Source organism: Amblyraja radiata, chromosome 26, assembly GCF_010909765.2.
Source record: "Amblyraja radiata isolate CabotCenter1 chromosome 26, sAmbRad1.1.pri, whole genome shotgun sequence".
NCBI lineage: Eukaryota > Metazoa > Chordata > Chondrichthyes > Rajiformes > Rajidae > Amblyraja > Amblyraja radiata.
Window position 1 is genome coordinate 23,415,454 of NC_045981.1, and position 288,358 is coordinate 23,703,811.

The following is a 288,358-nucleotide window of genomic DNA, read 5'->3' on the forward strand; positions in this document are numbered from 1 at the left end:
AGAACACTGAGTCCTGCCAGCAAGCTTTTGAAGTTTAAAAACAGGGAGGCTGAAGAGGAGGGTGGAGGGAGCGCTGGGGGAGGCAGGGGAACTGCAATTGGATTATTTTAAAAAGTCCTGGCAGCAAGTGCAATTGGGAGGCTGAAGAGGAGGGGGTGGGAGTGCTGGGCAATAAGGGGAAATGAGCCGCTCCTGCGCAGTTGGGGGTTATGGGTGAGTGGTGGAATTTTGCATTGGGGAACGGGTTGCGTTGAGGTAACGGGTGAGTGGTGGAATATTGTGTTGGGGGAATGTGTTGCATTGGGGGACCAGGCCTCCATGTGACAGGGGACCCATTCCCACTTGGTCTAATATCCCTCTAAATCTTTGCTTTCCATGTGCCTGTCCTGTGATCATAAATCCTATTGCTAAGATTTTTTTTCCTAATAGTTTCCCTACTATTAATGTGCTGTTCAAATGGCCTGTAGTTTACTTGCTTATCCCTACAAGTCTCCTTGAATATGGGAGCAACTTTAGCTATCCTTCAGTCTTCTGGTATTTCACTCGATAAAGATCTTGCAAAAATATCAGCAAGTTCCTCCCTTGCTGCCTATAAAACTTTGCAATAGATTTCATCATGGCCTCTGTATCTGTCCACCTGAATGTACATCAATATATCTAACACTTCCTCTTTCCTAATGCACACGTGTTCTAAACTATCAGTGTATACCACCCTAAATCTCCATCCTCCCCACCCTTCTTCCTGAAGAGTATTGATGATGATGTTTACTCAATATATATCACAGCAAATGAGGGCAGGAATGACACACTCAGAATCTTCTCTATTTATTTTAAAGCATAATTTTAAATTCATTTTCAACTACATAAAAATTGGTCTACTGCATAAACATTAGAGAAAATCAGGACACAGCTTATCTAAAAGGAACCAACATTTTGCACAAGAATATGGAGCACATGTGTTAGTACAAGACATGGTTGCTATTGGATGCACATACTCTCTGTTTTGCCATTGGAGATCCCTTGCCACTGTTGTGGAAAAGAAACAGTGAAGCCATTTGGCACCAGTCCATTCTAAGCGAATTTGGGCTTTTACTGACATTATTTTCCAAACTGATCTCCAGACACTGGAAAGCTGGGGATCTCCCTCGCTTACAAGCCAGCAGGAACAGGAGCTGTATGTGATTTGTTAGTGTGTGTCACTCTATCACCTATGTATTTTGTATTAAGTGTAGCCATTGTGTCATCGTAAATGTTGCACATTGACTTTTCAGAGGATTCAGTTCATGTTGGTAACAGTAAGGATATAAATATAAATATATATTGTTAAATATGTTTAATTTTCCAGACTAAAATATCTACTTCCTGTACAAAAAATGAATTTACAGAAGATTCACATACTCATTTTAACTGATAAACTCAACCAGTTAAAATAATTTATATACCTTAGAACCTGCGAGGGAATGGGCCTGCAAAGTATTAGACTAAATAGTCCATCATTCACTAAATGGTGATTATGGTTATCAAACCTACAAAATCTCCAGGTAATTGTTGATGAATAAAACACTGTCAGTATTGAAGTATTGAAAGTCAATACTTCTATTGTTGTTTAAAGTTTTAAATTTAATTCTTCCCAAAATTAAACCTTATGGTGACATGAATATTCCATGGCTTGATAGCAAAAGGATGCTGGACATTCAGTGCCAGACATCTTCCTGCTGTCTAATAAATGAATGCACTTTCATTACAAATAGTGTTCCTCATTTTTCTGCAAAATACCATTTTCAATTTAAATCACAATATCTGTTTGACTTGTAATCCTAATGCCCTCATCTGTTATTTTAATAGCTGTTATTTAAATTTAATAATTTGGAAAGAGCTGAAACCAGAATTTTCCCTCTTAAATACCTTTTTATAACCTGGAAGTATTAATTTGCAAGATGAAACAACTCTGTCATGAAGCAGCGTTTTCATTTTTTAACTTTTTTTTTCAAAAATAGTCTCTCTACAGCTTTAATAGTCTTACAATAAGTTTTTAAAACAGATATACAAACGTTGAAGCAGAATGTCACCTTTTCCACATTTTATTCCTTTGCCTGTTCTTTTCTGCTTCCCCCAGGTAATGATTAAAAACAAATGCAAATAGCCTTCCTTTTTGTATTTGTTTTAATAATGAACAAAGTATTTTTTTAAAAGGACCGGTCTGCTTGAAACCTGTTCCTGTTTTCTGATGCAGAACTGTAATAATTTCAAGGGCATACTTGATGAAAAAAAAAGATAGTGCTTAAAGTCATTATTCATTCATTCATATTTTAAATCATTCATACATCTGTGATATAGCCAACAGTACCCCAGCACTAAGCTTTATTCAAATGTAAATCTATCTTTGGGAAAATCTATTAATTGGGAACGTGGCCATCTAAAGAACTGTTTGCATGAGAATTAAACTGATTATCTGCAACCATTAGCTAGCGGTGCTCGAGAATTGTGGACATTATTTTCTCCTGAACTTCAGGTGGGAAATTGTATGAGATTTTTTTATATCATTGCGGAGGTACTGAATGGAACAAATTAAGGGAATTTAATGGCAAGGGACACTTATTCTCAATAAGACTCTTATTTCTTTAATGGGAAAATGTGAAGCACATTAAAAATGAAAATACTGCTTTTAAGACTTCAGGAACATGTTGTATTACCTTGCCAGTGAAAGCAAGTTTTTACCAAAGCGAAAGAATAAATGATGAACTGTTTAAAGTTTGGACTGAACAGGAGAACAATTTGGTGAACCAAAATGTGTGTTGCCATTTATCTTTCTCTGAGTTTGTTAATTTTGATCTTCTTATGCCTTTTTTGGAGAATTTTATCAGGAACATTTAAACAAGAATGGGCAGAATGCTTTGAGACTGACTAGATGTATGGTTTTCTGTAGAGTTAGCCAATTGGCTCCATATTCATTGATATTCATATTGATTCATATTCATTTAACAAAATTTTGAAGTTTTCAATTAACTCCCAACCTCAACAGCATTCTCAATAGACAATAGACAATTGGTGCAGGAGTAGGCCATTCGGCCCTTCAATCCAGCACCGCCATTCACTGTGATCATGGCTGATCATCCACATTCAGTACCCCGTTCCTGCCCTCACCATATCCCCTGAAGAGCTCTAACTCTCTCTTGAAAGCATCCAGAGAATCGGCCTCCACTGCCTTCTGAGGCAGAGAATTCCACAGATTCACAACTCTGGGTGAAAAAGTTTTTCCTCATCTCCATTCTAAATGACCTACCCCTTATTCTTAAACTGTGGCCCCTGGTTCTGGACTCTCCGAAAATCGGTTTCCTGCCTCTAGTGTGTCCAATCTCTTAATAATCTTATATGTTTCAATAAGATTCCCTCTCATCCTTCTAAATTCCAGAGTATACAAGCCAAGCCACTCCATTCTATCAACATATGACAGTCCCGTCATCCCGGGAATTAACCTCGTGAACCTACACTGCACGAATAACAAGAATGTTCTTCCTCAAATTTGGAGACCAAAACCGCACGCAATACTCCAGGTGTGGTCTCACTAGGGCCCTGTACAACTCCTATACTCAACTCCTCTTGTTATGAAGTCCAACATGCCATTAGCTTTCTTCACTGTCTGCTGTACCTGCATGCTTACTTTCAGTGACTGATGAACAAGGACCCCCAGAGCTCTTTGTACATCCTCTTTTCCCAACTTGACACCATTCAGATAATAATATGCTTCCTGTTTTTGCCACCAAAGTGGATAACCTCACATTTATCCACATTAAACTGCATCTGCCATGCATCTGCCCACTCACCCAACCTGGCAAAGTCACCCTGCATCCTCATAGCATCCTCCTCACAGTTCACACTGCCACACCCAGCTTTGTGTCATCTGCACATTTGCTAATGTTACTTTGAATCCCTTCATCTAAATCATTGATGAATATTGTAAATAGCTGCGGTCCCAGCACCGAGCCTTGGCGTACCCCACTAGTCAGATGTAGGAAGCTTACAATTATTTTAATGAAGTAGTGGTTCCCACTCTTGAAAGGCTTAGTTTTAAATATAATGTTAAACTTACTTGTTCTAAACTGTTCCTTTTTAGGAAATTGTTTCCCTCCTGCCATTTGGCAGCAAATCACTAAGTTTGTCAGGTGCTTGATGATGTTGGTCTGATTCATCTAATTCAGGTTAAAATTCAGCATTCTGCCATTTAGGTTCTGATAGTAAACAAGGGAGTCCGAGAGTTTGGGCTGAACCACAGAACTTTAATGTTACATCGTTTTTATAACCCATCCAAGTATTTGATTGTGATGGCAATCCTTTAATTGGAAAACACTTTACAACTATCAATCAATGCATCCAAAAGGAGCAATAAAGAGATCAACAAAATTGCATACATCACGATTCTGAATGTTCAAGATGATCGCCTACATTAACTCAGAAGAATCTTAAGAATTCATTCAGCCTAATTTAGTTTAAGAAAGAACTGCAGATGCTGGAAAAATCGGTTTGAAGAAATGTCACCTATACCTTCGCTCCATAGATGCTGCCTCACTGGCTGAGTTTCTCCAGCATTTTTGTCTAGCCTAATTTAGCTTCTCATTTTGATGCCCTGATTGGTAGACCCACTATATGGTCCAAAAATACCTGAATACAGCGTAGAATTTAACAACTATTAAATCCAATTTCTCTATAATACAGTATATAACTACATAAATATGAACATTGCACTGCACTGGGTCTATTTTAATCAGTATTTTCTCTGCAATGTATTCTATATGGAAGATAACAGGAGAGGAAGAAACAGGTTGCAGCAGTGGCCAGTTTTAAACTTCTTAAGTTTTACAATGTCGATTACTGTCTCCTTGTGTTGGAGTTATTTCTATTCAAGCCCAAAGTACTTGTTACAAATACTTACATTTAAATAAAGATATTTTCTAGCTGGTTAAGGTCGTAACAAAAATGGTCCTATAATATATGTGCAATAGCTGTAGAAGGATAACCTACAGAATACTGACAAATGATTATACATTTACTCACATACACTCACCCACCCATGCACACACAAACTAGCAATGGTAAAGATCACTGTATCACACAGAATGATATAGCGGTCTGCAATGTTAAAGTGCTGGTGTGCTTTGAACTAACTGAATCAATGTGATTGAGCTATGAAGGTACAATGTCAAATGTTCTCAAAGAGCGTGCACTGGACAGTCATTGGCTGGGTATGTGCCCTAAGAAAGTGAGGGACTTAAATACTGCTCCATATATTGGACAACAACAGAACAATTTATTCTTTGTCATCTGTAGTACCACAATTTTTCAACACTCCTATGAGATGCTTGGTGTAATTTCAATATGGCCTGATTGCCTCACATGAGATGACCGAAAACTTAGATCTTTTATTTAAGCAGTCAATGTTAAAAGCCTTTGGGTTTCAATTCAAGTTGTTCCATTATTTGGAAGTTTTGGCTGATTTCCACTGGAGACATCACATTTAATCATAGACTCGCTAGATGGCATGAACAATGTGGCTGAAACTGTTGCGGGAAATTACCCAGTAATATATTTCTTTGAAACATTCAGAGGCCTTTAATTGAATGTGTGCAGCACTCACAAAAATAATAATAATTAATGTTTCTTAAATATAGACAATAAAAATCCTCACTTAGAAATGTGATACTCTTTCTGCAATTAATTGCACTCCTATTCTGCACAATTTCATGTTTTGACGATAAATATTGATTTGGTAATAGAAATAGTGATGCATGAGGTTCCATCCTGACTGGGTGTTTGTGGACAGCATTGCTGAAAGAAATGCCATTACCTGGAATATCAGAAACCTTCACCATGCCTAACAAGCTGGCTGTGAGGTTGAATTCAAGAAATAATTTTTAAAGCAGTGGGTATTTTAAAGGGCCACCAGCCATAATTATTACATTTTAGAATTCCACCCCCTCCCCTCCTTTACTAATTACTACAAAACCCTGGACATGGAAAGTAGCGAATGATGCTTGGTAAATGGAGATATATTTTCCAATGTGCAGAAGATGCTGAGTTAGATAATTTACTGATTTGGGAAACTATTTAAAACTTTAAAATAAATTCAAAAGACAAGGGTTATTATATTTTCCAGTGTTAACTGTGAGTGGGATTTTTCACTATATCTAATACAGGCTCCCATCATGATTTAGCGATGGCCATTTGATGGCACTATCCCCTCACACTTTTGCAAGCATATCTCTCTGCACAATAACATCTATATGAACTGAAATGTACTGAGTATGGTGTACAATTTTGGTCGCCCAATTATAGGAAGGATGTCAACAAAATAGAGAGAGTACAGAGGAGATTTACTAGAATGTTGCCTGGGTTTCAACAACTAAGTTACAGAGATAGGTTGAATAAGTTAGGTCTTTATTCTCTGGAGCGCAGAAGGTTAAGGGGGGACTTGATAGAGGTCTTTAAAATGATGAGAGGGATAGACAGAGTTGATGTGATCAAGCTTTTCCCTTTGAGAATAGGGAAGATTCAAACAAGAGGACATGACTTCAGAATTAAGGGACAGAAGTTTAGGGGTAACATGAGGGGGAACTTCTTTACTCAGAGAGTGGTAGCGGTGTGGAATGAGCTTCCAGGGGAAGTGGTGGCGGCAGGTTCGTTGGTATCATTTAAAAATAAATTGGATAGGCATATGGATGAGAAGGGAATGGAGGGTTATGGTATGAGTGCAGGCAGGTGGGACTAAGGGAAAAAAGTTGTTCGGCACGGACTTGTAGGGCCGAGATGGCCTGTTTCCGTGCTGTAATTGTTATATGGTTATATGGAGTTCATGTTAACGACTGGAGAACCATTAAATTTGGGGAAAAAAATTGCAGAATAATTCCTTAGAACCTTGAGTGTGCCTGCAGTCAATATGGTTTAAGAAGCGTCAGGTTCATTTGAATCTTTTAAAATGTAAATGCCGTCAATTTACCAAACTAATACGAGTAGCTAAAATTCAACCAATGTTCCAAGGAGCAAACCAATTAATAAATAAATAAGTAAAAATGTGATTGGGGAATAAACTCTGGAAACAATAGGACCCTGCAAGATAACTAAAACCAATAACAGCAACTACATTTTAATATTGTCTCATGCTTATGCCATCTTTTACAAGCTGAGATGACCATAAGAGTCACGGTTACAGTGGAGTGCCATTTTTTGATACCAGGCACCAATAATTTCACTTAAGCACACAGACTGAGTAAATATTGCATGTTACTTTATTTATATATATATTTTCTAAATATATTAATGACTGGATCTTTGCTTTATGCCTTAAAGGGAATAAAGAAAATGTCCAGACCAATTCATTGGACTTTAAATTAGCTTCAATTAACACCTTAAAACATTCTGGGAATGCTGATAGCAGGCCCATCGTTAACGTCCCAATCTGAGATCCAAAGTAAACTTTGGAATGTTCTGGAAGTTTTTGAGAAAATATTGCCACTTGATGTATTACATCCAATTTCAAATGAAAATACCCTTGTGCATTTAAAAAAAGTGACGCTCCACTGCACTGGACTAAGTGGTCAGTCAAAACCATCTGCTTGACTGCAAGGCAGAGCAGCATGCTCTGGCAAGGCAGGGCTCCATACCCTTGGTGACTGTCTGGATGGGGTGAAGGGTGTTGATGGGGGCTTGGCCTCCAGTGCCTGTCAAAATGCAGATATTTTTGTTGATGTTAGGAATGGAAAATAAATTGTGTTTTTTTTTGGCAACAAAAACAAACGAACACTTTCGTTCAATGGTCAGTCTCAGTCTGATCCAGGGAAAAACTGGGAAGAGTCAGCAAATCCCTTGTCGGGGATGGTGAGGCTGGCGTGGTTTCAGGAGGCGGTGGGTCTCCAAGGTCAACAGAGTCTCTGTGAAGCGCTGAGTCACAAGATGGAGCACGCCTTCTCAAGCACATGTCACTAGAAGACAATTGTCCGTGAGTTCCTTGCAGCGTAGTGCGCTGGCCCTCTGGCGGGTCTATCGAAATGCAGGGAGGACTCATTTTCTGCTTTTGTCGCACTACTTGCACGCTACTCTCCTGTTCAGACTCTGCCTGGCCAACGGCATAACATGATGATGAGGACAAACGGTGCTGAGGACTTGCTTCAACAGATGAGCAGATCTCAATTGAATGTCTCCGAAGATCATTTAACCACGATGTGGGCTTGGCCAAGAATCCTTGCGCATCCACACTGTAAAACTTTTTGATGTCCTTCATCGTGAGGTTTCCTGTGCTGCTGCAGATTTTTGTGGGTAGTGGGGGGCACACGGGAAGTTTGGCAGCTCGCTTGTTGCTGTTGATTTGTGAGACTTCCTGGTCTGCTGAGTCAGGGAGTTCCCTGAACGGGTTCCGAATGTGACGTGGGGAAGTCACATAATTAGTAATGTTTCTCTGGTTATGGCTGTGTTGTTGGATGTGGACACTGTGTTTGGTTGGTGAGTTGGGTGAGGCAGGCACTAACACCATAGACGGTTGTACAGCAGACACACAGGGCACAGACACATTCAAGGACGAAGGTTCATTATTAGGCTGTATCTGCAAATTTTCCTTAGAATCCGTATACAGTGGATCCAGAGCGTCATTTGTTACAGCGACCTAAGTTGGATGTTAAATTGTGGGGTGAGGGAGGAACAGAACAGGATAATGCAAGTTAGTATGATTACACTTGTTAAATCTGTTTTGGTGCTCTGCTAAATAATCTGACAAATGGCACCTAAAGAATTTTGCACAAATCATAAAAAGTTCAGTGAGTTACACACATGTGTTTAATTTAACATGTTGATCAGTATTGATTAATGTACTAAATGAACAATAAATGAACAATAACAATATAGGCACTATGTGATTGAGGTTACTGGGCATAACTGACTAGATATTAGGGATTTTGACCATTCAAAAGTTTGCAAGGTAGACTGATCTTAATTTTGTATTCACGATGAAACAAAATATTCCCAAATCTTGGTGAGCTTGATGTAAAACTTTGCCTGTAAGAGAATGAATGAGAACGCAGGAGGGTGATAAATGACGTAGGCTGTGGGAAAAGTACGAGAGTCAGCAGCTACTTTGGAGATTGGTGGTAATTTCCACCTTCCTTGTCAGACAGTGGAGCAGTTCCCCTGGGTGTTTGGCTGCATGAGTCACTATGTGACCGGCTGGGGGTTGCAAGTGTTGGGAGAACAATCTGCTTTACTGCTACAGTGTCCAACTGGTGAAAGTGAAACTTATTCACCCACTTCACCAATGTTGCGAGATTGAGCAAAGTTATGGCCTTGCATTTCACATGAGTGGTCTCCTGAAATCTTTTTCCATAACTAGTTTATAAATCCATCATTATTTCTGGCTGAGCCACAGGAATTGATTTTGGGCCAGAGGCACCCAGAATATTCCACCTATCAAGATAATGCCAGATGATTCCACTCCACGACAAGATCACAACCCTCTGTCATTAAGGAGCCCCTGCTACATCCCTTTATCCACAATACCAAACATTTCACCCAGGCATCTCTGTGTGCAAGTTCTGGCCCTGAACCGTTCCATTTTCTCTTCCCTTTGGTCTCATATCCTCTCTGTGGACAACTTGTCGTGAGACATTAAACTCTTGAATCCACTCCCACTAAATTGAAAACTAACAAATTTGCTTCCTGGTCCTTATTTCAGCACACATTATAAATCTTTCCTTATTAAAAAATCACCATCCCTTAAAATTAAACTTGCAGACTTCCATCTCATTTCTAATTTCTACAACCCCTCCAGTTCTTAAACATGTTCTCTGTCAAATAATGTTCCTTATGATTTTCCAGATACAAGGAACTGCAGATGCTGGTTTACTAAAAAAAACCCACACAAAGTGCTAGAGTAACTCAGCGAGCGGGTCAGGCAGCATTTCTGGAGAGCATGGTGAGGTGATGTTCCAGGTTGGGACCATCTAGCAGACTCATCTGAAGAACGATGCTGACCTGATAAGTCATCTATCCATGTTCTTCAGAAATGCTGCCTGAGCTCTGAGTTACTCCAGCACTTTGCATCTTTTTTCCTTATAATTTTCTTTGACACATTTGCAACCTTTGACAACCTAGAAATTATCTTCCTCCAAAGTTTTTCTTCTACTGTACAACTTGGTAGATCTATTCTTGGTTCATTCCATTTTTAACTGTTCAATCATAGTCATAACATTCCCCAAACTGGCATCTCTTTACATCACATTTCTTGTCATACTTCTCTTCTTTGACTATACACTGATGCTCAGTGACATCCAAATGCAGAAGGTCTGATTCAAAATTTAAATTTATGTTACAGCTCTTCATGACCTCTCCAATGCTCATTATTCAAAATCAAGTCTAGACAAGCTTCTCTGCTTTTGGTAATAAAATAAGTCTGCACCCTTTCTGCCAATACTATTCCCTTTCTGAGCTGCCATTTCCACCAAAGCAGACTGTTCGGCAAATCTGGCCAAGTTTATTGCCATATGCACAAGTATGGTGAGGCACAGGAACAATGAATATCACATTAATCTCATTTGGTCTCAAGCTGACTTCTTGAGTTGCATTCTCATCATCTGAAAACCACCTACTTTTACCTCCATGAAATTGGCAACCTTTACCTTTGATTCAATGCAATAATGACTGTAACCTTCATCCCTTTCAGTCCAGAGTAATCTCCTGACCAACTCCCATCTCTAAAAACTTTAACTGGCTACAAAGTAAATGCAGCACCTACATTTTTTTCGGCATATCCTGCAATTTACCATTCACCCAGCACTCCTGCACTTGCTGACCTGCCACCAAGTATCATGAAGGGGGAGTGGAAAATGATTTTTTCTCTCTAATGAAGACATGAAGTTCCAAAGTGAGGAGAAAGAGCCTAGGGCTATTGCACTAAATGTTCGTTCCTTTATACCAACTAGACCCAGGATATGGCAAAGTGCTTAACCTCCAGTAGATGCAGTCAAGCAAAGAGGTTGTCACCCAACAGCATTTCTGTACCCTCTATGGTTAAATTTGAAAAACAAAAAAATAAAGGGTTGTAAAATGAGTAGTGTGAATGTGGTGGAAAGTCTAGTTGCTCCTCTGGAAAGCAATTCCTATTTACCATATCTGGAATGGGGCTGACTGCCCCAAAACTACCAATCGATGCACAATTCTGGACACAGGTGGGATCAGGTGCAGTCAAGCACATGCTCTTTGGGGGTGGTGACAGAAAGATAAAGAGGAAGCCTTAAACTGTCTGACTAGATTCTTGCTTTTAAATTCAGAGGCCACAATTCTATGAGCATATCATCAAATTGCCAGTTTGTCTGTTTTCAATCTTTATCATTTTATTTTTCTTCAGTATCTCCCTTATATGTGTTTTATGGCTAGGATTCAAAACCTTCAGCAAACTACTCAAGATGCTATTCATCTTATAAAAGAACACCGAGTACCTTCGGCAAAGTACTGTTCAGGAGAGTTGAAGCTGTAGTTAAATGTGTCCTTGTTTTTCACATGATGCTCACACACATTTTAAGTCCAGGTCACTCTGTGAAAATCAATGCTAAGCTTGACTACATTTCTTTCTTCTGTCTGGTTCACCGATGCCTAGTTTATCATCATCACAACTAACTTAGCTGAGACATAGATCTTGTTCTGTGCGACTTAGCGCCAATGGGCAGCGCATAACATACTGAATTAACGAGATAACGCAATGCCATATTCTTATTTATGTAAGAGCATGCTTGCCAGGGACGTGAGTAATTTTCTCGCGGAACCTTTGATGTGAGGTCCATTGAGGGATAATTGTCACTGAACATAAGTGTGCTGATGCATTCGACAGCCTATTTTGGATCTGTATTGGAAATGAAAATTGAGAAAGAATGTATTGCAGGCATGTGAACCAGTGCCACCTTTTGTGCATGACTACACAAACTCAAAATTATCCTCATTCTTCACACATTTTAATGGCCCTCCTGTTCATTGACTTTTGCCAGGTATGTTTCCTTTAATCAACTGAATTAGTGGACAAACCTGCCAGCGTAGTTTTTTTGACAATGATCATATATTTTATGTAAAATTATTTAAAATGCTGATTAGAATTTTTTGCATGTAAATCGTAGCATAATAGATTAAAAATCTAATAAAGTTTGGTGAAAAGCGTGTCAACTCTCATGCATACATCCATTAATCCTAAGGAAGTAGAAACACCCAGTGTTAATGCGAACTGCAAGTAAAACAGCATCAAAATATAAGGGAGGCAAGTCAGCAGAGTTGCAATGGTGATGGTGAGGTTGCCATATTGTGAGTGGGAGAGGGTGTGCAATGGATTAACAACATGAGTTTCGGTGGTGGACAAGTATATTAACGAAAGACCTCTGGTGAAAAGAAATTAAAGACTGTTGGACACACAAAAGAAAAGGGAAAAATATCACAGGAGTGTAAAAAAATAATAAAGCAAGTAAATCAAATTATAATGCATTTCTTCAAAGCACTAAAGAATAAAAATGTTATTATATTTTCAATACAGTAACTGGTCTTTTTTTCTGGATAAAATTAATTCTTATATCATAAAACAAGTTCCTGTCTGTTGGCATCTTGTCTGGATGGCCCCAGTGTAATTTCTTATGACTGAGCATCACAAGTACAAAATGAATAATTAAATGAAAACATTAATGTAACTTTTCAGCAGGTTAGGCAACATCTGTGGAGAAAAATGCATTAATATTTCAGGTGAATGACCTTTGACAGAATCAAAAGGCCATTTTCTCCTTTCCCGCTGAGCAGCACACCGGGAATGATCCCGGCAAGTAGGGCCAAGTCCTCCAGTCAGCTCGGCTTGGCTCGCCCACCGTGGACGTCAATGGGATCCGCTCCCCGAGAGCGGGGAGGGACCCTCGAGCAACTGCCGAGAGTGAGGGGACTGTCGGATAGTGAGGTAAGCCGTCGGAGAGCGAGGAGGGCTGTTGGAGTGTGAAGAGGGCTACTGGAGATGGAGGAGAGCTGTCGGAGAGGGAGGAGGGCCGTCGGAGAGCTGAGGGAGAGCGGCTGGAGAGCGAGGAGGGCCGCCAAGAACGAAAGGGACCTGGCGGGAAGGGGGGGGGGGGGGGGGCTACTTGCCACGTGCGCCACAGGCAGTAGATAGGACTGTTCAGTGAACTTTGTAACTTTGCCGGCACCAGGCACATGGCAACACTTGTGTACTGCCTAGGTGAGGTATGCCATATGATTTTACTGAGTTGTATGCAAAACAAAGCATCTAACTATACCTGGGTACATGTGACCATAAAGCATCATTGAATCGTTGAATTAGGTGCTGCTTGATCTGCAGTGTAATTCCAGCATTTTGTTTCCAAAATCTGAGGTATTTTGGTTTTGTGAAATGCTTTTGTTTTAGACAAAGGAAAACTTTGGCTTTCACAATAAAATTAATGTTGCATACTTAGGTTCAGTGGCGGATTGGCCAGGGTGTCAGCTTGCCCGATGGCAAGTGGGCCCCTGATGAAGTGATAGCAAGTGATGGCAAGTGGGCCCCTGTTAAATGATAGCATTGTAGTTGTGGGTGGGCCCCCTTTGTCTCCTGGCAACCAATATTTTTAGACCCAGTCCGCCACTGCTTAGGTTAGAAATGCAAAAGGAAATGTACATTTATTCCATTAGGTTCCATTAGACTAATCCCAATGCTGATTATCGAGATCATCTTCTTTTCCCTCTATTTCCTTAGAAATGTTCATGTTTGCCAAGATGAGGAATATCAATTTAGTTCAGCAAAATGAAACAATTTTCACTTTTAGCATTTTGTATTATAATTTGGCTTTCCCTCATCAGGCAAGTTTCCCATATGAGCTAAATAATGGGAAACTCTTTATCACTCAGCTGTTTAATTCAATTCACCCCGCAAATCTTAAATCTTGGCAAATCTTGTCTTCTATCTCATAATTTCAGCTTCTGCCATGAACTAATTCAACAATGCAAAAACTAATAGCAATCTTGAGGAGAACATTTTATTTGGACCCTAATGTTCTGCTCATGCAGAAATTATGTTTTTGACTACCTGACTATTTGATCAGTAGATGGCCCGATCTCATTTGTGGGTGAAATCCACAATATAAATTAGCGTTTTATAGCTTAACACTTTGGATATAGAGCACAATGGGAACCCTGAGAGATATTCCTCCTCAGCCAAAGGACACTAATTAAACTACCTCAATTAAGTAACTGCCACCCTACAGTTGATTCAGCATAGACATCTTGGTAGCTCTGTTTTCATCTTATTATGGGCTTGAGAAGTTGAGAAAGAGATGAAATAGAATGTGAATAATATTAAAGTTGACAATGCTTGAACAGAAGTACATATGAGATTCAAGGAACCGTGGAATGGTGATTGTAGTGTACCTTCAATAGATATGCACATGGTGCATCTCCTAGCTTACGAGTTTCTATTAAACTCAACGGAAAGAAAAATACAGGATGCAATTTTGTAATAGGTTCCATGCGCATGTGCCTACAGTTGGAATAAGAGTAATTTTTCATGTTTATTTTTCATCGAATGTTATTCAAGATCAGTGGTAACTCTTCAACTGTTATTAATTGAATTTGAGTTAAAGTATATTAAATGCAGTTGAACAAGGACTAAAATAACCTCCTGTAATAGTAAAGTAGAACGAGTAAAAGAAAAAGCCTGAAACAAAGAAATGAGCTGTTAACTTCCAAAGCAAAGTAGTTGGGGCCAGGACATAGAAACAAGTATAGGAACAGTATGAATATGGATTGGAATATGTATTTAATTGATCTTCTGGCCAACTAGTTGGTAAATAAGGCCTGGCAAGATTGGGCGTGTGAGCTGATGGGTAACAGAAATGCATGATGTGTCAAAATAAAGATATTAAAACCAATGATTTATTGCTGGAACAGCACATGGCAATGATATTGCTAAACATGCATCTGCTGGGAAATAGAAAATAGCAGGATCATTTGAGGTGAGCATTTTGTGTCAGGCTGTGTTGATCAGGATCTATAAGAAGCTTGGTTTAGCGTCAAGGCTAGAATGGCTTGGACTAGTTTGACAATGGCCTAAAGGTTTTGAAATAGGTCAAAGGGCATAGCCTTGCTATGTTTGAGTTCTCCCAGGTGACATGTGTGTTGATAGAAGAAACAACAGAGTATATTTAGCAATTGTGATCTGCTCATGAGATGGGATAGGATGGGATGCAGCATTACCAAATGAAAAAAAACGGCATAAATGTTATTTAGAGCATTCTTTGAACAGATTGTATCATGTTGAATTTTTCAGCATCAAGCAATTGAAAATTAACTTCATCAGAAGTGAAACATCACAGTGACCATATTCCAATTGTTTCATGTCACTTCATAAACTTGACTGGGCAATTTCAGGCAAACACTAACTTGATTGCTGTGATTTCTACTATAAATCTCTTACTTACCTTTGAAACTTCTAATCATTGCCCACTTGGCACTAAACAATCGCCCACTCTTCCCCGACACCCACATCCGACCCCTGAAACTGCTCCCACCCAGCAAAGGTTAGGCACTGACCTATTGCAGGGCTGCCAACTCTCACGCATTGAGCATGAGAGTCACGCATTTCATGACATTCTCACGCCCTCATGCTGATGACAGAAGTTCTCACGCTCAAATTTTAAAAATCAAAATCAAATACATAAATAGATAAAATCACACTCCTCCACACTCACCAATGAGAACAGTTTTCTGTCGGCGGATTTCCCGTAAAAAAAGAACAATTTGATTGGCTTAAGCCCATCGCACATTATTTAAAAGGGCAATGTGGACAAAAATGCTGGAGAAACTCAGCAGGTGAGGCAGCATCTATATCTGAGTTTGACCCATCTTCAGACTCAAGCATTTCTCCAGCAGTTTTGTCTACCGCTCCATAGATGCTGCCTCACCCGCATTCACATTCCCGTGCAGATGGTGTGATAGGTGAGACACGGCGGTGGTCCCAGCACCGACCTACACCCCGAGGCACCGCTCACACCTCCCACCCTCACCTCCGGCGGCCACTCTGTCCACACCACATGGAGTTTTAACCCTGGCCCGGAGCCAGGAGCGGACCGGGTGAGTGGGGCCGTCGGTGCCGCCTCCGGAGCGGGGATGAATCTCGGGCTAAGGCTCCGCTCTGATGTCCGACCCCCGGGTCACTGATCCTCACCTCCCCCGGACCCCCGGGTCACTGTCCCTCACCTCCCCCGAACCACAGCTGGGCACAGAGCACCAGGGCCGGCCCACATTCCAGGGGCGGGAGAGAGGGAAATGCTCCTCGGACATCGCCAAGTCTCCGCTCACTCCGGGTGTTGTCGCCGCTTCATTGACACTTACACTCTCTAACACACACTGTGTATTGTTATAATCCCATCCTGTCCTGTCTTGTTTTATTATGTGTATATTCAATCAGTTACAAGATTGCGGACTCACAGGATAACAAAAAACAGGACAGGATGGGATTATGATAACATTACACAGAATGAGATAGGAAGTGCTTCTTATGATATGTTCTGGTATGGCATACCAGCACCTCTGAAAAGCTAAAAACTATTTTTTTTGTATTCTAAATTTTAAGCTCTTTAATTTTAAATTATTAATTTTATTACAAAGAGATTACTAAAGTTTAAAAGCTTTTTGAGAGCCTGATGACAATTGAATGCATTGAATTGTTGTCAGGCTCCTTCAAAAAGCTTAAGCAGCTTTTAGGTCGTCATAGCCGTAGCTGGGATGTAATTACATGATGTTCAGCTGCCAATGGTGTTGTGTGAACTGCTGGATTGAAGGCTGTATTAACGTCATTATTTTGTTCTTCAACAAAATGACATGTATGCTTTGTAAATTCTTTAGTGTATATTATTTTAATAATATCGTTAATATTTAACGTGTTAATTTTATGGTTCTTACTTATTAGTTTCATAAAATGGAAGCTAATTGATCACAAAATCAAAATAGGAGGATATAATGATGGAGAACATTGTGGTATATGTAGCTTCATTTTCAATTGATAGGCATACCAGTATCTTTTGTTTAAAAAAAAACCCGCTGGAGATAGTGGATAAAAGGAACTGCAGATGCTAGTTTGCAAAAAAAAACAACAAGCTGGAGTAACTCAGTGGGTCAGGCAGCATCTCTGGAGAGCAAGGGTAGGTGATTTTTCGGGTTGCGATCCTTCTTTGCACAGATTGTAGGGAGGAAGGAAAGAAAGCTGGAAGAGAAGAGGGGCAAGACAAAGCCTGGCAGGTAATGGTTTTCCATCCTGCTGTCAGAGATGAAACATGGTTTCCCATCTACTGTCATAGATGGATCCCTTACCTGTATCTCCTCTGTGTCCCAGAGCTATGTTCTCGCTCCTCCTCTTCCCAGACAGTACAAGAATAGCGTTCCTCATCATTACCTCACCAGCCTCTGCATTGAACACATCATCCTCCAACATTTCTGTCATCTCCAACATGACCCCAATACCATCTCTGGCCTTTATCCACCATATGCCTATCAAAATACCCCTCACCTGTATCAACCTATTACCTGCCAAGCTTTGTCCTGCACCTCCTCTCTTCCAACTTTCTTCTCCCCCACTCATCCCCACACTACAATCAGTCTGAAGAAGGGACCCAACCCAAACCGTTACCAATAATGCTGTGGGTAGATTAAAATGCTGGAGAAACTCAGTGGGTGAGGCAGCATCTATGGAATGAAGAAATAGGTGACGTTTTGGGTCGAGACCCTTCTTCAGATAACATTCGCTCCATAGATGCTGCATCACTCGCTGAGTTTCTCCAGCATTTTCATCTACCTTCGATTTTTTCAGCATCTGCAGTTCCTTCTTAACCAATAATGCTGTGGTCAGATCGCCACCGTGTAATTTTATGAGTATTTTATTACATACCAATAGTTCTCCAGAGATGCTGCCTGACCAGCTGAGTTACTCCAGCATTTTGTGTCTTTCACTGGAGATAGATATTTGATTATCATACATAAGGTGGTATTGGTACATAATAAACACAGGAAAGGTGAGTTCATGGCACAATACATATTACAAGGTGGGGACCTGACCACAACATTATGGGTTAAAAGTTGCTGTCATCAGTGACCCACCCCTACCATGTCTACTTGCCTCGTAAATCTGAATTTATCATTTATACTTATGCTATTCAACGCTTACTCCTTGTTGGAAAACACCCCACCATTCTTCTCATCCAAATTATTATCCTTCACAATATCCGCCAAGTCCAACATGATCCCACCAACAGTCACATCTTGCCCTTCCTCCTATTTCTGCATTTCACAGGGTCCGCTCACTTTGTAACTCCGTCTTATCCGCTCTTCGGTCCCCATTCACCATTCCCCATCCAACAGCACCTTCCCGTGCAACCGGAGAAAATAGAACACCTGTCCATTCACCTCTTCCTTCTTCTGTATTCAGAAACCAGGTGACCACTTTGTGGGGAACCTATGCTTAATCCACTGAGCTTTCTGTGTCATGGCACTTAAATTCCCAATGCCACTCCAATTCCAATTAGGTCAGGAGATAGCAGTGGCAGATATTGAAACAGTTTGTTCATAATGCTCAGCAGAATTCTATCTCAACTAGAAAGAGACATTACATGAGAAAGAGGAACTATCCGTTGTTAACAAAAGAGGTTAAGAATAAAGTTAAATTGAAAAGTAAGGCATACAAAGTAGCAAGGACTCGTGGATTGGGAATTTCAGGAACCAGCAACAAGACTAAAATATTCATAGAAAAGGAGAAAATTAATATTGAGAGAAAATTTGCAAGTAATGGTGTCTGTGCATATATAAAAAGAAAGATAATCACCATGAAGAACACTGCAAATATCCTGATGGTAACAGATTCTAGATCCTGATGGAAACAGTCGTCTCAGGTAGCATTAACAAATTTGAAAAAATGCCAATCACAAGGATAAGGTATTAGCAAAACCCACAGGGTTAAAGGCAAACTAATTACCAGGATCAAATGGCCTACATCAAAGTGTTTTAAAGGAATTATAGCTGCATAGATATGGAAGGTTTACAAAATGTATGAATTCTGCGATGACACCAGTGGATTGGTGAACCCGAAATGCGACTCCCTTGTTCAAGAATGAAGACAAAAGGTTGGAAACTATAGGCCAGGTAGTTTATAGATGTGCAACTTCAGGAAATATTCAGGAAATTGTCAATGAAGTGTCCAGCAAGTTCTCAACCTACAGATCCAAGTACATTTCCCAAACGTATCTGTACTTGTGTAGAGAAATGACAGCAATTCTGCAAGTTCCAAACCAATGGGGCACGAATGATAATCAATAAATTATATAATATGAGAAGTACATTGGATGTAACATGGACACAATACTCAGCAAATAATAGACACCTGGGTGAGATGCTGGCGCAGCAGTAGAATTGCTGCCTTACAGTGCCAGAAACTTTGGTTGGATCATGACTACCGTTGCTTCTATATGCAGTTTGTACGTTCTCCCCGTGACCTGCGTGAGTTTTCACCGCATGTTCCGATTACCTCCCACACTCCAAACATATACAGGTTTGTAGATTAAATGGCTTTGGCAAAAATGATCCCTGGTGTGTAGGATAGTGGTAGTTTGCAGGGATTGCAGGTTGGCTGGGACTCGATGGGCTGAAGCCATGTTTCTGCGTTGTATCTCTAAACTAAACTAGACATTATTATATTACTCAGAAAGGGGAGATCAGACTGAAATACATAGGGTCAGATGACTGCATAAATCTACCCAGGATGGGAACAAGCAACAAGATGGGATATTGGTGAGGAGAAATAGAGGGCATGGTAACAACTGCTCAAAAAGGTCTGCTGTTGATTTGTGTGATTAACATACATCACACTGTCCATCGACCACCCATTTACACTTGTTCTATGCAATCTTGCATTCCCACTTTCTCATCCACTCCCTAGATACCAGGGGCAATTTTACAGAAGCCAATTGACCTACAAACTGGCATGCCTTTGTGATGTGGGAGGAAACAGGTGCACCTGGAGGAAACCCAAGACAGTCACTGGGAGAACATGCAAACTCCATACAGACTGCACCCAAGGTCAGGATCGAACCCAGGTCTCTGGTGCTGCGCAACAGCAACTCCACCACCTGTAGAGACAGAATGATGGGAGTCAAATATGATTACCAAGTGTGATTCCTTTTCTTTTAATATTAGGCATGAAAATAAACATTTAAAAAGAATTGAAATAAATTCTGGATAAAAGCATCCCCATGTTTACGGTTGTATGAGAAAAGGAAGCAAGTTTGAGACACAAGAAACTGCAAATACTGGAATTTTGAGCAAAGCAAGTGCTGGAGAACACTGCATTGGACTAGTGGGGAGAAAGCTGGAAAAGTGAGGTGGAGTAGGGCAAAGCCTGGCAAGTGATAGATGGAAGATAGACACAAAAACCTGGAGTTACTCAGCGGGTCAGACAGCATCTCTGGAGAAAAGGAGTAGGTGACATTTCCCTGAAGAAGGGAAATTCCCGTCTCGATCCAAAATGTCACCTATTCCTTTTCTCCAGAGATGCTGTCTGACCCGCTGAGTAACTCCAGGTTTTTGTGTCTATCTTCAGTTTAAACCAGCATCTGCAGTTCCTTCCTACACAAGTGGTAGATGGATATAGGTGGGGAAGAGGAGTGATTAGCAGATGGGTGGAGTAGGTAACAAAGACTAGAGATGGAAAGTAAACAAAAGGGTATCAGATGAGGGAATAAGAGGAGAAATAATGTAAGGCCGGAGGAAGTGGTACCAGGGGAGGGGGAAAAGGTGGGATAAGGGAAATATGGGGTTGAGAGATGAAGCAAGATCTGCAGACAGAAAATGTCTCGGGTGGAAGTTGTCACTTGAAAAGTGTGCTGAACTTAGGCTTTTCAACACTGATACCAACCTGTCTACGCAGCATTCTGTGGGCGCTCAGAGGTTTCCGAGGGGGAGGAATCTTCGGGATATTTTCAGAATCAGAACTGTTCTGATGGCTGACAGGGAGGAACTCCATAGGAACTTGGAGGTGGCCACTGGTGTCTGTGGGCTGAGAACGAACCGATGTGGTTGAACCTAGGGAACAATTTGCAACAGTGATTATTGACCATGTTTCTAACCAATAAACAATTCTTCAGGAGATTTCTAATCCAGTGTTATTTGCCAGTTTTTAATCGGGATACCTATTTCCAACCAATGATCTTTTAAAAAGATTATTGCAACAATAAAAGACAATTTACAGGCCTTCCCCTCTAATTATTACAATAGAAATTCAGTGATATTGTTTCTCAGGATGCCCTAAAGATCTTCACAGATCTGGACCACTTGTCCAGAGAAATGCGGCAGCCAGTTTACGAAAAGAGGGATTCCACAATTAGCAACCCACTGAATAACCAGTTGTCCTGTTTTTAGTGGCATTGGTGGAGGATAAATATTGTTGAATGAACCAGAAGAATCTCCATTCTTTTCTATGCAAAATATTGTGGGATATCCACCTGCAAGAGTTTAAACTCAGTTGAATAACTCATTCAAAAAACTGTTCCTACAACCCAACAGCACTCCCTCTACTGTACTGTACTCCCTCTAAGTGTCAGAGCAGCATGCATGCTCATGTCCAGGAGTGGATCTTGGATCCCAAATCTACTGATATAGAGGGAAAGAATTACTGATCGGGTTAAATTAAGGCATTTAAAGTTTTTGCAAATAGAATAAGACTAAACTTGAAGATGAGCTACAACAACAAAATAGTTAAAAGTAGCAAACACCTTCTACATAGGATTAGTGGTTTTCACTGTGTAGACTGTTGAACATTTTTATAAAGAACCAGGGCAGACTGGAATCGAAGCAAATAGGTCAGTCCAATCAAATCGTAAACAGTGAGCACATTTTTCAGCAAGATCTTATAACAGCGATAAGAACTAAATTGGCAATAACTGCCCTGCATTCATTTATTTACTGACAAATGTTGGGAAATGCATGGAAGCAACAATATAATGTTCAGTTCATTATTTTGCCTGTAAGAGGTGTCACAATGTACATCAAAATGTAGGATACGAATGATTCATTGACAACATTGTAATTACAACAGTGAAGATGCCCAAGAGACAAGGTGTCATTTAGGGCAGGAAACAATGTTGAACTTAACAGAAAGACAATTCCATCCGCTTTTAACAACAATTGTTATCATAATGAATAGGAATTTTTTTTGTTTTTTAGCATATTAGCTGGATTAGAACGTTAACTTGTATCTTTCTGTGAAGTTACTGAGCAAGTTGATCATATTACTGCTTGATCATTGACCTAGAGACTTTAGTTTTACACTCATAGATAAGACATACCAGACTGTGTCTTGTGATCATTTTCTGACCCCTGCAGACCTTCTAATGGAGCGGGGTTGACAGGCTGAAACATGTAGCTATCATTGGGCAGAGAGTGTGTGCGGCCAACAAACGGTTTCCTCACAGTGAGAAGGTTCTTCTCTTGGATCTCCTTCTTCACCTCTTGTTCTTGAGTGTGCTCAGCCTGCAGGGGAGAAGGTTGTTGTCAAATTCATGTGGCAAGGCAACAATGACATCTGAAAGACGCTGAGCTGCAGATAATGTAGAAAACAATCATGCAGAAGGTCATCAATGCGACAAAATGACCTACAGTACAGCAAGAGACACAATGAAAAAGGAAGTACAAAACATTTGAGCAGGAAATGTTGAATCATTTTGCTGTTAAGGCGAATGAATCACAATATAGACACGCTGCATCGCGACAGACACAGTAGTGTATTACAATACTCAGCAATCCGCACGACACACAAACCATGACAATGCCAATTCCATCAGTCAACTGCTTCATGCAACTTCACAACTTCTCTGCATGCATGTCATATTCCTCAATACGACATTTTCAAATGCATCATCAGAAGCTACGAGCCGTTTTTCTAGTAACCCATTTAAGTTATTAACGCAAACGAGGCAACTGTTCTACAAATTGGGAAGCATATGCTTGATAACTAAGGATAATTATTAAGAATAACCTGTCAGTGAAAATCCAGAAGATAAAAATTATGGGGTAAAAATGTAAAAATGTGCGCCAACCTGGTTATCTCTAAACAAAACAAAACTAAATCTATCCTGTCCTTGATCCACCCACCTGTTGTTCGGTTTTATTGAAGCCAAATACGTGGATATATTATTGTTCAATGCTGCCACTCAAGGTGAATTTCTATCACCACCACTGCCATTTCTTATTTTTTTAATTTGTGCCATGGCAAATTTCAGGGGGGCCACAGAATAATTGGGGGATTTAGGGAGCCACAGGTTCAATGAAGGGGGCCACTTTTTTTCCCGCTAATAATGTCAGGGGGGGCCACAGAAAAATTAAAGAGCCCAAGGGGGCCATGAACTAAAAAAGATTGGGAACCACTGCTTTAGAGCATACTTTCTCACTTGCCCTATATGTTTGATGCTGCCAGCTTAGCCTATCAGATATAATGTGCTTCAACACTTTACACAGTGGACATTGCTATCTGTAAGACAGTAGTTCTTCCCTTTATATACATCACAATTATTAGACTCTGTTGTCTCAATGTATATTTAACATACTATTACTATATTTTAGATATCATCTCTACTCTTTATCGGAAGGTGTACTTTATGTTACTGCTTACATTGGAAATCATTTCAAAGGTAAGCCACGTGTCCTCTATATGTAAAACATTGCTCCCATTAAAGATACCCATATCATGTATCCCCTTGAATATAAATTTTAAAAGCTGTGCACAGTTTCCATCACTTTCTATTAACAAGAATCTATTCAGGATATATTCTGCATCTCATTGTCCAAATGAATAATTTTGTCATTCTTTCTCAGTCAAGTCACTCCAGTCCTTAATGTAGAGCAATGTTTTGGGAAATAGTTTCACTCACACCAGTTATTTTTCAGCATCAGATCCACCTAAATGTCCATGCCTAAGAGGGCTGAATCTGGTTATCAGACATCAGGATCATCTCACTCTTGCCTAATCTACAGATCACCCTGGGTACTCCTTCTCTGCAGTTGGGTAAACTCTTGTTACAACAATATATAACTCTGAGATGAATTGAAGCTGCAGAAACGCCTGGGAGGTTGGATGAGAACATCTAAGAGTAGAGCGCCAGAGGGGCATTAACCTCTGCTGTCTTTTTAAAACAAAATGCTCCTCCCTCCTTAAAGTCTAGGCTGAGATGCACGAACCTCAAATAAAATAAAACAGGAAATATACTGGAATTACAATGAATGCAATCTGTTGAGATGGCAACACTAGATTGAAGGGAACAATGCATCAATTCTAAATACTTGCAACAATATCAGAATCTTTTTTTGTTGTCTCGGACTCATTGTAACACATCTGTACCACAGGATTATCAGGAAGATTTACATCTGCATAAGGGAAACAGTTTTTCATTTAAAGCAAATTGTTCATTCAGAATAAATCAGCTTCTGGCATCAATTTTGTCCATTAAACACATGCTTTTGCATGAGGCATGATAGGAATAGTATTCATTGTCATTGGTACCAGCTAGAACATAGCACAACAGAATTTCTGTATCACTCTGCCACAGGAGACATATTCAATGATGAAATGACACGAACAAGAAGCACATTCAACAGAAGACAAATACAGGATCCAGAAATGTTGGCTTGATAAAAAGAATTTGTTGCGCAACAGATGAAAGCATTAGTCTACACATTAGCCTGAAAATGTCAAGTGCTTTGGCAGCGAGAGGAGCAGATGGGTTTATATATAAATCAGGGCCAGAAATACTCTTCCTTTGTGCATTTTCCAAGAAAGGGAATGCATAATATCACATTATTAAAGTTGGATATCCACAGATCATTTACTGTCATGTTTTGTCTCTAGTTTCAATCGTCCAAAGTCAAGGTAAATGTCGATGGAGTTTATAACATGCAACCTGTACCCTCCACTGTTTTTGCAACGTTAGAATATTGACACAATTGTGTCTGCAAGCGTAGGACCTTCCTAGTCGGACACTCATTCAGAGCTTTGGTGTTGCCGCTATTTACTTAAACTTTGCTTTTATGACTCTTACTAGTATCAGCTGAACATTTTGGAGCTTTAACCTTAGAATATAATTATTTTCTGAAATTACATACTTTTTTGGAATGTCCTTTATTTATCATGTTTGATTTACGGAGTGAGATCAACGAATCTTAGCAAGGACAGATCGGGCTATTACATGCATACCCTGGCTGTTCAATCTATCTGGTGCTCAATGTGTCTCACCTGCAGCTTTGAGTGGCCATTAAATGATGGGTTGTGGTTAGGTTTAATGCCTCTGATGTCTCATCAAGGCCCATGATATCATTTGTGAGAGGCAAGGAAGGATAACCAGTATGCAAGCCCTGCTTTTAATGCATTTTACTTTTAGCTCCTACCATCTGTAATTAGCTCATTGTCAACACAAAATGCATAAGTCCTCCAAACTTTTATCTACCGTGCTTCCATTCTTCTATCCTATTTGAGCTGGTAGTGTCAATGTTACTCTTCCCCTAATCACTGTTTCCTTTTATTCAAAATTGTCATAATGGCCCCGTACTCAACAAAGTTGACTCCTACATCATTGCAAAGTACCAGCCAATCTCACCCTCCCAAGTTTGCACTCATCTTTTGTGGAATTCTACTCTGAATCTCTTTAGTCAGGTTTTTTGTTTTGCAAATGACATCCAAAGTGATTGTGACACGTCCTTCTCAACCAGGCTCTACTTTTTAACTCCATCCGATCCTTCTCCAAAGACTTTCCTTGATTCTACACCTGCCTGATTCCGTTCTTATTTACCCAGAATTAGAAATGGCTTCACTACTGATTGTGCACCAGTGACTGGTATTTATCCCTGGCCCCTCCTGTTTCTCAGTTACATGCTTGGTGACACCATTTAAAACACAGGATCAGTTTCCACATGTACATCGATGATTCCCAGCTCTACTTCACCGTGATCTCTTTTGAAGTCGACACCATCTTTAAATGGTTAGGCTGCTTGTTCAATATCCAGTTTTGCAAGAGCAGGAATTGTCACCAAGAGATCCACTCCTTACTCCATTGTTCTCTCTAGCAATTACCCGAAACAGTGTATCTTCAAATTTGATGTTGCGTGTGACTTTGTGATGAACCGCAGACTATGCTCAATATTAAGGCCATCTATTTCCAATCCCAGGTTCCAAAACAGCTTCTTCCCAGCAACCATCAGGCCCTTGAACACTGCACAACACTAAGCACTACCTCAGCAACTATGATATTCTATGGACAGTGGCTCTGGTTGCGCCACAGATTTGTTTCGCACTATTATGGTTAGCTAGTATTACTGTTATCAATTTATTGTATTATTGATTGTTATGTATTTACCTATGTATTATTGCATTGTTAGGCTGCAGCAAATAATTTTATTGGTTTGTTACTGCTTCAGATGACAATTAAACACGCTTAACTTAACTCTTGACTTTTCATAACATCTCTCAACACCACTTCTACCTTAGATAGGCACAAAAAGCTGGAGTAACTCAGCAGGACAGGCAGCAACTCTGGAGAGAAGGAATGGGTGACCCTTCTTTAGAGATGCTGCCTGTTACTCCAGCTTTTTGTGTCTATCTTCGGTTTAAACCAGCATCTGCAGTTCCTTTCTACACACCACTTCTACCTTATCTTATCTAATGCTGTCATCCATGACTTTTCTACCTTAGCCTTGGCTATTCCTATACCTTCCTTATAGCATTACTTGTTTCATTCACTATAAACATGAAGGTCTTTCATGTTTCTGCTGCCTATGCCCTAACTTACACAGCCTTGTTTACCATTCATCCCTGTGCTCATCGATTCCTGTTGTTTTTCTCATTTATGATATTGTTTACAGTGTACTACGTTTACATATTCTGTTGTGCTGCTCCAAGTAAGAATTTCATTGTTCTGTCTGGGACATATGACAATAAAACACTCATGACTTGACCCTTATGCAAAGCCAGTTTTAACATCCTTACTTTGGTTTAAAATTCTTTTGTTGGCACTGCCTTTTCCATTTACAACCTCCTTTAGCCCTACAACACTCAGAAGTATCCAGCCTGTCTAATTTGCTTTCTTGAACAGCCAAATATAAATCACCACGTGAACAGCAACCAATATTCTACAGTAAATCCCATAAGCTCTGAAAATCCTATCCTAAACATATATGATTGCCCATCTTTGGGACCCTTAAAACTACATCTTTGATCAAGCTTTTGATCATCTGTTATAAAATCATCGTTTGTGGTTTGGTGTTAAATTTAATTTGTTAACGCTCTTGTGGGATGTTACACTATGTCAAAGATCCAGGGTGTTGTTGAATTCCCCATAGATTTATGGTACAATTAATGTGCCAAATGTGGGAAATCATTTTTTGTTTTCCATGCAGAGTGTTTTGTACATGAATCACTAAGCTCGTAAGCTGCAGAGATAGAAGATCAATAACATCATCATTTAGTTAGGATTTGAATAAGTTTGAAAATAGGCTCATATTAACTCATGATTCCAAAGAATATGTTAACAATTCCATATTAATTGGCTAACTGAACAGGTAGGATACCTGCCTTTAATACTTTGTGGTGGTAATCTGAAAGGCACTGTGATAGGGAAAGACTGTGATAGGGAAAGACTGACCGACAATTGTGCCATCAGAAATAAGATATAAAATAATAAAATGTTTGTATTCCGTACTTGATAAAGAGATCTGACATTCTATATACTAGGCTTCTTTTAAGTCCTATTTCCAGACACCACTAACAGCGATAACTGTTAGATAAGAATTTTGAATTTCCAAATCATAATTGCAGCACAATTGGAATTTGTTGATTTTATGTAGAACTTTATGAAAATGATGATGGAGCTTAATCACAAATTGCATTTCAGTTGATGATTTCGGACATCCTGAAGTGGTAACTAATCTCGAGAAACACAAAGAGATGGAAGTCAGGCTAGGTTTGACACTGTCCAGTTATTGAGCACATTATTATAACTAGATATAAATTAGGTGGTAGAGTATTTCGAGCCCTGGTATAAGCAGAATACTGGTTTGGAATAAGTACATTGCTTTCTAGCGTATTTAGTAAGAATACGTTTGCATCATCGGGCAAAGAGTCATCTGTCAGTGCTAACGACCACGATTTCTCAGACTGAATATCAGACGTCAGAGAAACAGCCTCCATCTCAGCTAGAGGGATCTAAACAGGGAAAGATGACCAGTTGTGAGAATCTAGGACAACAATTCACAATGGACTTTACACCTCAATAGACTGCACACTCACTTACCAGTGGTGAGTATAACCAGTTCATGTGCATTGAGCGCTTGCGAACTAAAATGATTTTCTCTTCCTTTTGTGTACAGTTCGCTAAAGCTACAAAGCATTTATTATCATTTTACCCTCTCCCAATTTCCTACTTCTCCACTTGCCTTCTTGGAACTATGATTCACATGGGGCACAGTCGCACTTATGCCAGCAGCTCCTGATACCTCACCTTTGTTTATTTACTAAGCCCTGTTAAGTGTTAGCGGTCTCAAGGAGCACTTCATCACACATGTGTTCATGAGTACAACCAATGGGACTGTCATAGTTTAGTCGCATGCAACTCATGTTGCCAATTTCTAGCTTTAATTTAATTGAGTGAAATAATCATTTTTACGCTGTTGCTTTCAAAGTACATTTGGGGGGTGGAATATTGCTGGAATCTTCATGCATCTCTCAGACAGAACTAAATACATATATTAAAAAATGAAATGTTCATTGCTGCAAGTTAATTGGTTATTAAACAAAGAATAAGGAGATTTAACCTCTTGAACCTACTCTGTTATCCAGATGGATTCAGGCCATTCCACACTTCAACTCCTGTCCCCAATTTCCAGTCTCCTTGCAAAACCACCCCTACTTTTTTACAATACAGAGCCCAGACTTACAATTTCAGAGGAGTACATTGCCCCAGTGACAATAGAACAATATAATTTTAGTCAACTTGGCAATTAACCACCTCTGCCTCTTTTTAAAATTCATTTTGATAAAGACTGTAAGAACTTCTGATGCAACCAATGGTTGTGCCGCACTGTCACTGTTCAGGGACTAATGCTTCACTCATCAGCTTGCAACGGCAATTGTCAGAAGCATTCAAGGCCTTTGCGGACACACATACTTCACCTGGGATCAGGGCCACAAGGCTCAAGGTGTTGAGAATGAGTTAAGGTAATCATAGCCCTGACAACGGTCACAGATTGGGTTGGCAATCAGAAAGCAGTTGGTTAAAAATTGTTGAGGGATGGGATGGGGTCAGTTAGAATTATGGACTGGATTCTAGCCAACGATCAGGTAAATGGGATAAGTGAAGGGGGAGAGGTCAGCAATTAGAATCAAGATTGGATCAAAGATCAAGCGAGCAGCCAGGATATAGGTGAAGGTGCTGGGGGAAATTTGGACAGTGATCAATGGATTGGTGGTCTATCAGGGATGTGCGAGGATTAAGAACGTTTGAGCATCGGACATGGTGCGGGAGGAGATTAGGGACCCAGAGATTTGGAGGATCTAGGACAAGGCTGTTGGAGTAATGTGGCGTCGGGATGAATCCGGAGACGGCTGAGATTTGTAGGAGTATTGTTGGCAGTGTGCTAACTGGGATAGTGCTGGCTGGAAAGATTAAAAGAGCAGGAATTTCCCTAGCAGTGTCCCGGTCTGGCAGAGTACTACAAAAACAAAGTGTGAAATAATGGCATTCCTGTAAAGTGGGGTCTAACTTTTCTTGCAAAATTGCAAAGTAGTGTCGAACAGGGAATGGCGTCATTTGATTTACATCCAAATTACATCTTGTGAGATGTACAAGTGAGACTCAAGGTGGGAAGCACCTGGTCACATTTGCAGAGTGAAGCAGAAATAGTTACAATTCCATTTCACTCTATGGTAATTACATTTTCAATCACACAGTGCTGAAGTAAACGTTGCCAAGCATTCTAATTTCTAGGTCAGTTTGAACAGTGTTCTTTGATGCAGAGTGTCCAGAAGTACAGGAAGTGGAATCAATATGTATGGAAATAAGAGATACTATAGGGCAAAAACATTGGCTGGAACAGTTATAAGCCTTGAGGCAGCAATACAACTAGAAAGAAAATTGGACAGGCAATTAATCAAGAAAAAAGAAAACCTTTTTGGAAGAATAATGCAATAATCATGATGGATTTTAATCTTCATTCAGATTGGGGAAAATTAAATTGGGAACAGTAATTTGGAGAAGGTTATGTAAAATTTATTTTCACTAGTTTCTTTAGAACAATATGTCATGGAATCAACTAGGAAAGAGGCAGTCAAAACTCATTTTGTGTCATGCAGCAATGTTAATTAGTAATTCCATAGCAAGAAATCCTCTAGGGGAAATGGACCAAGTGCAATAGAATTTTGTATATACAGTGGCTTGCAAAAGTTTTCATACCCCTTGAACTTTTCCACATTTTGTCACGTTACAACCACAAACGTAAATGTATTTTATTGGGATTTTATGTGATAGACCAACACAAAGTGGTGCATAATTGTGAAGTGGAAGGAAAATGATACATGGTTTTCAAATTTTTTTACAAATAAAAAACTGAAAAGTGTGGGGTGCAAAAGTATTCAGCCCCCCTGAGTCAATACTTTGTAGAACTACCTTTCGCTGCAATTACAGCTGCAAGTCTTTTGGGGTATGTCTCTACCAGCTTTGCACATCTAGAGACTGAAATTTTTGCCCATTCTTCTTTGCAAAATAGCTCAAGCTCAGTCAGATTGGACGGAGAGCGTCTGTGAACAGCAATTTTCAAGTCTTGCCAGAGATTCTCAATTGGATTTAGGTCTGGACTTTGACTGGGCCATTCTAACACATGAATATGCTTTGATCTAAACCATTCCATTGTAGCTCTGGCTGTATGTTTAGGGTCGTTGTCCTGCTGGAAGGTGAACCTCCGCCCCAGTTTCAAGTTTTTTGCAGACTCTAACAGGTTTTCTTCCAAGATTGCCCTGTATTTGGCTCCATCCATCTTCCCATCAACTCTGACCAGCTTCCCTGTCCCTGCTGAAGAAAAGCATCCCCACAGCATGATGCTGCCACCACCATGTTTCACAGTGGGGATGGTGTGTTCAGGGTGATGTGCAGTGTTAGTTTTCCGCCACACATAGCGTTTTGCATTTAGGCCAAAAACTTCAATTTTGGTCTCATCTGACCAGAGCACCTTCCTCCACGTGTTTGCTGTGTCCCCCACATGGCTTGTGGCAAACTGCAAACGGGACTTCTTATGGCTTTTTTTCAACAATGGCTTTCTTCTTGCCACTCTTCCATAAAGGCCCGATTTGTGGAGTGCACGACTAATAGTTGTCCTGTGGACAGATTCTCCCACCTGAGCTGTGGATCTCTGCAGCTCCTCCAGAGTTACCATGGGCCTCTTGGCTGCTTCTCTGATCAATGCTCTCCTTACCCAGCCTGTCAGTTTAGGTGGACGGCCATGTCTTGGTAGGTTTACAGTTGTGCCATACTCTTTCCATTTTCGGATGATGGATTGAACAGTGCTCCGTGAGATGTTCAAAGCTTGGGATATTTTTTTATAACCTAACCCTGCTTTAAACTTCTCCACAACTTTATCCCTGACCTGTCTGGTGTGTTCCTTGGGCTTCATGATGCTGTTTGTTCACTAATGTTCTCTAACAAACCTCTGAGGCCTTCACAGAACAGCTGTATTTATACTGAGATTAGATTACACCGGAATCTAATCTCCGGAAGTGGCGGCGCTGTTAACAGCTGCGGCTTGCCTGCAGTCCGTCTGCTTTTACTTTTTGTTTTTGTTTTTTTTTGTCTTGTTTTAGCTAAATTTTAGTTTATTAGGTTGTGTTATGGGGGGGGGGGGGGGGGGGGGGGGGGTGGGGTGAAACATGTTTTTTTGTCTCTCCCTTCGGAGGAATGCGACTTTTTCTTGTCGTATCGCCCTTCTCTGTCTCCGTCTGCGCTGAGGCCTAATGGCAGAGCTGGCGGTTTCCAACCTGCGACCGACCTCGAGGCTCCGGAGGCAAAGCCAGCCAGGACTTACAACGCGAGGCTGGCCGACTTCGGGGCCGAGGCAGCGGTGGCCCGACTCGCTGATGCGGCGTTCCAGCTTTCGGCAGCGGCCTGGAGCTGAGGCTGTGGGACTCGGAGCTGAGGCAGCGGTGGCCCGACTCGCTGAGGCAGCGGGACTCGGAGCTGAAGCTGCGGGACTCGGAGCTGAGGCAGCGGTGGCCCGACTCGCTGAGGCGGCGTTCCAGCTTTCGGCAGCGGCCCGACTCGGAGCTGAGGCTGTGGCGGGCCGACTCGGAGCGGAGATGGCGTTCCGGCTTTCGGCAGCGGCGACATCACCACGGAGGTCCGCTGGACTGGAGGGCAGCATCTTCGGCCTGGATCGCCTCAGCGCAGAGGGAGAACAAGGAGGGAAGAGACAGAGACTAAGACTTTTGCCTTCATCACAGTGAGGAGGTGCTTGGTGAACTCACTGTGGTGGATGTTAATTTGTGTTTATTGTATGTTTTGTTATTTATTATTATTGTGTATGACTGCAGGCAACGAAATTTCGTTCAGACCGAAAGGTCTGAATGACAATAAAGGAATCAAATTCAAATTCAAATACACACGTGGACTCTATTTACTAATTAGGTGACTTCTGAAGGCAATTGGTTGCACTGGATTTTATTTAGGGGTATCAGAGTAAAGGGAGCTGAATACTTTTGCACGCCACATTTTTCAGTTTTTTATTTGTAAAAAAATTTGAAAACCATGTATCATTTTCCTTCCACTTCACAATTATGCACCACTTTGTGTTGGTCTATCACATAAAATCCCAATAAAATACATTTACGTTTGTGGTTGTAACGTGACAAAATGTGAAAAAGTTCAATGGGTATGAATACATTTGCAAGCCACTGTAGTTCGAGAGAGACTATTCGCCGGAAGTTAGAGTCAATTATGTGGATATGATGGGTAGCTGATCAAAGTATAATTTCATTAGATTATAAAGTTTGCCAGTCGATAAACTATTGCAAACGGTTGCAGAAATATTTAAACATTCTCATTGAAGGTACATGCCACTGAAAAATATAAACCATGAGAAATGTGATTCGTTTGTGACTAACTCAGAGAGTAAGGATAATATTAGTTTAAAGAGCCTCATTATATTGCCAGAGTGGTTGGTAAGAGAATTGGGAATGTTTTGTAAAGTAGCAAAGATTAAGAAAATGTTGAAGATAGAGCATTAGTCTTCAAAAGAAACAACAAATATAATGACAATAACAATTCTAGTGTCACTTCACTTTAGAGAAAGTACGGAAGAAATTGAGGACAGTAAAAAAGCAACAAATCCACTGGTAGGAGGGCCCTAATTATTACAATTTACGAGGCCATTCAGTTCATTGGGTTCTTGATGGTTCCCAATAAAGTAATGCCATTTCCATTCTCCTTATTTTCTTGAAATTCTTCAATTGATTCTTTTATATTCCTATCAACTCCACTTTTGTTCACCTTGTTAGAACCCATGGAATTTACAACCTGTAATTTCTGAGGAAATGCCACAGAGCCAAAGGACACACAAGAGGTGATGTTTAAAAGCACCCCGATGTTGCAACATTCACAGGAACTTAACATCACTAGTTAAGAAAGGAGGGAGATAAAACAATCCATCCGTTTTTAGCATAATGCATCGTGAAGTATGGACGAATGGGGAATTCAAAATTATAATGGGATAAGGTTGTATCAACATGGTTTGATTCAGGGAAAATAGTGTTTGACAAATCTAATAGATTTTTTTGCTGGCAAAGCTGAGGTCAGGTGTAAAAACAAAGATTGTTTTTTAACAGGTTTTTTTATGTAATTGAAAAATCAGACATTTAAAAACCGTTCAGATGAAATAAACAAACAGAAATTGTGAATGAACACTAAAGGAAATAAAATAACCTTTTCCGTGTCAAATCTTACAATCCCATTGATCGTGTACTAAGTGTCCAATTACTGCAGTATCTAATTTAGAATTAAATACTTCAGGTGCCGAATAAAGATTAAATGCATTGTTGGTACTGCTATTTTTTAACAGGTTTTCAGTGTGGATTTCTGTTTGCTTTTAACCTTATCATTGTATGTAATTACACTGTTTAATTCTGAGTACGTCCAAAAGCCAAATGGGATCAGGTATGGTGTACAATTACAGGATATAACAGAAGCAGAAATTGGTTCCTGGTTGCACGAGATAAACGTACAATAAGGCAGTGTCGGTGCATTGTTCTCCAGTATTTCAGTTCTGGTGAGTTTAATGTGACTGAAAACAAACTTCTACTCCATTGATTTTGCCCCGAAACAATTGCATTCCGAAATACTATACATTTCTATTTATTATCACCTGTAATTCAAGACAGAAAATAAAACAAATACATCATGTGTTTTTTATCAACAAACTGTAATCGGCCGGGAAAAAGATGTCTTTGAAGCTCCAGCAACATCAGGAAGGAAGAGGTCAGGATCACATTTGATCCTATCAGTGCAGTTAGAATTGTACTCTCATCCCCAACACTATTCTCACATGAGAATACACAGAAAACAATATCCTCAGATATTGAATACGAATCTAGCCCTTTCTATAAATCCATGAGCAATTTCCTAGTCTGAAAATAGTTGTTTGTACTTAAGTGAATGTTAAATGGCCTTAAAGGTTGGAAACAGATCAATTTGCACCCATTTGTTCTGTTATCACGTGTTTGAGAGAGGCTGGTGTTTCTTGGTACTTGACTGTTTAAACACCTCACTTACATAGTAACATGTTAGTGAAATATTACATTGAAAGCAGTGCTTCTTACCAAATGTGCTGCTAGCAAACAATACCATACCATTCGTCATGCAGAGGGAAAAGCGTCAATAAATGAAGAGAGATTAAAATTGCTGAAGATTACATATATCATAAACTATACACAGGCTCGTTTCACATAACAAACTGTGATTCTGTCAATTGAAACTAATTGTCTATTTTGTACTTTATGTATTAAAAGGTCTGATACTGCATAACAGTTCAAATGGCTTGGCTTTGTTGACTAATTTTCTCCCTGTCTCACCAGCTATGCTGGGACACAGGTCTGTAAAGTTAGTTCCATTACCTGACTTGAGCGACCATTCTTCGCATCTGACCCTACTTGTGCTCTTCAGTGGGCAGTTTGACTATGGAGAGCATTGTCAACTGCATTTTGATTGGCGATCACAGTTTCTGTCCAGAGGGGTCAGTGATTCGTTGGAAAAAGCCAAGCAGACTTTTCACCCTCTAATTTACCATTGCAGAGACCGATTGGACAGCCTCCAGAGAAAGTATTAAAGATGGAAGCAGAAAACCTTTAGACTTTGGAGATACAGCACGGAAACAGCCGTGTCGGCCTCACCGAGTCCGTAGCGACCAGCGATCGCGCTGTAAACTAGCACTATCCTACACACTAGGGACAATTTACAATTTTACCAAAACCAATTAACCTACAAACCTGTACCTCTTTGTGTGAATATACTATTAATAATATTTTGCAATTATCTGCACATGTCTCCCTCTCTCCTGAAGTTGCTACGATTGTTCAATTGGCATCATCAATTGAGTCTAACAATGAATACAGATGGGCTATTTTATCATGAGGCAGGAGCAGTACAGTGAAATGCAAACCTATCCTCAACACTTATTGCATTACGGAATTACCAAACAACAATTAATTCAGGAATTCTAGGCGAGTTTCCAAACCTTTCACGAAATGAAACTTCTTTTTTTGCTGGCCAGAGAGATTCTTTAAGAACGAGGATTGAAGTTTAAATCTCAAGAATCTGAAAGTGTCATTTTCCGACCAAAGGACGTATCACTCAATTTTTCACTTTTCCCCTTTGTAACATGTGACTATATAATTAGTAATTAAATATTTGCGAAGCCCTGCGATTATGAAATGCATTTTATAAATGTGATTTTTACTTTCATTTCAAGTAGCTATGAACTAAGTTTTGTTAAAGTACATTTGCAATGAAGTTTGTGTCAAAGACATTTGGCCCATCAGCCCTGTATCTTGCAATCTGCCTTTTCCTGGACCCTACCAATCTCCTTTATTTCCGGCGGGAATGCTCCGCAAAAACATTGCCTGAACTCTCAGACACTTCAGAATATTCTTCAAATCTCATATCTCCAATGCTTAATGGGTTGGGGCTGATCTAGTACCAACCCAATACCAACAAGGATTCTTACCAACTATCCATATACAGCAAGATCCAATATATATTACTGGTTAATGAGTCTTTCCTGCCAGCATATATACAGAAACAGGCCTGATAATTTTCTTATGGGTAGAATATGACCAAGTTTCTTTGCCATTAACTATGAATATCATTCCAAATAATAATATTTCAAGATATTAACTATCTTCTTCTATACCAATTCTTCAAAACGTTTAAATTAAGTGTAACAATCAAACTGTGTCATTGTCCATAAGCCCAATGTTGTCAAAAACATGGTTAATGCTCTCACATCTGCAAATACAAGAGATATTAAATCTCAGAGACCTAATCTGTCCAAGCATGTTACTTGGCAGGCTCTTATGCCCAAGTCTAAAATACTGTAGAAATATCGACAAATAATTGTATAATAATTATATAATTTGCATAATTTGATAGAAAAAATAAAAGTTAACACCAATGATAGTTGATTCCTCACTCAACTTTAGCCTCCAAAGTTTATATGTCAAGTCCATGCATCTCTAGAGATGTTAGCCATGGCTCAGCAATTGCACCTTTGTCTGAATTGGAGGGTTGAGGAGGCAGGGTTGATCCATTAAAATCGAACATTTTAATGTTTTACAGTCGAACATGTTGCAGCATGTAATGGACCAACAAATATCTTTCTCAAGGGCTTGCTTCTGCAAAATGTAGCACCATACAATTTTCAATATGTCATGTGCTGCTCAAAAGGAATTACAAGCAACAGGCCTATCCTTTTAGATTGCCTCTTCCTATCGCCAGTAAGAATAAGAGGAAAAAAGGGATGTGGGTTGTACTGGATTCTCTGATTTTGGGAGACACTGCTTTCCTGAATCTCAAACTGATCTGGTCTTGGGTTGGGGGCTGGAATGCTAAATAAAGAGAGAGATCTATACAAGCACAAGCTATGAAAATGGCCTGCAGACCTAAGAAGTGTATTTTTGAGGTAATCCGGCAAGGCTGAGTCTGGATCACAGGGATGTTTACATAAGGGAGAGACGGAGAGGTGGGGGGAGAGTGTCAGGAATTTTAGGGGTCTTATTACCCTGAAAACCGATGGTGGGAAGGGATCTGCAGGAAATTTGATGAGGATAGGCTACAAAGGAAGACTGGAGCTCAGTAGTGAAGTGGTGTGTAAATAAGAATTAGAAAAGCGGTTGCTAGATTGGTCAACAATAGTTGGTGATAGAGACAGTTACAGAAGATTATCGGTCGGGTAATGACGAGGAGACAATAAAGTGAGATGGGAGTGGGGAATCATGAGGGAGAAAGTTAGCAACACTAAAGGCGATCTATTTGAAACAAATTTCCTGTCTGAAGACTCAACTCCCACAGGCTAGGATCCGCTTAGAAAATTCAATAATTCTGAAGGAGGCCTTGCAGGTTTTGTACACAAATAACTTTCCTTGTCCAGGGGCAATGTAGGAGTGGACAGACATTTCTGTTGGTGATAACCTGATATGCTCCTGACACCACAGTGCATGTATGGGTTCTTCTAAGCTATGGTTTATCAGACATATAGATGACCAGAAAAGAAAAATATGGTATACATTGTATAATTCACACTAACTACCCAATTTTCCTTAATGTGTGAGTCTTCATTGAAATTGAAACGCACGAGTGTACAAAAAGGTGGTGCTAAAGCAATCCAATTTAAAGGCAATTATTTGGTCATTTTTGTTTTGTTGTGTGACCGATCTTGCTGCGGTTGTAAAATGTCTTTTGTATCCTGATGTTCTGAACACTACATTCTGAATTATTTTGCTTTCCTAATCTGGTATGAAACTTGTTGAGTACAATACTTTGACTTTGATGAAACTTTGACTTTGATTTCTCATTTCGTTTAGAAAATGCTGTGATATAAATATAGAAATAAAAACCACATTTCATTAATATAAGTGTAGTGCCATCCACCAATGTCTGAATAAGGGTTTTGGCCCGAAACGTCGCCTATTTCCTTCGCTCCATAGATGCTGCTGCACCTGCTGAGTTTCCCCAGCAATTTTGTGTACCTTTGCCATCCACCAATGTTCAGTCTTGCAGTGAGTGCAAAATGGCCCTCATGCTACACTGGCTAAAAAGCCACTAAAAGAGTACTTTCTTCCTCGCATTCCTTTGCCTCATTTAGTCTAGATCTTTTGAGTTAATTCTTAGGTTCCAAATCTTTACACAGGCCTCTGACAAATAAGTTAGAATTATTAACCTGTTTCTCAGTGCAGCATTTGTTTTGCTGTGAGATGGCATAGTTGTGGCAAACTGAACCCGAGAGATTGTCCATGAGGGTTAGCTCTCCTTCCAACGAACCTTGGATCAGCAGGGAGACGTTGTCAAAAAATTGCTTGTCCTGTGTGCGGAAAGAAGGCAGGCAGAAATTATGGAAAGGGAGGAGGGGTTAGAAGGGGAGAGGGATAATGGATACAGAAGGATTATATCCGTGGGGGATAAGGTGTGGGTAGGATATGGAAAAAAGAAAAAGTTAATAATAAAAGCACTGGGTTGAAACATTGAAAGACAAACTAATTAATTATATATTGATGTTATACATCATATCAAATTATAATTTCTCATTTGAAATGCAAATTTGAAATTATTAGACATGGATTCATTTTGCATATATCTTTTGCAGGGCAATATTACCTGTTTTTACAGCAACCTGTCTGACAGAATAGGAACAAAAGACATTAAACATTCTCATTTCAATTTGAAATTTCTCAGTCTGATCTACACATTTATTTTCCTACATTCATAAATAAGTTATAATCTTGTATATCCCTACAGCTAATAAGAATGAATAACAGAATGGAAGGAAAGCCACAAAGCACAGTTTTATTCATGCACACACTTGTTATGGCTTTGAAAAATATAATCTGAACCTAAACCCTAGCATCACCAAAAACCGGGAACTGTCTTCGAGTCCCCAAGAATTAAAGATTAATATCTAAGGCAATCTCAGCAACCCTTGAAGAAAAGAAAATCATGTGGCATTAATATTGCATGTTTTAAAATTTCTTTAAACATCTTTATTATGTGGTAAAATTGGCTGTTTAACTGAAAATAAAAGAATTATGTTAAGTGTCTTCCATGTTTGAGACTCATTCCTTTTCTATTCTTGCATTACCAATTAACATCAGAGACAATGAAAATCTGCTCATTAGTCATATAGCTTGGAAACAGGCCCTTCAGCCTAACTTGCCCACACTGCCAAACATGCTCCATCTACAATAGTTCCACCTGCCTGTATTTGGCCCATATCCTTCTAAACCTATCCTATCCATGTACCTGTTCAAATGTTTTTTAAATGTTTTGATCGTACCTGCCTCAACTACCTCCTCTGGCAGCTCATTGCATATACTTTGTGTAAAAAGGTTGCCCCTCAGGTTCCTATTAAATCCATCCTCCCTCAAATTAAACCTAAATCCTCTGGTTCTTGATTTCCCTACTCTGGGTGAAAGACTCTGTGCATTTACCCTATCTATTCCTCTCACGATCTTATATACCTTTAGAAGATCACTCTTCATCATCCTGCGCTCCAAGGAATAAAGTCCTAGCCTGCTCAACCTCTCCCTATAGCTCAGGCCCTTGAGTCCTGGCAACATTATTGTAAATGTTCTCTGCCACCTTTCTGGCTTAACAACATCTTTCCTATAAGACGGTGACCAAAACTGAATACAATACTCAAATGTTGCCTCACCAATGTCTTATACAACGGTAACATGACCTCCCAACTTCTATATTCAATACTCTGACTGATGAAGGCCAATGTGCCGAAAGCCTTAATGACCACCCTATCTACCTGTGCTGCCACTTTCAATTAACTATGTACCTGCACTCCTGCTCCACAATACTCTCCAGAGCCCTGTCATTCGTTGTGTAGGTCGTGCCCTGATTAGATTTCCCAAAATACAACACTTAGCACTTATCCATATTAAACTCCATCAACCATTCTTCAGCCCCCTACCCAGCCGATCAATATCCTGCTGCAATTTTTGACAACCGCCTTCGCTAGCTGCAATACCACCCACTTTATTGGTTGAAGTTTGTGGGTGGTTGCTGTGGTCAAATTGTCTGCTGCATTTTTGACACTCAATACATTTTTGTTTTATGACCGTTGGCAGATTAATTTCCCTCCTGGGATAAATAAAGTTCTATCGTTTCGTATCCTATGAAAATTAGTGTGCTGGTTGTGAAACCTTTTTGGATGACCAGAAGACAATTTAGAAATGTAGGTCTATTGTTCTGCATAGAAACAAAATACAGTGCAATGTATTTTCCATCAGAACCCTATTGATGATAAAGAGTCAAACTGAAATATTGTTTCTTACCAGTGGTCGTTCTAAAGAAAATGGTGAATCCATTTTGATTTGGAGCGACTCAGACGGACTTCCCGGACTGTCACCTGCATCTCTCCCTTCACTGCCTCCCCAAGTAATACTGTCCATATTGCCTTGATTGGTATTTAGCATTTTTAATTCCAGTTCCAGCTCTGCGTCAAGTTCTGCTTCCTCTTTCGCCTCTTTATTGCTCTCCTCCAGATGTTTCATCAGCACCGCAATGACGACGTTTACCAGCACAAACTGAGCTGTCAGTACGAATGAGACAAAGTAGATTGGGGACACGACTGTGTTGTAACATGTGCCCTCTTGGTTACAATCTCGTAATGTATCCTGCCAAGGAAGAGAATAGGAGCAGTTTAGACCAAAGCTACTATAGAGTGAATCAAGGCAGTGAATGCATGATTACAAGACCAAGATAAATGAACAATTTCTCCAAGAGTAAAGATGATTGTTAATGTTTTTCTTCTCCTCCCTGTACCTTAGCACAACCACACAATTTTCTCAATTAAAATGTTAACTTCCAGTTTAGAGCAGAACTAAAACGCCTTGTAAGGTAAAAGTTACATAGTGCTCGAGTATAATGAGGATATTATAACCAATGGGAACATTAAGCACGAATTTCACCAAAATTACATTTAAAATGGGAAACCAGTTCATGACAAAGTATTATTATTATTTCCACAAGAAATGATATGGTTTCAGAGGAGATAAAATAATAATTATTAAGATTATGAAAAGAGTTGATTGATTGGGAATAAATACAAAGACGAAATTATCTTTCGATTTTAATTAATGATGACACTTGAAAGAGAATAGAATATGTAGAAAATATGTTGCCGTGCTTAATATGTCAGAAACATTAGACAAATCAAATATTAAGACAGGTGCTTGAAAGATAATTGGTAAAAATGAGGAAATTAACATCAGTTAACATGGGAAGAAAGTTAATGGCAGGAACCTAAATTTGTTCTGCTCTAATATCTTCCAGTTCTGATGAGTGGAAAGTGACCTGAAATGTTGAATATTATTGTAGGTTCTGCCAAATCTACAGTGACCTCAGTATTTTCACCAAAATAGATTACTTGGATGTTTGTGTCATTGAATATTTTTAAGATCTTGATACATGCAAATTATTTGCTGGTTTTGCTTAAAATATAACCGTGACTTCAATTCATAAGTAATTAAGTCAAATTATTAGACATTCTGAGGATTTTGAACATTTATTTAATTATGAGCGATTTTTCATTATTTGTGTTGTTAAATTAGAAATGTGCTGCTTATTTGAAACTTCTGCAGCTGAGAGACAGAATCTTAAAGTTCTGTGTAGAAATACATAATTCCCATTGTCCTTTTGACCATTTCCTAAGGTTGTGTTACTGAGTTGGAAAAACCTCACCTTCATTATTCCATTCCAGTTGTCTCCAGTTGATACTCGAAACAAGGTGAGGAAAGCCATCCCAAAATTTCGGAAAGTGGCATGTCGTCCCAAACCCTCACAGGGATGATCGATATTACATTCTAAAATTAGGATATTCAAAATGAAGGCATAAACAAATAAAATATAAGGCCTACATGTAACCAGCTACAAATTACATTTTTGATTAGTTTTTAGATACAGCATGGAAACAGGCACTTTGGCTCACTGAGTCCATGCTGACCATCGATTACCCATTTACACTAGTTCTATGTGATCCCACTTTCTTATCCACTCTCTACACACTAGGGGCAATTTCACAGAGAACAATGGACATATAAACCGCATATCTTTGGGATGTGGGAGGAAACCGGAGCATCCAGAGGAAACCGATGCGGTCACAGGAAGAACGTGGCAACTCCACATAGAGAGCACCCAAAGTCAGGATTGAACTTGGATCTCTGGCACTGTGAGACAGCGGCTCTATCAGCTGCTAGCTAATGAAGGTAAATTAAGGCTGATATCTCTTAGAATGTTCTGCTAGGTTTTCAGCTTACACCATACTTATTCAAATCAACAAAAATGTGGTAGATTCGACGGACTTTGTGATGATTAATCTTTGTTCATATTATGCATTAGAACAACAAAAGACGTTGAGAAATAGAATATAAGCAATTAGCAGCACATTGTGTGGCACGGTGGCATGCAGGAGAGGAAGACATTGACCTTCTGATTCACAAACCTCCCCAAGACTGTGTGTTTACTTGTGTCATCTGGGACTGTTGTTGGTTAACTGATAGCAATGAACTGTCAAATTTAGTCAGCCATCCTTTCTAACAATGTTGCAGGAGAGATATTAAAATGAAAAACAGTGGCAGGCAGTAGGGATGGATATCAAACAGTGACATGTAATATTAGTTCAAGATAGATGTATTTCTGCATGTAGTGTCTTACCTAGGTCCCCGAAAAGTTCAACTCCAAGAGCTGCAAATATGAAAAACAGCAGCATGAACAAGAGGCCAAGATTTCCGACCTGTAAGAGAGAGAAAGTCCATGAAGGATTGACTTTTTCAGGGCAAAAGCCGATCAATTCCCCTTTTCTCTGAGGAATGGTTTTGAGACTCCTTTCTAGTGGATGTAAAAGATCACAAACATTATTCAAAGAAGAGCAGTGATATATTTCCTTGTTGCCGTGGTCAATATTTATCCATCAGTCATCATTGAAACAGATTACATTGTCACCATCAAATGGTAATTTTTGGGAAAAAAGACACAAAGTGCTGGTCAGCAGGTCAGGCTGCATCTCTGGAGAGCGGCATACTGCGTCTTTTTTAGTCTTGGACTCTGTGTCTTTTTTTACTCAGCTCTTTATGTCTTGTTTTTTGTACCCATTGAGTTACCCCAGCACTTTGTGTCCTTTTTTATTTTATTTTTTAAATCTTTATTTTTTGTTTATTTTATTAGAAGTTAATACAGTACAAAACAATACAGTGGTACCTAATTTTAGGTGCCAACTATGTCATAATGTAATACATTCTATGTACAACCTCTAGTTTTATATTTTTGAAAAGGAAGTAAAAAAAACAAAAAATAGAGAGAAGAAAAAGAGGAAAAATAGATAGTAGAAAATAGAAAAACGTGAAGTGTGTATGTAAGAAAAGAAAAAGTAGAAAGTAGAAATAGGAGAAAAAGACCCTTAAAAAAGAAATTTTCAAATCTTTGTTCGGAGATGTAAATCTACCCACGACCTGACCAGGTTGTGTCCTTTTTTATGAATGAGTATCTGCAGTTTTTTGTATCATTGTTTTGGGAGCTTGATGTGTATAAATGATGCTATGTTTCTTTCAATAGAAGGGTGACTACTAAACAAATGCATTTCAGGGACTACATTTTGCAGCACCCTGAGCATGAGAGATATTTTATCAAAATGCAAGATTTCAGTTTATTTTTGCTTAAAACAGAAGATGCAGAGAATGGACGTCTTTGATCAGAATGTCACAGACATAGAGAAATATAGAGACTGTCATTAATCAACGAATTGTTACTTTGATAGATCAATCTTGGATATTAAAAGTCTGCTAGTTAGATATTAAATTGAAAAATGCTGAAATTTGAACAAATTGAAAATTGAAAATTGAAAGGCATTAGTTATTTTGTGTCACTCAGGGCATGTTCCAGCATGTGTTACCCGTGTAATCTTGAGGAAATTTCCATGCCATGGGCATACAGGGCAAAGTCATTCCACATCCAATGCTTCTTAAGAAACATTGAAGGGGAATTGGTACCATACTGCCCTAGCAGTACCTGTTCTACACACTCCCAAGGGCTTACCTGCACACTGCCTAATTGGGATATCTTCAGGTCATTAAATTGTTTATCTTTATGTTTACATACCAGTTGTGCTGCTGCAACTAAGAATTTCATTATTCCATTTCGGGACATATGACCATAAAACACTCTTAGCTCGTTAACCTTTTTGCAATCTCTGACTCCTAACCTCTCCATCAAAGACACAGGATCAGTTTATATACTCACCCCTCTCCGATGTGCTACCAATTCTAATCCCGAATACAGTTCCTACTGACACCAAGTGCCAATTTTCTCCTAATCCCTTCCTAGGACACAGCTCAGTTGTGCCAGTGACCACCAATCTCTTATGTCCAGCCCCAGGAAAAGAGAACCTACCTACAAGCACATTTTTAATTCTGAAGTTGGTGTACATTACAAGCAGAAAGCAAATGACTGAAACCTTGATGGGCTTCATTAGGGGTCCTAAAATTCCCAGGTTTGTATACTTTAGTCCTGGAGAATGATTCATGAGGCAAGATCTCTAAAAGAGTATCATGCAAAATGTTATTCCTACAATAAAAATACAATGCCAGTTCTTAGTCAGTTAGAATGTTCATATCTGAATATTCCAAGTGATAAGAGAGCCATTTCCAAAGATATAATGTATCCTACATTTTGGAGGAAAGGAATAAGGAGAATCATTTAAAATGATGAATCTAGTTTTGACAAGATTGTTTGATTGTTACAATTCTCCCCAACTTCTATGCAGTAAGCTGAAATGCAAATCTCGGGGTTTGCATTGCTTACATGTGCTTATTAATTTTTAATTGGAGAACATTTGTATAACTTTCTAATTACAAAACAATTATTCCGAATATGCTGCAAGTTTTCAATTTATGAACTATATAAACTTCCAAAACTGATGATAATAATTGCTGAATAACATTTACCACTTGCAGTGATCTGTCTCTGCATGCTGATGCATGTTTCCAAATTTAGGAAAGCAGATATGATTGAGACCAAGTCCAGATCCAGGAAGTGGCAAGGGAGTGGGTGTCCACGGATGGTTGGGCGGGCGAAGTATTGGAGGGGAGACTGGGGTAAATGGGCAGCTGACGTAGATCACCATTTGAGGGATAGAATCTGACCCTGTTATTTGGTGAGTCAATAGTTTGCAATCAGTAAATAATAAGTGGGTGTGGAATTGGGGAAATTTGGTTAGCTGGCGGAAAGGCTCCAAGTTAAGCAGTAATCGATGAGTCAAGTGTAAGGAGATCAACAAAGAAGAGCCCATCAACCTACCCAAGACGCATTCACAGCATTTGGCAGTGGCCTGCTCAGAGAATAGAGCTTTAAGGCCAAGATTGACCAACTGCAGGGGTACTTTAGAATTTCTTGGCATAATTACTAAAGAAGGATCTAACAGACAATGTGCGTGCCTCCATCCTCCGTGCAAAAATAAAGTCCCCCGTCAAACTTCAAGTATGACTTGATTTGACCATGAAATCTCTCGGAAATTAACCTGGGGGAAAAAAAATTGAGTCATGTAGCGTCGGAAAATGCCATATAGTTCAATTTCTGTCCTGTTGTCATTTCAATTCTGGCAATGGGGCTCAGAAGAGAATGAAGGTACTTCTCTTGAAAAGATACCGGAATCAAATTGCATCAGAACACTGGCAGGACAAGCTTTGATCTGAGTTCAAATTTTATTAAAGCTTTATCTTTCCAATGACTGTGGTGGGCTCTTAGTAAAATTAATTCGGATCTCAAACTATCATTCAGTGAACTTGTCATCTTATGGATATATCAATCTCATGTTCACCAGCACTTCTTCAGATGACTGGTTAAGCAATGGCGCATATCATACAATCATCATAAAGTCTCTCTTCTGAAACAATAGGATTAAGATCCATTGTTACAAAGAGTCCAGAGAAAATTCAGAGCTACTTTACAAGCCTCCGGCAGATGACCACCGAGTAACTGGCATATTGAGAATGGTTTATAAATGTTTATGTCTTTGAAGGCAAGAGAGGCGAGACTTTAAATTGAGCCTGAAGTAAGCACAATATTGCTAGCATCCTTCTTGCAGAGTGGTGAGGGAGCAGATTTATGTGGGGACAAGAAAGTCCAGGGGCAGGCAGTAGATACATTAGGTCTGTTTGGTGAACTTTTGTAACTTTGTCAGTGCCAGACACGTGGCGACACTTGTGTACTGCTAAGGTGAGGTCTGCTGTACAATTTTGCTGGGTTGTATGCAAAACAAAGCATTTCACTGTACCCTGGTACATGTGATCATAAAGTATCATTGAATCATTAGTAATGGCTCCCAGACTGGTTTTCTTTTTGAAACGTAGCTCAATTTCTATCCTTTAAGTGTTAACTCTGGATATTAACCAGAGTGCTGATGTGAAAAGTCAGCATGAAGGATTAGGACCGTGTGCATACCTTGAGTATCTGGAAAAAAAGACCAAGAAAGGAATATTCACCTCAATACAGCCCTCATGCTCCATGCTGATATTTCAAGCTGATATTTAATGTTAATGCCCAAGATAGCTGAGTGGAGGTGAATATTGCTAAGTTTGTTCTTTTTCTTGTTCCTACTTAACTACCATAATAGGCAAAACATGGTCGAACATCTTCCAGAAAGATGATCATTACTGACATTGTTGCACTTTGAAAAGCATTGCATTGAAGAGACAACAAATGCATGCTCCAGACTGCAGTGTGGTGCTGGAATGGCAGGCTTTCTGACAGAGAAGCAGGGTCTGTCAGTGGAGCTGGATCACATGATGGGAGAGCAGGTAGGGATGGTAGCATTGCATTGGGAAACTTTTCCTGTGGCATTGTAACAACATTGAGTTTTTGACCTGAAAAGGTTTTTACACAAAGACTATAAAATAAGAAAACATCCCCTGCTGTCAGCCTAGCAGAGCGTAGACCTATAGATAACATCTGATTCAGCGCAGAAGACCCGCTGACGCCATTGCTATTAATATAAAAAATTAACAAAGGTGCTGACCTGTGGTAGAGCCTGGATTACTGTGTTCAGCAAGGCTCTCATTCCGACTGCCATCTTCAGGAGCTTGAGGACTGTTTGAGGGCATAAGCAAAGATTATAAATGCCAGAGAAACAACCAGATTTCAGATGTTTTTTGACTACTCGACTTTGGATTGTCTAATAATGTTCAGTGAAAATCCTAGCTCATTTACTTCTCCCAAGGGTTCTTGAACAGAATAAGGAAATAATAGGTACATGTACAGGGCTTTCAACCGTCTGGATTCCTCATTCATATCTGGGCTTCACACCTCAGGTGGGTTACATTGATCTTAGTAGGGGTGGACCACAAGTTCACCTGAGAAGGTTTATCATGATGAAAGATTGCATAGCTTATGCTTTTCTTCCTTGAAATTTGATCAATGTGTGAAAAAAATCAGGACGACACCCCAGCTTATTAGTGAACTGTTCAGTAGTCTGATAACAGAGGGGAAGAAGGTGTTCCTGATGTGTGGCACGTGCTTTCAAGCTTCCTGTCAGAATAGCACTCTTCCACTACAATCCTCTTTCTTCTATGGGTAAGTCAGTTCTATCAAATCACTATGTATCCCGTGTATCTTAATCTTCTGAATCAGCCTCCCCCATGAGGGACTCTCAAATACCTTATTAAAATCCATATAGACAACATCCACTGCCCTATCCTCATTAATCTCCTTCAACTTTACCTCAAAAAGCTCAATCAAGTTCATTCTTTTATCTGTCATGCTGTTAACTTACTCTTTTTGAAAGTACATCTAATTTTCTTTCAGAAGATATTGTTGAATCTGTTTTCACCAAACATTCAGGCATACCATTCGCAGTCAACAGTCATTGCTGAAGAAAACTTGGCCCTCTGGTTCTTATCTCAGCCGGCATTAAAAACACATGTACTATCAATCAATGTTATAGAGGTAGTTGGACGTAACTCTACAAAAGGGGCAATGCATTCCATTGTCCAATTAAAGTTTTAAATATACCTTTGTGAATAATATTTTACATTCACTGACCTCTAGCAATCCGGAGCACTCTCATGATTCTAATAATAGTGGGGTTGATTGGCAGAGAAGCATTCACCTCAATCTCTTCAAGGGTGATTCCCATAATGGATAACAATACAATAGCTAAGTCCAGCTGGTTCCATCTGATTAAATCAAAAGAAGAAATTAAATGCAAACCACAGCAGATTCAAAGTTAACATATGCTATAAATGTAGAGAAATACACTTAAAATAAAGGATACATTCTGTTTTCATTTCATTTATTCAATTCTTATGTAAAAACGTTATGCTTTTGTTTCTGGAGTTGGTAAGCTGCATAATGGTAATGGTGGACCTTGTGATTTTTTAAATAATCTTTTACTGAGTGCAGATGTTACTGGGAGAGCCAGCATGTATTGTCCATTGGAGTCGTAGAAAACAAAATCGACCCTTTGATCCTCTATGTCTATGCTATCTGTCAAGTTCCTTTCTATAGTAATCCCATTTACCTGCATTTGGTGCATAGCTGTCTGTACCTTGGCGATTGAAGTGATCATTTCTTAATTCCAGTAATCCATTCTTACTTGTCCTGGAAAAGATGGTGAAGAACTACCTTCCTGAACTATTCTAGGTGCTGGCATTGGATTTTATATTTAGACAGATGATAAAGGAATGGCCATATGTTTGTAGATCAGGGTGGTATGTAACTTTGAAGAGAACTTAAACATGGTGATAATACTATGTGCTTACTACTCGTCCTTCTTAGGGAGAGGTTATAGGTTTGGAGGATGCTATTTAATATAGCAATATTTAAATATAGCAAGTAACTTGTGTAAAAGCCAATTCTGGTTGAATTCCAAATTAATTGAATTCTAAATTATAGGAAATGTTAATTAATCCACCAATTCACCAGTGTCCTTCTGAATTATGAAGAAGGGCCTCGACCTAAAACATTACTCGTTCCTTCGCTCCAGAGATGCTGCCTGTCCCGCTGAGTTACTCCAGCTTTCTGTGTCTATCTTTGGTTTAAACCAGCATCTGCAGTTCCTTCTTACACATTCCTTCTGAATTACCCCTCCCAATTGGCAATCAGCTACATGGCCTTAGTCAACCTCATGAAGGCCTTTGATCATTAACTGGGAGGGACTTGAGGTTCTCTTCAAATTTGGCTACTCACAGAATTTGCCTTTATCTGCTGTTTGCTTCACAATAGTATGAAAGCCATGATCCTTTCCAATGGTTTTACAACAGTGCCAATCTCAGCGAAGATGAGAGTGAAATAGGGCTGCATCAGTGTCATTGCTGCAATTCATCAACATTTTTCGCTGCATTGCTGTGCTTCACCTCCAGCAAAGCACCTATGGAGTGGAGTTAGTGTTCAGAACTAATGGGAAATTGTTCAGCCTACGGCAATCAGAACCAAGGTCACTCAATCATCAGTCATTGATCTGCAATAAGCAAAAACGCTTGCATTTGTGTATACTAAGATGGTATAAACCATGGTTGTTAAACCATGGCACATGTTTGTGACTGTTCTGGCAACTTTACCAGATGACTAATCCAAGACCAAATCGTGCAGAGTGAAGATCAGCCCACAAAAAATATCAATCATCTGGAATATAATTATATTTTTCTGTGACTGACGGGAATTTTGAAGGATTTGTACTGAACCTTCGACTGTTCTGATGCTTCGACGTATACTCAGTAATGTAGTTAGATGGACTGACAACTCCAAGGGGTGGAATGTAACGAAAGGGTTAAATAGATAGCGTCACCTAAAATGGTGATGTCAGCTAATTTAACAGCACCACATGCCTTGTCTGAGCTAGGAAAACAATTAGATGGCTTGGGAGGTGGCTTAGGCTATCTTAGAAGGACCAGTAAAATCATGAGTTCCACCTGCAAGGTCATTAAGATAATTGTTTGCCTTCTCAGGGACATCCTAGCTCAGCCTCTGTTACGACAAATAACTCAAGTTTTTGGCACTAAGGAGGATTGCTAGTTCAAAAACATAGTCATCCGTTGTTCTTAGATTAGGGTAACTATTTTATTATATACTGTAAGTGTATGGTTTAACCGAGCTGTTAGGAACTTCACTCATGGGGAGAGGGGAGAGGGGAGAGGGGGGGGGGAGAGGGAGAGGGAGAGGGAGAGGGAGAGGGAGAGGGAGAGGGAGAGCGAGCCTAGGCCATGGGCTCTCAAGGTCTCCAGGCCAGCCATTGCAGACTGGAGTCTCGCATGTGTAGAGGGGCGTGAGAATTGTTACTTGATTAATGTTTCCTGTCTTTTGCTTTGATAAATATAGTTGTTTGTACTCTTTAAAATGTTCTTTCTTCAGCCATTAATGAGAATCCTTCAAAACCTGTTTATGTTTCAATACACCTATCCACCCACCCCATTAGGTAATACCTGTCCCATCTGTGGTAGAGTCTGCAGTTTCCACATTGGTTTTACTAGTCACCCCAGAACCCATAGAACTGTACTACATGCCAGTCACCCTTAATACCGAAGGACTGCCTCTGGGGAAAAAAAAGATTACTTGACTAACGCAGGTCCATCTGTTGCCCAAACATGGGCCTCCGATACTGTGGCAGAGAACAAAGCAAGGTGTTAGTGGGCATCCTATTTTGAGGCTGTAGTCACCCCATTATTGTTGGTTTGAGACATTCTACTGCTCTTGATTTGGCCCCATGGTGATGTGAAAATCATATGTTAGTTATAGATTACTGTTCACACAACATGCTTTACATTTTCTTGTAAACTGGTGCAGAGTGCCCCAAACCATGGATACAATATCATTACTCCCCACGTTTTATCAGTGCTGTAGTGTTTTACCTATCCTTGAAGAACCGGCGGAAACCAAAGGCCACTAATTTGGATACAGACTCCAGGACAAAGATAATCGTGAAGATGTAGTTACAGATCTTAAGCGCCTCATCAAGGGTCTAAAAATTAGAGATCAAGATTAAAGAAAAATGATTATATTACAACTATTATAGATTTGTCCATCTGTGTGTATATATTTTATATATATAAATTGGCATTTGATTTAAAATTAATGAATATGCAGCATAAAAGCAATCATTTGACCTGGCATGCTTGTGATAACTCTGACTCTTTGGTAGAGATATGCAATGGTCCTATTCAATAAAGGGAGGATTTTAATTTATATCTCATTTGAAAATTATTATTGAATCTACCTGCACGGCCTTTCAGGTAGTGCATCACAATCTGAAAGGATGTCAGGGGTTATGGGGAGAAGGCAGGAGAATGGGGTTAGGAGGAACAGATAGATCAGTCATGATTGAATGGCAGAGAAGACTTGATGGGCCGAATGGCCTAATTCTGTTCTTATTACTTCTGACCTTATAACAACTTACACTGACCCAAAAATACATTACTCCAGCTGCCTTTATTTATTTTTTAAATAATCACTTTAAATTCATGTCTTCTGGTTACTGATTATTTTCCTCCTCCATCTCCTGAATTCTCAGTCTGAAGAGGGGTCTCGACCCGAAACATCACCCATTCCTTCTCTCCAGATATGCTGTCTGCCTGCTGAGTTACTCCAACATTTTGTGTCTATCTTCCTGAATTGTGGATTGCTTGCTAATTCCGTTTAAACGAGTTAACCTTGCTAATTCAGTTCAAGCTAGTAGACATTGCTTCAGTGTTTTACCGCGATTGTCACAAAATATTTACACAAGAAGTGTATTAGTTTTCTACGGGAGAACTTCCATACCAGTTGCACTTATGTTATCAGTTAACAAAACAGATGAAATGTAGATATTCAACAAAAAACAGTGATCCTCTTCTTCATCTTCCCATTATAACCATATAATAACAATTACAGCACGGAAACAGGCCATCTCGACCCTTCTAGTCCGTGCCGAACACGTATTCTCCCCTAGTCCCATATACCTGCGCTCAGCCCATAACCCTCCATTCCTTTCCCGTCCATATAACTATCCAATTTATTTTTAAATGATAAAAACGAACCTGCCTCCACCACCTTCACTGGAAGCTCATTCCACACAGCCACCACTCTCTGAGTAAAGAAGTTCCTCCTCATGTTACCCCTAAACTTCTGTCCCTTAATTCTCAAGTCATGTCCCCTTGTTTGAATCTTCCCTACTCTCTGTGGGAAAAGCTTATCCACGTCAACTCTGTCTATCCCTCTCATCATTTTAAAGACCTCTATCAAGTCCCCCCTTAACCTTCTGTGCTCCAAAGAATAAAGCCCTAACTTGTTCAACCTTTCTCTGTAACTTAGTTGCTGAAACCCAGGCAACATTCTAGTAAATCTCCTCTGTACTCTCTCTATTTTGTTGACATCCTTCCTATAATTAGGCAACCAAAATTGTACCCCATACTCCAGAATTGGCCTCACCAATGCCTTGTACAATTTTAACATTACATCCCAACTTCTATACTCAATGCTCTGATTTATAAAGGCCAGCACACCAAAAGCTTTCTTTACCACCCTATCTACATGAGATTCCACTTTCAGGGAACTGTGCACAGTTATTCCCAGATCCCTCTGTTCACCTGCATTCTTCAATTCCCTACCATTTACCATGTACGTCCTATTTTGATTTGTCCTGCCAAGATGTAGCACCTCACACTTATCAGCATTAAACTCCATCTGCCATCTTTCAGCCCACTCTTCCAACTGGCATAAATCTCTCTGTAGACTTTGAAAATCTACTTCATTATCCACAACCCCACCTATTTTAGTATCATCTGCATACTTACTAATCCAATTTACCACACCATCATCCAGATCATTTACTAATCCAATTTACCACACCATCATCCAGATCATCCAGATTAATTTACTCTTAACCTTTTAGCATCTTCCTGTGGATGTGGAAGTCTCACTTTCGCTATAGATGCTATCATACTCATGTCAGTGGTCATCTTGCCAGAAGTTATCAAGTAGCATTGGCACAGTCCTATATTATTGTACCATTACATTCCATAACATTTGGGTGGATTATCCACAGGCTTCTTGAAGCAAGTAACTACTGCATGATTTTTCAGACTTTTTAGATCTGAAAAAGTCTTGATAAGTTTCAATTTGTTCATTCTGGTTACCGGTATATCTCCTGCCAGTTCCTAAGTTAAAAGTAGTTGGTGTGATCAGTTTCACAACTGTGATAAATGTAATTTTTCTGCTTCTGGTTTGATAAGAAAACTTTCTCACTTACCTTTGGCTGCTGATAATGTTCCATTGCCATGGTGATTACATTCAGCCCAATCACAACCGTGATGAACAAATCCAAGTAATGACTTGTGCACATTTTGTGGATGAAAAGGCGAGCAGGAGAATAATCAGAATAATAAGGTTTACACTGTGCTTCTAAATGGAGGCAAGATATTAAAAAATATATATTTAGATCAAAATTACACTTTTTCACGTTGTTATTTTACATAGTTGAGCTGATATAATGCCAGAATATTGGTTATTCAGTGTCAAAAGCAACCTGTAAAAAACAGAATGGTACCTGTTTATTGGAAAATCAGATGGGCAGAACACCATCGTGGCATCACATAAATCCATTAATGTCTGTTGATCATCCCGTGACACGAGTTCTGTGGTGGTTAGCTCCACATGTTTCTTAACTGCCATACATTGCCATGAGTTGTCATCTAGTCCCCCCACTTCACACTTCAAAGTCTTAGGATCAATTCATAAATGTATAATCCAGCCTTCCTCAGACTTACTCAAGAACTTCTAGTTCAGACGATTAAAACTCAAGTCACTTGAATAGTCTGTACATTTTCTACTTAATAATAGTCTTGAGAATATGATGCCAGTCATAGGGTCTGCTGTCATCAACAAAGCTTGCAATAGAATAAAGACCATTTTGTTAGAGAATCCAACAAAATTAATATTGGAAACTCTGCTTTTGAGATTTTTCTGTTACAAGCACAAAATATGAATATTACCAAATAAGAAAGTTTCCTTCCATTTGTGTCTAAATTTTAATTGAATAGCGATAGTCTTTAAATAAAGTTGCACTCCTAAATAAATCTTGTGAATCTCACATTCACTCAAGGATTAAGATTGATTGAATTGTTCTTTTGACACTGAATGTCTTAAGTAATAAACATGAGTAATGTGCAGATAGAATTAGTCGCCATAGAGATCTGAATGCAACCCATTAGTTTTGTGATTTTTTTTTACAATCTAAGCCGCAGTGTTGCAATTAAGTTAGCTGCAATTTACACTGGACTGCTCAATATACTGTAGTCATGGGCAACATATGCAGAAAGAGCAACTCTGTAAAATACATTGTCACCAATTAGTCTTCTCCTTTTCTATAATCTCAACTGGAGCTCCAGTGCAGTACTGAGGGAATGCAATGGTTAAATTTATTTTAACTGCTTTTATTTTTGAACATATACAGAAATCAATTTCTTATAGTTATTTAAAAAAAAAATAGTTACACTTGAAAAGTACTTATGAAAATTCTAAATGTAGGAACTGAAGAATTGAGGGACACAATTAAGTCAAAATTTAATTAACCTGATATTATTGCTATCAAAATGGCACACCAGCTCCGCCCCACACATGACAGTGTGTATCATTGAACCAGTGCACTGGAGCACCTGGAGGAAATCCACGCAACCACAGGGAGCACCCAAGGTCAGGACTGAACCCGGGTCACTAAGGTAGCAACTCTACTGTGGCGCCTCTGTGCCGTTCCAACGTATTGTGTATTTTGTGTCCTTTACTGTTTACTGTGTAGTGTATGTTTATTGTCTGTTTTCCATTAGTACTGTACATATTAGCCCCCTTATTTAGTTGTAGTGGATAATCGATAATAATGGACACCATCTTAGTTTTAGTTTAGTTTAATTTAGAGATACAGCGCATGAAACAGGCCCTTCGGCCCACCGAGTCCACACTGATTAGTGGTCCCCGCACATTAACGCTACCCTAAACACGCTAGGCACAATTTACACTAATACCAAGTTTACAAACCAAGCCAATTAACCTACAAACCTTTATATCTTTGGAGTGTGGGAGGAAACCAAAGATCTCAGGGAAAATCCATGCAGTTACGGGGAGAACGTACAAACTCTGTACGGACAGCACCCATAGTCGGGATTGATCCCGGGTCTCCAGCGCTGCAAGCGCTGTAAGGCAGCAACTCTACCGCTGTGCCACCGTGCCGCCCTCCCCGTGTGATCAATTATAGCAAGGGGTTACTGTAATTCCTATTATCCTGCGAGGATAAGGTATTTTCATTGACAATTATTGCATGTTTGCACTAATACATTTTGTTTAGTAGTAGGGCTTTGGGTCCTTCATAATTTTATACTTTTACTATCCTATTGCTCCAATTAGAAAAAAAAAAATCACTACCTTAAATTAGATTGCGAAATTTGCTATTCAGCACTTTTTGCATGCCTTTTAAGACTCTAATCTTTCAAGGTGATGAAGAATGATTGGGACTAACGAAATGCAAATTGCAATAAATGAGGGCAAGTAGGCGAATTAAGGAGAATAAAAGCAGTAAAATTTGCACTAAATCAGGTTAATATTAAAATGATTAATTTTATACCTTAAACCTTTCTGCACAATGTGTTTACAGATCTAGTGAGCAGCCCCTAACCCACACCCAGATTCAAATTAGTACAGGGTACTTTCAGTAGTCTTTTCTTTATAATTTAAACAAATTGCCTGCTGAACCAGATACAGCTTTGAAATGTAAGTAATCCAATATGATGTTTTGATGATCTAACATGCTAATTATGCAGCTGAACACCATTAGTAGTAACTTTCTCTTTAGTCTTCAATGGCAAAATTAATCTCCATGCAATTGGTAAAGTTTAGATTATTATAAAACAATCTTTGATAAGGAATCATGGGCCTTAATCCATTTCAGACTAATATTCTGATCACTTTTCCGAATGCTGTATGAAAAGAAAGCAATAATTTTGAAATATTTAGTTTTGGAGATACAGCGTGGAAACAGGCCCTTCAGCCCACCGAGTCCGCGCTGACCAGTAATCTCCCATACACTAGTTCTATCCTACGCACTGGGGACAATTTACAGAAGCCAATTAACATACAAACCTGCATGTCTTTGGAATGGGAGGAAACCAGTGTATCCAGAGAAAACCCACGTTGTTACGGGGAAAATGTACAAACTCCATACAGACAGCACCCGTAGTCAGGATCGACTAGCCAGGATCACCGGCGCTGTAAGGCAGCAGCTCTACTGCTGTGCCACTATAAAAGACTAAACTCAGAATTGTAATGGTCTCTTTAAACTCTCCCCAAATATTATTTGGAAATTTATTAAAAAAAATAAAATCTCATGGTAGGAATATATAAATTGTCGTTTGCCTGCTAGATTGGGGGAGTAATGCAGAAAATTCTGGTTATCAATCTCAGGAAGATTTGGATATTGCATTTTATCAGGATAATGAATGATTATGAAGAGTGTCTTTGAGACTGTGTGCGTTCCTCTGTATGCTTTAGTTTCCTTACATGTCCCAATGATGTTTGGACTGGTAGTATAATTGGCCACTGTACATTACCCCAAGTGTATCGATGTGACAGAATCTGTGGGGAGTTAATGGAAAATATAGTGAAAATAGGTTTAGGGAGGAGAGGGAGATAAAGGGGGAGAGAGAGAATGAAGATAAGGGAAAGAGAATGGCGATGAGAGAAAATGAAATGTGAGAGGATAGAAATGAAAAGGGAGAAAGAGAGAACCTGGAAAGGAAGGAGAGAAGAGGAGAAAGTGGATTACAAAGGTAGATAGGGAGGAATAAAGTGAAAGAGAGAGTGGGGAAGTGAAGGGGATGCTATGGGGAGAGAGAAGGAGAGGAAGTAGAAAGAGAGGGAGAAGAATGAGAACGGAGAGGGGTAGAGAGAGAGAATGGGAAGATAGTGAAGGAAGAGTGGGTGGAAATATGGCAGTGGGGGAGATGGAGTGGAAAAAGATGGAGGTAAGTTAGACAGAGAAAATTGCTGAAAAGTGAGAGGAGATGGAACGATAGTAAGAGCTTGAAAGAGGTAAACAGATAAGGAAGGAGGAGCTAGACAAAGTAGGGGGGAATGTAGGGAGAGAGAGTGCCTTTAATGCTTATGTCCATTCTCTGTAACCCATCCCCCAGCTCCCACCTTCTCTTCCCATACTCTCTCTCGCTTCCAACACTATCTCCTTCTTCTTCTTTATTTCCCCTGTTCTGTCTCTATATCCCTCCTTCTTTTCTATCTAACCCCGATCTTTCTCACTTTTTCGTTTCCTCACTGTACCCCAAACCTTCTCTCCTTGTCTCCTTGCTTTTTCCTGCTCTCTCTTTTCAATCTCACTCCCACATTCTCTGTCCCACCTGCTACTTCTCAGCCCACTATCTTTCACTCCCACCTCTGTTCCTCTTCATCATACTAACTCTTCTCTCTCTACCTGACTTTGCCTCTCTCCTTATTCCCTGTAACACTCACCTGTCCCTACTCCCTTTTCCCTACTGTCTTTCCCTCTTCTCTCCTTTCCCCACTTGCTCGTTCTCTCCTTCCTCCCTCTCTCTTTCTTAACTTCCTGTCCTCTCTTCTCCTCACTTTGGCCGCATTCACTAACTTAATCTCTCCCCCGTGTTCTCTATCTCCCTCTCTCAACTTTATTCCCTCTCCTTCACCACCCCCTTACCTTTGCCTTCTCACCCCATCCTCATCCCTGCTGCTTTCTCTTTTTTGTCTTCCTTACTTTTCCCTCCAACCCTACTCCTGGCTCTCTTTTGGCCTCGTCAATGTGCTGGTGCTCAGGGTGTGGCCTGACCTTGTGCTGGCGCTGAGTGAGTGATATTGGTGGTTCCATTCACCCGTGATACTGGGAGGTGGGGCTGCAGTTGTGTTCAGGCAGTTTTGGGATCTTCTTTAGCTCATGAACGGACCGACAGGTCCCATGTTTACATTTTACAAACAAAAACTTCAGTTTAATCTTTTTTTCCAACTAGAATGCACAATTAAAGAATTAAGGAGCTAACATGCTAATTTACGATTGTGGAATTTGTGTACCTTCATGCTGATTAAATAACAGCCCTAATGAAAATGCATTTTGGCAGGTCAATGAGAATGAGTGGAGTTGTGAGTCTAAAAGCAAGAGTCAGTAGAAGCTTAAGAATCAAGTAATCTCCTTCTGTTTTTGTTTTTATAATCTATAAACTTGGGCATGAAACCAATTTTTGCTGGTGATGTGCGTCAGTTTTTGAGAATTCTGCAGGTTGTAAAATGGTGACTGATTTATTACTGCTCAATAGTTTCTCCTATTGTCTTAATGAGAGCCAATGCCCAATTGCTATTACTTTTATCTTCATTTCAGTCTCCCTTCAAACATACACAGGGAGGGTGATACTTTGGGCATTACAGTGCCTCGTGTTCTAATGGATAAGAGACAGGGAAGGAGGTTTTGGCAGATTGCCATGGCCCTAAGTTAAAGGACACCTCCAACTCATCAATCAATGCTGATTTCAACTGCAGGATAGTCAGTGTGCTCAGCCACTGCTCCACCACCCTCTGATTTATTTCTATAGCAATTACAGGTATTTTTCGGTTCAAAATAACAAAACAACTGCTTGAAAAAGGTAATGGGTTTAATGAGACCATTCTCTGCTTGCAATTCGACAACATTTTTCACAGTAAGTGAAAATCAAAAAACCTGCAAATGGTCGAAATCTGACATGAAACAGAAAATGATGTAACAGTCAGCAGGGCAGGCAGCATCTGTGGAAAGAGAAACAAGAGTTTTCTTTTCGGAAGGAAATGTCTTCAGCCTGAAACTCTCTTTCTCTTTCCACAAATGTTGCCTGACTTGCTGAACGTTTCATGCATTTTATGTTTTAATAGTAATTCTTCACAGTATTGTCCATGACTCCTTATAATTCATTCAGTGATTGAAACAACAAACCGTTTAGTCTTGGGAAATACAGACAATTCATAGGCCCTTCAACATGTATCAGAATACACACGCTTGAACAGCCAACAAAAGATATTACAGAGAACAAAGAGTGGCGATTAGATTCTGAGAATACATCCACATTCTCAACTCAACTGGACAGGATTGGACTGACTGAAAACAAAACTAACAGGTAATCAAGTGCTAGAGCATGTGGTCTCTAAAAACTGGGAAACAGATAAACAATCAGCAAATGAAAGTCACACAGTTCATTATAACATACAGGTTGGACACAATTAAGCTGTAAACCCAGCCATCAAACGACATTAATGGGACAATCTGGACATATTCTCAACATGGTTTCAAGAGATTTGGCTCAGGAGGAATGGTGGAGAGTTCTGTTGCTCGCCCTGCAGAACCACTGGCAAGAACTGATGAATTCATGATGTAATCTGAAGAAAGCCAAAGGCTTGATATAAGCTTTACCTCAAGATTAATGATTGTACCTTACATTGTCATTGATTACACCTCCATTCCTTCGTGGCTAGTTACATTGGTTGGCACATTGAGAATTCACAGGAGCTTGCCTCCTGAATGGAGGATGGTACAGAAAGGGGTTGACTGAACTCTCTACCATTCTTTTCCTTATTAAAGTTCAAATCTCCTCAACATACTGATTTCAACATTTCAATTTTCAAATGTGTTCACAGTACATCTGAGCATTGGCAAGCCACGCTCCTGATAGGCTAAAAATATAAGAACGGCATCCTTCAAGTTTATGGCTAACTTTACAGCTTTTAGCAGCAATGCATGAGCAAAATGTCTTTTTCACACAGAAAATCCTTCAGTATCATTCCATCCTGTAACCTGCCATGGTAATGACTGGTGTCACAATAAATCTATCAAGCCACTGTATTTCAACTCTGAGTAATAAGAAGTTTTACAACATTTTGAAGAACATGTAAGCACTTTGGGAGTTTCTACATTAAATGCAAGTCATGGTGCAGTGAGGGACCTATTCACTACACGTTTGAATTGCTGGCTAGATCCTTAGACTGGAGGTGTCCGATTTAGAAAAATGATTTGGGAAACATTCAAATACAGTTCATTAACTTATTGTTAAAGAACAGTAATGGCACATATTGGATATTGTTTTTTCTTTTCACTTTGGTATCATTACTCGCAAGTGAAAAAATAGTCATTAACTACACAGGAGAAAATTTAACCTGAGCCAATGGCAATCAAATACAGTATTTTAAACACTTGCTTGTACAACGTAAGTTTGTATCTTCAGTGTGCAAAGTTCCTGATGTGAAGATACATAAATTGCCATGTAAACCTAACATACAATGTGTACTAAACCTAAATTGCCAGTATGTAATGTTCTGGACAGTCTGGGGAAAGAGACATTTGCACTGATAAAAAACTGTGTTAGTGTCCTTCCTGGCACTCCCTAGTTTCAGAGATCATTAGTACACATTTGCAAAGGCCATTGAAACATTGCAACACAGTAGACAGTTGGACATACTATGAAGAAACAGTACAAACACTTACTTCACATAGACGGCATTAAATAATAAAACAATATGACAAACACACATGAAGACAAACCACAGTGATCTTTCTGAGTCTGCCTTTGGTATGAAAAAAATGTAAGTAAAATGATAGGAAACGTATTCTTTACGTTGTTCAGGATATTGCTCATTTAATGTATCTGATACACTTGGGTTGGGAGGAGTGAGGAGGGAGAGGATTGAACCTCCTTTAATTTTTTTTATAGATGGGAGTTGAGCTTGTTTTACTGCCTCCCCGAGAACATTTACACCCAGTTTTACTGTCTCAGATTTAACAACAGCAAATCTGAATAAAGTTGACAGCAAACATTTCTTTGACATATATTCCAGAGAGCAGTGTTTTACCTGGACTGGGGAATTTTGAGCTATTAGTTTGGACATTACGGAGAAAATGTATCTCAAGGTCAACTTATCTTAAAATCCAGGTTTTAAAAATCAGCGACATTATAGGCACTCTCCATTTGCCTCTGACAGAGAGTATAAAGTACAGCATTAGAGTAGACATGGGCGAGGATTAGTTCATAATAATGATTTCTGAGGATACAGTAGTTTGTCACAATTGATCTTTACCTTGCTGAGTTAGTTACATAAATCTCGGTGATTCATGGTGACAGAGATTACTTGGGTTTACTTTAACATCTGTGCTTTTTAATTTAGTAGCAACATCAGAATGCTGGATGTATGCTCAATAACACAGGGCTGAATTTTATAAATGTTTATTCAGCATGTGCTTAGTTAGCCTGTTGTTAGAGAATGCAGATACATAGGAATAATGAATTATTCTCATAATGCTGGTCACGAGATAACATCTGCCTGGAATTGTCATCAGCGGGTATCACAACCTCCCACTTTTACTCTTGAAGAAATGGTGCAAATTACTTTTGGAGATAGGATGTGGGGATTTCCAGGGGGAAAATCCACACTAACTATCTGGGAAGCCTATGGTTTGGGCAATGGTGAATAGGATGAGATTTGAGTTATCTGCTTACAAATGAGAAAAAAATGGACCAAGAGTACTTATTAGCCACTTATATTGAAATTTGGCCGTATCAGATTCTACACTCTGAAGTCACAGTCTAGTGGCTACGGGGACAGCACAAAGATGTGGTATCACCTTGATAAATATCACCCATGGCAACAGCTCTGTTCTCTTGACTGAGAATCTGGCTGGCTTACCTGTGATTGTGTTTTGGTTGCATGGGTAGCTGTTGGCAGAAGTACACAAGTACTTAATATACTGAATATACAGAAGTACTTAATATACTGAAGAAAACCCCAAGAATAACATTAAAATAAAAACTACTTTTGGATTTGACTCCACCATTACTGGACCTTTTTTCCAGGTTGAGACTTTTCCAATCAACACTAATAGGCTGAAACAGACAATAATTCAGAAATATTCCAGAGAGAGCTTTCTTGATTTGAGATTACTATTCTGGAACCGCTGTTGGTTTTGGTGTGAAAAAAAGCAGAAAACGATAGATCTATGAAAATTGTATTCAGTTTTGCTATAAAATTATAATTTGTAATACAAGCCATAGTGTAAAACAAAAGAAAAACACAGCTGCCATATTAGATTACTTCGCTGTTCAAAAACCAGTAGCTACTTAAATGTTGCCTAATTAAGCCCTATTGTGAAAGAGAGCTCCTGGCTCAACAATTTTAATTTGAAAACTTTGACGGTGGCTTTATAAGATGTTGTTGCCTACTTACATTGACAATTCATTGAACCTTCAGCAATCTTAAATTGATATTACCCACCTTGTGCTGTGGCTGATTGAGGAAGATCTATAAATATGGTCATGTTCTCAAGAGTTAGTACTCCTTATAGCCTACTCTCTATGAGGATGGCCTAACATCACAGGAACAGCAGAGCTAGCTACATTTGGGATTGAATGCCACATGACTAAAAGCTCCAATGTGCATGAGTGGAAAGATTAGTCTTGCATTTGCTAAAGGATCTTCAGATGTAATTTGTCTGTGTCATGGCATTATCATATGCTTAATCTTGAAGATACAGTATCCATTCAGTGTAAGTAGCTTCCTGCTTTGATATAATCCTTGTTTCAGTAGCACCTGAATAAATCAATTCACTGTCATTAAATTTCAAAGACTGGAGGTTGGTTGGGATCTTTGAAGGAGTTTACTGTACCACAGTCAATGCAAATAAAGTATTGACATGGCAGGGATAAATCCTATCGGCAGCAAAATTAATGATTATTGTTGAATTCTTTGCAATTGCCTTTGGGGGTAAAGGAAGGAATTATGCTGAGATTTTCACGGAAGATTAAATGTGGAGTGCAAGGCAGGGTGGATGATAGACAGACAGTTTGAAGGCAAGACTAGATGGGACAAATGATTTTATGCTCTTAAAATTAAATTAGGAACTCAGTGGGAGTTGTTTTTTTGGTATAATCCTATAAAACCCAATCAGAAGGCACAATAGGAATGATAATTTATTGGTTCTGGTGGTAATCTTTGAATATCCCTAGTAAACATCATTCTGCATTGTGCAATACTGCAAGTCTCATTCTGTAGTGAGCAGAGACAAATCAATCGACTGACTACTGACTTTAGGTTGAATAATGAAGACTGCAATATTACATTAATATCCTGTAGATTGTATTTGACTACCTTGGGGAATTAGGAACAAATGTAATTATCTGAAGGTTAATAAATTAGATGGAGTCAATGACTATGTAAACTGATGAAAATAAATTATCTTTTGTAGTTTATCATTTTTAAATCTTTTAATTTTGACGTGTGTATTTACTATCTATTTGTGCAGAAACGGCTTCCATTCTGTTGGCTAAAGTAAAGAACATTCAATGAACAATTCAAATTGCACAAGACCAAGAGGATGGAAAAATACTCAATAACTATTAAATATAAATGGAGGTTGCGTCATGGCCAAATGGATTGAAAGGCTGGAAGTCGAGCTTCAAATCTTACTTCCCCTTACTTCTGGAATCACATCATAGGGCAAGTTCTAATGCTGACAAATTTATGGAATACAATCCAATGGGAAAGGGAGAGGAAACAAAGTGGAGACCAAGCTACGCTAGCTTTTTATTGACCTCCTGGTGAATCTAAATATGACACATTGCATTTTTGGAAATGGAATACTGGCATTTTTAAATCGAGTTGCTGAAAGCATTGTTGTCAAGGTCAGTCTTTATCACTTGTCCACTATCTTAGAAAAGGTAGTGATAAGCCATGCTCTCATTGTGGGAAACCTCCTTCAGATGGTGTTTTGCTACAACTAAGTTCTGGAATCTTGTATAGTCCATGTCAGATAAGAATGATGGGTTTCCCCCTAATAAAACCTAATCAACCATTATATAACTCAGTAATATAACCATTTTCACAATCTGCCCATCCGTTTAACATGATGAAAGTGGAGATTATGAAAAATAAAATTCTGACTTACTTTCTTACATTTATCAATCTAATATGACAGCTGTCTTTGATCTGCTCAACAGATCTCATAAATTCAATTTAGCTAATAACATCCCACACCTTTTATTATCATTTTTTTCTGTAAGGAAGGCTAATTTTGAACTCCATATGGGAGTTTGTTATCCTGATCCATGGAATCTATGGAATTTACAACTGGATCTCTATAAAAAATGATAAAGTCAGACTTATGTGGGCACGATTGTAATTTATGTTCAAAGCCAGATCATAGTACAATTCTAATGGTCTGTCTAGTATTTTAGCCCCTTTGTGTTGTCCATCTCATAATTCAACATCCTGTCTCTCTCGGCACCATACATATTCTCAAGAGCAAGTGGCTGGCACACAATGATGTTCACAGTTCAGTGTTTGTACCTGCTAAGCATGATGTTAAACACGTTGGAAAGGCATTTCCCTCTGACAGGCAATCTACTCAGTTCTCACCTTTAAGTCGGAAGATTATGTCTCCAAGCCCCATTCTGGAGACAAATACAAAATCTAGATTGACAATCCAATTCAGCAGTGAGGGAATGCTGCACTGGCCAAGGTGCTATCTTTCAGAAAAGTTATTAAACTGGGGCAATGTCTGCCTTCCAGGTACTCGATTCCATGGTGCTAGTCTAAAGAAAATGAACAGAGTACTCTTTGGTAAAGTGATCAATATTATTCCTCAACAAATGTCGCTAAACAGAGTCTTTGAGTCATGACCACATTATATTTGTGGGAGGTAGACAAAAATGCTGGAGAAACTCAGCAGGTGAGGCAGCATTTATGGAGCGAAGGAAATAGGCAACGTTTCGGGCCGAAACCCTTCTTCATATATATTGTGGGACATTGCTTTGGAGATTCCCATTTAAAAGATTGACATCGCGCCTTTGTGCAGATTAATTTATCTATGAAGGGAAGAAATTTGAACTGGTATCAAAAATAATTCCAGTGATATAACCAATATCTGTGCTGGAAACACCTGCGTGGAATGTGCTTTGTAACCTGCCTGTCTCATGGACAGCAAGACCAATACACCAAAATGTTGTTAAATTCTGCTTGATCCAGATTCTGAGGTATATGCCTTTGGCAATACAGCCGAATCACTAATTTTGCATGCTATGTGATAGACCAGAGCTTTTCCAGTTCCTGGCTGTGAACTTATCAGCTCTGGCTGGTTCGCAGTCTGAAAGCAGATATTGTACCTTGTATCTAATTGTAATGATAAACAGAAGCAGAAAAATGGCTTGACAACAAAGACCAACATAAGTCTGACTTGCTTTCTGTATTAGATTGCTTGTCCACTCAATTCAATAAAAAAACAGAAACGCTCTCTCTGGAATGTGTTACAAGAGGAAATTTTGGTATTGTGACACGAAAGGAACAGGAAAAGACAGGTTCTGGAAAAGTTACAGGCAGCAATCATACAAAGTGGTAGAAAAGAAGAGAGGGTTAACTAGAGTTTTCAAAGTTTGAAGTTTAAAAAATATTTTTGACCAAAAAAATTAGACCGAGTGGTTTCCACCTGCTCAGCCAATTGATAATCAAATGGATATTCCATGCAGCCTATACGGGAGGACAAAAATGAATGAACCATTGAATGATAAACATATTTAGGAAACGCTAAGAGAGAGATAACAACTGATAGCTATTCCTTTTTTAAAAATAGCAATGTTATCATAAGATGATAAATCAATATGTGGTATGTGATTTTCTTCTTCTTTGAAGCAAGTGTCAATATTAGAACAACATCAGCAGCAACCAATCTGGGAATGCTTTGTCTTCAACAATTTAACAGTGGTCTCTTGCATTTGCATTGAAGAGCCAATACCTCAGAATGGTTTAGCAGTGGACAGAGTTGAATGTCATGTCTTACATTATAAAAATGGAAAAATAGAAATGTGGCCAGACACTAGACAGGCTGTCACATTAACATATACGGATTTAGATTGATCAAATTATTTTCCATCTTTAACTCTAGAGGGAGCAATCTGTGTAACACTAATGTCCCTTTGTTAAACTGTTGGGGATACATAGGGCATCAAATTATTTAGAATAGTGAATACAATTTTTCTTGTAAGAAGACTTGCTCTTTCACTACTTCATATCACTTCGGAAAATACTTTAATCTTTGCAAATTTAAAAAGTGCAATCATGAACCATTACTTTAAAAAAAATTCAAAATTTATGTTTCAGATCTTTTCAGAAATGAAAGAAAAGGGCTCAAAGTCTGCTAATTTCATTTTTAAAGTGAAAGGGTGACGGAAAGAGAGGAAGATGCAGAAAGTGTGAGAGGATGGAAGGAGACACAGACTTTGGGGAAGCCGAGCTGACATTACCAGAAAGAACCGGCTGAAGATCGATAGGAGGAGGAGCATGCAAAGCAAAGTGACAACCTGCAGGCAAATCAAATTACATCACATCCTGCTGAAGCTCTTTGCTCTTTGGAATAGTGAATGATATGAACCTGTACACCCCAGTTCAATAGTGTGAAAACATCTGGAAGGTCACAGGGATTAAAAAAAAAAGGAATATTAATTTTTGGAAAAAAGTTATCTCTACATAGTTTTGCACTGCCTGCCTGCAACAAAATAGTAACAACATATCTGCCAGAAATGTGACAATTCTCATCCTACTTAAATATTTGGAATGTATCTTAAGTTATTACATCTGTGGTAAAACCTTTATCTGTATTTCTCAAGGGATATTTGATGGATATTTAATGTTGTCCCTTTGTGTGTTGTTTGAGTTATTGGATCACTGAGTTACAACCTTGACCACGACTGCTTTTGTATTGGAAGGCCTGCTTTGATTATTCAATCCATTAACTGTAATGATATTTTTTATGAATGCGTAACGGACACAACATGATTTGCCCAACTTTTTTGATCTGCTTGAGGCTGTAGGTAAAAGAGAATTCATAATTCAAAAATCCCAATAATCAGGAGACATTTTACACAATGCCAATAGTAGAGCAGACAGTTGATATAATGTGATGCAGGTACCTAATACACAGCTAGAAAGATTCATATTCTGTTTCTGTGAAATTATAACTCACACTAAAGCAGAATTAGTCAAAATGGTTTGATGTTAAGGTCATGATATGAAAAGCTTTAGGAACACAGACTTTTAAATAAACACATGAGCTAAGAAACTGGTTGTTTATATACACCAGGGATCATTAAATGGTGAAACTGCCTTCATCATGAAAGTGCCATGCTCTATGCATGTTGGCTTTATATATATTGTCATGATGTCAATACTCATACAATGCCCATTTCTGTCCTTGCCAATGTAAAATTTGACTCTGATGTCCACCCCTTGATCACTGTGAAATCAGGTAAGCACAAGTACATTGAGTACTGTGCAAATCTAAGAAATTGCAGATGCTGGAAATCTAAAATAAAAATAAAAATGGCTTAAACCACTCAGCATCTGTTGAGGAGAAACAGACTTAACATTTCAGTTCAGAAATCCAAAGTTCAGATGAAGGTATCTGGTTTCTGCTAAAGCTCTTCGACTTGAAAGGTTAACTTTGTGGCTGAGGTATCTGGCATTTTCTATTTTTATTGTTGTGCTAGTTTGATGCATTATTTATTATTTAATGGGACAATCTGCTGACAGTGAAATCTGACTGAACGACCTCATGACACAAAGCAAGGTGCGTACGTACTATGTACTGCTTATGTCTGGCATGGGACATCTGACATGGGAAGAGTTCCTTTAAGGGCAACACCTTCTGTCAATACTGTACAGTAACGTGTTGGCAGCTGGACCAAATTGACTGTGGACCTGTCGGGGGATATTTAGCACATTTCTGTGCGTAAACCATTCCGTAACCCTGACTATGTTTTACATCCATTTGTGACTCAGTTTACGATTTCATGCAGAACACATAATGAGTTAACAAAATGAGTGAAATCAATTTCTCGGCTACATTGTTTCAACACTCAAAGTCAAGTATTTTTAGTTCTGACAGCTAGACTTTTTTTACTGCTCTTTGAAACTTTTGAAGCATAAACAAGACTAATCCTAACATGACATGCCACTACTGACCCCACCTCTGTGCCAATATCACACGGTGCTATGAATCTCTACTGGATCCCAGTGCTTTTGATTCCTGTAGAAACAAGGAACTGCAGATGCTGGTTTACAAAAAAGGATACAAAGTGCCGGAGTAACTCAGTGGGTCAGACAGTATCTCTGGAGAACATGGATAGGTGACGTATCAGGTTGGGGCCTTTCTTCAAACTGATTGGCTTCGGGAATGGGGGGAGGGAAAAAAGCAGGAAGAAACGAGGAACAGGACAAAGCCTGGCAAGTGATAGGTGGATATAGGTGAGGGGGGGTTTGGACAGACAGAAGGTTGGACAAAGACCAGAAATGGAAATAAGAATAGGAAAGTTGCGAATTGTGAAATTAGAGGAGGGAATTCAGGTTGGAGGGGAGGGTGTGGGGAGAAATGGGTGTGAGTCCAACTGAGACCTAAGGAAAAGAGGGGGGAGGGAAAGGAGGGGTTTGATTAAGTTACTTAAAATTGGGGAATTCAATGTTCATACTGTTGGGTTGTAAGCTACCCAAGTGGAATATGAGGTGCTGTTTCTTTAGTTTGCATGTGGACTCACCCTCGCAATGGATGAGAATGGGAAGAGGAGTTAAAGTAGTTAGCAACCGGGAGACACAGTAAGCATTGGTGGACCCAGGGCAAGTGTTTGGCGGAACGGTTGCTAACTCAATGCTTGGTCTCACCGATGTAAAGGAGGCCACACTGGGAACACCTGATGCACTGGATTAGGTTAGAGAAGATGCATGTGAACCTCTGTCTCACCTGGAAGGACTGCTGGGATCCCCGGGTGGATGTGAAGGAGGAGGTACAGGGATAGGTGTTACATCTCTTGCAGTTTTAGAGGAAAGTTCTGGGGAGGGCATGGTTTGGGTGGGTTGGGAAAAATGAACCAAAGAGTTGCGGAGGGAACAGTCTCTGCAAAAGGCGGAAAGCTGTGTGAATGGGAAGGTGGGGGTGGGAAGATATGACTGGTGTCTGTACTGAACTAAACTGAACTGAACTCATTGGAAATGCAGAAATGTTGGACAATAATGTGATGGATGAGGAAGCTGGTGAGATGAAAGGTAAGGACCAGGGGAATTCTATCCATGTTCTATCTGGGGAGGGGAGGGGGGGGGGGGGGGGGGGGAGCGAGAGCAGAATTACCGGACACAGAAGCGTGCGGGTGTGAGATCCATCTATGTTTACTGAAGAAAGATGGCATCTTAAATGTCCTAGAATGGAAACCGTCATCCTGGCAGCAGATGCGGTGGAGATGGAAAAATTGTAAATAGGGGCTAGTGACTTTGCAAGAGGCAGGGTGGGAGGAGTCCAGTTAACTGTGGGTCTGTGGGTTTGTAGTAGATGTCAGACAATATTCTGTCCCCTGTGATGGAAATAGAGAGATCAAGAAAGGGGAAAGGGGTGTCAGAGATTTTGTACTAGTGGTCCCAGTGCTACTCAGATGTTTCCGATTTGTTCTACCCTTGGCCTAATATTTAGATGCAACCAGTAAGAAAGTGGACCAACTAGAGGGATTTGGCATGTCACCAAATAGTCTGACAAACTTCTGCAGATGCACTGTAGTAAGTATCCTGGCAGATTGGATCATGGTTTGGTGTGACAATTCCAATGCCCAGGAACCCAAGAGGCTGTAAAGAGTGGTGGACAACCCAGTCCATCAGAGGCATAGCTCTGTCCATCATCGGAAGCATCTATATGAGGCCCTGCCTCAAGAAGGTGGTGTCTGTTAGTTTTACCCGAGTGTCATGACGTCACTGGTACTATTCTGATGCCAGAGTTTTATTTCAGGCCTCAATTAATATTTTCCACCACCTCCCACTGCCATTTGCCACTGATTCCAAAGGACATTCCTCCTCTCTATATCCCTTGCATTAAGACGTCAACATAACATTGTGTGAACCAGGGAACACTCTGCCTCTGCCCTGAAGCTCCTCTCACCCCCCTGGAAACATTTGTGTGTGCTGTTGGTGCTTGTCTACCATGAGGCTAATGTTGTTACAGGATGATATTCTGGTGTCCATGGTGCACAGCAAATCATCCTTAATGTATCCTGTACCCACCTCCCCCATCAACCCAGGCACAGAACATCACCCCTTTCTCAAGCTCTATGATACTCTTCTCTGCAAAATTCTAGCGCCACATTATTATTTGTTCTCATGACAACATGATTTTTTGTGCTGTTACAAAGTTTGTGTTGTTCTGCTCTTCTCTAGAGGGCTAAATTAGGGCAAGGTAACCCCTCCTCATTAGTACCAAAGGTGCATGAGCGATACAGGACATTCTATCATGTTCTGGAAACATGGGATGATAAAAAAATGGGATTAATGTAGGATAAATGTAAATGACAGGTTGATGGTTGGTGTTGACCTGGTGGGCCAAAGAACGGTATCTCTCTAAGACTCCACGACTGTTCTTTATCCAGTGCCACTAAGGCCAGTAAAATCGATCAGTTCTGCAAATGTTGGACATTGTGATGTCCAAACCTCTGCTACTCACTCTACATCTAAGGTCTCAATAAACTTAACCTGTTTACTCTAAGGCCACTAAGCTTGGTTTGGGAACAGCTCTGCCCAAGACTGCAAGAAATTGTAGGCATAGCCTGGTCCATTACACAGACCAGACTCCTCACTATTGACTCCCATCTAAACTTTATGATACCTCTGAAAAGCAGCCAACATAATCAAAAACCTGTCCACACCAGTCATTTGTTCTTTTCCTTGCTCCCATAAGTCAGTAGATACAGAAGCGTGAATGCATGCACCACTAGACTCAGGAACAGCTTCTTGCCCTCTGTAATCAGCTTCTGAATGATCCTTCCATAAGCTGTGGTACTGTCCGATTCACTTCTACCCAATAGGGGACATTGGACTTAGTCTATGGAACTGGTGCGCTACAAATAAAGCCATGTTGAAATCTGGAAGCATAACCTTTATGAGCCGTAGCTAAACGCAAGTCAGCAACAACAGAACTGTGGAAGATTAGTTTGTGATAATATCTGGAGAAACTTATTTTGACAATTAAGGAGGACGACATCCCTATTTAAGTGTTCCCTTTGTCTCATAAACTGAGTAAAAGTTTATTATGAATGCAATATTATCTAAAGCCTAAAGGAGCAACTTAAAAATGCAATGTCAAGATAACAGACAAACACGTGAATGTATCTCAGTTGTGTAATGAAATGCATCATTCAGACCATCAAACCAGATAGAATAAAATATGGTTTACTATAACAGGTTAAATAGTTTATGTTCTATAAAGTTTCTAGACAAAATGTGTCAACTGCTTATCACTGATCCTTCCTAAAATAACTGCCTGATGTCTGCTCACTGATAAATATTCACTTAAAATTTTTTAAGCAGAAGTGTACCGACAGTCACCAAATAAATGCAGTGTCTTATGGCTGTCGACTTGAATCAAGCCATTTTATTGAACATATGGGGAAAGTCAGTATCTTGCAATACAGCAGCTCTTTCATCACTGAAATATGTAACACCTTTGTTTTCAATTATAATTTCTTCCTTTCCATTTCTATTTCCCAACCGACTTTAGTTAAAAAAAACAGTTTCTGTGCAAGACAGAATTCAATTAATGTAGAGTATTGCCTACAGATTAGTTATGTTCTCTGGCCTGTCCCAAGCTGTGGGAAGTGAAGGGCTGAAAAGCAGTTGTGATATAGGTTGTAAAACAAAAATCCAATAACACAAACAGCGAGTGCACTTACAGGTCAATAGTGCAGGACATCGACTCCTTCAACAAGAAGAGCATCATGCATAAGTGATAAGAAACTGATGGCACTTTGGAGCCAATATCTTTGCACTATTGCACATCATGTTTTTCAGGTACTGTATTTATGAGAATGCTTTGGGTAGAAGACGGTTTGTCCTCTGAAAAGGTCGCTACCAAAACATGCAAGCAATGTATGACATGGCAACTTTTTGCATTGGTTGATGGGACCTTTTGTTTTAGCCCAGCTCATTCTACCATGCAGAGGCCTAACTGGCATGCTCTGGGATATCCCAATTGTCAGGCACTGAGAAGTGGTGTCAAAGGTCAAGCACGACTCAGAAAGATACAAGAAAAACTACCGACCAGCCAGTTGTTTCTCCTTACTCCGTCTCTTTTTCTCCATGCGTCGGAGACGCTTCTCCTCGCGCAGCTTGGCCTCCTCCACCTCCTGGTGCTTCCGGCACTTGTGGAAGTTCTCCACCACCACCCCGACAAACATGTTCAGCACAAAGAAGGCCACGATGAGCAGGAAGGAGATAAAGTAAAGGAGCATCCATGGGTTGTTGTTCATGACCGGCTGAAAGTTGAAAGTCAACAACATTAAGGAATCCGCCCATGAGCCCTTTGTCAACCCTTTTAAAGAACCATCATGGTCCCACCCAGTTGCACTTTTCCCATAATAATTCTACCATATTTTTGGGCAGGAGAGTCCATATCCTAAAACAAAATTGGATAAAAGTGTCCCATATTTGTCCAAATTCATTATTGCCAAACATGGTAAATCCGTGCGCCATGGTTATCAACCTTCCCTCCAGTTTCACTCTCCCACCAACTGAGAATTATGAATATGTATTAAATATCTCATTAAATGTTTTGCTCACTGAAGAAATACCACACATTCTCCAGTCTTTCCACAGCTTTGATTTCTTCAGATCTTCTTTCCCCATGCAATGTGATAAAAAACGGATTATTTTCCCAAACAAAACATGATATCAGACATAACTGGGTTGTTTTGTGTTGATCAGGAAATCAAGTTGGATGCATTCAGGTGTGAGTCCTCTTTGCATAGTTCTGCAGTAGAAGTATCGACTGGGCTTATATTCACTGGAATTTAGAAGAATGAGAGGGGATCTTATAGAAGCATATAAAATTCTTAAGGGATTGGACAGGGTAGATGCAGAAAAAATGTTCCCGGTGTTGAGGGAGTCCAGAAGCAGGGGTCACAGTTTAAGAGTAAGGGGTAGACCATTTATGACTGAGATGAGGAAAAACTTTTCACCCAGAGAGTTGTGAATCTGTGGAATTCTCAGCCGCAGAAGACAGTGGAGGCCAATTCACTGGATGTTTTCAAGAGAGTGTTACATATAGCTCTTAGGGCTAATTGAATCAAGGGATATGGGGAGAAAGCAGGACCAGGGTACTGGTTTTGGATGATCAGCCATGATCATATTGAATGGCTGTGCTGGCATGAAGGGTCGAATGGTCTACTCCTGCACCTATTTCCTATGTTTCCATGTTTCTATGTTACTCCTCAAACACAGCCTAAGGATTAACTTTTCAGTTAATAAAATGTATTTCATTCTTTGAGAGTAAAGTATATAAAACAGGACATGTGGAAAAAAAAGAATGCTTGGCTGCATCCCCCTCTTGTAGTATCTGTGAAGATCTGATTTTGTAGACCTTGGTGACCAGATTTTGGTGGAAGAAGGAGAAGAGGTACAAGTCGGTCTAGTATCAGGTCATGGTTGATGGCAAATGTTATTCTTCACTTTTTTCCCCAGTCTATTCTATCATTTACTTGTAGGTTAAGTAGTCCAGTAACTTAGCTTGGTGCTAGATCTAATGGCCATAACTAATTCTTATTATCTTTGTTCTTATCCATATTCTGTGGATTTGGTAAAGAGAATTATGGTAGTAGTTAGGGAAATTGGCAAGCCTTGTCCAAAATGGGAGGTGTTTTGAGTATGAAAATTGTCTGGGTTGCGAGAGAGGATACCTAATAGCTTTTGGCCAATGGTGATGAAAGTAGAGTTGCCCACAGCCTTCCGACCAATTGACACTGATAATCTGCAGAAGGTCAGCAAACCAATTTGGAACTCTGGAGATATGCACAATTCCACCCACCCTCCCACCCAGCTACTGACAATGAAGAGATTAATACTGACAACCCCGTGAAATATTCTGACATCACAAGTCACTAATACAAAATATAAAAAGTAGATGTATTGTTTAATGTGTGAATGTTGGCTCACTTTCAATCATGGACAGTAGTTTTGATGGTATGTTTAGGTTGCAACTAAGCATCTTCTTGTCACTTGTTTTTAAGTGAAATAAACTTTAGTGGCAAAGTTAATGCCGTGAAAAATATGAATGTAAAACATGGGATAGGAATTGGTTAATTATTGTTAAAGATCGAAAAGACATCCAAAATAGAGCAGTAGAGCGGCCCCTGGTGACCAGGCAGCACTTTCCTCTCAACTGAAGTCTGAAACAAAAGTGAACACAAGGCGCTGGAGGAACTCTGCAGGTCAGGCAGCATCTCTGGAACAATTGGATAAAATCTCTTTGTCGATTGTGGCAGCATGCTTATTTGCTATGTTTCATACATGACAATGGTGAATGCACTCAAAAGAAAGTATTGAATTGGGCTGTTGTTAAAAGTGTTACATCATTGTAAGTCTTTCTTTCTGCTGTTGGGAATGATGGCGGTCAAGGCTACTGATATTAAATTTGTACGCGCAAAATAGTCCAAGTGTTCATAAATAGTTAGGAGATTGGCATTGGATATGGGACCTTATGGCAATTGTGAAGCACAGACAGAATAACATCATAATTATAGACTTCTTTTGCACTTAAGATTTGCAATATCACAAATTGAAATTGTAATAATTAACTTAACATTACCTGTTGATCCACCCCTACTGCATCCAAACCGTCATACATAATGTCAACCCACCCATCCTTCGATGCAAGAACAAACAAGGACATCAGGGCCTGTTAGTGGGAGAAAATGTAATATTAGATCCAGTAACATGTGATGAACCATATATTATGTAGGGATGATCATGAACATTTGTTTTGGCAATGAAAAAAATCATTTTCTTGCAACGTGACACAAGCAACACTCTCTCCAGCTGCTTCCGGTCCCATACAGCGAAGACTCTTGTCACTTAAACAGAGTACCCACTACTGCAGGAGCAATGAATTTCCACTGATCAATTCCAATAATTTCTTCTTCCCCGATTTAGTGTATGCCAAATATAAAAATTAACAAACCAATGACAAATGATTCAGAATATGGGCAGATTACAAAGCTGGCATCCAGAATTTAATATTAGTTGAGTAGAATACATTAAAGTAATGGGGAAAGGAGCAAGCGAAGAGACAGGAGCACAGAGCTGTTCCTCTAATTTCTTAGTTCATGAAATGTAATGACAAAAGCAAAATTTTGGGTATTGCCGAGGAATTTGGATGACCCAATCTGTTTGCTCCTTAAGTCAAGAGGCAAGGCCCAGGCTTGCTGGGAATTCCCAGTATCATACAGAATCGCATCTTGGATATCTCCCTGATGTAGAGACCCTATAGTGAATCTCTAGGATTCTTTACCACCAATGGTGGTGGAAGCCAGATCATTAAATATTTACACGGTGGAGATAGGTATATGAACTATTTAGGAACTGAGGGTTATGAGGCATTGTCACAGATGATAATTGGAAGTCGTTATTGATCAGCCATGATCATGTTGAATGGCAGGACAGGCTTGGGGAGCCTGGTGTCCGAATTCTGCTCCCATTTTCTTGAGTTCATAATGCCATAAGGAATAGGAGTAGAACTAGGCCATTCTGCCCATTACGTCTACTCTGCCATTCAATCATGGCTGATCTATCTCTCCCTCCTAATCCCATTCTCCTGCCTTCTCCCCATAACCTCTGGCACCTGTACTAATCAAGAGTTCTTACCTGCCATTAATTTGTTCCATTTAAAAAACAACAACTTTAAAGCTTTTTATAATTTATGTATGATTTAATTTTAATTATCTTTCCAATGTAATACCTTTAATACCTTTTATTTGCTCCAATAGTTTTTTATGTCTATGGAGGTCAAGTATTGACAGGTGACAGAAGCTCAGCCCTTGACTTTTCTGATTATATAAACCTTGAAAACTATCAGTGAGGTATGCAGTTTTTCTTGTCAATGTTTATGTTAAAGTCAATCATCGTCCGGAGATATGTTAAAATTAGTTGACTTTTGTGTGTAGAAATGGCTAATCTTTGTTGAGTAGTTCTGACAGAAAGGTAAAGGCTGCACCATGAACAGCTCCAAAGATCCAACATGAGTTCAAAGTCCCGGCTTATTATAACATGCTTTCCAAATCCTGGCATACCTGCCCCAAGTTGTCAAAGTTGTACTTGTGTCGGATCCACATGTAGTTGCCTTGAATACAGTCAGATTTGTTGGTAACATTTCTTATGTCTTCCCCAAAACAGAAGTAAAACTTCCCTTTGAAGAGCTGAAATAAAAATAGATGTCCATGCCTTAGAATTGTGATGTGTCAAGGTTGCTATCTTTATGAAAATTATCATGAGGCACAATTATAGGATGGGACAGTACAGAAAGAAATCTTCCAGCCTGTTTTATTGTATGAATCATTGTCTAGTTAACCTTTTTCGGCATAGTGCTACAATAATCTTTCTTTTAGTATTTATATAATTTGTTGTTGAAAATTGCTGCTAAATCTATGCCATTCATTGTGTTGGGCACTGCATTCCAGATCAAAATATAATTGGATCATTGAGACATAGATTCGTACAGCACAGAAAAGGCCCTTTCAGCCCATCAAGTCTACTGATTAATTGGATGGTCAGTATCAGCCAGAGAGACTCAAGGATATTTCCCCAATCTGACTTGGTGACATGCTAAGAGCAGCAATCAACAATCAGAGATAACATTTTACAATGGAAATGAATTGAAAAAAGTCAAAATTTAGCGTGTACGCTTGGACTTCTAGGAATATAAGGTATTCAGCAGCTCATATATAAAAGATAATGAAAGCTGCCATAAATTTGTAAAAAAAAAGAATCAAAAGTTAGGCAGTGTTTCTCAATGGCAATGGCAGGAGAAATTATAATGGGAAATTATGAGAATAAGTGATTTTAAAACAAATATTTTATGTTTATCTTGATAGCAGAAAACACAATTAAAGAATAAGAATAATGGACTAACAAGGGCCTATTTGCATGAGGAAGTTAATTGCAAAGGGAAAAAACCACCAGACGCTGGATATCGGAATTAAAAACTAATGCTTTGCTGAATGCATGAAGGCTTAAAACCCTTCAGGAGAAGATCTGGGCCAATAATTAGATATCAAAGATGAAAAGTAGTTCTTTGAAAAGGATATTCAGTAGGCCCGTATCAATTAAAGTTTTGAAAATAACTAAGTTTTGAAAATTGAAAATTCATTTAAGTATAATAGGATGAATGCTAAGAGATTAATTACTGCGACCATGCTTTTTCAGCCAGAGGGGCCAAAGGTAAACTTTTTTGGACAGGATCGAGGAGAAATTTCTTCAGTCAGATGTGAGCAAAACTTTGGCTATTGGGTTCAGACAGAACAATGATCTTGTAGAAGGCCAGACATGATCTTATTGAATGATTTTAACCATTTAATATTGCGTCTGTTGCTTCCACTATGTCAAAAAGGATAGAATAAGGGGAAAAATGTATGTCATTTGAAACATTATGAACTGACTTCTCATTACTGATATAGATCAATTACACAATATTAGTTTGAAATATGCTATTGATATTATAAACGGTCTGAATTAATATGTTTTATTTAGTCATAGAAAATCAGCCCTTCGGTCCAACTCATCCATGCCGGCCAAGATGCCCCATCCAAACTAGTGCCATTTGCCCAGGTTGGGCACATATCCCTCTAATACTTTCCTATCCATGTGTCTTCAGAAATGTTACAGTGGCTGCCTCAATTACCTCCTCTGGCAGCACATTCCATATACTCACCTGCCTCTATGTGAAAATGTTGCCCTTCAGGTTCTTACCGCTCTTACTGTAAATCTATGTTCTCTGGTTATTGATTCCCCCACCTTGCGTAAAGGAATCTGTATACATTCTATCTATTCTCTTTATGATTTTATACACCACTATAAGATCACCCCTCAGCCGCCTGTACTCTTAAGGAATTCCTGCACTCCATGTCCAAGGCTGCCACCAAGGATCGTAGTTTGTCATAGGCCCTTTAGTCCTGGCAACATTCTCGTAAATATTCTTTCCACTCTTTCCAGGTTAATTACATTCTTACTACAGTGAGGTAACCAAAACTGAATACAATACACCAAATGTGGCCTCACCAACAATTTGTACAACTGTAACATAATATTCCAACTTATATATTTAATGCCCTAACTGAGGAAAGCCTAGGTACTAAAACCCTTCTTTACCATTGTCTATATTTGTGATGCCACTATGTACCTGTGCTCCTAGATACTCTGCTCTTTTACACTCCCCAGGGCCTTACTATTCACTGTAAAAGTCCTGGCCTGGTTTGATTTCCCAAAATGCAACACCTTGCACTTATCTGCATTAAACTCCATTAGCTATTCCTCAGCACCACTTGCCCAACTGATCATGATCCTACTCTAATTTCTAATAACCATCTTCACTGTCTACAATACCACATATTTTAGTGTCATTTGCAAACTTTCCAATCATGCCTTGTATATTCTCATCCAAATTGTTAACATTTGCCACAAACAGCACTGATCCCTGAGGCACATCACTAGTCACAGTCCACCAGTCCAAAAAACTACTTTACAACACCATTCTCTGCTTCCTTCCATGGTGAATTCTCTATGCAGTTATCTAGCTCTCCCAGGATCCCAAGGGATCTAACCTTCCACAGCAGCCTACCATGCGGAGCCTTACTGAAATGCATGTGGTCAACAACTATAGTCTTCTCCTCGTCAACCTTCTTTGTTACTTCTTCACCATTTGATTGTGACCAAGAGTAAAATAGGCAACTGGTTTACTGTGGGTTCCAATTCAGGTCTTTGGCAATGCAATCAGTCGGAGATACAAGAACTTCCTTGTCCTGCTCTCAGGCCTTCCAAGCTCTGCTTTCTATTTTCGCAGCATTTGCCTCGTTCTTAGTTCCACCACTTCTCACCTCTGCATCAGTATGAAATTAAATGTACAGGCAGCAGTTCAGGTGTAAGAATGTGCACTGGTCTGGAGCTGTAATGGTGTATATGTCTGCTGAGTTGCAAGAGTCCGCATAGCTGTTGGAACTGTAAGAGTTGCAATGGCTGTTGAGGTGTATGTGTGTCCATTGCCGCTGAGATGTCAGACTGCACACCCATGTTGAGGTGTGAGAGTCTACTCTACTATTGAGATGTATAATTATTCGCGGCTGTTGAGGTATACAATTGTTTACAGCTGTAAGGGTGTACACGGTGGCTGAGACAGAGGAGCAGATTGTGAAACAGTGAGCTCCCTTCTGTACCAATAACGACACACTGAAATAGTCAGCCACTGTTAAATTGTCTTGAATTTGGGTCTCCTGTATAAGCTGAGGGATAATTGCAAAAATATAGATCAACAGGTAAGAGATGAAACACACTCGCATGTACATTTAACTGTATATATTTACGCACACATATTAAGTGACCAATATTGTCGATTATATATTGTTCTGATCCTACCACCTCCCAGGACATACAAAGCACCACTCTGGTACTGTGCCCTGCCCAGTATACAGGAACTGCATCATTAGACACAAAGGGTCCAGTCCCAAACATGGAGAGCCCAGTCCAAGGATGCAATCATTGCCCACCTGAGGACAAAGAACTATCCAAACCTGGGCTGAGCTCTTTTTCCCAGACACAGAAAGTTTGGGCAGCCATACCCACTGACATCTTTCGAAGGATGTTGACCAAAAATGGGCAGATGGGGTTAATGGAGATGGGGCATCTTCGTTGACATGAGCAAGTTGGGCCGAATGACCTGTTTTCGTGCTGTCTGCCTCTATGACAAGGGGAAGCCACCTTTCCAACAGTAAGACATTAACTTCTATTCAGGAGGTTTTGAGTCTCAGCCCTTGGATCCACTAAGCCTCCATCATGGGAGACAGCACCCCCACTGAGTCCTCACTTTTGTGTATTGTGAGCCCCACCCCAGTAAGTTGAAACCCCCTTCCCTAGATGACTGAGCTTTTACTTCAGCACGGATCCCAATAGAGAGCTCCCACCCTAACATGTGGCCGATGACATGTAGAAACGTACCTGGACACCTAGGATGCCAAAGATGATGAAAAATCCGCAGCAGATGACCACAATATTCCCAATGGGCTTCAGGGAGGACATGAGTGTTTCAACAACGAGTTTAAGACCTGGTGCTCGGCTGATTACCCTGTGTGGAGCATGACAACATATATTAGGAATGATCAACATGACTTAACTGAGTGTTCCTGATATCAGTCACCATATCAGGCACGCAACAAAAGCTTTTCACTGTGCCTCGGTACGCGAGATAATAAATTAAACTGATATGGTATAGATTTCCTCCCAGTCTAAAAAACATCACTATCTTGAGCTCCTTTTCTAGTTTGGCATCTAAGCTGCCATCTTCATGGGCCTGATTTCTGTTCACAGTTTACCATGCTCTTCCTTTGTTAAATGCCTTTCGAAAATTCACATACATAACAAACTGCATTACCCTCATCAACAATTCACCCTACTTCATTAAAGAAAGTGACCAAGTTAATGAAATACAGAATGTTGAAATGAGGAACTGTAGATGCTGGTTTATACCAAAGAAAGCCACAAGGTGCTGAAGTATCTTGGGAGGAAAAGGATGAGTGACATTTTGGTTTGGGACCTTTCTTTAGACTGAAAGTGGGGGGGGGGGGGGGGGGGGGGGGGGAGGGATGTAAAGAGCTGGAGGGGAGTACAGTCCACGGCCAGCCACAAATGAATATATTTTTCCAACTGTAATTTTTATCATAGGTTAATCTCCCTAAAACATTAGTGTCCTTAGCTCTATAGATGCTGCCGCACCTGCTGAGTTTCTCCAGCACTTTTGTCTACCTTCGATTTTCCAGCATCTGCAGTTCCTTCTTGAACGGAAAAATAATTACCCCTTTTTCACTGTTTCTTGCTCCATTGCTGAGTGTTTCCAGCATTCACTATTTTTAATGTCCTTAAATGTTTCCTGCCTCAGGTTATCATGCTTGAGTTGCTGGACTTCTCTGTCTTCTTTGTAAAGTATGCTTTGTAGAGAGCAGTCCTGAACTACTATCTACCTCATTGGTGACCCTCGGACTATCTTTGATCGGACTTTACTGGCTTTACCTTGCATTAAACGTTATTCCCTTATCATGTATCTGTACAAATGGCTCGATTGTAATCATGTATTGTCTTTCTGCTGACTGGTTAGCACGCAACAAAAGCTTTTCACTGTACCACCATACACTTGACAATAAACTAAACTGAACTGATGTGTATACCAGTTACAATTCACCACTGCACCTGACTACCCCCCTATTCAAACGCAACATCCAACCTCAGAAATCTCGGCTACTTCCAATCCGAATGGGTGACATTCTACTTCTGATACTGGTGATTTTCTTCAGTTCAAGCTCTTTAATTTCATCCTATTTAATTTAGCAATTGCCTTATTTTCAATGCTGCATGTATTTATTTAACAATTCAAGTATAGTACATCACATCACATCACCTCACAGAAACCTACATAAAAAAAACCTGACACTGAGGCACATAGATTTTAGTAGTTTAAAAGAGGAGAGAGACATGAAGATACCGAGGTCCTGAGGTGAATGCCTCAGCTGAGACATGGAGCAATGAGCTGTGCAATGGAGACACAATCATCAATGGTAATCCACCATTCACAGTTATTGTGGGAGTTTGCATGTCTGGAGTCAGTTACTTGGATAGGGAGGGGGAAGGCCACAGCGGTATTTAAAAACAAGGATGCCATATCAAGTACTATACTTCAACTGTTAAATAAATACATGCAGCATTGAAGAGAAGGCAATTGCTAAATTAAATAGGATGACATTTTAAGTGACACCACTGACTAGAAAGTTGATCAGTCCCGAAAGGTAAATACTGAGGCTCTAATGCCACGATCAGAGGTTGGATAATTTGTGGTGATTCCCATCTGAATGCCCAAAAGTCCTTCACTGTCTCTCCCTTTGTTTAAATACAGATCCGATTGACATTCAAAATGTTAAAAGTTATGCAAGGCAAGGTGACTCACTTATTTGAAACTCCATCCTCCATCTTCATGCACAGTTTTATTATTTCTTGACTATCATTGCAACATTTTTGTCTCTTTTGACCACTCTCCTTCTTGGTGTTATCCAAGCTCTGTAATGTGTGTCCTTATCCCAATGGTTTCGGACCTAAATTGGCTCACAGTCAAGCAGTAACGCCCACTCTTATTTTTAAATCATCTGAACACTGATGCTGTCAAGCATTATAATTTTCTGGGATATCCTAAATCTCTTTGACATACAACCACGCTTTCAGCATTAAAACATTTTTCTAAACCTACCTCTTTTCCCAAGCTAATGACCATTTGCCTCAAAGTATAAATTGGCATCTATGCTCCTGTAAAACACTTTGAAGTATTTTGTTAAGTCAAAACAGCAATATTAACAGAAATGTATGTTATTACTGCATTTGACTTAAAAAAAGTTTGTTTTTATCTCTCCCCTTTTCCCTGCGTTAAAATCCCCTTTTGGCATAAAAAGAGACACAAAGGCATCAGAGATGCAACAAGATTTTCTAAATTCCAAGATATCCCATTTAAACCAGCATCTGCAGTTCTTTCTAATTTCTAGCTAGTTCACTGGAATAACAAAAGGAACCTATTTCAAGTTATTTCAGTAGAACAGGCCTATTAATATTTGGGAATATACTGTATAACAATTCCATGTGTTATGGGATTTTAAATGGTGTTTTCACATTCTAAGTGACACAGTGGGAAAATCTTTTATGACATTATTGTTCTATCATTCACAAGCTGTTCAACAAATTAAAAAAAAAAAATCAATGATCTATCAGGAGAGATCTTTCTTTCTTCCGGTGCTGGGGTGGATGGGAGATAATTCAGTTCCTAGTGAAGAGGAATTTCAGTCCCAGTGAAAGGGAGTTGGATTGGGATCTGGGGTGGAAGAAGTGGGGAGGCTCATGTGCGGAATTAATAGGACTATATCTGCAAAGAAGGAAACACAGCCTTAAGCACTGGAAACAGTAATGTACTGGTTTCTGACTACAAAGCTGTAATTCAATGCCCCAGCTGTTACCTTTGAAGCTCCAAGGGCTTGTAAACATCAGCAGAATTTTGTGATTAAATTAATACCCTGTGCTCTCTCTGCCTGACAATTGTTGTTAGCATATGTTTTTTTCAAATTTGTGTCCGAAAGTTTGTTAACTTTAAACAAACTGTGATTTGGCCAAATAATAAGGAGATGGATTGTGTATAACTGTATCATTCAATTGGGACCATATTTTCTTGAAAATCATAAAATATATGAATAAATGTCATAAGACTATGGCCAATGCAAAGTTATTAGTTAATCATTAGTATTAGAAAAGTTGTTGGTAGTGGGGAGAATCTAAATATTTAAAGATTGTTGGTTGGGGGATATATCATAACCAGAAGATTATCGGTTGGTAATTTGTCTATCAGATTATTGGTGAGGGACTATTACTTTAGAAAAATTACTAGTTGGAGACTACTACCACGGAATGATTATTGGTTGAAGGATTAGCAGAAATGCAATATGTTGGTTGACAGATTACCACCATTAGAAGATATTTTTGTTGGTGTGAGCTTGACATGAATGAAAAATGGGTAATTTGTGATCCGTATAACGATGAGATGTGTTATTACTGCTGAAATGTAATAGATGAGAAATGACATCCATCATAAAGTTACTGATGTGATGGGCTGTTACTGTTGGAAGCTTTAGTGCAAGGAGCCATTTCTTAAGGACAGTTCCCTTAATAATAAAATGCAATATCATAGATTTAAGATGAACAGTCTGCTAAAAGGCAAGATTGCTTTCAAGTGAACCATGCCAAATACTAATTCCTCCAAGAATATTAATTAAAAATGTCATATCAAATTTAAGTGCTTAGGAATTTATTTTTGCAGATAAAGTCATAGTCATATAGTAGAGAAACAGGCCATTAGGCCCAACTTGTCCATGGTGACCAAGATACCCATATAAACGTGGCTTCAAGACTTTCCTCCCCAGCATAGTACTGGCTAATCTACAGTCTATAGAGAACAAGCTGGATGAACATAAAGACAGAGAATTGAGAGACTGCTGTTCCACAGAGACTTGACTCACCCCTAATATACCTGACTGTGCCATCCAATCCGAGGGCTTCTCCCTTCACCGGATGGACTGCACGGTGTCTTCGGGCAAGGTTAGAGATGGAGGGGGTCTGCTTTCTAATCAATACCTCGTGGAGCCCAGAAGTGACGATTCTGGCGAGCTCATGTTCCCCGGACCTGGAATATCTAACTGTGAAGTGCCATCTTTACTATCTACCACAGGAATTCATCTCAGCTCTCCTGACAGCAGTCTACATCACTCCCCATGCTGATGTCAAGCTCGGAACGAACTGTACTCTGCTACCAATAGCATTGAGACAAAACACCCCAAAACCTGGTCATTGTAGCTGGGCAATTCAATCAAGCCAACCTCAAGTGAATGCTACCAAAATACTACCTGCCTACAAACAAAAACTGAAGCGGGAAAATCCAGTACAAAATATTGTTCAGTGCTGGTCTGTGGAAACAGAAGAGTTTCTGCTTAAATCTTTGGAATGAGCTTGTACACTTAAACCAATGGACTAGGAAGTGAGACCCTTATTATGCAGAACTGAGACAAGCACTTACATGTCTGAAATGCCTGATGTAAACTTCTGGCTTGCAAGTCCTACCACCAGGTAAAATGGAGGACATGCACACCAGCAGCTTCTATCAAGAAGCCCCTTCTGTTTGTGAGTTAAAAGTGCAGCTAAATTCAGACCCTGTCAGAACCCAGTGTTAGATTACCGGAGAGGCCGCAGGGTGCGCAACAGTCGAAGGACCCGCAGCATTCCAAGAATTTTCGTTCCACTATCTGAGACCATGGAGACTAGAACATCGATGACTGATATCATCACCAGTAGCCCATCCAGAATGTTCCAAGAGCTCTTGAGATAAGTCTTCTTCCCAAAAAGAAGGCCCATTGCAACCAGCTGCAAAAGAGACATAGAAGGAAAGGTTTACTGCTAATGAACAGTAACGTGGCTGCAGAAACAAGGAACTTAGTCTGGAACTACAGTCCTAGTCTGAAGAAGGGTCCTGACACGAAACGTAACCTGTCCATGTTTTCCAGAGATGCTGCCTGACTCACTGAGTTACTCCAGCATGTTGTGTCCTTTTGAATAACCAGTGGATATTTTACTAAATAAGGAAACTGAGGATGCAGATGCAATGCCTGCCTTGATTGCAGGGCCATGTTTGAATAATTATGAGCATTGCCACCCCATGGCCTGACTGGCAGACCAGAAGCAGGAAGCAGTTGCTTGGGACTGCGGCAATCAGTGCGATCTGGGATAATGAACGGTGCTGGGGGTGTCTCAGAATGGGCCTTGTGAGGCCTCTTGTGAGGCCCGACTGGTCCTCAAGGAATGTTAAAAAGAACTTACTATGGCCAGTTGGTATCTCCTGTCTTAGAGCTGACCCTGGGAATCCCACTACCAAGTGGATTCCCAACCAATGTTGTCAATGTTGTGATCGGGCTGTACATTTACATTGATATCTCTGCAATCTGTGTTGGTAACATTTAAATACATGGAACTGGAGTTAGATTGCTTGATCCTGATGTTTCAGCACTCACAGCCCATCTCTTCCAGTGTTGTTGTAAGGTGTTGCAAAAGGGGGAACAAGGGCATATAAAAATCATAGATCAATAATTCTAATCCCACCAGCAGTTTGAGGAAATTAACTCAGTTCAAAAATGAATGTAAAACCAAAAAGTTTGAATCAATGAAAGTTCATGATGCTGTTGAATTGTTGTAAAAATTCAGCTGGTTCACAAACATGTTTTAGGGAAGGAAAGCTGCCAAACTACATGTGATCTCTAACAGTGTGGCTGGCTTAATGTTCTTCTGATGTGGTTGAGCAAAAAACACAGTAGTGTAAATTGCTTCCAGTAGGTGAAGACTCACAACTACTCTTCTACAACTATTAGGGATGGGTAATAAATGGGGTGCGGTGGGGTGGATGATTGCCTAAAATTGATGCTGTATTTGGAAAATGTGGGAAAGTAATCCATTCCCAGTGGAACTCCATCCCTGCTCAGTATGTGCAAACAGCAGAAAATGTTCATGTATTCTCCTGATTGCTCACCAGAACTCTTTGGGGAAACAGGTTATTCTTACTAAATAAAATGACGACAGAACTTAGATCAGGAAATATTTCTATGATTGAAATCACCAGTCCTTAATTCATCCCAACCGTTGATTAAAACGGAAGTGGACATAAAGTGAACTGATTGCATGGTGTGTATCCAACTCGCAGAATTATTAGTTTATTATGGGGCTCAGTCTGTCAAATCCAGATCATTACCAAAGGTTGGTTTAACATTTAAAAGAGCCTAGTGGTTGTGGTTACCTTTACTGCCATCTCACTCAGGAAGATCACTGTGAAGATATAGTTCGAGAGTGTCAAGAAGATTCGCTCCTTTAAGGAAAGAAAAGACTCAGTGTTAGTACAATGACATAGTGCAGTGGAGGCTTAAAGTCTGCATTATATCTCAAACATATTCAAAATGCTAACGGGTACGTAGCATGTGTGGAGAGAGTAAAATAGAGTTAATATTTTCAGTCTGTGACCTAATATCTTTTATTTAGAAACTGAAGCAAGAAAAGGGGCAGTGAAGGAAAGAAGAAAAGGGAGGATTTGCGATCGGGTGAAAGGTTTTAAAAAACGGAATGACAAAAGAGATGACACAGCAAGGCAAGAGGTCGTAATGACACAAGTACGGAAAAATAAAATGTTCTCAGGGGAGTTGTGAATGGCATTAGCAGAATTGTTACCCGCAGTTTCTATCAGACAAATTGGGACAATGGTTATAATCTGTAATAGTTAAACTTAATGTCTAGCCAGCAACTCCATCCCTTTTACCAGTTAGTCATTCTTGCCTTCTACAGGATAAAGAACTGATGGATGCAAAAGATTTCACAGGACAATTTTAAAGAAGAGCATTGAATGCTCCTCACCTAAATAGGTCTCTTAAAGTAGGTATGTTGCAATACCTACCTTCAGCGGCGCTGCAGTTCTGCCACTGGCCTTGTGCGCGACTTTGGCACATTTGAGGGGGGGGGGGGGGCGGGATTAAAATGGCGTTTTCTCCTGCCTATCCGAGATATATTTTCTCGGACTACTACCTGATGCTGAAAAATCGTTCCGACTTGCTTTCTCGGAAGTTTAAAAAAAAAATTGCGGGACAATTTAATTGCTGGAGTAAAATAAAAATTCTACTTCTAACGCCGTCAACGCGGACGACGGAACGGATCTCACGTGGGGGACAAAACAGAAGGTTAGTCGTTTTTTTTACATATAAACTTGCTTTTTGGATGACTTTAATCCAAATTTCATTGGCGAAAATGTGATTATGGCCCCATACGAACCGGCAGTGTTTTTCCTGCCGATATGGTGTTCAAATTCACCGCAAACCGCAACATTCCAATCGATCGCGTTCCACAAAAACCCACTCGCAAGATGATTTAAATGGCCATTAATTTACGGGAATTAAACATTAAATTCCTTCCATTTGGCCTATAAATTCATGACAATGAGATTTAAAAATCATGTTATATTGTGAATTTTTGTGTGAATGTTATTTGGACCCTTAGGCTATTTAAAAATGTTAATCTTTTCTTAAGAAATAGATAGATGTTTAGATCTAGTAATTCAGAATGCTTCAATCTATAATAACTGAACATTTCTTTCAGTTCTCTTAATTTTTAAGAAAGTTATGGGCTTTTGACTGTCACAGCTTTTGTGTTAAGTCAATGGAAAAGCCATAGGGAACAAGATGCTAATTTCCGAGTATGAAAATGGCCATAACCTTTTTAATACTGAAGATATGAAAGTGAATTAGGTGTCAAATCAAACTTCTTTTTATGCTTTATCTGATGGGATAAATTGCAGACTTGATTTTTTAAATCTCAAAATTTTGTAACATTGCTACTTAAAGCAGATACATTAAAGCAAATTACCTCCAGAAATTTGAAAAAGAAAACCCACTGAAATTGCTGGAAATATTTAGCAAGTGAGATAGCATCTCTCCGACTCTGATGACAGGTCATAAAAGTGAAAAGTTAACTTCTGTTTCTCTCCTTGCAGATGTTGTCTAACCTACTTTCTAGTACATTATACTTTAATTCTTGAAAAAGATCAGGTGGCTATTATTTCAATGTTGTTTGCGAGAGCTTGGTCTTATGCACCTAATCAAAAGAAGAATAGGACTTTAAAAGTACATTATTGATTCTAAAGAGCACTGGAACAGCCTAATTTGTGAATTAAACTGTAAAAGGAACTGTGAATGAAACTGTAAATTATAATTCCTTCCTCTTTAATCAGCACAAAAACCCAATTGAACAGCATGAACATTGCCTTGAGATGTTTCATTTTAAGGGATTTTATTCAAGCGATGGCTTACTGAAATGTCTAAATTACAAATTGAGAATCAAATGATAGCAATCATGTCCATTTATTTCCTTAGCAAATGATTGCAAGATGCAGTCACTGACACTAAATTGGAGATTCTCTGGAATTCGACGATGGATAAGAACAAAGTGGGAGATTTTGATTTTGACAACCAGGTGTAGCTGGTGGTGGGTGTCAGGAGAAATTAAACAGATCAATACTTACATCGTACATTAGAGTTTGAGAACAAAGTATGATAATACACTCAAGATTAATATAACCATGTAACGCCGCATTACCCTCCAGAGCACTGGAAATATATCAATAGTAAATCAAACCAGCAAGTACTCTGTGTTCTAGAAAATCAATATGGGTTTTGCAAACTCAAATTTCGATGTTAATTGCATTCTGGTTGCTGTATTGATATATCCACAGACTCAGGAATATTCCTGGATTTACATTACTTTTGCAGCAAATAATTTTCCTTCTTGAAGATGAAACACCTAGAATGCTAGAAGGATCTTTTCATTTTAATAATAGCCACTATTTCTCTAAAGCTTGTTTCAGTTTGAATATTTTAGGAACTGATATACCCCTGTCAATAAACACCAGCTGGAGTTCATACAATTTACCACCTGTTAATTAATTTCAACTGGTATGATTGTCGATCTGGCCTCCCTGGAAGAACATCATTTGCTTTTGTGTTCTATTAACTGAAAGGTTTGCGTCTTATAGACACCCATGGGTTTCAAAGTCTTGTTCTTTCTCAATAGCACTTAGTTCAGTTATTTTTGCCCTCTTTACATTTCCTGACATAATTCATTCCTCTTTCGTGTTTAACAGCCACATGTTTATTAGCACAAATTTTGATACCCTTTAGGTTGCAAGTAAAACTGATACAAATATCATCGAAAATATAACTGATGGTTCTTTTTGCTATGGGCTTCAGAACAATCACATTTCCACACTCATTTATCTATAACTTACTCCCCATTCCCATCAATTCCATAGATTCTGCCATCCACGTACAGGCGAGGCTGATGTTTTCCAGTCCTTATTGGCTTGTCCTGCTACCTTTAAGGAAATGTGACCACACAGTCCAAAGCTCTCTGTTCCTCCACGTATCCTCCCATTTATTGTACACTCCCTTGTTCCATTCCACAAAATGCATGTCCTCATACTTTCCAATATTGAATTCCATTTGTCACTTTTCTGCCAAACTGACCTAACCATGTCCACCTCCTCAAGTCAAAAGCTCGCCTCCCCACTCCCAATCACACGGCTAGTTTTTATATCATGAAAAAACATGTTTAATCATATACCATATATTGAATTCTAAATCACTAAAAATTGATTGCAAAAATCGAACCCTATAGAACACAAAATATGAACAGCCTTCTAGTTACTAAAATGATCTGTCAATATTACCCTCTGCCTCTTGCAATGAGCCAATTTTAGCTAAAGTTTTCCATTTTCCCTTTAAGAGATGAAATTGTGGGATCCATTCTGATGTTTCCTCGTGGTCTTGATGGAACTCACTGTGGTTGGTGATGAAAGTGAAATTTGGCCTTTGATTCTGCTCTAGCCCCAGCAAATTTGCTTCGATTTTGCCTACCTCGACTACTCTTTCAAAGCATGCTACGTTACAGCATAAATTACTTGCCCATACCTGAATTTCTTGCCACCTTCCTAAACATTTCCATTTCCTCCTCAATTACGTTGATGATCTTTCTTCACAAAATGCTAATTAGGCCGCAACCTTACAACACAATGGTTAGGTTGCACTTGCAGTACTGTGTACTGTTCTGAAATGATGTGATTGCTCTAGAGAGAGTGCAGAGGAGATTCACAAGGATGTTGCCTGGAATAAAGGACTTTTACTTATAGGAGGGATTAGATAGAATGGGTTTGTTTTCCTTGAAATGAAGGCTGAGGGGTTACCTGATAGAAGTATATAAGATTATGAGAGGCATTGTTAGGCTAGATAATAAAAATATTTTTCTCATGGTAGGGTTATCAAAAACAAGAGGGCACAAGTTTAAGGTTGGAGGTAGGAGATTTAAAGGCAATCTGAAATGGCAAGCTTTTCAGTTGCAATATAAATGGTGGATCCAATTACCCTGTTTAAGAGATATTTTAGGACAGATTCTTAAGAGATATTTTAAGGCATATTCTTAAATAGGCATGGCATGGAAGGACAGCCTTACTGCAGGCAAATGGGGGATTAGTGCAGATGAACAAAAACGCTGACATTGGCACAGTGGCCATTTTTGTACAACTCAATGATTTTATTATTAAACACCAAACACTGAGAAAATCATCCATTTTAACATGTGTTCAGTCAAGTAAGGCCAGAAGTGCACCCAAATTTGGGCTTTGAGTCTCATTAACATTTCCCCAAGAGCTGTGCTGCGCTGGGAATCCCAAGGTCAGGGTTTAGGGGGTCATGGATCGATTGTAGAAAGGAGGGAAAATGATTGGATCATTAAAAGAGAACTGCTTCAGTGGTCAGCATGAAGTTGGAGGGTAAGGGAACAACTCTAACAGAGAATCAACTGTGTTGGAGAGCATGTGGAAACTCCCTTTTGTGGCACTCTGGCCACAACTACAATTTCCTGGGATGGATGAATAAATTCATCAATTTTAAATTACATCTGTTCTGGCCGGACATCACCTTATTGATTGTCCTATGATCTGCTGCATAGGCTGCGGCACATTTACATTCTTAAATAACTCAGGGCCACACCCGAGTACACTTGGGTCATGGCCAATAGTGAAACCAAAAACTTGGCAGTGAACAGGTTAATGTGTGGATGATACGTTGTCAGTCTGGGCATGCATTTGCCCATCTTGGGGCATCCATTATCAATATTCTCATGCACATGCTCAGTTTTGACAGGAAATTTAGGAAGTCACAGGGATACAAGCATTTATATACTGTCTACCATATAGAAAATCCTCTCAAGTGTTGGCCATAATACAGAGGGTACGTTCTTACCCAAATAGGTTCGACCCGCTCTCGAGACTTGAGCAGTGAATCTAGGCTGGCACTCAGATGAAGCACTGTTGGAAATGCTTCCAAACTGAGCTCCTTTCTGCTCTCTTAGTTAGATGTAAAAGTTGGAAATGTTTTATTAACATTTAATAAAAGATCTTGGGGGTGTCCCTTTGCAGAGCCTTGGCCAATGTTAACCCCTTAAACAGTTGGCTATTTGGTTATTATCACATTACGACTTGTGGAATCTTGCTGTGCACAAATTGCCCATGGAATTTGGCTATTATAACGGCATCTGTATTTCCAAAAGATGTATTCTCTTGATGTATTCAAGAGAGAGTTAGATATAGCTCTGAGGACTAATGGAATCAAGGGATATGGGGAGAAAGCAGGAACGGGGTACTGATTTTGGATGATGAGCGATAATCATATTGAATGGTGGTGCTGGCTCGAAGGGCCGAATGGCCTACTCCTGCTATTTTCTATGTTTCTATGATTCACTGGCTGTTTAGCATTTGTGGCTGTGAAGTATAACTAGGCACAAATTGCCTTCTGAAAAAGATTGAAGAAACTGGGACAGGGTGAGGTGCGAGGAAGAAAAACTATCCTGTTCAACTGGAATATTCATCCTTTAATCGGAGAAGCTGATTAAGAGCTTGACCAAAACTTTGTTTGCACGAGAAAGACTTCAGCTGCAATCAATTATGACTTGGCTTCCTAAAGCAGCGTGCTGTGTGCAGCCATCTCAGGCTTCAGTTGCTTGGCCATCTATCAAAAGCTTGCGTGCAGACCATGGAGAATTCCCTTCGAAACACTAAAGGAAGTATTGGAGGAATTTCCAAGGAAATGCTGCTGTCGAACTATAAGTTGGCAGCAATTCAATGAATCCTTAGAACAGTCTATTTTCTTTACCCTGCTTCTTGATCTCTTTCTGGCCTCAACAAAGTGATAGCATATTGAGGCAGAGTGAGTGAGCAACAGAAAGCAGTCATTCCAAAAAGACCTCTCAAAGTGACTGCTGATGAATTGCTCAGATCAGTTGCATTGTCTGAAATGTTTACCTGGGCTAGATACCCAGTGTTCAGAGTACACTCATCAGTCCCCTTCCCCTACAAATCTCCTTGCAACATATTCTCTATCACAAACCCATGAACTGTCCCGGAATCTCCTGTCACCCACCTACTCTAGATATAATGTGAAGTAGCCATTTAAAGTAGCAAACATCTTTGGGCTGTGGAAGCAAAACAGATCTTGTGGAATCTCAGTATGAAACCCAGGCCACCACACCAGGTAACCACTGTGTCATTTAACTCCACTGAGTACTAATGGGATAGGTTCACAAATGTCCAGTAAGAAAGCTAGGAATGAAAAAGGCAATTATTTGGCTGTTACTTTCAGAGTTCATGAGCGTTGAGCTCAGTCACCTTGCATTAGGCGCTTTCTTACTTCCATGTCAATCAAAAAGGAATTTAAGAAGGAACTGCAGATGCTGGAAAATCGAAGGTACACAAAAATGCTGGAGAAACTCAGCGGGTGCAGCAGCATCGATGGAGCGAAGGAAATAGGCAATGTTTCGGGCCGAAACCCTTCTTCAGACTGATGGGGGGTGGGGGGAGGCGGGTAGACGAAAGGAAAAAGCAAAATCAAAAAGGAATGCTGGAAATGCAGCAAACTCCTCAATAACCTGACGTTCCTGCATGTGACTTAAGCCTGTCTGCATTTCATTCATCCACCTTGCCTTACACTGCGGGAGGTTAATAGATTCATTAGCAGCTTCAAAACAGTTCATCACCTTTTATTTGCAAGGTATTGATTCATTTTTGAAAGTAGTAACAGATCCTTTCTGAAAATGGACTTTGATGTTTGAATGCTTTAATACATTTGGTGAAAATTGACTGAAGATTTTGAAAGGTCTTTACCATTTTAAAACAAAAATGAATAGAGTCCATCAAATGACTGAAATCAAGATAACATGCTCTTAAACTCCCAGTCACTCTGTACCAAGTTCCTACCATTATGAAATTGTTAGAATTAAGTTAGAATTAAATTAAATACAAGTTAAAATCAGGATTTTCAGAAGGATTTTCAGAAGGATAATTAGTTAACTTTCCTTCTATTTCTAGTTTAGAGGTAGCAAAGAGCAATGGCAGCTTCTTTACTTCCTGGTTTCCTAAGATCATAATGTGAAATGCCAGTTTTAATCCATTTTCAGACCAACATCATTGTGCTCTAGGATTTGAAATAAGTATACAGTCCCTTTCAGTGAAGTTACAGGGTTGGTTTAAATAGGTTGGGTGTGGTGGGGCTTTTAACAGACTGGGTTACGTAAAGGAAATGTTATTCTGCAGAAAAATAGCTGCATTTTAACAAGCACATAAAACCTCAACATTTTAAAAAAAAAGTATGATTTACACACAGGTTAGGAAATAATTATCATTCCCACAAATTAACCAAACAGAATTATTAATCCAACCATCTTGCCGAGGGTAGCTGATAGAGGATAGCAAGAAGTGAAGAACCTTTCCGCCCATATAATTGTGCTGGCTATTGAATGGGCTACCACTTGTTCCATTCCATGGTCTTTCCTCATTCTTCTCCAACACTTTTCCTTTTCTAGTAGTAATTCCTTCCACCAACATTTCAGATAGTGAGTTACACAGATGATTTAAAAAATCCCCTAATCTCCCTTCTAGATCTTTTACCAATTACTTTAAACCTGCATCCAATTTACCTGCCGGGAATCTGATTCGGGTCAAATAAAGAACTGAAAACTATCGGGTCAGCCCTTCCAACAGCTGTAGCTTCTCCGCTTTCCTCACCAGTATCTGCTGCAACTGTTGTATAAACTTCTCAAGTGTGCATACCTAATTTAAAAGCCTTTGGGATGTTCAGTTAAACTTCAGCTTTTTCACTTGTTCTTAATTTACAAATTGGGCTGGAGATCAGAGAAGGTTGAATGCACAAAAGAACCGTGATAACATGAAGGCACAGGTATTAACATACCACAGACATTTATAAAATACATGCATTTGTGCTGCCAATGTAATAGGAGTTTAAAATAAATGATGTAGGTCTTGTGGAATTCCACAGTCAAAAAAGCAAGACATCTTTAATAAATCACAGCCACTGATTTAAAGTCTTAACACAGTTTGAATTTCCACAGATTCTGCCTACTCTGCTGAGTATTTGCAGCATCTTGTGATTTTAATAACATTTTAATAAAGATCTGTGATGTTACCACTACAAACTCACTGCTTATGTTATTATGTAAAGTGGGAACCTGTTTAATGCTAACCTGTAGAATGATATTCCAACAATGTCTTCTATTTTCTTGATAGTGTGGCACAATTTTAATTATAAGGACTGTCCATTTAGTAATACAAACATGTGTTATGGACCAGTATTGTAAGCTTGCTTAAAAGCATATTCATGTTGCATAGAAAGAACCTAATCACTTCAATTCCTCATTTATAGTGAAGATTGATAGTGGAGCAATTTTAAAGCCATTTTCCATCTAGTCAAGTCAAGAGTGCTTTATTGTCTAGAGGTGATATTTAAAGTTGCCTCATACATTTATTATACTGCAAGCTCCTGCTTCACTGACATGTGATGGGGCTGCTAGAGCTCTCACTGACCCATTTACATCTGGAACAGATTCAAAATAGAGATAATTAAAGTGTTTATTTTTTTAGTTCAGAGATACAGGGCAGAAATAGTCCCTTTGGCCCATCGAGTCCGCACAGACCAGCGATCCCTGCACGTTAACACTATCCTACACCCACTGCCGACTATCGACAATACCGCCAGCGGGCTGGCTACCGAAGCTGAAGGGAGGAATGTGCACACATTCTCGCTGTCCGAGCACGACGTGAGGAGGGCTCTGACACGGGTGAACACGAGAAAAGCTGCAGGCCCCGATGGCATCTCGGGGCGAGTACTCAAGTCCTGTGCTACGCAGCTAGCTCCAGTGCTCACTACATTATTCAACCTCTCCCTGGACAAGTCCGTGGTCCCTGCCTGCTTCAAAAAATCCATCATTGTACCGGTACCAAAAAATGCCTCCCCAGCCTGTCTGAATGACTACCGTCCGGTGACCCGTACCTCGGTAGTCATGAAATGCTTTGAGAGGCTGGTGAAGAAACACATCTGCGCCTTCCTCCCTCGGAACATGGACCCGTTGCAGTTCACATACCGTCCGAACAGATCCACGGACGATGCGGTCTCCCAGGTCTTGCACACCGCTCTCTCTCATCTTGACAGCCAGAAGGGGGACTACGTGAGGATGCTGTTCATAGACTACAGTTCAGCCTTCAACACGATAGTCCCCACCAGACTGGCCGGGAAGCTAATGGAATTGGGGCTCAACACCTCCCTGTGTGCCTGGGTCCTGGACTTTCTCACCGCCAGGCCCCAGGTAGTCAAGATGGGAGGGAATACATCGAAGTCCCTCACCCTGAGCACAGGATTGCCCCAGGGTTGCGTCCTCAGCCCCCTATTGTACTCCCTATACACACATGACTGTGTGGCTAGGTTCAGCTCCAACTCAATAATTAAGTTTGCTGATGACACTGTGGTGGTGGGCCTGATCTCAGACAACGACGAGAAGGCCTACCGGGAGGAGGTGGCTGGTCTAGCACTCTGGTGCCAGGATAACAGCCTCCTCTTGAACATCAAAAAAATGAAGGAGCTGATCATGGACTTTAGGAGGGCACATCATCCGAGGACGTACACTCCATTGAGGATAAATGGGGATCCTGTGGATAGGGTGAACTGTTTTAAATATCTGGGAGTCCACATCTCCGAGAATATGACATGGGCATCACACGCCTCAGCACTCGTGAGTAAGGCAAGGCAGCGCCTTTACCACCTCAGGCAATTGAGGAAATTCAGAGTGTCTCCGAGGATCCTCCAGTGCTTCTACCCAGCGGCGGTGGAAAGCATCTTGTCCGGGAACATTACCATCCGGTTTGGGAATGGCTCTGCCAAGGACAAGAATGCTCTGCAGAGAGTAGTGCGTTCGGCCGAACGCACTATGGGAACTTCACTTGCCCCCCTGCAGGAACTATACATCAGGAGGTGCAACTCCAGAGCCAACAATATCATGAGAGACCCCTTCCACCCCTGCAACGGACTGTTCCAGCTGCTACGGTCAGGCAAACGCCTCCGTTGCCATGCGGTGAGAACGGAGAGGTTGAGAAGGAGTTTCTTCCCAGAGGCCATTCGGACTGTAAACGCCTATCTCACCAGGGACTAACTCTACTGAACGTTTTTCCTTCCATTATTTCGTATGTAAAAGAATATGTGTGTTATGATTGTGTTTATAGTTTGTTTGGTTGTTTGGTTGTTTGTCTTTTGCACAAAAGTCCGCGAGCATTGCCACTTTCATTTCACTGCACATCTCGTATGTGTATGTGACAAATAAACTTGACTTGACTTGACTTGACTGGGGACAATTTACACATACATCAAGCCAATTATACTACAAGCCTGTACGTCTTTGGAGTATGGGAGGAAACCGAAGATCTCGGAGAAAACCCACGCGGTCACGAGGAGAATGTACAAACTCCGTACAGAGTCGGATCGAACCTGGATCTCCGGCGCTGCAAGCGCTGTAAGGCAGAAACTTTACCGCTGCGCCACTGCGACTGTTGTGCTTGCAACTTTATGTCACTGGCCCACGAGCTACACCCCATTTATATTTCTGCACTGGAACATCCTTGTGAATATTATAGTGCTCTTTCTAGAACTCTGTTGCTCACAGATGCTTTTTACATTTCAGCACTGGCAGTGAATATACAATGCAACAGCAGGATTTCATGTTGTGTCAGCCTTGACTGGGTTACTATCAATATTCTTTCTAATTGTAGAACTATTTCTATCCTATCTTTTCGTGGGACTGCTATTATTTCTGGCTTCACTTCATTTATGTATCTGCCAGAAGCCAGTGATTAATGTTAAATAAAACGGTAATAGTCCAGCAATGAAATATGACCATGTGTTTAACAACACTCCAAAATCATTACTATAAATAGCACATATTCAATCAAAGTGATCTTTTATTACTGTAACAACCATCTAGTATTAAATCATCAAAACTGTAAAGGCCTGGCTGTAACCCGCTCAGTGGTTTTGGTCATTGTCGATAATTATCATTAATCTATCAATGATACAAATGCAGGTCACATGGTAATTAAACAAATACAAATGGGTGTCAAATCATAACACACTGAGATAAATTTATTTTTGTCGATTAGCAAACAACATAAGTCTATACCTTCCTTTAAGTTGGAACATAAAGCGGCTTTTTCACGGGGCGACTTGACGCAAGAGGTAACCAGAGTTTAACATCGTGGGAACCTCGTGCGATAACAGTACGGCATTCGTGGACCACCGTGGCGCTAACGGCAGGTAATCGTGTAACTTGGTGACTCGGGAGAAAATTCAAGCAAGTTTGAATTTCTCCAAGAGTGACTTGTACACTTGTGGTTGAGCATTGCAACATTATATGAACGTAGTGGCCAGTGCGATATCCGTGCGATATCCGTAATAACTCTTGCGGTTACCGTGGGAACTCCTGCGAACGGTGAACCCGGAAGCTGGACAGAGGGGACAGAAGGTGAGTAAAAATTGTCTTCTGTGGGATTGAATTTAAAAAATAAAGATTTGCATCCGCATATGGACATCAACTTATTCATGAGTTATGTTAATGAGATTCCAGAAAATAACTATAATCTTTAAAAGGGACTTTAAAAGGGACTTTACTGAAAGGTCCCGCATTTTTATGGTCCGTGAGGAATTTTTCACATGTACTTCTTTGAGAGATACAGCTCGGAGTCCTCGCCGACTAGCGATCAATGCCTTTCCGAAGCAGGGTCCGGAACGCTACCAATCAATGTTCTCCAGAGACCCGTGTAAGGAGTGAACTGCACATGCTGGTTTAAACCGAAGACAGACACAAAAAGCTGGAGTAACTCAGCGAGTCAAGCAGCATCTCTGGAGAAAAATAGCTGATGTTTCGGGACGAGACACATCTTCAGACTCAATTCCGATTAGGATGTCTGAAGAAGGGTTCCGATTCGAATCACCACCTATTCTTTTTCTCCAGAGATGCTGCCTGACCCGCTGACTTACTCCAGCTTTTACGTTTTTCTTCCCAGATCTGACTTACCTGCTGAGTTACACCAACATTTTGTGTCCTTTTGTGTGTATTAACCAGCATCTGCAGTTCCTTTAGACATTACCTAACTTCAGATTTTAGAGATATAGCGCGAAAACAGGCCATTCGGCCCACCGAGTCCGCGCCGACCACCTATTCTTATCCGGCTTCAGAACGGTTCTTCCTTCCATTCGTTTGGGCACTGACCCGACCTACCAACCTACCTCAATGCGGACATTGGACTTTTTCCCCCTGGAACTGTCCTGAAAACATATATTCGGAACGCTGGTATTTTCCTCTTCGCTCTACCTGGTGTTCTTGTGCATGTGTCGGAAGGAACAGCAGATGCTGGTTTAAAGAGAATGCTGGAGTAACTCGACGGTTCAAAATGCTGGAGTAACTCAACGGGACATGCAGCATCTCTAAAGAGAAGGAACGGGTGACGTTTCGGGTCGAGGCCCTTCTTCAGACTGTACGTGGCTTGGTTATATTCATGTATAGCATTATCTGATATGATTGTATAGCACGCAAACAAAAGTTTATTCCCTGCATAGAATCATACATCGTAGAAACAGGCCCTTCGACCCAACTTGCCCACACCGACCAATATGTCCCATCTACACTAGTCCCACTTGCCCGCGGTTGGCCCATAACCATCTAAACCTATCCTATCCATGCTTCAGTCTAATGCATCTTAAACATTGCGACAGTACCTGCCTCAACTACCTTAACGGATAGCTCATTCCATACACCCACCACCCTTTGCGTAAAATAGTTACCCCTTAGGCTCTCATTAAATCATTCCCCCCGAACCTAAACCTGTATCTGCTGGTTCTCGATATGAGACAATAATAACAAACCAAAGCGAGTTAGGACATCAACGGGGAGATCCTGGATAAACCCATGGTAGCCACAAAATGGAGGAACTCAGCGCAACAGGCAGCATCTCTGGGGAGAAGGAATGGGTGACATTTCGGGTCGAGACCCTTCTGATATGCTGCCTGTCCCGCTGAGCTACATGTTGTGTCTATCTTCGTTTTAATCCAGCATCTGCAGTTCCTTCCTGGCCGAACCCGATTGAAAGATGAGAGGCTGGGCGATAGAGCACTGGGTGTGACAAGGATCAGGCTTCAGTAAGCAAAATAAAGAGAGGTGGCAACGTTATGGAAATGAAGCGGGTAATCCGAGTGATGGCGAGACGGTATCCTCTAATGTGTCGGAAAGAACTGTAGATGTTGGTTTGCGCCGATGATAGACACAGTAATACTGGAGACAGACATAAAATACTGGACGGGCAGCATCTGGATAAAAGGAATGGGTGACGTTTCGGGACGAGACTCTGAAGAAGGGTCTCGAACCGAAACGTCACACATTCCTTCTCTCCAGAGATGCTGCCCGTCCCGCTGTGTTACTCCAGCATTTCGTGTCTATCTTCCGTATGCTCTGTGATGGTCATCTCGGAGTCAAGTGGCAACTCTGGTCTGTAGACACGAGGAACTGCAGACGCAGGAATCACGAGCAAAACACAGAGCGTTGGACGAGCCTGACCCTTTGAGTTCCTCCATCACTTTGTGTTGAAGTCAGGTCTGGACATTGCTTGGCTCAGTCTCAGGCGCCGGCTAACTAGGAAGGTCGAGTCAAAGTCCGGCACTAACACTCAAGAAATAACGTTTGCGGCCTGATGTTCCCAATATTTAATTGAGATCATTAATAAAGTAAATAAATAGATACCGGTCTAATCAGTATCTACGGGATTGGACAGGCTAGATGCAGGAAGAATGTTCCCGATGTTGGGGGAGTCCAGAACCAGGATCCCAGTTTTACAGTCTACCATGGGAACTCTTTAACTCAGTAAAGTAAAGTAAAGTAAAGTAAAGTAGCCTTTATTGTCATATCAGCGCACAGGCAGCTGTTGATTGTTGCTCTATTCAGTTTCCCAGGGGGTCGGGACGGGACTGGAGTTGGGAGGGAAAGGTGGGGGAGTCGAGGGAGAGGAGGGGGAGACAGATGGGGGTGTCTTCATTTACTGGCGGCGGGTGTCTGTCACTGAAACAGGCAGGTGAGATTTCACATCCACCTTGTGTGTGCCTCTCTCTCTCTCTCCCTCCCTCCCTCTCACACAGGCTGAGAGACTCTGCCTCTGTGAGTGTACGACTCTTTCTCCCCCTCTCCCACACACAGTAAGACCGAGGTACTTACATAGAAACATAGAAATTAGGTGCAGGAGTAGGCCATTTGGCCCTTCGAGCCTGCACCGCCATTCAATATGATCATGGCTGATCATCCAACTCAGTATCCCGTACCTGCCTTCTCTCCATACCCTCTGATCCCCTTAGCCACAAGGGCCACATCTAACTCCCTCTTAAATATAGCCAATGAACTGGCCTCGACTACCCTCTGTGGCAGAGAGTTCCAGAGATTCACCACTCTCTGTGTGAAAAAAGTTCTTCTCATCTCGGTTTTAAAGGATTTCCCCCTTATCCTTAAGCTGTGACCCCTTGTCCTGGACTTCCCCAACATCGGGAGCAATCTTCCTGCATCTAGCCTGTCCAACCCCTTAAGAATTTTGTAAGTTTCTATAAGATCCCCTCTCAATCTCCTAAATTCTAGAGAGTATAAACCAAGTCTATCCAGTCTTTCTTCATAAGACAGTCCTGACATCCCAGGAATCAGTCTGGTGAACCTTCTCTGCACTCCCTCTATGGCAATAATGTCCTTCCTCAGATTTGGAGACCAAAACTGTACGCAATACTCCAGGTGTGGTCTCACCAAGACCCTGTACAACTGCAGTAGAACCTCCCTGCTCCTATACTCAAATCCTTTTGCTATGAAAGCTAACATACCATTCGCTTTCTTCACTGCCTGCTGCACCTGCATGCCTACTTTCAATGACTGGTGTACCATAACACCCAGGTCTCGATGCATCTCCCCTTTTCCTAGTCGGCCACCATTTAGATAATAGTCTGCTTTCCTGTTTTTGCCACCAAAATGGATAACCTCACATTTATCCACATTATACTGCATCTGCCAAACATTTGCCCACTCACCCAGCCTATCCAAGTCACCTTGCAGTCTCCTAGCATCCTCCTCACAGCTAACACTGCCCCCCAGCTTAGTGTCATCTGCAAACTTGGAGATATTGCCTTCAATTCCCTCATCCAGATCATTAATATATATTGTAAATAGCTGGGGTCCCAGCACTGAGCCTTGCGGTACCCCACTAGTCACTGACTGCCATTGTGAAAAGGACCCGTTTACTCCTACTCTTTGCTCCCTGTTTGCCAGCCAATTCTCTATCCACATCAATACTGAACCCCCAATGCCGTGTGCTTTAAGTTTGTATACTAATCTCTTATGTGGGACCTTGTCGAAAGCCTTCTGGAAGTCCAGATACACCACATCCACTGGTTCTCCCCTATCCACGCTACTAGTTACATCCTCGAAAAATTCTATAAGATTCGTCAGACATGATTTACCTTTTGTAAATCCATGCTGACTTTGTCCAATGATTTCACCACTTTCCAAATGTGCTGCTATCCCATCTTTGAGGAAGAGCCGATCCTGGACTGACTCTGGACTCTGGTCCTGTACACGGGGGGGAAATGGAGGAGGACTGGCCAAATTTTTGTGCCTTCCACCACAGTGATGAATGCTGTGGTGGATGTTTGTGTTAGTTTTATTGTGTGTTCTTTATTATTGTACTGCTGCTGACAACCCAAATTTCCACCGACCCTGGTTGTGTGGTAATAAATTATATCTATCTATCTATCTTTAATAACTGTCTAGCAGTTTCCCCACTACCGATGTTAGACTAACTGGTCTGTAATTCCCCGTTTTCTCTATCCCTCCCTTCTTAAAAAGTGGGGTTACGTTTGCTACCCGCCAATCCTCAGGAACTACTCCCGAATCTAAAGAGTTTTGAAAGATTATTACTAATGCTGTGCTCAGTCCATCTGTGTCTCCCACATACACAGTAAAACATGTCTCCAAATGAGCCAATTCAACCAAGGGAGGGTATTTATAGTGTGTGAAAAAAAAGTGACATCATTTGTGCCACGTGATGATTTAACAACACTTCACAGTTCTCACAATGTTCATTCAAGATTTAACGGGAAAGCTCGGGGAGACGGACAAGTCACTCGCACAAATAACAGAAATGCCGAGTACCGTGGGAACTCTTTATCTACCCCCCGTTATATCGTGTGATATCGTGCTAGACCACGACCACTTCACTCTGGTTACATCTTGCGTCAAGTCGCTCTGTGAAAAAGCCGCATAACTGTGCTTCATTTCACATGGGAAAAACACACACACATGCACACACAAACACACTGCTTGTGCATACAAGGCAAACACATGTACAAGTCCATACACAAGACAGAGGTTGAGACTATTAATAATATTATTGATGGTAGCAGACAAATAATTCATAAATTACTTCAAAAACAATCTTAAGCTTTCAAGAGAGAGTTAGATTTAGCTCTTGGGGCTAACGGAATCCAGGGATATGGGGAAAAAGCAAGAACGGGGTACTGATTTTGGATGATCAGCCATGATCATATTAAATGGCCGTGCTGGCTCGAAGGGCCGAATGGCCTACTCCTGCACCTATTTTCTATGTTTCTAAGCCAAATGTTATCTAAATATTACTGAAGATGTCAGACAACTGTCCAGTTGGGAAGTAATGCAGTGCATGAATATTCCGACTTGCAGTAGACAAAGAATGAGTTGCTATGTGTATCATTACTTGTCAACATCCAAACTAACTTTCTCTCCTAGTTTATTTACTGTGACTCGGTAACCCTGCTGCATCCTCCTCTTCTCAGCATTGCACACGCAGCGATTCATCCCATTGGCTCTGAAAATTTGTTGAATTAATCCCAATCCCCAGCTTTTCATGAATCTGAAAATTTACCCTTTTTGAAATCAATATTGAATCCATTTACTTAAAATCAAGATTTAACTTTCTGTTTACATTGAGAATAAATCTTAGATTTACTGAAAATCTTTTGGGTCAGAATCATTTATAAAGGAATGGTTTGGCAGCTGCTATGTTTACAACATATGTTATTTTTTTTAGTTTAAAATATACCATACGTAATAAATATGTACGAAAACATCAAAAATACAAGTAAAACCAGAGTGCAAGTTTATCTTCATATCTGTAGTGTCGTTCAGACTATACATTCACAATGTTAGATATGATAGAGGCATTTAAGAGACATTGAGATAGGGACGTAGATATGCAAGGAATAGATGGATATGGATCATGTGCAGGTAGAGGAGGTTAGTTTAACTTGATATCACATTCAACACAGACATTGTGGGCCAAAGGGCCTGTTCCTTTCCTGTTTATTCTATGTTGTATGTTATATATTGGTAGGGTTAGCAAAGCTTGTGCACAGAGCACCATTGCCATTCATGTGGCTTCCTGGGACAATGCAAACTTCATGTAACTAAGCGGCTTCTATGCGGGGCAGAAGGACATTAGACTGCAGTGCTTCCCTTCTAAGGTTTTGCATTGGCTTCAGTGTGTCCCCCAGCATGTACTCCTGCACTTGGAATGTACCATTTGGCAAAATTCCATAAAGGAATATGGACATCTTTTTGGGCATCTCATGGAAGATCAAGAGGTTTCGGGCAGACCAAAGTGCTTTCGGATTATTAGGATATCACCAAGCTAATGATCATATTCAATGATATATGAAGATATTGGAAAAGGGCAGAATTATTATTTGGTATTTGATTATTATCATTGGTTTATTATTATTGTCATGTGTATTAAGATTCAGTGATAAACTTAGTTTGCATGCTATCCAGTCATATAATACTATACATGAATACAATCAAACCATTTTGAAGAGTGCTTCTATAAGCTAAGGTACTGCCTGATTCACCTCTGATTGCAGACATTGGAGTTTGTCTATAGAATGATGCGCTACAATGCTGAGAACTGTATTCTGCTCTCTGTATCTTCCCCTTTGCTCTATCAATTGTACTCAAGTTTAACTTGATTGTATTTATGTATAGTGTCTGTGGAAGTTGGCAAGAGTAGCTGGAGACATGCTGAATTTCCTTTGTCAAGGATAAGAACGGAAGATTGCTCCATCTGAAGTATACTGCTGCTTGAGGTGCTTTGACAACAAGATGGAAGTTTTGCAGTCACTATTTTCGATATTTGTCTTTATTTAATTCCAGATTTATTGAATTACTTTACATGAAATTCCTTAGGTGCCACTGTGGGAGTTGAACTTGTGTCCCTGGATCAATAATCTAGCACTGTAGATACTAATTTGCTGACTGCTGGTGTGTGATATTTGATACCTCCCTACGCCCAGGGTTATGTGAGAAGGAGAAAAGGTTGAAAAGCTGTATCAGCAATCAAGGAGGGTTAGTTGGCACATACAAGTAAGTAGACAATCGAGTAGGATGCTAGATGGTGTTCATTTATATCTTTAGGTAAACTGTCAGCCTTTTGGATTCTCTTGTAAAGCATACAAATGGAACACAATTGTTCAAATAGTTGCATCCTTCTAGTAATTTATTTATGTTTCAGTATCTTTCCACCTATCCACTTAATCTATTTTAATTTTCTTATGGTATATAAACTTTCACTGTTTACATCTGTAGTTATTATCTAAATATCTATTTATCTATCTAGCCTGGTCTGTATATCCATATATCCACCTTAGTATTTGTCAAGTAGGGAGATATTCATTTCTGTTCATACCATATGCTAATTAATCAGTCAGACCCGAAATATCACCCATTCCTTTTCTCCAGAGATGCTGCCTGACCCGCTGAGTTACTCCAGCATTTTGTGTCTATGTTCACAATCATGTTGCCCTCGGGCTTTTAATATAACAATACAAATTAAACAGGCCATAATAAATGAATTGGAGAAATAAAACCTACTGCACTCTTAGGATCGATCTTAGGTCTCTCCATGGCAATAGTGATGCAGTTCAGGAAGATAATAACAAGAACTATGTGGTCGAACATCTTGTGTGAAATAATTCTGCTGCAAACACGTCGAATCCTATAAAATAAAGATAGCCATTTACTGTTAACACAAAACAAGTACAGCCATTTGCAACTATCACTCTAAACCAGTGACCAAACTGAGTAGACATCACCTTTATCTAAAGTAAAAACGATGAAAGGTTTTAATATTACCAGTAAGGAGAATCTAATTATGATGGCATAAAAATGAGCAAGAGGCAGAAACATAAGAAATACTGGATGTTCTTTGTGGACTGCTGTCAATACCCAGCAAATTCCAGGGCATTCATTTCTGAAGTTGCAGTTTCTATTAGTCTCCAAACTATAGTTAGCAGAACTAAAACAGTTTAGTTTCATTTTTTGTCACGTGTACCAAGGTACAGTGAAAAGCTTTTGTTGCGTGCTAACCAGTCAGTGGAAAGTTAATACATGATTACAATCAAGCCATCAAGTACAGATGAATGAAAAATACCAAAGTGTGGGATGGTCAAATTGATATTGATATTGAAATTGATCCATGTTTAGTGCCCTTTGAAAAATACTGTTCTTACTTGGAGTCGCTTTCTTTTCCTCACACTAAATTAGATTAGATTAGATTAGATTAAACTTTATTAATCCCCTTATTCAGTGGAAATGATTCTGTTCATCTGTGCATGTGCTGTCATTTACTTTGCTTCTGGTTTAATTGTATGAATGTGTTGAAATACAACTCTCATCTTTGTTAAATACAAGGCCTCAATCAAGTCAGTTTGTACACTGTGTCAATACTGGAAATCAATCTATTTTTCACTGATAAATAATCGGTATCTTGCCAATTGCAAGTGTTAAACAGCTTGTTAATTTTTTTTTTTTTAAACTGAAAAATTGAACATAATTATGGCTGCCTCGGTTTCTTACTGATAACATGTGTTACTTTAAATTGGACGCAAAATGTTGCCTTCACCAATGAAGTTGTTTCATGTCCAAGTAAGAGAAATAAAAGTAAAAATGTTTTATTAAGAAAACGGTTAGAATGTGGAATGTGTTACCACGTGAAGCAGTTGAGTCTAACAGGATAGATATATTTATAATGAAACAGGAGTGACATGGCGGTAGGAAAGAATGGTAGATAAAGAATTTCTAGAGAAGGGTGGCAGGGTGATGTAGCGGTAGAGTTACTGCCTTACAGTGCCAGAGACCCAGGTTCGATCCTGACAACGGGTGCTGTCTGTGTGAAGTTTGTACGTTCTCCCCGTGAAGATCTCCAAGATCTTCGGTTTCCTCCCACACTCCTAAGTCATTTAACATCTGCCAACCCCTACTGTGCAGTGTCTACCATTCAGTGGTGGCCAGTGCTCTGTTTTTTGCTGTGGCCTGTTGGGGAGATGGCGCCCGCATAGCGGACAAAAACAGACTGGACAAGCTAATCAGGAAGGCCGGCTCAGTGGTCGGGGCTGAGCAACGATCGGTCCAGCAGGTGGCAGAGGCCAGAACTCTGAACAAACTGGGTTCAATAATGACCAACCCCACTCACCCACTCCATGCCCTGAAGGTGATCAAGAGCAGCATCTTCAGTCAGAGGCTGATTGCACCAATGTGCAAAACTGAGAGACATAGGAAGTCCTGTTTACCAGCTGCTATAAGGTTATATAATGCACATAAATAACTGCACTTTTTTTTAATTAATTGTATTTTAACTTGTATTTTAACTTGTATTTTAACTTGTTAAGTATGGAAGCCATTTGAGGAAATGTGTGGTGTTATGTCTGTCTTGAAGCTGTCGTGGCACTGTAATTTCCTGTAAAGGATTATTAAAGGTATAATCAATCAAAGACGTACAGGTTTGTAGGTTAATTGGCTTGGTAAAAAATGTAAAATTGTCCCTAGTGTGTGTAGGATAGTGTTAGAGTGCTGGGATTGCTAGTCAGTGTGGAGTTGGTGGATCGAAGGCCTGTTTCTGTGCTGTATCTCTAAACTAAACTAAACTAAGACCTGTAGAAAATACTTACTGGCATGGATAAGTTACACTAATGTCAGTTTCTGTACCGTAAATGCAATGTATTCAATGCAATTACCCAACAAAACAATTTATTTCCTACAACCAGACCCACAATGAGCAGTTTAATTCTAATTCTAGAAATTCTATTCACAATTTGACCATCCCCAACTTTAGCATTTTATTCATGTATGGAATCATAAAAAATCCGCTAAACAACCTATTTTTCTGGAAATGGTAAATTTCTATAGACTCAGCGTCCCTGGATTAAGTAACACTAATGTAGTCATACTGTGAATGGATTAACCTTTCTTTGGTTGCTCATTCGAATGAATATACCACAGGCTTTGTATGGGAAGTCAGTTTGTGCTGTACAATGGGACAGTGTTCCTGTTGGTTCATTCAGTTAAGAACAAAGCAAATAACAGCCTCAACAATCTCTCATATCTAAAAATAAAGTGTTGACTTTCTAACCTGCATAAGTAGGAAGAACCAGCATGGATATTGATTCTGTTTTTCGTTCCAGTCACAAGTTCATGTGTGCTGATGATATATTAGAGAAACTAGCTCTTTGTTTCATAGAACATAGAAAAGTACAGCACATGAATAATCCCTTTGGCCCACAATGTTTGTGCTGAACATAATGCTTATATGAACTAATTTCATCTGCCTTCACATGATCCATACCCCTCCATTCCTCACAGAGCCATGTGCCTATCTAAATGTCTTAGAAGCGCCGTTATCGTATCTGCCTCCACCGCTTCCCCTGTCAAAGTGCCCCACACATCTTCTTTAAACTTTCCTCCTTTTACCTTAAAGCTTTGCCCTCTATTCTTTGGCATTTCCACAATGGGAAAATGATTCTGTCTACCCTATCAATGCCTCTCATAGTGTTATATACTTCTTTCCTTAAGTCATGAAAAACTGTCCCAGTTCTCTAGAGTACTTCTGCCCACTTAATTTCTTCAACATTTGTTTGTCAACTAAATTATATAAATAAAATAAAATTATCATGACCTTAAAACCACTTATTTGAGCTCCTGAAGAGATGTTTTTTTCATTTACTTCTTGTGGGAACCTCTAAAAGGCTATCATCTCTTGTTCACCTATAATTCATGTGCCTACAACTACATTGGCTCCAGGTCTCAAATTTCCACATGGACACCACTTTTCTGTAGATTCCTTCAGCCTTGTGGTGAATCTGTGGAACTATTTGCCACTGAAGGCTGTGGATGCAGTCGTGGATATTTTTAAGGCAGAGTTAGACAGATTCTTGATTAGTGCAGGTGTCAAGGGTTATGGGGAGAAAGCAGGAGAATGGGGTTAGGAGGGAAAGATAGATCAGCCATGATTGAATGGTGGAGTAGACTTGATGGGTTGAACGGCCTAATTCTACTATCCCTTATGACCTTATGACCTGTGTATTATCTGCACAATTCTTATTCATTTAATTTTCCCATCACTGATTTGTGGATTCCAAGCTGTAATATGTCCTTTGTAATTAGATCACGTTATGTTAATGCTTATATTTATTGTTAAAATATATATTTTTTTAGCACAACTTTCACCCTCATATGTGGAAAAGGCAAACTTTATCTGTTTAGGCTTCTGTGTTGCCCCTGCAGTTTGCTGTACTATAGGTAATATATAAATACAAGTTATTTCCTCGGAAGGTTCTCAGTCCTTTTTTTAAATCCCTTGCATTGCTTTGGTAAAAATGAACATTTCCAGTTGCCCTCTTTCAATTAAAGGCAAAAATTCAATAGGTTTTAATTTCTTACTTGGACTGTGGTGGGAAAAGATAGAGCGACCATCCCTCCCGCTCCTTGAAACATGGCGGCAGCTTGCTTTGAATCCATGCCAGCAACTGTGTGCCTTTGCTCTGCAGAAACAAGGTAGCACATGTCAGTTCTGGAGTCCAGATTCTGTGTTGGGTTCATTCCAGTCGCTGAATACAGGAGGATTGCATTCAGAGAACAGAGATCGCCGCAGCGGCCTCTGCAGTCCGTCTGTCTTTAAAAAAAAAATTTGTACTGTTAAGTGCATGTTTTGGGGGGCTACCATCGACTCCACAGTCAAAAAGGCACAACAGAGGATGTACTTCCTGTGGCAGCTGAGGAAGCACAATCTGCCACAGGCAATGATGGTAAAATTCTACACGGCCATCGTAGAGTCTGTTTTCACCTTCTCCATCATGGTCTGGTTTGGCTCAGCCACCAAGCACGACACCTGGAGGCTGCGAATTGTCCGATCAGCAGAGAAGATTATTGGCTGCAACCTTCCCTCCATTCATGAACTGTACACTGCAAGGGCCAGGAAGCGAGCGGGCAAGATCATCTCTGACCCCTCTCACCCTGGCCACAAACTTTTTGAATCACTTCCCTCTGGAAGGCGACTCCGGACTGTCAAAACTGCCACAGCCAGACATAAAAACAGTTTTATACACGAGTAGTTGCTCTACTCAGCAGCCAAAAATCTGTAGCCTCCCTTTGATCTGGTATTTTGTTGGTTCACATGCTTGATCAATGGTGTTTTATCATTAATGTTTTATTATTATTAATGTTTAGTGTTTTCTGAGTCATTCGTAACTGTCACTGTATGTCATGTTGTTACTTGTGGGCCGAGCACCAAGGCAAATTCCTTGTATGTGAATACTTGGCCAATAAACTTACTTACTTACTTACTTATATGTGAGGGGGCGGGGTGAGGGAAACTTTTAAATCTCTTCCCTGGACCGGGACGCGACCTTTCCCTGTCGGATCTCCGTTGTCGTTGGGGCCTAGCACCGTGTAGTGGCCTCCAACCGGAAATGACCTGGGGCTCCACTCGCGGAGCCTGCGGACTCACCATCGCGGAGCTGGCCGACTTCGGTGCATGGAGAGCTGTGGTGGCGCGTGGCTGCGACCCGACTTCGGAGCTTCGGAGGCTCCAGCTGCAGGCCCTGTGGACGGTAACATCGGGAGCTCGCGGGTCCCTGGTGGGAGACCACTGTTCGGAGCTCCCGCAACGGCAACTTCTCACACCTAAATCGCGGGGTTAAAAATGACCCTGAGCGGGGCCTTACATCGCCCGGCGCGGCTTTAACGGCCGCGGGACTTACCATCGCCCGCCGGGGGCTTTAACATCGGGAGAAGAATAAAGAACAGGGGAGAGACAAGACTTTGCCTTCCATCACAGTGAGGTGGTGTTTGGAGATTCACTGTGATTAATTGTGTTAATTGTGTGTCTTGGTTGTTATTCTTGTTTGTATGACTGCAGAAGCGTGATTTTGTTTGAACTTAGGTTCAAATAACACTAAACGTTATTCTATTCAATTCTATTTGGAAGTGGTTCCTTCAGCAGTGGCAGAGGCAAATTTAACTCTGATAAAATACTCTCACTTGACAAAAACAAAAGTGCAAGTGATGTGTAGGACACGGGGTGGTGTAGCAGTAAATGTTTCTATCGCACAGCTGTAATAAGGACTCAGGTGCGACTCATACTTGCACACTGTGGGTGAATGTTTCATATTCTCTCTGCTACATCACTGCTTCCCCCAGTTGCTCTCATGTTTCCTCTCACATACCAAATATATGCTGTAAGGTTAATTGTTTTACTGAAAATCACACTTAAGTGCAGATAAGTAGAAAAAGCGTCAAAGGAGAATTGAGAGATAATACATTGAAAGAGGACAAATAGGATTACTGGAATAGTTCCATGGTGAGCCAGCATAGACTCAATGGACTGAGTTGCCTCCTTATGAATAAGTATTATACAGATTATAGAAATAAGACATAACATTGATGCCAAATCCCTGAATATGCATTATCACCAATAACAGAGCAAAATGATCCAGGGTTCGATCAAACTGATTCTACTCTGGCAACATCTCCTGCAACCACAATCCTTAAATGGTACCAAACTACAGACAATTTGTAGTATTGAATACAGTTAGCAAATCTATCTTGCTCTTAGTGAGTTTTTTTATTTTTGGCTCATATACTGTGCTCTAGGCTTGGTGGCATTTCATAGATGGATTAGAATATTCCGACCCACAAAGAAAGTGACAGATGGCAAATCATTGCCCACTTGTGTAGCAGACTGTCGAAAGGTACATATGCGTCCAAGAGTTTGATATTTAGAATCAATCAAAATGATTAAACAGTTTTATAATACTATTAAAAATGCTAAAAAAATATTTAAACAATTAAAAAAAACCTACTGCTTTGTCCCTTACGAGCATATGTTAGGGATGGAGGTTGACTTTCTGCAATTTCCCACGCTAAACTCCAAGCGATTTTAATTTGCAACGTAGTTGAATTGATGAACTGTTGTCAGGAAATTCAGAACCACTATGTTTGGACACACATTTGCAGAGATCTCATATGTAGTGACTCCGAGCTGGGGAAATCCTAGCAGCAATGCACAAAATTGCTGACAATTCCCCTCCAAAATGGGGGTCATTTTATCTCTTTAGGCCTTTGGTTCATGTTGTTGTGAGCCACTATGTGAGTGATTGGAAGAGATATACACAACAAGAAGATGAGAGAAATAGTGACAATAAAACAGTGGGGGGGAAATCTGAAATAAAGAAATCCTGTTCGAAAGAGGGAACTTCTTTGGTTTTCAGTATCCAGTGTGTCTTCTCCTGGAGCCAGGGAGATTAATAATGACATCAACCTAGAGATAAGTATGATAGGACATTCATTTCCTCGGTTTACACCGTTCAATGTATCCCTGGGAGAAATCATCAAATATAAAACACTATTGTCTAGTTCAGGCACACGTCCAACTCACCATATCAACTTCGTCTTCAGCATTCTCGAACTCAGCTCGCTGTTCATCCACTTGGAGCTGGCGTAGCATGTTGACTGGGGACATCTTACCATTACAGTCCTGGCAGTCTAGTGGTGGGGTCCTGCTGCTATGGATGCTGGGGGATCTGTGAAGACTGGGCACCTGCAGGGTTTCAGGAATATCGAAAGAACTCTTCATCTCCAGAGATTCCAGGCGCAGAGGAGCAGGCCCCCTCTCTCCACCTGCCTGACTGGCTTTCTCATCCTCAGATCCATCGCCTTCTTCAGAACTTTCTTTGCCATCACCCGAGAGGAGGGACTTTCGTTCCCCAGACTGGTGCTTGCGCTTTAGGCTTTGTGCTCGGCAAAGGCTGTTCCAGCTCGAGCGTCGACTGTTCCAGCTACTGGCTGTGCTCCAAGGGGCGTAGGGGGAGCTACGTGCACTCGACTGAAGGGGAATAAACACAGAATCAGAAAACCAGTATGCCCCTGTCCCACTTAGAAAACCTGAACGGAAACCTGAACGGAAACCTCTGGAGACTTTGCGCCCCACCCAAGGTTTCCGTGCGGTTCCCGGAGGTTTTTGTCAGTCTCCCTACCTGCTTCCATTACCTGCAACCTCCGGCAACCACCTGCAACCTCCGGGAACCGCACGGAAACCTTGAGCGGGGCGCAAAGTCTCCAGAGGTTTCCGTTCAGGTTTCCTAAGTGGGACAGGGGCATTACTCTTACCCACACTGACGCAACGTAACCGGAAGGTCTTGTAATGACCAAAGTATTTGTACCCAAGTAAGAATAAGCACCTTTAATGAAAGGAGAATTTCATGATATTGATCAAATGAAGAGAAATTTCTTCAGTTAAAGGACGGTGAATCTTTGGGCTCTGCACTCTGGGGACTGTGGAGGCCTAGTTATGGATTTTATTCGAATATGTGACTGATTGATTTCTGCAAGTTAAAGAGGATATTGAGACTGGGGAGGAAAATTGTGTTGAAATAGAAGACTTGCCATCACCCTGTTGAGTAGTGGAGCACACTTGAGGGACTGAATGGCCTCTTTCTGCTCCTCATTCTTCGATTCTTAAGATTTGTAAAAGGAAATTTCATTTATTACTTTTTATCCAAGTATTGGGAAGGAGTGAGAGAACAATGTGGAAAGGAAGAAGAGAAGAAGATTTAGAATAAAGGAAGGAGAGAAAGGAGAGATAGAAGGTTGTATTTATATTGTTCTTTTAACATTTTCAGGAAATTCCAAAGCTCCTCTTATATAATCGGGTATCCTTTTTAAGTGCAGCTGCTCCAGTAACATATGAGAACACAGTACCTAATTTGCATATGGCAATTACTTTGTTATATCCTGTGGCAATAAATAATTTATCAGGGTGCTGGATAGAATCACCCTTGCTCTCCTCCTAAATTGTACCAATGAATATTTATCATCGATCTGAGTAGACAGATCTACTAGACCACTGGATCCAAAAGGTGGCTCTTCCAACTGTGCAGCATCATAGAATTAGTGCTCAAGTCTCTGGAGTGAGACTTGAAACCTCGTCGTTCTTTCTCTAAGATAAGAATGACACCCAATGAGGTAAACACTATCAGACTGCTCCACAGAAAAGGAAGCAGTAGTTTAGTTTAGTTTAGAGATACAGCGCGGAAACAGGCCCTTCGGCCCACCATGTCCGTGCTGACCAGCGATCCCCACACACTAACACTGTCCTACGCACACTAGGGACAATTTACCATTTTACCTAGCCAAATAGCCTACAAACATATACATCTTTGAAGTGCGGGAGAAAACCCACAAACTCTGTACAGACAGCGCCCGTAGTCAGGATCGAACACGGGTCCCTGGCACTGTAAGGCAGCAACTCTATCACTGCGCCAGTAGTGCGGAGGAACAGGTGGATTTTGTGTATGTCCACAGATTCCTGAAGGGGACAGTTGGGTCAAATGAGGTTGTTAAAAAGCCATGAAAACATAAGAAATTGAGGCAAGGGAAGGCCACTTGATTCCTTAATCTTGTTTTGGAAATCTGCTACTATAGTACCATTTTCTTGATTTGTTCTCATATCCCTTGATTCTTTTAATAGAAAGAAATCTATCAATCATTGTTTTGTATGCAACATTTCGGAGGGTCCACAGCAATAGAGATGGTTTTGTGCTAATACTAATATTTTGAGGGATGTGTTCCTTATGAGCCTATTACGTAAGTCGGGGAGTGCCTACACTTGCTTCTAATAATTATGTTTGACATTCTGATGCAATGCTCCTCATGCTATGAAAAGAAATGCCCTATTCTGTCGAAAATACAGATGGTCTTACCGGTGACTTCTGCTCGTAGTAATTGGGATCGACTGATACATTGCTACCTCTGCGGGAATCACTGTACATGTGCACAGAATCACCACAAAGCATCCCCTTTGGTGTTGGCATTGGTGTTGCATTGGTGTGGATGATGAGCGGTGGGGTCAGACTGGTTTTAACATCCAAATTACCATTTGCTGTCATCACTGCATAGAGAAAAAATATTTAAGTTTGCTGGTTTTGATTTTATAACACCTATAATTTTACTTATTCCTTTCAAACATTTTTTGGCACAAGCAAAGAATTGATATTATCATTTCACTCTGTTTTAAAGGTCATTGGCAAAATCTTCAAATTCCTGGGCGTGCATGTCTTTGAAGACCCGTCCTAGCCTCAGCTCATTGATGTAATCATAGAAAAGCATAAAAAATCATACAAAAATCATTAAGAAAACATAAAAATACTTCCTTAGAGGATTGAGGAAATTCAGTATGCCATTGAATACTCTCTTGGTGTGCAGTAAAGAGCATATTGACTGCTTGCATCAAGGCCAGGTTCGGCGACTCCAATGCCCAGGAATGAAGAAGATTTCAAAAAATGATGAATACTGCTCAGACCATCACGGGTACTGCCCTCCCCACTATCGAAGGGATCTACAGGAGTCGCTGCCTCAAAAAGGTAGCCAGCATTATCAGAGACCCCCCCCCCCCCAACCCTGGGCTCATTCTCATTTCACTTCCCTAAACATACAAAATAGTGAAAGGCTTGGATAGAGTAGATGTGGAGAGGATGTTTCCATGAGTGGGAGCATCTAGCACTAGAGGTCATAGCCTCAGAATTAGAGAATGTTCCTTTAGGAAGATGAGGAGGAATTTCTTTAATCAGAGGGTGGTGAATCTGTGGAATTCTTTGCCACAGTAGGCTGCGGAGGTCAAGTCAGTGGATTATTTTAAGGCAGAGGTAGATAGATTCTTGATTAGTACGGGTGTAAGGAGTTATGGGGAGAAGGCTGGAGAATGGGGTTAGGAGGGTGAGATAGATCAGATCAGCCATGATTGAATGGCGGAGCATACTTGATGGTCCTAATGGCCTAATTCTGCTCCTATCACTTACAGTATGACATGATATGATATGGGTGGAAAGCGACAGGGGGGAAGGGAAAGAGGGGAGGATACAAGGGATATGGGGGAAGGGAGATGAGTGTGTGAAGGAGGGGAAGGAGCAGGAGACGGGAAAGGGGTAGGGGATGACGAGAGAATGCATGTGCACTGAGGTGTGGGGGGAGAGTCATTGGGGTTGTGGCATTGGATAGAGAAGGAGGATGTGAGGGAGGGAGGGAGGGAGGTATTCCTTGACATTGAAGATTTCAGTGTTCATACTGTAGGGTTATAAGCTACCCATGCGGAATATAAGGTGCTGTTGCTCAGTTTTCATGTGGCCTCACTCTGGCAATGGACAGAATGGTAAGTATCGGAATGGGAAAAGGAGTTAAAATGATTAGCAATCAGGATGTCCAGCAGGCCATTGCTGTCAGACTGCAAACGTTCGGTGAAACAGTTGCCAAGTCTACCTGCATCCACCTAACACGTGCCAGGTTTTGTACTGGCCCCACGTCTCTTTTCCAGCTTTCACACCCTACTTCAATCTGTCTGAAGATGGGGCCCAATCTGAAATGTCATCTGTCTCTTCCCTCCACAGATGCTGCCTGACCCACTGAGTTCCTCTTGCACTTTGTGTTTTGATCAGAATTACAAATAATACTACTGGAAATACCAACATAAAAATATCATCCAAAATTTCTGATGTTAACGATCAAAGTTTCTGGGAATAGAAGGATGTGATATATACGTATAAGGTATAAATAGGTAGATGTTTCAGGAATACAAATTTCATATAAAATACAAGCAGATTTAGAGAATCACCTGTAGAGGTTAGTACTGTTTTAGTACAATAAATCTACCTTGGAAACACTTTGAAAGCGTATCTTTTAAACTGGCTCTGCTATTAATAATGTCAATTTGCATTGCAAATATATATATCCTTAAGATACACACAATTCACTACCTGTATCCTAAATGTATTCATCAACTTACGCGCAGTATTTGGAAGATCCTTTCTGCTTCCGCTATCATCATCCAGGCTCTGACAATAAAAGTCAGCCTCTGAGTCCGACTTTGAGACATCTCCCTTGAGTGAAAGTGAAGGGAAAGACTTAAGTTATGAATGGCAGAATTTTGCAAAATTCAGGTACAATCCCCTCACATTCCCTCCACTGACACTGATCCACTAAAATAACATCTTCGAAGGAAAAGGTAGTAATGTAAATAAAATATTATGATCCTTACCTCAATTACAGGGGAGGGTCTTGGAAAAAGCTGATAAGTAATAATTTGATTTTAATTTTTGAAATTGATTTTAATCTCAGCCATACAACAATTAATACAACATGCTTATTGTGAGCAGCTCATGCAGCATAACGTGCTCTTTGTTGATTTCAAGATAGTAACATAATTTGAAAAGGTTAATAACATACTTTTCTTCTTATTGGTCATATACCTTCCAGCTGACAAAATATCACAACCTCACATTGGATCAGACGCTACCTGCTGAGTTACAGCTTGTGACTTTTATTTGTTACTTCTGTAGGATTCCAGGTTATAAAAAGAGCATGTTGTGAGAAAGTGAAATAGATTATCTTTTAGTCATTTTTCATTCACTGTTTTTTCATCATTATTTGTTCTTGTTTACTTTTGGAATCTGTCATACGTCCTAGATGCTACTATTTGTGTTGGAAACATTGTTTATTGTAATTTAGGGATTAAGGGTAAGGAAGTGGTAGACTAAAGGCAATATTAACAGTAAAATATTGGTACAAATAGATATAATAGAATAGAATAGAATGCCATTTATTGTCATTCAAACATCCAAGGTTCAAACAAAATTTCGTTCCTGCAGTCATAACAGCAAAAAACCCAAAACACACAATTAACACAATTCCACACAAACATCCATCACAGTGAATCTCCAAACACCTCCTCACTGTGATGGAAGGCAAGAGTCTTATCTCTTCCCTGTTCTCTGTTCTTTATTCTTCTCCCGCAGTCAAGCAGTCAAACTGCTACATCGAGCTGATCGAGGCTCTTGATGTTAGAGCCCCCGGTGGGCGACGGTAAGTCCCGCGGCCATTTAAGCCGCGCCGAGTGATGTAAGGCCCCGCTCCGGGTCGATTTAAACCCCTCGATTCGGGCGGGCGAAGTTGCGGGAGCTCCGAAAAGCAGTCTCCCACCAGGGACCCGCGAGCTTCCGATGTTACTGTCCACAGGGCCAGCAGCCGAAGCCTCTGAAGCTCCAAAGTCGGGTCGTAGCCGTGTGCCACCACAGCTCTACGCGTTCCGAAGTCAGCCGATGGTGAGTCCACAGGCTCTGCGACTGGAGCTCCAGGTCGATTCCGGTTGGAGGCTGCCGGCTCCATGATGTTAGGCCCAAACGACAAAGGAAACTCGACAGGAAAAAGTCGCATCCCCGTTCAGGAAAGAGATTAAAAAGTTTCCCTGTTCACTGGTCAGTTAATATATACCAAGAAAGAAAATAAAAACTTGCAAGTACAAAGCACCTTTCAAAACCTTTTGCCATCCCTACCAATGTTATGGTACTTTAGAAGTGTAGATGCTATTGTCATGCAGGAAACAACCACATTTGCACACAGCATGGTCGAATAAATGAAATATAATAACGATCTTGGTCTATTTCGAGATTTTGAATGAGAGATAAATATGGGGAGAGTTTTTTCTTTTTCAAACAGTCTCCCAAACTCTTTACAACTATTTGCGGGTGGCAGATGGAGCTTCAGTTCAATGCTGCACCAGAAGGGTAAAACTGCCATTTAATGTAGCGCTCTGTCAGTAATAAATAATTTTGTGTTTGAAGCTCAGGAACAGAATCTTGAACCTGTCATTGTCCAACCTTGGTGTGAATGGCATCAACCTAGCCTCAACGAAGAGGTGCAATCAAAATGATAGTGGACAGTTACTACTGAGGGAATGCATGACGGTTGGATTTAGCTTTATGTCTAAGTATGTACAGTCTATTAAATGAATTAAGCTTCACAAATTAGAGAATGAAAGCTTGGATTTGTACAAGCTTGTTCCAACCTAATGGCAGATTTTTCATGTCCTCGCATTTAATAAAACCATGTTAAAACAGAAGTGGATGGTTTCAGGCTTACAGTATCCTTACAAACTATCATGTTATATTGAAACGTTTATATTAGATAAATATTTTCAACGTCACATTATATCCTCTCCATTGTTGTTTTATAAAATTATTCATAGGAGTAATTTAAATGTGCACTGAGTTCCCCATCATTGCCCGTCCTAGAATCTCAATCTCAGTTAGCAGACTGAGTTACAGTATTGTATTATTAGGCCTGTAAAGCTGTATTCAGTAAGAATTTCATTATTTTGTTCCTGGTACATATGACAATTAAACACTTTAGACTCTTGACACAATTTCCATTGGAATAGTTGATAACCAACTCATTAACAAGTTAAGTAAATCATTAAGAGTTATTGATGTGGCTTTGATTATAAAGCTGATCAGCGCCAAACCTTTAGTGTGGCAGGAAGCAAACAGAGCTACTGAACATGCGTGAGGTGTGCGCCCCTCTGGTTAACCACCACTTTTGTAAGACTGGTACAAATGGATCCACAATTTCAATGAACTTGGGGCAAATTCAGTCATTTTGGATTTTCAGGTTATGGTATCATGTGATAAAACTAACAAACACAACAGCCAATTTTACTTCGGAGTCACGTGAGTGACTACGGGAAGACCCCACCAGTACGCATGCATGTCATATCGTCTATCGCATTGCGTGACGACTGGCAAGATGGACATGATTCTCCTGCCAGCAACAGACCTGAGGTAAGTTTTTTAAAAACTTTTTCAGATTTTTCATCTTCTTGCAGGAACCTCCACTTAGAGGTCCTGTTAAAAGTCCGGGGCAAAGTCGGGACTAGGGGGAACCCCAGTCACAAACTTCCAGGGAACCCCGGTCACGGGGATGCCTTCCCATGGACCAAGTCGCTCGGGAGACCGCAGAATGCGGGTTGCGAGCAGAAGTGGATTCGCCTTTCGAGCCGCTGGTGGTGGAGCCAGCGGCTTCATATAGATGGAGAACCCGCCCGGGAGACCGAGGAACGCGGGGAGCGGGCGGCGGTGGATTCGCCTACCGAGCCACTGGCAGTGGAACCAGCGGCTTCATATTGGTGCCGGGGGCACCCAGAGCAGATACCCCCCCACCCCCGACATTGCAAATCGCGGCTATCCCTTTTATAGGGACCGCGGGGATATCCCGGCTGCAGTTACTGCGGGGATACCCAGCTCAGGGGGGGGGTGGGGAAAGCCCCGACTGGAGAACATCGCGGAGAAGCCCTGCTATAGGGACCGCGGATGTAACGCTCGGGGGAGAAATACCCGACATGGAAACCTTTCTACAAGGACCACAGAGGGAACCCCAGCTGCAACAACTAAGGCCAGGAGACCAAGCTCAGGAGGAGCGTTGCCCCTGCAGCAGAAGGTTTAAAACAGGACATGCAGGTAAAATCTTAACTCAAAGGTTGTTTTGTGCTATTTTATGAGAATGTTACAGGAATGGACTGCATCCAGACTGACTGAGGAGGACTGCGGAATTGCGGGGAGTCAGCAGCGGTAGGCTGCACCTGGATCGTTATTGATCAGGAGTCTCCGACCTGGCACCTGTACAGTCGGAATCGACACCACTGACTGGCGGGAAGGCCATGCAGAAGTCGGACAGGCCCGAAGACTCGGACGAGTCGGGCTGTGAAGACTCACCGCCGGCGGGAGTGACTATGATCGCATATCCCGCATGGAGCGGTTGATGGAGCTGATGCTCCAATGTGACATGCTCCGGTATATGGAGTCTAGTCACCATGGGGTCCTAGGACGCCCATGGCAGCACCTTATCGAGGGCTGCATAATGCATCTCCCTCGACAGAGGGGAGCATTAGGAGTCACTTCTGGGCTGACTCTGAAGACAGGGGTTTGGCTGAAGATACCACAAGTGTGCTCGGGGTGCAGGAACAACACAACCAGCAGTAGGAGAAGGCTGTGAATAACAACTACCAAATACCCAGCACCAGGGAACTGTATTTCGCTCAGTGTCCATGCGGTGAACATTTATCAGGGGGATACTGCCATTTGGGCAACCTGATGAAACAAGTCAAGAAGCTCGACAAGGGCCGTTGGGCTCATGAAGGCCACATCATCACGCAAGACCTCACATCTCCAGCAGCAGCACCCCTACGCACCCACCAGCAAACCACGATACACTGAAGCTGGTGAAAGCTTGAAGGCCGTACAACCAGGACAAAGGTCTTTTTAGGCCACAGCCCAGAACAGCCTTCCTGGAAGATGCGCCAACCCCGTACTCGAGCTCCTCTACCTCCCAGGAGCAGAAGTGCAAAATCATGCACACATGGTTGAGGCAGCTCCTGGGTCGGGTTGCATAAGTCCTCCCATTCGGATGTGGAAGGATGAAGCTGATTGAGGCAACTCCTGGAAGTTCCCCATCCGGCGGTGTGAATGTAGGGAGCCACATCATGATGTCTCCTGTCACGGATACAAGTTGGTAATATTTACACTGGTTTGAATATTTACCCTGGTTTGGGATAACATAAGATTAGTTTATACTGCACAACAGGTATGGTTGGAGTAGCCTTTCAAGGCAGGCTCACAATTATGGAGATGTGGACTGATCATTGTCAACAGCCTCAAACTGCAAGTGCAGTATAGACATTTCTGAATAACTTCCATGTGATCATTTCCGCTCACAGGGTTCGGAGATAATTGAAATTTAACTGGATGAGACAATGAGACACTCAGCCGCGTTGCAAAATGGGCTAACTTCAGTTTCCAGATTATTTACCAAATCACTACAATCAGTGCTTTGACTGCACAGAGCTAACAAATAAGTGTTATGGCCAATCTGGATGATATTGAACATACTGAATTTTACTAAATTAGCCTATCAGCCACATAGCTATATTTGATAAATTGGGGTTCTAACCCGTCCAGTTAAATTTAAATCAAGCTGATACCAACTGAAACTATTGATTATTGGAATACAATCAATCCATTAATTTGTCTGGGATTCAGCTCTGAGACAAAAGATTAGACATCTGCTATTCGCAGCTGAAACTATCAAAGTCACAATGGTGGACGAACAGTATTCAGCGTTGCTCCACTAAACCTCTCATCTGTAAATCTTCAGTCATTCACAAACTGATGCTATTGCTCAAAGATGGGGAATTTACTAATACCATCTCTAGTTACGGAGGCAGATGGGATTAGCACGAGTTATCAATTGTTCAGTCATGGTATCAACTGCCAATGGACACCAGGTGCGTTCTGTGCATTAAAGGGTGTGTGAATATGCATAATCTGCATGCACAAGTCTTAGGTGATACACTTTGGTGGTGGAATATGTTAATCACTAAGGTACAATCAAATCAAAGTATCCGGTGATAGTTTTACCTAACCGCATTTAGCACTGGTGTATTATCATGCAAATCAATGACAACACAGAATGAATGTGCGATCACAATGTATTTAATGACATTGTGAATCGATGGAACACTAACGAACGAGATGCTTGCATCCAGGCTCAATCACCAGTTGCAAAAATATGAGGCATATCAGTGGCAAAGGGTGCATTCTCGCTACATAAGGGAGGAATGGTCTTTTATATCTTCCTCCATTTGGCCTCATAGGACGGGTCATGCAAAATTCCCGCTTCCGGCTTTTCATAGTGCCTGCCTGGGTGATTTACCCATGGTTCCCGCTAATGTGGGGAATGAGCATAAAACCTTACATGGTTATTTCTGGGCACAAAGATGCTGGTTCAGTTGTGATGTTGAAACCATCCTCTGCATGGTATAATCAATTCATTGACTTACAGACTCTGAGAGACCGTTCCTGCGGCTCGGGTTGTCAAACCTAAAGCATTAGGAGTGCTCACTGCAGATTGCAGGAATAGCATCAAATAGCAGCATTCCTCATAGGAGATGGGAAGTATTGTTTATGCTTCTTTACGTTTAACTCGGCATGGATGACTGACATCTTGAAATTCAGTCTTATGGGATTATAACATTGTTAATATTCCATTTACTGCGCCTGAAGTACCTCCTCATCATTTGGCTGCGGTGAACATAAACCACTCTGTCCGGTCTCACCCTCTGACATCTAGATTATGAAGGGTATCATCAACTTAAAACCTCCCAGGTCTAGGGACGCAGAGATATGGGTTGTTAACATTGTGCTACGTCACTACGCCGATGGGCACTAGCAACATCCCTGTCCTTGGTCAAACTCACTTACTAGTGGTTATGCCATGGTGCTGAGTACAGCGCTACAGGTCCAGTCATTGCTGCACTGGATAGGATGATCATATCTGTGGGCTATAATAAACATGTTTTGTTCATGATTAGTCAAGCAGAGTAGACAAGGACATAAGACCAAACTAGATTTTGCAAATCCCATGGATCTTGGATTGCGTGTAATCACACATCTACACCAGTATGTCAAGGTCCTTAAGAGTCTTATAGACTCTGACTAGCTATATTGTTAGTTACATAAACCTCGTTAGAAGGAATCACTACAAACCTTCTCCAGAGGATTAAATGGGTCTGGCATATACTGGAGTGAACATTGACATTTTGAGTCTCACTCCACCAGGACCGCTATACCTCAGCAGCAGGGTTATGGACCACATCCTAGCGGCTGCAGGATGGTCAAACTATTGATCTGTCCAAATATTCAGATCAAATTCATTGCCAGATTGAGGGTATTTGCCAACTCTATGTTAGGTATGTTTCCTCCCGGTTGAGGGAGGTTACTATTGCACTATTGTTCATTAATAGCATCAACATGTCTATATCAATGTCATGTCTGAATGCAATATTAATGTTCACTCATCATTGGCCTACTGATGCAGTGTATGACGCCTGGACTCGTTTTCCACGGCATGAAATCACAGAGCTTTAAAATCTTCACGTATTCACTCACGTGACTCCAAAGTAAAATAGTAAGATTAAACGAGAATTTACCAGTTTGAAGTTTGATCTTTATTTTATGAGGAGTAACGTTGAGGGATTACGTGCCCTCCACTCCCAGCCCTCTATCATAAAGGTCAACTGGTATTATGGTTCTCTTATCTTACTATGTTCAGTTCAATAACTGTTGTCTGTGATTTCACACCGCTGCTTTGAAGATTGACACGCATGCGTACTGGCGGGGTCTTCACATAATCCCTCAACGTTACTCCTCATAAAATAAAGATCAAACTTCAAACTGGTAAGTTCTCGTTTAATCTTACTATTAATGATCACTTATGTTAGTTTGATTTATTTAAATATTATGCACTACTTTTGTTTATTTTGCATATATCTTCAGTTGCCACTGTGGTTTCCTTATATATTTTGTACAGAAGTAGATCTAAACAAGGGTTATGAATTCAGCCTAGTGCCTAAGTTGCTATTTGTCTTCCAACTTGTCCTTTGTCCAACTAAATTATAATTATTTCAATAACTCATAAAACAATGTAGACGGCTTACAGCTTGTTGTAACAATTGTTGCATGACTGAAGATTTTAGAAGATTGATGATATTGAGACCTCTGGCCTTTTGTGATCCAAAAGTGATAGCAAACAAACAGATAAAAGATTTTAGACTCACAGAGCAGAAGAAGTAGTGATAGAATAGAGTAGCAAAATGAACTATGATAACCACCTTCATCCAAGAGTTCAATGTCTCTCTGTAACCAGTGTAGTAATATGCCAATGTCCCACTAGCCCTTGAAATAACACTTGCCTAACTTTATTTGGTAAACAGGCAAGGAATTTGTCAGATCTACATTATTTACCTGAGGTTCTTGTCCCACTTTGACTTTTTGAGTAAAAGAAGGATTCAATGAAAGAAAAATTTAGTTAATGCTAGATACGCTATTTTATACAATGTTTTCCCCCCCAATATATTCTGAAAGGTTTGGTGGATGTACAGGAAACATGAGAAGACTGATAGACACCAAGTGAGCCAAGTGGAAAAGAAATGGAACAAAGGCACAGATAGAAGCCGCAAGCTTTATTTGACTGGAAACAGGAAGTAAGAGAATCAACATTCCCCACACTTCTGAGGAGACGTTACAACTTTCCAAAACACAATCATTGGCCTAGAAATTCCAGAACCAGTCTCAATCCTACTCAGAGAGACACGCCTTAAATTGTTCTACTGTACCTCAGGCGTCTTAATTATACCTGGTTGGGCAGAGCTGCAAACATCTGGTTCTCTTTGGATTACGTGCATGAATTTCACACACAACAATCCAAAAGAGCACTGAATGAGAAACAACATCATTCAGTGTACATCTGACATTGAAATGAATAATCAATGCAGGCATGATATGTGATTGGAGATAACCTACCAAATTCTGTAATCAGAAACAATTGCAACTGCACTCCACTTAGCTAAAAACCTATTTTTGTATATGTAGTGTGAAATAAAAATGCCATGCATCTGAATTTCAAGGCTTTTATGCTTTAAAATTAGTCCTCAACTCCCTTTGATTGATGCCTGTTGCACCAGAATGTATAAAGTAATAATTTGCAACCTTGACAATTGAGGTAAACATGCTTCTGATTACTTCGACCACCCCGGTGGGGTATCGCCTCGGCGCAGAGGGAGAAGAGGAGGGAAGAGACAGTAACTCTAAGACTTTTGCCTCCATCACAGTGAGGAGGTGTTTGGTGAACTCACTGTGGTGGATGTTAATTTGTGTTTATTGTGTTTTGTTATTATTACATGTATGGCTGCAGGCAACAGCATTTCGTTCAGACCGAAAGGTCTGAATGACAAATAAAGGATTCAATCAATCAATCAATCAATTAGAAGTGGACAGCTGAATGTTGAAGTTCTTTCTATTCCTTTTTACTCTCCTGTCATCCACAAAGGACCTCGCAATTGTTCAGAATATGGTTACTAGACAAAACTACAAAATGTGTACAATCTAGTATGCTCTAGGTTCTTGTGAAATGTAGGTTTATTTAAATTATGAAGAACAGAAATAATTGTTTTTTGTGGATGGACTCTTGTTCTTTTTACTTTGTTGAGTTCCCTCGTTGGCGTGGAACTAAGAACTGGCAGGAACATCACAGCAAGTGACCCCGTAGTGATTGACCTGGACAAATGTTTAAAACAAACCCAAATCTTTTCATGATGCCTGTTCTACCCAAGCACCACATTTCAGATTGGAATTCCCTGCAGCACCCTCTGCATTGCCACATACACACCCATTACTTTTAAACATCCGTTTTGTTTCACAGCTGCTTGTGTAATAGTATGGACACTTCATTGCAGCCTACTAAATATAAACCTTTCTCGATCTTTTCATATTTATCAGGCAAGCAGCGGGAGTGGAGAATGCTCTGTTAAGCCGAAATGTATCCATTAACATGTTGAAATAAATCAAGGAGATTTGTCAGCATGACTTTTGGTCAAAACTGTGATGACTATCTTCACGGTGCCATCTTGAAAGTGACGCCAACCGCAAAATCTGGTATACGATGGGTTAAATTGGAAGTTTCAAAGGGGAAATTGACTTTGCTACGGATCCCACCTATATTCGCGAAGAGAACATACCCTCTAGACTAACATTGCTTAAGTGATCAGTTTGATGTTAAATAGTGAAATAAATATCATAAATAAAAAGCAACACTGGGAAGCCCATCTCAGACACAATGGCAGCTGGAAAACAAACTCAAACATCAGAGATAGAAGTCTAAAATTAGCTTTACAATTCAAATGTATCCTTTTGGACATTAAAGTGTTTATAAATAAAAAGCTTCATATTCAGAATTTAATTTTCGCCAAGTAGTCTGATAATATAGAGGCCGTGGAGGGGGCAAGATCTGGAGAGATCAAAGAAGTGTGGCATCAGTTCAAAGGATTGGGAAGAGAAAAAGTAGTCCAGACAAGACTACTGTTCAAATTAATCTCTCTTGTCGACCAATTACAGTCAATACTTAATGTCTGTTTGCAAACACAAACTGCCTTCATAAGTTATTATACAAATTCCTTCACAGGGCTCATCTATTTCCTTTCAGCTTAAGCTTATTTCAGAGTATTCTGCTTTCTGACATCAACTTGATCATCCTTATTATTAATTTGAATTGCTCAACAAAAAAAAGAATGCTCTTACACTGCTCTTTCATTGTAGAAAATTGCTGCAGGCCACTTCTCAGAGGAGCAACCCAACCTAAATGGGGACTCCGTGAAAGAAAAAGATAACATATAGAACGAGAACTGGTTTGGTCAAATTATTGGGGTTTAAGGCATATCTTAAAGGAAGAGAGAATAGAGAGGCAGAAAGTATGGGAGGGAATTCAAGGACCTGGAGCATTAGTTGTCAACTGCATAACTGCTAAAAGTGTAAAAGGGGAGATAGTAATACATATCAGATTCAGATGTTTACAATTTACTGAGGATTTGAATGAGCCAGAGGAGATACAGAGAAACTGAGGGACAAGACTCGGAAATAGTTGAAATACATTTTAATTCTGAAGGATTGGGGAAAAGAGAGATCTCGTGGGTTGGCAAGGCAAGATGATGGTTGTATGTAATTTATTACTGGACAGAATGTTTCTGAAGTGGTGTAATTTTTGAAGTGGCTAAAAAATTTTTGCTTAAAGTTAAGTATTGTATATGGAAGGTGAAGGATGGGAGGCAGCCAATAGATCAGTGGGGTAGATCTAATCCTAGAGAAAACTAAAGTATAGGCAAGATGATTGGGTTCTCTGCAGTAGACTGACAGAGGCACTGTTTGAGCCGAGTTGTTGGTGGTGGACATTCTCGGTTGAATAAGGTGCTGAGTTTCAGTGAGACTGAGTCACTGGGTCCGACTGAGCTGGCTGACTACTGGTAATTTTGTGGAGAACTGCTAGATGTCTGCCATTCAATGGGACTTAGTCCGTGGCACATGCTCAGTCACAGATGAAGCCTGAGCCTGAACTCTGATGCCAGAAGATCCACCATTGACTCAGCAGTGGGGCACTGGTGTGCTGGAGAGAGGGTGTGGCATCTAACCCCTCAGCTTTATGTCAGGGAGGAAAGGTGTGTGAATAATGACTCTATTCATTAAGTGGCAACAGCAACTACACGTAAAGGTTCATCGCAAGTACTTGAGCTATTTTGCATATTGAGAAAGATATGTTACTTCATATCACAATGAATTAGCAATTTACAAATGAGCCATTCAGCCAGTTCTGATGAATGGTCCTCAAGCTGAAACGTACCTCAGTTGCTCTCTCTGTAGAAGCTGCCTAACCTGCTGAGAATCTCCAGCATTCTAAACATTTACCTTGGGCTTTGCAAGTTGCTTATGCTACAAATTCGTATTGCCTCTGCCTATTTCATCTAACCTTTTTTTTGCACACCATTTTCTTCCTGTGTTTATATAACTTTAAAAAAAAATGCATCTGCACTATTCCAACCACTCAATGAGGTAGCGAGTTCCACATTATCCCCACTCAGGATAAAGACGTTTCTCCTGAATTCTTGCTGAATTTATTGGACATGGCCTCTTTTATTGGACATGGCCTCTTTTAAACCACAGAAACATCTTCTCAGCCTTCTCAAATACATTCGTAACATTCATATATTTAAAGAGTAACTTATTTTTAGTTATCATCATTCAACACTTCCGCTTGACTATCTACCCGGGTCATTAAAAACACAGATGAGCTATAAACTGGAATAAGGATAGACATGTGACTCATCACAGTCAGCAGTGAATTCAACTTCTGCTGAATGGATTATTGTACTGATTTTCTGTCATTCTGTATGAAAACTGAGATCGAACATAATGCAAAGCCACATACTGTTCTCACTGAGAATGACTAACCCATTCCAGATCTCATTCAGTCCAATGTCAAAACACTAGCTATGTTAGCATCACTCAAACCAGAAATTTGAATCACCAAACTTTGATGAAAATAATGCAAGAAATTTAACAACGAGAGTTCAACATTTTCTATTTGTCCAAAATCCCTGAATGCAATTAAGTAACATCGCTAAATGAACCCCCTCATGTATAGTATTTTTCTGCAACTGAATTTGAGACATGAAATGATTGCCAATCACGCAAATCATAAACACAATGTGCGTTGGCCCACAACTGGGATTTATCAGTCACTGACACAATTTTGCTTCCACAGAGTAGGGAGAATGCTACAGTGATGTAGTTGCACATATTATTGGTATAGTATAAAGGGAACTTTGTCCTTCATCTAATTGTGAACTCTGGCACATTAAGCATGTTTTAGATTGTGGTAAAAAAAGATTTGCCGTTTGATCCCCAGTACAATATGTTTTTCCATTATCTTTGTTACATAGAAACATAGAAACATAGAAATTAGGTACAGGAGTAGGCCATTCGGCCCTTCGAGCCTGCACCGCCATTCAATATTATCATGGCTGATCATCCAACTCAGTATCCCGTACCTGCCTTCTCTCCATACCCTCTGATCCCCTTAGCCACAAGGGCCACATCTAACTCCCTCTTAAATATAGCCAATGAACTGGCCTCGACTACCCTCTGTGGCAGAGAGTTCCAGAGATTCACCACTCTCTGTGTGAAAAAAGTTCTTCTCATCTCGGTTTTAAAGGATTTCCCCCTTATCCTTAAGCTGTGACCCCTTGTCCTGGACTTCCCCAACATCGGGAGCAATCTTCCTGCATCTAGCCTGTCCAACCCCTTAAGAATTTTGTAAGTTTCTATAAGATCCCCTCTCAATCTCCTAAATTCTAGAGAGTATAAACCAAGTCTATCCAGTCTTTCTTCATAAGACAGTCCTGACATCCCAGGAATCAGTCTGGTGAACCTTCTCTGCACTCCCTCTATGGCAATAATGTCCTTCCTCAGATTTGGAGACCAAAACTGTATGCAATACTCCAGGTGTGGTCTCACCAAGACCCTGTACAACTGCAGTAGAACCTCCCTGCTCCTATACTCAAATCCTTTTGCTATGAAAGCTAACATACCATTCGCTTTCTTCACTGCCTGCTGCACCTGCATGCCTACTTTCAATGACTGGTGTACCATGACACCCAGGTCTCGCTGCATCTCCCCTTTTCCTAGTCGGCCACCATTTAGATAATAGTCTGCTTTCCTGTTTTTGCCACCAAAATGGATAACCTCACATTTATCCACATTATACTGCATCTGCCAAACATTTGCCCACTCACCCAGCCTATCCAAGTCACCTTGCAGTCTCCTAGCATCCTCCTCACAGCTAACACTGCCCCCCAGCTTAGTGTCATCTGCAAACTTGGAGATATTGCCTTCAATTCCCTCATCCAGATCATTAATATATATTGTAAATAGCTGGGGTCCCAGCACTGAGCCTTGCGGTACCCCACTAGTTACGTATCTATTCAACCTTGTCTTATGCCATCAAATACCCTGCCAAGGGTAGAACTCCTTTACTCCAAAACGAGGAGTCTGTTAGGTTTCTAAATCAGCCCCGACATTCAATTCGATCATAGGGTACACAAAAATGCTGGAGAAACTCAGCGGGTGCAGCAGCATCTTTGGAGCGAAGGAAATAGGTGACGTTTCGGGCCGAAACCCTTCTTCAGACTGATTCAATGGTCATGGTTGATTTATCACTTCTATTTTTTTTACCTGCCTAGACTTTTTGATACTCTGGCCCAAGGAACTCTATTGGTCTTAGCCTTGAATGGGCCTATTTTCTGAGAAACCATTGTGTTTTTTTTTTTGGGGGGGGGGGGTTGTGCAGGAGAGGATTTGGAATATCTACTGAAACCTTTCTTCCCCGTCAAAATGGCCGAGCTATTGAATTAACATTCTATTCCCCTGACCAACCAGCAAAAACGAAATTAAATCACATGTTTTTGTACCCAAGGAGTACAAAATTAATGCAACATGTCTTCAAATGTAATCAACCATATCCCGGCTTAATCCACTAAACCATTGCTGTTGATGATTTATCTTTAGGGTGGACAACACAGTTAGGTTTGAAACCACTATAAAAAATATAACATTCCATTTTTGTGTCATTGTTAATAACTGTATATTTAAATCAAATTCAAATCACAAAAGATTCAACTAGAAAAAGTAAATACCTAAGCCAGCCTAAAGCAAGAATGTCATTGTCCTATCTGGGACATGACAATAAACTTTCTTGACTTGACTTGACTTGAAAACAAAAAGAAACAAAGGCTTCAGTCTTCAATCAATCTTTGTTTGGATGCAATGTCAGATGAAATGATAAAAAGTTCTATCAGACCAATTAAGGGATCATTGAAAAGAAAAAAAAAATCAGAAAGGAGGCAGACACAATTGTTTTTTAAAAAACAGTTCAAAAGCTGGCAACTCTTCTTCCTCTCTGCTGCTTAATTTAAAAAAAAATGTCTCAGCTGAGAATTCACGGTGAACAGTTACGTACCCCAGACGAGTCGACAGGCAGCTGAATACAGCTTAACTGCCCACTCGCATCCTCCCGCTTCGGGACCTCCTGAAGTGAAACAAACATGGTGTCGATATTGAGGTGACTGAAATACATTCAACTTAAATATTTCAGACACTTTGGAAACAAAAAGCACAATTAATTGAAGGGAAAAAAGTTAAAAAAATTAATGATTTTTTTCTAATTATTTGTACTGAGGTTAGGATAAGTCCACAATTAATCACAACACAGGCAAAACATAACATAATAATACCAGGATAACCAATCTCCATATTACAGGTGATATCACATTGAAAAACCCAGTGATTTGCCTTATTATTGCCAGCTATTTGATCTAACAGATCTTAATAATAAATATTTGCTTCCTTCAGGAACAAAATGCTAATTATTATTTTGATAAACTCATCTTTCTAAAGCTGAATTTAAATCAAAATCAATATATATGTGTGACAAAATAGAATTTTCCCTTCTTTTAAGTTAGTTCCTTGACTCAGAGGCATGCTGCCAACAATGATGTGTCATTTGTTAAAGTAACAGTCTGTTTAGGTAGTTCTTGACTTTACTTCCGAAACCATAGCATCATTGGTCTTCATATGCAATAAGCTCACAAACTAATTATAATGAAGTCCACAGCACTGGACTGGCATTAATGTGGCCTAATTTAACACCATTTTCATTTAAGAGGGAAATACGAGTGAGAAAAAAAATTACATTGGGCACATTGCTGGGATCTAGGAGTAAGTATCTGGCTCCCTACCTCACGACAGGCATCTGATGACTGAAATACAAGGTGATCGCAAGAATCCTAAACCAAGCCAAGAATGGGCAGTTCGAGGAGATTTCAGATTTCAGAAAAGGATATTGATGAGTGAATTAATATCTGAAATTCTCAGGAGTCTATCTAATTGATGTTGTAAAGAAGCATTTAGAATGAAAAATCTACTGGTTAATCCCAACAGTATTTATGGAGATTCCTCTGCAACTACAATCAAATTTATTTATCTGTATTGTAATAATTTAAAGTGGTACAGAATGTATCATTGTTACCATCTGAGAAATTATTCTACAAATATAGAACAGTTGAGGAAATTGATAATATAAATATTCATTCATGAATATAATGAACCCTAATAACTCATGACACAGCATCATTTGCATCCATATACAGTATCTCTGAAGGTTATGTCATTAATACAAAATAGTGATAAGGTAGAGATGCTGAAGGAAGTGCGCCTGCTGCCTGGTGGGAAATTACAATTAACTACAACGTAAAAGAGAAAACAGGCCTAACATAGTGAGGTGCAGTCAGCAATAACTACTAATTGCACATGTACACCACCTTGCAGATAATAAGAATCAATAGTTGAAAACATAGAAAGCAAGTGATAAGTAGCTGGTGTGGTTTGAGAACAGAATGACAATATGGACAATATATTTTGAAAAGAGATAGTGACAGTATGGGCATGAAGCAATGTATAGGATGATAGAAATAAAGTAGACGTCTTTTCTCCACATACAGTATGATCATCAGACAACATGGCGAAATTTCTGATAAGATGACATTTAGGCTCATGGGTAGTATTGTCAATGGCACATGATTAAATTTCTAAGAGACATCCAAGAAATTTCAACCTGTAAATTAGTCCTGTGATTCTTACTTATTATATGAACATGCAAATAGCCAGCAACTTCATACAATCACATTACATCATCTTTTTAAGCAGTAAAGATACCAATAAGCTCCAAACACCAAGTTCCATATAAAACATCCACAAACATCATGCAAAAAGATACCCCAAACACATTTAAGCAGCCAAAGCATATTTTATGAAATTGTCTCACTTGCAAATTATTGCTGTTACCTAGCAACCACTATTATTAGCAAAAGCTTGCAATGATAGTACCAAAATGTGTTTATGTACTGAAAATCACTGGTAAGTTGGAGGAAGAAATACAAAATATTGTCAATTTGCTCAAGAACTCTCAATGGAGATCAGAAAAATCTTGGACAAGGTGTGCAATCTAACATTATAGTGTAACAGTCACTTCAAAAAAACAGTGGCTCCTTGATATTCATCAAGTACCATTTCTTATAGCTCTGAATAAATATTTTGGATGAAATTCCCTTCTTTTTTTAATTGGTTGAGCAGCGCCTCAGGTAATGTTTGATAACATTGGTTATTCAGGTGCAACTTAATGTACAGATGATGTGGAAGAAAGTTAAAAGTCTCACTATTTTACTGATTGAATTCATAACTAATATGTCAATTTTCAATAAGGCAAATGCAATTGGCTAAATCCTGTTTTACTATCAACAATCCTCTGACATCAGACAAATTCATGTAGGTTGAAGTGCAGATTACTGTACTATTATTAGATAAGAAATGCTATAGTGCGCCCAACAAACTGTATGTAACATCAATGAGGTGTAAATGGTGGCGAGATAAAGGCTTCAAACGTATACCAAAATTATTCATGCCAAGAGGAGGCAAAATTACCCCTTGAAAATCATATGTTGGGATTGTTAGCAAGTTTAGAAAACATCAAGTGTTGGGATTGTTAGCAAGTTTAGAAGACATCCAGCTTCGATTTTAGAAACCACATGAATGGATAGTATTCTAACTTAATGACATGGAATAAAATGCAATGGGTATAGGTCTTGATGGCCACCATCCCATTGACACATTGGAGATAAATTGAAGTTAGTTCTGAAGGATCTAAGCAATAAATATACAGTATGTTCCGAAATGCAGCAATTGATGCAGGGAAGTGATTTTGGGGCCATTTTTCAGTTCTGGGGATCTTGGTTTGAACCATGTGGCTCCATTTATTTTATATATTCCCTTGAAATGAATTAATTAATCGATCCAATGTATTCACTTGTATGCATTCCTGCCCAGTCATTGCCCATTAGATCACATCAATCTCATCATTCACTTGGTGACATTCTAAAAGGAAATGCACAGAAAACATGCAATGGAAAATCTCAATTTCTCCCAGGCTATTTTGCCAATTATTTTAGATGTCTCCTTTGGAAAGGTATCAATTTTTACTTATCCAAACTTTTGCAATCAGACACAGTTTGGAATAAAGTAACTAGATATCTCAATAACCTCCTGTCCAACAATGTCAGCTTCTCAGGATAAAGATGCTAAAACTCCTCTTTCCTGGTACCACTCTGGTTATCACTTTCTGGCCTCAAAGTCCTTTCTCTTGTCAGTCTTACAATTGGGCATAAGATGCCAGTGATGTTTTAATAATGATTCTGAAAGATTTAGTTTAAATTGCTTTGCTTTTGTGCTCTATTATATTATATTATAAAGCAAGCTCTTCAAAAAAATGTTATCACTTTGTTTGTTCAATTTCAATGATGTATGCCATTGAAAACACTAGAATTTCAGTCCCTGTAAAATTGTGTTATTGATTTTATTTTCCTCGTTATTTTTCCTTTCAAAGTGCTTTTCCTTCACCTAGTATTGACGTCATCCTAAGTAAGATATAACTGATAACTTAATTTTTCTATCATTTCATACTTCTCCAAAATTCCCCCTACTGCTTTAGCGTTGCTCTCGGAAAGAACCAGAATGAAAGAATATATACAAAAGCAAATTATAACAGTTGCCAGAAGTTTGATATCATGCAGAAACTATAAGAAATACTCAGAACATCAGGCACCATCCGTACAGGGAGAAAAATAATTAATGCTTTTAATTATTAGGCCAGTGAAAGGCTTGATACATTAACTGTTTCTCTCTCTCCCTGCAGTTGCTACAAATCTGCTGAGTATTTTCACATTTTCTGTTTAACTTTAAAAAAGGAGCAATTCCACTGAAAGGCACATTTGAAATGAAAAATATTCTCATCCAATACCAACATTCCCACCGTTAATCTAAATTAAAATGAAACACTTAAAAGAAATAGACCAATCAAAACAAGAAAGTTTCCTGATAATGCAAAGTATTTAAATTGATGTGCTCTGATACAGCAGACTGCAGTCATGCCTAAAGAGGCTGTCGGGTTAGTCTCTGTTAATGTCACCAAATCGGCTAATTTTAAGCTTGCCTTGTCACAGTACAAACAAATTGCAAAATGGATATAAACACCAATATTGATAACCTTATTTTAGGAAATGCCAACATTGCTACATAACAGAAAAGGTAGTAGACTGATTCGTAATTTTTTATAATGTATGGGATTATTAGGGAATGATCTTAGTTTTCAGCTAACGCAAATATGAGATAAAAGTTGTATCCAATCTAACCCTTCGCTATGTTGAATCATTCTTGCAGATTAATGTGATTATATATTTGACAGTAGAAACATCAATAATTATATATTTGACAGTAAAATAATCAACTCCTCAGATCAGATTGGGTATTTTCCACTTTGTTTAAATGGTTATGCTGCTAAAGCACAATTAAACATTTCCAAATGATGATATTACTGGAGCACAAAACACATAGTTATTAGGCATAATGTAGTACATCTGCATCTTGGGTGCACTAATGAAGACTAACCATCAATAAGTGACAAACCGAACAGCAATTTAGGAATGGGCTTAGCAATGAACTTACATTAGACAATAATAATTGCATAAGATACTTGCAAATTCTTGTTTCAAGAAGAATTAAAAAATATCATTTGGGGATTGGAGGAAAATCATACAATATTAACTTGCAAAAAAAAAGCTGATTTTGGTTTGTAGTCTGAACTACAAACATATGTACTCAAAAAGAAAACATATTTATCTGCATTGTCCCACAATCAGATTGGAAAAGGAAGATTAGACCATGTGCTAACTGATGTTGAAGCCTTCCATTGCGAAAAGCTTGGACATTTTTGTTCAGCCCTTGGTTCACATGTTTTCTGAGAGCACAAATTGAGATGTAATTGAAGGGAGTCATCCTATGTAAACATTTGGTCCCAGATAACTTTGAAGCAAAAGTTTTAAAGCATAAATAACAATATTGAAAAATATGACTAAATGTAGAAATATATATTTAAAACATTTAGAATGATGCAGCAAATCCAATATATAGTTGCCCTCTAACAACTGCAGCAAACAATTAACTTCAAATTAACAAACACAATTCATCAGATTATATTGTCAGATCCTTTATTTTACTGACGGATTCACCTAATAAGTATAGACTGTGGCAGGTTCGCTGTGCATCAGTGAGCCTATTTAAATTTTGTTGGATATCACTGCGGGGTTTCATTAAATACCACTTTATTATGCTATTTCGTGTTACAAGACCGAGTTTGCTGAGAGGGACTCGCTTGCTTTACTTGCCGCTTGGATTCTGCAACTGTCGCACATTCACCTGTTTCAAATCCAAAACGCTAAATTCGCTGGGTGAAGCTAATTGGGGATTTTCAGCAAGTTCACCTTGCATTTCAGTTTTGCTGGTTCAAATGTCTCATCAAGTCTGAGACTTGTATGTTCAGATATTCATGCCCCAAAGTTATAGAGCCAAACAGTGTGGAAATAGACTCCTTTAAATATAATAAAGTGGTATCCACTGAATCCACACGGATCCATTTACATGAATCCTATTTTATTTTAACAGTTTCCAAAAAAAATCTCCTCAGATTCTAATATTTACTTACACACTAGGAGCAATTTACAGTAACCAATTCACTTACCAGCAAACACATTTTTGGGATGAGAGAGGAAAACGGTGCTCTTGGAGGAAACTCATGCAGTCACAGGGAGAACATGCAAACTCCACACAGGCAGCACCCAAGGTCAAATTGAACCTAGGTCGCTGGAGCTGAGGAGGAGCAGCTCTTACAGCTGCACCAAAGTACTGTCCAGTTTTAAATGTAACCACCAACATTTTCCAGCAAGATCTGGCTCAAATTTTAATGAACTGTCACAGTAAATCATGGCGATAACTTTAAATTTATTATTTATGTTTTTATAGCCTCATTAGAATGAGTATTGAATAAATAATACATTTGTCAATAGACACTTTATAAATCTATATTGGAATGCAAATGGACATTTTAATATATTTGTTAAAAAATATTTTACATTTACTTTAAATTGAATGGCAGGAAATACAATAGTGATTGGAAAAACTGTCAGGGATCCCTAAATTCAAAGGGTTTCGTTGACCTATGTTATTGTGTGATGTGACAAAGGACCCAAATATAATTTTCTGACGTGCTGCATATTTATCAGGGGGCTGAGAATGGCAGTGATCTTTAGGAAATACTGTCACCAATCACATACAGCATTAAGCTACATAGCACAATGCAATACTGACTGTCATGCATCACTCAAAGAGTTATTACTTGTTCTTTTACCTCAGTCTGAAATCCTTCCACCAAAATGGCAACTAACAAGTTAAAGAGAACATAATTCCCAAATGTCATGAGGGCTATGAAGTATAAAGCAGCCCATGGAGAGGTGGAGGCCATCCCATTATAGAGGACCTTGTTCCAATCCTCTTGAGTCAATATCTGTGGAAGACATTTAAAAAAATCATTTATGATTTGAAAAAATCATGAATTAACACAGAGCTGCAGTACACAAATGATCTTTAAACATTGTTGTAGCACATTGTTATTTGAACTTTCTACCAATCACCATTTCTGCATAAATTAATGCCATATTTACTAGAATGGAGCACACACATTCTGAACTGAGGCAGACAGGGAGAGGAGATTGTTATGCGCTCCCTCTGCTGGTGTTATAGGGTACTCACCTGTTTCTGTTTTCTCCTGAATGCTGGCATGGCTGTGAGTCAGGAATCACGGGGTTAAAGGCTCCTGTACCCGATTGGCCAAGCTGTGTCAGGTGACGGGTGACTCATCTGAAGCTTAAATACCAGAATCTCCCAGGATTCTTTCTCTTCTTCGTCGACCCTGCCTTGTGAGCAGTCTGCTGGTGTGAGCTGCAGAAGGCCTGGCCACATGGCATAGAACTTTGTGTACTTTCACCATTACTTGTTAACAAATATTGAATTGGGACGGATAAGGGCTGACCTTAGTGTTTTCGTGTATTTTGTTTCAGGGTTATATCTCTTTAGGCAGGTTTTAGAGTCTCTGGTTCGACGGTCCATTACGTGGCTGGCTGGAGCACTGTTTAATTGTTTGTTAGTCCATCCATATCCCTGACTGGGTTGTTTAAAACAGGTTTGGTTTTTATGTTCTATTGAAATTAAATGATTTTTGAACTTGAACCTGGTTTTTGAATTATGCAGGCTCTGAAGTACCTGCATTCGGGAGTCGTAACAAAAGGCCATTTTGTTGTTTGATTTAGCTTTGACATTTTAATAGAGAATGCCAGGTTGCCCCATACTCTTTGCACCATTCAATTGTTTTTCAGGGGGATTTTGTCTTCACTCTCCTAAATTGCGTGCTGGAAACACTTCTACCTCCTCGGGGTGTCAAATATTGCACTATTCCAATTTTTGAAGAAATATTCCACAGAATATTAGATTGTGTTACTTTCAGTCATTTATTTTGTAATTTCATGAATTTTGGAATTATTAATGTTTGATAACTTTCTATATCGGGGAGTTACAAACATCTAATGGAGTAAAAAAACTTGATTTAACTATCCCTGGGTTAATTCCATTTAAAATGGTGGAGTACAAGACTGACTCGGGTAAATCTTGGGGTGATATGTTATCACCCATTTTACACTGTCATTGACCCAACACCTGGTAAAGTGACTGTTTTTACAGTATTTATCATACTCACTTTACTAAGGAAGCAATCTAATCAGAAACAGGAATACATGTCAGTACTCAGCCACTACATTTAAATGGGGAACACACAGCATGATTAAACTAATTTCAAGTTAACATGCAAATGCCAAACATAATATTAATTCAATCCTCAAGAGTGAAGGGCTCAATGGGAAGGATCTTGAGTGCAAGATGTGCAAAATAATTGACAGAGGGTTGGTAGCTAATATTGCACAAAATCAAGATTAAACCTAACGTCTTCAATAAATTTGACTAATTTCCACTGATAATACATCTCAGGATCATGAAGATCCGTCATTGACCTGCATGCTGGATAAACAGATGACACAGAAAATGTCTATGTTGGAACGTTCCAGAGATATGCTTCTTGATCACCACTAGACATTCCATTCTTGCGGCCAGTGCTGCTGCAAGGCTTTCATTAAACAACAGCTTTATGAAGCCAGTGCCTAGTTGCTTGGACTGCACATTTCTAGCCGTTGTCTGGATAAATGGGATGTACTTGCATGGGTTTGGTATAACCCATAACCTCATAACATGGGTTTGGTATTCCTTCCAAACAAATGTGTGAATGCAGATTACATGACGATCAGGATTACATGACGATCTTTGACATTGCTTTCAAGTGATTGTAAGAGTCAGTTTTAGATCCAAGTAACTTTTACAGCTGGATGAAGGCTATAATGAACTATATCGGAAAGCACGAACATCTCTCAATGTGCTTCCTGTCAGTCTTAATGGCATAGAGTCAGTGATATGGAGAATGGTGCATCCAGACTATTATTGTAGGTTTAGTTGGAGCAGTGATATTTTCAAAATGTGAAAAATATAATCAAGAACATATGGTTGCTAGAAGTCTGCTGCCAAAAGAATATTCTCTCCTTGAGAAATGGTTTTAAATGATAATTCCAGATCTCGCTTGTGTGAGATTGGCAGCCCCACAGAGCAATACTGTCACCATCTGTGCACCACTTTTACCAAAACAAGTAATAGCTCCTGTGAAGAGCTTCAGGGCGCTTAACATGTTCAGGGAGCAATAAAAAAATGAAGTTAATGTTTTATATTCAAGCATTGATATAACTGCTAACCCTGCTCTCACCAAGTCCGTTGGCCCGAAGGTAGTAAATTGTTCCTAAAATCCAAAGCAAGTTTGTAATTCAAATGGATCAACATCTTGCACTTTAGCAGAATCATTGCCAATTGGGTCTTAGGTCAAGCCCTTCAATGAATACAAAGAGGGCTACATTTCATTGCTCCAGGAAGCATGAAATTGAAATATAGTTACATAAAACAGTCTATGATCAACTACATATACTCCATACCCATCACCATTACTATAGAAAGAGATTTTCTCCCAAACTGTTTGTTCTGGTGAATACTGTTGGATAGAGGCGAGGTATTAAATGAGTAATTCACCGTAGAAAAAGGCATGGAGAATAGTGAGTTCAGTTATTCCTTTAAGGAGGAATATAGGAATAATCCACTAAATTATAGGTCCATGAGCCCAACATTAGAGGTAGGAAGGCTATTGGAGAAGATTGTTAAGGACAGGATTTACTCATGATTGGAAGAGAATTAGGGACAATCAGCATGGCATTGCACGGAGCAGGTCATGTCTGACAAACTAATAGGGTTTTTTGATGAGGTGATGAATGGGATTGATGAGATTAGGGCAGCGAATGTTGTCTACATAGACTTCAGTAAGGCATTTGACAAGGTACCTCATGGTAGGCAGATCCAGAAGATTAAGATGCATGGGATCCATGCTTACTGAGTAGTTTGGACTTAGAACTGAAGTTTATTTTAATAATCAATTATCAAGGTGCCTTCTATTTCACTTTTCTAAATTCGGACTAGTTCTTTTGAAGAAGTGCTTAAAAGTATATTTTTATGGTAATCAGATTCTGTACCATTACATGAGAACATAAGAACTAGGAACAGGAATCAGCCATACAGCCTATCGAACCTTCTCTGTCATTCACCAAGATCATAACTGATCTAATATTATCTTCAACTTTACTTTCCTACATATTTTTCATAATTTTTGTCAACCTGACAAACTAAAAACTTGTCACTTCAACCTTGAATATATTCAATAATTTAATCTTCGCAAATCTCAAAGGCAGAGAATTTCAAGAGAATTCGAAGGTTCTCTGTGAGAAGATTTTCCTCTTCTTTATTGAAGCGGTTGACTTTTTATTCAGTAACTCTGCCCCAAATATATATGGATCCTCCCCCCCCCCACCACAAGTAAAACTGACAGCTCAACATATACGTTGACAAGCACCTTTAGAATTGTATGTGTCTGTACCATCAGCTCTCTGAACTACCTGCAAAGCAGCCATATCCCCCCTTAAAAAAGAGCCAAGCTGTATTCAGTATTTTAGACATTCTCAACAGTGTTCTGTACAGTTTAGCCAGACTTCCCTACTTTTATGCTCCATCCCATTGGCAATGAAAAGTAACATTCCTTTTGTTTTTCTAATTATTTGCTGAACCTCCATGTCAACTTTATACATTTGATATGCTGGTGTTCCCAGCATTACGGGGAGGTTGTGTTCCCAGAAAACAGACTATTGTGATTTTCTGTAACATGAAGCCATGTCATCTGCACTGGCCACTAAAAATACAAGTTGAAAAATAATAATATTGTGTTTATTTGTTTTTGTTTCACATGCATTCTGTGAGAGCAAATTCTATTCTAGATTTTAAAATTTTGAGCAGTGATTTGTGAATTCTATAAGGGCACATTTTAATTCCTGAATACCATATCATAGGGGAAGCTTGTATCAGGATACTTTCTGCATCACCACATTCTAGCATTCTCTTTACTTGTATTCTAACCAACCTGATCTCCCGGTGGCTCAGCACTTCAACTCCCCCCCCCCATTCCGAATCCGACCTTTCTGTCCTGGGCCTCCTCCATGGCCAGAGTGAGGACCACCAGAAATTGGAGGAGCAGCACCTCATATTTCGCTTGGGCAGTTTACATCCCAGCGGCATGAACATTGAATTCTCCAATTTCAGGTAGCCCTCACTGTCTCCTCCCCTTCTCAGCTCTCCCTCAGCCCTCTGGCTCCTCCTCTTCCTTTCTTCTTCCCACCCTCCCCCCACCCTACATCAGTCTGAAGAAGGGTTTCGGCCCGAAACGTTGCCTATTTCCTTCGCTCCATAGATGCTGCTGCACCCGCTGAGTTTCTCCAGCACTTTAGTTTACCTTCGATTTTCCAGCATCTGCAGTTCCTTCTTAAACATTCAACCTTACTAGTTTTTTTTCCGTAGAGTCATAGACCAACATGTCCCATCTACAGTAGTCCCACCCTGTCCAAATATTTCTTAAATGTTGTGATAGTACCTGCCTCAACTACCTCCTCTAGTAGCTTGCTTCATTTACCTACCACCCTTTGTGTAAAAAAGTTATCTCTCATATCTCTTAGGTTCCTATTTCCCCCCTCACCATAAACCTATTACCTCCGGTTCATGATTCCCTTAATCTGGGTAAAAAGTATATATTCCTCATGATCTTATATGCTTCTATAAGATCACCCTTCATTCGTCTGCCCTCCTAGGAAAAAAGTCCTAGTCTGCTCAACCTCCCCCTGTAGTTTAGGGCCTCAAGTCCTGGCAACATCTTTGCAAATCTTCTCTGCACCATTTCCTACTTAGAACATCTTTCCTATAACAAGGTGAACACAATACTCTAAATGTGGCCTCACCAATATTTTGTATAACTGTAATATGACCTTGCAATTTCTATAATCAATACTCTGACTGATGAAGGTCAAAGTGCTGAAAGCCTTCTTGACCACCCTATCTAATTGTGACGCCACTTTCAAGGAACGATGTACCTCCACCCATGGATCCCTCTGTTCTACAACACTCCACAGAGTCCCACCATTTACTGTGTAGGCCCTGTGCTGGTTTGACTTCCCTAAGAGCAATATATCATACTTTTCTGTTTAAATTTCTTCAACCATTCCTTGACCCATCTGCCCAACAGATCAAGATACTGTTGCAAATTTTGACATCCATCTTCGCCATTTACAATACCTCCTGTTTTAGTGTCATGTGCAAACTTACTAATCTTGTGCATTCTCATCTAAATCATTGTTATTGATGACAAACAGCAATGGGGCCAGCACCGAATCCTGAGACACACCACTAGTCACAAGCCTCCAGTCCAAAATACAATCTTCCAAATAAAAATGTGGTACATAGTTGGACTATGAGGAACACAACGTTCATTCTGGATCCTCTATGGTCTGTTGTGCTAATGATGAGGTTTCTAAAGTTGTGCAGCAACATTCAATGATATGCCATTTCTGCAATTTTGTACCCTTGAGTGCAGGTAACCCTCAAGGTGAAGCAGATGCTCACACCAACAGTGAAGTCCATTTCTGCTTGACATCAAGGAGCCCTCCGTAAGCAGGTTTCGGACAGCACTGGGAACCCAGCTCAGGTAGATCCCCTCAAATAAATTTACTTACTCAGCTCTCTCCTGGGCTCTTCCTCCTAACATTGGTAGACTCTCTAACCAAGCTATAAATCAACCCTGAAACATTGTTGCAGCAGGGAAAACAATCCCAGTTTCCCCGCTCTCTCCATACAACTGATGCCCCTTATTTCTGGGAGCATTCGAGCAAATCACCTCTGCACCCATTCCAAGAACTTAACATCCTTCCAAATTTACGCTGGCCAAAATTGTATAATTGTAATTGCTGAACTCTAGCTAGAACTTTTAAACGTTGAGCATCATTTTCCATACCTGGAAGACAGTTACAATAGCCCAGAGAAGTGAGTCAAAGTTCTTTCTGTCAGGAAGAGTGTCTCCTTCATTTTCTGATGCAAACTTGCAGCCAAAAAGATGCATTCCCAGAATACTGTAAAAGAAAACAGAATATTATGTAACCATGTGCATCTTACCAATATATAATAACCAAATCTGTGGTAAGTATTGCCATTAATGAAATGTCATCTCAATCCAGTGCCTTGCCAAATCCCAGAATCTCACAGAAAAGACATATAGTTAATCATAAATGTGTCCCTATTCACTATCCCTCTATCCTGGTTCAATCACAGAAGTTGTTGTTGGAAGATTGTTGCTTCAAAACTCATTGCCATCAGTAATGTTAAATGAAGCGTTAAAATATCCAAAATACAGAAATAAGAGAAATACGCTCCAGAGAAAATTAGGGACAGAAACGTACACCAAAGGAAACCACCCAATTTTCTGCTTCAGACAGAAGGGACAGCACACAGGGTCTATTAGTTATGGATATTGCTCCCTGACATTCCCCAGTGATCTACACTGTCAGGAAATGCTTAAGCGTGTGCATGAATATGGACCACCTGAGGTAGTGCTTGATGAAGGGGACTCTGCCCTTCACTCACCTGAAGATAAAGATGAATAGCATCAGCAGCATACAGAAGGTGGCAACATTGTCCATTGTTTTCATCAAGACCACCAGCTGGCGTTGCAGGGCTGGCATAAACCGCACCAACTTCAGCACTCGCATCAGCCGGAAGGTACGCAGCACTGACAGGCCTCCGCCCTGCTGGCCCACAATCTCCCACACACTGGAATAACATAACATTAGTATGATGCATTGCAAACCTATGGGGCATTGCAAACCAAGAATATGGAGATTGTGCGTGAAATATAGAGAAGCTTAGTGGGCCACAGCTGGAGCTTTATGTATAGCTCTGGTCACCCAACTGCTGGGTGTATGTGATGGCATCATAGAGGAGATTTATGATGATGTTTCCAAGACTGGCAAATTACAGTTATGAGAACTGTCTAGGATGAAATTATTTTTAATGGAACCAAAGAGACAAAGAAGAGATTTAACTGAGATATACTAATTATGAGAAGTTTGTTCAGAGTTAAAACAAAACTTCGCAGAGATGTCCGCAAATATAGGGACATAGATTTGAGTTCATGGTGGAGGATTATAGCAATATGATTTCACTGAACAAGTATTGGGGATCTGGACTTCACTGCCTGAAAATGTAGTGCAGACAGAAACTCTCACCACATTTCATGTATGTGGACCATCACTTGAGCAACTGTGAGCTGCATTTCTGTGCACCAGTATCTGAAAAATGGGATTGATATGACATTTATTTCTGGCTGTGTTGAATGCCTCCTTCTGTGCCATACATTTCTACGATCACACAAATGTATGGAATGAGTGATGGTGATTTTACAGGTGAATAATATCTGTTTTGTGTTTCCTAGTTTTTGTATCTTTAAAGGTCTCTAAAGTTAGTATTTTGGAATTTACAATCCACATTGACAGAAGTTAAGTTTGAGGTTGCGAGAAATGAATCTACATTTACTTGTGACAATTTACCTGATAACTACAATGATACCATCAAAGATGTTGTAAGGATTCTTGATGTAGCCAAAAGGCCCATACACCAAGATCTTTAAGAGCATTTCCAATGCGAACAGGCTGGTGAAGACAATATTGCTGATCTCCAGTGCGTTAGTTAGTTCCTCTGGCTGGGGGGATAAATGAAAAAGGCATTAGAATGAGCATCGTCCAGATTTCAGGGCAACAATTCACTTACTTTTTTCGGAATATGATCTTTATGCATATCAATCCAAGGGATGTCAGTATTGTGAGGTATAATATTTTTTTTCTTTGCTATCTCCCAGTCCTGGGTGTCGTGGATAGATGCAGATAGATTAGTTTTCAAGAGAGAGTTAGATTTAGCTCTTAGGGCTAAGGGAATCAAGGGATATGGAGGAAACGCTGGAAAAGGGTACTGATTTTGGATGTTTAAGGAGGAACCATATATGGTTATATGGAACTGCAGATGCTGGAAAATCGAAGGTAGACAAAAACTCAGTGGGTGCGGCAGCATCTATGGAGCGAAGGTAAATACATTTCAGGTAGCCCCCACTGCCTCCTCCCCTTCTCAGCTCTCCCTCAGCCTTCTGGCGCCTCCTCTTCCTTTCTTCTTCCTGCCCCCCCCCCCCCCACCCTACATCAGTCTGAAGAAGGGTTTTGGCTCGAAATGTTGCCTATTTCCTTCACTCCATAGATGCTGCCGCACCCTCTGAGTTTCTCCAGCATTTTTGTCTATTGATTTTGGATGTTCAGCCATGATCATATTAAATGGCGGTGCTGGCTCGAAGGGCCAAATGGCCTACTCCTGCACCTATTGTCTATGTTTCTATGCACTATAAAGCATTTCTTAACCTACTTTAAAATATGCTTTAACACAAAATTCAGAAGAATTCCCTTAAATGCTTTGGTGTGAACTTTTCCACATTGATAGATAAAACATTCACTTACCTTACTTAAGTCCTCGATCCATTAGAGGTCAATAATGCTCCATTCAGAACTTAATTAACACTGACTAGAGGAAACAATGCATTTAAGACCTTTGCATCCTTTTAGTCTGGCTGGATTTTAAACTATAATCTCACTAACAATCCATTGAAACATCTGACCACAGTCAATAGGCTTTTTAACATATTATTTTCCCATTATGTCATTTACAGTAATCACAAAAGACAGATGAATGTCTGAGTTGGAAATCAGAAAACACGTGGGCTTGTACAAGTATTATGGTGATTACGGTTTTTTGTTAGTTAACTTACTCATTTGAAAGAGATATTCCGAATAAATTTCAAGATCCTTCTTTATGTCTATAAAGCTCTTAACGGGCTTGCCCCCACTTACATCAAAAATCTGCTTAGCCACCACACCACCTCCAGGTCCCTCAGATCGTCTGACTTGGGGTTATTGAACATCCCGCGGTCTAGGCATAAGCTCAGGGGCAACCGCGCCTTTGCGGTTGCAGCTCCTAGACTGTGGAACAGCATCCCTCTTCCCATCAGAACCACCCCCTCCATCGACTCCTTTAAGTCGAGACGTAAAACTCATCTTTACTCTCAAGCCTTTCTTGACGTCCTCTGAGGGAGGGCTATATGTATGTATTTATGTATGTACTTAATCTATGAACCAATGTCGTATAACATCGCGGGGCTTGCTTTCACAGAGGCCCAGGGAGCCGTTGGTGCGAGGGGAGGAGTACCTGCGCTGTAAGTATAAAATACATCGCGGGGCTTGCTTTCACAGAGGCCCAGGGACCTGACACCAAAATCGGCAACGTTCCAGAGAAGGAGACTGGGGGAAGCCTCTGATTGGTGGAAGAGGACCGGGTTTACATTTTTACATTTCTGCCTTCAGGTTAAGGATTCTGGGAGTTAAGGATTCTGGGAGTTAAGTGTATAGTATTTATTAGTATTTATTAGTAAAGTTTAAAGGATAAAGTTTTGTGTTTTTTAATATTTAATATAGAGTTAATTTGGGAGTAAGATATGTCAGTGGAGATTGGCCCCGTGGTTTGCTCAGCCTGCAACATGTGGGAGATCAGGGATATGGTCGGTGTCCCTGGTGACTACGTTTGCAGGAAGTGTGTACAGCTGCAGCTCCTGGCAGACCGCATTGAACGATTGGAACTGCGGCTGGATTCATACTGGAGCATCCACGATGCTGAGAAAGTCGTGGATAGCACGTACAGCGAGTTGGTCACACCGTAGGTAAAAGGTAAGAGGACAGAAAGGAAACGGGTGGCCAATAGCCAGCAAAGCAGTAGGCAGGTAGTGCAGGAGTCCCCTGCGGTCATCTCCCTCCTAAACAGGTATACCATTTTGGATACTGTTGAGGGAGATGGCTCATCAGGGGAATGCAGCAGTAGCCAAGTTCATGGCACCATGGGTGGCTCTGCAGCACATGAGGGGGGGAAAAAGAGTGGAAGGGCAATAGTAATAGGGGATTCAATTGTCAGGGGAATAGATAGGCGTTTCTGCGGCCGCAAACGAGACACTAGGATGGTATGTTGCCTCCCTGGTGCTAGGGTCAGGGATGTCACTGAACGGCTGCAGAACATTCTGGAGGGGGAGGGTGAACAGCCAGTTGTCGTGGTGCATATTGGCACCAACGATATAGGTAAAAAAAGGGATGAGGTCCTACAAGATGAATTTAGGGAGCTAGGAGATAAACTTCAAAGTAGGACCTCAAAGGTAATAATCTCTGGATTACTACCAGTACCACGGGCCAGTCAGAGTAGAAATAGGAGGATATTGCAAATGAATACGTGGCTTGAAAAATGGTGCAAGGGGGAGGGATTCAAATTTTTAGGGCATTGGAACCAGTTCTGGGGGAGGTGGGACCAGTACAAACAGGACGGTCTTCACCTGGGCTGGAATGGAACCAATGTCCTTGGGGGAGTGTTTGCTAGTGCTGTCGGGGAGGATTTAAACTAATGTGGCAGGGGGATGGGTACAAGAGCAGAGAGGCAGGGGGGTGTAAAATGAGGGTAGAAGCAATAGGTAGCAAGGTGAAAAGTAAAAGTGGCAGGCAGACAAAACCAGGGCAAAAATCAAAAAGGGCCACTTTTCAACATAATTGTATAAGGGGTAAGAGCGTTGTAAAAACAAGCCTGAAGGCTTTGTGTCTCAATGCAAGGAGTATTCGTAATAAGGTGGATGAGTTGAACGTGCAGATAGCCATTAATGATTATGATATAGTTGGGATCACGGAGACATGGCTCCAGGGTGACCAAGGCTGGGAGCTGAACATCCTGGGATATTCAATATTCAGGAGGGATAGAGAGAAAGGAAAAGGAGGTGGGGTAGCGTTGCTGGTTAGAGAGGAGATTAACGCAATGGAAAGGAAGGACATTAGTTTGGAGGATGTGGAATCGGTATGGGTAGAGCTGCGAAACACTAAGGGGCAGAAAACGCTGGTGGGTGTTGTGTACAGGCCACCTAACAGTAGTAGTGAAGTTGGAGATGGTATCAAACAGGAAATTAGAAATGCGTGCGACAAAGGCAAAACAGTTATAATGGGTGACTTCAGTCTACATATAGATTGGGTGAATCAAATTGGCAGGGGTGCTGAGGAAGAGGATTTCTTGGAATGTATGCGGGATAGTTATCTAAATCTACATGTAGAGGAACCAACGAGAGAGCAGGCTATTTTAGACTGGGTATTGAGTAATGAGGAAGGGTTAGTTAGCAGTCTTGTTGTACGTGCCCCCTTGGGCAAGAGTGACCATAATATGGTTGAGTTCTTCATTAGGATGGAGAGTGACATTGTTAATTCAGAAACAATGGATCTGAACTTAAAGAAAGGTAACTTTGAGGGTATGAGACGTGAATTGGCCAAGATTGACTGGCAATTAATTCTAAAAGGGTTGACGGTGGATATGCAATGGAAGACATTTAAAGACTGCATGGATGAACTACAAAAATTGTTCAACCCAGTTTGGCAAAAGAATAAATCAGGGAAGGTAGTGCATCCGTGGATAACAAGGGAAATCAGGGATAGTATCAAAGCGAAAGATGATGCGTACAAATTAGCCAGAAAAAGCAGCATACCAGAGGACTGGGAGAAATTCAGAGACCAGCAGAGGAGGACAAAGGGCTTAATTAGGAAAGGAAAAATAGATTATGAAAGAAAACTGGCAGGGAACATAAAAACTGACTGCAAATGTTTTTATAGATATGTGAAAAGAAAGAATTAGTTAAAACAAATGTAGGTCCCTTGCAGTCAGAAACAGGTGAGTTGATCATGGGGAACAAGGATATGGTGGACCAATTGAATAACTACTTTGGTTCCGTCTTCACTAAGGAAGACATAAATAATCTGCCGGAAATAGCAGGGGACCGCGGGTCAAAGGAGTTGGAGGAATTGAGTGAAATCCAGGTTAGTCGGGAAGTGGTGTTGGGTAAATTGAATGGATTAAAGGCCGATAAATCCCCAGGGCCAGATAGGCTGCATCCCAGAGTACTTAAGGAAGTAGCTCCAGAAATAGTGGATGCATTAGTAATAATCTTTCAAAACTCTTTAGATTCTGGAGTAGTTCCTGAGGCTTGGCGGGTAGCAAACGTAACCCCACTTTTTAAGAAGGGAGGGAGAGAGAAAACGGGGAATTACAGACCAGTTAGTCTAACATCGGTAGTGGGGAAACTGCTAGAGTCAGTTATTAAAGATGGGATAGCAGCACATTTGGAAAGTGGTGAAATCATTGGACAAAGTCAGCATGGATTTACGAAAGGTAAATCATGTCTGACGAATCTTATAGAATTTTTCGAGGATGTAACTAGTAGCGTGGATAGAGGAGAACCAGTGGATGTGGTGTATCTGGACTTCCAGAAGGCTTTCGACAAGGTCCCACATAAGAGATTAGTATACAAACTTAAAGCACACTGGCATTGGGGGTTCAGTATTGATGTGGATAGAGAACTGGCTGGCAAACAGGAAGCAAAGAGTAGGAGTAAACGGGTCCTTTTCACAATGGCGGGCAGTGACTAGTGGGGTACCGCAAGGCTCAGTGCTGGGACCCCAGCTATTTACAATATATATTAATGATCTGGATGAGGGAATTGAAGGCAATATCTCCAAGTTAGCGGATGACACTAAGCTGGGGGGCAGTGTTAGCTGTGAGGAGGATGCTAGGAGACTGCAAGGTGACTTGGATAGGCTGGGTGAGTGGGCAAATGTTTGGCAGATGCAGTATAATGTGGATAAATGTGAGGTTATCCATTTTGGTGGCAAAGACAGGAAAGCAGACGATTATCTAAATGGTGGCCGATTAGGAAAAGGGGAGATGCAGCGAGACCTGGGTGTCATGGTACACCAGTCATTGAAAGTAGGCATGCAGGTGCAGCAGGCAGTGAAGAAAGCGAATGGTATGTTAGCTTTCATAGCAAAAGGATTTGAGTATAGGAGCAGGGAGGTTCTACTGCAGTTGTACAGGGTCTTGGTGAGACCACACCTGGAGTATTGCGTACAGTTTTGGTCTCCAAATCTGAGGAAGGACATTATTGCCATAGAGGGAGTGCAGAGAAGGTTCACCAGACTGATTCCTGGGATGTCTGGACTGTCTTATGAAGAAAGACTGGATAGACTTGGTTTATACTCTCTAGAATTTAGGAGATTGAGAGGGGATCTTATAGAAACTTACAAAATTCTTAAGGGGTTGGACAGGCTAGATGCAGGAAGATTGTTCCCGATGTTGGGAAGTCCAGGACAAGGGGTCACAGCTTAAGGATAAGGGGGAAATCCTTTAAAACCGAGATGAGAAAAACTTTTTTCACACAGAGAGTGGTGAATCTCTGGAACACTCTGCCACAGAGGGTAGTTGAGGCCAGTTAATTGGCTATATTTAAGAGGGAGTTAGATGTAGCCCTTGTGGCTAAGGGGATCAGAGGGTATGGAGAGAAGGCAGGTACGGGATACTGAATTGGATGATCAGCCATGATCATATTGAATGGCGGTGCAGGCTCGAAGGGCCGAATGGCCTACTCCTGCACCTAATTTCTATGTTTCTATGTTTCTATAACGTTAGTACCTCCACCAATGTAAAGCACTTTGGCCAACAAGAGTTCTTTTTTAAATGTGCTATAGAAATAAAAGTGACTTGACTTGACTTGATATCCCTGTCTTCTTCAACATAGAGGAGAGAGCCAGTTAACCAGTTTCTTGGACTTCACGTGAATTCTACTTTATTTTCCGTGACTACACACACATTGCATTGGAGATCAGCGATGATTTCCCTCATGAGGAGCCAACTTAATATTCTTACTTCAGTCTCAGCTAAAATACAGCTGGAATAGTTGGAAGCTGAATTCCTGTTGGCTGGAATACTGATTGCATAGTAGATGCACGCATTAAAACATTAGTCTTTCCTTTACTCCAAAATATTACTTAATAAAATGTATATGTGGATTTCAGCAAGCGTGAGACTGGATTAGAACCATAGTCCAGAATTTGCTTACTGCCATCATTTTGCAGCCCACTTTACACCAGCCCAACCTTATCCACTGCCTTTAAAAGAAAACTAAGCACAGTATAAAACAGGACCACTAACTCGCTATGAGCTAAATTAGCATTGCTTTTGGTGATAAATGTCACCCCTCATCCTCTCTATCTCCAGACCTCAAAGTATTACATTGCTCCATCAATAAGAAGTTTTGTGAAGCACAGCCATTAGGATTCAAACAAGCATGTTAAATATGGTTAGCTTTCAAAACTAACCTTCATATCTATCTTGAAAATGTTTTAGATAAAGGAAAAGGAAGAGCAGTGAAATGATTGCATTGTAGGCATAGTTTTGTCAATACTGGTATAGCCGAGTAGGTACAAAATTAAACATAATTTCCCGATGTATAAATACTGTGTTTAACTAATGCTTATGTTGTAAAGATTTTGATTAATTAAAAAAGAACAGTGAAATGTATGCATTACAGGTATAGTTTTGTCAATAGTTACAGTATAGCTAAGAACTAGGTACAAAGCTAAGCTTAATTTTCCAATGTATAAATACTGTGTTTGACTAAAGTCCATGCTTATGTTGTAAACATTTTGATTCATTAAAAGTAAAACCCAAAGCTCTTGTAATGTGTTCCAACTTCCCAGCCAAATTAGTTTGAAAAGAATTTCTCAAAATATAAACCAAATACATATCTCAAAAAACTCTTTGATAAACATTGTGCTCATTAAGTTTGTTCTGTATCAGACTGCACACCAAATAATCTTAAAAAAAGCTTAAATTAAAAATAAAGGTTCACGTGGTTGAGCTATTTTTGGGAAGATTGTGAAATGATAAGTCACAGCACTACTAATTACTTACAGACCAATAATTCCTTCAGATGGATTCGACATGTTGCTCATTAAAGAATAAACTATAATAAACTTTCATAAAATTAGGGCAATAAGATGGTAGATGGTGACAATTAAATGCAAGTATGGTCATGTTGTGAGGCTGTGCATGAGAAGTCAATGCCGTGTGGTGGCTGGGGTTGGGATGATTTGCGTGGCGGACTACATTAATATTGTTGGATACTGCTCAATTGAGAAGGCACAGACAATTCAAACCATTTTTCATCCCACAAGATATATATGTGATACTTGGATCCTCTTGGGAACAAAGCAAATATGAAGTTTGCTCATTCGTCCATGAAACATTATCCTCATGTTACCCTAGACTATCTGGACAAACATTGATTGGCAGTTTGAATATCGTTAATTGCCTTTGCTCTCTCGCCTAGTTGACTACTTCAAATATTAGAGAAACAAAGTAATTTAAAATATATTTTTAAAGATGTACTTAAATTTATGTTCTGTGATTCTGCAGCCTTGACTGAGTTTGAAATTATATTGCAGATTGACCAGCAAATAAACCTTCACATTAGATAACCAAAGAAGTCCTAATCTAAGTATCTTCATTCTGGGTGTAGTTTGAATAATAGAATCATGATTAGCCCTGACAACTCTCCAGGCAGATGAAAAAGATCACATGGCATTACTTATAACCAATATTTATCATTAACCCAGAGCATGATTGCTTTGTAAGTGCCAAGACTTGGATTCATATTTGATGGCATCAAGGCTGGTACAAATAATCAGCCATAGCTTGTTGATCACTTTGGTCTACCTTCTTTCCTTCAACACCATCAATGTGCTTCTCTTAGCAATATGCCAAGAAGAAGATGAGGTGTTGTTCCTCAAGCTTACTTAGGGCCTTGTTATATCAAAGCAAGAAGCCACAGGCACATTAATCGATGTGGGTGGAGAATTACAGTGGCATCACTGGACACAGATATTCTGCAAATCAATTACACTATGTAAACCTTTACTTTTACCTCTTCTTTTCCCTCTACGGAAACAGTCATTCCAGGTGAGGCAGCAATGCCCTTGCCTTTCTCCAAGTGTAGTACATTGCATTTAGCATCCACAATACGGTTTCTTCTCCATTGGTGAAACCAAACACAGATTGGTGACTGCAATGAAAGCTTGAGGAATGAAACTTCATCTTCTTCTAGGCTTGTTGCAGGCTTAGGATTCAATATTGAATTGTACAAAAAAAATGGACTTGTTGTTCACAAGGACATGTATGACAACCACATACTGCACTACAGGTGCACAACCTTTTATCCGAAAGCCTTGGGACCAGGCACTTGTCGGATTTCGGAATTTTTCGGATTTCCGAATGGAAGATTTTTAGCGTAGATTAGGTAGGTAGCGCGGGCGGCTTGAAAAGTCTGGAGCGGCTGCCTCCTCCCCGGAGACCGAGGAATCATTGCATAAATGTTAGTCAGTTAGTTTGGAGGGATTTTATGTGGTGGGGGGGGTGAAGGGGGAAACTTTAATTCTTAGTCCCCTACCTGGTCGGAGAGGCGGGGAGCGGGCAATGCCTTACCGGGTCGCCGTGCAGTAAGCTCCGGAGCGCTGTGGCCGCCGACTCCCAACATCGCGGAGCTGGGGGCTGCGGGCGTCCGGCCGCGGTTGGAGCTCCGACCCCGGCAACTCTACCCCTGGCTGCGCGGCGCTCCAAATCCAGCGCGGCCCGCGGCCGGACGCCCGCAGCCCTAGCGCCGCGATGTTGGGAGTCGGCGGCGTCGCAGCGCTGGGATACCAGCGGGGAGCGGGCAATGCCTTACCAGGTCGCCGTGCGGTAAGCTCCGGAGCGCTGTGGCCGCCGACACACAACATGTCGGCGGCCACAGCGGTGCTGGGGCTGCGGGCGTCCGGCCGCGGGCCGCGCTGGATTTGGAGCGCCGCGCAGCCAGGGGTAGCGTTGCCGGGGTCGGAGCTACAACCGGCGCCGCCCGCTTCCGGACGCCCGCAGCCTCAGCTGAGAGTCGGCGGCCACAGCGCTCCGGAGCTTACTGCACGGCGACCCGGTAAGGCATTGACCGCTCCCCGCCTCTCCGACCAGGTAGGGGACTAAGAATTAAAGTTTCCCCCTTCACATAAAAGCCCTCCAAACTAACTGACTACCATTTAAGCAATGATTTACAGATGTTTAAGTGTCTCCCCGGTCTCCGGGGAGGAGGCAGCCGCTACAGTAGTACAGACCTGGGTTGACCGTGGGTCATTTCGGGTCCAGTTTGGTGCCAAACGCGAGCTTTGGTGTGCAGACGACATCCTGGAAAAAATGGCCGGTTTTCGGAGTTTTTCGGTTTCCGGAACTCCGGATAAAAGGTTGTGCACCTGTATAAGGATGCCCACTCCACAGCTAAATCCATATACTATGCTAATTTAATTTCATCTGGCGAAGGGAACACTTGAGCTCTGTTTTCCACAATTAACATGATCTCACGACCACCTGATACTCTTCCACCCCACTTGTACTCAACTTCTCAATGTAATAGTTTTATGTCCTTTTTCAAAACCAAAATTGAAAACATTCTCAAACAGCTCCCCTCTTTATCTAATACGGAGAATAGTGCACTTCATCCACATTCTTCTGTCTCCACCTTTTCTTTATTATCTAGATTTCAACTCCCAATTGTTACAGAAATATCTGATTTCATCCGAAAATCCAAATCATCCACCTGCCAGCTTGACACCCTCCCCACCCACTTAGTCAAAATCTGTCTACCTTCCCTCTCCTCTTCCATAACTAACATCCGCTCCTCCCTTATTTCTGCTCATGTTCCTTCCTCTCTCAAAACCGCTGCAATAACTCCAGTACTTAAGAAACCCGGTGCAAATCCCAACAATCTAAATAATTTCCGACCAATCTCCAATTTGCCATTTATCTCTTAAATACTAGACAAAAACAGTTGCTGCACAGGTTCACAATCATCTCATCAGCAATAACCACTATGAACAATTTCAATCTGGTTTTCGCCCTCTCCATAGCACAGAAACAGCATTAGACAAGGTCACCAACGATCTGCTGATGGCTGCCGACTCCGGTTCTCTCAACATACTCATCTTCCTTGATTTGACTGCTGCCTTCGACACCATCTCTCACAACATCCTCCTCGACCGTCTAGCCTCCATTGATATCATCAACACATCACTCACCTGGTTCACATCATACCTCTCCAGCCACACTCAGTTTGTACAACTTAAAAATGTCCAATCACAACCCTCCCCAGTCACCAGTGGTGTTCCCCAGGGTTCAGTCCTAGGGCTCCCCCTTTTTATAATTTATTTACTCCCTCTTGGTTATATTTTCAGGAAATATAACATTCATTTTCACTGCTACGTGGATGACACCCAGCTCTACCTATCCACCAAACCCACTTCCATGCTTCCTCCCTCTTCCTTGTCTGACTGCTTAGTGGAAATTAAAGTGTTCAAGAAGGAACTGCAGATGCTGGAAGATCGAAGGTACACAAAATTGCTGGAGAAACTCAGCGGGTGCAAGCAGCATCACTGTCCATAGATGCTGCTGCACCCGCTGAGTTTCTCCAGCAAGTTTGTGTACCTAGTGGAAATTAAAACCTGGTTTGCTCACAAACTCAACTGTGACAAAACTGAGATTCTCCTTGTTGGCTCCAAATCCACCCTATCAAAATGTCCCAATTTCTCACTCAACATTGACAATTCCATAGTCCCTCCTTCCCCTCAGGTCAAAAGTCTGGGTGTCATCCTTGATAGCACACTTTCTTTTGAAAAACACATCAATAATCTCACTCGCTCTGCTTACTTTCACCTACGCACTATCCACCATCTTCGTCCATCATTCACACCTAACAGCACTGCTACTCTCATCCCCGCACTCGTCACCTCCCGTATTGATTATTGTAACTCTCTCCTCTCTGGTTTACCCCACAAGTCCATCCATAAACTCCAATTGGTCCAGAACTCAGCTGCCCGCATTATCACCAGAACCCCATCCACCGAACACATCACTCCCACCCTCAAACAACTACACTGTCCATTACCGCATTGATTTTAAGATTCTCCTCCTCACTTTCAAAGCCCTCCACAATCTCACTCCTCCATACCTCTTCGAACTCCTCCAACCTTACACTCCATCCCAAACTCGCTTCTCACCAGAATTACCGCATTATCACCAGAACCCCATCCTCTTCTTCCTCCCTGGTCTCAACTTCATCTGCCTGCCTGTCCACGATGGGGTTCAGAGCCTTCGGCTGTTCTGCCCCTCGCCTCTGGAACTCTCTCCCACTATCCATCCGTACCATACCATTCCCCACCTTTAAAACCTCCCTCAAAACTCACCTATTCAGACTGGCCTATCCCACGTAAATCCACTTTCTATCAAATTCATGGATATGTTATTTTTGTTTGATTCTATTTATATATTTGTAGTTTACTTGTTTTAACTGCAAGGTGTCCTTGTGTGTTCTGAAAGGCGCCCATAAAAAAAATGCATTATTATTATTATTATTATTAACTTAAGTAACTTGCCTGGCCTGGCCTGTACAGCTGTGATGTTCTCTCAGTTTTTCTCTTTTCATTAACACAGTCAAGCAGCTTCGTATTTTGTAACTTTTACATTCCTTTTTTTGTGCTCACTCACTTACTACACTTGTTTCATAGCTTTTATATTCTTTTGTTCACACTTTCTCGAAAACTACCGTTAATGCATCAATTGGATGTCCTCATTTATAGCTTATCCTCACTGCAATCCTGATTACACCTTACATTTCCTTTGTTAACATCAAGCCAAATAAGTCAACATGAGACACTATCAACGTGAGTTAACTAACCCAAAAAACATTTTTTTTCAACAGTTCCTTCAATTTGCAGGTCATTGAAATTTCAATTTAATTAATTCTTTTTTTGTTAACCAGTTCATTAAGCGGTGAAACATTTTGTTGTTCAAAGGCTCCATCAGTTGACAGTCAGTACTGTTTTGATAATTAATCTTTTTTGGTCCAGAAGGAACAGTAGGAAAAAAATGGTATAAACTTGCTCTGCACCAGTACATTGGAAATATATCCCTCTCTGGTACAATTTGTCAACTGTTAGATTCTCGTGACAATGTGTCACAGTAATCGCCTCAGGGCCTAGCATGGGTAAGTTCTGGCTCCCTTAATTTTATTTTAAAGGCCATTTAACTGCCAAACATAAATGAGTCGCTACAAAAAGCCAAGCTGCTAGCTGCATCACAGGTTGCTCATTTCCGCAGCTACCATTACGTATTCAAGAAATCTTGTCAAGCAACATTTTGTGGTTAAATGAGTTGCTTTAAGTTGTAGACATGTTAAAGAAATTAAAGTAGGTAAAACTTTTGCTTCCTTTGATCGATGCCCACTAAAAGGAGGAGTGTCCAACAATAAAGAGTACCCAAGGCTATCGTACTATCAAATATTCTAACTCTGATTCCAAGGTAAATACAAAAACAAAAACCGATGTGAGATTACTAAGTCGACAGTATATTTTTTAATGACTCACTCTAGCTCCTATTTCTAATATTTTGTTGTTCTCCAAATTTCTATTTGACTAAAATGTAGATGCACTCTCTTCCCATAAAACTGTATTCTGTAAACATATGATTATGGCCAAATGGAGGAGGAGCCTGTAAATGCACATGGCATCAAAGGTGGATTTTTCTGAGTTAAAATAAAGGGCCTTGCGCAAGGATGTCCTGCTAGGGCCACTCTATATAGGAGTTGCGGATCTATTGTTTCTGGGGCCAATTATGTCAGACTGTCTAATCAACAGTTTGCAATGCTGACTTGACAGATTTAGATTTTCAGGTCTAAAATATTTCAATGATACCACACTGATGTTGAGGAGATTAAGTCTGTGGCTATACAATGGACTACATTCCAACTTCTAGACACTTTCCGTTGTCTAATCTAAGAACCTAGTTATCTTATTTTTTTCTTTCAATAATCTTGTAAATGAATAATGGAATTGTCAATTACAGACAGGGGATCCCAACACCATGTCTGGAAATTTCCAAACACACTCAGCCATTATACTCATTTATTCAGGTGGATATAAATATCCATTCACTTTGCAATGTTCCAATAAAATTAAATAAATCATAAGATCATAGACATAGGTGCAGAGTTAGGCCATTTCAGCCCATTGAGTCTGCTCTGCCATTTGATCATGGCTGATCCTTTTTCCATCTCAACTCCATTCTCCTTCCTTCTCCCCATAACCTTTGCCACCATTCCTATCAGGAACCTATCACGTTCCACTTTAAAAATACCCAATGACTGGACCTCCACTGACATCTGTGGCAATGAATTCCGCAGATTCACCGCCCTCTGCTAAAGACATTCTTCCTCTTCTTCATTCTAACGGTACAAGATTTTATTCTGTGCCCTCTGGTTCTACACTCTCCACTTCTTGAAACATCCTCTCCACATCCACCCTGTCTAGACCTTTCATTATTCTGTAGGTTTCAATTAGATTCCCCCCCCCCCTCCGCATCCTTCTAAACTCTAGCGAGTATAGACCCAGAGCCATCAAATCCTCCTCAAACACCAACCTAATCATCCCTGGGATCATTCTCATAAACCTCCTCTGGATCCTTTCCAATGCCAGCAAATCTTTCCTCAGATATGGGGCCCAAAACCACTCACAATATTTCAAATGAGGTCTGACCAGCACCTTATAGAGCCCGCTGCATTACATCCTTTCTTTTATATTCACGTCCTCTCGAAATGAATGCTACACTTGCATTTACCCTCCTTACTACCAACTCAACCTGCAAATTAACGTCTTGGGAATCCTGCATCAGTACTTCTAAGTCCCTTAGCACCTCCAATTTCTGAATCCTCTCCCCATTTAGAAATGGCAGAAGCAGGGAAAAACAACGCTTCCTATGCTACTTTCATACAACTCAGTGATGGTTGCTCTTCAGTTACGAATATATTTCATCATCCTGTTTCTTTGACAAGACGAGCATAGGCTCTTATTAATATATGTGAAGAGATGTACTGCCTCTATATCCGATTATGTTTGTTTGTAAATCTTGAGACTCATGGATCAAGAAACCAAGTTGACTTTATGTCTGTCATATGCACATGTACAATGAGGTACAGGTACAATGAAGAATCTTGCTTGCAACAGCATCACAGGCACATAGACTCAAACACACATCAAAAAAATAAACATAAATTACACAGAAATTCAGAAAGACAGTATAAAATAAGAAAGTGTGCTAAAAAACAGGACGTTAGTGTAAAAAATTTAAGAAATAAATCAATTATGTACATCTGCCTTGCAGAATAATGAAAGGCCTAGATAGAGTGGATATGCAGAGGATGCTTTGTACAAATGCCTTTATTCGGTATATTAAATCTCTTGGGAGAAAATGTTGCAATATTTCTTCTCAACTCCAATAGGTAATTCAGTGAAATGCTGGAAGCTCAAATATTGGTACCTTCAAAATTCAATCATGTTTAATTACTTTGTACAAATGTCATTGCTGTTATCCTAGTTCAAGGTAGCAGCAAAGTTCAATGACGTATCTAATTGTCTCTCTCTGTTTCTGCCTAATATTTTTAAAATCTTTTCAAGAACACATGTCATTGGAGAATTTATTTCTAAACAATCTGGATGAAATAGAATGTTAAACTGTATAATGACTTTGAGAATTTATCGCAATAACTATTGTGATTACAATGGGGTTGGATTTTCCACCGATCAAAGAACTGATTTGGATCAGAATGATTTAAAAATACTGGGAAAATGAAAGGCATATAACTTAAAGAATGATTTACACTATTTATCATTAGTTAGTGTATTCAAAGATTTTATTTATTAAACCGCAATTGATGACGCCAATATGTAACAAGATTGGTTGCAACAGAAGACTAAATCTAGTATTGTTTTGGTATCCTCATTCATGGAATTAAGCCACTTGAGGATTATCCATTTCATTGATTTTGAGACTATGGAAGTATGAGATAAGACAATGACAAACTGCTTCCAGAATTACAGCAAAGAAAGTGCTAGAGTAATTCAGCAGGTCAGGCAGCATTCTGTGTTTGAGTCTGTGGCTGAGCTTTGTATTTTGCTCAAGATTTCAGCATCTGTGGTTCTTTGTGCTTCCAGAATTAGCACAACACTAGAAACTGTGACACTTAATTAGCTGTAGTTTCTGTGATGTTCAAATAGAAGTCAATTATAAGATGTTAACGGAAACGGAAAAAATTAAACATATTCAAATACCATTTTTACAAGAAATGTAGTCACTGATGTTACATAAGTAAATATCACAATCATACTCATAATCATAATCGTGATTTATTAGCCAAGTATGTTTTGCAACATATGAGGAATTTGGTTTGCCATACAGTCGTACCAAAAAAGCAACAAGACACACAACTACATACAAATTTGACATAGACATCCATCACAGCGGCTCCTCCAAATTCCCGACTGTGATGGAAGGCAATAAAATCTTATCTTCTTTCCTCCTTTTCTCCCGTGGTCAGGGGAGTCGAACCATCTGCAGCCAGCGATGGAGCTCTCACGTTGGGGCGGTCTAAGCTCCTGCATCGGGGCTGTCGAAACTCCTGTTGCTTGGAGTCCCAAAGTCGGTCCCTAACCAGGGACCGTGAGCGCCACGATGCTAAAGTCCTCAGCACCAAAGGCCGACCCCTGGCAAAGGGATCGCCCGCTCCAAGATGTTAAAATCCGCAGACTCAGCAGTGTTGGAGCTCTAGAAGTCCCAGCAAGAGGCCGCCAGCTCCGGTACCCGGACGTGGCGTCGAAGGACGAGAAGCCGAAGCAAAGAAGTCGAAGCCAAATAGCCGAATGGAAACGAAGCCGAAGCGCCAAATAACCGAAACGACGGGAAGCCGAAAAGCCAACTAACTGAAAGGCTGCGTCGCCTAAAAGCAAACTCGCCGAATGGTCGCTCTGCCGAAACGCCACCTTGGCTTGTGTTGGAAAATGACCCCCACCCTCCCGTCTCCAATGGCCAGTGATGTGATGGACGACGTCCTGTCCGTAATTTGACTTTTCGGCAGAGCGGCATTCGGTGAGTTTGCTTTTAGGAGACGCAGCCTTTCGGTTAGTTGGCTTTTTGGCGTCCCGCCGTTTCGGTTCGTTGGCGTTTCGTCTTCGTATGCTTTCGGTTATTTGGCGTTTCGGCTTCGTTTCCATTCGGCTATTTGGCTTCAACTTCTTTGCTTCGGCTTCTCGTCCTTCGATGCCACGTCCGCACACGGCCAGCTCCACGATGTTAGGCCACAGTGCAGTCGGAGATATGACACGGAAAATGTTGCATCTCCGTCGAGGAAAGAGATAAGAAAAGTTTCCCCCACCACCCCCCACCACCCCCCACCACCATCCCCCACAAATACAAAACTAAAGATAAACTAAAACATCCATTTTATAACAAAAAACACAAAGAAGGAAAAAGACGAAGACAGACCGTTGGCGAGGCAGCCATCGTGCGGCGCCCCCCTGCTGGCCTATTATACAGTACAATCATAGAATAGGTTGCAGCACTAAATTATTTTATTATTTATTATTTTGCTTATTATTGTCATGTGTACAAAGGTACAGTGGAACGATTTTTATTGTGTGCAAATCCCATCAAGACTAGACATGATTTCAATCAAGCCGTCCCCACAGTGGAAAGAGGCTATTCGGCGCCTTGTGTCTGCACAGAATCTACCAAAGCACCTCATTAGTTCCACCCTCTTCCCTGTAAGTTTATACATTTTTGCTCACTTTATAGTTATCAAATTCTCTGCTAAAGGTCACAATGAAACCTGCCTCCACTACATCTGCAGGTAATGCATTCCAGATTCTAATCTCAAATTGTATAAAAATGTTGATCTCTTAATTCTCATCCCTTTTGTTTTGTACCTGTAACCTCTAGCATTTGATCCCTCTCTCCCCTACCAAAGCGAACAACCATCCACTAACAACTGTCATTTTATGTACTTCCATCAATCTCCTCTTTCTTCTCTTTAAAGAAGACAGTTCCAGCCTCTCTAAGGGCCTGTTCTTGTGCTGTACTGATCTATGCTCTCTGTTCTATGTTAAATCTAAGACCTACTTACGTGGAAAATAGAGTTGCAATAATTGGGAATGTGTAGAACAATGGTGTCCTAGTTGATAGAGATATATTGGAATATTCAAGTCCTCATAAACAGTTCCTCCTTTTACCATATGCCTGTTATCACTATCCCCCTCTGCACAAACTAATACCTTTCACCCCACTAGCCTCTGTCCAATATAGCCACCTCTGCCATTTCTGCCATCTCCAAGGTGATCCCCTACCAGTCACATCTTCTCCTCTGCCGCCCTTCCTACTTTCCACAGGGACCACTTTCTTCATGATTCCCTGGTTAGCTCATCACTCCCTCTCTATCCTCTGGCACTTCCCTCTGCAACAGTAGGAGGTGTAACATCCTTCTCCCTCATCACCAACCCAGGAATCTAAACACCCCTTTCAGGTGAGGTGAAGATATACCTGCATCTTTTCCAATCTATTCTATTGCATTCAGTGCTATCAATGTCACCTTCTCCACATTGGAGGAACCAAGTATAGATTAGGTGACCATTTTGTGGAGCAACTGCACTCTGTCCTCAATAGCCATCTTGAGATTCTAGTTACATGTTATTTTAACTCTCATTTCCCTTCCCACACTGACCTGTCTGTCCTTGCCTTCTCCATAGCTATGGAGAGGTCAAATACAAATTGGAAGAACCACATCTCATATTCTGCTTGGCTGGTCTAAAGCCTTATAGGAAGAGCATCGAACTTTCCATTTTCAGGTAGCCCACATTCCCTGTTCTCCCCCCCATATACTCAACCATCCACCTGGATTTTATTCTCTCATTGGTCACCTCTCTGATTTAGGACCTTGACCCGAAATGCTAACTTGCACCTTTTTGCCTCAACGGATGCTGCTTGACCTGCTGAGTTCTTTCAGCATTCTGTAATATCTTCCAAATTCCAGTATTTGCAGTCTCTTCTGTCTTGGAATAACGAATAATGAATGACTTATTATGTATTGAGTACATCTACAAGCAAACACAATTTAACTGTAGACCTAATCTGGCACATGTATGTTCTGGCAAGAACTACAATCGTGTGGATTTGATCCAGTCCAAGTGTGGATGACATCTGATGATGTCTGGGATTTTAATGCAGCACTGGAGATTGTAACCGTAATCACGTTATTTTAAGGTACAAGATAGTGGGTTTAAATTATAGTCGACCAGAAATAATTCAGCTGCGAGCAAATGTTAATGAACGTCAAATAGAAAAAGCCAAGTAAATGGCAAAAGCTGATATAAAATACTGTGATAAATGTTCTAGCTCATGTCTAGAAGTTGGAGCTCATCCTTATTTGCTGCACTAAATCACCTGATGCTGGTTTTAGTGTTAATGACCATTGGAAGGATCTCCAAATGTCTGCAAAGTGAAATAACTTAACTTTAAATTATCATGGTGTGCTTTTAACCCCTGATTACTCTGTTAAATATAACATGCACAGCTCTCGATCACAGCTGCTGTGTCTTTGCCAGTCAAGATGTCTGTGAAATGAATCACGTCTTTAAGGAACTCTCTTCCTTGCAGCCACAGGACAGAGATACCTATAGAGGTGAGGGAAAACGTAAGGAAGCTGGAGCAAGTCTTTGAATGAGTTTGGCTTTACCCTGACTCCCGCCCAACAACCTCGCAGACACAGTCGTTATTCAAGTGGAGCTCACATCTGTGTTGTGCACGATTTTGAAAGCACTGTGAGTCCCAGCAATGACGCAACAAAACATGCATAGTACCAAAAACTCAAATTGACACATGCAGAGTACAACAAACCAGAGTCTCAGTGGTGGCCCTTGATTAGATTAGATTAGATAGATTAGATTAGATTAGATATAATTTATTGCCACACAGCCAGGCTGGTGGAAATTTGGGTTGTCTGCAGCGATACAATAATAAAGAACACACAACCACAATAAAACTGTAACACAAACATCCACCACAGCATTCATCACTGTGGTGGAAGGCACAAAATTTGGCCAGTCCTCCTCCATTCATCCCTCCCAGCTAATTTGCTAAGGGGTTTGATCATTGGTTTACTTGGAGTTAGAAATAAAGTTTATAGATTGCACATTATTACTTATTTTTTCACCGTGTGGCAGTGGTGACTGTTGAATGCATTGCTGACAGCATCACATCCACAAATGACACTGGAAAATTGTCAGCAGTACTATGGTGGATAGCCTGTGGAAATGGCCATGCAACTGGCATGACTTCAACCAGAAAAGGCAGTGGCTGCATTATAACATACATTAGGAAGCGTCTGAACATGAGCTGCACGTATAAAAAGGTGCCACTGGCACCAATGTTTAGCTTTCAATTTCCAGTTAAGAACATTTTGTTGATGCAGAACTGTGCCACATAGACCAGGGACTTTATTTAACTCCCAGAATATTATGTCATACTGTAAAATCATACTGAATGAAAGCAGATCATTTGATTGTATTATAGGAGACATTATTGGAGGTGATCTTGATGGCTGAGTTGCTTCAGAAGGTGGAAATAACTGAGAATAATACACACACTTGATCAGTTTTCCAAGAGTCTAACTCAAAAGGCCTTGTATGCTAATGTAGTATCTAGCAGATAAGTAGCAAACCAATAATCACAGAGAAGAACAGCCACATTGTAGGAAACTAATAAAGAGTTGTTAGTCCATTAAGCCTTTAAGAAAGGACAGGAGCAACTGGAGGAAAAGATTTTGTGCTAAAGATGCACAAAGCAGCTTAACATGACTAAGTTCATGCCGTCAGTGTGAGCAAATGGGAGTCTTCACAACTCTGTAACATAGTTACTGATCAACAGATTTAGGAAGGTTGATTGGATAAAATAGTGTGAATGCGACAAGCTGTGATACATACTGTAAAAGGCAGATTTGAAATTTAGAATTGTACCTGAATGAATAATAGAAATAGATAAGACATGCAGCTTCAGTGGTTGAGCAAATACAGGGTGTAAGGTGAGTCAGGTGAGTCTAATCTGGAACGTGTTGGATCACACGGACGGTTTGCTTAAAATTCCATGGAAAATCACCTGCTCAATGCAGTGCATTCATCAGCATGCTCTGATTTTTTCTTCCTTAGTATATCTTCAGTGTGGAAGTATAGAAAGCACTGGAGATCAAATAGGGAAATATTTTATTTCTTGCTCTGCTCTGGAGCCACTAATTGCAGGTGGGTTACATAGTTTAACGAGCCAGAGCCATAGCCAGTGCATCTAATGTACCTCCGTACATATGAATGAAACGCCTACAATTTTAACCTGTTAAAAGCCATATAGGTGATGCTGTGGGTTTGACTTATGGATGCAGCATCAAGAAGTGTGGTTGTTATTCTTGGGAACGCTGCTAAACTCCGGCCTCAATGTTATTCAGAACCAAACAGCCACAGTGATCTGACACAATTTAGCCCATAATGTTGTTAAAGAGAAGCCAATGACATTTTTTTGAATACATATATGGGCTGTGGTCATTGTTGGTAAGGCCAATATTTATTGCCCATCTTTAGTTGTCCTTGAGATGGTAGTGAGCTGCTTTGGAGGCCTGTGACAGTGTGGTGAAGATAGTATTTGGCACGCTTGCCTTTATGGGAAGAGTATTGAATGCTGAAGTTGGCGCCTCAGCCATGATCACAATGAATGGCGGTGCTGGCTCGAAGGGCTGAATGGCCTCCTCCTGCACCTATTTTCTATGTTTCTATATTTTCTGTCATGCTGCAGCTGTGCAAGTCACTGGTGGGACCACACTTGGAGTACTGTATGCAGTTCTGGTCACTCAGATACAGGAAATATGTCATTATCTTGGAAAGGGTGCAAAAGTGAGTTACCCGGATGTTACCTGGGCTTGCAGGCTTGAGTTACAGGGGTAGGTTGGATAGGCTGAGACTTTTTGCTTTGGAGCATAGGGGATTGTGGGATGACCTTACTGAGATGTAAAAGATCATGAGGGGCATGGATAAAGTGAACAGTCTCTTTCCAAGGTAGGCGATTCTAAAACTAAAGAACATAGGCTTAATGAGAGAGAGTTGAGATTTAAGAGGGTCCACATGGGCAACTTCTTCACTTAGCAGGTAGTCCATATCTGGAGTGAGCTGCCAGGAAGCTATAGAAACAGATAGAATTCTGACTTTTAAATGACATTTGCATTGATGTGGATTGAGAGGAAGGGCTTAGAGAACTACAGTGCAAATGAAGGCAAATGGGACTAGTCAAGAATGCCCACTTGATCGGCATTTACAAGATGGCCTGAGGGGCCTAATTAACTGCTGCACAGTTCCGTGACTAACATTCAACAACCATTAACCAGTTTTCCATACAGTTGATTAGATGAAAGGGTTGTAATTTTACTGAAACCTCTTGGCTATTTCTGGAGTAAATATCTTCTATATTGGAACTGAGAGGTTGGCTGGTCCTAAAGCTTTTGCACAATATTTTACCTTTGATATCTATTGACCTCAGTTTTACCAGAATTCCGTGATGCCACACTGGATCAAATGCTCTCTAGATGTTAAAGGTAGTGTCTCTCACCTATGAAGTTTAACTTTTTTGATATATTTCAGTAGTTTTTATTTATTGGGTAATAGCTTGATAGCACAGTCAATGACAGCTTCCCCCACTTTGCTGATGATCGAGAGTGGACTGACTGGGTAGTAATTAGTTGGATTGGATTTGGCCTGGCTCGTTTTCCACATTGTTAGTGAAATGCCAGGGTTGTAATTATACTGAAACAGCTTGGCTGTTCCTGGAGCAAAGATCTTTTGTATTACAGCTGAGATGCTGTGTGGTCCCATAGTTTTTACTGCATCCAATGCTCGGAGGCATATTCATATCACATATGTAGAACAATTCACTTAGCACATCTGGCTAAATATGATTGCAAATACCACAGCCTGTCTATGGCACGCACATGCTTGGCACTGTCATCATTGAGGATTCCCTGCCTGAGTCTGCACTGCACCTGATTTGGTCTTCTTGCAGCTAATAATAAAGCAGGGGGTATGACAGGCCATCACGAGGTTACAGACGGCAAAGGAATATATTTCTACAACTACTGTTGACTCACAGTGCCACAGTTTTGAGCTGCCTGATCTCTTCTACCTGAATGTACCATATTTCTCACCTAACAGGATGAAAGGTATCCTTGGTTTGTGTGACTTTGTCTTCACACGAATGGTACAGTGGTCATTCCTACTGTTAATGATCTATGTTTCTGTAACAGGTAGATTGGTGAAGTTGGTTTATCCTTCATGTAGGATCACTCACCATCTGCTGCAGACTAGATGTGGGTTCAGAAATCATTCTGCTTGGTCCGTACTGATGCTTCTGAGTTACACTGGGTATAGGCATTGACATCCCATAACTAGGGTATATTCTGTTCCTTGCTACTTTCAAAGATTCTTTCAAAAAGGAAACCGAAATTGAACCCAGGTCTCTGACACTGTAGGCTTGTTCTCAATAAAAGAGAAATGTGCCCGAAATTTATGGAAAGAAAATATTCTTGTGAGAGCCTCTGTTTCCAGGTTTCATGGTTTGAAACCACAGACACATTTCTGCCAAAAAGCACAAAGGACTGGAGTAACTCAGTGGATCAGGCATCATCTATGGAGAATGTGGATAGATGATGTTTCGGGTCGGTAACCTTCTTCAGACTGATTGTAGTAGAAAGTTGAGGTGGGTCGACACAAAACCAGGCAAATGCGAGGTGAATTGGGGCAAGGACAGTAGATTAACAGATGGGTGGACAAAGGCCAGAGATGAAAAGGAGATAAAAGGCTGTAAGGAGGAGAGAGGCTTGAATCGTGTGTGAAAAAAAAATGCAGGTGGAAGGGGATGGGGGTAAGGGGAAAAGGTGGCAGAATAGTGGGAGAAATGTGTGCGCATCCATGTGGAGCACAGGGAAGAGGGGAGAAAAGGGAGGCGGGGGGAGCAGTTAGTTAGTTTCTAAAATTGGAAATTCAATGTTCATACCTTTGGGTTGTAAGTTACCCAAGCAGAGTATGAGGCGGTGTTCCTCCAAGTCCCAAGACAGAATGTTCATTATGGGAATAGGTATGGGAAATGGTTAGCAACTGGTAAGTCCAGCAAGCACTGACAGACCAAGCGCAAGTGTTTGGTGAAACAATTGTCTAGTCCACGCTTGGTCTCGCTGATGTAAAGGAGGCCACATTCGGAGTACCAAATGCATTAGATGAGGTTAGAGAAGGTGCATGTGAACCTGTGTCTCACCTGGAAGGGCTACTGGGGTTCCTGAATGGGTGTGTACAGACAGGTGTTACATCTCCTCCGGTTGCAAGGGAAAGGTGGTTTTGGGTGGGAAAGGATGAGTGGACCAAATAATTACAGAGGGAGTGGGCTCTGCAGAAAGAGGAAAGGGGTGGAGATGGGAAGATGTGACTGGTGATGGGATCATATTGAAGGTGGCATCAATGATGCAGAATAATGTAGACAAAATTGCTGGAGAAACTCAGCGGGTGTGGCAGCATCTATGGAGCGAAGGAAATAGGCAACGCTTCGGGCCAAAACCCTTCTTCAGACCTGAAACGTTGCCTAGTTCCTTCGCTCCATAGATGCTGCCGCACCCGCTGAGTTTCTCCAGCAATTTTGTCTACCTTCGATTTTCCAGCATCTGCAGTTCCTTCTTGAACATGCAAAATAATGTGTTGTATGCGGAGGCAGGTGGGGTGAAAGATCAGGACAAGGGGAATTGAGGTTTTCAAACACATTTCAGAGGTTTTTGATGCTACTTTATTGCTCACACACAATTTGATATATGTTTAAAATGCATGCCCTGTGAGAGTCTGCTACGCATAACCTTCCAAACCACATAATTCTCACATTATAACCGGGTCCATGGACAATGAAAGATATTGATTTTCCATTGCACAGAATTAAGAAGACAGTGCTTTTTAAACCTGTTTCTAGGGATTGCACCATCCCACACAGCCAGAGTTAAGATTAATTATAAGCACCACAGGCAAAGTTGTCATTGACAGTAATTAAATGCATTGACAAGCACAATCCCAGCGATATACATTGGACATCTGCACTGAATTAATTCAGTTTCTCAAAAGAAGGATAACACCTGCCTTCATAAGAAAAGTTTACATTCATCCTGAAAGCTAAACTATTTTTTTTATTTTGCCATGTTCTTTACCATTTTGCTCTTCATTCAAGGAGATAAGCAAGAAACCATGATCCTGTCAGTTCTTTTGCCTTTCCAATTACAATAAATTGATGCCTTGAGTATGAATCAATAATTTTAGAGCGAGACCTTAAACATATTAAAAATCAAGTTGCTTCAAAGCAACTCGCCTTAGATAGTCCCTCAGAATTGAGGATGCTTCCAGTCTAATTCTGTAGGCTTTGATTGGGCAATGAGGGCAATATGGAAATCAACCATAAGTGTGGCAGGTGATATTTTACCAGGCAGGTGGGCAGCTTGAGAGGTGGCACTTGCTTTTCCTGCCAGGTCCTGATGAAGAGATGAGGTTCTATAATCAGTGCCTTTGCTCCATTTTAAGCAGTCATCAGCCACAGATCCCACAAATTGGTGATGCTATTAATTTTTTTCTACAGTGACTTTGAGAATAGCCTTGAAACGTTTCCTCTGTCCACACGGTATTTTCTGAGTCAAATACCTTTTTTCGGAGCCAGATGCAAGACATGCTCAATCCACCAATATATATCGTGAACTGACTCAATATCTTTAGCGCTTCAATTCTGGGATTGTTGGCCAGGGAATGAACATAGACATAGGATTTGAAGGATTTTGTCCAGATAGAAGTGGACACTCTCCATTGCTTTGGGGCACCTGTATACAGAAGAGTGGGGGAACTAAGGCTTGGTAGAAAATGAGGTCAGGATTTCTGAGAACTATATTCCACAAATTGTCAAAAGCTGCACCATTGCCCGAGATCAAGCATCACTTCGTCACCAACACCTGCTCCTCAAAGCCAGGACTCCAATCCTTCTCACGGCCTTGGTCCAATCATGGATCAAAGTGCTGCATGCTACACACAGGGTGAGGGCGACTGCCCTTGAGATCAAGACAGTATTTGACTGAGCACACCGTTAATATTTTTCTGATACCCCGAAGTTGATTTATTTCCATCCCAACAGCGCCAATGGGGCCACCTTCACCAGAAAGAAACAGCTGTGCAGAATGATGGCTCACCACCTCCTCTCAAGAACAGTTGTTGGATGTACGATAGATGTGAGTCTAACCAGTGAAGTCCCCATTCCAATGTAAGAATATGGAAAAATGAAGTTGAAAACCATTGTCGGAAGATGAAGCAAATCCATCATAAATTCAACAACTGCAATTGTCTTCTTTCTTGTATCTCTGGCATGGAGTATATAGTCCAGTAACAAGCATATACTTGTAATAATAATATTTTTAAATATAGGAATAAGAATTCACTGTAGCCCTTTGGCTCTGTTCTGCTTCTTGGTAAGAATTTGGCAATCAAGTGCCTCATTTCCTTTGATTCAAATCTTACTTCAGTCAACATTGGCAATTGTCTCAGAGTCTGACAACTGCAAGTTTAAGGTGAGGTGCAAATTCATAATATACATATTTTTAATGCCATTAAGGAGGTCATTTGGCCATCGAGTCTATGCCAGTTTTCAGAGCAAACCAATCAATCCCATTTCTTTCCCTGTAACCTATTCTCTCTCACATGCCCATTAATGACCCTCTTGATTCTCTCATCACCCATCTACACCAGGAGTAATTTACAGTAGCCGATTAACCTAACAAGTTGCACATTTTTGGGATGTGGGTGGAATCCAGAGGACCTGGGGAATCATGCATGGTCTATAAGAAGGATATGCAAATCCATAGCATCTGACGTGAAGAAACCTCTCGTAAACTTCAAAGCTTTCTTCATCTCTGTGTGAAGGAGCCAAAAGTTGCTCAGTATTGCATAAAGTACCAAGACATTTCCATGTCATGATCACTTTATTGGTTTGTAATGCTTAACAATATCATGGGAAACCTAGGTACTATGTGCCCCTAATTTTTGATGTAGAGGTGGCTATCTTGGTGGCAGCTATCCAAATGGTGGCTATCTGCGTGCAATAGACTGGAGAAGGGTCTCAACCTGAAACATCACCCAATCCTTATCTCCAGAGATGCTGCCTGTCCCGCTGAGTTACTCCAGAATGTTGTGTCAATCTTCGGCATAGTTCTAATGTTCATGGTGTATGGAGTTGTCAAGATGGTTATCTAATGTCATCTTGTTAGTCCACAGATCAGCGGCGATCTCATAGAGCAGAGTATTGGGCCTGAAAAGCTAAATAGTCTACTCCTATTATTTTATTCCTAAAGAGGCGTGTTTGAGGCCTCTTTGGCATTGGTTGGCAGCCATGGTAAACCATCAGTGGGAGTCAGGGTTGAGTCTATGGTCGGGCGAAGGCATGGATGAAACTTTACACCGTCCACTTGGATTGGAGGGGGTAGCTGTTGAAAATCAATAGCTCAGGTTTTGGATCTGGATATTGGGGGGGGGGGGGTGGGGGGGGGGGGGATGAGCACCAAAGAAAAACTACTTTGATAACATAAATGTCAGCTAAGATCAGCTGAATTACAATAATTTCTGGCTGAGTTCTTTTTTAATTATCTTACATAAATAATTCAATATATAATGCATTTTAATTTTTTGCTGATGACGAGTTTATATTTCAATTTGCACCTTATTTTTCATTTCCTGTCCAATATTTATTTATTTAGTTTGTAAGGCGAGGTGAAAATTGTGCAGTTTCCTCAATGGATTGGTGTCTGTGAACTGTTCTGAAGCAGTTGCTCAGCTAATATGACATCTGGCTGCTGGACACCAGGGAACCTCTTTCAATTGATGCTGCTGAGCAGCTGAGCTTGTGTAAGGGACGTCGATGGCATAAACATCACTGGATCTTTGGATCTTTCTATCGTTCCACTGCCATCACAAAATCCAGATCACTTCCATAAAATGGACAACAAGAATGACGGGCTGCACACTGGCGCAGCTGGTAAAGCTGCTGCTGTACCAGAGAGCTGGGTTTGATCCTGACCTCGGCTGCTGTCTGTGTGGAGTTTGCACATTCTCCCTGTGACCGTGTGGGTTTCCTCTGGGTGTTCCAATATTCTCTCACATCCCAAAGATAAGCAGATTTTAGGTTAATTAGCCTCTGCAAAATTAATTGGCCCTGATGTGTAGGGAGTGGATTAGAAATTTAGATAACAGAACTAGTGCGAACAGGTGATCGATGGTCGGCATGGACTCGGAGGGCCAAAGGGTCTGTTTCCGTGCTGCATTTCTAAACTGAAACTGATGATGGAAATTTATATTAAGGGGCTACTCACTTAATTCAGGTAGCTGCAATCCAAAAATATCATGCCAAATTATACTTAAGGACATTAAAGGAAGCCAGGGACCTTTATTGACAAAGCCATTTTGGTCAGGTTCAAAATGCCTGCTGAACAACTGCACTTCTGCAAATGTGACACAGGTGTAGCCTCAGTGGCCTCAGCCCTGCTCTCTCATCCATCATTGTTAATTGTGTGTGTGCACTAGATTCTCACATTCCCTTGATTCACAAGCGATACATAAAGCAAACCTGCTCATTCATGCATTAACAACTGAAATTAGAGTCCAATTAGTGTAATAAAACACCCCTAGATAATTTACATGAGCATAATAAGTTAAAATTTGATACTGAGCCAAAGCTTGGTCAAAGAGCTAGATTTAAAGGAGATTCTTAAAGCAGGACAGCGATTTGGAACTTCAGGATTGTAAGTAATAATTCCTCAAAGTGTGCATTCTACATAATTGCAGTTGAAAGTATTCCTGTTTGATTCCCGACTCAAACAAAATGTTCAAAGACTGTTCTGAAATACAGCAGTTACTAACTTAGTCTAAGAATTCAAACAGGAAACTAGAGAGTTGATCCTAAAAGTAATTTTGGTGCCTGGGACTGATGTCAGCTCGATCACAATGTACGAGCATTCAAACATAAAGTCAACCTCTGTTTATGTATTCCTTTACACACTTCCTAATTTGTCATCAACTGCCATTAGAAATCACAGTATTCCTCTGTTTTCAGATTAAGTTATACCTGCTTGCAGAATGAAAATGGACAGTACAGGTCGGACACTAATTTTCCAGCAACTGATGGTCCACCCCCCCACCCCCTCTCCCTATAATCCGTACAAAATTACACGAGCAGAGTTGAAATTGCCTGAGCTGCCTCAGATGGCATTGTAAACTGAATGTGAATGCAATGATCTGCCGATCAATCCCTGGCTTCTACCGCCTACCCGGCTGTTTATAGCTCTGGCTTCCGACCCCACTCCCGACTCGCCAGGTGCACCAGCGAGCCCCTCCCCCCTGCCGATGTTTCTTGCTGTCGGCGGTCCCCTCCTCACCCTCTCCACCCATCTCCCCCTCCCTCCCACCATCTCCCCCTCCCCCCCTCCATCTCCCCAACCCTCCCCCATCTCCCCCTCGCTCCCCCATTCCCCCCATTCTCCCTTCCCCTTCTCCGCTCCCTCCCCCATCCACCCCCACTCCCCGTTTCCACCCCCCCCCTCCCCCTCTGGTCATTACATTCACATTCAGTTTACATTTTATATATATTTTTTAAAATTTCTGGCGCTCCATGGTGCTTTAGACACATGGGAGGGGTGTCATTAGTGGGCAAAGGGTGTATTGTTGTTTCATTAAAATGTGACCTCTGCTGACCTGGATAAACAGATAATCCAGAAATGCTCTGGAACCAATGGTATCAGAAAATGGTGTTCAACCTGCCCCCACATGACTGTACCACCTATCAACCTGAACGTGTCTGATTTCAATCTTAGTTGTATATGGGAAACAAAATATATTGTGCCTGACCTGAATGGTGACTGGTCCAACTTTTATCCTAAATCCTCAAATCAGACGCTGCCTGTCCCGCTGAGTTACTCCAGCATTTTGTGTCTACCTTCGATTTAAACCAGCATCTGCAGTTCTTTCTTACACTTTAAATGTTTAAATATCTGCTTAAAAGATTTTCATTTCTAATCGTTTGCTTAGAGTTGGACATATTCCTTTCATCTGCTTTGTATGTCGCTCCTCCGAGCCTTTTCTCCAAAGATACTTTCTTGACACAATATATATAACATTGTGCTCAATCTATCATCGGATTTCCAGAACTTAGCACTGAAATGGAACTGCAAAAAGACTCTTAATACTTTAAGGTAGACAAAAGTGCTGGAGAAACTCAGCGGGTGCGGCAGCATCTATGGAGTGAAGGAAACAGGCAACGTTTCGGGCTGAAACTCTTCTTCCTCATCCCTCCTCCCTCAGAAGCACCTTTGATTTTCCAGCATCTGCAATTCCTTCTTAAACTCTTAATACTTTAAATACATTGTAAAGATAAAAACTTAACAAGGTGAGTTTTGAGTAACTTATTCTGCCCTACCTGTTCATGGTATTCAATCCCCATGCTTAGTGTGTTGATGAGAATAGCAATCATTATTCCACGACCAAAATATTTGCTGTCAACAATTTTGCGACAGGTGTTGCAGATCATGTTCCAAAATGCCCAGCATTTCTTTGTTCTGGGTTGCTTGCGTTCAGGGTCTCGTTGGTCATTGTACTGAGCATCCTGGGTGAACTCATACACACCCTCACTCTCTGAATCCAACGTCTCATTGTCCGTCATATTGGATTCATTGCTCCTGATGCAGATGGGACAGCTCTGTGGATCGCAGTTCAGAATGTCGGCTGTTCCACTGGGAGAGCTATAAGGTAAGCAGTGACCTGACAATTTGCAGGATCCTTTACAAGGGCCTGCAGGTGGGGGAGTAAAGAAAATCACATTTGGTCTATTTATTTTGAAAAATAGGAATGTAGAAAACAAAATCCAAAACAAAAACTCAAAACAAATTCCTAAAACACCAGAAACATTCAGATGAACAATTTAACTTTTTCAGTTGATGATAATTCATGGGATTAAAAGTTGCTGTATCAATCTGTAATATGAATTCTTATTCCTGTTCACATGCACACTCTTTTGTTTTTCTATCTTGTACTGTTGGGTTATCAATAAACACAGTTAAGGGCCTGTCCCACTTTCACGACCTAATTCACAACCTTTTTTACTCATGGACATTTTTCATCAGGCTAGAAAAACGCCCCGACCTACTTGATGCCACGAGTACCTACAACTATGACTAGCATCACGGCCTACTTACGACCTACCTACGACCTCCTATGACCTCGTGACGACCATGCTGCGAGTATGTCAAGGGCAAACTCGGCAGAGGTCGTGAATTAGGTTGTGAAAGTGGGACAGGCCCTTTAAGCAAAATCCCTTTTCATTTGGTAGCACATACAGTACTTCTTACCTAAGTATAATACTCAAAAGACTAACTGAAAGCATATAATACATTTGTAATGTACAAATCTTTCTCCTTTCACACTGAATAATTTGCTGTCAAAATATACTGAAAAAGCAGCAGTGTTTATTGAGTTAATTGCATGTAAAAGACAATGGACAGAAAACCTTTATTATCTGCATCTATTCTCAAACACATCATTCAGGAAGCCCAACGATGAGAACATGGTACAATTAAAATGAAAGCACATGTATAAGCAGATACAGTGCATTGAGAAAGTATTCAGACCCCTTCACTTTTTCCACATTTTGTTACGTTACAGCCTTATTCTAAAATGGATTAAATTCATTTTTTATCAGCAATCTACACACAATAGCCCACAATAAAATAAGTGAAAACAGGTGTTTAGAAATTTTTGCAAAATAATTAACAATAAATAACTGAAATATCACATTTACATAAGTATTCAGACCCTTTACACAGTACTTTATTGAGGCACCTTTGGCAGTGATTACAACCTCAAGTCTTCTTGGGTATCACACTACAAGCTTGGCACACCTGTATTTGGGTAATTTATCCCATTCTTCTCTGCAGATCCTCTCAAGCTCTGTCAGGTTGGATGGGGAGTGTTGATGGACAACTATTTTCAGGTCCCTCAAGAGATGTTCGATCAGGTTCAAGTCCGGGCTCTAGCCAGGCCACTTACGGACATTCACAGACTTGTCACAAAGCCACTCCTGCGTTGTCTTGGACAACGTTGTCCTGTTGGAAGGTGAACGTCTGCCCCAGTCCGAGGTCCTGAACGCTCTGGAGCAGGTTTTCATCAAGGATCTCTCTATACTTTGCTCCGTTCATCTTTACTTCGATCCTGACTGGTCTCCCAGTTCCTACCGCTGAAAAACATCCCTACAGCATGATGCTGCCACCACAATGCTTCACCATAGATATGGTATTGGCCAGGTGATGAGCGGTGCCTGTTTTCCTCCAGACGTGACACTTGGCATTCAGGCCAAAGAGTTCAATCTTGGTTTCATCAGGCCTGGGAATTTTGTTTAGATGCCTTTTGGCAAACTCCAAGCGGGCTGTCATGTGCCTTTAACTGAGGAGTGGCTTCTGTCTGGCCACTCTACAATAAAGGCCTGATTGGTGGAGTGCTGCAGATATAGTTGTCCTTCTGGAAGTTTCTCCCATCTCCACAGAGGAACTCTGGAGCTCTGTCAGAGTGACCATCGGGTTCTTGGTCACCTCCCTGAATATGTTAGTAAGTCTCTATCCTAAGGCCCTTCTCCCCCGATTGCTCAGTTTGGCCAGGCTCTATGAAGAGTCCTGGTGGTTTCAAAGTTTTATTTAAGAATGACGGAGGCCACTGTGCTCTTCGGGACCTGCAATGCTCCAAAAAATGTTTTATACCCTTCCCCAGATCTGTGTCTCAACACAATCCTGTCTCGGAGGTCTACAGACAATTCCTTCATCTTCATGGCTTGTTTTTTGCTCTGACATGCACTGTCAACTGTGGGACCTTATATAGACAGGTGCGTGCCTTTCCAAATCATGTACAATCAATTTAATTCACCACTTGCACCAAAGCTCAATTTTGAGAGTCACAGCAAAGGGTCTGAATACTTACGTAAATGTGATATTTCAGTTATTTATTTTTAATTATTTTGCAATAATTACTAAATTGTTCGCTTTTATATTATGAGGTATTGTGCGTAGATTGATGATAAAAAAAAATGACTGTAACCAATTTTAGAATAAGGCTGTAATGTAACAAAATGTGGAAAAAGTGAAGGGGTCGAACCGGCAGGAAAGGCCACGCCAATCTAGTAGGTAGGCCGCTGGGGGGGGGGGGGGGGGGCGAGGACGCGACTCGAATAATAGTCGCGTCTTCACCAGGAAGCGGCTGAAGGACGGTATCCCCCGCACCGTACCCTCTTCCCCCACATAAAAACACAAAAAAACCACAAAAAAACACACTTTTACATAACTAAATAAACAAAAAAACAAAAAGATACCGGGCTGTAGGTGGAGGCTGCTGGCACCAGCGCCACCGGAAGTACAACCTGCACCATCTGGGATACTGATTGTGAAACGTTTCCAATCACTTTTTCTTGAGTACTCTAAACAAAAGGTGTGGAGCAACTGACTATTTTCCAGCTCAGATGGGGGAGACCAGTGTTTTTCTTTCACTGGCCAGAAGAGTCCATTCAGGAAGAGTTTTTCAGTCAGAACAATTTCAGGATTGCTAAGATTGAAAAACAGTCGCACCCTGTCCGCTCCGTCTTCTCCCCTCTTCCATCAGGCAAAATGTAAAGCAGTGTGAAAACATACAGCTCCAGATTCAGGGACAGCTTTTCCCAGCTGTTATTAGGCAACTGAACCATCCTACCACAGCTAGAGAGCAGTTCTGAACTACTATCTACCTCATTGGAGACCCTCAGACAATCTATGATTGGAATTTATTGGCTTAATCTTGCACTAAACTTTATTCACGTTATTCCCTTTAACATGTATCTGTACACTGTGGATGGCTTGATTGTAATCATGTATTGTCTTTCCACTGACTGGTGAGCACACAACAAAAGCTTTTTACTGTATCTCGGTACATGTGACAATAAACTAAACTCAAACTCAATTCTTTGACATGAACAAATTGAAAATAGCGCAGAGAAGAAGGCGCTTCTCCACAATTTCTAACTCCTTTGTTTCAATCTCTGCAAAAGTCAATGTTAGCGTGGCTTTGATTTGCTTTTTTCTCGATATTATTCACGACAGAAAATGGCTAAATTAAACCCGAGTTATTAACTCAGCTGCCTATTACTCAGGCTCAATATTCTGTTCTGTAGAAGTCAATAGAATTGAATATCAGGAAGGCTCCTAATGGGTGATTTGCTTCAGTACTGTTCATTTTCATTTCCCATTCACACTCTTAAAACATGGTTACCTGGTAATATGGCAATTCATAACAAATGATGGTACTTAGAAAAAATGTCTAGTTTCTAAATAGATGGTTTTGACAAAGCACCTGCATATGTACATTGCACTGTGGTAATGGCAATGGAAATTCTCCTTTGGATTGGGTCACTCACCGGCACTCTGTGTTTCCAGCAGTCGATGCATCTTCCGGTATGGTCCGGCTGGGATGTTGAGATTTTCCTTTGCGCCATCAGGATTCAATGTTGCATCTTTAAGTGTCTTCTCACCTTTGGTGTTGAGGTTGATCACCTGGTGTGGGGAGCTGGGGTGCACGGTTGGGTAGCTTTTGATATCCAAATTCTTCTGGAGTGCATCTGGGGGTATCAAGCCTACGTCTTGCATGAGGGGAGATTTGCATTGGATTGGCTCAATGTGACAGTTGGCATGGTAGATGCTGTGGACAGACTCAGTGTTGCCAGGAGCGGCAGTGGTAGGTGATGGAGGAGGAGGGGGGGATTGCAGACTGGACAGAGGTGAGGGCAGCACGATTAGTCTGTTGCCACCATTGTGTGCAGAGTTGGTTTCCACATCGCTGATTTCCGGGCTGGCTGGTGGTGCCCGCGGGGTTCCATTGCTCACGTGGTAATGATGGTGATGGTGATGGTGGTGAATTAGGTGATGGACAGACCCTGCCCGTTTCCGTTTCCGCCGCTTGCGGGGTTGTGCGCGCGGCCCGCTCCTGTTGGCAAACTGCACTCCCCTTCTGGCCACCACGACATAGCAAACGCGCACGGCCTCGCGCTTGGCCTTCCGCAGCATGTGGCCAATGTACTTTAAGAGCTCATCGTAGCAGCTCCCTGGTTCAGAGAAACTGGCCAGCGTGCTTGCGTTGGACATGAAGCGAACTCGCTGCTCCTTCATCAGTTGGCTTTCACGTTGCTTGGTTTCAGAAAACTGGGTTGCTATGACAACCAGACATAAATTGATCATAAAAAATGATCCAACCTGGAATGAAAAATATGAGAAAGGAATAGTTAATAGATGCACTCACATCCAATGATCCAGGTTGTTAAGACTGAAGAACAATTCTGACACAGTCAATTGTAGAGCTGGAATCAATGGGATGTAAAAGGATGAGGCTTCAGAGCAGTTAAAATAAATGCTTGGAGTAGTTCAGAGTGAGAATGCAAAAGAAAAGAGGACAATTGATTGCCTTAACTCTCATCCAAGGTGACATACTTTTTTTCGCTATTAGTATTATAAATTGGCATCCATCATATTTGATTAAAATAATGGAGGTTTCTTCTACCTTACTTTAAAAAAATACCGCAGGTGCATTAAAATTGAATAAAAAAACCCAAATGGTCATAATATTCAGCAGTAAAGTTTCAGATCAATGATCTTTCAACAGAACTGCTCTTGTATTTAAATTTTTTTGGAGTTAGAACTGAAACAAGTTTTAACTTACAAAGAATGGGGAAAGGAGAGGCAAAAGCAAAGCTCTGTGATGTGATGAGTAAGACGTAATTTCATGACAAAAAGAATAGGGCAAGGTGAAATAGGCCGATAGAGAGATTTTCAAGATCAGTTGTAGATGATGTATATGGGAGAATAGTTACCTGAACTTATTAGATGAAAAAAACTGAATACTGGGAATATGAAATACAACATTCAGGCACAGAAGGCAACGGAACTTGTTTGTGCAATATCATGTCTCACAAATTTGATTCGATTTTTTAAGGATCTGACCAAGAGGATTGACAAGCTTCCGTGTTGTCCACTATATCACAGATTATTGTGCCATCTACAAACTTAAGAATCAACCCACCTACACCCTCTCCAAATCATTAATATACAGTAGGAAGTATAAAGGACTTTGCATCAATTCCTGTGGCACATCAATATCTCTGAACTGAAAAGCAACCCTCCACTGCCAACATCTGCCTCCCATAGCCAAACCAATTTTGTATCCAATTTACCATCTCACCCTGGTACCCTTGTATTCTAATCTTCTGGACCAGCCTATCATGCCACCTTGTTTAAGTCATTGCTGAAGTCCATGTAGGCAATGTTCACCAAAACCAGATCTGAATCAATTGGAAAAGTGGGCCAGGAAATGGCTGACGAATTTGACTCTGACAAGTGCAAAGTGATTGATTTTGGTAAGTTGAACAAGGCCAAGATATGAACAATGAATGGCAGGACCCTGGGGAGTGTTAATGAATAGCAAGATCTTGGGATACAAGTATATAGTTCCATGGAAGTGGTGACACAGGTGAGCAGAGTTGCGAGGAAGGCATCTGGCATGCTTCCCTTCGTTGGCTGAGGCTTTGATTTTTAGAATTAGGTCATCATGTTACAACTATACAAATCATTGATTAGCCTGCACTTTGAGTATTGTGCACAGATCTGGTTGCCATGCTATAGGAATGATGTGAATAAGCTAGAGAGGGTGTACAAAAGAATCACCAGGATGTTGCTGGGTTTGGAGAGCTGTAGTTATAAGGAATGGTCTGATAGGCTGGGACTGTTTTCCTTGGAGCAAAGGAGGCTGAGAGGTGATTCTCATATAGGTTAATAAACGTGGGGAGCATTGATAGGGTATATAGTTACAGTCTTTTTCTCAGGGTAGAAGTGTCTAAAACTAGAGGGCACATGTCTGTGATAGGGAAAAGTTTTAAGAATTGATTGACTGGGCTTATATTCACAGGAATTTGGAAGGATGACAGAGGATCTTATAGAAACATATAAAATTCTTAAGGGACTGGACAGGCTAGATGCAGGAAAAATGTTCCTGATGTTGGGGGAGTCCAGAACCAGGGGTCACAGTTTAAGAATAAGGGGTAGTCCACTTAGGACTGAGATGAGGAAAAACTTTTTCACCCAGAGAGTTGTGAATCTGTGGATTTCTCTGCCACAGAAGGCAGTGGAGGCCGATTCACTGGATGTTTTCAAGAGAGAGTTAGAATCAAGGGATATGGGGAGAAAGTAGGAACGGGGTATTAATTTGGGATGAACAGCTATGATCATATTGAATGGCGGTGTTGACTAGAAGGGCCAAATGGCCTACTCCTGCACCTATTATCTATGTTTCTAAAGGAAATCTGAGGGGCAGATTTTTCACACAGTGGGTGGTGGGAATATGGAATGAGCTACCAGAGAAGGTGATAGAAGCAGGTACAATTGCAATGTTTGAAAGATATTTGGACAGAGTGATTTGGACCGAACGCAGGCAAATGGGATAAGGCAGCTTGTTTCCATGCTGTTTAACTTGATAAAGCTTTGAATTTATTTTCAGGAAATATAGTAAATATCAACCACCAATGATGCCTACATCACAAAATAATATAGAATACTTACTATTATCAACAGGATGAAGTAGATGAAATTATAAAAGGAATGAGCATCCATAACAAAATACATGATGTCAACCCATCCCTCAAGGGTTATAACCTGAAAGAAAACCAAATATCACTTAATCAAAGAATTTGATGGTTATTCAGTCCCATAATTGTTACTGTTGGTGATCACTATTGCTCATAAACAGCTACTCAAAGGGCCATTAGATTTTGGTAATCAATTTGATTGTCATAAATTGTATATCAGCTGGAGCGCCCTGGCTCATATGTGAGGATGTTATTTGTAGATTTTAGTTCTGCATTTAATTCCATCATCCCCAGCAGAATGGTGGACAAACTGTCTGACCTGGGTGTTAATGCCAACACATGCAGATGGATCAAGGACTTCTTAACAGATCGTCCACAGACTGTCAGGATGGGGTCCAATCACTCCCCAGTCCTGACGTTCAGCACAGGAGCGCCACAAGGGTGGGTGCTGAGTCCTATCTTATACACAATATACACCCATGACTGCACACCAATACACAACACAAACCGGATCATCAAGTTTGCGGATGACACGACTGTGGTGAGGCTGATAAATAACAACGACGAGTCTGCCTACAGAGATGAAGTCCAAAAACTGACTATCTGGTGCACTAAAAATAACCTGGTACTCAACCCAACCAAAACAAAAGAACTGGTTATTGACTTCAGGAGGAGGAGAGAGGAACCTGCTCCTCTCTACATCAAAGGAGACATGGTGGAGAGAGTCACTGACTTTAAGTTCCTGGGAATATACATCTCCCAGGACCTCAAATGAACAATGAACACCGTCACTCTCGTGAAGAAGTCACAGCAGCGGCTGTATTTCCTGAGGTCTCTGCAGAGAGCAAACGTTTCACAGCAGCTGCTGCTGTCCTTCTACCGGTGCGCTGTGGAAAGTATCCTCTCCTATGGCATCCTGGTGTGGTTTGCTAGCTGCACTGTGGCTGAGAGGAGGGCGCTGCAGAGGGTTATTAAAACTGCACAGAGCGTCACAAACGCTCAACTGCCCTCCCTGGATGACATATACAGGGCCCGATGCTTGCACCGGGCCACAAACATCAAGCAGGACACATCCCACCCTGCCAACCACCTTTTCACTCAGCTACCCTCTGGGAGGCGATACAGGTCTCTGAAGGCTCTGTAGACTAAAAAATAGTTTCTACCCATGTGCGATAAAAGAACTTAACTCTAACAGAGAACACTGGGGGAAGCACAATATAATTCGGGGTGCAAGATAATGCGCAATATTCTTTTAAAATATTTTTAATACCTATTTATTATTTTCTTTACTGATCTTGTGTATATGTGAGTTGTGTTTTGTTCTTTTTAAATCTTTTATCCTGTGTCGAAGGAGATGCAATGGAATTTTGTTGCACAGTTGTTGTGCAATGACAATAAACGTATTCTGTTCTATTCTATTCTTCTATCCAAAAGGTACATAATATGCAAATCTAATTGAATTGAATTGAATACTTTATTGTCACATGTGACAAGCCATGGTGAAATTATTTGCTTGCATATCCAAGGTATCATATATTGAAGAACATTAATTGTATTACAATGGAATAAGGTAACAAATGGACCAGGGTAAGTTCGGCATGGGGTGCGAGAGGAGTGGTTGCTTCTGTTGGTGCGGCGTCAAGCTATTGCAGATCGGGCGGGCAGCAACCGTTTCTAGAATGTAGTTAGCCATGTCTGGCCAGAACAGCATTCCTTTCACATGTTGAAGGGTTATTTCTGCAGCAGGATGGCTCCCATGGACGATGCCATAGTACTTGCTGTGAAGAGACTTCGGGATGACCACCTTGTGTCCTTTCATTATCACGCCATCCTGAATGACCAGTTCATCACAGACTGGGAAAAATGGTTAGACTGCTTGTGGCAGGTGGTGCTGTTTGTCTGGCCAGCCACGGCGGATGACAATGGCCAACGACTGTAGTGTTTCGTCTGCAGCTGCTTGTGACACTAAGATGTCTAAACCGACAGATGGGAGGCAGGAGACCATCATAACCGTGTGCCCCTCATGCTCATCATCAGACAGGTGTTTTTCGCAGGTTGGGCGAGGTGCCCATGACAGGGTGTCAGCTAAGTGCATGTCCTTACTACGTTTGTAGGTTAGTCTGATGTCATATCTCTGCAGTTCCATCATCATGAAGCACGCTTTTACCTTGTGAATCAGCTTACTGAGAATACTGACCAGGGGCTGGTGATCGGTTTCCACCGTGATCGCGTTTCCAAAGATATGGTCCTTGAATTTCTTGCAGGCAAAGGTTACTGCGAGTAGCTCCTTTTCGTTTTGAGCGTAGCGCTGTTCAGTGTCCGTCATGGTACGGGAGGCATAGACAACTGGTCTGGAGCCCTTTCCATCGTTTATTGGGCAAGAAGCGCCCAGTCCATACTGGGAGGCATCACAGGTGGGGGTGACGGGTAATTTGGCATCAAAGTATGCGAGGGTTGGAGTGCAAGACATTAGTTGTTTGAGGGTTTCAAATGCCCTCTGCTGGTGTTGGTGCCAGGACCAGTGCGTATCCTTGTGGGTCAGTTGTCGCAACGGGGCAGATAGCTCGCTGAAGTTTGGGATGAATTTCCCAAGATAGTTTACCATGCCTAAGATTCGTTGTAGAGCAGTTACATCCACAGGTGCTGGCATTTCATTGATGGCAATGGTTTTAGATGGGTCTGGTTTAAGTCCGTTGTTGGTGAACACGTGGCCCACATAAGTCACTTCATCGACCCGGAACCTGCATTTGAGAGGGTTGAGTTTGAGATTTATCTCTCTGGCAAAATCCAGGACCTGGTTCAGGTTTGAGTCATGTTCTTGTGCATTGCGTCCAGTGACCAGGATGTCGTCTACAATTATGTAACATGGGTAGCTATCAAAGAGTTATTCCATAGTACGCTTGAATACCCCACTGGTTGAATTGATGCCAAAAGGCATTCGTAAAAAACGATAGCGTCCAAAGGGCATCGCGAATGTGGTTAACATGGAGGATGCATGGTCTAGTGGCATTTGCAGTCAGATATAAGCAGCTAAAATCCTGCAGCGACCGTTGAGGGCGCCGGCACTCGAGAATAGGCCATGTGAGAGCCGGAGGACGCACCGCTGGAAACAATGGTGGACCTGGCGTGGGGGGAGCGCTGTGAGGGACTGGGGGACAATGGAGGGAAGGATAACAAGGCTGGGACTGGCATGGTATACTTTAACTTTGTCAGCGCCCTTTATGTGGCGACTATTGCATACCTTGGGCTCGCAAGCAAAGGATTTCACTGTGACTTGTCACAGGTGACAATAAAGTGTTCAATTCAATTCAATTCAGATGCTGAAAATTTGAACCACAAAACAAAATTGCTGCAAACTCCAGCTGACGGGAAAATGTCATCCTGTATGTCTCCCGTCTGAAACACTCAGAGACCGACTCGGCAATGCAGCCAAATTTACTTGACATTGATTGAAGCATCCAATTTGCAGCTATTTCCTGGATGGATCTGTCATCTGTGCACATGAGGATGGTGGTCATCAGTGCACAGTGATGAGATGTGGCCTCGGCAGATCCTTGTCAACCATGGTGGGTGCTGATCTCTGTCTAGGGTTCAGCAAAGAAAATGAAGAGATAGATACCACCATAATTTATTTGTGAGAATATTTGAATAAATAGTGGAGATTGGCTCTTCAGGATATCTTCATTTCTCCTAACTGTCTTTATTCTGTGCACCTTAATAATCTATTATTCTCTGCCACAGAAGGTAGTTGAGGCCAGTTCATTGGCTATATTTAAAAGGGAGTTAGATGTGGCCCTTGTGGCTAAAGGGATCAGGGGGTATGGAGAGAAGGCAGGTACAGGATACTGAGTTGGATGATCAGCCATGATCATATTGAATGGCGGTGCAGGCTCGAAGGGCCGAATGGCCTACTCCTGCACCTATTTTCTACGTTTCTATGTTTCTATCAATCCTTAATTTGGACATTTTCTCTCCCATCACTATCCTTTGTTTGAAAGATTTTTAATGTTAACACTGAAATTTATAGGTCTCGTTTTAATGTTATTTCTGTACTCTTACAGAAGGTAAATAAAATCTACACCCTACCCCCACTCTTCCTCACACTCTGCTCTTTCCAGAGCACAATGTATCATGATATGACTGGCTGATATTTACAACCTCATTTGCATTTGAGTATAATTATCGGTTGGTCTGTCTGCATGTTACAATTAAGTGCTTATTACAAAAGCATTCAAACAAAAGAAGGGAACACCTACTTACCTAAATTGCACGCGTAATGTGTGACTCTGAGGTGTGTCTGAAGAGACTCTGAATTTGAGAATAGAAATTATTCCAATTTTTAAAATTAAAAAAAAAAACGTAACTGTAATTTAACTGGATAATCCACTCTTCCTAACAAATCCTATCCAAGCTCCCTGCTGCAAAACCCTTTGGATTGATTTTACTTCAAAAGATGATAAATAGAGTTTGGAGGCTTAAAAGAATTGCATGGGGGAAAAGATGAATCTTACAAACAGGCCCTATTTATTTTGAGGGCCTACAAAAAAACAGGATGTCATTAGTCGAAATGTGCAACAGCAAAGCATATAGCCTTGCTTTTGATATAAGATCAATGCCAGCTTCAGAGTACTAAAGGCTAGTGACCCTAACTTCAGTGCTTACCCTGTTTCTGATAGCCCCCATTTTAAATACATTGAATTAAGTGAACATGTGTTGGTGGACAAATTATTCAAGATTCTATAAGAATTTAAGATGAAAATAGGAGCCAGGCATTTACCCAGGAAAATCAAGGTTTAATACCGTTTCACATTCCAACCTATCAGTTGATCCCAGGAATCTGTCAGTCTCAGTCTTGGGGATACCCAATGGCTGAGGGTCTGGAGCCTGCTGAAGAATTTTAATGATTTGCAAACCTCTGAGTCAATAGATTTCTCATTGTCTTAGTCACAAATGGTCAACCTTTTATCCTATACCCCATCATTCTGGACTCTGTCAGGCAACATCTCTGGACCACATGGGTAGGTGACATTTCAGGTTGGGATGCTTCTTCGAAGTCCTCATATGCCAGTAGTTCATGCAAACATCCACAGGAATCCCAAACTTGAAAGTCAGTCTTTGCCATTCTGTTAACCAAAAGTGCTCTAAGGTTGATCTCCTCAGCAGACTGTGAATTTCCAGCATCTCCTCAGCAGTTTTTACTGGAGAAACTGCGCCTGTCTCACCTGATCATTTGATTGCAGAGAAATGTCATGATGAGGGGCAAAAGTATTTGGAAATTTATGTTACCGTGAGAGAATTAAGCTTTGTTAAATATTTTAAAATATATTTAAGTTAGTTTTGTTTCTGTAAAGTCTTTCACAATTTAATTACTTTTACAATTCTATGATTGATTTCTCATAATTTTTGAATGTCATTATATTTTCTTGACGAGTTGACAGCCAGTTAAGCTAGGTGGCTTGGATTAACCATCAGTCAAAGTGTCTCAGGCACTGTCTCTGCATAAGGCCTTGCTAACAAGGCCTGGGACAGTGTCAATCGTGAAGTTGACACTGGTCGATGTGTAAAACGTATGTTTGCATTACAACAGTAGTGAGCATAAACACTCTCTTTTGGTAAGAAATTCTGTGTCAAGCTTTTCAGGGTGTTGATTTAATTGAGCTACTCTACTCATTAAAAACCTTATATTTTAAATTTGTTCACTAAACCTAGTTTACTGACAGGTTTGCAACTTCGGAATCCACAGCTTTAGTTTAGTTTAGCGTTACAGCGTGGAACCAGGCTCCTCAGCCCACTGAGTCCATGCCAACCTTCGATTACCCGTTCACACTAGTTCTATCCTATACACGAGGGACAATTTACAGAAGCCAATTAACCTACAAACCTGCACGTCGTTGGAATGTGGGAGGAAACTGGAGAATCCGGAGAAAACCCACGTGGTCACAGGGAGAATATACAAACTCCGTACAGACAGCACCCGTAGCCAGGATCAAACCCGGGTCCCTGGTGCCATAAGGTGGCAACTGTACCGCTGTACCACTTAAAACATGCCATTTGACTTAACTGATCCATACTCGCATCGTTGGACTTTCTAAGTTTCATTCCATCCTTTTACATCTAGATTTGTCAGCATATTTACCATTTTCTTTCTCTGGTGTGGTCTTCCAGCTTCACCTTAAGTGCAGCCATCACATTCACCTCCGTTGTTTAATGTGGCATCAAGTTTAATATTCATAAAACTCTTTGGCTAAATAATTTTCTTTTAAGTTCTTTACTGAATTTATATTCTGTATCACAACAATTATCACATATTTATGGCTTCTAGTTTTATTCCTCCCCACATGGAAACATTTTCGAAACCTTACCTTAATATTTACTTAATCTTAAAGATCTTTCCTAGTCACCACTCAGCCTCTGTTTTCAACTCAAATATGTCCCAGCCTTTTCTGCATTTGATGACAGATATATCCTCTTAATTCTGATCTAATCCTTGTAAATCTCCCATGTACCTACTCCAATATCTTTTTTACAAATATGGAGATCACAGAACACCAAGTGTACTCTAACCAGTGTTCCATACAAGTTAACATTGCATCATTTTCAGTAGCATCCAAGAGATAGATGCCAGTGCTTAGTTTATTGCACAATACAAACAAGGTAATACCGCTGGCCATTAGTGCTTCCTGTTATTATTGGGTGTCGTAAAGTTCATTCTCACATATTTTGCACAATTCCCAGTCACTCTGTGAATGGGCCGGAATCAATCTCTACACATTCACCAAAGCAATCAACATAAAAGTTGAATTGTACATAGATTATTTCCTTGTCATAGTTAAATACTACCGATGGTGAGGTATGTCAGACTAAACTGACCTGTTCCTTTTACGCTTAAGGGTCTCGACCCGAAACATCACCCATTCCTTCTCTCCAGAGATGCTGCCTGTCCCGCTGAGTTACTCCAGCATTTCGTGTCTATTTTCGATTTAAACCAGCATCTGCAGTTCCTTCCTACACATTTTGTTTGTTCCTTTTACCCTATTGTGCCTAGTGACTTTGATGTAAACATCAGAACCAATTTCAATGCTGAGGGGTTTTAAATTAGTTTGGAACCAGAGGTTCTGGTTTACTTCTGCCCAAAGTTTCCTTAATCCTGAAAACCTGCAGTGGTTTTTGATACTTGTTTTAATAAATCACGGGGCATTGGATAATAGATAAACTGAGCAATGGCCTTCCATCAGTACTTCAAAATTAAAACAAAACTCTTCTACCTGACAAAGGCAATTTTGCACAATTGGTAGCTGTGGTCTTTCAGATGAAATGTAAGCTTGCTATTAGTGTGGATCTAATAGATCCCATCACACCATTTCAAAGAAGACTACAGCCCGATATTTATCTAAACCACCATGAAAGAAAGATTATTTAGCCATTTATCTCATTGCTTTTTGTTCATCCTTGCTATTTGTAAATTCTATTTCTCAATTTACAAAACTACTTAATTAATTATAAAACACTGCAATGTCTTGAGATCAATATGATTATGAGCCTTCACTTTCATTTTTTAATGAAAATGTTGTACAGTATTAGTGAATTTATTGAAAGTTGTTGACAGCTTTAAGAAGGTAAGAAATGGAGTATTCTAGTCTTCTTCACCTTAAAAGTCAAGGAAGAGAGAAATACTCAAAATACCTGGAATATTGCTATCCATGCATATCCAATGTTATCAAAGTTGATGGCTCCTTTGAATGGGTTGTGATCAGCAGGCTGGCACTGGGTATAATACTGATTCCAGTTTACACAGCTGGCATTGTTTGTGGTGTTACCCTGTAACAGGAAGTAACTTGCATCATCCAAGGTACAATCAATGTTGTTCACTCGTCTTTGTGGCACAGTGCGACAATAACGCATTCCGTTATCCTTCATGAGAGAGCAAATGAAGGGGTTTTCATCATCATTTTCTGTGTGATAATATCGATCCAACTCTTGGGAGGCAGGTCTGAGAAATACACAGGAAAAGTAGTAGAATTTGTGAGATAATTAAGAAATTATTCTCAGAAGGTTCCACAATGTGTGCCAAAACAGTTGCTATATGGGTGGATAATCGGTCTTTTCTGTTTACCATCATCTTATGACTTGCGATTTTAATATTCAATTGAGGCTGAGAATAGACTAATTAATAGACAACAAAAGTAAGCAGCCAGATTAATGAAAGGAAAAGCTATAGCCCAAAGGATAGTGAGACCACTTTAGTAGGTTTCTCACCCATGGAACCATTACAAAGGTGGGGTGAAGAGGCTGGTGGTTGCGGGTTAGGCTAGTTCATTGTGGATAGGGGTCCAGGGTTAATAATTAGGATATGGTTGCAACTTTGGGGCAAAGGAGGGTTGGGACTGCATCTGGTGGAAAGGAATCCAAAGAAGGGCTAAGTGCCTGATGAAATATCCCAACAGTGGACTGAAACCTGCTCAGGAAGGTCCTCTTTAACAATGAAATGTTGAGCAGACTTGGGTCTGGCTGAATGCCTACACTCATGAGGAGCCTGTGGATAACATTATTCTGAACAGGGATCCCTGAAGTGGTGTCAAATGATGTTATTGAATGTCACTGCTCACATCTGACATTACTGACACACAAAGAATACAGTATGAAAAATTCAGCTTTACAATCCATGTTGAAATCTTATTTTTCATTGAAATTTAACAGTATTACACTTTAAACTACAACACCATGCACTCCAATTTCTCGAATATACAACTTTGCATTATACTGCTCTGCAGGGAAGGCGTGATGGGCCTGTGGTTGTTTAAAAGCACCATGTTATTACCTGCATAGATTCACTCATATCTCCATTGGCATAACTGCTGCCGATTACAGGATTTTTATTGGAAGATAACCAAATGAGAATGGCTTATTGTCACAATGGAATTGGCACAATCACATTGTTAAATGGCAGGAGACAAGTTCACTTCAGACCTGGGCTTGGTTCTGAGTGTCCTGTAGTCGGTAGCAATCCTGAAGCTTTACTGCACCACAATCAGTCAGTGACTGTCTCAGAGCACGAAACTGCTTTCACTGTGGGTGTACACTTCTCACACTTCTGAAGATTTACCATCTCCCAAAGTGCAAATATCAAATATTAGAGGGTGCAGGTATAAGATGAAAAAGATAAGAGAGGGAAGATATGCGAAGGGAAGTGGTAGAGGCACATACGATAGCAATGTTTAAGAAGTATTTAAACAGATCCATGAACAGGCAGGGATTTGAGTGTAAGTAGATGGGAATAGTTAGAATGGCATCATGGTCAACACAAACATGATGGGGCAAAGGGATTATGTTCTATTTCTTATCCTCTTCTTTATTCGGGTCTTCAGTAGTAAGTTTGTCCTTGGTTATCTCTGACTATTATATCAGAAAGCAAGCATAACTAACGGACAGGGAGAATTACTGTAGTCTCAGCTGGAAAATGGGTTAACTATAGAAGTGGTTTTGAGTTGCTTTTTACACTAATGGCCAGTGAGCCTGGGAACATTGCATCACCAGCTCAAAAGACCATGAAGGGATGAAGTTGACCACTTACAGATGCAATGCCTAACAGCATATCACTGAGAGCTCGGACATAAGGTCTGGCTCTTCATCACATGATGCAAGGCTTTAATGCACTGTACACCAGCTTAGCCAACTAATATTATTCAATTTTGCTCTCTCCTTAGGTTGCCTCACTCCTTAACCAAGTTTGCATACTACGTTGAGTCCCATTCACGTTATGGCACAAGGAGGAACCCTGTCTCTGAGTGAAGGGCTGTGGACAACATGTGTACTATGTTAAACCAAGCTTAGTTGTACATCTTCCCTGGCCCACTACAAATTGTGGAAATCATTCCAGCTATCGTTTGATAGCTCAAAGCATGGAGTGAGTGCAGTCATCACCCAATAATGGATTCAGACCCTGAGTTCTCATTATGTGTGAAGAAAACTCTGCCCAGATTGAAAAAGAGTTTCCGACCATCATATTTTGGATCAACTTGTCAGAGGTTTCTAGTCAGCAGGCACGGAATTCTGGTCATAGACTATAACCAGTAAATGTTACGACCCATTGTAATGCTTCAGGACATAGGAGAAATAATTTATCCAGGGCCTGGAGGTTGCATTCTGCTCTCACCTGCTGGATAACATGCTTAAGGAGATTGCTGGGTGAGATTAATTTAAAGTTAGGGGGAAAAAAAGTGGCAAGGTCTTGCGGTAAACAGGGAAAATCTGCAAACTCCTCAAAAAACTGTGGATGCCAAGTAAATTAAAACAGGAGTGAAAGAAATTTGTTTTGCAAAGGGAACAAAGATAAATGGAGTTGAATTCTGAATTGATCTTGATTATGAAAGGCAGAAAACCATGCACATTTAGTGTTATAAATATAGTACAAAGATTGAGAACTGACTGTCAAATGTGTGGATGTCACGAACAAACTCAGACAGCAAAGAATTGAGTGTTGGTGTTATTGGTTGCATTTGCATTACACGTGTGTGTGCGTTAGCTGCCAAACCCTTCCCATATAATACACTGGAAACTCTGTACCAGAAGCAAATTTAAGATTACTAGCACCACATTCATATTCACATTTGCATTTACATGGCATTCTTATTTTACCGTGTAACTATAAATCCAACCAAATTCAGACATACTTACATGGTATAGTTTTCTTCAAGAAAGCACCTGTTTCGTAGAAGCCCTGCCCATAGTTGGACCCCAACAATGCCGAAAATAAAGAAGACAAAGAAACAGAGGAGAAGTACGTTGCCTAACATAGGCAAAGTGTCCAGCAGCAGGGTCACCAATATCCGCATACCTACGAGATAAGAGCAGAGATGTGAATTTTTGTTGTTCCTATCACTGGATCTAGTGTCAAAAGTGACCTAACAGCAGTTATCAATTATTTTCAATATATTTATTGACGTTCAGCAAAACATATTGTTTTCAATTTATTAATGCATTAAAATGTGTTGTGTTCATCTATTAATATTGGTGTGTTTCCAAGTGGATTCATATACTGCTCAGTTACTGTAAAATTAAGATATCCCCTGTAAATCATGCATCAGTTATTAATTAATATCTTTCAAAGTAATCTGCCTCCTGTCAATTAAGAATTACTTTGATATCTTTTAATAGCATACACTATTAAATTTGGTGATTAATACTTTGGTCACTATCATTCATTACTTAATTGACCAGTTTAATTGAGCATTTCTATCAGTATTTCTATAATTGTTCAGTCTCTGCCATCTATTTTGTTTGGGTATTTAATGACACGTTGATTTTTTTTGTAACTAAAATACATGCGATATGAAGTTTCATTAGATTTGCAAGATCAATGATTAAGGCAAATGATTATGGATGTGCTCAGACTAAAAGGACATCTTACGTCAAAAGAGCAGGACAGTACAATCGAGAGAAGCAGATTATATTTAATGAATTCAGTATCTCCTGAGACAGATGCAGCTGCCAGTTGTTAAATATATCATGTGTCCCAGAATTATTACTTACGGTATGTATGGTTGAAAACCCAGCATTGCACCATGTACACAAATGACACGGGTTATAAACTTTAACTTCATTAATCACCTATTCACCAGTTAGCTTCACATTTGAGTCATTAGATTATTATGATCCACATTTTCTATTCTGGTTAAGTCCTCGGTGATGGTTCAAAGCAGATTTACCAAAATGTATGGGTGATATTACATTTCGTATGTGCAGATTGAATAAACTGGGATTGTTTTCTTTGAAGGAGGCAAAGTTAAGAAGAGATGCTATTAATTATGAAGGTTTTGGTAAATAGGAAACTGGTTTCACAGGGAGGGAAGTCTCACAAAGGATGTTTCAAAATAATTGGCAAAAGAAACGGAAGATAAATTTTAATTATTTTGCGTGATTTGATTTTATGACCTGGACTGCACAGCCTACGAAGATGGTAGGAGAAGATCCACCAGTAATTTTCAAAAGTAGTTGGATATTCTTGGAAAATAAAAAGGGGCAAGTGACTAGGACAATTTGTAAATCTTTCTCAAACATCCAGCACAGGCACAGCAGAATAACCTCCTTTTCCACACATGCTTCTTTGAGTGTTGTATTCTAGTTCTGCAACCTCTTGAAAGTGGGAGTAAGTGCCTAAGTCCGGACTTGTAACAACCAGCAGCACACTGGCTTAATTTTATTGTTGAATTACCCAAGTAAACATCAGGATAAATAGTTTAGTCCTGGCACATAATGTTGACCATTTGGCATGGAAATCATCCCAACAAAATTAGCAAAAGTTAACAAATGAGATCAAAGTGTTTAAGGGAGAGGGATGGACAGTATCCAGTGTGCTGTGATTGACTTTCAATATTTAGCTCATCAAGTTCCCCCCCCCCAAAAAATTATGCAATATCAATATGCAAGGCCTTTCTGAAAGAATCTGGATCCAAATCTTTATTCAATGTCCATGCAGCATCAATGTGCTTTTGACATTGGTGGATAATGCAATATCAGATTGAAAATAAAAATAGAATGGAAAATGTCACAGAGAGAAAGATTTATAAATATGTAACATCTGAAAAATTTGCATGAAATCATAGCTGGTATAAAATCTCCATATTACAAAAGACTAGAAAGAGCACTCAATACCCAAAGGGTTCACTTTCAGATACAGTACGAATAATAACATTCAGAGTGAAGGGTCATTTTACTTTGTAACCCTGGAGTCTTAGCTTTGGTACATCATTCAACCAGAGACTCCCCAAAAATACATAAATCATAATTATGGCAACCTTTCTATCAACAGTAGGAGCGTCAGGTTTCCTGAACAGGTCAGTGGGCCTAACAATGTGAGGAAAATAACAGAGGCACAATGTGCAAAGTGACCAACTGAAGATAACATGTTCTGAGAGTTAATCCCTGAAACGTTGAGACAGATGATGTCGGATAAGGATACCATGCTTGGTGTGAGCACCTATAGACTAAGGAGGTGAAAAATCAGCCAGCATTGCCGAGTCCCATCTGATTACTCCTTCAATGAAATATTCCTGAGTTATAAAGAAATCACGAGTGGCATAGATAAGATGGATGGTCAGTCTTTTTTCCAGGGTAGAGGAGTAAAATATTAGAGGACACATATTTAAGGTGTGATGGAAAAAAAATTCACACAAAGGCAGGTGAAACAGGAATTGTCTGTGTGATTGTGGTCAAGAAACTTTGATCCTCTTGAGGCTTGGTTTGAAGAGCTGGAATATCCACAGGCCACAGGTATGACAGGGAAAGGGAAGGATTGGGAAGGAGTGGAATCAAACACACTGCCTGGGTGTGGAGGGGTGACGGGTGGGGCAAGCATGAGACAGCAATTTCGTCCTTGAGTCAGTGGGCAGGATGGTGGTGAAGCGAAGAAGTGAAGAAAATAAAATAAACTCTGTGCCTCAATTCCAGAGAGGAGTGAGTGAGACTGGGCCCCATGTGCCTCAAATTGCAATGGATGAGAATGGGATCGTGGCTGTGGAGTGGGTTGAGGATCAAATTAATACTCAACCAATAAGTGGTTGCAGTGATGTCGCAACTATTGGGCAGGCTGGGGTTGTATAGTGATCGCTACAAGAAACATCGAGGATCACTGTGCTAGGAGATCAGAAGATGGGGTGGAGTGGCATGGGTGTGGTTAAGGGCCTGAATGATACAGGCTAAAGAGACTTAATTGATAGGGATCCTTTCCAGTGCTGTGCTAGAAGGACCAGAATTTGCTCTTGGCCATGCAGGAGAGAAAGGACATTTCTAGCTACTTTTCTACGAGTTAATGTTTTAAACAAAACTTATTTAAAGGTGTTTAAAAAGTCATGATCAATTACCCATTTTTCTGCAAGAATAGTTTAGGTTAGTCTGACCGCATGTGGATGAGTTTGTAATGTGGCATTAGAAATGTTCTTAATTACAATCTAACCACTTTGGAACAAAGTCAACATGAGCCAACAGCTCAGCTCAATGTACTTTAGAATTGCTATACTGTAACAATGTTATATATAACCTTCCCATTATGCTAAATCCACTTCTGCCGAAACAACATTGATTTTCCTGACATATAAAAGTCCCAAAACTTTAGGTCTACAATGTTCTCATAATAGCGAACAAAGCACTTCTGTAATTACGCTAGATAAATATCACTGAAAGTATCTCAATTCCACTGACATTTGCATCAGTCACCTGCTTTCAAAATTGCCTCATTTAATCCAATTCAAGAATATTTCACAGGAAGATGGGTTTTAACAATGACAAAATCACTCTTAATATTGATGAAAATGATGGATGCAATTTTTATTTGGTCTGTCCCATCCATATGTTTCATTTCCACAAAAATTATATTTTTGAGCTATGAGCAATAGCCAGCCGATTTGAAAGTGAATTTGCCTAATTATAGCATCAATTAAACAGCAGAGGCTTGGTTCTTATCATACATCAGATTGTCATTAAAGTAGAAGAGACGATCATTTCTGGCCTGAGACAAGCTGGCAGTGGACCAATTGCACTGATAAAATAATCGTTATTAATGACGTGGTTCAAATGACAGGCTTTTAATCTGACAGTTTAAATCACGGCTAATATTGGGTCATTTATTTTCAGAGGATTCCAGATTGGTAATGAAGTTGCAGAGTTGGTGCTATTTACTCAGAGTAATTGAAGAGAGCAATCACTACAGGGCAGAGAATAGACAAGTGCACGGTGTCAAGTGTGTGAGCCATAGGGCAGAGTAAAGGATAGAATTACAGAATAAACAATGTGGCATGGTAGCATAGTGGGAGAGCTACTGCCTTACAGCGGAGAGACCCGGGTTCGATCCTGACTACGGGTGCTTGTCTTTATGGAGTTTTGACGTTCTCCCCATGACCTGCGTGGGTTTTCTCCAAGAAATGCAGGTTTGTAAGTTAATTGGCTTGGTATCAATGTAAAATTGTCCCGAGTGTGTATAGGGTAGTGTTAATGTGCAGGGATCGCTGGTCGGTGCGGACTCAGTGACCTAAGGGCCTGTTTCTGTGCTGTATCTCTAAACTAAACGATACACCTAAACATTGTAAAATGACCTAACATGACAGGAGTGTTATCAGACAAAACCTCTCACGTGTTAGATGATAACAGGACAAGTGGCAATAAAGTATGGTCAAGGGAACTATGTCATTCTACATGGTTAGGCCCTGCATTTGTTGTGCATAATAGTGATCCGGAGAAATTTGTGGTGCAGAGTAGGGATGTGGCATGGTTGTTGAGTGGGCTAAGGGTAACAAGGGTAGCACAGATGGAACGAGCATTACCCTTACCTCCATGCGTGGCAGGAGAAAGTGTAGTTAGGAGACTAGATGCTGATCTCTGTAGTGTAAGCACAAATCCAAAAGTCTCTGGAGCTTGTCCACTATCAGAATTAAGGACATCTCTTTAGAACCAAAGATAAGCTTGCTGTGGAATGGGTAAGTTCCAATTGTCATGGACCATGCAGATGCAAATAGGTTCTGCTGATGAAATATGTGCAGCCACGTTCTAAATTACGTTCACAAAGCCATGATCTCTGGACTACTACTTCAGTCTTTTACAAATTGGCAAAGAGCAATTCTTGGAGTGAAGAATTTTGCAGTAGCCTATATGTGGGGGATAATCTGTTCCTTCCACAGGAATTCTGCACCTCTGCCCTTGCCCCTCAACCCTTCCTAATTCCAGGCACAGAACAATTTCTAGACAATTACCTCTAGCATCTTAGAGGAAGCCATTCAGCCCATCCTGATTAATGGCTCTGTGAAAGAGGAATTAATTCTCGTGGAACTTGAGTAATTAAGTTAAACCGGGAACCACTCCTCTACTCTTTTCCAGAAGCCTATAATTTTTTTTTGGCTCGGAGGAAAGCCCATGAAAAGCTTTCAAGCTGATCAACTCGATTTTTTAACTGATACTTAATTCCTTCAGATGTTTGATTCTTTAATATATATCTTGTTCTTGTGCGTTTTCTATGAAGACAAACACGATGTAATAGTTTAATTTGGTTGCCATTTCTATATTTTCCATTATAAATTCTTCCGTCTCTGTCTGCAACAAAGCCACATTTTCCCTTGTTTGTGCCCTTTAATGTACCTATAGAAGTTTCACAGCCAATTTTTATATTTCTTGACAGTCTGCTCTTGTATTCTATCGCCTTTCTTTATCAATTTCGCCTCTGCTGGATTCAGAAACGTTTCTAATCCACTGACCTACTACTATTTCTGGAAACTTTATGTGCCTTTTCCTTTGATTTAATACTATCATTAACTTCTCTTGTCAACCACTGATGAATCACTTTACTTTCGAGTTACTGTGTTATAACGAAATATGCATTTTTTTGCAATTTATGCATTTTCTTTAACCGCTAACCATGGCCTGTCTTCCGTCATGCCTTTCAAAACATTTTCCCAATAAACCACATCTAACTGTTATATATCATAGTTACCTTTGTTTAGATTTAGCAGACTAATTTTGCAAGGACTGATCATTTTAAACACCAGTTAAAATTCTATCATGTTGTGGTCACTATCCCCTCAAGGCAGCACAGTGGCGTAACGGTAGAGCTGCTGCCTTACAGCACCTGAGACCAGGGTTCGATCCTGACTACAGGTGCTGTAATAATAATAATAATAATAATACATTTTATTTATGGGCGCCTTTCAAAAGTCTCAAGGACACCTTACAGAATTTAACAAGAGTAAAAAATATATAATCGGAGTAAAATAAATAATAAAGACATCACCAATACACAAATTAAAGACAGAATTCGATCCAAAGACAAAAAAATCAAAAACACAATGTGAAGAGAGAGCAGCGGCAGCTAAACCACGCCAGCGTACACTCTCCCTTCCGACAGCCATCTTGGACACAAACTAAAATAATCACTTACACACAAAAATCATTACACGAAGGCACAATGTCCAGTCCCCTTCCCCAATTCTCCCAAAGTCAGGCCTATTGAGGCCTCCACTATTGCCTCTAGGGAGGCCCGATGTTCCTGGCCGTTCTCGCCGGGTGCTGTTGCCCCGGCGTCGGGAGAGTCCTCTCAGCGGCTGGGCCACCTGGAACGGCCGCTTCCTTACCGGAGACCGCGGCTTCCGAAGCCGACAAGGCCACGCCGGTTTGGAGCTCCCAGGCTCCCGATGTTGAAGTCGGCGCCGCCCGCTCCGCTCCGCAGACTCGCAGCCCGGAGGTGTTGAACTCGGCGGTCACAGCTCACCGGAGCTCCAGCGCGTCGATCCAGCGCGGCGACCCAGGCAAGGCATCGCCCGCTCCGCTCCGCGATAGCGCTCCAGCGCTGTGCCGCTACCGAAGCCGAGGTGCTGGGCGGTCCCCGCCAGGAAACGGCACTCCACGCCCGCTGGTAGGCCACGAGGACGGGTCGACGGGGCAGCCCGGAGAAAAAGCAGCCTCACCGACCAGGTAGGGACCTAGAAATATAGTTACCGCCTTCCCCCACATTAAAAAGTCTATTTCTCCCACAAACAAAACACAGGACTCACTAGAACTACAAAAAAAAAAAGTGAATTAAACGGACGGCTGCCGGTTAGCAGCCGTTCCCCAAGATGGCTCCTCCCAGTGACCACGTGGGTTTGATCCAGGTGCACCGGTTTCCCCACCACACTCCAATGGCGTACAGGTTTGTAGGATAATTAGCTTTTATAAAATTGTCAATTGTCCATGGTGTGTAGGATAGTGTTAGTATATGGGATAATCGCTGGTTGGCACGGACTTGGTAGGCCGCATGGCCTGTTTCCGCGCTGTATCTCTAAAGTCTAAAACCTCTTGACAAGTTCGTAAGTTCATAAGTCACAGGAGCCATAGGACATTTGGCCCATCGAGTCTACTCTGCCATTCCATAATAGCTAATCTATCTTTCCCTCACAACCCCATTCTCATGCCTTCACCCCATAACCCTTGACACCCTTGCTAATCAAGAACCTGTCAATCTCCACCCTAAAAATACCCAATGAGTTGGCCCCCACAGCCGTCTGTGGCAGTGAATTTCACAGATTCACCACCTGCTAACTAAAGAAATTCCTCCTCATCTCCATTCTAAAGGTATGTCCTTTTATTCGGAGTGTGCCCTCTGGTCCTAGACTCTTCCACTAGTGGTAACATTCTCTCCACATCCTCTCTATTCAGACCTTTCACTATTCGGTAAGTTTCAATGAGGTCCCCCATCATCCTCCAACAAGTACAGCCCCAATGCTGTCAAACACTCATCCTACATTAACCCAATCATCTCCTGGATTATTCTCGTAAACCTCCTCTGGACCCTTTCCAATGTCAGCACATCCTCAGATATGGGGCCTAAAACTGCTCACAATACTTCAAATACGGTCTGACCAGTACTTTATAAAGCCACCGCATTACATCTCTGTTTTCAAATATTAGTCTCTCGAAATAAATGCTAGCATTGCATAGTCTTCCTTACCACCGATTCAACTTGCAAATTAACCTTTTGGGAATCCTGCATCAGCACTCCCAAGTCCCTTTGCACCTCCGATTTCTGAATCCTTGCCCATTTGGAAAATAGGCCTTTATTCATGACTGCATACTTTGCTATGCAATATTTCATCTGCCACTTCTTTGTCCACTCTCCCAAACTGTCCAAGTCATTCTGCAGAGTCCCTTCACATAATTCGCAAACTTGGTCACAAAGTCTTCAACTTGCTCATCCAAATGACTGATAAACAACATGAAGAGTAGCGGCCTAGCTTCGACCCCTGCAGAACACCACTGGTCACTGGCAGCCAACCAGAAAAAGTGCTCTTTATTCCCACTCTTTGCCTTCCGGCATCCAGCCAACCTTCTGTCCATGCTAGTATCTTCCCTCTAATACTATGGGCTCTCATCTTCTTCAGCAGCCTCACATGCGGCATATTAAGATTCCTTTTGCCACATACAAGTGTCGACGGAAATCATGTCAATAACTCAAATATGGAGTAAGAAAATGTTTAGAGATGACTGAAGAACAAGCATACTTACTAGGAACTCGGTTAATAGCTCGTAGTGGTCTCAGGACCCTCACGGTCCGGACTGCTGATAGACTGACGTTCTGCAGGTCCAGTGAATACTCTAACATACTGGAAAGCAAACAGAATGAAATGATTATTGAAAATGGATTGTCCCTGACAAAAATAATTGCTGTAGGATAGCGTTCACTTCTCATTTCAACTATTGACAGTTTGAGAAAATAACTGATTTGGGCTCTCGATGATTATGCTTAAAATAATAATGAGTTCTGTAAATGCAAAGCACACGGGAAATTCACAAGCCTATGAACAGCTGAGAGTAAATCAAAGTCAATATTCCAGGAGTTGCCTTTCAGCAGAACGCTCAAAGCCACTCTCTTTAGTTGAGCTTTCTAAGTCATGTTGGGCGATCACCTGGAAGTTTCACCAAAAGACCCTCTACTTTGAGCTGCTCCTGCCCATACACTCATCATTGATTTTTCCTTCCACAGCTCTTGTAAGGTAGGAATTGTGATAGTCTATTTGTGCAGTTACCATTCAAAGCAATCAATTAATGGTCAGTTCATCTGGTTTAATAATGTTGATTGAGGAACATATTTTGTCAAGGTGCTGAAAGTTCCACTGTTCTTTTAAATAATACAATGGGTTCTTTAAGTCAGGGCCTAACATTTAACCGCATACGAATGACAGCACCCTTGAAGGTGTTACGATCCTTCAAACTTTTATTGGGTGCTTAAGCCTGATGAGTGACATATCATATAATCCCCAACTAGGTTTTTTTGTTCATATCTATTCTGGAATAGAATTTGAATCCATTATTTTTTGGAAACTGAAAGAGATGCTATACCCACGGAACCACACTTGAAAGGAATTAGGGGCACGTCAAACAGATGGACTTTTAGGATAATCTTTTCTAGCAAAGAGGGAAGACAGAAAGGTTAACTACAAGAATTTCATCGGGAACAGCTGCAACGGTTGAGAGAAACATAGAAACATAGAAAATAGGTGCAGGAAATCGAGCCTGCACCACCATTCAAAATGATCATGGCTGATCATCCAACTCAGTATCCTGTACCAGCCTTCTCTCCATACCCCCTGATCCCTTTAGCCACAAGGGCCACATCTAACTCCCTCTTAAATATAGCCAATGAACTGGCCTCAACTACCTTCTGTGGCAGAGAAATGGTGTCTGATGGAGCAAATAAAAGTGGGGAATAGTACTGTGATAAATAGTAGGTAATGATTGGAGAAGACCAGAGTGTGATATTTAGGAAATATATTGCATTGTGCATTGGCTGGGGGGGCAAATGATCAGTTGTCTTATCTTGGGGCAGACTTGTGTATATACAGTAGGACTACATACTGTAGCTCTGGGGTTGGCATGTTTTATAAGACAAGGATTCAGACGATATTATAATGGACGATGAAGTAGTAGAGTTGGAATAGCTGCCAAACGCTTGTCGATCAATGTTATGATGATGTTGAAGGTGTGAATGAAAAGGCAGAGAACTGAGTGGAAGAGAAGGCGAGCTTCACATAGACTGGGTATAGGGCTAAAAGCTCAACTTTTAAAAGCTTAAAAGCTGACAAAATCTGAGCGAACAAGTTTTAATGCAATAAACAAGTGAGTTACATTTGATTTACATGCATTAACTGATGTTTAAATGTAGTCATAGTTTCGGGTGAAGCTGGAGAATGATGTGAAATTGATATCTACTATTGGATAAGATGAACATTGGCTTCTATAAACCTATGTAACAATATAACGAGGCTTCACTGAGTTGGACACAAATGAGAATGCTGCAGCTTTGGTTGTGTTTGATCTTTTAACAAAATCTCAAAAATGTCCAATGAGATTGTCCACAAGCTATAAAATTGGAGCCCAGGCATTTTCTTCACATAGTACATTTGAAGGTCTTGGATGGTCCAATTGAGGAAGCACTACAATAATGTTTGCTGCTGGTTACTGTCATTGCAGTCATATTCAAGAAAAGTTCTTGTGATGTGCTTTCAACCAAGGAATGTTTTGCTTGTGTAGGAACCATTGGTTCTTAATGTGATTTACACTTAGCATAATTTCAATTTAAAATCCATTAAAAATATTAAAATTGCTTCCACTATAAATGATGATTGGTTAATTGCTTCTGTTCCTACTGCAGCTTTACCTGCCTTAAACATTTATTACATTTTCTACCTGAGCATTTAATGAATTCCCAGATTATTACATAATAAAACAATTGCATCTCAAGCAGGTGCATCAGACTATGAAAATTGTGGGTTCATTGTCTACATCAGGGTTGTCAGTACAAAATGTGTACGAAGGAACTGCAGATGCTGGTTTACACTGAGGCACTCCAGTATTTTGTGTCCATATCTGCCAGTCTGAAGAAGTGTCTCGACCAGAAAAGGTTCCCATTCCTTCTATCCAGAGATGTTGCCTGCCCCGCTGAGTTACTCCAGCATTTTGTGTCTATCTTAAGTGTAAACCAGCATCTGCAGTTCCTTCCTACACAGTACAAAATATAGGTTTGCACATTGACGGCAGTACTGAGTGAGTGTTGTGGTGGCCAGTGACTTTGCTTCTCAGGTAAGATGTTAAACCTGCACCTTGTGGATCCACTATAATGGATTTAAAATAATATACCATGTTGTTTTAAACAAATTAGGAAAAGGGGAGATGCAACGAGACCTGGGTGTCATGGTACACCAGTCATTGAAAGTAGGCATGTAGGTGCAGCAGGCAGTGAAGAAAGCGAATGGTATGTTAGCATTCATAGCAAAAGGATTTGAATATAGGAGCAGGGAGGTTCTACTGCAGTTGTACAGGGTCTTGGTGAGACCACACCTGGAGTATTGCGTACAGTTTTGGTCTCCTAATCTGAGGAAAGACATTATTGCCATAGAGGGAGTACAGAGAAGGTTCACCAGACTGATTCCTGGGGTGTCCGGACTTTCATATGAAGAAAGACTGGATAGACTCGGCTTGTACTCGCTAGAATTTAGAAGATTGAGGGGGGATCTTATAGAAACTTACAAAATTCTTAAGGGGTTGGACAGGCTAGATGCAGGAAGATTGTTCCCGATGTTGTCCAGAACAAGGGGTCACAGTTTAAGGATAAGGGGGAAATCTTTTAGGACCGAGATGAGAAAAACATTTTTCACACAGAGAGTGGTGAATCTCTGGAATTCTCTGCCACAGAAGGTAGTTGAGGCCAGTTCAGTGGCTATATTTAAGAGGGAGTTAGATTTGGCCCTTGTGGCTAAAGGGATCAGGGGGTATGGAGAGAAGGCAGGTACAGGATACTGAGTTGGATGATCAGCCATGATCATATTGAATGGCGGTGCAGGCTCGAAGGGCCGAATGGCCTACTCCTGCACCTATTTTCTATGTTTCTAAAACCAATTTGACTCCAACTAATATTTATCACTAAGTTAACATCACTTGAGAGTGATTAATTGGTCCTCCGAAATTATTTAAATTATTTATTTACTTGTATAGAACACTGCAAATGAAAGTGCAAAATAATTAATATTCAGCAACTGCCTTCTCAGCCTAGATATATTTTCTTTATTTTGCCACGGTAAACCTGAAGTAAGTCTGGTAGCATAAAAGACTAGTGTTATCCCTCCAGTAAATGCAAAACAAATCCATCGGGTTCAGAGGAATAGTATTCATGAACATTTAAATCTACATTTTCCTTACCTAAATAGCATTGCCACCTTAAACTATATGCAATTCATGGAGATTGAAAAACTTCTGTCAAGAGGAGGAGTAAAGCGGAGTAAAGCAGAGTTACAGAGAAAATAAGATGGTAAGAAACAAAGTGGGGAACAGAAGGATACAAAGTAAGAAGGGGGGGGGGGGGGTGGGTGTGGAGAGACAGAATAGAGGAGTTGAGAGAGAGATGGGAAAGCGTGAATGAGGGAGAGGAAGGGGTGGGACATTTGGAGATGGCAAGAGAGAGTGAGTATTTTGTGGGAGATGGAGCAGTGTAGAAAAATATGGTTGTTGGTTGAAGGTAATAAACCGGTGCGCCAGCAATCCAGTGCTGAAGAGACATGTCAGTGTATGTTGGAACAAAAACAATCCGAGTGTCATGTAGGTTTAGACCAGTGCAGGGCTCAATCATTATAGACTAGCTGGCTGGGATTGGTAAATCTACATATAATAGCAGAGGTGAGGGAAAGTGCAGGAAAGGCAGGATGAGGAGAAAGAAAAGGAAGGGGAAAGAGAAGTGGAAAAGAGAGAGGGGAGAGGAGAGAGGAAAGTGAGAAGGAAATTGAGAGATTTATATGAAGGGGAGAGGAGAGAAATTGGGTAAGAGACAGAAAGGAAAGAAAGAAAGGAAAAAGGGACAAAAAGTAACAGATGACAAGATAGAGGGTTAAGAAAGATGTGAATTTGGAAAGATAAGGAGATAGGAATGAAGGAGCAACAACCACCTACACATTATTTTTGAAATGTAATGTTGGCAAGCAGAGTAACGACACAAAAAACATGACAGATTTCTTGATAGAAACAGCAAGAATATTTTAAGAGAAACAGAAACAGTTTTTGAAAGGCAATTGCAAAGCACAGAACCACAGATTCTGGGAATAAAACATAGAACAGTTTAGCACAGGAACAGCCCACAATATCCGTGCCGAACATGATGTCAAGATAAAACTAACCTCATCTGCCTGCATATGACGATCTCTCCATTCCCTGCATATCTATAGTGCCTATCTAAAAGACTCTTAAACAGCACTATCATATATGCCTTCACCACAACTCCTGGCAAAACATTCCAGGCATCCACAATCCTCTGTGTTAATGCCTCACACATCTCCTTTCAATTTTGACCCTCTTTCCTTAAAGCCATGCCTTCTTGTATTTGACATAGCCACCCTGGGGAAAAGGTTCTGATTGTCTATTCTTTCTAAGCCTCTCAACTTTATATATTTCTTTCAGGTCTCCAGAGAAAACAATCGGAGTCTGTCCAACCTCTCTTTGTAGCTAATACCCCCTAATCCAAGCAATAAATCTTAAATAAAATCAAAAAAAGCTGGGCAGGCTGCATCTGTGGAGAAACCAATTACATTTCAGGTTGATGACTTTATCCAAAACAGGTTTCAATATATTTTTATAAAGTCCTGGAGTATTGTTATATGCGAATGTATGAATTAGGATCAAGAGCAGGTCATTCAGCCCCTCAAACCACTGCCATTTCATAAGCTCATGGCCGATCTGTTTGCATGATTGAGCACAAGCTGTTAGTTTTAGTATGGTGCTAGACTGCAGACAGCGTCACAGCTAACTGCAATCCTGCGATTGAACAAAGCTGTCCATAGGCCCAAAGAATTGCACACTGGCTCAGCTGGTTATAGGGATTGCCCACAGGACTAAACTGCAAGCTTGATCCCCGAATCATTGTGACAGAATACTCATCTTGCACTTTCTAGTTGTCGGTGAGTGAGATAAGTGATTGATATTAAATTGAAATGTCCATTGTGTTTTGTTTCATCGTGCTACTGCAAAATTTACATTTTTTAATGCATTGAATTTGTTACACAAATGCTGAGTTCAATTGTGGATTCAGGGTACTTGGCCATCTTGACCAATTGCACTAAAACTGCCTCTCACACAGATCAGTGAATTTCAAGCCAAGTGTAGAATGTTGTTAACTTTTAGACAGGGAAATGATGAGTTGCCTTAAGGGGTTGTCCCACTTGGGCGACCTAATTGGCAAGTTTAGAAGAGTTTGAAAAAATGACATGTAGAAGACCTCCTTCGACCTCCTTCGACTATGTTGAAGACCAGCTTCGACTAGCTACGACTAGCTACGACTAACTTCAGGAAAATTGGACACCGAATAGTGGAGAGTGAAGATGACAACGACTACCTTTGACTACCCTCAATTACCTACGACTAACATGCCGACCTACTGCGACTAAACCTACGAGCAAAAAAAGTATCGATTTTTTCCACGGCAACCTTTTTTTGCATAGTTCTTAGCATTGAGAGCCAAGTACAATCCTCAAAGGGTCAACTTGATCATTCTATCTTTATAACTTCTTATGTTTTTATGGTACTTCCTTCTCAACTAGCTAAAGAACAATGTATTCTCGATGTAACCCAAATAGATAAGCTGCCTGTGTTCTCAATGGGCTGCTTAAAAAATGAAGTCACAAATTGAGTTAGGATCAAGAGCAGGCCATTCAGCCTAGTTGTTCAGGCTATGACATCACTCTCTGGAATGGTTTACACAGATTTTCTTTACAGATTGAGGCAATTAAGTACAAAGTGGCAAATCAGGATTTTGAACTTTGGTTTTGTGGTGCTCTTGAACAGAGTTGAGGTAGAAATTATTTTGCAAAGCATGACATATTGTGCAATATGAGAGTGAATTAATTCTAAAAACAGGGTTCTGTACACCATCAGGCACTTGAAAGGAAAACAGTGTGCCTTTGGAAATTCTTTCTGGATCCTCGCCTAGTCTAAGTACAAAGGTAAATGGCCATGCATGTTGATGTCAAATAGTTGATGTCCCTTTCACAAAATTATTTTTGCCATTCAGGCCAGAACAGGCTGTAACTGGAGATTTGAGGCCTGCTTTGAAGACTTTTAAAGGAGAACAAACAAGCTTAAAAAGGACAGCGGCAATGTAGCTTGATATCCTGATCTTGTAATTAAGCCACCTTTGGTGGTTTCTCCCTTGGACCATCCTCACCTTACTATATTTCCATGGGTTTTCCAACCCCTAACTGTGTCCTTAGCCATCCAATTTCTCCCCTTCTGAACTTGTGTTTCAATCATATGCCCAATGACATCATTCCCTCCAAACCTCATCTACCCAATTGTGTGCCGATTCTATAATGATACTTTCAAACATTGGTCTAATGGTGGCAAATACGATAATGTCATTAAAGAGGCTTTTAGATAGGCACATGAAAATGCAGGGAATGGAGAGATGTGGATCGTGTGCAGACATAAGAGATTAGTTTAATTTACTATCATGTTTGGCATAGACATTTTGGGTTGAAGGGCCTATTCCTATTGTACTGTTCAATGTTCTCTTGGCCCTCCCCAGCCATTGATGCCCAGAATCCAATCTTACTCTCCATGTGTTTCCTTTCTTTAGAAATTTATTGACACATTGTCTTTTTTAGATAAGATTCAAAAACTGTTTTCTAACAGCTTAATCTGGTGTTTAAAAAAAAAATCATCCAGTTATATTCTGCCATTTCTTTGTTAGATAGAAACTCAGTCTGAGACCTGAAAGCACATACTGTATGTTAGAAACTGATAAGTCAGTGAACTGACTTTTCAATTCTACATTTGCAGAAAGCTTAATTTTAAATCTGGGGCTTGAGCCATTATTTTTATCCCTACGTTTGAATGTATTTCTACAAGGATGCTGCAATATTGGGAGATCCTCTTGTTTCAGGTGAGATAACGAACTAATGCCTCATTTGGCCTTTCAGATAGATGTAAATAATCCTGTGCACACTTTCCAAGAAAAAAAAAATCCTCTTGGGTTCTTGTTCAATATTAATCACCTGAACAATAATACCAACAAACACAAACGTGGTCATTATAATATTACGGTTGGTAGGAATTTGTTGTGCATTAATGGCTGTCATGTTTTCTGCATTACAGTAATGACTAGACTGCATGAGCTAAACCTGAAGTACATCAAGGTTTGGCAACGTGTCATACATTAGCCATATATATGTCTGGTCGGCAAATTCTGATCTCCATAGTTATCTTCACACCTCTTGGCATGTTGTGTGGCAGTTAGTTTGCAACAATTCCTTTATGTTAAAATAAATAATGCACAGCCAACTTCCATTCCACAACCCGAATGGGAAGCAAGCCTCCCCCAATCTCAATGAAGAAGTAAAGTACATTTGAAGGCAATTTTTTTTCTTTCTGATCATATAATGGAGCTACAAGAAAGCTGTGCAATTGCTAGGATTAAAATGCCTGGATCAGATAGCCATTCAATGAGGATGGATATATTTTTTTAAATATTTCAAATTAAAAAAAATTATCAATAACCTTAGAGCGTGTTTACTCTTGGATAATGAGAAGCTGCCAGAGAATTTTAAGTATATGTTAAAAAGAAAATGCAAAAACCACACTAAATATTGCCATTGTTGGACATTTGTTATTCCCAGTTATTAATCTCACGATTTATTTGACATTTACTATTGGCTCATACCTTCTTTCACTGTTACACAACATGGTGAATATACCTTGATATTAGAAAGACATACATTCTTATTACACCTTTCACAAATCCTGAAGCTGTTTACAACAAATTATAGTAATATTGAGCCTTATTCAACAATAATATTTCATTTCTATAGCAACTTTAATGTAACTATTTTCCAAAAAAACTTTTCATGATCAGGGTACCATTAGTAAGACCAGATTTACTTCCCAATCATAATTGTACATAAGTGAACTCAGTAGGTTGATATGATATTTAAGATTCAGTCTCATTGGTAGGTCTGGGTTCACATATAAGAGGGCAGATTTATTTCCCTGAAATGAACTATTAAAATAAATGTTTTTATTTTGCAAGGATCTGGCAATCTGATTGTCATCATTAGTAATGGGTATATATCTTTTTATAAAATTCCAATTTATTATTTGGATATAAAATCCCAAATTGTCATGGTGGGATTTTAACTCAGGCAACGGATTGACAATCCAGTCCTCACGGCACCACTACGACAATTCATGAAATCATTGTCATAAGATAAGAACCAAGTAAATTTGTACAGTTTGGCCCAGTTGGCCTGTTTTACTGATGCAAACAGATGGATAAATAGGGGTTGAAGAGCTAAGGAAATGTCCTTACTGTTCTTCTTCAAAGCAATGCAGAGTTTACATGTCCCCATGAGAGAGAAAAAGAGTCCTTCATTTCAAACTCCCTCAGAGTAACATTCGCTCAAAATTGCATTAGATTGGATGCCAAAATTAATGTACTTAAGCCTCTGATGTAGAAGTGCAAGTGGTTCCACAGTAAAAAAAGCAATGGGTGTCAGTGAACACCAAACCCAACTATAGTGATCATACTACCATCCAATCCGCTAGTAGGTAACAATAGATAATGTCAGACGGTGCTTTTTACGCATTATATCACAAGGATTAAATCAGAATTATTTGGTTCAAGGCCACATCAAATGAGCCTTGAGCTTTCCTGACATGTCACATTCTCATCAGAATGCACTGATTCAAAGGGAATAAGATCACCTCCATGACTGCTGTAGGTATTCCTTGTGTTACTTCAGAGTTTATTTTCAACTCTGGTATGTTCTGTCAAAATCAATTGTTTTTGATTAAGTGCAGATGCAACAAGCAAAATCTCAGACGCAAACAGTAGTGAGACCAAGGAAAAAATGAGCAGGCAAAACCTGGCAGAAGTCAAGGGAAAGCAGTCAAGTTTTCTGAACACAAGAGGCTATCGGGCAGATGTGCGTGTTAAGTGGCTCAGCACCTGTGAGCAGGGCTTGTGATTGACCTTCACTGGGTTCCATTTGGTAATCCTGAGCTTGATAGACAGGTTCAAACAGAATGTTCTGTTAATATTCAAAGTTTTTGGTTTTTATTTACTAACAGGCTGAGTTTCACAAAAGAGAACACATCTGCATTGAATCAACCATTTACATCATATTGCACTTGTTTTTTTTTTTTTTTTAAACAGCTTTATTCCTGAAGGTATTTGCACTGGATAGCTTTCAGAGAAGTAGATTTCCCTTCTGCTGAAAAGGAGCATAGGCCAACAGCAATAGCCTTTTACACTTTATGGAGCCTGTTCCACTAATTAGGTCATGCCTGGTTTATAGGTTATCATTCATTCTTTGCTTTGTTTTTATCGACTCTAGACCTTTGCTTTGCACAAATATACATTGTCCTGATTTTACATTTTCAGTTGTTCATAAGCTCTTTGTTTGAATAAGTGTTTTTTTTTCAAATCATCTTTGAATATTCTGGGCCTAATTTTGTTTATATCTCCTTTGTTCTGGTCTTACACTCAAGGATAACCTTTTTCCTCTTCATAAATCATCTTGAACACTAAATATATTACCCTTAACTTAAGGTTAACTTTGTCTATGTATTCATTCTCATAAATGAAAGCTTTAAATTACCCACTGTGCTTCAATGTCCCTCATTTCAATAGATTAAAAGCAGACACTTTTCCCAGTGGCATTGGTCTCAAACAGAAAGAATATGTTCTATTATGTGGTGCTCCATCTAATTTCTCATTATGATTGCTAAAATTGTGTGATTGATTTGGTGGGATAGTTGAGAATACCTCTTGGTTCAAATTATATGGTTATATCACATTTTCAGTGAATTAGGTGTCAAATTAAACTTCTTTTTATGCTTTATCGGATGGGATAAATTACACTTGATTTTTTCAATCTCAAAATTTTGTAACATTGCTACTTTTGTTGGTGGGCATGTAATTAAATTAGTGAACCCTGTCATCCATTGGTGAATTGTGAAACAGGAAGGTGGGCTGTGAACCAAACTTAATAAGATAATGCTTCTCGTGCCAAGGTTCATCTAATAAGCACTTTGAGTGGGTAGAATAGAAAGCTGTATTGTGGTATTATCTGGCCATCATTATCATATTATCTGGCCATCAGTGACCCTGACTGTAAATTTCTTAAGACTGTACTTTAAAAATAAATATCTCCAAAAATAAAAATTTACAGCTGAATCCTAGCTTGAGTGGGATAAATCAGTGCTTCATTTGCAAGCCAACTTACCATTTGCTTCTTAACCTCATGCAATACCTACACAATTTGTAATGACTTGTGTACAAGGACACCCAGATCCCTCTGAATATAATAGACGCAAATGACTGCAGATGGTGGAGTCTGTGATAAAAAGCAGTCTACGTGAGGAACTCTGCAAGTCGGGCAACATCTTTGGAAGGGAATGCACAGTTGGTGTTTTGGGTGCAGCTTCACCCACTGAGATCCTCTAGCAATGTGTTTTTTGCTACTGCTTAATGCCAACATTTTCACTTTACTCACTTCGGAGTAGCACAGTGGCACAGTGGCACAGCAGGTGGTGCTGTTGCCGCACAGCTCCAGACCATTGCTTGCTCACTGCTTGCTGCATGTGATAGAGACAGTACAAGGGACCTTGTATTGGGAAACGAGCTTGGTCAGGTGACTGATGTTTCAGTGGAAGAGTATATTGGGAATAGTGATTACAACTCCATATTTTGAAAGATAGACACAAAATGCTGGAGTAACTCAGGCCAGAAATGCTGCCTGTCCTGCTGAGTTACTCCAGCATTTTGTGTCTATCTTTGATTTAAACCAGCATCTGCAGTTCTTTCCTGTACATCACATTTTCAAGATAGATATGAATATGGATATGTCTAGACCTTGTGGCGAAGGTACTAAAGTAGGTTAATGCAGATTGCGGAATGATTAGGCAGGAGCTTGGGAGAGTAACTTGGGACAGTTCATGTTGGATAAAGGGCCTGTCCCACTTGGGCGACCTAATCCGCGAGTTCTGGCACGTTTGCCCTTGACTCATACTCGCAGCATGGTCGACACGAGGTCGTCTTTGTAACTCTCCTTCATGCTCAAGCGTAGTCCCAGTGTACTCAAGGCCTCTGCTAGGTCGCGGCGTATTTTTCAACATATTGAAAAATGCCCGCGAGTAAAAACAAGATTGCCATGGAAATAATCGATACATTTTTTACTCGTAGTAGGTCGTAGTAGGTCGGCATGTTAGTTATACGTAATCGAGGGTAGTCAAAGGTAGTCAAAGGTAGTCGTAGATAGTCTTCATCATAGTCGAAGGGAGGTCGAAGGAGAGCGAAGGAAGTCGTCTTCACTCTCCACTATTTGGTGTCCAATTTTCCCGAAGTTAGTAGTAGCTAGTCGTAGCTAGTCGAAGCTAGTCTTCAACATAGTCGAAGGAGGTCTTCAACATGACATTTTTTCAAACTCTCCTAAACTCTTCTAAACTTGCCAATTAGGTCGCCCAGGTGGGACAGCCCCTTAAGTCTACATCTGACACGTATGTGTCATTTAAAGGCCAACTGATCAGACTTCCGGACAGCGTACTCCAGTAAGGAGGAAGGATACTGTATCCATTATTACTACATTGCTTTTCATTTTCTAAACTTGAATGGCCATTGTACTATGGTGCAGTACTCTGTCCTGTGCTCCCTCCACTCATCTACCTCAGATCTGTTGGATGTGAAGGGCCTGAGGCTCCTCCAACACTACTTTCTTGAGCCTCATCCCTCCAAAGTGGAATTTATTCGTTTTTAATTTGTGCATACAAATATATTTCCTGAGTACACGGTATAATTTAGAAAAAAACATTGACGATCTTTTACTATAGGAATATAATAATGCCCAGATTAACGGTGTTGGTGAAAATGAAAATATATGCGAGGCTCAGCGGGTCAGAAAGAAGAAGTAGCTGACATTTGGACCTGAAACGTCACCTATTCCTTCTCTCCAGACATGAAAGTCTGACCCGCTGAGTTACTCCAGCCTTTTGTGTCTATCTTCTGTTTAAACTAGCATCTGCAGTTCCTTCCTACTCATATATACAGAGCTGCTGTACATGTACTGGATTTCCAGCAGTCGGTAGTGCAGTGGTTTGCTATTGGCTTTACCAGTGCTGTTCAAGGAGACAAATTGGTTAGGACACCAAAAAGATATTGCCAGCTGTTTTTATTGTGTACTGTCATGGAAGCTTATGAATCCACTTGATGGGTTTAATGTTTTATCTCCGAAAAGCATTGGAGTGTCAGCTTAGATTGTGAGAGCAACCATGTTGTTCTGGCCCCAAAATGAGAATGCCACTAATTGAGCCAATACTAGTGATATTACTGGCAGGAAACAAATGTAGTCAGAGGTGAAGCCAATGGTTAGAGACGAGGAAGATTACTTTGGGATTGCAAATGCAAGATGATTATAAATAATGAATTCCCCTTCCGTCTCCCTACCTCCACCAAGAGCCTCCTTTCCCAACACAGGCAACACACACATACACCAACCCATGTACTCCAAAGTCTCAAAAAATGACATGATCACTAATTGGAGTCATAGAGTACACGGCACGGAAACAGGCCCTTTGGCTTTACTCTTCCATGCCAACCAAGATGCCCATCTTCATAGGTCCCGTTTCAGGAAGTATTTATATAGAATACCAGCTGCAACAGAATGATGCTTCCTGTTCTATAATTAAAAATTATGTTTATGATTGATTAAAATGGAAATTGTCACATATCCAAGGAAGTTAGAGTTGATTGAAAGTGATGGGTTTAATTAAAATTTCACAGTGAGCTATTGATTTCAAACAAGGTGGATTTTAACCAATTATTCAATCATTCATCAGTGGAATGGCAGAATGTAGTTCCTTAATCAGTTATCCAATATCCTAGATCTTTCACAATGATATCATGAAATAAAATTTGTTACTAGGCAACATAAAAAAGTCATTGGTAAATGTTGAGAGCTTGATCAAAGAGACAGGTTTCATGATATATCTTAAGACAGTGAGGTAGAGAATCGTTATCTTCCAGAGATAATGGCTCGGGTAGTTGAATGTACGGCCACCAAAGGTGGAGCCATTAAAAGTCAATCAGAGGGTTCATAGAAAAATGTTGGAATGGAGATTACTGAACTCATGTGGCGATGATTTGAAAACATAATTGAGAATTTTAAAAACTGAGATGTTTCCTGACTGAAAGCCAATGTGAGATCAGCAAGCAGAAGGCTAAAAGTCCTGTCCCACGGTACGAGTTCATTCCAAGAGCTCTCCCGAGTTAAAAAAAAATCAAACTCTTGGTAAGCACGGAGAATGAACGTAGCGGGTATGTCGGAGCTCGGGGACGTCTCTTAGCGGCTTGTAACGCTAACGGCAGGTACTCGGGAAGACTCGCTAACGGCAGGTAAGCACGGGAAGATGCGTGAAGATTTTTCAACATGTTGAAAAATGTCCACAAGAGCCCGAGTACCGACGAGTGGCCATTACCGTAAATCTCCGAGTTCGAATCAGGGCAAACTCGGGAGAGCTCTTGGAATGAACTCGTACCGTGGGACAGGGGGTTTACGATTGGGCAGGTCCTGGAGCAAATCAGACCCTGGGAGAAGATCCCAGGATGACCTCAAGTTTATTTGGTAGACTTCCAAGATGTTAGCAGTAGAATAGTCATGTGACAAAGTCATGAAAGAGGCTTTCTGAGGGAGAGGTGGAGTTGGAGTACATTATGTAGGGGGAAATAGTTGAACTTGGTATTAGGGCTCATATTTGTCGTTCAATACTCTTGGGCAAACTTGCCCATTATTCAATTCAAATTTTCGATGGGTATGTAAATGATATGGGAACAAAATGTGCAGTGGGGACCAAGGCAATAGGGTTGAAACATTTTGATTGACTACAGATAGTTGGAAGAAATTTCTCTCACACAGTCCTGGATGCCAGGTATAAAATGGAGTGGGTTGTGAGGATGAAAGATTTGGGTGTCAGCATATTCATAGAGTCTCGTGATGAGTTTTCAGGTAATGGTGCCAAGGTGCAACATTTATTAAGAAATAGGAGAGGGCCAAAGGATAGTAGCCTTTGCCATTCCAGAGGTAATAGTATGGGAGCAGCCCAGGCAGGTGATCCTTGATTATAACTGGAAAGGTAAGAATGAGCATTGAGGTTAAAGTATTTACTATCTTTTAATATATAATTATGGACTTAAATCAGATTTGGTCAATTGCTTGTTTTCTTTAATACAAGTTATCAGTGATCAACAAGGGTTTTCTATTGACATCCATTGCAAGCTCGCTAACTACCTGAAGTATATTACTGAATTTCGTAATGACCTTATTATTTTTCGAGGAGCTCTAACACTGTTTTGCTGCTGACACAGTTGGGTTTTCAGGTGAACATCAGGTTGAACATGAGGATTTGAGGGGGTAAACCCTGCGGGTCTGCTCTGCAATTTAATAGGATAATTGCTGATACAATCTTGGTCTAAATGTCATTTTCCTACTCTCTCCCCATGCCCCTTGATTCCTTGCAATTCAGATATCTAACAATTTCTGTTTTGAATACATTCAAAAACGTTACCACTGTGGATTCTGGAGGTAGAAAAATCTGAAGATTCAGAGTCTCAGAGATAAGAAGTTCTTCCACATCTCTGTCTGAAATGGGGGATCCTTTATTTTGAAACTACGTTCTAATACTGCCACTAGGGGAAATGTTTCTGCATCCATCCTATTAATCCCCCTCAGAATCTTATATGTTTCAATATGATCATCGCTCATTCTTCTTAACTGGTCCAATGCTCATCCTTTCTTCTTATTTCACGCCATTCATCCCAGGAATCAAACTAATGAATCTTCTGCAGTGCATCCATCACAAATGGAGTCAATTGATATTTTTAAGGCAGAGATAGATAGGCTCTTGATTAGTACAGGGGTTATGGGAGAGGGCAGGAGAATGGGGTTAAGATGGAGTGATAGATCAGCCATGATTGAATGGCGGAGTAGACTTAATGGGCTGAATGGCCTAATTCTGCTCCAATCACTTATGAACAACCGTGGAAATGTTTTTCCCCATCTATTAAGGTTCACTATAAAATTGTGTCATCTGGTTAAGAGATCATTCTAATTTAACAGCCCCTCACCAAGCCAACCAGAGAGAATGTCTTTCCCCCTTAACTCTATTTGTACTGTTCTGTACGTGCAATGTTGGCTGTGCTAACTGGTCAGATACTATAGTAGACAAAAATGCTGGAGAAACTCAGCGGATGCCGATGAAACTCAGCGGGTCAGACGTAGAAGGGTCGAGACACGAAACGTCGCCTATTTCCTTCGCTCCATACATGCTGCCTCACCCGCTGAACTTCTCCAGCACTTTTGTCTACCTTCGACTTTCCAGCATCTGCAGTTCCTTCTTAAACATTTTGTCTACTTCACTGCGAAATCTCCTCAAGGTATGCCTACTGGTCAGATACTAAGTTCAGTTGCATATTGTGTTATCAAGGTTTCCAAAATGCTGAATAAAGACATTTATTTTGTGTATTAAATAAAGGCATTTGTTTTATTTATTTAGACAGGATTTCTTTCTTAATGGTTGAACCTCATAGGGTTCAATGCAATACCTAAAGATGCCAGTTGCTGAGACATTGGGAAATATAAGTGAAAATCAAATACTGATAACTTGGCTCTGCCAAGAAAACACAAAATAATTTTGTTAAGTTAGCAGAACCTTCCCTTGACGTATTCCAAGTGCAAAGCAGAACATTCTGCACGGCAGAAATTGTATTTAATGTAAAGCAGGTGATTGTAGATTCTGAAAATGAGAAATACTCACGAAATACAAACATTCAGTCTCCTATTAAGATGATGTCAATGCTGGATTATGCCAGAACACATGGTCATTTGCATGACCAGGTGGATATTCTGGCTGTTGAAGGTGGTGAATATTAACTTCTTGGGAAAAACAAGAGGTTTCTTTTCCTTGTACTCTTATAAAGATATTTTGAAGCCGTAAGAACCAAAGGAAGAAGTGTTACTTTTAACACACAGATACGTCATGTCTGAAGAAGGGTTTCGGCCCGAAACGTCGCCTATTTCCTTCGCTCCATAGATGCTGCTGCACCCGCTGAGTTTCCCCAGCAATTTTGTGTACCTACGTCATGTTTGTTCAGTTTACCCTTGATTGTTATGTGGTAATAAATAATCAGGTAGCAAAAACACAGAATTGTTTTCTGGGATATTCCCTGAACTCAAGGATCCAGCAATATTCAATTCAAATTTTAAATGAAAGGCACAAATATCCTTCAGCTTGTTTCATAAAAAGATCTTTTAAAAATGACAGGCAGTTGCACGATCTCGATCCTGTCTGTTTCACAAATGACAACCTGCACACTGTATCCATCTACCCCTTCATCCTGCTTCCATCCTCCAAGCCTCAATCCCAGTTAGGTAAGAAAAGGTGAAGGATGTGGAATTATATTTGTGATATTGGCACATGATGTGTTTTACTTTGAGGGAGTGCTAGTGGAAGCTAATACTTCAAAGCAGAAAAGTACAGGAAATGAAGTAGTGAATATTTTATCGGAGGGTACTGAGGGTTTGGAGTGCCTACGGTTCTTTTGCCTCTCTGCATTTCATCAAGAGAGTTCTGTGACATTTTGTGGCGGGAGTAGAGATCATGTAACACAATGTAATCTCATTTGCAGGACCCTTATCATTTCCCACACTGGTTTTGATAGTCTGAGGAAACAAGAGGATGGGCATCAGTGTGATATATATTTTTTTGGTGTAGTTTAGAGATACAGGGCGGAAACAGGCCCCTCGGACCACCGAATCTGCACCAACCAACTATCCCCCGCACACTAACACTATCCTACCCACACTAAGGACTATTTACATTTATTCCAAGCCAATTAACCTACAAACCTGTACGTCTTTGGAGTGTGGGAGGAAATTGAAGATCTTGGAAAAAACCCACGCAGGTTACGTGGAGAAAATACAACCCCATATAGACAAGCACCTGTAGTCAGGATTGAACAGAGTTTGTAAGGCAGCAACTATACCGCTGCGCAACCATGCCACACCATGGATATTTGAGGCCTTTTCTCCTTTTTGAGGCATGAAAGTAATTTTAATATCTTGGAAGGAATTGATGAAGCCTGATGTCTGTGTGTGTGTCTGTGCATGGGGTAGGGTATGTTCGGGAAAGAGGAGTTTGCATGGAGTGTAACATGCTCAGAAGTCAATTGGACTAAAAATTCTGTTTTAATTTTGGACCATTTGCTTCTATTTCCCCCTATTTGCAACGATGAATAGGCATGGGAGACAATAATAAAATAGATTACTCAACTGCTACATAACAAGGCTGACATTGTGGAAATTAAGAAGCATATGGAAAGCTGTGTTGTAGCTTGTAGGGAAACTTAACTGAAATGAATATATTTTTTCAGTGCTAAAGCACAATTAGGCAACAACATCTGTTCTATTTAGAAAGCAGAGAAGCTGGGATCGGATCCAAATCTTGAGCAAACTGGTTGATACTAACAGGTTGATTAACAGAACCACTCTGTATTATCAGGAAATGGAAGAAGGGACTTGATTCTAAAATGACAGAGTGACAAACTAAATGTTGCCCAAAAAGTTAACTACTTAAAGTTAATTTAAGTGCTGTGCCCAGATTGACATACACTTCATCTCTATCATAGAATATTGTATTTCAGCAGGAGAGAGACAAGGCAAAGTTTTTCGAAGGAATGAGGTCAAAGTATGTGGGTGATAGTTACAGGTGAAATAGGTGCAGTACTAATAATTAAATATGACCATATTTTTGATCAGTCGTAGAAAGATATGAGGAGCATAGATAGTGTGGGTAGTGAGAAACTTCCCCCTACAATGGAGGTGTTTAAAACCAGAGGGTATGGGTTTATGGCAAGCGGTAAGGGAGCTATCAAGGATCTGAGATAAAAATATTGCCGCCATAGAATGGTTGGAACTGCCTGAGAAGGTGGTGTGGTGGCATTGGTGTGTGGGTGCTGGATGGGGAGGTGTTGGTGCTCTCATAACATTTAATATGTAAAAGAAAGAACACAAAGTGCTGGAGACTCTGCAGGCCAGGCAATATATCTGGAGAACATGGATAGGTTATCTGGATGAATATTTAAATCATCAAGGCAAAGAAGGTGCTGGTAAATGGCAATAGTATAGATAGGTACTTGATGGTTAGCATGGCCAAAGGGCCTGTTTCTGTGCTGTTTGACTATCACTATGAAGCGATGGGTGTAGTGAGGAAAAAACTTGGCTCAGGAGATCAAGGAAGAGAATTGAGCAGTCACAGTGGTGCAGCGGTAGAGTTGCTGCCTTACCAGACTACGGGTGCTGTCTGTATGGAGTTTGTACGTTCTCTCCGTGACCTGCATGGGTTTTCTCCGAGATCTTCGGTTTCCTCCCACACTCCAAAGATGTACAGGTTTGTAGGTTAATTGGTTTGGTATAAAAAAAATGTCCCTAGTGGGTGTAGGATAGTGGTAATGTGCGGGGATCGCTGGACCCGGTGGGCCGAAGGGCCTGTTTCCGCGCTGTATCTCGAAACTAAACTAAAATTAGCACGCTGATAAAAGATTAAAAGGGACATAAAATACTGATGGGAATAATTTATCAGCAGCCATACTGTTGGACAGAGTATTAAGAAAGTAAAAGAGCATATAACAAAGGTTGAGCAATAATTGAAGGAGGAGGTAAAGGGTCATTAATTTTCATATTGTCTGACTAACAAGTTGATAACATACACTCCAGGCAGAATGCCATGGAAACAAACTAGGATCATGCTAATTTTTATCTAGTGAAATTAAAATAGGTTAATTAGTGACCTTGCAATAAATGATGCTTTAGGGATGGATGGGCAAAATAAAATGTTATGCTAAGTTTGTGAATGACATGTAACATGTCTCAAATTTAAGCCAATGATGTAGGAATGAGGGGCAAATTAACCGATTGGAAAATGAGTTTAAAAATATTGAAAGTTGATAAGCAATGGCAAATATTTATTGAAAAAAGAATAAGAAAACAGAATATCACTGTCATTGTAGCAGATAGAAAATGTATGACATAGAAATAGGTCATTTGGCCTGTCTTTGCTGGACAAGAAAGAACTGCCCACCTTCCATCACAGTGTCTCTGATCCTGCAGGTCTCAACTCTTCACACACACAATCATTATGATATGTAGCGCACCATTGCTCTCTCACTTATAATTCTTACCCTGCCCAATTTTATCCAGTTTTCTTGTGCTCACTACATATGGGCAGAAAATTTGATTTATTGTGATTTCCCCATTATTCTGTTTTTAATCCCCATCTCTGACCATGAAGATTACACTATCAATTCTGCCATCCTTAAACCATGTTTCAGGAATAATTATAAAAGGATATTTCCATGTGTCCATTGGTATTTTCAAGGCTTCTGCCTTAGTCGCTTTACTCCTTGCATTGAGGAATATCCCATTGAACACACTAGGACCCATGTTTACCTGTTTTCTAGTCTTCTTTTTCTTCCTTTCAAACTCTCCTAAATTTTCTCCCTTCCATTTCTAGTTCTGCACTTGTCCCTTCTGAATCTATACTTAACCCCCCCTTACCCCAGTGACTAGTTTGAACCATCCCCAACTACACCAACAGACACGCTTAAGAGGACGCTGGGCCTGGCCCTATTGAGATTCAATGTACTTGGCCTGCACAGGTCCCATCTTCCCCAAAACCAGTCCTGAAACCCCAGAAAACTGAAGCCCTCCTTCCTGCACCATTTGTGTAAAGTCATAGTCATATAGCATGGGAACAGGCCCTTTGGTCCAACCTTCCCACACTGACCACCACGTGTCATCTACACTAGTCCTACCTGCCTGTGTTTGGCCCATATCCCTCTAAAGCTATCCTATCCATGTACCTGTCTAAATGTTTCTTAATCGATGTAATAGTACCTGCCCCAACTACCTCAGCAGCTTGTTCCATACACCCACCAACCTTTGTGTAAAAAATGTTACCCCTCAGGATGTTATTCTTTTCCCCCTCACCATAAACCTATGTCCTCGGGTTCTCGATTCCTCTACTCTGTGTATTTCCCCGATATATTCCTCTCATGATTTTGTACACTTCTATAAGATCACCCCTCAGGCCCTCGAGTCCTGGCAACATCCATGCAAATCTTCTCTGCACTCTTTCCAGCTGGACAACATCTTTTCTGTAACATAATGCCCAAACCTGAACACAATACCTCACGAACATCTTATATAACTGCAACATGACCTCACAACTTCTATACTCAGTACTCTGACTGATGAAGGCCAATGTGCCAAAAGCCTTTTTGATCACCGTACCTAACTAAATAACACTCCCCAGAGACCTACCATTCACTGAATAGGTACTGCCCATTTTGCATTCTCAAAATGCAACATCTCACATTCCTCTGCATTAAATTCCATCAACCCTTCCTTGTCCCACCTGCCCAACTGATCAAGATCCTGCTGCAATTTTTGATAACCATCTTCACTATCATCAATACCACCCACTTTTGTGTCATCTGCAAACTTGCTAATCACGCTGTCTATGTTTTCATCCAAATCATTGATATAGATGACACACAGCAATGGGCCCAGCACCGAACCCTGAGACACACCACTCGTCACAGGCCTCCAGTCTGAAAAACAATCTTCCACCATCACCCTCTGTTTCCTTCCATGAAGTAAATTTTCTATCCAATCAGCTATCTCGCCTTGCCATCTAACCATCCAGAGCAGCCTACCATGCGGAACTCTGTCAAATGTCTTGCTGAGATCCATTTATACAATGTATACAGCTCTGTGCTCATTAACCTTTTAGGTCACATCTTCAAAAAACTCAAACAAATTTGTGAGACACGATCTCCCACATAAAAAACCTTGCTGGCTGTTCCTAATTAGCCCTTCCAAAATGGTGGAAGCATGGATTTCTGATTGTAAGCCTATGATCTATGGTGTACCACAGGGATTGTTGCTGGGTCCTTTGTTGCTCTTAATTCATATTGACTTGTATGTGAATTTGGTATGATTCGGAAGTTTGTGCAGGACATGAAAGTTAATGTTGTTGTGGATAGTGAGAAAAGCTTCGATTAGGGTGAAAGCGTGTGGCAGGATAGTGGTCAGACTTATGAACAGCAGCCCTGAAGACTGGCTGTGAGGGGTTGGGGAAAAGATTGTGGTTTGGAGGGAGCACCAAGAAAACAACTTGTATAGAATCTACCTGTGAGAAGCTTGATACCACAGGTACTCTGACGTCAGTCCAGGCAAGCATGTTTTATTTTAAGTAATACAAAGCTGGTGTCAACTCTGAATTCAAGCTTTCGCTTTGGTATGATGCTTGCATTGTTGTGGGCCTCAAGCATGCAAAACAAATTCCAGAAGGTCTGTTGAACGCTATTGAAATCGCCTGTACAAGTCTGGTAATCTCAGTGCATAAGGACCTCATGTACAAGGGGGACTGCTGCAGTTCATCTGATGAATGCACTCCCACAGTGTAGTATAATAGGGAGTTCCATTGTTTAGACCTGGTATTGATGTAGGACCGGCATGAAAACTAAAACAGACCGCATAAAAGCATTCCTTCTATATGAAAAAAATTCCAGCCTCCAATGCATTGCCAACTAAAAATGGGTTGTGCATTTAACATAGGAACATAACACACCCACACAATTTAAATGTTTTTTTATCTTATTCCTGCAATCTATTAAATCTTTGCTGACATGCATTTCAACTGCAATTAATCTGCAAACTCAAAGGCAGCCGCTGAGTGAGTAGAAATATACGGAGGTGAATGACGGAAAACCAGGTGCTTTACACTGTGTCTAAGATATCACAGATGTCTACAACAATAAAGACTTTTAACAATGTAATGTCAGGCTACATTCTTTAATTTTGTTTTGTGGGAAGGTGGAAATTATTCAAGAGCTGAATTGTTGGCAGGTGGAATGGAAGTGAGATCAAGGAGTAAAAACAGGCTTGATCACGGAATATTCTTCAAGAGAGGATTAGAATGACAATAGGGTGAGTGGTCATGGTGATTAGTCAAACCCACAAGGAGATGTGTGGAGTTGGGAGGTGACAAAGCAAAGCAGGCAGAGCAAGCTGCAGAGGACACAGAACAGCTGGGTGAAAGGGGAGGGGGGTGTTGAGACCTCGTTTAGTTCCCAGAATTGAGCAGTGCCTGAGCCTCAGCAACCCACTGATGTCAAGAATTCCAGATTCATCACCCTGTGAGTGAAGAAATGTCTACTTGGATCTTCCAGGAACAAGTCACACTACTTTGATTACATACAGCAGAATGAGCCAGTCAAGCGGGACTGGAGGGGGTGCTTATGGGAGGTGAGAGTTGGAATTGAGAAGGTAGCTGTGGAGAATCTTCATTCCTTGCACAAAGTATTGGAGGCAAAGTGCTGGAGTAACTCAGCGGGTCAGACAACACCACTGGAGAACATGTGAAGGTGAACTTTTGGGTCGGGACCATTCTTCAGAGAGACCTTTTGAAGGAACCCATTGAGTTACTCAAGCACAATATGTCTCTTTTAGCATAAAGCACCATTTGGAGTTGTTTGCTTCTTATATACAAATGTTTTTCACAGTTGGAGTTTTGGCGACCACACTATCGGAAGGAAGTGATTGCACTGGAGATGATGCAGAGGAGATTTACAACCCTCATGCCTGGGTTGGAGTGCATTTTGGTATTGTTGTATTATTGTCACATAAACCGAGATATAGTGAAAACCTTTCATTGTGGATTTTATCCAGTCATCCTATACATGAGTACAATCAATTCTTGCACAACAGGTAGTGCAAAGGAATATAAAATATCAGAGTGCTGAATATAATGTCATAACATTATAATGTTACATTTACGGAGATAAAGTCCAAGATCCACAATAAGGTAGATTGGAAGGTCGGTACTAGCTAATGGGAGGACTGTTTAGTCGTCTGTTAACAGCGAGGCAGAAGCTCTTTCTGAATCTAAGAACTTTTGTTTTGTATCTTCTGCCTGAACAGGAGAGGGAGGATGAAGGAATAACCAGGGTAAGATTATGTTGACTTTTCTTAAGCAGGGTGAAGTATACATGGAGTTGATGAAGAGGAGGCTGGTCTGTGAGTTGGACCGGGCGACATCCATAACTGAATGGTTCAGATAAGAGGAGGTATTGAATAGTCTGTTTGTTTTTCTTGAAACAAACGAAACTAAGGAGGGATCTGATAGAGGTATAGAGATAGACACTAGAAAGCCTTTCTCCATAGTAGAGATTTCTGAAATTAAAGGATATAGGATGCCGATAGAATGTTAAGTCAAAGGATTTACAGGGAATCCGAGGAGGATTTATTTTCTCCCCAGAGTGCAATGGAAATCAGGAATGCAATGCCTGAGTAATGGTGGAGGCAGGTACTCTCAAAATTTAACAAGTATTTAGACAAGGACTTGAATTGCCCAGATATGAAAAGCCACTGACCAAGTGCTGGTAAAGGGATTAGTTTACATGGTTACTTGGTGGTCAGTATGGTGGACAAAGGGTGTGTTTCTGTGCTGCGTGACTCTCTGATGAGTTGGGCCAAATGGCCTGTTTCCATAATATACAACTGAATATTTCTAGACATGGAAGAATGCCCACTGCTCAGCGTGAATGAGTTGGGCCAAATCTGTTTGCATGCAGTATGATTCTACGATTCCATGACTCTGTACTTCAATAATCTTCACAGCGCCTCCATTATGTAAACAATTCTCGAGTGCACTAAAATTAACAAATGGCACAGGACAGAAAAATGAGAACTTACCCAGCAACAACAATGAAAAAATCGAGACGGTTCCAAGTGTCACCGAGGTAACATTTTGGTCCAAAGATACCCAGCGCAATCATCTTGGCAATCATCTCCACAGCAAAGAATGCAAAGATGAAATCATCAAATCCCTAAAAGACAGAATTACCAGTCAGTATGTCATGCTTGAGTGGAGTTTAAGCAGGAGCTTCAGGATGCTTCTGCCAACTGCAATAAAAGATCTGACATTCACGGGAGAGGATCTCACAGCCTGTCAGAGGGCAACCAAAAAACCCCACGCATTGCAGAGGTATTTATGCTGTAATGGTAATGGCGCCACTGTCATCTATTCAGCCTCGAATCAGACTCTTCCTCAATTAATTCATCTCCTTCACTGCGAGTCCTGAATCAAACTTTAAAGATGCAGACAACTTTTGTTTAGTTAGAAAGCTGCCTGTCACAAGCTGCGATTTATATTCTTCATTTCGTCATCTCTGAGTGTTAAAACATAAGACCATGAATTGGCCATTCTGCACACTTAGACCATTCCACCCATCAACTGGTTTATTTTTGATTTATACCTTTTCTCCATTTGTTCAAAAAGCAAAATTCAGAAGGATCTCAGCAGGTTGGGCAACATCTGTGGAGGGAACAGTTAGACTAATGTTTTAGATTGGGATCTTTCTTGAGTGATTTTTTTTGCTCAAGATTCCAGCATCCGTAGTTTCTTGTGCCCCCATTTAATCAATTTGACTACATAATCCTTAATACCCCCATCCACCAAAGTCTACTAAATACAGCTTGTTTGAACTTTTTGAGGTTGAACTTTTATTTGCCTTCCATCACAGTGAGGAATGTGGAGGAGTCAATGTGATGGATGCTTATGTTAAAATGTGTTTTGTGTGTTCCATTACTTTTTATTTGTATGACTGACTTGGCAAATGAAATTCCTCGTATGTTGCAAAACAGTTTCATTAAATACTCAACCTTGGGGGCTACCTCGAAGAGAGAATGTTTGGGTAGTGTAAACAGGTACGGAAAGTTGGGCAGAGTGCCACTCAAGTGGAATACCAGTTTGGGAAGATATATTTTGTGAAGGAAATAGTGGATAGGAACATTGGACAAGGTGCAAATTTGGGTAAGGGATTGGACAATCAATGGGTCTAATTCAAACAAGTCAAAATTACAATCTGCGATGTATTTGGCAGTTGTTAGGGTTACAAAGCCTATTAGATCTTCCGAGTGATATCTACTGACAAGGCACTCACACTGTGCCAGTCTTTAAAATCTTTAGTTACTCACTGGCTGTCCAATTTGAACAGCTGAAATTTGCTCATCATTCCCAAACGGAATAACAAACTGCTTCAAATTGCAGTTCAGGCAAAACCTGATGCCCCCAGGAATCACAGCAACTAATGCAGATCAACCTGTGCTAAATCTAATCAGAAAAAAATAGATTTAATATGAATGGTCTTCATCTCTCAACATTTTCTGCAGTGTGGTGGTTGACAGACGGAAGCGTGGAGAATTAAAAAATAGCAATGGCTCTAAATTCAATTCAAAAATCTCTCCACTCTAATATAGTAATGCATCATAAGGTAAACACCTGAAAAAGTGGAATAATCTGCTGAAGCTTAATCTTCCAATGGCTGTCACTGATGTCAGCCTTCCATTAAAAAAAAACGCAAATCTGCTCTTTGTACTCAGGAGATTGAGAAGGAAAAGATCTCTTGAATGAAACTAAGTTTGTGACATAAACTACATTTTGGGATGCCAACACACTTTGATTGCCCTCGGACTTTCTGGATGACTGCTTAACCTCCCTGATCCTGCTGTGGGAAACATACTGTGGAATCACAGTGGCAATTAATTATAGTTATGTGGAAACAAGGAACTACAGATGCTGGTTCACCAAAGAAAGACACAAAATGCTAGTGTAACAGAGCAGGCCAGGCAGCGTCCCTGGAGAAGATGGATAGGTGACCTTTTGGGTCAGAAACCTTCTTCAGACGTGTGTTTGCTATATTTTCTTTGAGCATGTGTATATTAGTTATAAAAATATCCAGTATGGGGCAAAGGACGGCTGTTTATTTGTGGGAGTTGTTTGGGGGTGGAAGCATATGTGTTGAACCCTCCAGGAATGGAAATCAGTTGCCCCAATCAGGTTTTATAAACATGAGGAGATTTGAAAGTTCAGGAGAGAGAATTAGGCCTTTCAGCCCATCAAGTTTGTTCTGCCATTCGATCACTTGCTCTATTTTTCTTTCTCAACCTTTTTCTCCTGCCTATTAGTGACTGGAACAGAAAGGAATAGAGTCCTGGGGTAGTTCGACCAGGATCATATTGAATTGCAGCACAGGCATAAGTAGCTGATGGGCCTATTGAAACCTAATGAATAATGAAAGGCCTAGATAAAATGGATGTGGAGAGGATGTATTCAGTAGTGCGAGAGTCTAGGATCAGAGGGCACAGCCTCAGAATAAAAGAACGTACCTTTGGAATGGAGATGAGGAGGAATTTCTTTAGCCATAGAGCTCATTGACACAGATGGCAGAGGCCAAGTCATTGCGTATTATTAAAGGGGAGATGGATAGCTTCTTAATTAGTAAGGGTGTCAAAGGTTACGGAGAGAAGGCAGGAAAACATGGTTAAGAGGGAAAAATAGAGCAGCCATGATCGAATGACAGAGCAATCATGATGGGCTGAATGGCCTAATTCTGCTGGGAGAAAGGCATATTATAAGCTTGTTCTCATTGGTCGAGGCATTCAGTATAAGAGTTAGGAGTTCATGATTTAGCGTTATAGGACTTGGGTTAGGCCACATTTAGAGTGTTGTGTGCAGTTCTGGTCACCACAATAGAGGAAGGATCTGAAAGCTTTGAGAATGGTGCAGAGTAGGTTTACCACATTGATGCCTGGATTAGAGGGTATTATCTACAAGGAGATGTTGGACAGGCTTGGATTGTTATCTCTGGGGCATCAGAACCTTTCTCTCAGGATCGCAACATCAAATATTAGAGGGCATAGCTTTAAAGTTTAAAGTAGATGTGTGGGGTATGCTTTTTTACATGGAGGGGGGTGGGTGCCTGGAAAGCTCTGCCAGGGATGGTGGTTGAGGGAGATACAATACTGGTTTTTCGATAGACACGTAGATATGTGGGGAAGGTTTTATTTGACTCATCTTATTCAGAAGATCAAGGAAAGAGGAGGGAACATAGTTTTCTGAGGGAGAAAGGCCTACTTGAAGTTCAAAGCAAGGGTAAAATGAAGACAACAAATATGTCAAATTTGCACTGAATGCTGGTTGTTTGCAGCCATTAAACGATCCAACAATTAGCACAAGATACATATGAGCAAGGGTCACAGAGGTTCTAAATAAATTCAAGTGATGGAAAAGGTCTCAACCCGAAATGTCGCCTGTCCGAGTTCTCCAGAGATGCTGTCTGATCTGCTGAGTCACTCCAGCACTTTGTGTCCTTTTGATGAGAAACTAATATAGGGGCTCTCTGACTAGATCTGACTTAAATGATTCTGACTTTGCGCAAATTCTCCCATGAATGTTTTTTTAACCTAACAAATAGTATTTAAATGTTTTTGTCGTATGATTAACAATTGGATACAGAATATTTGACCTTGGTTTAATATCAATGCCTGACAACATCTTGTATTTTCAGTTCTTCAGAAAAGTCAAGAAATGTATTAAGGTTTGATCTCTATCAAATGCAATTTAACTGGTGAATAATAAAATTCAGATTGTGATTTAATAAATGAAAGTCCTTATTTTTAAAGTCATCTTATTTTTAGAATGAAATAGCTAAATACAAAGCAGAAAGGTGATAGACAAGCACATTGAACTTAATCCTCTCCTCTGGTGCCGAGATCCTAGTAAATCTTCATCACCGACTACTGCCCAGCCCACCAGTGCCAGATTCCCTTAGATCTCCACCTCTCCAGCCTATGCCATCCATTAATCAATGTCAAGATCCTTCCAATTCCCCTCTCCACTCAAAACATTCATTTATCTATACTGTGTTGCCAGCAGCTCAAAGCACATATTAGACTCTGACGCATGCCCTCTACTGAGTGGGCCGCAGTTCTTGCTCAATCCAGCCAGTGGCCACCAACCATCGCAACTCCAGCCTGGGAAGATAGCACCAGAAGGTACATTTTTGAACATTCTGGGCTGCACTGGATCGTTTACGGAAGAAACTAAATCTAGGGACCAATTACTGTACACATGGGATAGCATTATCAAATTGACATGAGAGATTTGTGAGTTGACAGTAATTTTCTTTTCATATGTCTTCCTATGATTAATGTTCTGGTGAAATTTACTCTCTTCCCATCTGATATCCACCTCTTCTTAATGAGCATCCTTTTTATTTGAAATGAAAATTCAGCAGAAAGTCCCTTAGCCTAAAGCATTCCCTTCCAGAAAACTATAAACCTATAAAATTTTAAACTTACGATCCACTTGTTTACCTTTATCCCAGAATCTGGCACTAAATGAAAGTAAACCTGGTTGTCTTCTTTGTTCTTTCTGAATTACTAATTTATCTTCCTCATCGGTTATGTCCCGTATTGAATACTTGCTCTTACTCTCTGGTATGTAACAAAGAATGTGGGAAATTGGCGGAAATATCCTGCATATTGACTATGGTAGTGCCGTTATATTATCCATTACATTTCTTTGTTACTGCCTAGTAATCCATTAGCTTTAATATGTATGAGGAGATATATCAATTGCAGATCTGATCTTGTTCTATTAATGTACGGACACTAACAGACAATCTGAATGTTAATGTGTACAAAATGAAAACATAATTGCTTTCAAACACATCGTGGCTATTTACCCTTTCAAGGGATATACAAGGCTTTCGAAAGAGCTCTTCCAATTTATATCAAAATTATTTCTGGTTTGCAACAAACCCCTCTGAACGTTTGCAACATCAATGCCCATATTTAGCTGCTTTTCTTCAATTTCCAAACCCAACCACATGTTCTCCCTCCAATGCTCCCCATGGCGATGAATTATAATGACAGAGATGGTCAGCTTGTTTTCAATGGGAGTTCATTAGAAACTATTTTAATCATTTTGATTTGCACCATGGTTGTTTCTTTGTATTTAATCACAACTGTTCCCCACCTTAACAACCACATTTTTTATTATTTCCATTACTTCCTGTGCCTTGGCTCAGTACTTTCTCAAAAGCCTCTTAAAAGCTTCCAATTCTGACAAAAGTTAATTGAAATGGTCACTGTTTTTCTCTCTCTGCAAATGTTTCAATGCGGGGTGTTTCTTGCACTTTTTGTTTGAATTTCAGTGTGCCAGTATCCACAATGTATTGTTTTTTCATTTCATAAATTCATCAGGGTTAACAGGCAACATTGATCAATCAGGCCATGTCAGTTTGGCTCCACTCTTCAAGCTGCTTAACTATTAAAACCGACCCACGCACCCCCACAGTGCCTACCATCCTCCAGAATTAAGGAAGTTCAGTTGCACAATGGCAAAACTTATAATTAAAGTGCTCCATTGCTTCAGTGGAACAGAAGAGGTATGGAAATGAACAAAATACACCTTTAATGCCAATCTGATTCTTATTTTCTGCTCCCAGAACTGAAGGTGTAAATAGAACACAGCCTTTCACGTGTAGCCAATACATGCTGTTGACGTGAAACAAGTACAGTTGTCTTAAGCTTTTAGGATGTAAGCAGCGCTGCAATTGTTTTGACTGAAACTCTGATCCATTGACTCCTTCAGGTCAGAAGCTAGATCTGCTGAATTGAACTGAGCAGCCAATCTTTTTTTTGGGGGGAAGGAGGAAGAAATAAAGGAATTGTTAAGCTGCACATAGCAGCGTATCGATATTAGGGAAGGTTTAAGTCCATGAATGTGGGCTGGATTTGAACCCACCGGCCTCAGCTCCTCCACTATTGAGCATTGGTATTGAAGACAAAAAGGCAAGAGCTTACCTTCAGAATTTTGCAACGTTCTGACTCGCAGGTGCTGTCCTGACAGGGCTGGAACATTCCAAGGGTGACACAGTTCAGCAAGATGACCAACATACTCATCCGTTCAAACCATGTAAAATAGGGGAGTTAAGGAAGCATCCAGATACCTTCATGATAGTAAGTTATCATACATTGAAACGGCAGCAAATGGAGGACATGCAATGCACAAATGTACGGTTATGCCCCTGTCCCACTTAGGAAACCTCTGGAGACTTTGCGCCCCACCCGAGGTTTCCGTGCGGTTCCCGGAGGTTTTTGTCAGTCTCCCTACCTGCTTCCACTACCTGCAACCTCCGGCAACCACCTGCAACCTCCGGGAACCCCACGGAAACCTTGGGTGGGGCGCAAAGTCTCCAGAGGTTTCCGTTCAGGTTTCCTAAGTGGGACAGGGGCATAAGGGAAATGATTCACTGATGGGCTGAACCCAGTGGCGATGATCTGACGGGACTGCCTGTATAACATCTCTATCTGAAACTGTGCAGTCATTTGGACTGGGGATAAAACTGATTGAAACCCAGAACGAACAAGTTAAAGTTGATCAGCAAAGTCCTCTGTTGTTTTTTGTAGAGAACCTGCACATTCAAGCCTATGAATTAAAGCTTCAACAAAGAAAACAAAAATCTTTAACATATAACCACACAAAAAGAACATTCCTTTATAATTCTATATGATGCATCCTTTTGGTGCAATTAATATTTCTCCCATATAAAAGGTGAATAAAATTAGAGGGCAGAGATTCACTGTAAAGTGTAAGAGGTTTAGAGTGGATTTGAGGCCGACCCTCCTCACACCGTTGTGAGTATTTGGAAAGTGCTGCCAGAGAGTGGAGGAGGAAGCAGAATTTTCAGAGTTTAAGGGCTATCTAGATGAGCATCTAAAATGCCTAGGCTTGCTAAGAGCTAGAAAATGGGATTGATATGGATTGGTATGAACCTGGTGGGCTAAATGGCCTGTATTTGTGCTTTTTTCCTCTATAGCTTCTGAAAGCACTGGGTCTCCCTGTTCATCATGAACCCAGACAATGGATGCATTGTCAGCAGAAAATAATTCTGACCTGATGATGATAAAGAAATTACCCAGTTAGGGTGCAGTCTAATGCTCCTGGAATTATGCTCCCTTGCACCAGCTGACTGTGTTCTAGATGCTGGGAGTCATATGTTTTGGAGGTATTTTCACAATGGAATCCAGTGTCATCCACCACAAGTTCACAATGGTGAGTGGTGATAAGAAGAATAGAAGAAACAGGAGCAATTACAGGCTAGTGCAGCAATTCAGTAAGATGATGGCTGATCAATTCTGGTGAAACCTACTTTCCCACTGTCTCCCCATACGTCTTGATTTTATTCTGTGAATATAATTGTGAGAGCAAAGAACCAGTTAACTGACTTTCAAGTAGACACCACAGCTGATTGTATCCTAACTATCCAGAGTTATTTTTAAATGATGGCAGTACCAGGCTACGTTTACAAAACCGCTCAGTCAAGATAAATGTTTTCTGATTTCCCTCAGCTTTTTGCTCTGACCTGGCTTTTGCAATCCGTAGCCAATTCAGAGCTGCACACCAAGGAATGTGTGAATTAAATAATGGCTTCTGATCAACATTGCTCACTGTGAACATGTACAAATGAGCTACACAATGCCCACAGGGCAGTGGCACTCAAACTATAAGCTGCAATGAAGGAATAAATGGAGTGTATTAAAAGGTTAGGATCATACTGTAATGCAAAAAAGGAGGGTGAGAAGAGGTGCTGGAGGAGCTGAAACTGGCACTATGATTACTGGTGTGCGGCTATAAGTGGGTAGAACCTGCGTCATGTACACACTGTCCCCATTTAATGTGAGGAATGAGTTGTTCCAAAGAGTTCTTTTCGTAACAATATCCAGAAATGCTTCTGATATGTAGTAAAACTCTTTCAGCAACTAGTGAGGCTTTTTTAGGCTAATCCGTACCCCAAAGGCTACTTGACGCAAACTAAGTACAGACAGCACCCGTTGTCGGGATCGAACCCGGGTCTCCGGCGCTGCAAGTACTGTAAGGCTGCAACTCTACCGCTGTGCCACCAGGCCACCCTTGGAGCATTCATCCAGGTCTGTCCGAGTTAGTCCTGCATTTACTCCCAGAGAGTAGGGTTCCAGGCTAGCAGGAGAGGCATGTTAAATATCCCCTTGAATGTTCAGGGAAAGGATCGGATATTGGAGCACTTGCCAATGGCTTAAAAAAAAGTCTAGCTTTGGATTAACGGTTGTCCAATTATTAATCTTTTAGTTACTTTCAAAGTCTAATGAATGACAGCTTGTGTCTTTGAGCTGAAAATTCTCCATCCTTATTAACAGGAAATAGATTAAGGAAATCCTTTTGACAGATTAGCTGATAAATAAATTCATAGCAGTTGCAATCAAATCCTTACAATTGCCAGAGAGCCTTCTGTTCCCGTGACTGCTACTGACAGGAGCAGATAAAAATGATTATGATTACTCATGATATCTTCACAGTCTGCCACAAAGAGAAAGCTAATCTGTACAAACTGGTGAGATGAACTGTACCCAGAACAGTATTGGCAGCAGAAACCACCGTCACTTTAGTGTTGCATTGGCTTTGTCAAACCTCAGGTGTGATAAGATTGTAAAGGAAGAAAGGAAATCGATCTGAAGAAGGGTCTCGACCCGAAACGTCACCCATTCCTTCTCTCCAGAGATGTTGCCTGTCCCGCAGTGTTACTCCAGCATTTTGTGTCTATCTTAGATTTCACCCGTTTCCTAACTTCAGGATGTCCCAGAGGACATAATTAGTGGTCAGTTTGAAGTATGGTCAACCTGGTAGTAAACATGGTGGCTGATTTGCACGTGGCAAATCCCACAAAGACAACGGTAAAAAATAGCTATTTATCTGTGTTGGTTGAGGGATAAACACTGAACAGGCCACCAGGAATAAAATGGAATTAAGGAACTCCAGATTTACTGCTAATTTACAAAATTAGTCATAGAAGTGCCAGAGTGACTCAGCAGGTCAGGCAGCATCTCTGGAGAACATGGATAGGTGACGTATTGGGTTGGGACACCGTCAGACTGATTGCGGGGAGGGGGGAGGGGGAAGCTATATGGGAGGAGGGGCAAGAACAGAGATGAAAAGATAGAAGATGTGAGGCTTCAAATCTGGCCTTTTGTCTAATCATCTGGCTATCAAAAACCCCCACCACACCCCACCCCACCACATAGACAGACAAAGACAGACACACACCATCAGACACACGCACAGACACAAGCAGCCAGACACATACAGACACACAGAGACACAGGCACACATGCAGACACACGGACGTAAACACGCACACACGCACACACACACAGACACACTGATACCGGGAATAAACTGCCCTACTCTTTGTCAGAAGCAACTCTACCTGCAGCATTCCCTCAGGATAACACCAGACTTTCAGCCTAGCTTCAGCTGGTTGTCTTTGAATGGAATTTTTCTGATCCGGAGGCATGCATGTAATGAAATGACCTACAGCTAGAAATTCTGTTATATGTAGCAGACATTTCTCTCTGTGACATGATGGGACATAATTTTCAGCATCTTCCACATTCGGGTTCACTTCCCTGTGAGAGTGATCAGCTCTGAGTTTAATGCAGTCACCACCAAGATGGTCTCTTCAAGACTAGTTTGCACAATTTCAGCTACTCTATGCAGAGAAGTGTGAGGTGATGCATTTTGGGACGTCTAACAAGGGCAGGACTTATGCCCCTGTCCCACTTAGGAAACCTGAACGGAAACCTCTGGAGACTTTGCGCCCCACCCAAGGTTTCCGTGCGGTTCCCTAAGGTTGCAGGTAGTTGCCGGAGGTTGCAGGTAGTGGAAGCAGGTAGGGAGACTGACAAAAACCTCCGGGAACCGCACGGAAACCTTGGGTGGGGTGCAAAGTCTCCAGAGGTTTCCGTTCAGGTTTTCTAAGTGGGACAGGGGCATAACACAGTGAATGGTAGGCAGTGTTTTAGAGCAGAGGGATCTAGGAGTGCAGGTGCATGGTTCCTTGAAGGTCGAGTCCAGGTAGATAAGGTGGTCAAAAAGGCTTTTGGCACAGTAGCCTTCATCGGTCAGATTATTGAGTATAGAAGTTGGGAGGTCAGGAGGATGAGGGGTGATCTTATAGAGGTGTATAAAATCATGAGATTAATAGATCGTGTAGATGCACAGAGTCGCTTGCCTAGAGAAGGGGAATCTGAGGGGTAACTTTTTCAAACAAAAGGTGGTGATTGTATGGAACAGGATGTCAGAGCAGGTAGTTGAGGCTGGGACTATCCCTACGTTCAAGAAACAGTTAGACAGGTCCATGGATAGGACAGGTTTTGAAGGATATGGACCAAGCGCAGGCAGGTGGGACAAGTGTAGCTGGGACATGTTAACCGGTGTGGGCAAGTTGGGCTGAAGGGCCTGTTTCCACACTGTATCACTCTATGACTACTCAGCCGTGTAGATTCTCTAAAGTACAAATCCAGTCTCAAGTGTAATTTGCTGAGTTATTTGAGCTTACATTTCTGATTGCTGTGTCATTAAATTCCAATTCTGCCCTTTATTTTCCTGTCTTTACAAATTCATAGTGGGCTATAATTACATGGGCTTCACTGCCCTCTTGTTACACTGATTCTGTATCAGATCAGCCGGCAGTTTCACACTGACAAACTTTTTGTACCATTGAAGTTAATTATGAATATGATTAGAAAATGCTGGAAACATTCAGCAGGTCAGGTGGCTTCTGTGAAGAGGGAAACTGAGTTAAAATGTCAGGTCTTGAAGCATTTTGTCTTGGACTGAAAACATTAGCTGTTTCTCTTTCCACAGCTTAACCCATTGAATGTTTCCATAATTTATTGTTGTTATTTCTGACTTTCAGAATCTGCAGATTTTTGTCTTTTGCAGATGGTACAGTTATTCAAGAGTAAACAGGCATTCCACAATTCCAAGGTACACAAAAATTCTGGGGAAACTCAGCGGGTGCAGCAGCATCTATGGAGCGAAGGAGATAGGTGATGTTTCGGGTCGAAACTCTTCTTCAGACACCATTCCACTTGGTTTGGTCAAATCCATCCATGTGTCACTTACTCCAGCTGCATATACTCCCAGACGCAGACATTCATAGGAAGACCGGTTACTAATCAGAGGAGTAACATGACCCGAGTGTAGAGGTCATGTGTTATCTTCACACCATGATAATTTATAAACTGAGTTTAATAAATCTAAACTGGTATCTGTAGAATATTACCATTACCGTTGCCTGATTGTCATTACACCACAATGACTCACCAAGGTCTTTTAGGGAAGGATGCCTTCTAGATCTCTTCCTGTCAACCTAAATACTGTCTTCCATTATATCTTCCCATGTTGCATGATAGCAGAAATCAGCCAATGGGCTTCAGTAGGTAAAAATGCCATGGCACTTCTACCACAGCACTGCCCTGAGATCCTGAACTGTTGGGATGGAACACAACTTGGTTTGGCAACAGCTCTGCCCAAGTCCACCAAAACCTGTAACCAGTCCTTGGCACAAACCCATCTACACTTCACGTTGCCTTGGAAAAGCACCCATTGAAGATCATTCACATCCCAGTCATTCCCTCTTCTCCCCTCTCTTATAAGGTGGAAAGAGCGTGCAACCAGATTCAGGAACTGCTTTTCCCCTGCTGTTATCAGACAACTGATAGACCATATAACCATATAACCATATAACAATTACAGCACGGAAACAGGCCATCTCGGCCCTGCAAGTCCGTGCCGAACAATTTTTTTCCCTTAGTCCCACCTGCCTGCACTCATACCATAACCCTCCATTCCCTTCTCATCCATATGCCTATCCAATTTATTCTTAAATGATACCAACGAACCTGCCGCCACCACCTGCCGCCACAGACCTCTCATAAGCTAAGGGTATGGTACAGATCTCTCAAGCTACCTCTTTATGGCCTTGTCATTTTTTTGTAGTTGTAATGATCTAACACTGTAACATTGTATTCTGCACTCTTGTTCTCTTTGTACTACCTGTTACATTTGTGTATGACCTGATTAGTTTAGTTTAGTTTAGAGATACAGTGCGGAAACAGGTCCTTCGGTCCACCGGGTCTGCGCCGACCAGCGATCCCCACATATTGACACTATCCTACACACACTAGGGACAATTTTTACATTTACTAAGCCAATTTACCTACATTCCTGTACGTCTTTGTGGGAGTGTGGGAGGAAACCGAATATCTCAGAGAAAACCCACGTGGTCATGGGGAGAACGTACAAACTCCGTCCATACCACACCCTTAGTCGGGATCGAACCCGGGTCTCTGGCGCTGCAGGTGCTGTAAGGCAGCAAATCGCCAGCTGCGCCACTGTGCAGCCCTGCACAGCATGATTTGACTGGATTGCACTGTACAATGTTTTTCACTGTTTCTTGGTACTCGTGGCAATAATAAACCAATAACAATAGCAGGTCTGCTGTTGTTCAAGCAGGAAGATGGCCATTAATTAGTCATGACCTGGGGACTGGCAGCAAATGCTGGCTTTGCAAGTAATGTCCACAACCCAAAGAATGCCAAAACAAACTATGAACTGACCTATTTTTAAAATAGATAGCATTTTATCTACTTGTATTGTTTTTGGATTGCAACTCTCTCTCTGTATAAGTTTGTTACTGGCGATTTTTGTCCAAGTGGGTATTAATTATGGGCTCATAGGAGTATGTTGTATTTCAGAGAAATGGTGTTTACACGGGGTTAGGAGATGTAACCTGGCTCTAAATCTCTCTGTTGCCATATTCCAGTAAACACTTGATAGCTCTTTACCCTTCCCATTCCATTGTAACTACTAAACTCTGACTCAACTTGAAATTGTCTCCAGCTCGGCGCGGACACAACAGACACACCATTAATCACTCTCCATGTTATTTCAAACAAGCCATTTTGTGTCACAAAACCCTGTATGATTAACAACAGAAGAACTTAATACTGTGGATGTGAAGATGATCACAAATCACCTGAGCCAGATGACATGCATCACAGGATTCTGAAGCAAACTAGGTTTGGAATTTATGGAGCATTAGTTTTCACTGTAAGTTATTGGACAAGACTGAACTTCCAAATGGAAGTAAGCAGACTTGGTAAACCTTTATTTAATGTAATGATGATTTATCTCATATAATAGAAGCCACTGGCCAAATACCATTAACAGTTGACATTGGGAATCATTCCAAGGTCTGGGCTAGTGCAATAGGCATCAATAATAACTAAAAAAGAAATGGCAGTGCAAACTGAACAAAGAAAATCTAACAATGACAAGAAGGAATAATTGTAGGAGCCAAATTCTACAGTGTCGGAATAAGAATGGTGGGAGTTGAATCCATTAATTTATATCAAATATAGAACAATGGGATTATCAAAGTAGTTTCAAAGCATCACTCCCATTTAAGGCAGGATTGTAAAACCAAGGCTGATATATTTTCAAGGAAATATTTGTAACATAAAACGATTCTCTCAGGTGAGAATTATCTGTGATAAACCATTCACAAGGAAGTGAAGATGCTATCATTATAGTAACATATGATAAATAGCCAGATGCAGAGACACGCATGTAAATAGAGCAGTGAGTTTCAATGGGCTCAATGGTTCTTTCTGCTTGTAACTTTAATGATGACCTTGCGGTGAAGAATGACCAAAGACATCACTAATCCCACGTCAAACTTGTGCGATCCAGTCTTTGAGCACATACTTGTCTGAACAGGGATTTACCAGGGAATTAATTGGCTTTCTGCTTTTCACAAATTTCCCTGAAAGGAAGAAATAAAACACGGCACCTGTCAACCTCAATACAAATCTGTGATCCTTCACATTATCCATTCCTTGCATTGATTTTTTTGAAAGACACTTTCTCTTGATGCCATTTCGAAGCTGATGCAATCTTCTGTTGTCCAAAACAGCTGACTCGACATGCATTTAACCCAGGGGAAATATATCCCTTGTACTTGTCCCCATTCTCATCACTCTCCCCATATATAATCTGTGATATTCAGGTTATGTGGCTAAAATTAACCAAAGGCCCTTCATGAATGATTGGTACATTTATATCTGCGTTGCCTAGTAGGAAATATAAAACAATAATAATTACATTTCCTGTACAGATCATAATTTTCTCTTAAAAAAAGTTTTAAGATATGGATGATGTCATATTTGTTTGTCAATCCTTCTGGCTCTGAAAATATGGAGAGGATTACCACTTATTCTGGAGTTGAGAGTAAGCCACATGTAGTGAAGAGTTGTAGAAGCAAGTTTACAGCTTTATGTTCTTCATAATGACTCTGTTTTTCCCTTTTTTGGGCATTTGTCTTAGTCTGTATGTCTGTGATGCTGCTACAAGCAAGATTTTTTTGGCATTTTCCTTGAAATTACCTGAGTGCTTGTGGGATTGGAGAAGGGAAAACCTTGCTTTATGATGCCCCCAAAACTGTGACCATCTGACAGGATTCATAGGTCAATTGATGTATCCCTGCATGACAATTTTACATGCTCTGCCTTATCAGAAACTACTGCCTGACAAAACATTTCAAGACCAAAGGCCTCACATTATTTGGCAAACACACTGCTAGATGGAATTTAATCAATGGTTTATAGGTGGATGTCCAGAATTAATTGATTTGTACAGTTTATATAATAACTTTGGCTAGACATGAGTGAGTTAGATGAATAGTCCAGCTAAATGATTCCTGTGCTTGATATGTAGAATGTGCAGCGGTAGAGTTGCTGCCTTACAGCGCATAGCGCCGGAGACCCGGGTTCGATCCCGACTACGGGTGCAGTCTCTACGGAGTTTGTACGTTCTCCCCGTAATTGTGTGAGTTTTCTCCAAGATCTTCGGTTTCCTCCCACTCTCCAAAGATGTACAGGTTTCTAGGTCATTTGGCTGGGTATAATATAAAATTGTCCCTCGCGTGTGTAGAATAGTTAACGTTCGGGGATCGCTGGTCGGCGCGGACTCGGTGAGTTGAAGGGCCTATTTCCATGCTGTATCTAAACTAAACTAAAAATATTAAATAACCACCAGTAATGTAGTGGATAATTAGTTGATAAATAAAATGAATTTAACGCTCAATGACAAACATTAAACTTTCGTAAAAGTTATTAAGTTATTAATCAGCAGCCAGAATTCTAGACCACTGATCTTGAGTCAAGAGTTTGTATCCCACCATGGCAGTTGGGAAATTTAAATTCAATTAATTAAATAAATCTGGAAGTAGTTAAATCAATAGTGTGTGTAATGGTGATCATGAAACTACTGGATTGTATTATAAAAAACAAACCTGGTTTGCTTAAGTCATGTTTACCCAGTCTGGCTATCTGTGACACCATACCCACTAGTGCAACTGACTCTTTCCTACCTCAGCTGTTTAGGGGTAATTTGGACGTTTGGACAATGCATAACTATATTTCCTGAGATCTCTACACCCTGCAAATGAATCTGTTTACTGCGGACTGTTCACTTGATTGCATTAATATAAAGTCATTTCCTTGATTGGATAGCATGCAAACAAAAGCTTTTCACCGTGCCTCAGTACATGTGACAATACTAAACTAAAGGAAACTAAATGAAAGCATTACTCCAAAATGAGGGTGAACAAATTTCACTCTCATTTCAATCTCATTCAATAACCAAAACCCAAACAAGAGCTTGAGTGCAGTCCTCAGTTTTCCCTGCATAAATTCTCACCATACTAACAGCTTGATATCTTTATGACATTGTGTAACCATTGAAACAAGTTCAACTCAATTTCTGTTGTGAGAGAAACAACTGATTTAAAGGTAAGCTTCAGCAATCTTCATGATGTAGCCCTAGGTTAGCCTACTCAAAGGGGGACTAGGAAGAGATGTAAATTCACATTGGTGGCTCCTGATTACAGTCTTGACAAATGTAATTCTCCAGAGAGTGCACAAAGCTCTGACCAAGTTTCTACTGGCTGTTGCAATGTTTCCTTGCAATTGGCAGGAAGGTAAAGACAAAACTAAATTCCATGCTAAGCAAAATCATCAACCAGAGTGTGAAAACCACTGAGACAGGAACCCACCACCATGGCATGCTCCTGCTTCAAGGTAGAAATAAATAAAGTGCTGCTGATTATACTGTGTTCCTCAGATTGGGACAAAGGGTTCACTCATGCCCAAATGGTCATTCTACCAATTCTTACCTATTCCATACACATAATTAATTTAGCTTACAACCACAATTTATAATTTCTAGATGCTTCTTTTGCAAGAAATTGCCAGATGTTGCAGAAAAAGACATAGAGTACATCTCTCGAACCCTACCCTGGTAATGGGCTCTAATCCTAAGGATATGCTTGCAACAGAGATACTGTAGAAAAGGTTCACCAGATTAATTCCAGAATTGGTAGGTTTATTTTTATGAGGAAAAATTAAGATGCTTGGGCCTGTGGGCCTGAGTTTAGAAAAACGAGATAATGAATAGTGTATCTCATTAATGCATACAGAATTAGTACAGGGCTTGACATGGAATTGATATTTCTTTGCGCGGTGCATCCAGAACCTATGGCCTCAAAATAAGGGACAGAGATGAGAAAAAAATCTTCAAACAAAGTGAATTGGAGTTGTGGAGGCTCAGTTGCAGAGATTATTCATGACAGAGATTGATAGCTTTTTATTTATTAAGGAAAACACAGGATTTAGGGTTAGTTCAGGAAAGTAGCTGAGGTAAAAGATCGGCCATTATTTTACTGAATGGTGAAACAATCACCAGGTGTGGACTGTCCTGCTGCAGCATCTATTTCTGATGATCAATATTAGGATGTCAGCAACAGAATAATGCATTATTAACGCTTTCAATGCTTTTTGAGCCATATCCTCAAATAATGGCGGTGAGAGGCAAAGGCAGGCAATATCAAATCAGTTCAGTTTAGTTTATTGTCAACGAGCCTCCTGTTATATTTCCCACCCATCCTCTGGTTTAGTGGCACTGACTATAAAGTAAGGAATACGGTGGGACATCGTGTGATTCAATCCCTGGGATATTTCAGTCACTAGGTCGAATGTGAGTTTGAGGAGGATACAAAAAAGATATGGGTTGACAGAAAATAAGTTTTAATCAAATTCAATTGGTCTGAAAGAATTTCCTTCACTCTTTGCTCACACTCGGGTTGATTGGAGGAAGTAAACTCCAGGTGGATTTAGTAGTTTAAAAATTGTTTTTTTACATGATAAACATAGAACATAGAAAATAGGTGCAGGAGTAGGCCATTCGGCCCTTCGAGCCTGCACCGCCATTCAATATGATCATGGCTGATCATCCAACTCAGTATCCTGTACCTGCCTTCTCGCCATACCCCCTGATCCCTTTAGCCACAAGGGCCACATCTAACTCCCTCTTAAATATAGCTAATGTCGCAGCAGTCCCTCAAGGTAAAGGTCAAGACTAGCATTGAAGATAGACACAAAATATTGGACTACCTCAGCGGGACAGGCAGCATCTCTGGAGAGAAGGAATGGGTGACGTTTCGGGTCAAGATCCTTCTTCAGTTCGAATTCCTTTCTTCCTTTACTCCAATCTTATCATACCTGAGCTTTGACAAATCCAATGCAACACTGAAGTGACAGTGGTTTCTGCTGCCAATACTGTTCTGGGTACAGTTCAATTCACCAGTTTGTACAGATTAGCTTTCTCTTTGTGGCAGACTGTGAAGATATCAGGGGGATACATAATCACTTGTATATCTGTTTCTATCAGTAGCAATCACAGGAACAGAAGGCTCTCTGGCAATTGTAAGGATTTGATTGCAACTGCTATGCATTTATTTATCAGCTAATCTGTCAAAATGATTTCCTTTATCTATTTCCTGTTATTAAGGATGGAGAATTTTCAGCTCAAAGACACAAGCTGTCATTTGTTAGACTTTGAGTAACTAAAAGATTAATAATTGGCAACTGTTGCTCCAACTGTTTCAAGACCCGAAACGTCACCCATTCCTTCTCTCCAGAGATGCTGCGTGTCCCGCTGAGTTACTCCAGCATTTAGTGTCTATCTTCGGTTTAAACCAGCATCTACAGTTCCCTCCTATACAAGACTAGCATTGATACAGTTAATTATCTTCCTCTGATCATGCAATGGGATATTTATTGATGGGTAAAGCAGATGATGCTTATATATTTGCAAGATTTTAAAGCAAGGATGTTCAAACTTAGCTAATTATACGAACACTTTTTATGGACTACTGCATAACATAGTATCCACTTCACACATGGAAGGTGGGTAAAACTCAAGTTCTCAGCCTAAAACCTTCAGAAGTTAAAGGGAAGTTCACTTGCATATGTAGAATTCAGATTGGTTTCATGGGTCTCAAGGGCTTTTCACATGGTCCCTTTGACTGAGAATCAATCCATAAGAAGGGCTGACTAAAACCCCTGTCTCACGGTGCGAGTCCACCCACGAGTGATCCCGAGTTTAAAACAAATCAAACTCGTGGTGATCACGTAGAATTAACGTAGCGGGAACGTCAGAACTCGTAACGCTAACGGCAGGTACTCGGGAAACGTGTTAACTCGTGAAAACCTTTCAACAAGATGAAAGATTTCCACGAGTCAAATTTACTCTTGAAGTAAAAATTTTAAACTTTTAAACTCGTTGTAAGAACGTAGATGCCCCATAGATGCCCAGTGAGTTTACCGTAGTGACTCGTGAGTCTACCGTGGGAATTTCTGGAGAGAAGGAATGGGTGACGGGATGACGTTTCCAAAATTCTGCTGCGTCTTGGGGGGGGGGGGGGGGGGGGGGGGGGGGGGGGGGGGGGGGGGGGGGTGTAGGAGAGGTGTACTGACTGTGTGGGCAGACACTTTTGTAGTGATTGCCCATGGGGTTCACTGTCGAGGACTTCATAATGCAGAGAACATTATAAACAGTGGAGCGATTAACCCTGGAAAGGGGGGAGACTTCTTTCTGAGTTGGACCCAGGAAACTGAAGCAGGCTCACATAGACTTAATATTTTCTTGAGGTTATTAACGACAGATAAATGGATGGGAAGGGTTTAGAGGGCTATGGGCCACATGCAGGCAAATAGGACTACCCCAAGACACCAACCTGGACGGCCAAGCTGGGCCGAAGGACCTGTTTCCGTGTTGTACAGCACCATGACTAAGGCCTATCCAGTGGGATTGACATGTTTTGTATTTTTCCTTTCTAAAGATGCAGTGTATTTTGGTGACTATTGCACACTGCAGACCAGAAGCGCTTTCAATACCCAGATATACCAGATCCACACAAAAATCTTTTTTTTGCGACAGTGAACCCCATGGACTGCCCACACAATCAGTACACCTCTCCTACACTTGTCTCCCATACTAAGTCACCCCAACCCTCCCCCTCCCTCCACTCCCCTCCCCTCCCCTCCCCCCCTCACCTCCCTCCACTCCCCTCCCCTCCCCCCTCCCTCCACTCCCCTCCCCTCCCCCCCCACCTTTCCCTCCAAACTCCAGTTCCGTCCCGACCCCCTAGGAAACTGAAGGGAGCGACAATCAACTGCCACGGATACAAATAATGTCATACACAAGAAAGGGCAGATGCTGGTTGACAAAAAGTGAACACACAGTGCTGGAGTAACACAAAGACGCAGCAGAAAATCGTAAACGTCATCCCGTCACCCATTTCTTCTCTCCAGAGATGCTGCCTGTCCCGCTGAGTTCCCACGGTAGACTCACGAGTCACTACGGTAAACTCACGGGGCATCTATGCGGCATCTACGTTCTTACAACGAGTTTAAAAGTTTAAAATTTTTACTTCAAGAGTAAATTTGATAGAGGTCTTTAAAATGATGAGAGGGATAGACAGAGTTGACGTGGATAAGCTTTTCCCACTGAGAGTAGGGAAGATTCAAACAAGGGGACATGACTTGAGAATTAAGGGACAGAAGTTTAGGGGTAACATGAGGGGGAACTTCTTTACTCAGAGAGTGGTGGCTGTGTGGAATGAGCTTCCAGTGAAGGTGGTGGAGGCAGGTTCGTTTTTATCATTTAAAAATAAATTGGATAGTTATATGGACGGGAAAGGAATGGAGGGTTATGGTCTGAGCGCAGATATATGGGACTACAGGAGAATACGTGTTCGGCACGGACTAGAAGGGTCGAGATGGCCTGTTTCCGTGCTGTAATTGTTATTATTATTATTATTATTATTATTAAATTTCACTCGTGGAAATCTTTCATCAAGTTGAAAGATTTTCACGAGTTAACAAGTTTCCCGAGTACCTGCCGTTAGCGTCACGAGTTCCGACGTTCCCGCTACGTTAATTTTACGTGATTACCACAAGTTTGATTTATTTTAAATTCGGGATCACTCGTGGGTGGACTTGCACCATGAGACAGGGGTTTAAAACTGTTGCCTTTTGAAGGAGAATAGACGTGTATTCATTAACTTCCTTGTTTATCTCACACATGCCATTTTGCTTATGTGTTTATTTACATGTTTCCGAGTATGTGATTCTTAGGCACGTTTGTGGAGATATGTGTTTTTGCATGAAAATATATGTGAGCGAGCGATGCGTGAATATATGTTTGTGTCCCTAAATTTTGGCCGTACATATTATATGACTGGAAGGAGAGATTTAGTACAATAATTTAATGAAATGTCAGTAACCAGAATAAAACTTTTACATTTTTTGTTGAATGGATTTTAAATTGACTCACAATCGTAATATTTAAGCAAACATTTTGTTTTGCACATAAATGCTGCACAATAAAAGTGCAAAAACAGCTATGGGATATAATCCCAAGGCAATTGTAAACATAATGACATTTCAAACATGTTTTAAAATGTTAAGAAACCTTACTCCAACTCAAAATAACATGAAAATAGCTCTGCTGTAACAACTGAACTATACAATCCAAATTTAATATCAAGCATCTCTTGACTCAATAAAGCTTTCCTGTGGAAACATTTCCATTAATTTGCGTTATTTCCAAATTGTTACTTTTACAGAACATCCCACACTGTGATTTACACATACAAGTCTCTTAGGTTTAATTTGCTTAGTCTTTCAATATACTTGTTTCAAGCAGCTGAGGAGGATGAGTATTTAATGATGTGCTTTTAGCATATTTTTGTTGCATTTGGTTTTCTTTTTGATTAGGTGGGAGGCAGAGTCTTTCTGCAACTCATCACTTGCTGTGTTTCTATACTGATGTGACACGTCTTTCTGCATCTTATAGGCGGTGTTATGTTATTTGTGAAAAAGCACTTTCAGCAAGCAAAACAATCATCTTCTGATTGGCAATCATATCTGAGTCTGCATGTCAATGATTAATAATCATTTCTAGGACCTCTGCAAATGGAAAGGACACCAACCAAAGTACTTAAGGAAAGGGGGACGTTATCCGGGGTTTATTCTGATCCCTCCTCGTACCTCCACTTCTTCCAGAAATACGTAAATGCACAATATAGGCCAAAAGACAAACAGCTTGGAAACCCAAAATCACATTGTTGAGGTTTGTAAAAGGAGGAAACACCAAAATATCAAATCAATGCACGGAAGCCTAAAACAAAGTCATCTTCATTTCTGTACATTACAAAGAAACAGGAGGCTTCCTGAACATGGACATACTGACTAGTGATGGCTGTTTCGGAGACTGGATATGCTTGGTTTGCCTATCCATGATGCTGCCACATATACCAGGCGCAAACTGGAAAGGGTGCAAAAAGGATTTACAAGGATGTTGCTGGGTCTGGAAGGATTGAGCTGTAAGGAAAGGATAAATAGACTGCGTCTTTTTTTCTCCTGGAGTGTAGGAGACTGAGATGTGGCATTAAGGAAGTATTTAAAATAATGCATATATAAGATGAATAGCCACAGACACTTCCTCAGGGTGGAAGAGTCCAAAACTAGAAGGCAGGGATTTAAGATGAGATTGGAAAGATTCACCAGGGACCTTGCATGTGGTGACACACTCATGCAAGTGTTGATCTGCTCCTGACTCCTTCATGGTATCCTATAGAAGAAGATAATTCACTCTCTTTGGATGAAATCCGCTGAGAGTAAATATTGGTGAAGGTCTTCCTAAAAGCCCTGTCCCACTGTACAAGTTCATTCAAAGAGTTCTCCCGAGTTTGCCCTGATTCGAACTCGGAGATTTACGGTAATGGCCGTTCGTCGGTACTCGGGCTCTCGTGGACATTTTTCAACACGTTGAAAAATCTTCACGAGCCTTCCCAAGCTTACCGCATTTCCCGAGTACCTGCCGTTAGCGTTACGAGCTGCTAAGCGATGTCCCCGAGCACCGACGTACCCGCTACGTACATTCTACGTGCTTATCACAAGTTTTTTTAACTCGGTAGAGCACTTGAATGAACTTGTACAGTGGGACAAGGCCATGAGTGTTTCAGTGGAGCTCTTTGCAGCTCTTGTAGCATTATAGATAAAATGGTGGAAGTATGATGTTCATAGAACATGGAACAGTACAGCACAGGAATGGACCCTTTGGCCCACAATGTTTGTGCTGAACATAATGCCAAGTTAAACTGATCTCATCAAACTGTACATGATCCATATCGCTCTATTCCATACATTTCTATGCCCCTATCTAAAAGCCTCTAGGATGTTACTATTGTATCTGCCTCCAACCTTGGCAATGTGTTGCAGGCCCCCACCACTCTCTGTGTAAAAAAAAAAACAAGCCCCGTACATCTCCATTAAACCTTTCCCCCTCTCATTGTGTGACTGTGCCCTCTAATGTTGAATATTTCCACTCTGGGAAAAAGGTTCTGACTGTTGTTCCTATCTCTGTCTCTCAAAATTTTATATACTTCTATCAAGTCTTCCCTCAACCGACGTTTCAGAGAAAACAATCCAAGTCTATCTAACATCTCTGATGTAGCATTCTGGTAAACCTCCTCTGCATATTCTCCAAAGCCTCTACATCGTTCCTGTAATGGGGCGAACAGAACTGCACGCAATACTCCAAATGCACCTTAGCCAAAGTCCCATTGAGTTGCAAAATGATGTTCTGACTCTTATATTCAATGCCCATAGCAATGAAGGCAAGCATCCCATACACCTTCCTTACCAGCCTATCTACTTGTGCTGCCAGTGAGCTGTGAATTTGTCTCCAAGATCCCTCCAGGTATTCATGCTGTTAAGGGTCTTGCCATTAACTGTATACTGTTTAATGAAGCTTAGTTGGGTGGCATTCCTAGTGTGATCATCAACTCTACACTAAGATGACTTATTATCCTAGATGCAGGCCAAACCATGTTTTCGACCACCAAAGGATCATTAATGCTTGTAAAATCACCTTGCCCATTCACAAGGAACTGCCCATTTTGTTCCTAGACTATTACCTTTGCTAACTTCAACTAGTTCAGCACAGATGACATGATAAACCCACAACCTACCCATCTGTGTGGTTTACTGCCAAACCAAATGGTGTCTGCAGAGTCTGTGGTACAGTGCAGATTCAAGCCAGTGGGGTAGTTGCAGGTTGTCATTCCTGATTTACTGTAACTGTTAATCAAAGCTCACCAGAGACTTGCAGTTAAACACTAAGAACTGCAATGCAGATTTTTACTGCCCTGTTCATTTTGCATTAGGCAGCAATTTGGAAGTGGACATATTTTATGGCTGAATTAATTTTCAAAGGGAAGCTAAGAGACACCCCCATTATGCTTTCATAACACACTATTTATCGACCGTACATTTCATTCTGGAGAAATCCCTCAAGGCTCTCAAACTTAAAAGCAGAAGACCACTTGGTAAGCTTAGCCTGATGAATTAGCTTCTATGAAAGAATTGTGTGTGAAACATAATGGGGATAATTGAGGATGGCAGGGAGGAAATGTGCCCAGCTTCTAAACTTACGGGAGCCCATAATATTTGCTTTTGAGAGAAACGTGTGAATAGCAAGCTATTGGTTTATTTTCTTTTGGAGTTACTTAAAAAATAGCCAGATTTTAGGGACACTGTCATATCCTGTAGTTTATCTTCTCTTTCACTTATTTAAGGTAATATCATACAAAACCCATAGTGGCCGGAGACTGTTTGCTCAATTGAACATCAGTTGCTCCCAGAGCTTTCTGCTGCACTGTGGAGCTTGTGTAACCTTGACCACAAACTGAATGAATGATACTTTATTGTCACATGTGACAAAAACACAGTGATATTCTTTGCTTTGCAGGCCCTATGTATTTTATTTAGCGAATGCAAAGTCCTTTAGCCAAGCAGTTGCCTCTTGAACAAGCACACCGTGCGGTTGGGCTGCTGCCCCATTTGTGAAGGCTGGCCAAGCAGGGGCCTTGTCCAGTCCTGAATAGCAAAGAAGATCAAAGCCATTGATGGTGTAACGGCCCGCTTCCTCTGTGCCCAACGTGAGTCTCTTGGAGACAGATGACGTCGATGGAGTGTTGGTGGGCGAGGACTTCGATGAGGTGTCACTTGGCTGCAGAGAGGCCTTCAATATTCAGTTGTAGTATTCGGAGAGCAGGTCCAACTGCTAGGTGCTCTTGAGGCTGGTCGTTGTTGCTGCTTTCGGCTTTGGGATAATGACTAGGATTCTTTGACTTGGCTCTCAGGCGTCGTCTTGTAGAATTTAGTCTGCTGGGAGGATCATTGGCTTCCCCAGGCGAGCCTGGGTACTGACGGGGGGCGCGACGAGAACGCTGATCCATTGCCCTATGTATGCAGAGTCAGCACATAAAGGGTGCCAATAAAGTTACAAAGTATCCCACGCCAGGTCCCCCATGCCAGGTCCTCCTTTGTTCTCTGTCGTCCCCCCCCCCCCCACCACAGTTCCCCCACATTGGGTATAACCTGTCCATTATTATGGGATACAAAGATGGCAATCTTCAATCTAAATGTTTCCTCACAACCACTGTACTCCCAGTTGCCATGTTTGATGTGGATCTGAGGTATATTTGAAGCATTTCACTTTGACCATGTGATCCACATCAGAGTATCTGACTTTCTCCCAGCTTTGGGCATGTACCTAATTACGTCTGTAGATAGAGATCAGTGCTGAAAAGGATCCTGGACTCAGACACATTTAACTGTTTCCCTTTTCCACCAACTTTGTCTGACATGTTTTATGTTCCCAGCAATTTCTGCTTTTAGGTCAAGTGTAAAGTTATGAGAATTGGATGTAAAATAAGTTGCAGGAAGTTCCTGAAAAGGAAATTAATTCATCCATGAAACGATTTGTTTTCAAAAGGTTTTCTGAGTGATACTGGCAAGTGAAACATCAGGACATGCAGCCCCTGCAGTTCAGAAGAGCTATTCAAAGCTTGGTTAAGGAGAGGTGGTGGTGGTGCAGCGCAGGATTTAAAGGTAATGATTTTCCCCAGAAGGCTTTCTTCTCACACAATGCATGGTGTGGAGGGGGAAAAGTGACAATCTGGCGGAAAGACTGTTTCCGAGTATGTTTGCAGGCTACTGAGACACATCCTGGTGAAACCCATCTGTACATTCTGCTGTCCCTTGGCATCCCTGATAAACTCCAGCTGAGGCGCGTGGTAATTTGTAAAGGTTTAGTCTAACATAGGGTTGGTAAGTGGTATTGAGCAGGCTGAGTAAATGGAATCAAAATGTTTGTTCTGACTGAATGGGAGACAAGGGTTGAGGGGTCAAAAGGCCTCCTCCTGATCTCATCTTTCTTATTTCCCTCCAATCTGTTCTCTCTCACATGCACATAAACTTCCCCCAATTCTCCTATGACCTGGTGACGGTTTACAGGAGGTAACTAACCTTCCAGCACATCTTTGAGATATTGAAAGAAACTGGAGCACCCAAAGGAAACCATTACGTTCATAGAGGGGCTATAGATTGTATCCAATGTATTAAAAACATTAACCATCAATAATGTCCAGGTTGCTGAAACTAGCAATGCATCTGACCACAATACACTCAGTTCATCCAGCCAAGTCATTAACATAGATTGTAAATAATTGAGGCCCAGCACTGATGCCCGTGGTACTACTTACAGCTTGCCAATTGAAAAATGGTCCTTTGGTCCCCACATTGTTTACTATTAATCACTGCTGATATATTACCCTTATTCATGCCATGAATTCTTAACGTGCTCAATAACCTCTTACGTGGCACTTTATTGAATGCCTTTTGAAAACCCAAATACACTACATTTACTAGTTCCTTTGCATCCACCCTGTTCATCACATCTTTGGGGCCAAGGAAAGAGCTTTCACGTCGCGGCCCTGTTTCAACCAATCTTTCCACCACCACGCACAAGAAGCACAAGAAGCGCAAGACAGACACCATTGTGCAGATGCCGAGAAGTGTGTTCAGCTCTGGCTGAACAACTTCTAATCTTGTGTGTGGACTCGATAAGAAGAAGATCACATCTTTGCAGAACTTGTCAAAATGTATCAAATGTAACTTCCTTTCCGTAAAGCCTTGATAAATCTACTTGATTGTATTAAGACTTTCTAAATGCCCTGCTGCCATCATAATTATGGTTACCAATGTTTCCGCAATGACATACACTAAGCCAGGCAGTCTGTAGTTCTGATCTCTCTCTTTTTCAACATTTTGACATATTCTACTAGGATCTTTGTAGGATCACAACCAACTTGATTATCTCAGCAGCCACTTTTTTTAAGACCCTAGGTGGCAGACCATCAAGCCCAGGAAGTTTGAATGATAGATTTATTCAAATTTTACTTCGGAGTCACGTGAGTGACTACGTGAAGAACCCGCCAGGACGCATGCGTTCCATATCGTCTAATGCATTGCGTATGACTGGCAGGCTGAACGTGATTCTCCTGCCAACAGTCAGACCTGAAGGTAAGTTTTTTTAAACTTTTTCCAGGCTTTATCTTCCTACAGGAACCTCTACTTAGAGGTCCTGTTAAAGCCCGGGGTGAAGTCTGGAGGACCCAGTCAAGGGAATACCGGTCACGACCTCGGGCATACCCGACATATAGCCGTATTAAAGACCGCGGAATGCGGGAGCGGGCGGCGGTGAATTCGCCTCTCGGGCCGCTGTCGTTGGAGCCAGCAGCTTCACTGGTGCCGGTAGCACCTGGGGGGAGGGAAACATCTGGGGTACCCCGCGACATAAGCCGCTTTTAAGACCGTGGAATGCGGGAGCGGGCGGCGGTGAATTCACCTATCGGGCCGCTGGCATTGGAGCCAGCAGCCTCATATTACCGGCACCTGGAAAACAGCGGGGATACCCCGACACACAGCTGCTTGAAAGACCCCGAAATATGGGTAGCGGGCGGTGGAGAAGTCGTCTCTCGGGCCGTTGGCGTTGGAGCCAGCGGCTTCATACTGGTGCCAGTGGCACCTATACCACCCGACAATATATATCGCGGCTATCCCTTTCACACGGACCGCGGGGATATCCCTGCTGCAGGAACCGCGGGGATACCCAGCACGGCGGGGGGAAGGCCCGACTACTAGGGAACCCCGGCTGCATACAATGACCTCGAGAACAAGCTCGAAGGGGGGTGGAGCGTTGCCCCCGCAGCAGAAGGTTTAAAACAGGACCTGCAGGTAAATTCTTTACTCTCAGGTTGTTTAGTTCTATTTCTGTGAGGATGTGTTACAGGAAAGGAACCATGGACTAAGTCCAAATGGAGACTGACTGCGGAGGACCGCGGGAGTGCGGGCAGTCAGCAGCGGTTGGCTACACCTGGACCGCTAATTGATCATCAGTCTCCGACCTGGCACCTGCACAGGCGGAATCGACACCTCAGACTGACGGGAAGGCCAAGCAAAGTCGGACAGGCCCGATGACTCGGACAAGTCGGGCTGTGAAGACTCACCGCCGGCGGGAGCACTGTGATCGCATATCCCGCATGGAGCGGTTGATGGAGCAGATGCTCCAATGTGACATGCTCCGGTATATGGAGTCTAGTCACCATGGGGTCCTAGGACGCCCAAGGCAGCACCTTATTGAGGGCTGCATAATGCATCTCCCTCGACAGAGGGGAGCATTAGGAGTCACTTCTGGGCTGACTCTGAAGACAGGGGTTTTTGGCTGAAGATACCACAAGTGTGCAAGGGGTGCAGGAACAACAAAACCAGCAGCAGGAGCTCGACGAGGGCCATCGGGCTCAGGAAGGCCACATCATCACACAAGACCTCACATCTCCGGCGGCAGCACCCCTACGCACCCACCAGCAAACCACAATACACTGAAGCTGGTGAAAGCTTGAAGGCCGTACAACCAGAACAAAGGTCTTTTTTAGGCCACAGCCCAGAACGGCCTTCCTGGAAGATGCGCCAACCCCGTACTCGAGCTCCTCTACCTCTCAGGAGCAGAAGTGCAAAATAATGCACACATGGTTGAGGCAGCTCCTGGGTCGGGTTGCATAAGTCCTCCCATTCGGATAAAGGTATGGAGCCACATCGATGACGTCTCCCGTCACGGATACAAGTTGGTAATACTTAAACTGGTTTGAATATTTACACTGGTTTGGGATAACATAAGATTAGTTTATACTGCACAACAGGTATGGTGGAGTTTGCCTTTCAAGGCAGGCTCACAATATGGGATGTGGACTGATCAATGTCAACAGCCTCAACCCGCATGTGCAGTATAGACATTTCTGAATAACTTCCATGTGCTTCACGGTATGGTACAGCAGCTGCACTGTTGCGGACAGGAAGGCACTACAACGGGTGGTGAAAACCGCGCAGCACATCATCGGTGCCCCGCTCCCTGCCATGGATGCCCTCCACCGAAAACGGTGTCTGAGACGGGCTGGGAAGATCATTAAAGACCCCTCCCACCCCAACCATGGACTGTTTGCCCTCCTCCCATCAGGGAGGCGGCACAGGAGCCTCAGGTCTCGTACCAGTAGGATGAGGAACAGCTTCTACAATTATACCATCACATTGCTGAACTCGGAGTCCCGCCGATAGATTTCTCTGGTCCCGTCGTCCCCATTGTTTAATTATTCTGTATTTTTGATTATTCTGTATCTTCTTTTTTTAAAATTTCTATATGCACTACTGCTACGGACTGACGCAAAACTGCATTTCGTTGTACCCATACTTAGTATTTGTGCAATGACATTAAAGTTGAATTGAATTGAATTTCCTTTCACAGAAGATATTTGAAATTTAACTGGATGAGGCAATGATACACTCAGTCGCGTTGCAAAATGGGCTAACTTCAGTTTCCAGATTATTACCAAATCACTACAATCAGTGCTTCGACTGCACAGAGCTAACAAATAAGTGGCATGGCCAATCTGGATGATATTGAACATACTGTATTTTACTAAAGTAGCCTTATCAGCCACATAGCTATATTTGAGAAATTGAGGTTCTTACCCGTCCAGTTAAATTCAAATTAAGTTGATACCAACTGAAACTATTGATTATTGGGATACAATCAAACCATTTATTTGTCTGGGATCAGCTCTGAGACAAAAGATTAGACCTCTGCTATTCTCAGCTGAAACTAACAAAGTCACATTGATGGACGAACAGTATTCAGCATTGCTCCACTAAAAACCTCTCATATGTAAATCTTCAGTCATTTCCAAACTGATGCTATTGCCCAAAGATGGGAAATCTACTAATATCATCTCTAGTTACGGAGGCAGATGGGATTAGCATGAGTTATCAAGTGTTCAGTTATGGTATCAACTGCCAATGGACAGCAGGTGCATTCTGCGCATTAAAGAGCATGTGGATATGCATAACCTGCATGCACAAGTCCAAGGTGATACACTTTGGTGGTGATATATGTTAATCACAAAGGTACAATCAAATCAAAGTATCCGGTGATAGTTTTACGTAACCGCATTTAGCACTGGTGTATTACCATGCAAAATCAATGACAACACAGAATGAATGTGTGATCACAAAGCATTTAATAACATTGTGGATCGATGGAACACTAACGATTGAGATGCTTGCATCCAGGCTTAATCAACAGTTGCAAAAAATACAAGGCATATTAGTGGCGAAGGGTGCATTATCACTACACAAGGGAGGAATGTTCTTTATGTCTTCCTCCATTTGGCCTCAATAGACAGGTCTTGCAAAATTCAGCAAGATTCCCGCTTCCAGGTTTCATAGTCCCTGCCTGGGTTATATACCCATGATTCCCGCTGATGTGGGGAATGAGCATAAAATCTCACATGGTTATTTCTGGATAAAAAAGATGCTGGTTCAGTTGTGATGTTGAAACCATCCTCTGCATGATATAATCAATTCATAGACTTACAGACTCTGAGAGACCGTTTCCTGCAGCTCGGGTTGTCTAACCATAAGCATTAGGAGTGCTCACTGCAGATTGCAGGAATAGCACCAAATAGCAGCAAACCGAATAGGAGATGGGAAGTATTGTTTATTCTTCTTCACGTTTAACTCGGCACGGATGACTGACACATTGAAATACAGTTTTATGGGATTATAACATCAAGTTAAAATTCCATTTACTGTGCCTGAAGTACCTCATCATCATTTGGCTACGGAGAATATAAACCACTCTTTCCGGTCTCACCCTCTGACGTCTAGATTATGAAGGGTATCGTCAACTAAAAACCTCCTAGGCCTAGGGACGCAGAGATATGGGTTGTTAACATTGTGCTACGTCACTTCGCCGATAGGCACTAGCAACATCCCTGTCCTTGGTCAAGCTCACGTACTAGTGGTTATGCCATAGCATTGAGTACAGCGCTACGGGTCCAGTCATTGCTACACTGGATAGAATGATCATATCTGTGGGCTATAATAACATGTTTTGTTTATGATTAGTCAAGCAGAGTAGACAGGGACACAGACCAAACCAGATGTTGCATATACCATGGACCCTGGGTTGCGTGTGATCACGCATCTACACTAATATGTCAAGGTCCCTAAGAGCCTCATAGACTCTGACTAGCAATATTGTTAGTTACATAAAACCTCGTTAGAAGGAATCACTACAAATCTTCTCCAGAGGGTTAAATGGGTCTGGCATATACAGGAGTGTACATTGAAATTGCGTCCCATTCTACCAGGACCGCTATACCCCAGCAGCAGGCTTATGGACCACATCCTAGCGGCTGCAGGATGGTCAAACTATTAATCTGTACAAATATTCAGAATAAACCCATTGCCAGATCGGGGGTATTTGCCAACTCTATGTTAGGTATGGTTCATACTTCCTCCAGGTTGAGGGAGGTTACGATTCCCACTATTGTTCATTAATGGCATCAATATGTCTACATCTATGTCATGTCTGAATGCTATATTAATGTTCACTCATCATTGGCCCACTGATGCTGTGTATGACGCCTGGACTCGTTTCCACGGCATGAAATCACAGAGCTTTAAAATCTTCACGTAGTCACTCACGTGACTCCGAAGTAAAATAGTAAGATTAAACGAGAACTTACCAGTTTGAAGTTTGATCTTTATTTTATGAGGAGTAACGTTGAGGGATTACGTGCCCTCCACGCCCACCCTCGATCATAAAGTTCAACTGGTATAACCATATAACCATATAACAATTACAGCACGGAAACAGGCCATCTCGACCCTTCTAGTCCGTGCCGAACACATAATCTCCCCTAGTCCCATATACCTGCGCTCAGACCATAACCCTCCATTCCTTTCCCATCCATATAACTATCCAATTTATTTTTAAATGATAAAATTTAATTTACTGTTTTTACAGTTTACAGATTTACAGTTTACAGATTTAATAACAGTTCATTTACTGTTATCTGTGATTTCACACCGCTGCTTTGAAGATTGACACGCATGCGTCCTGGCGGGTTCTTCACGTAATCCCTCAACGTTACTCCTCATAAAATAAAGATCAAACTTCAAACTGGTAAGTTGTCGTTTAATCTTACTATTCTTTGACGTTCTTTGCCAGAGTGCATAAGGGGGAACCAGTAGATGTGATAGATTTGCAGTTTAAAGGTATTTAACGAGGAGCCACATAAAAAGCTACTTTGCGATATAAGAGCTCATTGTATACATTAGAATGGATAGATGATGGGATAACTGGAAGGAAGAATGAGAAAGGGGAGGGGGTGGGGTGTGAGAGTCCATTATCTGTTTAGTTCAGTTTGGAGATACAGTGCGGAAACAGACCGTTCGGCCCACCGAGTCCGTGCTGACCTGCGATCCACACACACTAACACTATCCAAAACACATTATGGACAATTTACAATTTTACTGCAGCCAATTGATCTACAAACCTGTACATCTTAGGAATGTGGGAGGAAGCCGAAGCGCACAGAGAAAACCCAGGCAGGTCACGGGAAGAACGTACATACTCCGTACAGGCAGCATCCGTAGTCAGGATCGAACCCGGGTTTCAGGTGCTATAAGGCAGCAACTCTACCGCTGTGCTACCGTGCTGCCTGGAAAACTACTTAGTAGGGTACCAAGAAAATAATTGTTGGCACAGCAGCTGTTTACAATACTGGATTGGAGGCAGGAGCTGATATTCGTAGGCAGTATAGGGAAGATACAACAGTAGGCTGCAAGGCAAGCTGTGAAGAGGATACAAACAGTTTACAGAGAGATGTTGATACATTAAGTGAGTGGGCAAAATGTTGGCAAATTGAGTCTATAAGTGAAAATATGACACTGTTCACTCTGAGAGGAAGCATGATAAAAAGCTATTAGTATTTAAATGGGAGAAGGTTTAGGAAAATAACAGTGCAAGGGCATTTGGCATCTTTGAACATATATCCAGAAAACAAGAGAACTTGTACAGCAGGTAATGGGAAGGCTAATGGAATGCTGGGGTTTATGTCAATGAAAGTAGGGCACTGGTGAGACCATATCCAGCATGCTGTGAATAGTTTAGGCCCCAAAATGTAATGAAATATATATATGTTATTATTGGAGGCATTTCTGAGAAAATTGATCCCAAGTATTGAGGGATTTCTTATGAGGAAAGGTGAACAAATTGGTGTTTAAGAGTATGCTGTGTTATCTTATGGAAACATCCAAAATTGTATGAGGGCTTGACAGTATACATGTTGGGACATTCTTTCTTGCAATTCCAGAGGTAGGAAATATTCAAAGATATTGTTGAATAAATCCAGCTGCTCTCATCATTGAACTCTGTATCAACAGTTATATTAAAAAAATGCAAGGAAAATGGGTAGGCAATCTGTTCTGCTTCCTCAGCATCTAAAGGATGAAACATTCACTCCACACCCACCTTTCCTATTGGATTTAACATTATTTGAAAACATCATTACATATGGCGTAAGGACAACATTTTATTATTAGTACTTTAGTTCTTGCAGTCCCATCATAACACAACTGGGGGTAGGAAATATTAGGAGATAGTGTTAAATAATAAATCTAGTAGATTTAATAGAGGCATTACGAATTCTCAAGGGCTTGGAGAGAGTAGATAGGACAACATTGTTTCCTTTGGTGGGTGGGTTGAAGACCAGAGGACACAGATTTACAATAATTGGCAAAAGACCCAGGGGGAGATGATGCTATTTCTAGTAAAAAATACACAACAGTTGTTATGATGTGAGATGCACTGCCTGAAAGGGTAATGAAAGCAGATTTAAAAATAATTTCTTAAAAGGAATTGAATACATACTTGAAAAGGCAGAATTCAGAATTATGTGTTCAATGATGCTCACTGTTCACTAAAATCTATTGCAAATGTTTCTGTTTTTTAACATCATCATATGCAGAAAACCTAGATATTATGTGGATTCTGTTTAATATAAACTGCCAGGAGAACTGGGAAATCAGTTTGAAACAAGTTCATTAAGGATTTGTAACTTAACCGATCCAGACCAGGAATGACAAGGTCTTTACCTTCACAGACCATACTGTTTGTATCATGCAGCCTAAGAAAATACAATGTTTATTTTGTATCTTTCCGTTAATTAGCTTACACTTCAAGTGCAACACTAAATAATATTGCTGGTTTAATTTTGGTTATCCTGAGGCAATGATGTTCAAAACAGCCACTTCTAAACCCCCCATGCTCATTAAATACAAATAAGGTAACCGATTTCAAGGAACACTAATGCCCGTAATATTGTATTGCCGGTGCTACAAGGGCCAAAGGTCAGATTGCATGTGGTCCTTTGGCTACAGATTTGGGGTGTGTATTAATTGGGATGACAATTAATTTTTGAACAGCGTACAGTAGAAATTAATTGTAACACATTCAGACTTTTATGGTTTCGAGCTTGTTTTGAATACAAAGGGAATGATAAATAGAACTAGGTTTTGATTTAAAATTTTACGTAAGAGTTATGTTTATTTCAGAAAGCACATCAAGAGAGATAGAAAAATGAATGTCTTTCCTGATTTTAATTACAATTCTCTTTAACCTTGCAAAAGAAGCAAGTTGGGTTGAATTTAGAAGGTTTCTCAAATAGAAACATTCTGATTGATGTCATTTTTGTGCTGTTGGTAGTTTAGAAAAATGCAAATATTCTAATTGGTGAATATTTATTTGTGAGAAGATAAAAAGAGAGGATCAAGACTGAGTAAATGTGAGAGGGAGAAAAAGAATTAACTGAAGTAACTATTTGCAAATATTTTTAAAGAAACCTACAACGTTTCGGAATTCCATTGCCGTCACATGCTGGGAACCTCCCAATATTTCATATCTACAAATCAATTGAGCTTTACCATCGAGACACTGGGATTTGCAGATGCTTACATCTTGCATTGAACACAATGTGCTGGAGTAACTCAGCACGATAAGCAGCATCTCTGGGTCTGAGTCCAGTCTGAAGAAGGGTCCTGATCTAAAACATTCAGAGATGCTGCCTGACTTGCTGAGTTACTCCAGAAATTTGTGCTCTGAGCTTTAGTCAATTCTAAATCACTTCAATTCTAAAACCACCTCTCTCATTTCCATGTCTTTGAGTTTACCAGGCATTCAAGTATTCTTGAATTTGAAAAGAGCAAAGAGATAAAAAATAAATATAAATATAAATTATTTGCTAAAGAATAGGTAATAATGTACTACACTCACAGAATGAGACACTTACTGCTCAAAGCAGACTAGCTTTCATCAAATGGTATTTGATTTATTCAACTACTGTAAATCAGTGGCCCGTAATGATATGCCCCAATGACATAACTCTCATTTTATTATGCAGCAGTGAATTCTCTGATTCATGGCGAATAGTTACAGGGGATCCACTACATAATGTTTTTTTTTCTTACATAATGATGCATCTGATGGAGGGGGGGGAGGGGTGTCAAATGAGGACACACGATAGAACAAGTAGAACACTGAAATGTTTGGCTGTCTATTTGAAGCAAAGGGGAAAAAGAACTTCTGTTTGACAGAACAAACTGCTGCCAAGTGTACTTTCCTGGCTGCATTGTTTTTAACTTTGGCTGCCGTCATTGTTTTTTCTAAATACACTGCATTTACACAAAGTGCTGGAGGAACTTGGCGGGTCGAGCAGCACGTGGAGGGAATGGACAGGCGATGTTTCAGATTGGGACCTTTCTTCAGACCCGACCCGAAACGTCATCTGGCCATTCCCTCCACAGCTGCTGCCGGACCCGCTAAGTTCCTCCAACACTTTGCGTCTTGCCCCAGCATCTGCAGACTGCAGTTGCTTGTGCCTACATTGCATTTGGTTGCATTATGCCATTCCAGCAGCACCTCCCAAACTCATGACTTCTACTATCAGGCAGTACAAGAGCAATAGGTGTATGGCAACACCACCACCTGCAGGTTCCCCTCCAAGGTGTACACACGACACAATGCTCAGAAATATAACTGTACTTTCACCATCATCGGGTGAAAATATTGGAACTCTCATCCCCAACGCCCTGTGGGAGAACATTCACCAGACAGGCTGCAGTGATTGAAGAAGGTAACTAACTAGCTCCTTCTCAAGTGAAATTAGGGATGGGCAATAAATGCTGCCCTGGTCAGCACTTTGCATAAGTGACAATAAAGCACCATTGGACTGGTCTGCACTAATAGCAATGCAGTTCTTGCTCAAATTTGCATCTCCACCAATGCAGCACTTCCTATATCTCTGACAGTGAGCAGTACTTCAGCACTGCACCCCTCACAGTGCCCCCACCCCCCTGAATTGCTCATCTGAGAGTGCAGCACTCCTTTGGAATTGTGTATGTGACAGTGCAGCACTCAGGTTCAGCACTTTCTCAGAGCTGACAGTACTTTACAGCTTCTGAATTACAGTGTAGTACTTCCTCAGTACTCCATTGAACCTGGCCTGGATTTTACTAACTGGAGTGAGGATTCCATCCTCTGCACCGGAGGTAGACACAAAATGCTGGAGTAACTCGGCGGGACAGGCAGGATCTCTGGAGAGGAGGAATGGGTGACGTTTCGGGACGAGACTCTTCTTCAGACTGCTCCAGAGGCATTGTTTAATCGCAAGCCTATCTTGCTTTGGTACCATTAATCACACAATGGGTTTTGCTGTTGGTTTTTTGTGCCCATAAATATCCAATCAAATGCTCTGTTCAAAGTTAAAGGTAACTCATGAAGATGACATTACAGTGTTAGAATGACTCACTACACAATTATAATTTCTGTTCCTCCCAGCAGAATAACATCGTAATGATAAGACTGAAAATCAAATCACTTTGGTATCACTCCATGAAGGCAAAGCTCTCCATCTGGATTCACACATCCTTTAATCTACACCAGAATTAGAATACAAATATATGATTTTGATATAGTACAAATATGAAAACACAACACAGTCAGTCCGCACCATCATTCTCGTGAAGTTTTAACATTGAGGAAAACAGTCTATATTTGCATTGTATTACGGCACGGTATTTTTATCAATCAACTTTCGTCTTAGCTGAGATCACAATTATATGGAACTAATGCTGAGGGACTATCAGCCATTGGGGGACAAGCTAAATTAAACAAACCTTAATTTTCTTTTGGAAATGGAATGTAAAACCCAGTGGGAAAGCTCACACTGACTTGTCATTGCTTATTATCATGGTTAGGGTTCATTCAACCAAAACAAAAATTGCTTTGCTTTCTTGGATCTGGGGAGAGATCTTTTGGGTTCAACAGTCAACCAATCAAATATTGAAAAACAGACATGTGTGCTCCTTGAATGGTTTTGCTCTTCATACGCCACTGAGACGATCTTTAGCATCGAGGAGCAATAGAAGAACAGTTCCCAGGATAGTTCAGTGGGAATTATTCTCGAGACTATGATTGCTGTGATGATTGTGATAAGATCAGTTTCCCACTCGCTGGAGGGTGAGCTTGGCAAATGGTCACGGGGCAGGTGCTTGAGTCCACTCTTGATGAGACTCCCAAGGCTGCTGGGATCTTTCCATCATTGGAACAGGTGAGTAGATTAATCTAATAAAGGATAGCAGAGTGACAGGTGCTGCCTTTCTTGCAGAGTTTGTGCATTCTCTCCGTGACCCCAGGGTACTCCAGTTTCCTCCCACATCTCAAATATTAACTGGCCACTGTGAATTCCGTCAGGTGTAAATGGCACAAAAAAACAAAAAACAAAATGCTGTAGGTGGCAGTGGTACAGGAAGGGGAATGGGACGGATGCAAAAAAAACCCCCCATATAATCAGTCTGCTGTATTATTCACATAAGATTTTTGAAGAAGTTGTAGGTGACAGTGAACTGATGGATTACTTTGCTGGGAGTTAGCATGTACTTCATGAGCCACATGGTCTATTTCTCTGCTTTAATACCTACGAAGGTTAAGCCTCTCTTGCTTGAAGTTCAGGTGATGAATAGATGGCAAACACCCAGGAGCATCAGGAGCAATTTACTGGGCAGACTGCCCCCAAGGAGAATTCAATGTTGCTGTGGTTGACAGTAATTCAATTAAAAAGCAACAGCCTAGAGATTCACAACCTCCTTGGAGAAAAAGCATTGTTGCACAGTTCACCACTGATTTATGATGGAGCATTTGGATCGTACTACTCTATTGCAACCCTGACATATCAATGCAGCTGTATTTTTGTAGCAGACCATTTCTTCATAAGCAGCTGTCAATTCCAATCAATTTTACTCAGCTGGCAACACCGGCCCTTCTGTAGAAGCCACGTGCAACGGCTGAAGGGATGGTGTGAGGAGAGGTTAGGGAGAGTGCCCCAACCTCAGCACAACCTGTACATTTAAAGGATGCAATTTGCTGACAAGAGGCCGTCTCTATGTGCAAGAGTCCAGGCAGCCTTGATTGGTGTCAGTGAGATGCAATGGCAACAACTGGTGAATGAGGTCTCCATGAGGTGTAACCTAGTCAGAGCAATGACTGACACCAAAGGGCCCTTTGGCCTGAAATCTGAAAGATCAACTTTATTTCTCTTTCCACAGATGCTGCCTGATCTGCAGAGTGTTTCCGGTGCTTTCCGTTTTCAGTTTGAAAGAGGAATTGTAACTTCACACATTATCTAGTTGAGAACTTGAACAAATGTACAATAGTTTCAGACACAAAATGCTGGAGCAGCTCAGTTTACTGAAACGTCACCCATTCCTTCTCTCCAGAGATGCTGCCTGTCCCGCTGAGTTACTCCAGAATTTTGTGTCTATCATCGGTGTAAACCAACATCTGCAGTTTCTTCCCACAATAATTTCAGACTGATGGTAACATTATATCCTAGTATACACGATTTTTTCTCTTTTTCACTATCTGATGTACTCACGTATGGTACGAGTTGCCTGAGTAAAGCACAAAACAAAATATATCATTGTATCCCAGTGCACATGACAATAATAAAGCAATAATAACCCCATCTCTCACACTCCAACCCACAGACAACTCCTCAGACTCACATTTATAGATAGCTAAACCCTGCCACTTACTATTCAACATTAGAGATGCTGCATCACCCCTCCAATACACATGCATGGCACACACCCATGCACACACACAAACCAGCACACAGACAGACAGATTACTGCACCCAGACATTGCCAGCCTTTCACATATGTTCATAGTGAATCTACGGTGTTGGCAACGTGAGATGCACAAACAGCAAAAGTCAAACAGAGTTCATAGAAATCCCTCAAGACCAGCTGGTGATTTGAAGCTTTTGCTTTCTGCTCGTTTAAGTCAATTAAGAGGACAGGTCCTTCGATATCCTCCACTCAGAAAATGCCAATTATTGGATGGTAATTCACACCAAAGTCAATATAAAGTAAGGACTCTTTCAAAGATCCATTCTAAAAAATAAGGAGTAAAGTCCTTCGAATGATTCCTTGATTGTGAAGCCCTGGGCTCTGTAGCTCAGCAATGTGACCCCAAATATGGGGAATCTACCAAGAAGATAACCTTAAGTTCAAAATTCTGTCAGCTGTGCTCCCTGTTTATGTAGCAGCAGAGGCAGTCACTACCCAAGACATGGCTTTGGTGGAAGCAGTGGTGAGCTCCGGCCACTGGGATTCGTGGTGACCACAACCCTGCAGCAGTTTGTCCACCAACAGGTCACTAGTCTGACTAATGAACAACATCAGCTCTCTCAGGATGACCACATTGGTATTCTGACCACTGCCACCCTTGCTGCTGTCTATCCCATCCAGCTGGTGGAGCCACTGCCTCACAACCTCAGTGACCCAGATCTAATCCTGACGTTGGATGTTGTCTGAGTTTCCTCCGGGTGCTACTATTTCTTCTCCCATACCAAAAACATGCACCATGATAGGTTAGTTGGCTGCTGCAAATTGCACCTGGTGTGTAGGTGAGCGATACAATCTGGGGAGAGTTGATGAGAATGTGCGGACAATAAAATGGTTTCTTGATGGTTGGGCACAAAATGCTGGAGTAACTCAGGCAGCAACTCTAGATAGAATTTATGGGTGATGTTTATTCAGACTTGATCTTGACTTAGTTGGTCTGGACTCAGTGGCTTGAAGGGCCTGTTCCCATGCTATATGATGCAATGAGAACTGGGATAGAAACAGTTCATTCTCAAAGCTAAGGGACTCCCTTAGATTGAGAGGAGCAGATACTTACTTTAGCACATTAAGAAAACATAGTACGTAGTAATAAACATCAAGATCCTTTGAATCACAGGTAGACACAAAATGCTGGAGTAACTCAGCGGGTCAGGCAGCATCTCTGGAGAGAAGGAATAGGTGATGTTTTGGGTCAAGACACTTCTTCAGACTCGACCCAAAACGTCACGCATTCCTTCTCTCCAGAGATGCTGCCTGACCCGCTGAGTTACCCCAGCATTTTGTGTCTACCTTCGATTTAAATCAGCATCTGCAGTTTCTTCCTACACATCCTTTGAATCACACGTATTAACCTATTAATGAACCTGTCCAAATGTATTTTAAATGTTACCCGCCTCAACCAATTCTTCTGACAGTTTGCTCCATATACCCACCACTCTTTGGGTGAAAATGTTGCCCCTCACATCTATATTACTAAATCTCTGTTCTTGACCGCTTTTGGCCTTCTGTGCTGCGATTTCCGAGAGAACGCCGCCACCTACGGCCGTCATTTTTGGCCACCTCGCTCAGAGCCCCCTGTGTGCCGAGGATTTTTCCCGTCGACAGAGATATTAATGTTTTTACAAAATTCCCCATTCTCTCTGCTGCCCCCGCTGGCGGCAGGGGGGAGGGAGGGTCTATACAACCAGGAAGTGGTGTGCCTCTACTTCTTCTTCTTCTATGTAGTTTTTTTTGGCGGTTGGCAAACAACTTTTTAGTGCATTACCGCCACCAACTGGTATGGAGTGTGGATCAAATAACATTATAACTTATATACTAATAACCTATATCTTTCCGAACAAATTGGTTACCCTGAGAAAAAGCAATAGGATTTGATAGCACTTATATGAATTATTTTGTAAAATATCTATTAAATCAAATTGTACTTTTTCTTTTCTGAATCGTTCATTCATTTGTCTTCTTTCTTCCTCATACCTCTCACAATGTATAATGACATGGTGGTGTGCCTCAATTAATCTCTGCAAGATGGAGCTCTGTCAATTAGTCTCTGTCACTCTGAGCTCTGAATGACACTGAACAAATGTCTACAGCACTGTGAGTACCCTTAATTTGGTTTGAAAATGAAAACATGGTTAGAGGTAAAAAAGCACTGCCTGCAAATGGTTGTTTGGGTTTGGGTTGAAGTAAAAAGGCACTCTCTCACTCTCTCTCCCCTCCTCTCTCTGCCCACCTCTCTCTCTCTCCCTATCCCTCTCCTCCCCCCCCTCTCCTCCCCCCCTCTCCTCCCCCCCTCTCCACTCCTCTCCTCCCCCCCCTCTCCTCCCCCCCTCCCCTTCCCCCCTCTCCTCTCCTCCCCTCTCTCCTCTCCCCCCTCTCTCCTTTCCCCCCTCTCTCCTCTCCCCCTTCTCCTCTCACCCCCCCTCCTCTCCCCCCTCTCCTCTCACCCCTCTCCACCCCCTCTCCTCTCCCCCCTCTCCTCTACCCCCTCTCTTCTCACCCCCTCACCTCTCCCCCCTCTCCTCTCCACACCTCTCCACTTCCCCCTCTCCTCTCCCCACCTCCTCTCCCCCCCTCTCCTCTCCCCCCTCTCCTCTTCCCCCCCTCTCCTCTCCCCCCCTCTCCTCTCACCCCCCTCTCCTCTCCCCCCTCTCCTCTCGCCCCTCTCCTCTCCCCCCCCTCCTCCCCCCCTCTTCCTCCCATCCCCTCTCCTCTCCCCCCCCTCCTCTCCCCCCTTCTCCTCTCCCCCCCTCTCCTCTCCCCCATCTCCTCTCCCCCCCTCATCCTCTCCCCCCTCTCCTCTCCTCCCCTCTCCTCTCCCCCTTCTCCTCTCCCCCCCCTCTCCTCTCCCCCCCCTCTCCTCTCCCCCCCTCTCCTCTCCCCCCTCTCCTCTCCCCCCTCTCCTCTCCCCCCCCTCTCCACTCCTCCCCCCTCCACTCCCCCTCCTCTCCTCTCCCCACCATCTCCTCTCCCCCCCTTCTCCTCTCACCCCCTCTCTCTCTCTCTCTCCCCCCTCGCTCTCTCTCTCCCCTCTTTTTCTCCCCCTCCTCCCCTCCATCCCCTCCCCCACCGTCCCTCCCCTAAACCCCCCTCCCCTCCACACACCCCTACCCCCTTCCCTCCACCCTCCCTCCCCCTCCCTGCTCCCCACCTCTCCCCTGCCCCTCATCTCACCCCCCTCTCAGCACACCCTCTCTCCTCCCCCTCTCTCCTCTCCCCCTCCCCCTCTCTCCTCCCCCCTCCCCCTCTCCTCCCCCTCCCCCTCTCCTCCTCCCCCCTCCCCCCCTCTCTCTCTCTCCCCTCCTCCCCTCCTCCCCTCCCCTACTCTCCCTCCCTCCCCTAAACCCCCTCCCCTCCACACCCCCTACCCTCTTCCCTCCACCCTCCCCCCTCCCTCCCCCTCCCTGCTCCCCACCTCTCCCCTCATCCCCCTCTCAGCACCCCCTCTCTCTCCCCCTCACTCTCACCCTCTCTCTCTCTCCTCCTCTCCTCCCCTCCTCTCCCACATCCCCCCCCCCCCCTCACCCACCCTCCCTCTTCTCCTCCTCTCCACCCCCTATCCCTCTTGCCCCTCTCTCTGTGTCTCTGTCTCTCTCTCTGTCTCTGCCCCTTCTCTCTCTGCCCTCACTCTCTACCCCCGCCCCCCCCTCTCTACATGTGACTGCAAGTTGGGGGCTATGCGTCAGTAGATAGGGTGGTTATGGGGTAAAAGGAGCAAATTAATAATATAAATATAATATCAAGGGGGGTAATTAGCGTGAGTGCGGGGGGGGGGGGGGGTAGTTAGTGTGTGACGCTGCATGCCGCCTCCCCCCCCACAACTGCATGTTGGGGGAACAGACCCAACGGGTCTGCACTTGGTCTAGTTCCTACTAGATCTTTCCCTTCTCGCTTTAAAACTATGTTCTTTATTACCCAACATTGGGGGGGAAAAAATGGTGCATTCCCCCTATCTGTTCCTCTCATGATTTTATACACTTCTATAATATCAACCCTCAAATTTGTCAATGTGTCATTTTCTATTTCCAGCATTTGCTGTATTAGGTTTTGTAAATATGTCTCCAGATTAACAAGATCAAGTCGCGTGGAAAGATTATGTGTCCAGAAAATAATGTAAACAGCAATCCTGCAACTATAGGCTTATTTCAGTTGCTTGCTTTGGAAGCCTCTTAGAGGGCAGTGTTTAAATGCTTAACAGACCAAAAAGAAACAAAACAAATTAACATCTTGCATACTGCATTGCTTTCAGAACATTAGAATACCTTCACCTTCACAAATATTACCACAAAATCATAGACAGAAATCACATCAGTTTGTGTGTGTTAAAAGCTAGATGCTTTGCCTGCAAATAAATCTCGCTGAATACAAATCATATACAGTTCCTGGCAGTAAGAAGGTGAAGAAATACTTTTATTTCTTTATAAATATTAAGGTTCTACAGGCACCAGAGACTATCTGAAGATTACTTTTCTCCATCTCTAATCGCAAATATACGGAACAGATTTCCATGAAAAGAAATTGATTATATCTTAGATGGAAGGTTGGATGGTTCTTTAGTAAAGAATAAATACACTATCAAGTGGCTTAATAGAATTTGGCAATGAGATAGAAAGGGTAAATTCAGATTTTAAATGAGAAAGTAAATCATTCCACCTCGCTAAAACTGGGCCAGGTTTCCCCCCACCCCTCAACCTCTGCCATGTCTTTGCTGAACCGTGCCCAGGAAACTCTACCAGAAGGTATAGAGGCACAGTGGTGCAGTACCGAAAATCCCCCCATGTCCCACCACATCCATGCCAACCTTAATGGCATCTAAACCAATCCCTTTCTCCCATACTTATTTAAGTGCCAGTCTAAATGCCTCTTAAACGAAATAATTTATATTTGATTTCCACCTCCTCTGGAAGCACTCAGATATCAACCACTCTCTTGAAAAACTTACCCCTCAGACCCCCTTTAAAACTCCTTCTTCTCATCTTAAATCTATGCCCTGTTTTTAACACCATACTCTGGGAAAAATATTTTGACTTTCTATCTCATCTATGCCTCTTATAATCTTATATACTTCTATCAGATTACTCCTCAGCCTCCTTCACTCTAGGGAATACAAGCCCAACCTATCCAATCTCTCTCCATAACTAATGCTCTCCATTTCAAGCGGCAGCCAGCAGATTCTCCTCTGAACTCTCGCCAGTACAATCACACCTTTATGTTAAAAGACTCTCTCCAAGTTCTTCAGACATGCTGCCTAACAGGTTGTATGGTATTGAAAGGTTCTATGGGGACAGAAAAGTAGGATATCTGAGGACTGATTGACACTCTTGTAGTGGCAGGATATCTGAGGTAGGATATCTGAGGACTGATTGTGGTGCAAAAGGCAGATTAAGACAAGCCTGGTACACTTTGCCCAACATCTTGACAATATCAAGGGAACAATATTGATAATGCTAGTCTTAAGATTGTGACCCTTCTGACCCACAAACTGATCAAAAGAACCATATTTGTCAAGGTATGGATGTTAGTAAACAAAAAATAAGTCCCACATTGACTTGATCAAGTCACGCCTTCCAGTTGGCCTGGTCAATGTAATCATCACATACAGATAATGTCAACTGGTAGAAAAAGAGTATAAATGTTAGGATATAGTGAAGGCAGTCAGAAAAGAAACAACCTCTGTCCTCGAGTTGTTCGTTTGTATCTCATTGTAATGTTTTCCTATTATTGTAAACATTGTACCTGTGGTTAGGAAATCCTTTGTAAATTATAACCTCTGTAGAAATTATTTGGAATTAAACGTGCTTGCTTTAAAAATATTACTTTACATTAGCTGCTTCGTAAGCTGGAAGTATCTCCTCCTTGGTTGGTGGGGGGGGGGGGGGGGGGGGTAGGGGGGGGGGGAGAGACCCACCGTTCAAAATACTGATTAATGACAGCTAAACACATTCGGAAAAGAAACTAAGATAACAAAGTAAACCAGTCTTTGAAATATAGGTTGATGCAGTATGCTCTCCTCAGAGGAGGGAACTAGAGATATTTACAACAGATAGTGCTTAATGTCTTGACTTAAGATTAGGACTCTACAAGGGGTAGACTCAATATCATTAAACTCCCAAGTAGCCCCACTCCATGGAAACTGATGTTCTCCAAGGCAAGAACATATCAAACAAAAAGCTGCGAGAAAAGAAGGAACATGAAACAGTGTGACCACGGGATAAGTGTCCACAGATTTCTGATCAAAATAGGAAAGTCAGAATGGAAATATGACCTGAAGATTCTACAAACACTCAGCAAGTCAGCCAGCATCGGTGGAAAGAGAAATAGTTAAGATTGAAGGCCCTTGTTCTCCACATTCCACTTTTTCTCTCTCTTGCTTTTTCTCTCTTCTTTTCTCTTAAATATAGCTAAAAGTCAAAATTGAAGCTGTACAATAACTGTATTATGTCATATGCTGCTGGTTATATTTTTGTACACTGCTTCTAATAAATAAAAAATTAAATTAAAAAAAAGAATTGATGTCTAATATGATCCACGCTGGTTAAGATCAATTTTTGATTGGTTAACATCTAAAAAGATGTGCCAAGCTACCCCTTTGCTGGGCATAACATTTTAAAATCTAAAATGAGAAGCAGGGAGGATCAAAAGTCTTCAGGACAGATAACCCTTTAACCAAATGACGTTGTTAAACTGTACTGTATTATTACTGTATTATTGAGCATTAAAAAGCCAAGAGATTATTTGGTAGCAGTCTGAACAAAAACTCTGTTCATAAACTTTCAGCTTTTAGTCCGTGAGCAGGACTAAACACTTTGAAAACTGCTGACATGTGGTTACAATTTAAAAAAATGTTGTGTGAGAATGGCCTCAGTAGTGATTCAGAATGCCCACTCCGCAATATGAATTGTGTAACGTTTATGTAACCTTTGTGTTTGACATTCTGATGGGGTGATATTGATGCCAGCACAGTCAGGCACGACATTGAGTTCAGGCATGATTGAAACTGGGCACAAATGCAGATCCAAAGATAGTCATATCCATATGAATTTCTAGGCTATTTAATAAGAGGTGGTGCTGAATACAGGGCTTTCCCCTCGCCCAGCTTGAAAGTGATTTGTTCATTTTTAAATGAATGTAGAGGAGGTGATGTTCTGCTTAATATGATAACAAATTCTCTTTTGAATTGACACTTGTGGTCTGTTGAGTACCCTGACTTTCAAACTCATTCAATAAAGGCTTCATAAGCGGTATTAGAAGGAATTGAAGGGTTGACAAATGAAAAGAGTTTGCACAACAAAGACTACATGCCCAACAAGAGGTTGGAGGGGAACGTATAGGGTGTGGAGGGAAACTACAGGGTGGACGCTGAGAGAATGGCTTCCCTGATGGGGGATCTAAAACTAGGAGGCTTACCTTTAAAATAGGCATGGCCCAGTTTCAGACAGTGATGAGAGTCATAGGGGAACTTCAATCTTTGGAATTTACTACCCGAGAGAGGTGTGGGAGCAGAGTTATGAAATATATTCAAGTTGGAGATTGACAGATATTTAATTGCGTCAGATTGGGAGAGAATGGGAAAGTGGTGGAAGGCCAATATTGGATTAGCCATGATCTCATTGAATGTTTGTGCAGGCTTGAGGGACTGATTGCCTTGTTTGTTCTTTTTCATATGTTCTTGAGGTTTTATAACCCAGTATATTTCAAATTGGGAATAATAACGCAAAGGTCTACATTGGGTTATTTTGTGTATATTATGAATACTGGCACATTAGACTGGAGATGATGGATCAATGACAAGAGCATTTTATGTCATGTTGACTTCTGTAACAAAATTAATAATGAACATGGTCTACTTTGCTCGAGAGATAAAGGCAGCTGGTAAAATCAGAATATGCAAGCTTTACACTGCTAGCGATTTTCCAGAGGAGATACAAGGAACTAGTTGCAGAATATGAGCGAAATATATGTGAATACATGCATATTTGAGCAAAGTATAAAGTATTGGAGTGGGTCTGGCAGCATCTGTGGAGGGAATGAATGGATGATATTTCATGTTGAGACCCTTCTTCGGTTTAATAAGGGTCCCAATTTGAAATGTCATCCATTCGTTCCTTCCACAGATGCTGCCTGACACTGAGTTATTCCAGCACTTATGTTTCGCAAGAGATTTTCCAGATCTGTGACAACTCATTAATCATAATCCTTGATATGCTGCTTATGTGCCTGTGTAAAGAGCCAAACCTGCGCTCTTCCGCTAGAGTGTAGTTGAATGTTTTCTTGATCTAACAAAGAACAATCTTGCTGGCTCTCCACTCTGCACTGGACCACCGGGACAATAAGAACACATACGTCCACAGCTCCAAGACCATATTTAAATTTGCCGACAACATCACTGTTGCTGCGTGAATAACAAGTATAATATGAGTCAGAGTAGAGGAGAGAGATTGAAAATATGATTGAATGGTGCCTGAACAACAATTTTGCACTTAACGTTAGCAAGACCAAGGAACTGAGTGGTGACTACAGGAGGGGAAAGCTAAGGATCCATGAACTTGTCGCTGGGACGATAAGTAACTTATCGATGAGATGGTGGTGGAAAGTGTCAACAGGTTCACGTACCTGGGTATGCATATCTCTGAAGATATGCCCTGGGCCTAGCACATCAATGCAATCTCATCAACACGTCAATCAAAGAAATCTCATCAATCAAAGAAAGATCATCAACACCTCTACTTTCATTGAAAATTGAGGTGATTCAGTATGTCAACAAATATTCTATCGAGCTTCCACAGGTGTATTATACGGTGGAGATCCTACTGACTGTTTGCAGCACGGCCCCATTCAGCAACACCCACACCCAGGAATGAAGGAGACTGTATACACTGACCGATCCATCATAGGTACTGACCTTCAAACCATCAAATAATTCTATAGGAGGTGCTGCCTCAAAAAGGCAGCCAAAATCATCAAAGAGCCACTCCACCCTGGCCAAGCTCTTGTTTCGCTACTACAATCTGGAAACAAGTACACAAACCTGAAAACCGTGACTGGCTGGCTCCAGAACAGCTCCTACAGTCTGAAGAAGGGTCTCGATTCAAAACGTCACCTATTCCTTTTTTCCAGAGATGCTGTCTGACCCGCTGAATTACTCCAGCTTTTTGTGTCTATCCTGAGCAACTGTGCGGCCCTTGAACACCTCACAACATTAACCTCAACTACTATGATCTTCCATGGACCGCATCTTCATTTGCATGGTACACAAAAATGCTGGAGAAACTCAGCGGGTGCAGCAGCATCTATGGAGCGAAGGAAATAAGCAACGTTTCGGCCCAAAACGTTGCCCATTTCCTTCGCTTCATTGATGCTGCTGCACCCGCTGAGTTTCTCCAGCATTTTTGTGTACCTTCGATTTTCCAGCATCTGCAGTTCCTTCTTAAACATCTTCATTTGCATTGTGGTTTTCAGTTTTCACACTATTATGGTTACCTAATATTACAGTTAATAGTTTATTGTTATTTTGATTGTTATAAATTAGTGTTTTATTGCATTTCTGTAGCTGCTGAGCTGCAGCAAATAAGGTTTTCATTGTTCTGTCATTGGTACATATGATAAATAAACACTCTTCTGGGTTTCCAATCTCAACCAAGCTTTCCAATAACAAAGCAATTATTTGGGCAGGGTACAAAGAAACAGCTGCTTGAGTGGAGTTTCCCCCCAAAGAAAGTAATAAGGGATGCTCCAGTTGGATGGAACACAATACACATTTGTGCAGGAATTGAATCCTATTTGGCTGACTTACAGAATATTTCGCAACACCAGAACAGCCTATCACTCATCCAAAGGTCAACTTTCCTGCGTTGATTTATTGTGCACACATGGCTAACGGAGCAAGGATGCATTTGCATGTAAACTATGCGGAGGAAATTAATAACAATTAAAACAAAGAGCATCTGAACAATCAGCTGGGACTAGAGAAAGCTTCACTTTTGTTCAGAGCAAAGGTAATGATAAGTTTCTTAGTGCGTTCTCATTGTTCACTATTTGGTGTTAGTTTACTGTTCTTCTTCAGTTAAACATCAAGCTGTTTCAGTGCATTATCTTTGTGTTTAGCAAACTATTTCAGGAACCCATTGAACCGAAAGTCAGCCTAGGCAACCCCAGTCTCTCAAAAGCTCTCCAGACTGCACGACTACGACATTTGGCTTGATTTACCGCACATAATCGTTGCCTGAGGAGCATTAATAGTTGAAGCCAAATTTAGGTAACGCGGCCCCCGAAAAGGGATATTTATGGTTAGCAGGTATTTATGTCCCATAAATCTGAGGTAGATTTAAACTGAGCCCCAGGAGCCGAAAAGCCAGTTTCCAATCCACTGTAATTTTTGATAAAATCAATTTGGTTTAATTCAATATTTTTCTAATTTCCAAATGCAGCTGTTTCTACGTGGTTTCATAGGCAAATTGAAAGTTGGGCAAAGCCTTTGTGCTAAAATAAGAACAAACACATTTTTAGGCATTGAAGATTGCCAAAGAGATTCCACGTTGATAAATTTTGATCCTGTGACCACATTCTCTGGCCAGAATCATGTCTAATTCCTTTCCTCTTCAGATAAAAATGTTTCTCTCTGATTCTCCAACAAACTCTTTACTTTTTACCTTTTTAACTTCTTTCTCCTGGAATTTAAAGCCTTATTCAAGAACCAACATGTTTTTATACAGCACTTAGGATGTCATCCCAAAGCACTTTACAACCAATGGATTGCAGTCACTTTTGTCAGAAAGGCAACGATATAGTGAATAATTTGCCTTGACCATCTCTGTCATTTTATTGTATCGTTCAAGTTGACTAATTTACCTTGAAGTATTCTGGTTTTAAGGGAAAATATAACAAACAAGATTTTCCACATGAAACAACATATTGCAGAGTAAGACTTTCTCATTGTAAAGGAGCTTTTAATATCGGTTTTAGGGTGATGTTTAGAGTTTAGAGAGATACAGCGTGGAAAGAGGTCCTTTGGCGCACCAGGTCCACGCCAAATCAGCAATCATGCTTTCATATTAGTTGTATGTAATCCCATTCTTGCATCCACTCCCTACACACAAGGGGTAATTTTACAGAGCCCAATTAACGAACAACCCCACACATCTTTGGGATGTGGGAGGAAAATGGAGCACCCAAAGGAAACCCACGTGGTCATAGGGAGAACATACAAACTCCACACCCGAGGTCTCTGGTGCCATGAAGCAGCAGCTCTAGCAGCTGCTCCACTGTGCTACCCTAAACATGTCATGGATGGCACAGCCACTGAGTTGCTGTCTTATGATGCCTGAGACCTGGGTTCGATCCTGTCTACGGATGCTGTCTGTACCGAGTTTGCAAGTACTCCCTGTGACCGCATGGGTTTTCTTCGGTTTCCTCCCACATTCCTAGGATGTACAGGTTTGTAGGTTGATTGGTTTATGTAAATTCGAGGAGGAGCCATCTTGGGGAACGGCTGCTAACCAGCAGCCGTCCGTTTAATTCATTTTTTTTCCAGTTTTTAGTTAGTCTTGTTCTTCGTTTGTTCGGAGAAATGGACTTCTTAATGTGGGGGGAAGGAGGTAATCTTACTTCTAGGTCCCTACCTGGTCGGTGAGGCAGCTTTTTCTCCGGGCTGCCCCGTCGACCCGTCCTCGTGGCCTACCAGCGGGCGTGGAGCGCCGTTTCCTGACGGGGACCGCCCAGCACCTCGGCTTCGGTGGCGGCACAGCGCTGGAGCGCTATCGCGGAGCGGAGCGGGCGATGCCTTGCCTGGGTCACTGCGCTGGATCGACGCGCTGGAGCTCCGGTGAGCTGGACCGCCGTGATCATCACCTCCGGGCTGCGGGTCTGCGGAGCGGAGCGGGCGGTGCCAACATTAACATCGGGAGCCTGGGAGCTCCAACCCGGTGCGTCCTTGTTGGCTTCGGAAGCCGACAATCCCCTGCTAGGAAGCGGCCGTTCCAGGTGGCCCAGCCGCTGTGAGGACTCTCCCGACGCCGGGGCAAGACCACCCGGCTAGAACGGCCAGGAACATCTGGCCTCCGTAGAGGCAACAGCGGTGGCCTCAATAGGCCTGACTTCTGGGAGAACTGGGGTTGGGGACTGGACTTTGTGCCTTCCCCCACAGTGGTAACCACTGTGGGGGGATGATTTTTCTGTGTGTAAGTTACTTTGTTAGTCTGTGTCCAAGATGGCTGTCGGAAGGGAGAGTGGACGCTGGCGCGCTTTAGCTGCCGCTGCTCTCTCTTCACATTGTGTTTTTTTGATTTTTTGATTTTGTGTCTTTGGAGCGATTTCTATCTTTAATTTGTGTATTGATGATGTCCTTATTATTTATTTTTCTCCGACTATATGTTTTTTTCTCTTCTGTTAATCTTTGTAAGGTGTCCTTGAGATTTGAAAAGCGCCCGAAAATAAAATTTATTATTATTATTATTATTATTAAATTGCAAATTGTCCCTAGTGTGTAGGATAGTGCTAGTGTATGGAGTAATCTCTGATCGGCGCGGACTCGGTGGGCCGAAGGGCCTGTTTCCACGCTGTATCGCTAAAGTCAAATCTAAAGTAACCACATGTAAAGTTGAGCTATGGAGAGATGAAACAATGGATAATGGAATCAGGAGAAATGGTGATTACCCTACTCCAATCTCAGCAAATGACTGCGCAGGTATTTCACAGTGACATGCCTATAGTATTGAGCTTATAGAATGATTTGAGTACTTGATTGGAAAAGGATCACAAATACTGTGAAGGACTACCCATTCTCAATCAGTTTGTTATCAATAGAAGGAAAGGTGATATAGTTAACATAAATGCTACTTATACTTTAAAGAAGTCAAGGATCCTCGTAGGTTGGACTGATGAGTGCATGTTTAACTGAACATACCATTGATGACTGCCCAAAGATAATAATTGTTCCTATAGCAACCAGATGTTAGCCTTCCTTTGAATCTGTACACCAGCCTGGAATCAGTTTTATTCAGTGTTTATGCTTGACAGGAAATCAGTGGTTTTTCAATGCTATACACCAAACCGTAATTGGCAGTCATCCAATGGTTATACAGGTATAAGGAATTGGAACAAGAGTAGGCCATCCGGTCCTTCAAATCTGCTCTGCTATAACATGTCAGACACCCACTGGGGATTAGTCTCTCTTATCTTATTCATAGATTGACCAGGAGTTGATCTGACAGTCAGTGCTCATATACCTAATAATTGGTTCTGTACAAAAGTAATAATAGAAGCTTAAATATTGATGTATCAAGGACATCTGTACACCAGCAGGATCATTTCATTTTAAAAAGGAAGAAAGATTCTAAGGGGAGTAAGAGGCAACCGTGACTGACAAGAGAAGTTAGAGATAGAATAAAACTAAAAGAAAAGATGTATAAAACAGCAAAGAGTAGCTGCAAGCCAGAAGATTGGGAAACTTTCATAGGACAACAGAAGGAACCAAAACGGGCAATACGGGCTGAAAAGATGAAGTACGAGGGGAAGCTGGCCAGGAATATAAAGAAGGACAGTAAAACCTTCTTTAGATATGTTAAGGGGAAAAGAGTAGCAAAGCCAAATGTGGGTCCCTTGAAGGCAGACACGGGTGAAATTATTATGGGTAACAAGGAAATGGCAGAAGAGTTGAACAGGTACTTCGGAACTGTCTTCATAAAGGAAGACACAAACAACCTCCCAGATGTACTGGAGGACAGAGGATCTAAGGGGGTAGAGGAACTGAAAGAAACTTTCATTAGGCGAGAAATAGTATTGGGTAGGCTAATGGGACTGAAGGATGATAAATCCCCTGGGCCTGATGGTCTGCATCCCAGGGTCCTCAGGGAGGTGGCGCTAGAAATAGTGGACGCATTGGTGATCATTTTCCAATGTTCAATAGATTCAGGATCAGTTCCTGTGGATTGGAGGATAGCTAATGTTATCCCACTTTTCAAGAAAGGAGCGAGAGAGAAAACGGGGAATTACAGACCAGTTAGCCTGACTTCGGTGGTGGGAAAGATGCTGGAGTCAATTATTAAAGAGGTAATAATGGGGCATTTGGATAGCAGTAAAAGGATTAGTCCAAGTCAACATGGATTTATGAAAGGGAAATCATGCTTGACTAATCTTCTGGAATTTTTTGAGGATGTGACAAGTAAAATGGATGAAGGGGTGCCAGATGATGGAGTGTATCTAGACTTTCAGAAAGCCTTTGATAAGGTCCCGCACGGGAGACTGGTGACTAAAATGAGAGCACATGTTATTGGGGGTAGGATGTTGACATGGATAGAAAATTGGTTAGCAGACAAGAAGCAAAGAGTAGGAGTGAACAGGTCCTTTTCAGAATGGCAGGCAGTGGCGAGTGGAGTGCCGCAAGGCTCGGTGTTGCGGCCGCAACTGTTTACCATATATATTAATGATTTGAAGAGGGAATTATGAGCAACATTAGCAAGTTTGCGGATGGCACAACGCTGGGTGGCTGTGTGAACTGTGAAGAGGATGTTAGGAGGTTGCAGGGTGACCTGGACAGGTTGAGTGAGTGGGCAGATGCGTGGCAGATGCAGTATAATATAGATAAATGTGAGGTTATCCACTTTGGCGGCAAAAACAAGGCGGCAGGTTATTATCTCAACGTGGTTCGGTTAGGTAAGGGGGAGGTGCAGCGAGACCTGGCCGTCCTTGTACACCAGTCACTGAAAGTTGGTGTGCTGGTACAGCAGGCAGTGAAACATAGAAACATAGAAACATAGAAATTAGGTGCAGGAGTAGGCCATTCGGCCCTTCGAGCCTGCACCGCCATTCAATATGATCATGGCTGATCATCCAACTCAGTATCCCGTACCTGCCTTCTCTCCATACCCTCTGATCCCCTTAGCCACAAGGGCCACATCTAACTCCCTCTTAAATATAGCCAATGAACTGGCCTCGACTACCCTCTGTGGCAGAGAGTTCCAGAGATTCACCACTCTCTGTGTGAAAAAAGTTCTTCTCATCTCGGTTTTAAAGGATTTCCCCCTTATCCTTAAGCTGTGACCCCTTGTCCTGGACTTCCCCAACATCCGGAGCAATCTTCCTGCATCTAGCCTGTCCAACCCCTTAAGAATTTTATAAGTTTCTATAAGATCCCCTCTCAATCTCCTAAATTCTAGAGAGTATAAACCAAGTCTATCCAGTCTTTCTTCATAAGACAGTCCTGACATCCCAGGAATCAGTCTGGTGATCCTTCTCTGCACTCCCTCTATGGCAATAATGTCCTTCCTCAGATTTGGAGACCAAAACTGTACGCAATACTCCAGGTGTGGTCTCACCAAGACCCTGTACAACTGCAGTAGAACCTCCCTGCTCCTATACTCAAATCCTTTTGCTATGAAAGCTAACATACCATTCGCTTTCTTCACTGCCTGCTGCACCTGCATGCCTACTTTCAATGACTGGTGTAACATGACACCCAGGTCTCGCTGCATCTCCCCTTTTCCTAGTCGGCCACCATTTAGATAATAGTCTGCTTTCCTGTTTTTGCCACCAAAATGGATAACCTCACATTTATCCACATTATACTGCATCTGCCAAACATTTGCCCACTCACCCAGCCTATCCAAGTCACCTTGCAGTCTCCTAGCATCCTCCTCACAGCTAACACTGCCCCCCAGCTTAGTGTCATCCGCAAACTTGGAGATATTGCCTTCAATTCCCTCATCCAGATCATTAATATATATTGTAAATAGCTGGGGTCCCAGCACTGAGCCTTGCGGTACCCCACTAGTCACTGCCTGCCATTGTGAAAAGGACCCGTTTACTCCTACTCTTTGCTTCCTGTTTGCCAGCCAGTTCTCTATCCACATCAATACTGAACCCCCAATGCCGTGTGCTTTAAGTTTGTATACTAATCTCTTATGTGGGACCTTGTCGAAAGCCTTCTGGAAGTCCAGATACACCACATCCACTGGTTCTCCCCTATCCACGCTACTAGTTACATCCTCGAAAAATTCTATAAGATTCGTCAGACATGATTTACCTTTTGTAAATCCATGCTGACTTTGTCCAATGATTTCACCACTTTCCAAATGTGCTGCTATCCCATCTTTAATAACTGACTCTAGCAGTTTCCCCACTACCGATGTTAGACTAACTGGTCTGTAATTCCCCGTTTTCTCTCTCCCTCCCTTCTTAAAAAGTGGGGTTACGTTTGCTACCCGCCAATCCTCAGGAACTACTCCAGAATCTAAAGAGTTTTGAAAGATTATTACTAATGCATCCACTATTTCTGGAGCTACTTCCTTAAGTACTCTGGGATGCAGCCTATCTGGCCCTGGGGATTTATCGGCCTTTAATCCATTCAATTTACCCAACACCACTTCCCGGCTAACCTGGATTTCACTCAATTCCTCCAACTCCTTTGACCCGCGGTCCCCTGCTATTTCCGGCAGATTATTTATGTCTTCGTTAGTGAAGACGGAACCAAAGTAGTTATTCAATTGGTCCGCCATATCCTTGTTCCCCATGATCAACTCACCTGTTTCTGACTGCAAGGGACCTACATTTGTTTTAACTAATCTCTTTCTTTTCACATATCTATAAAAACTTTTGCAGTCAGTTTTTATGTTCCCTGCCAGTTTTCTTTCATAATGTATTTTTCCTTTCCTAATTAAGCCCTTTGTCCTCCTCTGCTGGTCTCTGAATTTCTCCCAGTCCTCCGGTATGCTGCTTTTTCTGGCTAATTTGTACGCATCATCCTTCGCTTTGATACTATCCCTGATTTCCCTTGTTATCTACGGATGTACTACCTTCCCTGATTTATTCTTTTGCCAAACTGGGATGAACAATTTTTGTAGTTCATCCATGCAGTCTTTAAATGTCTTCCATTGCATATCCACCGTCAACCCTTTTAGAATTAATTGCCAGTCAATCTTGGCCAATTCACGTCTCATACCGTCAAAGTTACCTTTCTTTAAGTTCAGAACCATTGTTTCTGAATTAACAATGTCACTCTCCATCCTAATGAAGAACTCAACCATATTATGGTCACTCTTGCCCAAGGGGGCACATAAAACAAGACTGCTAACTAACCCTTCCTCATTACTCAATATCCAGTCTAAAATAGCCTGCTCTCTCGTTGGTTCCTCTACATGTTGATTTAGATAACTATCCCGCATACATTCCAAGAAATCCTCTTCCTCAGCACCCCTGCCAATTTGATTCACCCAATCTATATGTAGATTGAAGTCACCCATTATAACGGTTTTGCCTTTGTCGCACGCATTTCTAATTTCCTGTTTGATACCATCTCCAACTTCACTACTACTGTTAGGTGGCCTGTACACAACACCCATCAGCGTTTTCTGCCCCTTAGTGTTTCGCAGCTCTACCCATACCGATTCCACATCCTCCAAACTAATGTCCTTCCTTTCCATTGCGTTAATCTCCTCTCTAATCAGCAACGCTACCTCACCTCCTTTTCCTTTCTCTCTATCCCTCCTGAATATTGAATATCCCTGGATGTTCAGCTCCCAGCCTTGGTCACCCTGGAGCCATGTCTCCGTGATCCCAACTATATCATAGTCATTAATAGCTATCTGCACATTCAACTCATCCACCTTATTACGAATGCTCCTTGCATTGAGACACAAAGCCTTCAGGCTTGTTTTTACAACACTCTTACCCCTTATACAATTATGTTGAAAAGTGGCCCTTTTTGATTTTTGCCCTGGTTTTGTCTGCCTGCCACTTTTACTTTTCACCTTGCTACCTATTGCTTCTACCCTCATTTTACACCCCTCTGCTCTACTTTTCACCTTGCTACCTATTGCTTCTACCCTCATTTTACACCCCTCTGCTCTACGCTCACACATTTAAGAAACCCTTTCCCTTTCCCTTTAACTCCATCCTCCACTATCCCAGTCGAGACCCCACTCTCTGGGTGAAGAAAGCTAATAGAATGTGGCCTTCATAACAAGAAGATTTCGGTATAGGAATAAAGAGGTTCTTCTGCAGTTGTATAGGGCTCTGGTGAGACCACATCTGGAGTATTGTGTACAGTTTTGGTCTCCTCATTTGAGGAAGGACATCCTTATGATTGAGGCAGTGCAGCGTAGGTTCACGAGATTGATCCCTGGGATGGCGGGACTGTCATATGAGGGAAGATTGAAAAGACTAGGCTTGTATTTACTAGAATGTTGCCTGGGTTTCAATAACTAAGATACAGAGAAAGGTTGAATAAGTTAGGTCTTTATTCTCTGGAGCGCAGAAGGTTAAGGGGGGACTTGATAGAGGTCTTTAAAATGATGAGAGGGATAGACAGAGTTGATGTGGATCAGCTTTTCCCTTTGAGAATAGGGAAGATTCAAACAAGAGGACATGACTTCAGAATTAAGGGACAGAAGTTTAGGGGTAACATGAGGGGGAACTTCTTTACTCAGAGAGTGGTAGCGGTGTGGAATGAGCTTACAGTGGAAGTGGTGGAGGCAGGTTCGTTGATATCATTTAAAAATAAATTGGATAGGCATATGGATGAGAAGGGAATGGAGGGTTATGGTATGAGTGCAGGCAGGTGGGACTAAGGGAAAAAAGTTGTTCGGCACGGACTTGTAGGGCCGAGATGGCCTGTTTCCGTGCTGTAATTGTTATATGGTTATATGGTGTTCACTGGAGTTTAGAAGGGTGAGGGGGATCTTATAGAAACATATAAAATTATAAAAGGACTGGACAAGCTAGATGCAGAAAAAATGTTCCCAATGTTGGGCGAGTCCAGAACGAGGGGCCACTAACCAGTCTTAGAATAAAGGGGAGGCCATTTAAGACTGAGAAAAAACTTTTTCACCCAGAGAGTTGTGAATTTGTGGAATTCCCTGCCACAGAGGGCAGTGGAAGCCAAGTCACTGGATGGATTTAAGAGAGTGTTAGATAGAGCTCTATGGGGCTAGTGGAGTCAAGGGATATTGGGAGAAGGCAGGCATGGGTTATTGATTGGGGACGATCAGCCATGATCACAATGAATGATGGTGCTGGCTCGAAGGGCCGAATGGCCTCCTCCTGCACCTATTTTCTATGTTTCTATAATACATCTTACTGGGCCAAATTGAAATACTCAAGCAGTTGGATGAAATATCAGTAGATTTAATTTCCCCCTTGAGCTGATCTGACAATTGAAGGAATGTCTCGGGTGATAAAATCAAGTAAAAGTATTAAGTGAATGTGCAAAATATGTTTCATTTACCACAGTTATGTGTTATGATAAGTCCAGAATTAATAAGGTAAGAAATTCAGAAAGTGACCTGACAGAGATATATTAAAATATGAGAAGCAATGGAAGGGTAGACGGTCAGAAACTTTTTCCTAGGTTGGAAATATCAAATACTAGAGGGTATAGCTTTAAGGTACGAGAGGCTAACTTTAAAGGAGATGCATGGGGCAAGTATATTTACACAGAGGATAGAGAATCTTGAAACTGGTGGTGGAGATCGTTGCAATAGTCTTTTAAAAGACTTTTAGATACGCCTATGGATATGCATAGAGTGCAGGGATATGGATCATGTGCAAGCAGATAAGAATTGATCTTAGTATCATGTTGGGCATAGAGCTGTTGTGCAGTACATGTTCATATAGGCCAAAGGGCCTGTTGCTGTGCAGCGCTGTTGAATGGTGTGTGTCTCCTTCCATAAACCTCTGTGATTTCCATGTGCTTTTTCCATAGGATGATTGGCAGCAACTTGCCAAGCTTCTGCAACAGAATCTAAGCAGCCCATAGCTTACCACGGTACAGCAGGTCCATGGGATATCGCCACCAACAAGTTTCTCCAAGCTATGGAATCAGAGAGTTGCACAGCGTTGAAACAGGCCCTTTGGCACCTCCTGCAGCCGACCTTAAACCTTGAAGGTGCGGGAGATAAGAGTCCCTGGACCTTTGTGCAGCATCCGCCTGTCCGACTGGTTCCTCCTTCCGGGTCTGGTGTGATAAGCATCAGAGGACCAAGCCCATTCCCTGTGACACACCACTGGTCAGTAGCCTCCAAATTAAAAAAAAACAATTTTACTTCTCACTTCTGCCTCCTAACACCAGCTCAATGTTTTATCCAGCTTCCTAACTCACTCTTCTCCAAGTTTCTCATCACTGTGACTTGGATATGTGCCACTGTTCCTTCATTGTTGCTAAATCAACATGGAGGTACTCGCTATGTAACAGGATACCTTCATACCTTCAGCTCAAGGATTACAGTGTTTCATTCACCCTCTTGAGGGAGAATAAAAATGGACAAAGTAACTGGACCCATGAATGAAATGTTAAAAAAAAAGCATTGCAAGTCCTGGCACATAGCTCAATATTGTGAATTCCTTTTATATATACAGGGATTTGTGTTGTCCAAGACATATGAAAACTATCAAGCCACAATGGTGGGAGTTAATGCTTTAACAAGTTTCTGCTCAGCACATTTCATAACTGAAAACATTAATGTTTTTCCAGCATCATTAGCCAATGAAGTTTGGACATTTTACGGATGATATTTAAAGAAACCTATAGCTACTTGACTCAAGACTGCATAGGAAAGATTGGCTTTGAAACCTGAGAAGATATCATGTGAGTCAAGACAGGCATTACCTATGGTATTGCTACAATTCTTCCAGAACGTAAGACTGGAGGAGTGTATTTTCCTGGTGCTAACATTTTGATGAACAGGGTATGAAGCAGCTTAATGTTTATCCAAAGGTTAACATGTCTTAGTTTCCTGTAATTAGGAAAAGGAAGTCTGACACAAGAGAGTAAGTTTCACATTTATATAATCACCTTGACATCTTTCAGAAATATTTCAAAGTGTACTCAAGCTTTTAATTGCCTTAAAGTACAGCATCAGTATGAAAACCCATCAGTTCTAATGACTGCAGCAATAAATGATCAGTTTGTTTATTAATTGTGACGTTGATTAGAAACGGAAAGAAAGTTGGCTAAGTAGACCTGTACTTTTTTAAAAGGAGATTTTAAAACTCCTCCTGGTCTTCTCGAACAGGTACACAAAGCTCATATTATTGCATCTTTGAAAACTCTTCAGCTCCAAAAGTAGAACTATCTCTTCCTACTCCACTTAATATCATTCAGCCAAGGTCATGCATTCAACAATGTGGCTGGGATTTAAACTATAACTTTCTGACCAAATGAAAGAAAGTAGAATAGGGGTATATCCCTGTTTATGTAAATAAGACCAATACAAGTGGTTGAGGGCTTCTGAGATTGATTTTCTGAGAGTCATTCTCAAGAAAATTGATCCAGCGAGAAAGGATGACATTTGTGGAACAGCAGCGACATATTCTCGCTGATAAAATATATTGTTTTTCTAAACTACAGAGCAAAAAGCTAAAGGGAAAACGAGTGCCAGAAGGACAGTAGATAATATTTTCTAAAGATGTAAATAAAAGATTCCATGGCAACGCTTTGAGGAAAGGTACAAGAGTTCATGCATTGTCTGGGCCAACACATAAAAAAATGCACTGAGGAAGAAATAGATCCTCAGTTACAAACACAGAACTCATAATATTGGAGTAATGCATATTCAGTTCCACTTCTGTAACTTGGTTTGATTAACCTTTACATAATAGAGTATCAGCCGTCCTGTACAATATGATACAATGAAAAAGAGGATAAATTTTAACCCCAAAATCTCATTGTTGTCTCAACAGTCTTGTGATCAATTTGGTTGCGATGTTTCAGTCGTCTTAAGAGGACTGACAACTCTCAACAATAAGTAGCTGTAAACATTTTGAGGAGTCCTGAGAGTCCACGTATAAAGTTGTGTAGAAAAGGAACTGCAAATACTGATACAGTATATACTGGATAGACACAAAGTACTAGATTAACTCAATGGGCCAAGCAGCGTCTCCGGAGAAAAAGAATGGGTGACATTTTTGGTCACGACCCTTCTTCAGACTCTTTTCTGAGATATAATGTCAAAACTTTCTATTATTTCTGCAACTTGCTTAGAAAGGACCAAGAACAAATGGACACAGAACTTGAACACAAAATGAATGTCAATTTTCACTCTGTTAACAGCTCAATAAAAGGAAATATTAAGCCTTTGAAAGAATGATCATTGACACTGTATCGATTTCATGAAATGATCCAGCTCATTTGGTTTCTATTTCAAAACATATTCTTTCCCTACTGTACTCTTGCCCCTGAGCTTACGATTACTTCTTCATTTATGCGTCACGATGCACGAGGCGCACGCCGTGACATGCACGTGATGTGCGCATTCCGCGCGCATGGTGCGTGGTGATGTAGGCAGTGACGCACGATCGTGTGTAGCGCCCCAGGATTTTGGGATGTACAAACTAACATGGCTTTGGCATTTGGGAAATTATCAAAACATCCAAAGAAAACCCATCTTGTCACAAGAGGAGCATGGAAACTCCACACTTAGGTAAAATTTGAATCCAGGTCACTGCGGCTTTGAAGCCACACCTGCACTAGTTATGCCACCGTATAGCAACAGAAACCAAAAATGTTGGAAACCTTGCAGAAGTCAGAACTGACAAAGGGCTTTTGGCCTGTCACATTAACTCTATTTCACTCTCCACAGATGCTCTACTGATCTGCAGTGTCTTTCCACCGATTTTGCTTTTGTTTCAGTTTTACAGCATCTGCAGATTGTTGATGATCTGTACAAATCTTCAGTTCTACAAAATCTGTACATGGGGAAAACACGTATTTACAGAGAAGAGCTAATGTGATTAGGGCACAGACGTGCGCAAGGCAATTTCTCGTGGGCTCATTTCAACCTGAAAATGATCACGTGTGACCTAAACAAAGTTAAAAATGTGGTGTGCGACATAGACATGGAAATCGGGGCCAAACAGTTACTAAATTCTAAATTCTAACTTGGCTAAATTCCTTTAAGTCTGTAGAAAGACTGGGAAGAAATACAGGGCAACTTTTGATAAATAGAATTCTGTACACTGAGCAAACACTCCAATTGTGCAGCGAGAACAAAGGAATTGATTCAACAATTGAGACTCAATCCAAGAGTCCAATGAATCATCTGTATTAAAAACATTCAGCTGCTATCGTAGTTAAATCATTTGCTGAAATCTAAAGAAGCTGAGCACAAAACAGATAGTCTCAAGCTGCACGTTTGTTGGAAGGCAAGCTGAGCTGTCTTTGAGTGTCCCTAGGCAGGGTTTAACAAAGGCCACAAGTTGGCGGGATGCATTACCAGTCTGGCAGCATCCTCAGGAACATTTTGAAAGGGACATAACATTGGCTTTAAGATTAAGAACAGGAGGCATCATTCCAAGCGGCTGAGGCAGATAGCCCTACCGTGTCTCCCAATCTGCGGCTCTCCGTTGCATTGGAGAGCTAAGAAGGTGATGAAAATG

The 288,358-nt window shown here is 41.0% G+C and overlaps 1 protein-coding gene across 1 annotated transcript; it reads right to left on the minus strand.

Moving 5' to 3' along the window:
- Positions 1-7,113: 7,113 nt before the first annotated feature.
- Positions 7,114-232,191, minus strand: LOC116988061 (voltage-dependent T-type calcium channel subunit alpha-1G-like). The gene is made up of 34 exons (XM_033044505.1): positions 232,084-232,191; positions 226,126-226,259; positions 201,791-201,888; positions 193,445-193,604; positions 190,454-190,760; positions 182,745-182,837; positions 179,558-180,389; positions 175,550-175,920; positions 145,705-145,856; positions 144,743-144,928; positions 144,117-144,231; positions 137,943-138,098; positions 117,166-117,259; positions 115,091-115,278; positions 112,768-113,214; positions 109,773-109,873; positions 105,930-106,053; positions 86,824-86,892; positions 85,219-85,403; positions 80,406-80,532; positions 76,493-76,618; positions 75,013-75,102; positions 72,493-72,685; positions 53,593-53,744; positions 51,218-51,327; positions 48,414-48,547; positions 47,392-47,462; positions 43,038-43,116; positions 42,066-42,187; positions 40,658-40,999; positions 38,539-38,679; positions 22,374-22,557; positions 20,945-21,111; positions 7,114-8,650 (listed from the first exon to the last, which is right to left on the minus strand). Exons 1-34 carry the CDS (start codon positions 232,180-232,182, stop codon positions 7,802-7,804), a joined length of 6,798 nt encoding a protein of 2,265 aa, XP_032900396.1. The 5' UTR covers positions 232,183-232,191; the 3' UTR covers positions 7,114-7,801.
- Between the last annotated feature and the right edge of the window lie 56,167 nt (positions 232,192-288,358).

What these genes read in the sequence shown, in the direction of transcription:
- LOC116988061 (XM_033044505.1), bottom strand. Translation starts at nt 232,182, where the DNA reads ATGAGTATGTTGGTCATCTTGCTGAACTGTGTCACCCTTGGAATGTTC. An exon ending in GCTGGAAACACAGAGTGCCG is followed by an intron (nt 175,921 to 179,557) that starts GTGAGTGACCCA and finishes CCCCACCTGCAG; the next exon opens with GCCCTTGTAAAGGATCCTGC. An exon ending in AGATCGATCCTAAGAGTGCA is followed by an intron (nt 86,893 to 105,929) that starts GTAGGTTTTATT and finishes CTTTCCTTAAAG; the next exon opens with GAGCGAATCTTCTTGACACT.